This window comes from Eleginops maclovinus, chromosome 18 (genome assembly GCF_036324505.1).
Source record: "Eleginops maclovinus isolate JMC-PN-2008 ecotype Puerto Natales chromosome 18, JC_Emac_rtc_rv5, whole genome shotgun sequence".
Taxonomy (NCBI): Eukaryota; Metazoa; Chordata; class Actinopteri; order Perciformes; family Eleginopidae; genus Eleginops; species Eleginops maclovinus.
The window spans coordinates 4562907-4851264 of NC_086366.1; the positions used below are offsets into that span (position 1 = coordinate 4562907).

At 42.1% G+C, this 288358-nt stretch overlaps 3 protein-coding genes, 1 long non-coding RNA gene and 1 other non-coding gene across 8 annotated transcripts; 2 read left to right on the forward strand and 3 right to left on the reverse strand.

Moving 5' to 3' along the window:
* Positions 1 to 4285: 4285 nt before the first annotated feature.
* On the reverse strand, positions 4286 to 157887 carry mecom (MDS1 and EVI1 complex locus). 3 transcript variants are annotated; one of them, XM_063907699.1, is made up of 20 exons: positions 157748 to 157887; positions 157028 to 157103; positions 151173 to 151378; positions 102621 to 102967; positions 31484 to 31618; positions 23616 to 23718; positions 23406 to 23519; positions 22913 to 23024; positions 22667 to 22814; positions 22386 to 22542; positions 17698 to 19075; positions 17465 to 17552; positions 15918 to 15944; positions 12121 to 12287; positions 11897 to 11974; positions 9309 to 9478; positions 8363 to 8507; positions 6064 to 6309; positions 5780 to 5978; positions 4286 to 5557 (listed from the first exon to the last, which is right to left on the reverse strand). In XM_063907699.1, exons 3-20 carry the CDS (start codon positions 151207 to 151209, stop codon positions 5423 to 5425), a joined length of 3786 nt encoding a protein of 1261 aa, XP_063763769.1. In that variant the 5' UTR covers positions 151210 to 151378; positions 157028 to 157103; positions 157748 to 157887; the 3' UTR covers positions 4286 to 5422. The 3 variants fall into 3 exon arrangements, with proteins under 3 accessions (XP_063763769.1, XP_063763768.1, XP_063763770.1); XM_063907698.1 differs by lacking the exons at positions 157028 to 157103; positions 157748 to 157887 and having other exon boundaries at positions 17465 to 17555; positions 22362 to 22542; positions 151173 to 151414; XM_063907700.1 differs by lacking the exons at positions 102621 to 102967; positions 151173 to 151378; positions 157028 to 157103; positions 157748 to 157887 and adding an exon at positions 33081 to 33737 and having other exon boundaries at positions 17465 to 17555; positions 22362 to 22542.
* Positions 157888 to 158631: 744 nt separating this feature from the next.
* On the reverse strand, positions 158632 to 174111 carry LOC134880597 (sodium channel subunit beta-4-like). Its single transcript, XM_063907589.1, is given in 7 exon segments — positions 158632 to 164050; positions 164899 to 165028; positions 165635 to 165746; positions 165748 to 165815; positions 165818 to 165854; positions 166190 to 166353; positions 173370 to 174111. Coding segments are annotated over 7 exon segments (696 nt in total). The 5' UTR covers positions 173464 to 174111; the 3' UTR covers positions 158632 to 163959.
* LOC134880598 (uncharacterized) lies at positions 162495 to 167655 on the forward strand. The gene is made up of 3 exons (XR_010167938.1): positions 162495 to 162662; positions 166218 to 166377; positions 167339 to 167655. It is a non-coding gene; the product is annotated as an uncharacterized LOC134880598 (long non-coding RNA).
* Positions 174112 to 184602: 10491 nt separating the features above from the next.
* On the reverse strand, positions 184603 to 199131 carry scn2b (sodium channel, voltage-gated, type II, beta). Of its 2 annotated transcripts, XM_063907658.1 has the most exons (6): positions 198909 to 199131; positions 190873 to 191033; positions 189914 to 190130; positions 186907 to 187099; positions 186379 to 186430; positions 184603 to 185507 (listed from the first exon to the last, which is right to left on the reverse strand). In XM_063907658.1, the coding sequence occupies exons 1-5, from the start codon at positions 198979 to 198981 to the stop codon at positions 186421 to 186423; spliced, it is 654 nt and encodes a 217-aa protein (XP_063763728.1). In that variant the 5' UTR covers positions 198982 to 199131; the 3' UTR covers positions 184603 to 185507; positions 186379 to 186420. The 2 variants fall into 2 exon arrangements, with proteins under 2 accessions (XP_063763728.1, XP_063763727.1); XM_063907657.1 differs by lacking the exon at positions 186379 to 186430.
* A 13472-nt stretch (positions 199132 to 212603) lies between these two features.
* trnaq-uug (transfer RNA glutamine (anticodon UUG)) lies at positions 212604 to 212675 on the forward strand. The gene has a single exon. It is a non-coding gene; the product is annotated as a tRNA-Gln (tRNA).
* The last annotated feature ends 75683 nt before the right edge of the window (positions 212676 to 288358 follow it).

The following is a 288358-nucleotide window of genomic DNA, read 5'->3' on the forward strand; positions in this document are numbered from 1 at the left end:
TAATAACTCACGGGGGGGGGGGGGGGGTCTTTCCCTCCTGCCTCCTCTAACTCTGCTTTCTTCTCTGTATTCATTGTTGATTAGTGGAATAAAAGAACAGTGACAGAGGAGGTGCTACTATTATTGTTAACACAACAAAAACGTGATGATTGGTGGAGTCCCCCCCACCCAAACACACTTCCCACTTGTGCCAACTGTTAGCAAGCACCACTCACTTCACCCCCCTTCCACCCCATCCCTCCTTAAAGGCCTCACTCCCTCGCCCATCTAGGCCTGCCTCTCCGAAAAATGTTTCCCCCGGCGTCTGAGTCAGCACGGGTGCCAAGTCAATCAGTGTGAGAGCTGCCAGCTGTGATGGCCGCCCTCTCCGGGGGGGTGAGGCATGTTGCAGCGAAGGGGCAGTTACATGCCACACGGGGCTGGCTGCGAGGACGGGTGGCACAGGAACAGGAAGGGAGGGGTGAGGAGAGAGGAGAGAGAGAAGGAAGGAGGGAAGGGGTGAGGAGCAAGGAGTACTCAGATGTATTACTTTAGTAAAAGTAGCAATACTGAATTGGAAAAAGTACTGCTTTCAAAATCTTACTCAAGTAAAAGTACAAAAGTATTGGCATCAAAATATACTTGAGGTAAAAAGTATTTGTTTTGGGTAATGGCCCGTTTCAGAATTGTATATTCTGAATTACCGGATTGTGGTTTTTGAGCTAAATTTTAGGTGCTTTAAATAAAGCTGCTGGATTATTTAACGTTTAGAATTGGAGGATGAGACCCTCTTTATTATCGTCATACATGTACAGTACGCAGTACAGCACACACACAAAATGTAACCTCTGCATTTAACACATCTAGGAGCAGTTAATTATATGCCAACGTTTATTCATACATTGATTTATCTACATCTAAAAAGTAGCTCAAACTAAAGCTAGAAAATAAATGTGGTGCAGTAAAAAGTACAGTATTTGATCCAAAGTGTAGTGGAGTAGAAGTATAAAGTAGCATAAACTGACAATTACTGTACAGTACTTGAGTAACTTTGTTCTGATCCACCACGGGTGAGGAGTGAGCACAGAGAGAAGGAGGGGAGGAAAGGAGAAAGTGGCTGAACAGGAGCTGTAATGAGTCCTGATGGATTCTGAGGCGGTGCCAGCTGCCCCATTAGCTGAGTGGCTCCGAGCTACACCCAGCGCTGTCCACAGTGTGCCCACCCGTCCACACACACACACACACACACACACACACACACACACACACACACACACACACACACACACACACACACACACACACACACACACACACACACACACACACACACACACACACACACACACACACACACACACACACACACACACACACACACACACACACACACACACACACTTATATTTACCTAAAACAGATTGCATTGACTAATGCACACTCTTCTGTCTGACTTCCTCAGCTCTTTAAACACACACACCCCGGGTCCTGCCAGCCACACTTCCATACACACTGAGCCCTTTATGAGAAGCGTTGGGTTAATGACGGCAATAACTCGTCCCAACGTGTTGATTAAGTGTGAGAGGATACATGGGTGACGTTGGCATGTGCTAATCAACCCGAATCGGACCGGCACCGGGTGCCCCACCACTGCCCACACACAATGACATTAGGTCTATTCATAATATTTTGGTGTTCTTTCAAGAGGCAGTGCCTTTGGACTTTTGTCTGAGGGGAAGTTCTTTATGTAGGTGATGTAATTACATGGGCAATTTGATTTGCAGTGGGGGGCTGTGGCTGCTCACTGAGGGGGTGGTGGCAAAATCCTGCTGCCGAGTTAGGTCCAATATGTAGTTGAGGTATAAATCCTGTTTGTGAAAAGCTTGTTGTACCGATTGTCCATCAAACCGTGTTCAGGGGAAGAAAGGGTGTTCTTTATCTGTTAATAGAACAAAGATCTTATATATTGTGTAAAGGGGCCGTTTAACGCATCTTTTCAGGGTCATATTTGTATTTTTTGTCTCTACTGGGACATGTCTCCATGCTTTAATGTTCAGAAAGCTCTTTATTTTTCTCATACTGCCTGTGCTGCAGCACCTATTTTCATTTTAGCGTTTGCCGACCATTTACTTGCGCACAAACTTATATAACGCACTACAGGAAAGGGAAAAGCAGAAGCGTTTTAATGTAAAATCTAGCTTTCATGAGCAAAAATGACATCAACACAATGAAGCATGGTAATACACTTCTTCTAAAAGGGGACTAAAAGAGCATAGAGCTACACCAAAGGGTCCTTCTAGCAAAGGGAAAAACGATTTGATGATTCGGTTTTGCTCCAAATCTTATTGGCTTATGCTTTACGTCAAAGTTTTGGAAACCTGCTGACAATAAGATAAACAAACCAAACAATACCCCTCGCATTATAAATAGATCAATTCCATACGCGCAATGGGAAAGGGATAGCTTGTAGTGGGTGTTTTGAAGCCACAAACCTTACTCTTTTCACACCAAATACCCCTGCAGACGCACCTGCATTTTGTGGATGTATCTGAGTGTTTCTTTCTATACCAATTTGTTTATAAAGCCTCCTGTTGACAGGTTTTGTACGTTGGTATTTTACTAAAAACACTCAAGAAAATCTGTTCATATGCATGCGTTTCAATTGTAATGCTACTGTTTTGTCCGTATCAAAATGAAATACACAAACTGAATCCAAAACAATGCTTTTTGCAGGATTTGCATACTTAAATCATTATTCTATCCTTAGTGGAGATGATGTTTTCAGTGTTGTGTTAAGCCTGGTTCCCCTGTCCTCAAGTGAGCAAAACATCAGTAACTGCAGGATTAAGATACTTAAATTGTGTCGTCACCGATCGCTTCATATAAATGAGTCCCTGCTAGTACAGGTGGCAAAACTCAGAAGCATTATCACTTCCACTCTATCCCAGCCCGGCCTGCACCATCACTACCATCGTTGCAGCTGACCTCATCAAAGCTGGACGACCCGTGCTGACCTCATCAACACTACCTGACCCCCCATGACCTCATCAAAGCTGGACGCCCCGCGGAGCCCTGCGGCCCGACGACAGGCCCTAAGAAAACACCCCATCCATTAGGGTGCCAGCAGCACTGTAAATGTGGAGTGTCAGCGCCAGCCATCTTCACTGTCATGCCCAATTTCTCCCCCCCGAGAAAAAACCTGGACAATGGAGAGACTGAACCTCCGCCCCTCGCAGCCACAATGTCCGCCCACGTTGGCTGGCAGCAGTGACTATAGGGGGGGGTTGCCGGATGAGGAGGCCTGCTGCAGGATGGGACTCTTATTGAGCGTTTGAGCGATGAGCCAGGTCATCACATCTACCCAACTCATCCATCATGCCCCACAAACGGACACAAATAAAGAGGACACATTCCTGCCTCCGCTCCCACTACCACATTCAAGCGCTCTCCAGCCCTTTCTCTCCTTCTCCTCTCTCAATGCGAGCCAAAGCCCCCCGGAAGAAAAAAAGAGTAGCAAAGTTCAGGCTCTCTCTCGCTCTTGGAGGCCATGGGAGCGCCAGAAGAAAGCGCCAGGTGGTTTTCTGACTCATGTCTCTTAGAATAAAATCTCCGCTCGGGGCCAAAATGATGGGCAGCCAGAAGGACTGTGTGGAGTGCGGTGGGGTGAGGGAGAAACGGGGGGGAGGGAATGAAAGAGAGAATGTCAGACATGTCAATCCACATTGTAGTCCTTTATTTCTTAGTTGTTCCTCCCACAGTATTGAATTGAAATGCATAACAGTTACATTGTAGAAAGCATTAAAACAAAAGTACCTCAACTCTCTGATTACTTTTTTTTAAAATCGATTATAAACAAAAACAACGACAAAAAACAAACAAATCTGGTCCCTCAAAACGGGAGAATAAATGAAAAGTAATCTGTTATTTATCATAAATTTGGCACAAGGGATTAACATGAACCGAACGTCACACAAGCTTGCAGACAACCGTAGAAAATGTCAGATACAGATCTCACCAGACCAATCATGCGTTTATGAAGAAACTATACCTGGCTTTTTTTTTATTACTCATTCTTTATAATTTTTTTTTTTTTACAATTGAATCATTAAATTGTCATAGAAAACAAAAGAAAAACCCTAAAGTAATATCTATTCATCCACCGGTTTCATTAGAAGAATAAGGAGTGAATTGTATGTTTAATACTATCCGGCACTCAAAATGTAATCTACAAACCCCATTGAATTCTGGGATAGGCCCGGTGAAGAATCCCCCCCCCCCACCCCATCCACCCCCCCACCCGCCCCCTCTCTCTCACCTGGGCTAAGAGCAGTGCTATTCAGTAAACAAACTACAGTTTGCCAAGAAATAAATACAATTCTCAACATACAACAGCAAATAACAACAACAACACCAACGGAAAGAATGGAAACAAAATCATGATTGTCTAAAAAAAAATGAAAGACACACGAGCATGGAGGAGCTAACGGCTAGCATTCAGGCTATTTAGTGGTATTGTTGGCTGACTAGGATGGATTGGGGAGAAAAAAGACAGATGCCCTTTACAGAACAACAATTAACTTCTGGCTACTAATTTCAGTAAAAAGTGTTTTCTTCTCTTCCACTAAAAAGACAATCTATTTATATCCTTTCACAGATAGCGCAGGCGGGCAGACGGAGAGACACTCGTGTACAGTGCTATGATTGTGCAGACACACGCAGCTATGAAAACGCAGATGGGAAACTGGCCTGATTTCAGTTCAGCAATTACTTTTTTTTAATATTTGTTCTTCAGTGACTTCAGTGATATCGAAGCGCCTCTAGCGCTGTCCGTACATGGAGCGGTTTTCATTCGAGGCTGCTAACCCCACCCTTCATTCTTTTTTTAATCATCAAGTAGGCCTACATGTCTTTATGAGAAACACCTGTGGATCTCTGGGGGTTAATAAAGGGGAATTCCTGTATTATGATATAATGATGCTTTTGTCAGGGCACAGTGAAACACACAAGGCGGAAACCGGCTGTCTTAGAGACACGACTCTCTACGTGCTGGCCAATAAATGTGTAGCATTGAGACATCAGCACGTCCATCTTCCTTGTCCGCCAGCTGCCTTTGCTGTGCAAAACATAGAAATTCAGCAGAATAAATACAGCTATTATTATTATTTTCACCACGATCATTATCTTTGCTATCATCCTTGTTTGGTGTAAGAAATCAATTCTCAGAGGGACGAGTTGCTCTCTATCTGTTGGAGGTGTCGGGGGGGGTTCCCTGCTCGGTGTGTGAGGCGCTCCGCTCAGCAGTCGAGATGGGCCGTGGTTCTGCTCAGCAGTCACTCTGTGGACGATCAGGGGCCCGGCGCACCCTGCAATGGGCTCCCAGTGCCATAGGTCAGGTTTTTTTAGGGGGGTTGAAAGGTGAAAGGAAAGCGCTGAGGGGGTGTCATCATACGTGGCTCAGGGACTGGATGGCACTGGATTCAGCAGCAGCCCGGGCCAGACTGTGCCACATGGTGGCCGGGGTGTGTGAGGCTGGGTGGAGAGAGTCCTTCTCAGCCAGGGACAGCATCATGGCATACGCCTGAGGGACGGGGGAGGGATGACATTTAAATACAGATTACAATTCAAATGTATTACTGCCTACTGGGACATGTCTCCATGCTTTAATGTTCAAAAAGCTCTTTAGTTTTCTCAGACTGCAGCACCTCTTTTCACCCTCTCTCTGAAACCACAGCCCAGTCTGCTCTTATTGGCTAGCTGTACAGCTCTAGGTAAACAGGTGAACTGTCAGTGTTTCTCTTACCTGAGACTTAGACTTCCTAAAGAGCGGCTGTTTGACAGCGTCTGAGAGAGACGGGGAGCCAAACGATCCATCGTCTTCATCTCCGTCTCCGTCGCTCATCTCGCTCTCATCCAGCTTTCGCATGTCGGAAAAGTGACGGATATGATCCAAGGCTGAGTAGCTGCTCTGCTCTTCCTCCTCCTCGTCCTCCTCTTTATACCTGTGGGTCAAAGAGAACATTTAAAATAAGCTGACTTCAAGACACTTTCCACATGATCCTGATCTTTTCGTTTGATCAAATGTACCTCCGAGGAGAGGTCTTGCAGTTGAGGTTCAAGTCGTTGGGTCCGCTGAAGTCCATCTCGTCCTGTATGGTGTCGTCACCGAGGCCCCTGGGAAGCGCCTCGTCTTCCTGTTTCCCAGGGAGGCTGCCCGGCTCCTCTCCTTCCTCTTCATCGGCCCCGAGTTCCTCCGCTTCCTCGTCTTCCAGGTCACGTGACCCGCGGCTCGCCATCAGCGGCTTCTCCTCCTCGAACGGGCCGCCGTTTAACCTGCGCACCAAGGCCAACGATAGGATTAATTGGTAATAGAGTAGGAAGAATAAATGAGAGGGAGAGTGCATATTTTATGAATACACATTCTTTGTATTTAGGAAATTCCTCTGGTGCTTGTAACATACGTAATGTGACTAATAAGACCTTGAAATGAAGACTATACACAGGTTTTTGTTCCTGTGGGAATCATTCTCTACATACACAAACAATGTTTTGGGGGCACAGTGAGAAGTGGATCTGAGGCAGGATCAGGCGTCTGGGATCGAGAGCTGGATTCCTGTTTGTCATCAGGCTCTGGTCCGGAGCCCCTTTGGGCATATCAGCGCTGATCGCTGCAGCACTTAGCCGGAGTGCTTCGCCTCTCTCCTTGTTTATTTTCTCTACTATCTTGTATTCATCTAATAGGCAAAATATTTAGCTGACAGCCCCATTTGTCGGCAGAGTTATGAGAGCGCTGCCAACCGGCCCATTCCTCTTTCCCCGCGGAGGCAGAGAGGGCGAGCTATCCAAACTGTCGGGAGTCTTAATCTGTCCCTCTGTCTCAGCGCCACAGGAAACCACCATTTGGTAAATCATCTGGAACCACATTTAGACTGATTCACTAATTACACTCTGGGACGTCTTTCGTCAGCTCTCAAAAATGCAGTTTTTCTCGCACAAAGGATTCGGACTGGGAACGAGAGGAAGAAGATAGATAGGAAACAAAACCCATCGAGCACATCGCCTCATAATTACAGGACATTTTTAAACAGGACACCTGCACTGGATCTGAAAGAGATGCATTTGAGCGTGCAGGGAAGATATGGCAGATAACAGTTCAGCACATACTGTATCTATCTTAAATCCTCTTTATCTGCAGCTGATAGAAAAGTGCTTTCCACAGAGCCCCCGCTGGGATGGAGAGTTTAAGGCCATCGCGGTGTTTGTGCCGTGTGGAGCGAACAAGCTGAGAGCGGCTCCAGAAGAGAGAGAGAGAGCTCTGTGATTAAGAAAACAGATTCGCTAATTACGCTTTCAAACGTGGTAATTTGCTGGGGATAAAGTATCTATCAGGAGTAGTCAGGAGCAGAGCACTTTGAAAGGAAACACGGGCCGACCCTTTGACCCCACCCCCTCTACCCTCTTCCTGTAGGCAGACATGTTGGTTCCAGATGTGCCGGGCTTTAACTGCTGCACCCCCCTCCTCCTCCCCTCCTCCCTGTTTCTCTCCCCTCCCGGTCCTGCTCTCACAGGCCTTCTGCACAATCACCCGAGATCTCTATCCAGACTCCCTATCTGCCCACCGATCGGACCGACTCGAGTCACATGAAAACAAACACGGAGACCTGAGCAGACCTCGGAGCCGCTATCTGACCCCGATCGCAGCTCCAAGAATTTATTTGCATAATGCTCAGACGTAGTTGCATGCACACAGATATCTGTTGCGTACGTGTGGCCCAATGGCAACCGATATAAGGAGCTCACGCCGTTATCTTAAATGTCATCGCGGATGATTGCTCTCTCCAATCCAGACCTCGGAGCATGATGTCATCATTAACGAGGGGCTGGCTGGGTGGTAAGAAAATCTCCAAAATGAGCTGATAGCAACTGACCTATTATTCATACCTATTGAAGCCCTGAGAGCACTTTTCAAGTCTTAATGAAGTCGCAATTATTGCAAGAGTTCAACGTGCAGTAATGAGGGACGGGGACTTTTTCAGGAGGAATCATTTTCTCCTTTAAAAAGGACTTCTGCTCATTTTCAGGTCGATATTTGTCTGTTGTTCCTCTACTGGGACATGTCTCCATGCTTTAATGTTCAAATAGCTTTTTATTTTTCCCCTACTGCCTGTGCTGCAGCACCTCTTTTCACCCTCTGTCTGAAACCAGAGCCCAGTCTGCTCTGATTGGTTAGCTGGCTGGATGTAAATAAAGCAGTCTTTTTTGTTTTATTTACCTCGGAAATGATCTTGTGCCACTCTACTTCTATTATAACACATCCTGTTTAGCTCTGTAGCTGGAGATCAGATCAGAAAGGACAGTCCCTAAAGAGACATGACTCTGTGCTCACCCTTCCTCAGAGGGGTCCGGTGAGGTCTGGCTCTGGCCCGTGTTGCTGATGAAATTTCTGATTTCATTAAAATAAGAGTCCTCCTTGTCGTCCAAAATGGCGCTGCTACCGTCCACTTCAGAACGAGGGGACGACATCGCAGTGCCTGCAGAGAGACAAACAACATCCATCAGTTCTGATTCAGCATAGTAAATATTGCAAATACATGGTTGACGTCGTACAATCTTTCGTGCATATTTTCACAGTTTAAAGTGCTAAATATATGGTTTTGATAACTCTCTGCTTTCTAACATACTGTGTTTCCTGTTGACTAAACGACTGACATATTTCACTCAGACTTCTTCCTAGTGAGTTGATCGATAACATAGGGAAATATTTGATGGTGCATCATATTTGTGACATATTTGGTGTCTTTGAGGACCTTAAACTATTCCCCTACAATTACAAGTGTTATTAAATTAGATTTGGAAATGATTGGCCAAACAACATGCATTTGTAATGATGGACCTGTCATGGTATCTTTGTTGTTTTATCATGTCAACGATGCTAATTTTTTTCTTCTGTTTAACCATTTCTTTTATATGATCTTTGTGTATTTATTGTGTTTGTGCAAAGGTGTCTGATTAAGTGGAGAGTGTTTTTTCTCGGCTGTCGCTGCCGGTTCTGCTGATTCAGAGTAAAGCAACCTGTCAGACCTGTGAGCCGCGCTGCTGATGGAAGCAGATCATTCAAGAAAAGCTCTGTGCTGTTGCAGAGGTGGATGACAGATTTATGTAATCAACATTTCCAGAAAATGGTTTCCAATCAGGAGTAAATTATGTTTTATACTATTCAGCAGTCAGGTTTATAAGTATGTTTAACTAATATGCAAAGGAGCTCAGATTTCCCCCGATGAAACATGGAGGGAGAACACTTGAAACAGCTCTGACTGATGAAGACGTCTCACCCGACAGGTTGCCGTTCTCGTGCTTCTTGAGGTGGCGGTCCAGGTTGGTCTGCTGACCGAAGCAGCGATCACACAGGTGGCACTTGAAGGGCTTCTCCTTGTTGTGGATGTTGCGGATGTGGCGTTGCAGGTTGGAGGAGATGCTGAAGGAGCGGTCGCAGTATTTACACCTGCAGGAAGAAGAAGAAGCAATTATGAAATACACAAGCATAAGTCCAAATGTACTGCATAATGAAGCAGGAACGTGTGGTCTGTTCTGTGGGAAACATAATGGGACACAAACACACAGTCCCACAGTCCCAGACATGATGGAGGAGCTTGTTTAAGGTGAAACAGCTCTGCCTCTTATCTCCAGCCAGCGCAATAAAACTGCATTCTTCCCTCACAAAATAAGCATGCAGCAGATTTGGTCGAAGCCCTGCAAAATTAGAGCCCCTTGCCAAGTTTCTTCATGCAAAATTATACGAGAAGATTACATCTTTTCTTCTGCTGGAATTAGCTCGCTCGATTGGCTGTCCCACAGGAACCCCCCCGGTTATCTCCACAAAAAAAATTACAATACAGCGGTGATGTTTAATGGCATGCCAGCGTGTGGAGAGCAGGCTATCAGGCCGGGGCAGCGAGGCCTGCTCTCTTTCTCTCCCTTTCTCTCTCCCTCTCTCTCTCTCCCCTGTGGTCAGCCAAGCTTTGGGCCAACATTCCTCCACCTTAGAAACTACAAAGCCGAGCCGAGCCGGCCAGCGCTTACTCATTATCCACATGTAGTAAATGTGGAAGATTAATTTGTACATGTGTACCGAACTGCTGCTGCATTGTTACTTCAGCAGCACCTGGACAGGAAGGACTCCTATAACCAAAGCTTTACAAAAAGAAAGTGTCTGCATCTTTTTGCTAGACAACTTCATTCCCCCAAAACACATGTATTTTTGTGATGATAGCACGCAAATCAGGTGAATCAGATAGATAGATGGATAGATGGTTGGATGGATAGATGGATAGATGGATACATGGATAGATGGATAGATGGATAGATGGATGGATGGATGGTTGGATAGGTAGATAGGTAGGTAGATAGGTAGATAGATAGATAGATAGGTAGATAGATAGATAGACAGATAGACAGATAGATAGATAGATAGATAGATATATGGATAGATGGATAGATGGATAGATGGATAGATGGATAGATGGATAGATGGATAGATGGATAGATGGATAGATGGATAGATGGATAGATGGATAGATAGATAGATAGATGGATAGACGGATGGACGGATGGACGGATAGACGGATAGACGGATAGACGGATAGACGGATAGACGGATAGATAGATAGATAGATAGATAGATAGATAGATGGATAGATGGATGGATGGACGGATGGATGGACGGATAGACGGATAGACGGATAGATGGATAGATGGATAGGTGGATAGATGGATAGATGGATAGATAGATAGATAGATAGGTACATCGATAGATGGATAGATAGATGAGAGATCCTTCTGTTTGTTTAAATTAACCTTTGTTTTTATAGAGAAATATATACAAAACTCTTCTGTCTGGCACCCAAATTTTACTTTAGGGATAAAACTACAAGATAAATCCCTCTGTTTATTTAAATGAACCTTTAGATACTTTATTTATTCCAAATTGGGAACTTATTTCGTTACAGCAGCAGTGTGTTCAAGGCGTTACAATATTCAAAAGGTGGAAAAAAGTACAAAAATAATAAAAACAAATAAATATAAACATATCTACAGCCGACAAATACATACAGTATATCTGATTTAAATACACAATATAAAATGTTGTGGATGAGTTATCATGTTCTATAAAAGCCCAATATACCTATATACTACAGCAGCACACATGTAGACATAACATATTTAACATATAGGACAGTATATTAATTAAATTGCAGTTGTGCAGGGTAGCATGCAGATCACTTTGGGTCCTCACAAGAGAAATGGCCCCAGCTGCCGGGGCTGGACATCTGCCTGCGCTCCTCATCACCCCAATTTCTCACTAAACTTCCTCCCTTCCTTGCTCTGTTTTGCCCCCCCCCCCCCCCCCTACTTTATCCTGTCACCCTGGCTACGGGCACCATTTTTCATCAGGCAAATTATTTAGCAGCAGGATAATTACTCCAGGCTTTTACGGCAAACGAAAACACCCATAAAGTCGGTCCTAACTGCAGATGAAAATTCCCTGGGAAAACATCCATGCTGCTTTTCAAATACTTCTCTCTATCTCTCCGTCTGACGGAGAATACGCTGAATAAAAGAAGCAGTGATTCCCTCGGGAGTTATTACGCAAATCTGACTCATGACTAGCCTTTTTAAGAGTGTGTATTCTGGGAAGTGATTTTGGTAGGAGGAGGGATGCTGGCAGCAGGCGAGAGAGGAGGATGATATTGAGCTGACGTGTTGCTGTTGGACTGTCTCTTCCCTTCTAACAGCTCAAACAAACCTAAACACACCTCTTCAACATGTATACACACACAGACAGCTCCAGGGGACAGTGTATGTGATGGTGTGTGTGTGTGTGTGTGTGTGTGGCTCTTAAGACTCGTAGAGATAGTCTTACCTATACGGTTGCTCTCCCGTGTGAGTCCTGAGGTGGCGGGTCAGGTTGGCAGAGCGTGGGAATATCTTTCCACAATATCTATAAAGGGAAAAAACAAGTATGGTTTACCTTTAGATGAAAAAAAACCCTGTAATATTAAAAGCTTACCAGAGGAATGATGATTTACCACCAGCATGAAGGTTAAAATCTTAAAATAAAGCATGCCACTGGAGTTTCTGTGTTACCTGCAGGTGTAGCGCTCCTTGCCCTTGCGCAGCAGCGTCTCTGGAAGTGCGGAGGGGGGGGCTCTGAAGTCAAACATGGAGGGGACGGAGCGCAGCAGGTCACCGGACTCGGGCTTCAGGGAGCCAAACGTCTCCAGCTTTTCCGCCATGTTCTCGATGGCCGACATCTGAGGACACAGGGGAGGAAGAGCAGAGAGACCCGGGTTAGAGTGGTGCTGGGAAAACACAACGTTAGCATCGCTAAGCTAACATGCAAAGCACATGAGACTGATGGCTGTTGACGCTGCACCACTTGACAACACTGATTTGCCTCAGAAAATAATGATAATATGTGTGAAATTCTATATTCTTTGGATTTGAAAGCATATGTTTTCTCAGCTGTAGATGCAGGATTTCGTTGCATTTTTGGTTCCAGGATGCAATAAAAGGGTGTCCTTGCAGAAAGAATTGCAGCTAGCGTACATTTTTATATTTGTTGTAGATGTCTTGAAGTTGAACACAAAAGGCAAAACGTGTGACATGTGATTCTTATCTGCTTTTAAATGCTTCTTACCACTTATAAATCTTTAGCAAAACTGATTTACCTCAGAAAACAATGATATGTGTGAAATTCACTGTTTTTTAAATTTAGAAACATATATTTTCCAGGCTTGGACACTTTAGATAGCCATTATTTATACTACAGGATGTCGTTGAATTGTTTTTTCGTTACAGGATGCAATAAAATGTTTTAAAAAAAAGCAATAAACAATGAATCTGTATAGGCTTAAATACTGTAGGGGGAAATCATTTCTATATTTGTTGTAAATGTCTTAAAATTAAACACCAATGCCAAATGTTGGATATATTTGAGTCTTACGTACTGTTAAATGCTTTTTACTAGATATATAATTCATATTTTTAGACAATGTGTTCCTGTGTGATGGACAGGCCTTGTTTACAGTCCCACCAGGTAAGTGAAAACAGGTATCGGGCAAATTCTTATTAGGACGTTCATCAAAGATTCATGAAGGTCACGTCCCTGATATGTGTGCTTGACAAGTACATTTGATCATGATTCATAACTTTTAAATAAAAAACGGTGTTCTCCTATTCATGCTGAGTGGAAGGCAGGCATGTTCAATTCAGCAAAAAGCAAAGGCACATACATGTACAGACGTTACATACACAAACACACACATGTCACACACATATAGGATTAAGGACTGCAGCCAATCTGTTAATGAAGCTGAACATTTACTTTCATCACGAACTCTCTGAGGAAGTGTGCACTTGTTAGTGTGTGTGTGTGTGTGTGTGTGTGTGTGTGTGTGTGTGTGTGAGAAAAAGAAAGTATGTGCTGCATGGTGGCCATAGTTGATTAATTGCCAGCAATGTGTGTGAAAATATATGTGTGTGTGTGAGCAAGGTATGTATTGGTAATGTATTTGTGTGTACAACGTGTGTGCTTAGAGGCATGTGCGTAGTATGTCATTGTAGTGTGTGTGTGTGTGTGTGTATGTGCGTGTGTGTGTGTGTATGTGTGTGTGGCAGAGGAGTGATTCATGTCCACTGCTGGGCTGTAAACCATTCTGTGCACAATGCGGGCAGACAGCACATTCGTCAATATGAAAGATGTTGACATTACTGATCAAGGGCCAGACACGGGTAATAATGATATCGCTGTGCTGAGAGGGGCGGGATGGGGGAGGAGCGGGGGAGTGGGATGGAGGCGGGGGGGCGGAGAGGGGGTCCCAGAAGGCCGCAGGGCCTGTCAGCCCATCCCACACACACATAGGCATGTTTTCTCCTCTCTCTTTAAAGGGGCCACGCAAATTTGCATTATTTTGCGTGTATTGAATTTTCCGCCTGTTTCTTATTCTTATTTCAATAAGGCAACAAATCAATGGTGATTCGGGTCCTCCACCAGAGCCCTGCTCCGACTCTGACATTTCATCTCCTGCTTTCACCCCCTGTCACTCTTAGGCTTCACGCCAAGACGGAGCGGGCCGTGGGGAGGGAAACAGAGGAAGAGAATCGGAGAAGAAGCATGATGAAGGACGAGACGATAGGGGAGAAGAGGAAAGAGAGAGGGAGCCCTGGAGAGGGAAGGGCTGATGGATGACGGGGGAGCCCGGTGTCGGGAGCGGCCTGATTAGGAGTGACGGCCGAGTGTAAAGTTCCTGCCGCAGCCGTCGACGTTCCCACTGAGGGAGGATGTGGAATGTCAGGTCCGTTTGATTATGAATATGCCAATGCTGCATGCCATGAATCAAAGAGTGGGAGAAAAGAAGGAGGGCGAAGGATTGAAGAGGGAGGTGAAATGCTTTCATATTTCTTTTAAACGCGCACTGTGTATTTCATGGGGCTCTTTCCAACTGCTCGGTTTGTCTGTCTTGCTAAACGAGAGCCCATAACTCCTGGGAACATTAGGAGCCCCTAAAGCTGTCGGCAGTATCGAACCCGATAAGACACTCTTTAGAGAAGAAAAAATACTCCATGTACTCGGGGAGTCTGATCACTACCGCCTCCACCCCAATCCCCTCCTGCTGCTGCTGCTGCTGCTGCACTCTATCAAGAGTTTAATCTCACACCTTTGGTCAAGCATGGCCTCTGTGAGCTTTAAATGAAAGTCATTGTTATTCAAAAGAAAAGATATTGGTGTTTGTCCGGCTGTTTGGAGCAGAAAGAAGGTTTCTGTGAGCACTTTGCATGGGAATAATGTGATTATGTATGGGAATTTTCAGAAAAAAGTAAGTAAATAATAAACGATTGAGCTGTGTACTTAATTTAAAATGAATTATGATTAAAGGTTTATTATTTTTCAGTTCAAACTGATTGTATCATGGCTCACGTTGGTGGACAAACTAAATAACATTTGTAGTCCCTCATGTTTAGGTGCTAAGTGGATTCAAATCCTTTGTTTGCAGCCGAGCAGTACATTATTTATGCATTCAATGAATAAGATGTATTACAGAATACAAATAAAACCCTGAGCCAGCTTCATTAGGCCACTGTTTGACAATATGTGTGAAATGTTCGTTTTAAAGGACATAAACGGCCCCACATTTTTCTCCAAAGCGATTTTTCAAAGATTTAATAACAGCCCTACTTCTTTGTATAAGAGAACCACACACACAAACACCCAAAACCCCCTCGTCTGTCCCTCTTGGGCAGTGTGTGTGTGTGTGTGTGCGTGTGTGAACTTGCTTGTTGCTGTAGCGTCGCTGGGGGACCAGCAGTTGATTGGCTATCTTCAGATGTCAGTGATGCTGTGAGGGCCTTAATTAGCGAGATGCATTCTCAATTGTTGATCTTTATCGGGAACCAGATGTTTGCAGGGAGGAACTGACCCCCCTGGTCCACCCCGCCAGAGTCCCAAAGAGACTGTTACCCTCGCGCTGATGTAAAGCAGCCCCCCTACACACCACCCTCCACTCCCATAGCCATTTGAAAGAGCACTGCTTCATTCGCCAAATAAGCAAACATATATTCAGAGCTGCTGGGTGTAGCTCGTCTGGAAATCCCCACTTTAAAGCCTTTCATGTGAATCTGAGAGGGGGATATGTCCATATGTAAACAAATCAAATACTCAGGGCAATAAAATCATATATTCCGATGTACAATATAAACATTCAGATGACATTTCTGGTTTTATGGCCAGACACGAGTCCAGTGCGTGATGGGCTGATGCCATGCGGATGCTGCGTGATTGTAAATTGAAAAGCAGCCCATGCGTTAATTAAAGGGGATGGGTTTCTGTTTGGGGATAGAGGCACAGACACACGGCAGTACTGTAGGTTAAAGAGGGAACTTACCCAAGTTCTCTGATCTGGCAAACGAAACTGAGGGGCGGGAACAGAAGGAGAAAGAGAAGGCAGTCAGAACCAGGAAGTGGCGCATTAATCAAACAGCTTTTTGTTTGGACACATATGGGTACAGAGGGAGTGATGGGTCCCGATGTGATTCACTCTGAATGAGCTGTCTATCTGCAGAGTTATGGTGCTGGAATTATAGGAGGCTCTAATAGTTCCCAACACTTCCTGGTGTTCAATGGCCTCATTATAGCATTGCCAGTGTGTAATCTAAGCCAGTATAGTTTAGCAGTAAAAAAATCCTGCCAGGAAATAAAAGGCTGAATCACAAAAGGTTGAAAAAAAAAAATCCCAACTTCTTTTTTTTTTTTTATATATAAGAATGAGTCAGGTGACTGAAAACAAACCCCCTGAAAAGTATACAGAAGGGCCCCTTCTTGCCTGGTCTGGGTTAGACCTACTCTGGTGTTTCTGGGAATGATTTGTGTGTCCAGACATCATAAAGTCATAAAGATGGCCTAAGCACTCTGTTAGTGTTTCTACTGATAGGACACCTCATTAAGGCGTGTGGGACGGCCATGTGGCTGCTGCAGGCTGGGCCCTCGCAGCAGTCTGGACAGGGGGACATAAATCAGACAAATGAAACAGCCTGTAAAAACCAGACCAGAAACGGCCAGAAAAGAGGAAAAAAAAAAAAACGTACGCCTGAGAAAGTGGTGTTTTCACTTTCCGACGGACCGTTCTCACCCGCGGGGGAAGAGTGAACAAATGAACGTCAATGCAACACGTCATGGGCACAATGCACACACACACACACACACACACACACACACACACACACACACACACACACACACACACACACACACACACACACACACACACACACACACACACACACACACACACACACACACACACACACACACACACACACACACACACACACACACATTTATATATATGGAGTCTAACCCTGGAAAACACTGGCACACAGAGCCCAGGGGCAGAAATCGCTACTTTAAAGAGCATATCATCTTTTTTACATTGTGATTAGAGACATGTTATGGGAAGATGTGTCAAGAGAGTGCCCTTTTCCCTCTGCCACATCTGTTTCAGATAGCCAACTATGGGCTTTAACAGGCAGTAGTGTGGATAAGGCCGGAGCCGCATGCTAATCCCCAGTAATCCAGTTTGGTCAGCCTTGGACAATCATTCTGAATTATAGAAAGAGTTGTAATGTTATCCCAACTGTTTTAACGCCATGCTGCTGTCACATCTGTAGATAGAGGAACCTAGGGTTGAACTTGTGAGGTTGAGCAGTGATGTAGCCGTGGTTCCTTGATTTCAGCTTTTTAAACATGCATGACTGATCCAGGAAAATTAGGGTTGCTTCGGTCAATTTTGGGGGTCAATAAAGGCTTCTAATATCCTTCAAATCAATTGTAAAATAAGAGAGTGTGTGATTTACGACAACCAAGGTGTGTGCCATCTTGTTATATTTGCTCTAAATGCCCCGAGATCCCGTTAATCCCCCGGTCAGAACATACCTGTGGATGGAAGAGGAAGCCGGGGGCTGGTCGCATGTACTTGTCTTTCAGAGTCTCAAACGGATCGCTCATCCTCCTCTTCTCAACCCTGCTAATAATAGATTTCTCTTAACGCATGTACAACACCAAACACTAGCACACTTGTATTCACTGATTTAGCATCCTGAAAACGTCTTCACTTAATGTGCCACTGCTGTGATCATGGTTAGGAAAGCTACTGGGAATAACAATACCTGTAGATGGGGTCCATGAAGAAAGGGGTGGGCCTGGCGTGCTGCAGGGAGGTGTCAGCTTTCGGGATCTCCACCACAACCTTCTCCTCCTCACACCCCATGTTGCCCCTCGTCTCCTCGTCTCTTGCGTTTCCTCCTCGTCCCCGACCCCCCAGGCTCAGGTCCAGAGGCTGGTCCTGACCGCTGGAGTGGGAGGCCCCGGGTTTGGAGGGGGCAAATGTGGCCGACTTCTCCATCTTCCGCTTAGTAGTGAGGTCGAACGGTGACTCGGTGACAGACTTGGCCGGGGCCTTTTTGCTGTCCTCTGGTGGAGACTGCGACTCGACCTTCAGGGCTGTAGGTCTGAGGTCCCTGTCTGGAAAAGGGTAAACTGGGGGAGAAAAAGCTGGGAAGAAAGGCAGCGGGAACATAGAGGGGTAGGGCAGGGATCCCACCTTCTTGTCCTGCAGACCGGACAGCCCTGTGGAGCCAAAGTACTTCTCAGCAATGGAGGCGATGGCCTTAATAGAGTCATTCACAGCGCCCGTTACGGCTGTGTGCTCGTCCAGCGAGGGTGGGAGGAGGGAAGGGCCTGGTAAGTCTTTGGCAGCACTGCTGCCTGTCAGGCTGGGGCACTGAAGGCCTCCTTCACTGGCCTTCCTCTTGGGGCCTTTGCCATTTTCGCGAGCAGCCCCCCTCTCCCTCTCACTGTCCATGTCGCTCTCCAGCTCTGAGCCCGATGTGCTCTCCAGATCGCTCCCACTGGGCGTGCTGACGTCGTCCAGGTCGCTGCTCTCTGACAGGTCGCTCTGCTTGTTCCGCTGCTTCGTGGAGGACGAGGAGCTCTGGCCATGGCGCTCCAATCCTGCCATTTGACTGCCACCATCTTTACGGAGAGCTTTAAGGAGCTCCCGGGACTCCTGAAGTCCAGGGCTCGGAGGCAGCAGTGGACTCTTATTGAGCTCCGGCCCAGGGAGAGGTGCGTGGACGGGTTGTCTGATAGGAGAGCTGGCGGGAATGAGCTGAGGCCGGTGGTAGAGTCCAGAGGGGAAGAGGCCGGGGAAGCTGAAAGGAAACCCCGGTGCGGCGGGGAAGGTCAGCCCGCTGTGGTGCCGACTTGCCCCAAAGTAATCAGCGAGCCCCGCACCACCATGGCCCATCGCCAGAGCTGATTTGTCCAAACCAGGGGCGCCAGAGAGCGGCATACCCTGGGCAAACAATCCCCCCGCTGTGAAATGGTTCTTCCCTTCACAGAAGCGCCGGTGCTTGTTGAGGGAAGACGTGGTGCTGAACATCTGCCCACAGTCCTTACACTTGATCTGCGTGCGGCAGTCAGCGTGCATGCGTTTGTGGCGGCACAGGTTAGAGAACTGGGTGTAGGACTTGTGGCAGACCTCGCCTGCAGGGACACAGAGACAGAAACACAACGTATCAGTACGCACCAACCCCCCCCCTTACACACATATTCAATTACATCACAAGATAATGACATCTCTAGTCAGCAAGCTTCAGGCAGGCTAAAGCAGAGGAAGTACAGTATGAATGATCTTCTCCTGTTCCCATCAGTCCTCTGACAAGTTTTCCAGCAAAAATAAGAAGGAGAGGCGTGTCCAGATCCTGGCATTGTGAGGCGAATCTGTTTGGTGGACGGTGTGAGTCAGTGGCTGCCACTCATCACCTGCACATCAAACCAAATTCCCAGGCATCTCCAGGCCCATTGTCCTCCCAGGGACGCTCCCAGGGAGTCCATAAACAATCACACACAACACACAACACACAACACACACACACACACACACACACACACGCACATTCTCGAAATATTCACAGACATACAGATACACATTCTCAGCCGCGCGCAATACAATGGCTCTATTTTAAGTTTGTGAAGGAAGCGGAGTTGAATGAATCCTATCCTGCAGTCCGGTTCCCAGGGACAGGTCTCACGTCCTCTGCCCCTCTTCCCACTCCCCCCACCCCGTCCTGGGCCTCCCTGTCACCCCCTCACAGCCCCCTCACCTTGTCCCCACCGCCGGGTCCCTGTCGTCCTGCTCTGAGTGACCCTGGATGACATACAGTGGCTACACCCGGCCCTAACACAAAACCCCACCGTCCAACATTATCTACGCCATTATGAGTCTGTCAACATTATCTACTACCATTGGATGATTTGTACGAATGTGCAAAGGAGGATAATGGCCATTTACTTATTTTTTTCCCACGCTCTTTTCTTTTTCTGAAGAACAATTTTCATTTTGCTCCTGCTTTTTATTAACAATTATATCTTCTGCTCATTTTCAGGTTCATATCTGTATTTAATGTCTCTACTTGGACATGTCTCCATGCTTTAATGTTCAAAAAGCTCTTTGTTTTTCTCATACTCTCTGTGTCGCAGCACCTCTTTTCACCCTCTGTCAGAAACCAGAGCCCAGTCTGCTCTGATTGGTTAGCTGGCCAGCTCTTTTGGGATTGATCAAACACTTACAGATGTCCCGCCCCTTAGCCTATCACGTACAATTTGTTGGAGCGCAAGCCAATAGAAGTGCGAGTGTTATATAGTGATGTCATTATGTTCTGGAAGTAAACTAAGGGGTCCAATAGAGGTGGTTTTTAGGGAGTGTGTGGGAGAAAAAAATCTCTCTGGAAGGAACACAGGGATTTTAGCCTTTGCAGACCATTTACATGCACACAAACCAGGAAAAAGGAAAACCCCAAAAACATAATAGGGCCTCTTAAATGTTTTATGTAAAGCACTTTGCCTTGTTGTCCAAAACTACTAAATCAACAGCCTTCCTGTTTTTAAAGAAGTCAAGAATGCAGTTTGGGAAAGATGTTCCTCTTTCTTGACCCGTGCTTAAACTTTAGGATATTTTGCAGATCAGCTACAACGCAGCTGTCGTTAAAAAAAGGGCTTTGATCCCCCAACAATACCAGAGAGCAGTTAGGAGCAGCTCTGGATGATTGATTTTGCTCACTTTGTTATGAGATCCTCAAAACGAGGAGAAGGAAGTGGTTAGGCTCACAGTGTGATTACACTTCTGCATACTTTGGATGCCTTCCAGCCACAAGGTGCACAAGAGGCAATTTAAGTAGATGGGGAGGAAGAGCCGGGAAAAAAAAAAGTATTGTGGAAACAGATTTAAATAAACACCCAAGAGGAACGCCAGAAAGGACTGCTGCTCGGGCCAAGAGAGAATGTGATCTTATATATATAAAAAAGAAGCTTATTTCAATGAATAGATCCAGAAAACTAAATTGAAATGAGTTGTATTTGTGGCTTGGCTTCGGTGGATATAATCAGGGTATAAAGGTAGTTGAAGACATTTTTGAAACATCTGGGAAAACAAAATGACTCCTTTGATATTGCACATGTTGTTTCCTCTCTTGGAAGCTTGCACAACACAGATGAAGACAAAATGAATGTGAATACTTTTCAAACTGATTCAAAGTCATCTGTTTGGCTGTAGGTCTCATTACAAATGTAAGTAACAAAAGGAATTTGTGTACTTGGTGTGTATCTTCCATCCCTCTCATTGTGTGTGTTTTTACAGCCTGAGCAAACTACATGAAAAAACCCTCGCATCATAAATCATGTAGCTGTGACATTTACAGACCAAGAACACACACGCGTGACACACTGAGTGTCAGATCTGCTTCTCTGCGCGTGTGTATTGGTCAACTTTTATTAAACCAAAACTAAACATTATAAACACATTCCTGCGAGGAGGGCGGTGGCTAAGTGACGGCTAGAGTGCCGAAATGAATAACCCCCGCAGGCCCGAGTGCTTCCCTTTCTTAGAGAAGCTCTGAGACACACACACACACATCCTTGACACATCGCGTGCATACAAACAGACACTGTCCAAAACACGTCCTTCAAGGGAACTCGCACAAACAAACACTCCGGAAACACACATGGTCTCTCCCCGGCAGACGTCATATTTGAGGCTCTCTCTTTTCTCTTTTTCACACAGCTATTAGTTGTTTTTAAACCTGCATATTTTCTGCTGATTACAGCAAATGGACTCCCATTCGGAGGGAAGAGGGCTGTACATGTGGTTGCTATTTGTGAGGAATGGTGCATGTGGCGTAAGGGAGAGAGGAGGAGAGGAAAGGGGAGTCAGAGGTCTGCAGCGGAGCGATGCAGTCACTCCGGCCTGTGTGTGTATATAATACGTGTGTTAATGTGTGAGTGTGTGTGGGTTTCTACGAGAGTGGTGTGAGGGGGTGAGTGAAAGAGAGACGGGGCAAAGGGTGAAGGTCATAACGCTTTAGGGGAAGGAGATCAGATCTGCGGTGTGAGGTGGTGATAATGTGAAAGGTCAAAATGTGTTGGCAGGAATTAGCATTTAGCGAGGAGCTGCGAATAAACTGTGTGTGAATGTGTGTGTGTGAGTGTGTGTGTGTGAAAGAGAAAGCAACATTAGCAGGTGGGTCACTGTGAGAGGAACAGTTAGACCAATGGGATTGAGTCACATTACATGCTAGCTCAATGCTAACATCACAATGCGTGCTGATTCAGATTTAACTGATGCTACATCATCCCATGTGTACTTCCTGTGAGACATTACATGACTCTTGAGGAGAAGCTGAGGAAGGATACAACGGTATTTTTGCAGTAACATCACAGTTTTATCTATAAGACAATCATATTATGGTTATTGTAACGTACTGAGGAGACTTACATAGGTAGGGTCTTAGTGACTTACACATGAAGGGCTTGACACTGCTGTGGATGTGCTTATGCTGCTTGAGGCCTGAAGATGTTGCGAACGTCTTGCCGCAGTCGGGGCAGGCGTGGGCCCGCGCCCCCACATGCTGCGAGCGGATGTGCCTCTGCAGGTTACTGGGGTCTGTGAACACCTGCTGGGGGAAGGAACCACACAGACACAGGGGGGGATTTACTATGTGCTTCTGCAAAAGGGAAGCAAAAACTTCCAAGGAAAAAAACACACAAATTCAATTTCCCCTCCAAAGGTCATCACTCTACCTTTGAGCAGTTTTCACATTCGTAGTGCTTGCCGTTGTCGTGCGACATCTGATGCCGGATCAGGTTTGACTTCCAGTTGAAGGCCTTGGGACACTGGTCACACTTATACTCCCTGTCGTCAGTGTGGGACATAGTGTGGGCCTCCAGACTGCAGGAAACAGAACAACAACAAGGAGGATTTAGACATTTTGCTTTGAGTTGCATGGCCTTCTGACTCCATGATGCGTTTGTCAGCTGTTCATTCACCTCTGGACATCGGGGAACACCTGGTCACACTCCTTACACTCGTGTAGGCCGTGGGACATGTGGAGGGATCGCAGGTCTTCAGGTTCTTGGTCCTGCATGTCACTGTCCCCCTCTGGATGAATCAGAAGAATGTTTTTTTAGCACAACGACTCTTAAAGTGACAAAGGAAGGGGAACCAAATCTAAATCACTTGTTGAATCCCATTGTTTTAGCCCACAAAAATAGAATAGTGTGTCTTATTTCAGACTGTGTGTTGGTAGGCCCGTCAGAGACCCACATGTCTGTGCACAAGTACCTACAAGTAGACAGTTTGCTTTCTTTAAAACAACATATCCATAGAAGATATGGAGGAAACGTAATGATATTCATAGCTCCATTGTCATCATTATCTCATTTTCAGTCTCTTCAGTCCAAGTTCTGTTACACATCCTACTTGTTGCTCTTCTTACAATGGCATGACAATGGTCTGTCTATTTAAAAATAAAATGCTAACCTGGGTTAAGGAAGGAGGAGGGGGGCATCCCACACGGCTGCTTCTGGTGGTCCATTAGCTGGCTGCGGGACTCAAAGTGCTGCTCACAGTCCTCACAGCGGTACTGCCTCTCCTCTGTAGCCAGGGGAGGAGGGAGGGAGGGAGAAACTTTAGCATGTTGTGCATTTATGTGAGGTATAGTGTGGAGAGATGTGTGTTTGTGGTGCTGACCATGAATATCAGGAGGCATGATGTCACATGAATACTCCTCAGCCTTCATGAAAAGTAGCAGCTCTTCACCGGGGAAAATCTCTCGGGTGGCTTTGTAGAAGATCTGCAACACAAACACAGGGAGATTCAAATCAAACTTTTATATCACACTTAGGATGCAACTTTCAAACCAGCAGAAGTCTCTTTGTCACTCTTAGTTCTGACCTTAACTCTGCTAAACAAAGCATGTCATATTTCTACCACCACAAACTGAGGAGAATGAATGGAAATACACACCCTCATTAACTGGCAACTAACCATTTGTTTAATACGCAAAAGGTTCCCGGTTTAGGGCGGCAGTAGCTCAGTCTCTAAGGACTTGGCTTTGGGACTGAATGGTCATTGGTTCAAGTCCGCTCTGTCACCTCTCTAAACGCGTGTAACTTGCATATGAGATCAAACCACTATAGTAAATCCAATGCATGTGTGTATTTGTAATGTGTGTATACAATAAGAGAGTGGAAATCTGAATTTCCCCATCGGATTAAATTCAGGGTTATCTTATTCTCAATCATGTCCGACATTCATCTTAATAAAAACAACATCAAAGCAAATGCTGTAAAATAAATACACTGTCTCATATATTCTGCATACACTCACACAAACAAAGGATTCACAGAACTTAAACTAGTTTATTCCATCTAAATCAACTTTTCTTAATGTCCATTTAAAGGCTCAGGTCAGCAGGTATTATTGCAGTCATTGCAGCTATTTGGTTGGTTGGGGAGGGTGGGGGGGTTCAGTGGTCCTAAAGAATCAGCTGAGAGACCCTGGGACTGCAGTGCTTCCCATGGACACACAATGGCCTTTCTCCTCCAAACAATCAGGCATGGCGTTATTTTTGGCATGCGTCGGAGGTTTAACATATTACCTTCCTCCGCCACGTCAACGTGACAATGATGATGGGGGAATCTATTAGAAAATGCAATAGGGAGGAGGGGGGGGGGGCTTCTGGGAAAGGCACGGGTCACAGGTACACCGCTTCGCGACTGAATTCCTGGCGAGCATTTCTAAGAGACCGTCGGCTCCGCGGAGACTCATGATAAATATCTCAGTCACAATAAAGATCATAATGCATTCTGTCGAGTGCGCTATAAATGTTTGTGTCATTGTTCTAACTTCTGGCCAAAGATGTATTCATAAATATGACAGTACATATGTCTTGGGGGCTCCGCTGTGTCTTACAGGAAGTTCAGTCAGCAGGGTAGAGGGAGATTAAGGAATAATAAAGACTGTGGCATGTCAATAACTGAGGAGTAACCGATGCAGCTTAGTGGTAAAGCATGAAGGTATGATTTAAATTAAAGGAACTTAGCAGCCATGAAATCCAGTGGGAGGCAGTCTGACTCCCATTACAGGGATAAACCAGCTAATTACATAACCGCTAAATGTAATCCAAAAAATATTCTTGTTGTCATTTTGCATTTTTAACCTCTTTATGATCGGGAAAGTAATATTTTGACTGCGATTGCAATTAATAGTAATAATAACATCAATAAATTGTGTTTATTTAGCGCTTTTAAAACACACATTATATAGCAAAATAAAATAAAAGACAAATAAAAATGGAGCAAATGAAACATTTAAAATTAGGATATGATTCAGGATATTGGAGGAATTGGTCATTTTGCATCATTTCTCTCATTATCATTGAAAATATATACATGAAATGGATTTCGGTGTCATTTTTTAAAGCAAATCTTTATGTCGTTAATAAGTCTGTAGACAATATTTTGTATTGTGTATCTCTGCAGCTCCAAAATACTTTATTCAAATTATATTTAGACCTATATTTGGCCTTTATAAGCATATATGTTGCATGTTTTTCTTACTGTATTGTTATTTTACATTAAATGTGCTTGAAGGGTAGAGCTTTAACACCTGTCCAGGGACAACAGATGAAAAATACTGGAAAAAAATCTGGCACTTTTACGCAAAATGTCTACTAAATTGCATTGTTAATGAACTAATAATTAAAAATAAATAACAAATAGTGTGATTCCTGCCACATGAATATTGTACTACTCCATATTTCATTAAAATTTGATTAATTGTGCAGCCCTTATCGCTCTGTATAGGAAAGGTTGGCCAACTGTTTTAATGTTTGGTGCTCCCACATTGTTTCTAAGAAAGTATAAAGGGGGGAACTGAACAGAGAGCTCTAATCCCTGACATCCCCTCCTCTCACCCCTCTCCACACCATAAACACACACATGCTCGGACGAGGATGGAACCCCATACAAACAGACAGACTGCTTCCTGTGCCCGTCACCTCTGCAGGGCCACGCAAAATATTGTGATTCAGAAACAATCAAGCAGCAGCTCAAACAGACGTGTGAGTCTGCGGGGATCCGCTGCCAGAGACTGATACAGGGAGAGCAGGGATTAGGTAAGGAGGGAGGCAAGGAGGGAGGTAAGGAGGGAGGCTCTCTGGAAAGTTACCAGGGCGCGGACCGAGGCCTCGGAACATAAAAATTAATGGACACTGTCAAAACCACTTTGTCCATAAATGCAAGAGTACAAGTTCATGGTTCAGAGCAATGACGAGGAGTGTATAATTTGAGAATGTTTTACAAATAAGATAAAGAAATAGTGAGCTTCCATCTTTTGGGATCAATAAAAACCTTCTCTGTGCTTCAAAAAACGAGGTGTTTTGAGGACGATTGTGAGGGGAATTCCCCCAGAAGCTCCACCCATTCCCAGAGGGTTCGCCTCAGATAAACAATAAAAAACACACACACAACAAATAGAGTGTGCAGAACAGAGGGCGCAGTGTTTGATTCCCAGAGGGTCAGCCCTAACATGTCTAACACACCAAGTAACACACATTGACAGCCAAGCAGTTGCTTAAAACAACAGGTTTTTCTGTAGATAAGATAGCCAGGGTGTCTAAGTTCACACTGAGAAAGCAAAAAGACCTCGGCACCAAGGACCTCTTTGGTTAAAACTCAAAAAGCACATGATTTAAGAACATTTTAAGCAATTTCTAATTCATGAACACACCTTACATTTGTACATCAATCACAAATGCAATGGAAAACTACTCTCCTCACTGACTGATTATCAGTTATTCTCTATCTGTCCGTATGAACCCACTATCTCTCCCGCTCATGTTTGTCAAAGGTTACGAATACGAGAGGATCAAAGGCTATAACCGGACCGCGTCGTTACCTTGACACCATTAGTCATTAGCAGAGTAAACACGGTCACATTTTCCCCACTGGTCGCACCCTGTTGGCTGACTCCTCGCTCACCCACAGCTCACTCCACAGGTATGCCATTCACTGCTGTCCTGCCACAACCAGCTCTCAGTCTGCTCTCAATACCTCAAGCTGTATTAACGTCTACATCTACGGGAAAAGGAAGATGCATCTTCGAAAACAACATTTTTTTAATACAGAAATTCCAGTATTTACAAGGTATCTACTGCACTTCCAGGGGTTGCAACCTCTTTGTAGCAATCAGGGTAACGCAACACGTACCATAAGTTGGGCAGCGACCCTCATCTGGCCTCTAAACTAACTATGTTGAGACTCTAATAGCAACAGATGCTAAGATAGGATTATGTCCAACTGGATCCAGCAAATAGACGAACATGTAAGGAAGCCAACGTGTTCTTTTAATCAGCTGTGAGAAAAGGACCTTATGAGTAGGGTTGCAAGATTAGGAAGAAAACAGTTAATTGCAATTATTTTGACTGCGATATGTTTCGCAATATTTAGGGGAACAATCATTTTCAAAACAATGTCATTGAAAAATATAATAAAATGCTCATTGTGTGATCTTTTCAAGGATCATTCAAACAAGTAGAATATTGTCTGTAAGCAGGAACTTTGTCACAATCTTAGTTTTGGTTTCTTGTTTATTTCAAAATATATTTTTCTCCTTGTATCTTCCCTATTGTCCTCTCTTAGTTCATTGACAATCTTTCTGGACATCCTGGATTTTCCTCTTGTGCCTTTCTTCTGTACCAGCTTTCATTTAATAAAGCTGTCTTTCTGTTTCATACTTTTATACCTGCTTCCACTCTTTAGTTCTGCATTTGGGTCCTGATTTTCTTTCCCCTGTGACCTACTAACTGGTGACTAAAGCTATCATCTTAAGTACAGTTATGGTTTTCCCTGGGAAAGTGTGTCTCTCTTTCCACAATGATTCTTATGCATCTTTCATAGCAGCCTGGAGCGGTTATCTCACTGAGTTATAATCACTTCATGATTCCCCACCTCCTGTGTATTTACATAATGAACGACTGGCAGTGTTTCGCTAAAATGCCCCCGAGCCACTCCATCCCGCTCGATATATACTGAGTGAGAATCAATAGGAAGAGATTAACGCTCATATCGCTCTGCACTGTCTTATGAAAGGCTCTTCAGGGCCTCGTTGGATGATGTTAATTACACATTTAATCCATTTTCCTTTCAATTGAGTCGGTAGGGTGAGGAGCGCGGCGGAGGGGTTTGTTCAGCGCTAATTGCCCTAATTATCCTAACGACAAAACACGCTTAGGATCTGTGCTAGAAGTGCTTCAGTTCAGTGCATCAGCAAACAAACGAGGATATCAGGGGGGGGGCTGTTGTAGGAGCAATCAACGGCTAAATTAAGATACAAACAGCAAGTTAAAGGACTTAAAGGGGCCCTCTTAAGCTCATTTCCAAGTTCACATTTGTATTTTGTGCCTCTACTGTGACATGTTTACTTTCTTTGATGTTCAATAATCTCTTTATTTTTCTCATATTCCTCTTTTCACCCTCTGTCTGAAACCAGAGCCCAGTCTGCTCTGATTGGTTAGCTGGCCGGCTCTGTTGTGATTGATCAACCGTTAAGAGATGTCCCGCCCCTTAGCCTATCACGTACAATGAGTTAGAGCACGAGCAAATAGAAGCGCGAGTGTAACACAGTGATGTCACTATGTTCCGAAAGTAAAAGGAGTCCAATTGGGGTGTTTCAAGCAGAGGGGGGAGTTTGGGAGAGAAATTGAATGTGAAATAATTATTGTTTTCTTAATTGAAGCCAAAATGAAGAAAACGTGTTAAACCATCATTTTTGCAAGAGCTGTTCTTATTATGACTGGATCCTGGAGTTAAAGCACGCTGAGTTAATTATAGATTTGAGCGTGACTCACAGACTGCGACACCTGCCATCTCCTTCCTCTCCGTTTCTTTCCACTCTGCAGTGTCAAATATGAAAAGTAATAAAACGTAAAGGTCATTCGAATGAAGCCTGTTCTTGTTCAAATGTACTAAATGTAAAGCTAATTCTCTTCCGTGAGAAAACAAATAAAATCCCTAATTCGAGTCCCGTTAAATTAACGCAGCTGGAGATCTAGAGGGACACAATTAGCCATTTAAGTCACTTTCCAAATGTTAGTTTACATTTAACTTCAGAATAAGATATTTGTTGTTGTTTAAATAGATATAAATAAAGACGTTTGCAAGATTGTAAATCAGTTTAAGTTGCAACGACTGTAGATAATTGATTCTACTGTACATGATAAAATACCACAAATACCAAACACTTTGTTAACATTTACAGAATCCATTTGTTTGAGTTCATTGATTTGCTCTGCCATTGTGTTAAAGCTGAGTAGACAGGAATGAATTGCAGGAGAGAAAGGAAAAGAAACAAAACAGGCTTTTTCCTCCTTCTCTTTCCTCACTTATTCATTCCTCCCTCACTGCCTCACCCTCCTGAGATTGGTCATAAAGTTTTACGATAAACAGAACTGGGTCAGAAATAAGAGGCCAGTTCCAGTCTCACGCTGGCAGGGGCTAAATTGGTGCTTGAAAAGAACCAGGACCGAATAACGACCGGCACACCTGGAAACTGCTCCGGTTGTGAGACACTGTCTTCGTATAAATCACGCAACAAGTCATCGGGGCTGATGGCAGGCAGCGAGGAGAGCTGGTTATATTTGGTTCTGAGGGAGGATTTAACAGGAGGAGTAATATGTTGTAGCCCCTGGGTATCTGTGTCGGTGGAAAGCTGGTGATGTGCGGCTGCGTCATGTGTGGTTTCAGGCCCGGTTTAGACTCAGCACTTCTCAGAGGCAGTAAAAACCTGTTGGAGTAAGGTACTGTGTGCTTTAACATTTCCAGCTCTGAATGAGGAGCGTGGGGAGTCATCTGAACCGCAATGAACAATTCACAGTCCTGCAGAGTGAGCACACACACACAGACAAACACACACACAGACACACACACCCACACACGATCATGCATTCATGTAGAAACACATGCAGTTACAGGTGTGTGCAAATGCCCAAGAATCACTTCACACGCTCAAGTAAATGCACATAAAAGCTCTGTAAGCATAAATAAGTGCACACACACACACACACACACACACACACACACACACACACACACACACACACACACACACACACACACACACACACACACACACACACACACACACACACACACACACACACACTCTAGAGTTCATGCACACAAGCGGAAACAAATACAGTTACAGGTGTGTGCACAGTTTCAAGTCAATGCATATAAAAGGCCCTGTAAGCACCCTCTCACACACACACACACACACACACACACACACACACACACACAATCAAAAACTGACAGTGGCTCTACAGGACCACCCCACCCCCCCACCACCCTTTCAGTCTTTTCATTTCAAACGTACAGACAGGCATTGTGGACGGCTACAGTGTGTTTTCAAAAACACCTCTGTCGGCCGGAAGGCTTAAAGACGGCGCATTGTGCCGTGTTGTGACACTGTGTAATACTTAACAATCACCTCATCACAGCCATGTCCGTGACCTGTCGGAGCCTTACAACGCCACCCGAGCAGAACCGCCGTGTTGACAGCGAGTCACACCTCGCGGAGAGGGCCGAGCAGCAGAGCTCTGCCCGTTTGTCTCTTTTTAAAAGAGAGTGGGTAAGTGCTGCTGGAAAGCTTCCCTTCTTCCTTCCACATTTCCACTTCAGTTCATGAAAAGAGCGTGGGCTATCCACTCTTCACTTTACAGGAAGAATGACATACAGGTGTGGAGGAAGAGCTTTCACTTTGAGCATTTCCAAATGATTTAAGGGTCAAATCCAGCTTTTATTTATGAGTATGTTCTTCCTTGATGACATGGATTTTTATTTACTACTACTGTCATGTACTTTTGACTGAACCCTCAACAAGTCACCTACGTGGACCTCCAGTGAGAAGCGATGACAAGCACGCTGCCTAGATTATGTGTTTTTATCTGGGGTCATGCTATGGTATGCTCCATACACATGTCAAGTAAAGTTTAGCCTCTTGTCTGAAGCCTTGTTCTTGTGTAGAGGAGGCGTCTGGCCGTGGGATTACCGATGTGAACAGGCCCCCATGTGTACACCTCTCTGTAGCAGCCAGGTGAGCAGCAGCAACAAAAAAAAAGGGACTGCGACATTCCTGGCATATCTAAGAGTTTATATCACAAGCGTGACCGGGAAGTGTGTGGAACTATCATGTCGGCGGGCAGCCTCTGATCCTGCCCTGTGGTCCTCGCACGGCAGAAGCCTGAGCACAATTACAGAAAGAAAACACACGCAGATAGTGAGGAGTCTCTGCGGTGCAGCGTGGGGGAGAGCCGTGTGTGTGTGTGAACAGAAGGCAGGGTGGGCCAGCCGCTTGTGGGACTATCTCACTTAGATCTCAATAACACCTTTAAACACACCCAGACAGGACAACCAATGGAAAATAAAGCATCTGAATGACTCTCAATAGATTCAGACACCATGTGGGAGTTTGACATCAAGTCATCCACATGCTTCTCTTTCTCCTTCAGATCATGTTCATCTTGTTTTTTTGTGGGGGGTTGTGTCTCCACGTACCTGATCATCTATCTGGCACGCGGTCAAGTTGTGTTGCTTGGCCGCAGGGGCAAACTGGATGTGCTTCAGCCAGCTCCCGATATCTGGCTTGCTGGCATCAATGCAGAATTTTACATGGCCTGACCCATCCAAGATCTGCAGGGGGAGAGGGGGAAGATGAGGGGGGGAGAGATCAGACTTTGATCAGTATCAGTCCAGGTTACTGTTTCCAAACACTGACTAACCACATACCTCCCATAGAGAAATAAGACTTGTTAAATGTTAGGAGCTGCTCTGTGGTGCAACACACACACACATACAGACACATACAGATGTATAGACGCATACACACACACACACACACACACACACACACACACACACACACACACACACACATGTATAGACGCATACACACACACACACACACACACACACACACACACACACACACACACACACACACATGTATATACACACACACACACACACACACACACACACACACACACACACACTTTGAGTTCAGTAAAAGCAAAGGCAAAGTCTATCATCTAAAAAATGTGTAAAATTAGGATTTTTATTTGAAAGCAATTCTTTTTTTAAATGATCACAAAATACCAACAATAAATGCAATAAAACTGAGTAAAATGTAATAAATATATGTGATATTTGTTATGCTTTAAAGGAATTATGTCGTTTAAATTGCAGTAATAAAATTATGTCAATTATATTAATGTTTTCCAGGAATGATAAATCAGTACATATTTAGAAAACTGTAAATCCCATAAGAAAAGCCTGTAAATCAAATACTTATTAGGAAAATACATACAAAAATAAATAAAGCACGACTAAAATATGTGAAGCAACGAATTTAAATTCAGTCTTGTTAATAAAAAGGATTTTAAAAATATGCTGTTTTATTATTGTGGATAAATGTTAACGTTTAAATTCGTTTCTGAAAATGTAGCTGAATCGAAAAAAAACCCTATAGAGTATAAAGGGTTTAATATTATAAAAAGGATGTTTAATTACAACAGAAATATATAATAATACTAGAAATAAACGAATAAAACCATTGCATTTCTCTCCAACAAAACACCAACACTCATAAAGCATCTAAAGAGCAAAACAACAATAAACACAACGAACTGGATTATTTTTGCAAATCATCAGCTCGCTGCACTTCTATCGTTTACGAAACATTTCCACAGCATTTCTCTCAACGAATTCTAAAGGATATAATGTTGTTTTAATGTGTTAATATTTATTACACAGCAGCTGTAAACTTTACAGGGAACAAATCAATTGCAGGAAGCCGCGAGAGATAAGAATTACGAAGCCGATTGTTGGGATGAAACACGGAATATCATGGTCCCAAATGTGCCTTTCTGCTTTTGTATAACCTGCACTGAATAAATATTTAGCTTCCATAAAGCCCTTTGTCTGCAGTCACACTGGATCTGCCCATTCATCATGCAAAAACACGCTGCAGCATTTCACTCATTTAACCGTCAAACTTACCACAAAATAAGCAAGAAAAGTAGTTTTTATATTTAGCTTTCAATGCAAATCGAGTCATAATACTTAGGTTTTTTTTTTGGTAAAGTCTGCTTACCGTTGAAACTCTTTAGTTTAAACCTCTTGGGAAAATAACTGCGGTGCGAAAAGCGAGACTAAAAAAAACAAAACTCCGATTCAAGAACAAAAACACCGATAAATTAAAACAACTACGAATTGTCTTAGCTGTTGTGCGACCTCCAGATTTGTAGCGCTGTAAAAAAGCAACCAAAAAAAAAAAGCGTGTTTTTGTTGTCTTCCAGTCAGCGGTGTTTCTCTGGTCTCCAAGCCGCGGGACGAGCACTTCTCTCCGGGTGCGACTGTCCCTCAGACGCCGTGGAGTAAATCCGCGCTCTCTCTCTATAGTGTCTCCGGTAAAGCTCCTCTCGCTGTCCTGCAGACACCGCGGATCGGAGCGGCTAAATCACCTCCGGAACATCAACTTGCTCCAAAGTTTTTTCTCAGTGTGCGCTTCTCTCTTGTCACCCCTCCTGTCCTGACGCACCCAGGTGTCCTCGAGTAGCCATTCAACTTTTCATTTCTCTCTTCCCCCCTCCTCAGCCAGTCGGGATGTGTCGTCTAAATGATAGCAGAGAGATTCAAAGAGGGGAGGGGGGGTTGGTGGATTCAAGCATCGCCCCCTATACTCTTTCTCTCTCGGATCCAGCGCGTCCAGAAGCGACTCTAAACACCGGACTGTCTTCGCCTCTTGTCCCCGGGTCGGAAGCGGCTCCTCTCCGCAGTACATTTTAAAGTGACAGGGGCCCGGGGTTGGAGAGGGTGAGCGGGGTCAGGGAGAGGTCGGGATGGGGCTTCAGTGCACACACAGGCAGCACACTTTAATGAACCAACAGAAGCATCAAAGCACGTGCTATTATCCACGTGTTCCCAAACTTTTTCACAACACTTCATGGAGCATTTTATGACATTATTAACCTGAACAGAGACCAGCTTTTTCTATCTTTTCCCTTTTTTTACCTCCAGATTGTGATAAAATCGCACCAATGATAATAACAAAAGTGAGGGTTATAGTAAAACAGTCACCTTATTCTCTAATTGTGCTCGCTTTACGGGAGTAACATATACTTAAGTGTTCCTCTTGGGGACCGCAGGAAACTCCATAAGGACCATTGGAAGTCCCTGTGCCACCATTTGGGAAACACTGACCTAATCACCTGCTTTTCTCTGACTTAAATAAAATGCTATAGGTTGTTAGGCTTTTGCATTTTCCTCCTAAAAACCGCAGACACACAAAAAAAACTATGAATGATTAAAAAGGAAGAAGAGAAACATGGAATCGAGTTTTTATGAAATATTTATTAAAATGTGAGAAAACATTTAGAAAGAATTGAGTAAAATAAAACAGATTATTAACTAAATACCCGAATCAATGTCGAAATAAAAATAATATATTCTATTCAGTATTTACTTTTCTGGCCTCTGTGCACCTGCTTTACGACAAGCTCAAACAACAACAAAAAGCTGCATTGCTTTCATTTTTTTTTTACCGTTCAATGCAGATGTAAAAGTCTAAATCTGATCCCAATAATGTGAATAAACGGACAGTGGTATAGAATAGTACAGATTGTCACTGGTGGGTGTATTAGCAGCTCATAAAGCGGACAGGGCTCCGGCTGATGAGAGCAGATCATGATGGATAATGCCTCGCACTGTGACATTGACCTTGCATCCCAGATAATGCCTATTGTTTTACGAAATCGCTGAGCAAAATATGCAGGAAGGACAGGAAAAATCATGTGTAAATAAGCCAGGACCCCGCCACCGATTCCCATCGTCTCGCGCTCCTTGAGAACCGAGCAGAGACCCCGGTCCGCGTGCTCATTGATTTCCTGCCTCTCCTGGACTTGTCCATTGTTGGAAGCCTTTTTAATTTAGCCATAAATTGGGAAAGCTCAAGTCGAATGAGCTGTTCTATTTTCTTCCTGTCAGGATGAGGGATTTGTTTTATGATGCATTGTGTATTAAATACAAGTAATCTGGGAAAGTGATTGCTCCGGGTCTGATGGAGGATCCTGATAGAGAAGGGGGCTGTTGTGTGAGAGAAAAGGAGGAAATGTGTGAGAAAAGGGAGGATAAACACACTGGTTTTTAGTGGGGTATCACCGGGGGTAAAGGACCCCCATCAGTATATAACTACAGGAATACATGTTGTACTTCTCCCCACTGTCAGGAGATGGCGTGCTCACCTGAACTCAACTTTTCTGAAAGGATAGTTTTCACATTAACATCATTTTAAGTCTTTTTGTCGTAATTTAAAGTTTTTTAAATCTAAATCTTGACTAGTTTCACGTTTAAATGTGCAGAGTTAACACTAAAACTCTAAATTGAGGCTAAAATGATAAATTTCTGCACATTTTATATGAATAAAATCCTACTTTTTAAATTGTGTTGGCTATAATGTTCACTTCGTTGTGTTTAATGGTCAGATAGTCTACTGATTTGTACTTGTATATATTTCACTTTTTAGTTCCGATTTATTTTATATTTGTGTATTTTTTTTCCTTTTTCAAATGATGTGCCTTATTTTGACAAGCTGCTGTAACGAACAACATCAACATTTGGGATCAATAAAGTAAACCTTATCTTATTTACGGCATCATATGTTGCATATTTTACATTTTTAACCGCAGAGATGTAATCAGAATGTGCTTTTGTGGAAGTTTAAGTCGTCTCACATTTTTTTGGATGTGTAAATTGACTCCCAGAGTGCGAAAAAAACCGTTCCCTTATGGATCACGTGTTGGTCTTTATTTTTAAGCCGTAAATTTCCCTCAAAGCACCGCAGTTTATAACAGTGTGCTCAGCTTCCTGACTTATTATAAGATGGGGGTTATTTCTTTCTGAATTGCAGCACAACACATCTACATTAAGGCGTCAAATTGCTATATGGGACATGAAAGATTCAGCTGAATATATAATCACCTGAACGAGCGGCTATAAAGCCTCTGAATATATGAAAAGAGCGATAGGGGTGAATTTAAAACGCTTGTACATTTGTTAATAAACCCCGAGCATGATCTGCCAGGCGTATAGCTCTAATTTATATTTATTCCGCCATAAGCACTGTTCCCAGATGAAATAGATGTGTTTTATCTGAATTATGCCATGCCTTTGTCATAATGGTTTTGACATAGCCACTAAATAGCGGTGTGGAAAAGCTGTTTATCAACAAATTACAAAGCAAACACATGCTCCAGGCTTCAGGGTGTGTTAGTTCCGACTATATCATGCCACACAGCATTTCATACTTATTTAAGAGACTCTTAAAACGTACAGCATGTTTAGTGCTGAGGCTTTAAAGTGCTGTGAAATTCTTGAAAGGAGGTTCAATTGCTTAAATGGGCTCGTGCTTATTTGGCTTGCGGCTTTCTTGTTTGTTTTAGGAGTTCAGTCACGCAAAAAGCAATTCATACATGAATGTGGAGATTTTTTTACATGATCAAATAGCTTCATATTTGACTTGATCTGAGCTTCATGGGCTAACATTGGCCTGTTATGCTTTGAATAACTTTTTAGCAATATCTTTTTTTCTCATATTTGGATTTTTCTTAATGCTTCAAATAAAGATCTGTGAAGTCAAGTTGGAGAAAAGATAGATTCCAGAGTCGTTTCTATCATTTTTCATGTATTTGTATTTACCCCCAGGTTATGATGTAGTTTATAGTCAGGATGTCACACAAACGATGTAAAGGTGAGGATTATAATAAAAACAATCACCTTTATCTGTAGTGGACTCTTCTTACGGGAGTCAGATCTTTGACTTAAGTGAAAGTAGAAATACTATGGTCTTCAAATACAAAACGACTAGTAAAAGATATGAAAATGTATCTTAGGATCAGCAAGTGTACTATAAGTATCTACTACCATGCAGTATGGCTTTTTTCACGCTATTTTAAGATGCTATTATTCTCCTTTTAATCACAAATACATGTCATTAGGTTTAAGTGTGAAGATTGTCAAAGCCAGTTCAAGCTACTTTTTTAATACTGGTATAGATTAGAAGTACATTTCCACATCATATCCTATACTATATGTTTTTTATATGTACACAGCAGCTAGTAACTGGCTTTAAATTAAATGTAGAGGAAAGAAAAGTACAATATTTTCCTCCAATATGTAGTAGATGTATATATATATATACAAGAACAAGTAAGTCAAAGTGGAAGCACTGCAGTAAATGTACCCTTTTAGAATCCACCACTGAGTACAACATATACCTAAGTGTTCCTCTTGGGGACATCCAGGAAACCCCATAAGGACCGTTGGAAGTCCCTGTGCCACAGTTTGGGAAACGCTGACTTAATCACCTGTTTTTCTCTAACCAAAAAAAAAGTGTTGTAGGTTGTAGATACACTTTCCTCCCCAAATCAGACACACAATAATCAAAGTATGAATAAATCAAAGGAACAATCTTCATTAAATAGGCACGCTTGAATGTGGAGATCCTCAAATAGCTTCACATTTACTTGATCTGAGCTTCATGGGCTAACATTGACCTGTCATGCTTTGAATAACATTCAAGCATTTTATTTTCTGAGTGATTTGTATTTTGTTGCTCCATCCAGAGCCGGGTGAGATCAGATGGGACAGGCTGCAGAAGAGGGGGATTCCCGAGTGGGTTGCAAACTGACTCCAGAGCTGCGGAGCCTCGCTGTTGCAGTCGAGGGGCCACATGGAAACAGTGTGTAGGCCTGTGTGGTGCATTCCAGCACATCCTCCAGGAGAGCGGAAAGAGAAAAAGAGAGAGAGAGAGAGGAGAGAGAAAGAAAATATCGCAGCCAAATCCACATTAAATAGTTCTACCATTCACGGCGAGACCTCCCATTGACACCGGGCGAAAAGCTGCATTAAGCCTCCGTCATGACTCTGTTTACCCCCCTGTGCATTTTATTTTAAATGTGCGGGCGATTCAATCAAGTGGTAAACTCATTTAGAGCTCAAGCGGACGGTTAGCCTACAGTTTGCACAACTTTCTCTTTAATTAACACATCCATCATGAGGCTAGATTAGTGCTTATATTGAAGGATAGTGTCCATATAGAGGCCAATTAGCATTAAAACAGAGCAGAGGAAATGAAAGGAGAAAATGTAAATAGAAAAATTTCCTCGGGTCTGGAAGTAGGCCCGTTGTGAGCGGCGTGTTAATCTCCACCTCAGTAATTTGGTTCTGCGGGAGAAGACAGAAGCCCTGCTGCTGTGGCCTGCACTTCATAAATCACTGCTTTATGTGGACAAGGTCAGAGCCCCCCCCACCCCCTCCACCTCCCCTCTCCACTGGCCCCTCCGCCATGTTTACCCGGCCGCCCGGGGGCTCTCAGGACCAGACCAGCTCACTTCTAATTACTTTGGATTATTTTCATTTGCCGGGGGGTTAGCCAGGCATTCCGGCGGAGAGGGAGAGAAAGAAAAGAGGGATGATTTCTTGACAAATTCTGCGGCCGGGGAGGAACAGGCCCGGCGTGTTTGCTGAATTAGCACCCGCTCATTTTGTTTTGGCACCGTCTCTTCCTGTCTGACGGATCCTCGCAGTGACAGGGAGGTACGTCTATATCAACATACCCTTCATCCCGTCTTACAATAACAGTTTTCTTTTAGAATAGCGGGTTGTTAGGATGTGTGTGTCCGCAAGAGCAGACACATTGTTCCCACCAGTTTTCATAGAGTGTGAATACTGTGAAAAAAAAAAAAAGGCAGAGCATTATGGGATATGATGCCTGATAGTGAGGAGAAATAAATGATCTGATCTGCTTGCAGGGTTTTTTTTTCATCATTAAAATGCATCTGCTAAGCAAAGCTGCAGACACATAAGACTAAAAACAGAATTTGCTAATTGCTTACATTGAAACATTAAATTAACAGAATCCCAGCAAAATACTAATCTGCGATGATGCAGAAGAAGTAAAACCGGATTAAATAGTGTCAATGCAGGGCAAATAAGTACATACATATCACCACCATGGATATTAAAAGGGAATAAATGTAAACCAACCACTGACAAGCAAAACGTGTAGGACAGGACAATTATCTGGACACTATGAAGACTTTTTATGTAAGAAAAGTGGATAATATGTGTGATTGAAAAGGTAAATTAAACATAATTGGTTTAATGCAAGCTGGAACGTGGCTGCAGCAAGTTTAGGAAGCTTTGAGAGGAGGACGAGGGGTGAGGGGGGGTAGTGATGTACAGAAAGTAGAACAGGCCGTAGGTAATCACAGACACTTCCTCCGCAGAGCCTCGGCACACAGGGCCACACTGTATGTGGGCTTCAGGGTGCGATAAAGCTGCACATGAGTCAAAGGTCAGGTTTTCCAAGCATAAATTCAGCGGGCACACAGCTCCTATACGCACGGGACAGACTGGAAACTTAAACATCCCACTGCAGAGGGGAGGGCAAGGGGAGGGAGGTAATTAGAGCATGTTGCTGGTCGCCGCAGGGTGAACAAATCGGCTCTAAAACGCTCATAGATATCATCTTTAAAAGAGCTTTTTATGTACGAGAGGTAAAGGGCTGTGCAACTGAACACGGCACTTCAGATGTTGGAGTGTCACACATTCATTACCTTTATTGAGCTCTCCTCTCTCGTTTAAAGTGCCACCGCCACAATCTGCTTTTCATATACCGCGTCCAATTGGAAGGCTAATATTTTAATGGTGGCCGGATATCAGACAGACGCTACACTCGCTCAGTGTGACAGGAGCAGAGTCTGCCGTGACAGATACACATCGTAAAGCCACGACATGAGGAAACTGGATCCTTAAGCTAATAGCACATATTATTAAAGGATGATCACATGTATTAGAGCTGTAAAGAGGCTGATTGGAGGAACATAATACATATTAAGCCTTTTAAAGACACATTTATAACGCGTTATCTTTCAATTTATTAGATTTACTTACACTTGTGATGACTTCTAATGATGGCTCAATGTTTTGTGGCCAATAACAAGACCTTTACAAGTCAAACAAATCAAAACAAAAGTGGAAAAACTCAAATAAAATGCAACAAACAAACTTTGATCATTTTTTATTCTTCTATGTTTTATCATTTATCGGTTAAAAACGGTGTCTCAAATGCATCTTTTAGACAAGCCCTTATCTGTGTCTCTTTAATGATGGTGCCATGTAGTCTTTTTAAATTCCCTTGACTACAGAAGTCACAATATTATTTGATCTTTTCACAAAAATTGGCTCTAACAATATTTGTGTTACATCTCCAATGGAATGAAACTCAAAAAAGACGACTTAAAACCAGTTCATATTTTTCAAACTGAGCAATGACCCTCTTTTAAAAGTCCCTTTATCCAATGAGGAGGGAGATGGAGTGTTTCCCCTTCTTTTCCAAAGCAAAGAGAAAGGCTTATATTGTTGAACAGAGGAGAAGAAAACATAGAGGAACATGACAAGTGGAACTAATGGGTATTTCATATCCCAAATTTACAAGTGGTCAAAACTGCAATGTGAGAAAGTGAGAGAATGTACTTGAGTGAGTGCAAAGCGCAAGCAGATTGTGGAAGCGTTTCCAGTCTGTCTGTAGGGCACATAGGAGCCCCCACCACCCCCACCACACACACACACACCCCACCACACACACACACACACACACACACACACACACACACACACACACACACACACACACACACACACACACACACACACACACACACACACACACACACACACACACACACACACACACACACACACACACACACACACACACACACACACACACACACACACACACAGTGGAGTGTGTTACCCAGCCCAGGTCATCTGTGGGCATGATTAAAGTCCAAATTAAGTCGGAAAACAACAAATCAGTTCCAACAGCCTGAAAATGAAGGAAAGCTGAGCAGCTCACACATAACACGGGGACACGGAGTGGCTCCCATTAAAGGCTTCACTGGCTTTCAGTAGCATCAAAGAGGCCCCCGAGTTAGGCTGGGATTATATTTAACCCGGGAGCTTGTTGCACTGCTGAGTACAGGGCACACTCTGCAGTGCACCAGGCTGCTGGTATTCAGACCAACGCTCTCATTAAAATGTGGCTTGGGCACAATTTCCTGCAGGAACACATGGAGGGATGCACGGACGCACGCAAACAGTCAACAACAAGACAAACAACTAAAATATGGAACAACTATATGAGGAATTGTACAATATGGTATTTGTTTTAGATGTCTTTTGTCTATTTATCCTTCTATAATTCCTCATACTTCTATAGTTTTGGATTCTACAGCTGGGAGAAACAGATGTAAGAATATTTTCCAAATATTTATGTTTTTTTGATACCATCTGAATAACAAAATGGCAAAAATATGGTATAAAAATTCCACTAAAAATGTAAAAAGATTATGTAAACAGCAAAGAATTGTGCGCTGAATTCAATTAGACCAACATCCAAAATAACAACAATATAAAAATGTATATTCAAAAAGTATTCCAAGTGTTTTCAAGGCTGACGTTAAATTGACTGGACTTCTTTCTGCGGATTGATATGACTGCACAAAGTCCCTTGATCCACGACCTCTGATATGTCCAAACTGACCAATCACAATCAAGTATTGAACTTAGCCGTGTAATAAATGAAAAATATTGGTGCATAAAGGTCTCTTAAAACTAGAAGAGATGCTAAAGTTCTCCATGTCTGCCTGTAAATCTCTACATCCTGAGATACGGCACTCTCACGTGGCACATTTCAGCCATCAGACTTGATATGAACCATCAGACGTGTGCGTCAATACTCCCAAGGTTTATTCAATTCCAAACCAATCATCGTGGTGTCATACACTTTTGGGTTAATATTCTAACTGTGAGGCCCCGGGGCCGGTTGAAGATAAATCAGCTTTTATGATGGGTTGTTATGGTTTTTACGGCACCGGGGTTGTGAGGGACTGATTTGGGGATCAATCACCTGCAGGTGTCTGCTGGGGTGCTGCGAGGATCGATTGAGGATCTAAAGCTGCACTGATGGGATAGAGCCGTGTGTGTGTGTGCCTGCGTGTGTGTGTGTGTGTGTGTGTGTGTGTGTGTGTGTGTGTGTGCGTGCGTGCGTGTGAATGCGAGAGACAAAGTGATGAAGGTGTGTGAATGCTTCCGAGAAAGAGAGGAGATATATCTGGGGCTGCAGCGATGATGAAGGGCTGCTGGACTATGACCAGACCATCTTATCGCTCCCCACCTCCCGACTCCACCTCCCTCTCTCTCTCCCTCTCTCTCTCTCTCTCTCTCAATCCACTTCTTTATCTAGATGGCACTTTGGAAAATCTCATTGTCACACAACATTTAACAAAGACAAAAGTCTGAGGCTGGCAGATGGAGATGACTGGCTGGAGAATCCCTCACTCTGGAGATGTGGGTGCACAAGACACACAAACGAGCAGTGGTGTAAAGTCAAATATTAACCTCATAATACACTTATTTAAAGTCAACGTTTTAGATCATGATCAGAGCACTTCTTCCACCTCTGCAAACAAGTGGGTGCATCGACGCGCACAGATAGCATCGTCACGCAGACACATTAGTCACCCCGAAGTTTGTCAGTTTCTTTCTCCTTCTCTCCCCTCCTCGGACACGGTGTTTATACAACATCTCCCCCCGACCGTCGGACGGCTGCTTCCTCCGTGCTGTCAGCGCAGCTCAGTCCGAAACAAAAGAGGCGGAGAGCGAGGCCTACGCTTTCTCAATCAGAGGAAGTTGGTTGCTGATTACACTGCCCCTGAAGAAGCATTCCGATCCTGTTAACCCGCACCACGGCTGCCAACTCCAAACCCTGTGCAGAAAAAAAAGCACTGGGAGAGTAAGCCTCACCCACTGTAACCCTGGGTGCCCGGAACAAACCCTCTCTCTTCCTTTCCTCTTCCATTTCCTCTTTTCTTCTTTGTTTATCCTATTTGTTCTACTCTCTCTCCTCCATTTATCTTCTTCCTCTTTTACTTTACACTACATTTCATTTTTTTCCAAAGCGTCCGATATAATATGTGCAATAAATCGTGAAAATGAAAGCTCAGAACAGCAAGAAATGTTCACTTCAAATTAGCCAAACCATAGTAAGTGCTGGTGCATTAGTTTCAAATGAGCTAAAACCTTTCAATTTGTTATTTTGTTTTAGGTTTAAATCACTCTTTCTACTGGACGGTTTTATGGCCCAGGTGGAGGAGACACGGTGGGTTTTTAGTCTGAAACGGATGATGGTTAGTCTTTCTTCTGTCCTGATATTTTGGTGCTAGGATAGCAAAACGGTTTTGTTTTTGTTAGCGGGTCTCCACCTGGTTCCATGGTTTTCATTTCACAATCATTTTTATCATTTGGGTTGTCTATGTTGTCATTTTTATATATTTGTCCCAGGAGAGGGATCCCTCCTCTGTATCTTTCCTTGAGGTTTCTTCTAGTTTTCCTCAAAATTGTGGAGTTTCTTTTGGAGTATCTCTTGCTCGATCGGAGGTCTTAGCACAGAGGGTGTCCTATGCTTTACGGCCCTTGAAAAAAGTTTGTAATAGTTTAATGTATAAATACAATTTGATAATGATTTGATGGGTATCTGGGTCCAACTCGCATCGTAGCGAGTTGATTGGCCGATGCAGAAGGAAGTGTACATTTATGGTTTAACCACGCCAACGGTGTTTTTCCTAATCCCTCATCCACCTTCTGTTTTGTTCTTGTTGAGCCTGCCTCCTCTCCTCCCCTTCATCATCCACTCGACAGCAGACTCTCGTAGGAGGAGAGCACATTCCTCCTTCTTCACACCCTTACCTCTCTATCCCTGATGAATGCCTTCACTCCACTTGTTTATAAGACAGAGGGGCTTATTCATAATCAAACCTAAGAGAGTATGTACACACTGTGGACATCCTGATAGAAGGCAACGTATTCAATTTCTGTTTGTTTGACAGGAGCGCTGTCTCTCTCCTTCTCTTTGACGCGAAGACCCCCATCCATCCAGGCGGGGGGCGCGACCCCTGCAGCACTCCCCTCTCCTTCTCTCTCTCTTTCTCGAGTGCTAACACATATTAAGTAAATGAAGAGTCTCTTCAGGCCGGCGGGAGACAAACGAGCTTCTTAAACATCGGTGGAGTGGCGTTTTGATCTGGTGTCGGCGGGTGTTTACGGCGGAACCGCGGCGGAGTTGTGTTTGTGATGTTACCCATATCAGTGTGTTTATACTCTGGTGGGGATGACCCAATCTCCAGGTGCTGAAGCTCTATGGGACAGTATGCTTATGGCTTGGGAGTGTGTGTGCCTTTATTCCCCTGTGAGTGTGTGTGTGTGTGGCACTGCCTCGAGGCCAAACGCTGTCCAAGCAATGTGTCCACATCGAAAACAGGTTAGGGTGTCTGCTCTCATTCCCCTCGAAGCTTTTCCGCCTGTCTTTCTGTTTCATTCTGTCTTTCTCTCTGTGATTATTGTCATCCTGCCTGCTGAAAAAAAACACTACTGCAAGCTAGTAGTGTAAAAAGAAAAAGGAGGAGGGGGACTGTACTGTGACTGGGCTGGCGGCGGCGGTGGTGGTGGTGGGGGTGGCTATAAGGCCCCTAGGGTGGGTATAGGGGTTTTGGCGAGGGCTTGGGGGCTGGTGTTGAGGTGTGCTCGGCGAGAGGGCCCTGGTGTAATCTCAGTGCTGAATAGACGGAGCTCTTAATAGAATCCCGTCGTCCGGCTGCCACCGAGAGAAACAAGAGCCGTAATGGATGGGCTCAGCTCTGGCTCCCACTTTCCCCCCCGTGACCCCTGCGTTGGTCAGAAGTAAGAGCTAAAGAAGCATTGTAGCCTCAGGCCTGATTGAATGGGGAGGGAGGGAGGTGGCGGTGGTGGCGGTGGCAGTGGGGGCGGGAGCGGGGGGGGGTTGGTGTCGGTAGGCAGCCGCACTGATAGACCAATTTCCCACTACTCCGAGCAGCGGGGCTTGATTGATGAGGGCTGGTGCTGGTGAGAGGAGGCCCATCACATGCGATCACATAAATACTTATTCAGCTCGAATTGGGCCTGACAAGCCTTACGACAGCTTTGTGCTGTCACAGATATCATTGGAGGGAAAACGCTCCATTAATCATGCGTAATTAACTTTTCCAAAATGGAGGTTCTGCTTGGAACCCGCTCAGTACCCCGAGATAAAAAAAAATAAAAATCCAGCATCTTAACTGGGATTGGTGAGGGCCTTATTAAAAGCCAGAGCCAGTTTCCCCTGAGCCGCTCCGTTTGTACAGGAAACGGCTTCATTAGTATTGGTTTAGGGCTCTAATGGGCTCCATACAAAGCCTCCTCTCTCTAACCCAGCCGTGTTCAGTGGCCTTACAGTGCAATATCCTGTGAGCGCGCACGGCCATAATGTTCTCTGTTTGAAGTCAGAGCAGAACCCATCTGAACGCCTGCCACTAGTTAACTACCTTGACCCTCCCATAAAGTAGTGTGGAGGAGTGAGCCCAACAAGCTCTCTTTCCCTCTCTCCTGGGCGAAGGTAGCCTTCCCCATGGGAGTAAACTGGACCAGAGCCCTTTTGTTTTAAAGCAGCAGACCAAATGATCTGCCTTACATTAGGAATAACACAAACACTCACACACATTGATGCCTGCATACAGCTACTTCCATATCTCATCTGATCAGCATTCCTCTGTTAACTCCACCTGCAAAGCTAATACTGGTGGAAAATGTAGCCTACGTGGGAAAAGACTGAAAACAATAGGGGCAAAACAACCGAGTACCTTGTAGATTAACTCAAGTGCAGGCCCTGATCAGGAAAAACACATACTGTACTACCATAGAGAAAGATTAAAACAGTATTAGAAGCTAAGGTTCCTTAATGCACAACACAACGCCTAGAAAGTAGTGAGTAATGATCAGGAAGAAGACTTAGAACAAGTTCCAAACCATTTACAATTAAAACTTGAGTGCCTTTACAATGAAAAAAGCCTCCTTAAAATTGATAAAATGCCTCTAATAATAGACAAATTAATTTGAATAAAGAACAAACGCATCTTAACCTCTCCTAATGATTACACCAGAATAATAAAGTTCAGAAATTATTAGGGAATGTGCCTTGTGCAGAAACATCTGCTAGGTTTGAGACTCTCCAAATGACCCTTAAATCATAATAAAGAGTCTCGAAAAGGCCAAAGAAACTACATCTTTGGCTCACAATGTCTGCTGAAATGACATTTTTGCATTAGTCTTGGTGAAGGAAGGTCAAACAGAATGGCCTAGGTGTGTTATCTACCTGTATAAGGCCCTAAATAAACTGCCGCATCCTGATTGGCCAAGAGGGGCAAATCACCAAGCTGCTCTCAATTGATCCTTTGGAGCCAGCTTCCACATTGTCTGCAACAGGTGATCGGAGGCAAGTATGAAGTTCAGCTCAAATTAATCGGAAAGGACAACAAATACCAAACACTGGCGGACTTTCAGAAGTACAGAACTCTTCATAACACACACAATGAATATGAGTGTACTTGTGCATTGATTTCAACAACAATTCATACTTTAAAAAAAAGTGTGCAGTCCCAGTGGTGCGGTACTCAAGATGCAGGTATGCTCTATTATCCCCCGCAGCCACAGATCCAATTTTTCTCAGTTCTGGTTTTTATGGGCATTGCATATTTCCCTAACTCACTTCAGACCGATGTTTAGAATTACTCATTCAGTGCCTTTTTTCTTTTCATAGAATTATATCCCTTTTCTGGGGAAAACAGGCAAAGTTTCCACAAACACGTACGCAAGCACACACACCCATGTCAAGTCATCCCTCTTCTTCAGTCGGTCATCTCATGGTCATTTCCTCTAAACATCATCCTCACTGTGGCAGGAACTTTACTCATTTCCTGCCCAATAATTAGCTGTCTGGCCTTCCGAGCAAACGAAGACGACACAAATCTTGATAGTCATGCATAAAAATGTATGTATAAACACCATGACACATCTAGCATCTACCAAATCAAATACTCCCAAACCAAAAACAGCTTTTGGCAACACTGGTGTGTCAGATCAAATATCTGAGGAAAACTGAAGAATGAAACAGTGAGAAGAATAGTGAAAACAGGCCTCACACAGCTGATTGAAATCTCTGAAAGGACATGGTGAGGAAAGCAGCTGCCACTACTAGCTGCCCTGGTCAACCCCCCCCCCCCCTCCAGAGGACAATTAAAGCTGAAGTCCTTAAGGTGCCAATTGAGAGTGTCAAACTGAAGAGTAAACTTACCAGTGATTGATTCATTGATGAGTATGGATTTTACAGGGATGTTTGTTTCAGCTGTCTCTGTCTTTGGGATTTTTCAAAAGTCATTTTCATGATGCTTGAGTAAGCTTCACATGGTTACTTTAAAATAAAAGGTTAGAACATGTTAACAGAACAACTTCCCAAACTAGAGGGGCGCACATTGGAAATGGGACTGCTATTGAAAGTAACTCCTTGATTTGTATTAGGTTACATTAAATCACTTCAATTCATTCAAACCTGAGCAACACAGCTCTTTGCTACTCGGCTGAAATAAGTAGAGTTCATATTTTAATTAAGTTCTGCCAGCAAGGATAGGAGGATAACAAATACAACAAATGTTTTAGAAAACCAGCATAAATAGAGAATACCAACTCCATTTAGTTTGAGTTATTTACTTACACCTGATCCTTGCAGCAGCATGTGCAAGTAAAGCAGATTCAACCCTAACCCAGACCAGGTGTTGTATTCATAATCCGATGGGTAGCAAAATTAATTCAGGAATTGGGTTGGAAAAATACACTTCAGTTGGTTCAAGTACCTTCAACCACATTCAATTATATCTTCTTGTCTAGAGATGGGACAATCTGACGTCCAACGTGGAGACAGGTGGTTAAAGCGAGACCACACGCAGTAGGAGTGGAGCAGCAAAGAAGAGGACGAGTGGAGGAGTGTGAGTGAAAAGAGGGAGTGGGTGAAGGGTCAAGTACATTCAGTCAGCTTAGTTTGACTTATATGGAGAGGGGAGACAACAATAAGTGCTTGTGTGTCAGGGCCTTGAAGCCAGCGCGGCACTTCTGCTCTCACAATGGCCTGCTCTCCACTCCGGGACCCGCGCTCACTAACTAACATCTCCCCGCTTTTCTCCGGGAAAACTACATTTCATTGATGCTCTGCAGGATTTGTCTGCTAGAAGAGCAATTCATAAGCCTGTCAAACTATTCAAACAGCCCCATAAACATTGTCTATTTCTTGTTATAAACATCTGCAGTTGGTCTTGGGACTTGTAAGCATTTCTTGGAACAGTCATGAGAAAGTCAGTACTGTGTGTCAGTACAGCTCAGTTAGTCAGAATAGATCACTTAAAGTAAGGGATGTTTATTCCCCTAAGAGTTTGGTTTAAGGAGATCTTGGTCATTGAGGTCTGTTTGGAAAAAGAATAAGCCATAAAGTTCAAGTAAATCTCAGGTAGAAACGTCCCCAGCAGTAACATCAAAACTGGTGTAAAATGAACCTTTCCAATTCCTCCAAATCCTTCCTTTAGTGGCTTTACAATTGCTATCCTCAAACGATCAATTTGGCTAAGGGTAAATTGCAAGTGCACAACAGGGACGGAACCCCACTTCCTGGATCTTTTATTTCTCAATTAAACACACAATGAGTCCACTACTGAAGCCCACATCCTATTTAACCAAAACCTGCCCAATGAAGGCACTCTGAATTACCTCCATTGGTGACTGGGTTCAGAGCCATAACCTGGGGACGTACATGTGATATGCCCAAAGCCTGCTGAGGGTGGATAGTGTGTATCATCACCACCCTTCTTGGTACAACAGAGGGTCTGTCTGGTACATACCTCTGAAGCCAACCAGAGCACCCTCCAGAGGTCTGACTGATGCTGGCTAAACCTCAGGAGCGTGTTGAATGCTAGAGAGCGGAGAGACGAAGAACGGGAGGGGAAAGGGACGGCGTTCTTGGTAAAAGAGACCTCAGTGTTAATCAGAGATTTCCCAGAAGAGCCAGAGTCCTCGCCTCAGGGCAGAGAGAGCGAGGGAAGGAAGGGTAGGCACCAAGGAAAGGAAACGAGAGAAAGCTTGGATGAGAGATAGACGAGGGAGACGGGAGAGAAGAGGAAGGAGGCGAGCTGCATTCCTGTGGCCACAGCTGCGGGAGCTGCAATCACTAAAATGTAGCGCCGTCTCAAAGCCGGCGATTTCTGGACATGTTACAAACGAAATAAAACAGCACGACATGTCTGTTTTTCGAATCAAAGAAGAGACTAGCAATCAACATGCTGGGGTTTACACTACCTCTCTCCCTCCTCTACTCTTTTCCTCCCTCCATCCTCCTCTCTGGCTGACTGTCTTTCCCACCATGGCAGAGATGACCCCTTCTCTGTCTCTATATTTGCCCCTCTTTGTTCACCACTGGCCAGTTGGGGCAAGCATCTGAGACTCAGACCATCGATCATTGCCCTGACAGCGGGCCCCAGGCGGGGACGGCCTTGTTATTTGGACTCTGTGATGACTTCCTCAAAAATTAAAAAAAAGGGGGGCCCCTCCTTCCCTCATAGGCCTGGCATGGCTGAGGTTTGGTTTGGAGCCTCCATACCTTCCCCTGCATGTCCATAGAAAACACATTGGATCCACTGGCCGCATGTTTAGGTCACGCTAGGGTGAGCAAGACAGATAGAGTGGTGAGTGGGAGTAAAATAAGGTCCAAGGGAGCGCAAGTTGTGGTGCTGGAAGCTTCTCTGTAGCTTCTCCAGTCCCGAGGAGCACCACGATGAAGACCTTGGCAAGCGGTAATAATAGAAGCAGAGGTTCAACGGAGTACATTTGAAGTAAGAAAACAAAAAGCAACAGCTGGAGAGTTTAATTTATCGACGCGATCCGTCCAAGCTCTCTCTAGCAAGACGTAGAAACACAACATTATAAATACTTTAAGCTATCATTTGGCTCCGTGTGTTTATTTGTCTTGGTTTGAACGTCTTCCCACATGATAGTATCCCGACATCCTTGGGAGTGAGGATCCTAAAAATACTCCCAAGCGTTCCCTCCCTTGCGTCCACTGTCATCATTTACTACTTCACTCCTGCAGTTCATCTTCGCCCATTATCCCGCCTCGTCTTTCACTCCTCAGCTCATCACCTCCTCCCCCTTCGCCCTCTCCGAGACTCAGTAGACATGCAGTTGTTCTATTGTGTTGCCGCTCACATCGCGTTATCATTACAGCCCGGCTATAATTGGAAACAGGAGTTCTTTTTTATTAGGATGCATGGTGACACGGGTATCTGTCTCTTCTGATATTCCCACACTGGCTAATTTCCCCCCTCATCTGCATTCACCAGAGCGGAGACAAGAGAGCGTGACCGTGGATACAAACTCTGATGCAGACATACCCTTCTGATGTAAACACACACTAGATTACACTATGACTCAAATTAAGAACATGCAAATTGAAGAAAGATTGTTGTTTGTGGGCTTAAAAAAACACTTTACTCGCTAGCATGACAAAGAATGAAATATGATTTATGGCCTGCACTGTTGTTCATCCCTTTTATATACATTTTTGTGGGCCTTCGTGCAATATCCCTCAGCAAAAGATAAATGTTTTCAAAGGATAGTTTTAAAAAGGTATTGATATCGATGATTGATGATTGAGTGGGGCTGTGTTGCATATTTTTAGAGGAGGTCTGCATCACAAGGGATGACATGAAAAAAGGCAAAGGGGTTTTTCCATTGGATTTTTGAAGAATTGCAGTGAATCAAAACATGTGAAAAACACATGTTTATGATACCTACACTTTTTTTTCAGCAGGATAGTTTCCACAAAATAACCTTTCATGCTTTTTGAAGCATTAATGTAATCGCCAGGAGTTAAAAGCTAACGTTAGGCGGTAAAGGAACTACATCCTGGTCACATGACTTCATGTCAACACCGCTTGACGTTTAGTCGCCTTATTTGGTCACTTGTTGTTAAATCACTCCTTTTTATACACACAGAAGCTTTGGGCATTCATGAGTGAATCATTATTTCTTGGAACAAAAGGTGAAAATATCCTTAGCTTGTGTTAACCATTGACATTATTTCACCCATATAACCAAAAACACATACAAAAAAAAGCGAGACGAGTGGATCAAAAGGGATAAAATGCTGACTAACTTTCAGGTTTTAGGACTCATTCCTGCATCACGTTAAAGAGAGCATAATGGTTTCTCTAATGTTCATCGTAATGATTGTTTCTTTTCACTGGAAAAGTAAGGAAAGATATTTCATAAATCACTTGTTTCAGCAACTCAAACTTTCTGGAATACTTTCAGCCCAGTAACTGCTTGATGCAACCCTAAGGACACTAACTACACACTGCGAAGATGTTTGTGAGAATACAGTCACGTCTGGAGTGTCTGTAAGAGTGCTTGGCTCTGCGTGAGGAGGCTGTCTAACAAAGGGTGCACACACTTCATTAGCACTGTCCGTGAGAAGGAAGGAATCTTACACATGGAATCACTCCTGATCTCTCTCGTCTCAGGCTACTGCTGTGCTGAGCCTGGGCTCGCTGGCTTCCTTCCTTCACAATCCTCCTGGCCCCTGCCTAAACACAATGCTCAATTTGTTCACATCCAGCGCCAAAGAAAAGCGAGACAGACAAAGCATGGGAGATAAGGTTACAAACTGTCCGTACACCCACAGGTGTGGAACTCTCAAAGCCTTCAAGAAAATAAAACACCTAGCTCCCCCGCCCAATGCCACCACCAACATCTCCGCTTTCTGGCAAAATTTAAGAATGTGCTTGAAGGATGGACAGATGATGATGAGGAGGAGGGTGAGGGATGAGTGAGAGCTAATAATGGAGGGAGCTACAATGGGGGGGATTGGCGCGTTTAGAGGGAATTTAGTCCACACACTCACACTTCCACACAGAGAGCGCTAACTCAGCTGCTATCTCACATTGCATCACGCCGCTCTGCACCTTCACACTAGCACTCGCCTTTGCTCTCTCAATCTCTCTGCCTTGCTCTGTTTCAATGGCATCAAATGGTTGGAGTTGACAAAAGAAGAGAGGGAGTGCTGCCAGCTGCCCCAGTGAGATCATTCCCACACAGACTCTTGCTTTCAGCCCACTACCATGAACATGGCCTTGACCCCATCCCTTTTCACAACAATTACTTTATCCTACTAATTTACACAAAAGTAACTCCACTTGTCTTTCTACAATTGCCCACTAGACACGTCCAAAGACATGCATTTCATCAGCATTTGTCCCGTGAAGCACCATGGGGTTTAATGCCTTCGAAATGTACAGCAAGCATCTTTTGTTCCCACCAGAAGTGGCAGGCTGCTGTTACAACCAGTATGTTGAATTCCTAAAGAATAACAATACCAACACCAAGAGGGAATTTTTATTTATGATATCTGGTTGCAAAAACTCTCTCTTTGGGGTTTCTCTGTGGTTTTAAAATGATCTCCGCATGAGAAAACTGAGGGTATTGATAAATATTTCCTCTGGCTATATAACAATACAATATCGAGTTCCCCAGGGATCAAGTGTAGGCCTCTTGATTTTTATAATTCTTGTAAAGCGATCCACCAAATAGCATTTTTTCTTTCGGGTAATTTTCTTTGTGTTACTGTTTTGTTTAAATTTGAACATTATGAGTTATTTGAATGTTTTCTTGTATCCGTCATCTGTTTGTTAATACAAACCAATGTCAGCTTCATTCATCTATTTAATCACGGTACGAAAATAAAGAACAAGTTGTTTTTATACGTTATCAATCCATCCATCCATCTATCCACCCAGTCATCCATCTATCCATCTTCAACAGCATTATCATGGCTTTAATATGATGAGTCCTTGGAGTCCCAGCTGGACTTTGTCATTCGCTGTCTCTCTCTCCATTACTCTTAGCTATTGGTCCCCAGGGTTGTCACAGTGGCTGTAGAAAGCCTCTAATTGGCCGGTTGGGATGCATTTTTTCTTCTTGTGAATAACTAGTTGTCACTGGCGTGTGGAAGGCTTGTTGTTCCTCTTTTTTTTCATCTTCTTTTACATTTGAAAATTCAAATTGTACACGAGAGGTAAGTGTGATTGAATTATCCCTGACTCACCGAATGGAAAACAATGAAGCTTTTGCTCACAACGGTACAAGCACACCTCATTTTGGCAAACATTCAAACCTGCTTTTTCCTTGAATAGATCAAAAAAGTCCATATCTCTTCTAGGTGGTGTAAGGTGAATCACTGTTAAATATTGTCTTAGGATTTTCTCCCATTCTATCCTCATTTTTTTGTGTCCCATTCACTGAAAGACTCTTTATCACTCCGCCATTAGGGCCTTTTCTTCCCTCGCTCATATCCGAATGAGAAGAAGAAAGAGAGCGGAGTGCCTTTCAACAAACGGAACAATGACACTTCATCGAGATACTCGGCCTGTGTACATTCCACAAACTTGCACAATAACTTATCGGAGGTGAAAGGAGGAAGGGCGAAAAGAAAGATAGCTCGTATGAAAGAAAGGATAAAAGGCAGGCGAGATAGGGGCAGAGGTGATCTGTGTGTATGAGAGATCTCCCAAGTTTGCTTCCTCTACCCTCTCACTCTCTCTGAGGTCACGGTGAGGTTGCTTAGAAGGTGGGTGGGATGTAGATGTCAACAAACTCTGTGTGTGTCAATTTCAATTTAACATGACATACTTTTATGAATGTGCTCCTCTTGATTTCTCAAACGTGCAAGAGCCACCTGAAGTCTTTTATTTCCTACCACCTTTCTCAGCTCTCCAAAGCAAAGGGATATACATTTACAAAAGCTACATGCAACTCAATCTGAAAGTAGAGCTTGTCAGCAAACTTGATATTACAATTTAAGGCTGCTTCTTTTGGGTTGCAGTTCAAAAGAGATTAGGTATGCACCATTTAGTCATGCAGCTCTTGAGCCGGAATCAGCGGTGAGAGAGAGCAGTCCAAAGGAAACAGGATCTCATCTGAGCTGATCCAGATCTGAGACCAGCTCATAAAACTGTCCCCCTTAATGGATCACCTCATTGGAGCACATACACTTGCACAGCACATACATGTACGATGATGCACGCTAATATGTAGACCCAGTACTAACACACACACACACACACACACACACACACACACACACACACACACACACACACACACACACACTTTAACACCCTTTCATCAACACAGCTGTCCTTCTTAGAAGACAAGTTGAGATTTAAGCTCATGAATCCATAATACACAAATTCATGTAAATTGTTTGCTGAACCGTGTCATATTTGCAAGTGTGTTTCAGTGCAAACAGAGCTGTGTGCACCGCTCCTAAGATGTGGATTGGCTCTCTCAGGAGAGGACACTCATACACACACACATACACATTCACACCCACACACTAATAACATTCCCTCTTGCCCCCTCCGGCCAAGCCCAGAGCTTGACCTCTCCATGTCACTCAATCCGCCCGGGCAATGTTTGCTTTCGTCATCATAAATATTAAATATGTGCAGAGGCAAATATTTTGGTTTGGCGACCTCGAAGTGGTAAATGAATTAATGTATTCACAAGAGGAGGGCAGGGGAGTCAGGGTGTTCTCGGACACACACGTCCTTTCAGCTTCTCCAGCGCTTTACCGTAAAGGCCTGTCAGTGGTCACGCAGGGGAAGACCCACAATTCCTGAGGAATGGCATGAAAAAGAGCCCCTGAAATGAAGGCGGGTGGTATAATTTTGCTTCAGGTCTTTGCTGTGGTGATACAATGTAAGGACTAACATTGCGTGCAAAGAGTACATTAAGTTTAATAAATCAAAATCTGTGTCAAAAATAAGGAGAGATGCCCATGAAGAAGCGTCATCCGTAGGGGAAAGCCCAAACATGTTTAACAGTTGGACTTACAAGGGAGAGCAATTTGGTTGCTTTGTACTCAAGGTATTACTGAAATGCAAATCCCCCAGATGTTGATGAAGACATGGTGGTTGATGTGTTAAAGGGTAATCACCAAGCCCCCTAGCGCTACCTGTTGTTTTACCAGGTAACTAATACTACATAAACTATACAAACATTTTCAATTTCCGGGTATTTGGTTAAAAAAAGGACTGTCTAACCCCAACCCTAATTGTGGGTACATTTTCTTAAATAAATGTACAATTTTGTGATTATCAGATTATCGGGACAGTCAATGGCCCTCTCTGTCTCTGATGTGGGTGGTGTGAATCAGAGGATGGGGTGGGGGTCTGGCGTCATGGGTAAACTGAGAAGAGCTAGCAGAAAGGCAATCCATAGCTGACCCCGGCCTCTGTGTATAATTGTGCCCTCTGACCCGGTGAACATCCTAAATCACCAATCCAAACAGTCAGATCCCCTCAGTAAATACCCGGGGAGGAACCCCTCTTCTCGGGCTTGCACAGTCCCTCTGAAACCCCCGAACACACAATCACACACACATACACACACATGGCCTGAGGCTTACACACACTTCTTGAGGAGCTGCTCTGTTCATAAAGGAGGTGGGATTCTTCAACATTGATGCTACAGATATTCTTTTGCAGACTGAAACCCGCCTGTTTAGATTGCACATTGGCCATTAAACATTTAAAAAAGTGTCCATTTATATGTGCGGTGCAGGAATGAGACCTTAAACCCCCAAAATACTTTGCATTTTACCACTTTATGTTCCCTTGTCTTGAAGGCAACAGGTTTGTGGTAAGATACCTGGAAGAAGGTCTGTGGTTAACACCAGCTGAAGAGATTTTCCCTTTGTGTTCTACTACATCGAATACATCAGTAAATAACCCACTGGTGAATGTGCAACTACAAAGCGTCATCATGCAGATCTTTACCCACCTTTAGCTAAGCGGTGGTGAGGTGAAGTCATTTCAGCTGGTTCGTTCATAGCCTAACGCTAGCTTTTTACTTCTGGCAGTTGCAGTTTTGCTTCAACATCTCAAGTAGTCTTAATATGTGGAGATTGTCCTACTCAGCTGAACATATACGTTTTAGAAACATGTCTTTGCCACAGAGCCTATATTCATGTAATATACCGAAATCCAATGGAAAAATCCTATTGCTTTTTGGTCAAGGGAGCCCTTGAGATGCTAACTTCTGTTTCTGCCTCCAATAACTCGTCAACACTCTATCATGCTAAAATAAAAAAATAGACAATTTTGTCAGAACAGAATAAAAGCCTCGGCAAACTATTTGTTCTAATGTGACTAGATCTCCAAAACTAGCAACTTATGAGGACTTCATGATCTCTTTGAATAGGAGACTTACTGTAATAGTTTTTCACCGACTGGTTCACTTTAAGTACTAGACCATCACACTCTCTTGGGGTTCTGTTGGATACGGCTGAATATAAGAGGGCATGCCAGTTGTCTCTGATCACAAACAGAAGACACTTTTGGATTCACAGCACCCCTGTTTTTTTTTTAAAAGGAGGACAGGATAGCAGCAGAGAATGGAAGGATTTTAAGGAGGGTGGGAGGCTCAAACATTGTCGTTGGAAGGGTCTGAAGTAATGGCCCTCCTGGAGTGCCTGACAAAGACACCCAACAAGAGAGAGATGCACTGCATCAAACCAGGAGGACAAGAGGGGTTCAAAAAGCGTTCTCCCCTGGGGCCTTTCAGCCTGGCATCCCGACACCCTGGCCCAGCGGGGAAACAAGCTTCTTCACACAGACACAGTGGGAGGATGAGAGGATGGGCCGGATACAATGGAGGGAAGCTCTGAAGGACAGTGTGAGAATGAGAAAACATGAGACACTGAATACTTCAGTCATTGTGGCGAGAGAGCGTCCGTTGTCACAGACTGAATAAGGTCACGGCAGCTGCTGTACAGTTCACAGGGTTTAAAGGATCCACCTTCAACAGCAGATAGATTCGTGCGTGAGGTTATCTAAAATTCTTCGGCTCTGAAGCAGTATCTAACTTTTTATTTTTGTGCTCAAACATCCTCATCACTGCAGCCACTGATGAGCATGTAGCTGCCATTCATTAAAAATGCAGTATTGATGGAAACGCCAATCCGAGCGTTGCCAAGCCAAGCTGCGTCGTGCCAAGCCAAAAACTGCCCGCGTTGTAACCCTTCCTGGCACGCCAGCGGAGAGCATAATGTGAGTCAGGTCCAACCTCCCTTTCTGGGTGCCAAGAAGAACTCCATGTAACCCAAAACACTGACGGGGAGCCAGTCCCAATGTGAATGTCCTCAAAGAAAACCAATAAAACAAGACTGTCATTGTGGCATCCCGGAGACCAGACAGCTCACCAAGCACTTTGTAGTGTATACATCTATCCATGACTGAATTAGATGGTTTACAGTACATGCAAAGATAATCCAAAAATGTCCTCCACGAGCAACTGGTTTGGTCTGTCTATATATTTATCTTGTTTATTTGTAGTGTACATGTCTTTCCTGTCATTCGGTCTGTTGGTGTATCTGCTGTCTGTCAGCACGCAGCTCCTAAAACTGTAAAATAATTTAATCAAAAACCACCGAGGCTCTTTCTCTAATAAAGGAGAACTCTCACTTGTGTCTGTTTATCTGCACATGGTGTCATTGGGTTTATTGCAAAGTGGAAAAGTCTTCATATAAAACCACACACACACAAACACACAGACACATACACACACACACTTTACTCATCAAGGGGAAAGGGATGGTAGAGGAGAGAGAGAGAGAGGGAAATGAGTGTGAGTGTTTCTGCTTTAGCTTTTTTTTAAATGACTCTGAGGAAACATAATCTGCTTTTTGTTTTAATAGAAACATTTAATTAAGCGAAATGATCCTAACAGGTTACAGCTGGGTTTCCCACTCTCACTTTTATTGCGTGTGGGAAATCCATTTCCACTTTATCCAGGCTGCGTCAGATTTATGGATTTTACAATTGTCTCCTCATACACTCAGCACTTCCCATGACTTCTGTCCTCTGCCAGCAGACGGTTGTAGAGCTTAACGGCAGTGGAAATGCAACCCTGAATAATTGTACGCTGTAGAGAATGATACAAAATATATTTTCCAAATTATCGTGATAACTGCGAGTTAATAGCCTCTGGAAATATTGTTCGGAAACTGAGTTTACAAGAATCTTTGTATTTTATATAAACAAACAAAGTTCTAACATCAAGAGAGAATATCAAATATTATGGCGTCATATTTTTTAAAAGCAGTTCATAACCAAACCGCACAAACATGGCCCATATTTACTGTGCACAAACACTGTAAAGCAGAATTTAATAAGCTCACTACGTCTGTGTGTATTCAGCCACGATTTAACACCGAGCCAGGCAGTATGTTCTTCATCACAATGCACTTGTGTGCTTCCAACTGTCCCCACACACACACACACACACACACACACACACACACACACACACACACACACACACACACACACACACACACACACACACACACACACACACACACACACACACACACACACACACACACACACACACACACACACACACACACACACACACACACACACACACACACACACACACACACACACACACACACACAGATTACACAGTGCCCAGCTCAGCGCGGCCTGCTAGCCTCATGGCTGTAATTGAGAGTTAATGACGCAGTTGGATCTGTTCTTTACTTCATATTAAACAGAGCCTGCTGCTGCTGCCCGGCTGTAAAAGCATCGCACCTCCCCTCCTCTTCCTCCTCCTCTCTTCCTCCTCCCCCCCTTCTTTATAACCCGGCGTGCAGCCTTCCACACTCCTCCTCATTCCCCAATAGATGTATTTAAGCATTTGATTTAACAGGCGTTGCTCTCCAGCTTCGAGCTTCTGTGCATGCGTCCGCTCTTCCGACCACATCTTCCATCCAACAACACAGATTGACCGTAACTCGCCCCGATGACACGTCACCGCACAAAGACTCCAATGTGCAGCGACAGGAGCTCTGGCACGACCCACGCCTCCGCCTCCGCCACCTGATAACAGATCAATCCCTCTTTTTTAACTTTTTCCCTCTGTACAAGACACCGAGAAGCAGCAGAAGCACCCCCTCCTAAATCTCCAGTTAGGAGGGGGGGCTCCTGCGACTGACTGGCGCCAAGAACGGTGAGCTGCCCACAGTGAGCAGGTCGCTGTGGGCCCTTCCTCTATCACTGACCAGAGCAGAGAGAGAGAGGGGAAGGGAAGGAGAGAGGAGGGAGGGGAGGCAAATGCGGAGATGTTATAAAGAGAGGAGGAGAGGGAGAGTGAGAGCCGGGCAGAGAAAACAAACAGGACAGAGGCTGCAGTGTGTGTCGGGTCAGCGGGGAGTTCCAGAATGTTCACCGCTGTTCTCCAGAGCCAAAACTCCTGCAGGGTTATCTGCTGCTGGCGCTGTCATTTATCATCAGGAGGAGCCGGCCACCTCTGCAGGCCGACACACTCCTCACATAAAGCCTCACACACACACACAGGAACAGATGTATGAAGGAGAACACACACACACACGTACAGATGTGCAAGGACAACCCAACGTCAATGCATTTCATTAGTTTTAGCTGCTGATATAGTGCATCCAACAACAAACTCAGGGAAAGAAAGTATCCTGCAGGTAGATAAGGCCCATGTCCGCTGTTTTTGTGCTGCCGCTCTAAGCACCATGAGTTAATAACATTTCAACTTTTCAGAAAAAGCGTCAGGGACATCACTGTAGAATTTGGAGGAGAAGCTTGGATTTAACTGTGTCTTTCATACGGGAACTATCATAATGAAGCATTTTTTAAAAAAGCAGATTGGCCGGCAGACCCTGGATGTGGCTGCCATTAAGTGCTTTATCTCGTACACAGTTTGTCCTCCTTGTGTCAGATAGTGCCCCGAAGCCTGTAATTGTAAGATCAAGCACCTTCCGGTAGCTGTTCATGGAGAAAAAACTATGTCAAACATATATATATCGTAGCACAAACAGAAAATAAAACCCAAGAGGGCAAAGCTAGTCCATCAAACAACAGCAGTGATACGTTGTCAAGATAATGTTGTCATATTAGCAGAAAAAAGAGACCTACCAGTGCCTTAATACCAGAAAGAATGTGGACACAGGCCCTTTAGCTTTCAATAAGCCAAACCATGTAAGTGCTACTGCATTAGCCTTGAATTAGCAGACCCTTCTACGTGCTGGGCTCAGAGTCGCAGTAGAAACAGGTAAGCTAACAGTCTGCAAAGAAGATCTGTAGACTTTCTGCTGTCCTGATACCAACGGGGAGCTCTTTCCACCATCTTGGAGCCTTGGATTTTTCATGTTTTCTTTGTCCCCACTCGCAGTGAGGGAGCAGTGAGCCGATTGGCCGATGCAGAGCAAGACGTACGTGGAGTGTTTGGTTTAACGGTGTCCTGGATTTAGGAAGGCTAGTACCAGTGTCTTGAAGCGGACGCAGGCAGCCATTGAACGACACACTCGCATACATTCAAAGTGATACAGAAAGTCATAAAACCCAGGTGGAATGAAATATAGTCTTTTGAGCACACGCAAACAAAGTTGTGACGGTCAGGACCTCCCTGTGTCGGCCCAACAGCCCAGCAGTGTCTTAACGGCTTCCCCCCATTCCCTGAAGAGCGCCGTACCCATAAAAAGTTGTGTTTCTCAGGGTGTGTGTGTGTGTGTGTGTGTGTGTGTGTGTGTGTGTGTGTGTGTGTGTGTGTGTGTGTGTGTGTGTGTAGCAGCTGCACCTCTATGTGCCGTTTCAACCAATTAATCGTGAAGATTCAGCAACGTGCAGGAACCACTCAGGGAAAAATTACATCATAAGACGGCCTGCTGAGATTTCTCTCGCACCTCTATGACAGTGTAACCTACTAACGAACCATATAAAACCAACAATCCTACCGCCGCGTCTGGAGACAAAATCCCCCCCCCTCTTTAAGCTGTCTTTTTTCACCCTTTGCCTAAAAATTGTCAATGGGTGCTTTCTCCTTCCCCTCTTGTTGTTTTTTCGGGGAGGCTGCAGAGTATTTCTCTTGTCAGCCACCGTGAAGGCATCCCTGAGGTGTCGGAGGGCCACTGATTTGTGAGCTCCACTGTCCTCACAGCCTCTGTCTCTTGTTCTCTCTTTATCTGTCTCCCCCTCTCCATCCCTTCTCTCAGCAGGCCACTCTTGCATAACCATTTATTCGGCAGATTTTTTCTCTAGAAAGCGCCTGAAGGGTTTAATTATGTACATAGACAACCTCTATAAACTTCTATTCTGGGGACTTTTTTTATTGACTCTCGAGTCGAGGCTACCCTCCGGCATTTCAATTAACCATTTATAAGAGGAGAAACTACAATTAAATTAAAAAGTTTCTATAAAGGGGCTCGTCACATCGTTTCCATTCTTTTTTGGAAGATGGCTTTATCTAAATGAGATGGTGTGGATATGGGAAACAGCTGGAGCGAAGGGGGAGGAAGAAGGGATGAAGGGAGGAGGAAGGGGGGAGGGAGGGAAATCCGACTTAGAGAGGCAAGAAGAAGAAGAAAGAGAGGGGGAAAAAAGATGTAATTAAAAAGTGAATGGAAAGGAAAAGATTGAGAGAGGGAGATAGCCGCTGCAGGGCAGGGCAGGACGGGTGAGAGGGGTGAGAGGGGGGTGAGGCAGCACTGACCTTGCTACTTAGGCCCTAATTACATGTTGTGAAACTTTAGTCGGCTCACAGTCATCTGGCCGCACTGGGCCTCCCGGAGCACAGACAGACAGAAAAATTACAACACCATTACACACTCTTTAGAAGAGACAGCGAGAGCGAAAGAGGGGAGGTGTTGGGGGGGGGGGGGGGGAAGGAAGGGAGGCTGATGTCACTTTAGAGGGAGAGTAACAAAGCGCGAGGGCTCTCCTTTGTACACACTGGTATTTTTACAGGCCTGAAGATCTGTGCACTCATAACAATGTGGGTACACAGCGCTCAGCGGGGGGGCCTCTGTGAAATATGCCCCTCTGCACCCCCCCCCCTCTTTTGCTTAATATCCTCCATCCACAATCTGGTAAACTCCCCCCTCCTTAACACACATACACACACCCTGAGCTTCTGTAGCCATGAGGCTGCATTAAACAAGGCCTCGTTTTGAACACACACTCACTACACACACACACACACACACACACACACACACACACACACACACACACACACACACACACACACACACACACACACACACACACACACACACACACACACACACACACACACACACACACACACACACACACACACACACACACACACACACACACACACACACACACACCATAGTTCTTAAGGATTGGTTGGAAAGGTGACATCTGGGGGACCAAAGTTTCCTGACTCCTTCAACATCATCATCCTCCTCACTTCCCAGTTCAGTGTGCCACCTTCTAAATCTCTCCATCTCATCCTTGACTCCTGACCTCCCGTTTTCTTCTCCTTCTTTTTTACCATGACAAAGATATCGAGGGGGGGGGGGGTACTCGGCCTCCAGAGTGGTGCATTGTGGGAAATATAGGTGGACCTCAGGGTGCAGAGGTGGGAATTCCAGCACGCAGCAGAAAACCGTGGGGGGTGTAACCAGAGAAGCAAAGTGTTTTACTCCACAGATTTTCAGTTTTATTGGTTCAGTGTGCAGCGGGCCAGTCCGACACACACACACACACACACACACACACACACATGAACAATTTACTTTAACAAATGAATGAAATGTTGTGGATTTGCCAACAAAGTGTATTTCTGTGTTTATCCACGCCTGGCAACACTGACCTTTCTAGAGCAGCGTACATTAATGTGTGTGCTGTTCCTTTCCACATGTGCTTCAGACGTGCAGTAAATTGTGTTGTTGGGTTTTTATGATGCATTATACACCATGATATGTGGTCTGTAGGTACAGCGGGCGCTAATGTGACTTTTTCTTTGTTGCCTGGTCTGTGTTCAAGTCACTGTGAAAAGAGATGATGATGCTTTTCATTCCAGCAAAATGCATGATGTTACAAACTGTGTTCATCTTTTAAATTTCAGATGAAAGGAAACAAGATCAAACTCAATTATTCTATACTGCAAGGAAGATGGGAGATCTGACCAAAAGTAATTTGTTCAGCAATAAAAGTCAGAATTCTGGAAAAACTTAACAATAAAATCATGAATTCCATGAAAAATAAATACAAATAAATCTGAGATTATATTCAGAGAAAAAGCCTAAATAAAAAAGAAAAAGAAGATAGAATTCTGAGTAAAAAAATAATTGTGTTTGAGTCTGAGAAATAAGTCAGAATCCTGACTTTTCCTCGAGTTCAATGTTGGTCCCCATTTATACTGGGGACACTGGTAACATGTCCCCACTGCTTTCGGAAATGGCATATTTTATCCCCACCAATTTGCATTAGGAAAATGTGTTAAAAATGTTCTGAAATAGCGTGCACATAAACAAGTATGTTTTTGTGCACAAGAGAACATGTACAATCTCGAGGACTGTTCACTCTTTTTGGGTGTAGTTATGGTAACCCAAGTGGAGCAATTTGGACTTGCAACACGTTCAATATTGGTAATAACGAAATAGAGAACAGTAAACATTGTTAGCAAGTAAAAGTTAGCCTACATTACCTGTGTATTGTTTGCGGAGGCGCTTAATGCAGTAGTGGTTTTTTAAATGAGAAAAAGTGTCCCGATAAAATCACATGTGGCCCTCATCCTCTTCCGTAGTCAGGATTTCAGCCACTGCTCATATACTGTGAGTTTTAGATGTTGCCTAACACATACAACACTGTTTCCTTGGCTAAACGAGTAAAAGATGTGTGTTCATGAGTGTGCATTGATTAGTGCTTTACTGCTTGCACTCATTTCCTGATATTAATTGGCGGGGCGAGGTCTTATCTCGCTCTGATCCGGGGTCTGCAGGCTGAGAGGCAGAGGAGTCGCTGGACTGGGCACGATCGCTATCTGTAATCTGTGATCAATCTTGGCCGAAGTGGCTGGTATGAAAGGGAAGTGGGGTCGACCCCTGTGCCTCCCCCCCACAACCCTCCGCCTTCCTTGTCTCAGCACCCCCCACCCTCTCCTCGGAGGGGTGGTTGGTCAGCCCTGAGGGGGGAACATGCTGCAGAGCAGGCAGACAATTTTCAGGCTGACTGCTTTTACTTTCGTCCTGACCAGGGCCTCATGAAAACAAACTGACAAAACAAAGGACAGCAAATTAATGACCCGTGCCCCCCCACCATCTCAACCCCAACCCCCCGACGATTGACTCCTGGCTTGGCACGTCCCTCCCTCCCCTCCCCTCCTATCCTGACTTTTGATCCCCTCCAAATCACGCATGCACAGACACACATATCTGGACATTGACACACTGACACACACACCGCACACACACATCTCTACCACCATCACCCTCTTCCTTAACTCCCTGACCCGTGGCATCTGGTTTTGATTGTCACAGGAAGAGAGAGACAGAGAGGGAAAAGGGTGAGTGTGAGTGAGAGGGAGAGAAAAAGGCCTCTCTGTCTGTGTCTGGACCTTCATTATCATGTGTTAATATTAATGCAATTTGAAAAAGAAACAGACATGGAGACACACTGGGTGAAGAGGGGCTGAGTGGAACAGCATGCTCCGGGTGCAGACGGCCTGCAGACCACAGCTCTCGTGCAAGACGGTGCTCTTCATATCAGCACTTTGCCGCATGCTTCCGAGCTGTCAATAACTGAATGGGATCTAGTGTTACCAGTTGCATTTGCTTTACAATATGGTAGCTATTGCAGGCCACAATCCTGTAGTGGTTGCATGCAGCTTCTTCAAACAAGATGCCTTAATTAGGGTGGTGGTAGCTCAATATGAACAGACCTGGCAGATGTCTACCGGATGGTCAAGTCCTTGACGTGGAAACATGCTTCCCTTTATCTCTGACAGCTCTTGTGGCATGAAGTATAATTCCTGTATGATGCATGTGTGTATTTGTATTATACTATACTATATTACAGAGTGAATTACGTTGGATTATTAGAGTGTGTCTTCTTCTTGATTTCTTGTTGTGCATTACCCAATTTTGTGTATTCCAGCACACTTTCAAATGTATAGAGGGTCAAAGAAGTAAAAATACTACCCCTACCTACGCTAGAATAAAAATCATGTCTATTAATGAGCAATTGACAAACACTTTATTAATCATCAGCTTATAAAATGTGTTTAAAGGTGCAGTTGTGAGTGTTTATGAAGACATATAATGCTAATTTTCAGGTTCATATTTGTAATTTGTACCTTTACTGTGACATGTCTCCATGCTTTAATGCTCATAAAGGTCTTTAATTGTCTCATACGACCTCTTTTTACCCTCCGTCTGAAACCAGAGCCCAGTCTGCTGTGATTGGTTAACTGGCCGGCTCGTTTGTGATTGGTCAACCGCTTAGAGATGTCCCACCCCTTAGCCTATCAGGTACATTGTGTTGGAGTGCTAGCCAATAAAAGCCTTAGTGTTTGCGGAAGTGAAAAGGAATCCAATAGAGGGGACACAGTGATTTGAGCCTTTGCAGACCATTTGCATGCACACAAACCTGTATAACAAACTACAAGAAAGGGAAAACCCCCAAAATATTTCTATGATTGTTTGAGGTCAAGCAAATTCCACCTCACACTGTTGTTCTTTAAGCCTCTGCACTCTATGTTTTGCCTAAGTAATGCAGGACACAAACGTGGAGAAAAACCCGCCTAACATATACTAGCAGAATAATAGGTAACATATTTCCATGTCTGTGTAAACCTAATAGGCAATAAACCTGATTCTGACATTCTTGGATATCTGATAAAAGTGCAGATCAATTATTTGACATGTGGTGAACACTTTGTGGGAGCAGCCTCAGGCCATTCTCTGAACCCACCGGAGCAAAGCCATACTCACAGTGCCAAGGTCAAACTGTCTGCTCTCACTCCTCATCACCACCTCCCTTCTTTCAACAGAAAAAAAACAAACAAGCCCATAACATATAAAATTGAAGAAGAAGGAGCCAAACATGAGGTTGCAGAATGTGTTGCGTGGTTTGTACATGCACCCTTCTGTGAGTTTGCAAATCTTCCACTTGTCACTCCATAATTGCACATAATTTGAACGCTGGCCGATGCTGTGTGTAGTTTGGAAGTCTTCTTCGTTTTCCTCGAGTGCTCGACTTTAATCCTACAGTCCATAGATGTGTCACTCACTTCAAATCTTAAATTCAGAGGAGTATCGATGAATAATCAACTTAAGATGTCTAAAAAACCAAGGAAGACATTTACTAAAAACGTAAATTGACCGGACTTCTTTCTGCGGATTGATACGACTGCACATAGTCCCTTGATCTGGGCATCCTTTCCTAACAGCGGCCTGCTAGAGAAAGATAACATGGTTATAATAGACCAATCAGAATCGAGTATTCTTAGTAGAGACTAGAAGTGGAATTTGTAAATCAAAACAATTCAAGTAAAGTTATCGAAAACAAGTTAGTCAATTTGCCTCACCATTTCCTAAATCATACAAGTGTTGATTTGTGTGTTCAATAAAACAGTGCTTGAGTTAATGATGTTGACAGATCGGATTCAGTGAACGCAAGCGACGAAGAGAGAGAGCACACACACTTACACACACATGGACACACACACACACATTCCAGTGGGCTTAGTCCAAAAACACTATGAGCGTTGCATCAAGTGTTTCCCATTCAAACCGGCTCGAGAGCAGATCCTTGGAAAAGCTCGGGTCACCGCCCCGGCTTTTGGTTATGGCTTAATATTTAAACTGGGAGCTAGATGGATATGAGAGAGCGTTATCAGTCATCGCTGTATTAATAGAGCCGGGTGAGTCGTGTGCTATCCACACACACACACACACACACAAACACACACACACACACACACCTCCTCTCATGTCTGTCTCTCTGACCCCTATGAGGTAAGTGGTCACTGCGGCCAGATTTATAGCTCATCAGTTGGTATCGGCAGCAGTCAGAACAACTTTAGAACATTACCACACAACGAGGGAGTGATGTCAGTGTGGAGAGAGAAAGGGGGGAGGCAAGGGAAGAACGACAGCACGAGAAGGGGAGGAAAGGCAGGATGATAGAAGACAGATAAAAGCAAGAGGGAGTGATTAAGTAATGAAAGGACAGATTTAAGGAGGAAAATAAGAAGGTAGGAATAAGGTAGGAGGGAAACTCACCCTGCCCCCCCCCCTCTTTGTTTTGCCATTAGACCCCTGACTCATTAGTCAGTCCTTGTCGCTGAAGCATTGACATCTCCCGCCATTCCACATAGAGCTATTGATCCCTCACAGTGCTCACATACGCAATTTAAAACACAACAAATATATTCCTCAAGCACTACTTATCTTACTCAGTCTGTGTGTGTGTGTGTGTGTGTGTGTGTGTGTGTGTGTGTGTGTGTGTGTGTGTGTGTGTGTGTGTGTGTAGGAGTGAGATGAGAGACAGAGGCCAGGTGTTTTTCACAGAATAAGAGTACTTTAATTATTGTATTGGAAATTGGGTTTTATGGCAGAACAACAACAAAATTAAATAATATAAAACACATAAAAACTAAATATAATAAATAAATAATAATCATTATAAAATAACAAAATGATATATAAATAAAAAAGTTAAATTACTAATGTGTAAAAAAATGAAAGAAATACAAACAAATAAAAATAAAATAGAAATATAACAATTGTCTCTTACATTTAATACAGTGTTGATCAGTATTTATAAGCTATTCGTGCTGAATTATGCAGTTTAAAAGTGTTTGTGTGCATGCCCTCACACAAATATCGGCTTGTGTGTGTGTGTGTGTGTGTGTGTGTGTGTGTGTGTGTGTGTGTGTGTGTGTGTGTGGTGTGTGTGTGTGTGTGTGTGCGTGTGTGTGTGTGTGTACACTTGCATTTGAAAGTGGGATTGAGTTTGGGAGTGTCTTCTCAGTGTCGGAGTATATCTTTATGTCCAAACTGTAATGTTTCTGTTAAACGTATTGACAGGCGCTGATACATCTGTCAATAGTATCGGCCATTAGTCTGAGGACGAGGTCAAAGCTTTTGTCAAGGCGAGGTCAGTGACCTCACTGCTCACTTAATGAAAACATGACCACGAGGGGACCGCCGGAAACTCCATCAATACACCGACGCTAAGGTGCAACCAGGAAAAGCATCTGCCACGAGTTTACTTTTGTGTTTGTGGACATTTTTTTATCCAGAAACTAGTGCAACGACTTTAACAACTCTGTTTTGATTGATTGAATTTCTTTAAAAGAAAATCTACCAGAGATTATTGATCAGTACATTCAAATTCAAAGAGAAATCTATCTTTCTATAATATCTGAAGCCTGACCAGAGACTGAAGCCACAACATCAATACAAAAAAACTGGTTTAATCCTGTGTAAATTTAAAAGAAATCAACTTTACTCAACATATTTGAACTTGAAACAACTGTTATTTTATATCTAATTCATCTTCTTGCACTTTTACTGGTGATCAAAGAGTGACTACCAATGACCATGAAATCTCCCTTAACTCATCCAACCTCTTATCTTAATAAATAGCAGATCATTTTAAGGGAACCCGTCTGCTCATGGAGTGACAACAGAGTAACAGTAGCAATAATGATCTGTGCTGATGTGTTTCGATGACCCCGTCCCCAACTCCGTTTTTCATCTCGGGTACCACAGGCCAGTCTGCACCGTCTGACCAAACCACAAGCAAACGGTCACAGATGGGCTCCTGCAAAGCCCCCACAGAACAGCCACCAACCGCCACCATCAAATACCATCACCACATAACCACTAGCTAACCGCTGAAAGCGAGGGAAGCCGAGAGAGGAAGGAGGGATGAGAGAGATGGAAGAAAGAGAAGTGAAGAAAGGACCTGAGCGAAAATAGATGAGAGTAATACTTCAGACTGTAACACTGTTGACTGCTGAATGCTTCCTGAAAGACTCAAATGTGTTTGCCCGCTTTATTCAATATTTTAGTCTTGATTTCTGATTAGACTATAAAAAGGGAAAAACGCCATTAAACATGTGCAATAACTGTTTTTTGGATTACATCTCTTTCTCTACACCTCTATAGAGTGCTGCAGAGATGATGTAATTGTGTAGTCTGACCTGAAAGTCAGCGTCTCAGGAGCTCCCTCGACAAAAAGCAAGGGGATTTACCAATTTGATTTTGATATACTGTAGAAAATAAGTTCTGTGGTAAACACATATTCAGGATATTCAACATGTTGAGCAAGATAATCTCCACATATTAACACCTCTGTGATTTTTGAAGCGTAAATGCAATCTGCGGAAGAAAAAAGCATAAAGGCTATAAGCAAACTTCATCACAGTTGTTTTACTTCACGTCACCACCGCTAAGCTAAAGGTGGCTAAAGGCTAGCATGATGAAATTTAGTCATTGATCATGATCATTTAGCCACGTGTTAGCGCCATTTAACTACTGAAGTATTTTCTGTCGGAAAACTTCTTCAGCTTGGGTTGAACACGGACATTATTTCGGGCATCTAACTACAAACATATCTAAAGTATCATTGACTTTGATACGAGGGAAGTGGTAAAATGCTAACAGATTTTCAGGTTTTAGGACTCGTTTCTGCACCACTCTTTGTTCACTTGGTTCGGCTATCTCTTTTCATCTTCGGTAAAAAAGACAGATTGAGCTCCAGAGAGCAGCGCCATATAAACAGCCAAACACCCGGATAATATGCTAATGAGCTCGCTAATGACCATCGCCACTTAGGAACTGCTAATTAAAACCCATTGAATTGAAAGACACTTATCAGGATCTAAGAAGAAACAAAAAAAAAAAATCTCCCAGGAAGACAAGCGGAGTTATGGCCACCTTTGGTATTTGTCAAAGCCTTCCCACTCTCCCCCCCCCCCCCCCCCCCACACACACACACACACTCACCTCCTGTCTGTCTCTGTCTCTCTGTCCCCTCGGCTCGATTGCCTCTAATGGACGTGCTTTATCTAGGCTGACCTAACCATTGTCACAGGGAGCAGAATTTGTGAGCTTTTAGAGTGGGTACACTCATCGATGTGCTGGGGGTGGAGGCGTGTGAGGAGGGGGCTGCTTGGCAAGTGTCCATCCATGCACTCTGCAGGCCACTTCGTTAGCCGCCACATACACATATGCCTGCCCCCCCCCCTCTTTCTGTTGTCAGCTATGCAAATAGGATGGCAGTTAAATGCTGAATGAATAGTGAGAAATGAGCTTTCCCCTCATCTGAGGAATGGGACAAGAGAGTGGAAACCCAACGCTTTGGGGTCTTTTGATCACTCAGTGAAGCAACTTTTAATTTGGAAATCATGTCACGACTAAGACCGGATATTTTACCAGGGATTTCCTTATTTAGATACATTTTCTCAGACTGGAAAAGGCAAATAATTGGACTTAAGTTGACCAAAAAAGGACTGGATAACGAACATCATGGCAACTTTAGACCTTCTTTTGTCCTAACCGTTGTATACTTTTTATTCCTTACATTCTCATAAAGATATACGAAAATAATTGGACTTAAGTTGACCAAACTAAATGAAAATATAAGAGAAAGTTTAGAGATCTAGGGAGGCGTTGAGAGTTTGCCCCCTCAGTTTAATCGTCTTTTTTCCTGACACTTTCAACATTTTTATTCATCACATTCTCAGAAAGAAATAGTAGAAGACTTGGATTTAAGCTGACCAGAAATTGGGACAAAGTTATGGCTTGATAGAGCCAGGGAGAGTTTGCCGCCTCAGCCTGAAGGAAAACCATGTACTGACAGCTTTATTGTTTTAATTCTTCACATTCTCAGTAAGAAATAGGAGTCATCAATGTCTTGGATTGACCAAATGATCTGGGTAGAATTGGACCCCCTTATCTCGAAGCAGAATACAATTTCGTACCTTCTTTTGTTCAAACATTTTAAGCATTTTAGTCATCACACAAGGAAGAGGAGTCCACTCGGATTGACCAAACAAACCAACAAAAAAACAAGAAGATCTGGGAGAAAGCTAGAGATAGAGAGAGGCAGTGAGAGTTTGCCCCCTCGGCCCGGAGCAGAAACCGGATAAGGCCACTTTAAAAATCGCTTAACACGCTCAACACAAAAGACAGCAGAGAAACTCGAGCCGTGTTTGATTTGAGTGTCGGGGTGGGAGGCACTAATCTGTGGACATGGCGGGCACAGGTGGTGAAACAATCAAGCGGCATTGCACTTATATTACAAACACACACACACACACACAGACACACAAAACACTTAAAACTAAAATGGCAACAAGCAGAGCTGTTTACATTGCTACACTTTAATGCCTGTAAATGCATTCAGGCTTTTATGGAGATATACAGATGTTGGAAACACACACACACACACACACACACACACACACACACACACACACACACACACACACACACACACACACACATACACACACACACACACACATACATACACATACACATACACATACACATACACATACACACACACACACACTACAAAGAACACACGTGCATGTCCGCGGCTGGCTGAATTGCTATGGAGCGTGGTGTTGTTTTACTGCGTCAGATAAAGACAAGGTGGATCAGATTCCCAGCTCCTGTTTCCCCCTCTTTCCTTTCACCTTCCTTTTTATGTGTCAGTGGCACACGCCCTGCCTCAGTGATGGAGCACTGATTGAAAAAAAAAATAACGCACCGTAATATATCTTAAAAGGGGGGGGGGGGGGTCCTGGTATCCTAACAGCTGTGTCGAATGTTTTAACACATCATGACCGGCCTCTCGCTCTCAGCTTACCTTCTTCTCTGTTTTATCTCTTATCTACGGAAGCAGAAATCATTCAAACTAAAATACGACTTATAATGAACCCTTCAATGAAGCGTATGTCACAAAAAGTGTCAGCAATGGACAATCTGAACAAAGTTTTATTCCATCGATGGAACTACAACAAGCAAAAGTGTATTAAAGAGGACTTGTAATGCTACTATTCAGGTTCATATTTGTATTCTGTGCCTCTACTGGGACATGTCTCCATGCTTTAATGTTCAAAAAGCTCTTTATTTTTCTCATACTGCCTGTGCTGCAGCAGCTCTTTTCACCCTCTGTCTGAAACCAGAGCCCAGTCTGCTCTGATTGGTTAGCTGGCCGGCTGTGTTGGAAGTCAACCGCTTAGAGATGTCCCGCCCTTTAGCCTATCACGTACAATGTGTTGGCTCGCTAGCCAATAGAAGCACGAGTGTTACATAGTAATGTCACTATGTTCCGGAACTAAACTAATGGGGGTGATTCAGGCAGGGAGGGAACCTACGTAACACACTGCAGTAAATGGAAACACATCGGGCCTCTTTAAAGTATGAAAATGTATGTGATTCGTCAGAATGCCGATAAAGAAAGAGACGTAGACTGAAAATGAAGGCTACTCCAACAGGTTGCATGTACGTGCATACATCAGTCCAGCGCCATCAAGTTGTCTTTGAAGGGCCTTTCTTTCTCCCTCATTGCGCTCATCCTGTAAGGTCACTGAAACCACCGTAAACCCAGTGGGTAAGCCTCAACTGGGACCAACATAGGAAGCCTTTCAATAGGAGATAAAGAAAGGTGAACATCAGTTTGAAAGGGTGCAGGGATGTGAGCGAGATGCAGCTCCGTACCGTAACGTTTGTCTGTGAGCCGGTCTCCTGAGAAGAATATGCGTCCTCCACATATGAGAGCATTTAACGAGGCTGTAGCCGTGGCGTTTAATAGTTCTGGTGATGATAATAGTAGGAATGTAGGATATCGCTTTCTTATCTCAATATATCAAATTCTATTGAAGCTAACTGTTGCATAATGATTGTATCAACAGACTTTTGCTTATTAGCAGCCCTACTGAACATCCTAATATTAAACTTTCTGCTCCTTTTGCACACCTCAATTGTCTCTCTGCGCGCGCGCGCACGCACGCACGCACGCACGCACGCGCACACGCGCGCACGCACACACACACACACACACACACACACACACACACACACACACACACACACACACACACACACACACACACACACACACACACACACACACACACACACACACACACACACACACACACACACACACACACACACAGTACTTATCCCTATATCAACATAATATGACATTTATTGGTATCACCCTCACCTCTGAGCAGACACAGAGACACAGCCAGCTTCTCAGCCAGGCAGTAAAATATCCTCCGCTATTCACGCAACCTGAAACCTATCATAGACTGTCAGGTGGGGTAACCTGAACACCACGTATTATCGGCTAATCTTATTTACACTCTGAAAGTGAGCAGTGGAGTGTAAATCTTTAGTTGTATGTGGGCACGTCCACCTCACACATCAGAGCGTTGCTGCAAACACACCCACTTTCACTCAATAATTTGCATTCCCGTTGGCTTTTAAAAGGTAAATGCAGCTTGACATATTGGAAATGTGCTGCTGCATGACCACACAAATCACAATACATGTTTGATTTGCTAAAAAATTGATGGACTTAATTTTTTTGATTGATTACAGCTTTATTTCTCACAGTCCGACAACGAGAGAGATTGGGTGTTACACAAGAAGAGAAGGGGGTCTTCCCCAGAGGACCTCCCCCCGACTCATACATTTATACACACCGCGCTCACACACACTCAGTCACACACACATTTTTGCCCCCAGGCCAGTTTCTGTAATGGGATCCTCACTGTTATTTCTGCTGAATAAAATAAATCCCACTAATTAACATGTTAACATGATTGATGGGCCTTGATTCTGCAGGGAGCGGGGAACGTCTGTCTGCACTCAAGCTGCCCCTGCTGCTGCCTACACACACACACACACACTACACACTGATGCACAAAGAGAGATCCAGGGAGCGAGACGTGCAAGGGAGGAAATGGAAATATGAAACATACACAGAAAATCTAAAAAAGTAGAGCGTATGAGTCAGGGTTGGAAAATCACTTCTGACAACACACCTGTTTGCTCCTTCTTTGCAGACGATTTGAAAAGACACCATGCATGTTTCAAAATGTCCCTTCCTGTCATTGGAGATGCATGAGAAAAAGGCTTTCAATAAGAGCAACCGATACGGGCTGAAAACATGAGCGCTGAAAACATGTTTGAGAACCAAACAAGGAAGTAATGCAGGACATTGTTCAGAGTGGGGACGTGACGTGGGGAGCAATCACAATCTAATCTGTCTCAAAGAGCGAGGATACATACAAATGACCCGATAAAAAACACTCAAACGGACGTTCAAAGTCACCTTAAGGGGAAAGGCGGTAATGGAAATGCTTCAGTGTTAAATAACTGTAGGTCACACTGCATACATGGACATGTGGGAAAACTGTAAAAACCAAACTACTTGGCAAAGATTTATCTCAAGAATGTAGTTGGGAAGTGCCACTTTTCTCTGGTCCATGACAGAAAAAAACATGTGCGATGCTGATTTAGGTTTTGTGGGATAACAGAGATGCTGAATAGACTTAGCTCTAGGTACATTAGTCCTCAAGGTTGATGTTTGTTTAAAAAAACGTCAGTCTAGGGCTGCACAATTTGGATAAATAACACCTGTGATTAACGATACTGGAGGCATTGAGTATTTTTGTCAATCAGTATTGTCATCATTACAAATAATTTATATCTGAATTCAAATAATTATGATGGTATTCTTTTAAGAGGATGTGTACTAAACACATTTACGGGATATGATTAGGGCCACAAGTGAAAAAGCTCATTTGGATCTGACTGTCAGGAGGCTACGCCCGCTGTGCCCGGCCGTTCTTTATGAATGAATTAATCAATAGTGACACTGCACTACATGCTTTTTCCTTCCTCATTATTTTAATTAGCCGTTTATATGGATGCCCCCTCCTTCCTCTTTTGCATTTCATTAATAGATTAACATGCACTTGACAAAAAGAGCAAGGACGTAGACACGGTGGCGGTCGCTTGGCTGGTCACTTTGTAGTCTGCCGCTTCGCCCGACCCACCAACAATCTTACCCTTTCTGTCCTGCCCCGAGCTCTGCTGAGCAACTTCTAGGAAAGTCATGAGTAATTACTGTTATATTATGCTAATGAGCATGGGCTGCAGTAAACGCACTTCAAACAGATGCTCACGTGCAAAGTTGCCAAACAAAACGAATAGCATCTAGTATTTCCCCTTTTCCCTATCGCATTGGGTTACTCAAAAAGAACAAATCATGCTCATTTTCAGGCTCATATTAGTATTTTGTGCCTCTACTGTGACATGTTAACGTACTTAAATGTTCAAAAAGCTCTTTATTTTTCAAATTTTTCTGCCTGTGCAGTTTCTCTTTTCACCCTCTGTCTGAAACCAGAGCCCAGTCTGCTTTGATTGGTTAACTATTGCGATAAGTCAACCACTCAGAGATGTCCCGCCCCTCAGCCTATCACATACAATGTGTAGGAACGCTAGCCAATAGAAGAACAAGTGTTACATTGTGATGTCAACATGTTCGGGGAGGTAGACAAAGGAGTCCAATGGAGGCAGCAAAGGCAGGCTTTAGCATTTGCAGACCATTGGCATGCAAAACCTACAGAACACACAGAAAAGCGAAATAGATCCTCTTTAATAATTGTTGGACAGGGAGGGAAATCACACCTTTTGTACACACACAGTGGGTCAGTGTCATTAGCTTCCATCAGGACTCCTTTACACACTTCCTGTCTGCTACAGCACGGGAAAAATGTAAAAAGTAAACAGATTTCATCCTTTTCCATGGGTGGCGGCGAGGGTGGGGGCTCTGCGGGTGTTTGCGGGTGAGTGTGTGTGTGCTGCAGCTGTGCATATGAATGACAGGGTAGGCCTGTGCATGTGTTGAGCAGTGAGCGTGGACGTGTGAGGGTGTGTGTTCGAGAGTGGGTGCATGTGGGTGTGTGTTAAGGCGTGTGCAGTCGCTACGGTGATGAGGTGAGAATGATGAAGCCCATTCCTCAAGCAGGGCACCATGTGCGGCTCATATGTTGGGTCTTTGTTAAAGAGTTGCTCATCAGAACCTTTAAACTGAACTAACACACACACATTCTCCAAACCTACGCCCTCCCTCCCAACACACACACACACACACCCCCCCTCACCTCAGTGTGCTAACGCCTGCAGGCACAGAGTGATTGACAGGATCCAGATTGCCAGATTGTTCTCAGGAGTGTGGAGAAATGACATCACACTCATTACAACTTCTAAATATAAACACACACTGCATGACTGACAAGTCTGTATACATGCATGTGTGTCTCCTTATGTGTGTATAAGGTTCCTGGTTAGTGTGTGAAAGTGTGAGTGTGTGTGAATGTGGGCCAATTTGCATGTACGTGTCACAAAGCATTAACTTTAATAATTATTCTCTATCTGCCTATTGAGAGCCCAGTCTGCTTTGACTGGTTAGCTGGCTCTGTTGTGATTGGTCTACCGCTTAGAGATGTCCCGCCCCTTAGCGAACAATGTGTTGGAGCGCTAGCCAATAGAATCAGAAGTGTGACAAAGTGATGTCAGAATTGTATCCTTTGCAGAGCATTCACACACAATAACTATATAACTCACTACAGGGAAGGGATGACCCCAAAAAAGCCTAATGGGGCCTCTTTAAAACTAAGTGGGTTGGGTAATTTTTTGCAAAGTTGACTCAAAATAGTTCATTGGTAGTTTAGGAGGAGGACACGATGGGTTTTTATGAAAATAACTAGCCGGTAAAGTAACTTTTTATATTAATAACCTATAGAAAATGCCTAGACATAGAAGACTCCAAAAGAACATTCACAAAAGTATAACTAGCAGGATGGCGCACACACACACACACACACACACACACACACACACACACACACGTTTTTGGGCTGCTGCTGAGATGAAGGCCTCTCTAGCTTGTCTGGCCCGCACATTGTAATTTACAAGCGCTCAATGTCACGTTGAGATCTCAATTAAGCAGCGCGGCTACACACTCGGGCCCTCAGGGCTGGGTAGAGCGGGGCCCACATTCTGCCTCTCTGGCCGAGGTACACTGCAGAGTTGTGTGTGTGCTCTCCTCCAGCTCGCCCCACCTCTCTCCCTCCCTCACCCGCCGCCAACAGACAACGCCAACAGTAAATATTTGAGGTTAGAGACAAAGAGGGGAGAAGGGATTCATTTAGCTCATTTGAAAACATGACATTGTGATTAAAAGTCGGGGCGGTCTGGAAGGGAGTTCATTGCATTCTTTACTTGTTCTTGGATAATTGTCCTTGAAGCTCCAGATGTACTGCTGAACACAAGTATGCAAAAAAACGTATTACTTTTTTTCTAAAAAGCTAAATCCACAAAAGCAAAGTGGGATATAATCGTTTATTAAAAAAACTAAAGGGGAGTACTAAAAAGAAAGTTTAAAAAGAAAGTTTAGAAGGATTCATGGATAGAGGGAGAAAAGAGGGAGGAAAGAAAGAGACACACAGATAAAAGATAAATACAAATCGGAGCAGAAAGTTTGGCTTACTTGAAGCTAATGCGGTAGCACTTAAAGAGGCCCTATCTATGCTTCTATTGGCTAGCTAACGTCTCTAAGCGGTTGACCAATCACAACAGAGCCAGCAAGCTGATTAGAGAGCAGATTAAGCCCTGGTTAGCACAGGCAGTACGAAAAATAAAGACCTTTAGGAATATTAATGCATGTAAAAATGTCACAGTAGATGCACAAAATACAAATATGACCCTGAAAATGAAAACTAGAGAACGCATTTAAAATGGTTCAGCTCATTGAAAGCTATTCGACTGACGAATGCACTTATTGAAGGTGGCTTTGGATAAAAGTGTCAGCTAAAAGAAATATGAAGTAATACAGTTCTTACACACAGTGGCACAGAGCGACACATCCAGACATGCAGAGAAGCAGAGCTACCGACTGAAGGAACTACAGAGACACCATGTGCTGGAGTAAAGCAACGAAAGCCCATAAGCTGCCACTACTGTTCTGTGATCAGATCCATATGGACCTTGGCCTTGGCCCTCCACCACCTGCCTCCCAGCACCTAACAAGCCAGCCAGCCTCCAACCGGTCCCAGACACTTTTTACAAGCATCCATAGTGATGGCTATTGAGCTAGAGAGCTATTTAGCTCACCAGAAATCTTAAATTATACACTAGAGCATGGGTACCCCCGCCAGGCAGGGACAGAGGCCACATCAGATATTCTTCTTCCAGGCCTCGGGTAAACCTGGCTCAGACTCAAACTCCCAAATATGACACACTGGGTAAAACAATGCCAGCCCAAATGCAAATTATAGTCAAGAATAACCATTAAAAGTCATTTTGGGGAGCTGGGGATCTAAAAATTTGGTGTCTTACAATGTTGTGCCTCTGTGAATAAAGTATGTGCCTTTTATTATGTTCTTAGCATGTTAGCATGACATATCAGATATCTTATAATTGAGGCTAAGTGGGCCAATAAAGCTGAAAAACTGGGAATTAAAAATAGTAAAACCTAGAAAGAAAGTCTCTGATGTAGCCCACATGACAGAATCAAATCAAAGCATCCTGCTGAATAAAATGTCCCGCATGGTTCTGTTTAATAAAGGATGCTGCCGCTGTACTAGGCCTCCAGGAGCCGAGGGCCACAGTGAAGGCACTTGGGCGTTGAGCGGGGCCACAGCTCCTGATTGGCGTCATCCTAACGAGCTGCAATTACAGCCCTGAAATCCACTCTTACTGAAGCGGCTTTAACGAGCAAGCCATCACGCAGCCCACAATTATCATCACCAGAACTATTAAACGCCACGGCTACAGCCTCGTTAAATGCTCTCATATGTGGAGGACGCAGATTCCTGTAAGGACACCGGCTCACAGACAAACGTTACGGTACGGAGCTGCATCTCGCTCACATTCCTGCACACTTTCAAACTGATGTTCACCTTTCTTTATCTCCTAGGCTTCCTATGTTGGTCCCAGTTGAGGCTTACCCACTGGGTTTACGGTGGTTTCAGTGACCCTACAGGATGAGCGCAATGAGGGAGAAAGAAAGGCCCTTCAAAGACAACTTGATGGCGCTGGACTGATGTATGCACGTACATGCAACCTGTTGGAGTTGCTCCTTCTAGATTTATACTATTTAAAGTTTTAGCTTTCTTGTGTGATCTTACTTGTTATTTTTCTGTAACTTATCAAGCCGTGCCCTCTTTAAACTTATTTGTAGAGAGAAATGTTGTAGCAATCCCATGGCTGCCTTAAACACCAGAGAGAAGGTAATCACGCTAAAGGTGAATAGCATAGTGGTCGTAACAATGGCTATCCCAGAGGAAACGGAGGATGCAGGATAAACCGAAGAGATGAAGGAGGAGAGCTGGGTCCAGATTTATGGACAAAATGAAATATAAGCCGCTTCTCCCTCCTTTCATCATGGGCAACGCGAGATCACTAGCTAACAGAACGGACGAGCTAACAGCGCTAGCCAGAAGTCAGACGAAATATCGGTTTGAAGTTTAATGCGCTTTATGGAAACATGCTTGCACCAGGATATATCTGAACACAACCTTTCCATTGAGGGCTTCCCGACTGGTAAGGCAATGTCTTCTTCAAAAATGTATGCATCAACAACGAATTTCCTTTGATGGCTTCTGGACTGTTTGGGCCGAACCAGCAGGCCTAAACTAGATAGGCCTAAATGTCTCATATGCTTAAAAAAAACCCACAAAGGACAAAAAGTCATTTGCACCATTCAGATGTAATTTTGTTTCTGGAGAGAATAAAAAAAGAGGAAAATTAATTATGGGAAAGGTGGGACCTTTGCCTCAGCTGGGATCAAATCAAATGACAGAGTTTTCTTCACTCTATGAAAAAAGAGAGTCTGAGAAGGTTGTAAATGAGGAGAGTAAGAACATTCACTATGACAACATGCAACAAACATAAAGTCATTTGTTCTGTTGCTGGCACAGGGGCAGATGAATGGGCTGCGAGTGTCGAATGACTCTGGATTGGATGTGTTTGTGAAACAGTGTGATGAATAAAGATAGATAGAAAACAAATGGAGCGTCAGGACTTGTAATGTGAGAAGAAGAAGAAGGAGGCAGGTCGTGTTGGGGGGCAGTGAGTCTGTCAGGTCATGCAGCCGGAGCGTGCACTTGGCACAGCGCAGAAGATCATAGATGCAGCAATGCTCCTCTGGGATGTGGTGGAGGTTTTTGGCAGGGTCGGGGACAAGCCAGCCCAGACCAAGGCCAGACTGAGGCCAGAGGGAAGGACCAGGGCCCTGAGCCAGCTCAGAGAGTGGAGCCTCTGTGTAGCAGAGCAGGCTCTCAGCTCCTGGCTGCCAAATCCCCTCATAGCGAGCTACTTAGACCTCCCTTATAGCACTTTCATTTAGTAAAGAGTTTTACGTAGCTTGTTGCTCTGTATAGGTGAGGTGTTGCAGGGTGGTAGCACTAAGAATGCGTCAAAATCTCATGAAAATAAATCAAAAAGGAGCCTATAAAATGCAGTTTTCCAGGCTATTTGTATTTACTCGTCGTTATACAGCAGATATTTAGTGTCTTGTGTAACATTTCCAGAGAAAACGCAAAAGCAAAAGGACAAAAAAGGACTTTTCACGTTCAACCAGATGTCATTTTGTGACACCGTATATGTGAGGTGTTGCACGGCAAATAGTAAACATTATGGAGAAAAAAAAGTCACATTTCCTCAAGCCACAGCTTTCCAGCCTCTCTTTGTATTTACTCGTTGTTGTACTAGTTTTTATCCGGCAATCACTGCTGTGACCCAGAGGAGATGAGAAGTAAGGGCAGGTGAGTTAGAGAGCAATACAAACGTGCACACACACTCACTCCGTTTATGTCCTTGTGTCTAATGCGTGTGTGTGTGTGTGTGTGTGTACGCTTGGCTGCCGAGTGTGTGATTCTTGGTCACTGTGTATTTTGTCAGGATTGTGATTAATGACTCACCATCATGATAACATTGGAGGGTGAGACGCATTCATTCACACAAAGGGCCTCCTCGGGCCCTCTCTCTCTCTGCCACCTCATCTAGTGAGAGGGCCAACAACCGGCCCTCACACCGGCCCTTTGTGCCCGTTAACCTCCACATTTATTCACTCGCCCACTTGTCCCTCTTCCATTTCCTTCTGGGTCATTCCTTTAAAACCCTTGATTTTTCTTTTTTCCCCTCCCTCACATCGTAGAATCCATTATTTTGTTTTCTGTTCGACCTAATTCTGGTTCATTCTACACACAGCTTGACGGGGAATCTGGGAGGCAACAACCCCGTCTCTGTTATGTACAACTGTTATGACTGGCTGCTACTTCTGACTATAACACCACTATTAAGAAATAATAACGCCATGTGCAAACACACCGCTTCTTAACTTACTTTTATATTTTAAATGGGTATTTAGTGCCTCTGCTTTGACATGCCTCCATGCTTTAATGTTCAAAAAGCTCTTTATTTTTCTCATGCTGCCTGTGCTGCCTGTGCTGCAGCACTTCTTTTCACCCTCGGTCTGAAACCAGAGCCCAGTCTGCTCTGATTGGTTAGTTGACATGCTCTGCTGTGATTGGTCAACCGCTTAAAGATGTCCCGCCTCTTAGCCTATCACGTACGATGTGTTGGAGCGCTAGCTGATAGAAACGAGTGTTAGGAAGTGATGTCACTAGGTTCCTGAAGTAAACAAAGGAATCCAATCCTTTGGGATTTGATCCTTTGAGGACCATTATCATGCACCAAAAACCTAAATAAAACTAAAGGAAAGGGGAAACATCAAAAAGCATAATAGGGCCTCTTTAATATCTTATTTTACTACTTTAAGATTTTACTTTTACTCTGCTCTGCCCTTTGCTGTAACTCTATACATCTCCCCACAGTTGGGCGACTTAAAGTCTTCTTCTTCTTCTTCTCATTGGCCGATAAGTGAATGTCCTATATCTTTATCTGTAGCACGATCTGCAAGGTGTGTGTGTGTGTTTGCCTTTCTACCTTGCACAAATACGCCGAAAGCACTTAATTCACCTCAACGCTATCCCACACACTCTAACACACATGTAGGTGGACGTTCGGGCTGCTGATTAATGATAGTCATTTGTCAGGCAGAGGTGGATAAAACAGTGAATATTATCTTTGTGCTAAGGGCCAGAGCACATCGCACTCTCCCTCTCGTGTCTTTCATAAGTGGTTGAACACAGCCGCACGCCGGGACACGCAGACAGCCCGGCAGCCAGCAGATCTATTCTCATTACTTCTCTATTAGGACATCAGCTCCCACTGATCAGGCCCTACATCTTTATACCGACATCAGAGGCGAGGGAAAGGTGGATGAAGGGTAGAGGGGAGGAGAGACGGCGAGGGAAGAAGGGGAGAACTTTACAAAAGGAGAAGGGAAACTTGACATTTCTGAATTTGATTAATACAAGTCTAAATCATCCTATTTGGAGAGTCATAGTCCAGTACTCCCATGGTAAATGGCATTTATCTGCCCTTATGCTGTCCTTCAGTGAATAGATTAACAGATTTACTTTGACCTTATGAGTCACAGGCAGGAATGAAATAAAGGACGGGAGTGTAAACAGTACTTGGCCATTTCTTCGACCCATTTTCGGAGGAGTAAACATGCAGTAAACTATGCGGAGAACTATGACAGGGATTTTTCAATGACATGATATGATGGCATTAGGGTTCTGAGAATACATTTGCACTTAAAGGTGCCCTATTATGCTCTCTGTGGTTTTCCCTTTCCTGTGGTGTATTATGTAGGTTTTTGTGTATCCAGCATTGTTAATAAAAACATCTATAAGTATAATTTTGACACTTCCTGTAATGAAGTTTATCAATGCTAATGGTGATAAAGGGGAACTTGTATGACAACCATATCTGCATGGGTACAGGGTGATACTGATCGCTAACTACGGGCTATTGTTCTGACTATCGGAGACAACAAATCAAAACACAACTCATTTCCATGACAGCATTATCAAAAACCCTTTGTGTCAGAGATTACGATGATACACACACACACACACACACACACACACACACACACACACACAAACATACACTGCATTTTCTTTATGAGCTACCTTGGTCTTTGCTGTGTGAATGTTTGAACAGGACAAACACAATGCTGAGTTAGTGAAGGGCCTATCACTGAGAGAAAGCACGGAAGAATCTGGAAACAAATATTTAATGTTCCCCATCTTAAGTGGCTTACAGGCCTCAAGGTGAGAGAGCGTGACTTAAAAGGTGCAGTGATTAGAGCAAGGTCAGAGGGAAGATAAAGATTTGACTGTGTGTGTGTGTGTTTGACATTGTATTGGAGATCTGTTTAGGAAAAATGTATTTAAGAGGCAGTTTTTACCCAGATATTAAGTATCTAATTCATTAAATAGCAAACCAGGCAACCAGAGCCATATTTCAAGACACTAATGCACTGAATATGGCTTCACAAATAGATTTCACTGCAGGGATGCAAAAGAAACTGAAATATGAAACAGCAGAAGTTACTGTAACAGGCATTTATAATTATGACAGTGGTCAGGATAATGTTTCTATGTTTCCCAAAAACTAAAAACTGACGATGCTGGGACGACATATTTTTGTAGGCCGAGACGGACGTTAGCATCTCAATGTCTCCCTCAACAAAAAGCCAATGGGATTTTTCCATTGGATTTTGGATTATCGTTATTATACTTGACACATTTTGTTCAGCAGGATGATTTCCACATCAGATGAATGATTTGAGAAGCTTTAATGGAATCAGCAGAAATAAAACGCTTACTACAAGGCTACAAAGGAACTACATCAGGATGAATTGACTTCACTTTGCCACCGCTAGGCTAAAGGCAGCTAATGTTTAGAATTTCATTTGAACATCTCTAAAGCTTGTGTTAACCACAGATCTTAGACAAGCATCTAACCGAAAACACGTCCAAAAAACAGCTGATTTCGAGCCGAGCGAACATGAAGTGCTAAAATGCCGACTCATTTCAGGGTCTAAGGACTCATTCCTGCACCACTCATCCAGCTGGAAACACACTCGAAATGACCCACAGTCAAAGACAGACTAAAGGTACGACTCCTTGCTCGTATTCACAGTGAGACAAAAGGAAACAAGGGTTAAAGAAACACCACTCTTGTCTCCCTTCCTTTCTCTCACCCCAGCCCTTTCTCTCCCCTCACAGTGTCCCTGTGTCTCCATACTATGCAGCCATTAAATAGCGCAGCATGCTTAGTTATTTCCTCGTTGGGACGGACAGAGAATGAGAGGTGGGGCCGAGTGCCACCGCCTCTATATGCACCTGACCGCCGTAAATCACCGCCACAGCGGTCCCATCTTCATGCTGGAGATTTAATGAACTACCGCAGGCTTTTTATGCCTCTTAAGGCTCGCTGAGTGACCACTTTGTAGTTGTTCAGAAGAGAGGCGACGCTGCCTCTGCCCACTAAATCTTCCCTGTGCCACCAAGGATAAAATCTCCCTTTATTCATGGGCTATTTACCAGATCCAGATTTATTACGGGGGGTACTCTAACAAAAGGGGGGTGAGAGACAAAAACCCCTGCCTCCCCCCCAAGGCAGGCTGGGATAGAGACCTAGGAGCCCAACGACCCATCCTCATTGGGCTTGTTTGGCGGGGAAGGAGGGGGTGTTTTTTATAGGGTAAAAGTGCAGGAGAGACCTCAAAGTGCCCTCTCTTAATGACCGCACTGCTGATGGAGACAAATGGGAGGATGCACTCTCTGGGAAAGGATACTGTACTTAAAAAGCACACACATTCATGCATGCAGGTATATACATGCAAGATCTTAACAACAAGGTAAAAACACTATCTGTCCCTTCACTGACCCATGGGTACCGTGTTGCCATGGTGACACCTCTCTAAGCCCCTCGTTGTGTTGCCTGGCCGAGGGGTCAGGGGTGACAGGTCAAAGAGATACTTATAGATACCTGACCTTTGCGATGGCTTTGTCAAAAGAACTTAACAAACCCCTTGGATGTCTTCAATCCAAAAACTCATTGCCTTGAGTACACACACGCGCAGTCAGAGTGTTTGTAAATCTATAGCTGGCCTCACTCGGTATTGGCTGATCTTGAAGTCACCTTCCCGCATCACATTCCTGCAGCATTAAAAAAGCTCACCTGTCTATATTGTGCGCTCTCACCGCTGCCTGCCTCCACTTGTACCCTGCAGTTCATGGACTTTACTGACCCAGCATTGACCCTGTTTCATTGTGTCTCCTTGTTCCTCTTGAATAGACCCTACACCCTCCTCCTCCTCCTCTTCCAATGGGAGGGAGGTGCCCGATCCACTGCTCCCAACTCCTCTTTGTTTGTTTTCTGTTATTTCAACTCCGTGCCAGGCTGCTATCTTCCTGTTCAGTGGCATCATTTAACCTACTGACTCCTGAAACACTGACACTGATGCCTAAGTCAATTTGAGCAGTGGTGGAAGGAGTGCTTGGACCCTTAACTTAAGTGAAAGTATTGGTACATGAATGTCAAAATACTACGATACAAGTGAAAGTCCTGCATTTAAAACCTCGCTTGAGTATAAGAAGTAACAGCAAGGTGTACTTAAAAGTAAAAGTAGTCATTCTGCAAAACAATTGCCTATATATGGAATATTTTACAATATGACATTATTAGAGTGTTAATAGTGATGGACCAATTTGCATTTCACTGTTGTTGAGAAACCAAGTTGTAGTGCACATATTATTGCTGTTTGCGACTATTTTGTTACGCATTGGATAATTGTGTACTTCAAAAATGTCACTGGTTTAAGATTTAAGCATCTTGTGTTTTTAAGGTAAAACCTGAAAGAAAACTAAAGCTGTCTGATACATTCAGTGGAGTAAAGGTATAAAGTAGCATTCAATGGAAATAATTAAGTACAAATAACTCAAAATTGTAGTCAATTGCAGTACTTAGTTACCTTTTGAGTTATCATTCTTTGAAGAGGTCCTAAAGAGGCTTCCTGTAGAGTGTTATATAGGATTTGGTCTCCCCCACTGCCTGAAACGCCTCCATTGGAGTTGTTTGTTTACTTCCGGAACATAGTGACATCACTACGTAATATTGGTGCTTCTTTTGGCTAGCGCTGACAACAGTAAAGCATGTAAACATGTGACAGTAGAGGCACAAAGTACAATATACAAAGCCTGAAAACGAGTATAATACGGCCGCTTTAACGGAACTCATTCAGGTAAGTTGCATCTGGCGTCAAATTAACCTCAAAAAGAAGATTTAAAAATGATGAGCGATCTGCATCTAGTCCCAGGAGGAAGTGCTGAAAACAAACACACAAAGCACCATGCACTTCTCATCGCTCATCCAAGAGTAAACACACGACTCTCTGAGCAGAACAAGTCCTTACGGAGTTCGGGAGACTTTTCCTCGGCCACTTTCTCATTAGCAGCATGAAAGAAGCCTGCCAGAAACTCCTCTGGTGCACGTGCACAGCTGTGCGCTTTCGAGTTTAAGTAAAGAAGTTTTGCTCAATAACATTTCATTAAAACAAAGCTAGGAGATTAATTACTGAATTTGATCTCGCTGGAGAAACTCTCAGAGAATGTAAAGTTAGCGGAGATAAGACGGACATCAAACAGCCACATGTGTTTGCTTATTTTTTTCTTGAAAAGCTGGGACTTGTTATCAGGGCTGGGCAGGACTTTAGGCTCCACACATCTTGTTGTTGTGGAGCCTTTCTAGTCGTGAGTGTGCTGAGGAGATGGGAGGGGGGGGGGTGGTGGTTAATGGCAATAATGGTGTGTGCGTATGATGGGACTTGAACCCTGCTGATACCCCCCCCCCCACCACCACCACCCCCTCTCGGCACAGGCAGAGGCCGGTGTCTGGTTGGGTGCCAGAAGTTTTGAACTAATATTCACAATAATGTTCCTGCTCCGAGGGGCCAGCGACAGAAAACACTGTAGAGCGGTGCCAGCTTTTACTCCCTCCTCTTCTGCCTCCCCCCCACACCTCCCTCAGCTCAGGGAGTCTTTCCTTCTGTACTTCCACCCAATCTCACTCTCTCCCTCTATCTCAGTTTTTAAGCTTATGGCAGAGAAAGAAGTGTTGATGTTCTGTGTGTGATTGTTTGCTGCGTCCCAACACCGTGATTATAAAGTCATATATAGAGTTTACACAATTGCTGGTCCATTCGTGATCAGCTGCAAGCGTAAATAGTATATGTTTTTGGGGATCCATGATCAAAAACGCCACCATTATAAAGATACTTTTAACATACACATCATGGAATCCATTACATTTCATTTAGCTGAAGCTTTATCCAAAGCCTCTTAAAATAGGTGCAAAAAACCATAAAGAAACAAACTCAGAACAACAACGCAAAGGGGCCCTATAGTGCTCTTTGGGGTTTTCCCTTTCCTGTAGTGTGTTATATAGGTTTTTCTGCATGTAAATGGTCTGCAAAGGCTAAAACCCATGTGTTCCCTGCAGAACCGCCCGCCCCCCTGCCTGAAACGTCTCCATTGGACTCATTTGTTTACTTCCGGAACATAGTGACATCATTATGGAAAAATCACGCTTCTATTTGCGTGTGCTCTAACAGTCCCCTCTTCCCTTTATTCTCTTTGTCTTCATTAACACCCACATCCCAAAATGCTGTCAAACAGACTGCTTTAAAAAGAAGACCAATAGCGGCGTTTGTAATTAAGTCACCTCAGAGCTCTTTCTCAAGATGTCTTCCTGTTATTCTTCTCCCTCTACAGTATGTATAACATCCAGTCAACTCCCAGTGCGCACCTTAGCCAGTGTCCACATCTCACAGTTCCTAAATCCTCATCCAACACAACTGACGTTCATGTACTTATGTGACCCGACTGGTGATCCCTGAATGGTAATTCTGCCTCAGACTCTTATTGAATATGGCCTTTGGCTCACTTCACAGCACACCAGTGGAGAACTGGTGTTTTATTGCACTCTATATAGATGTGTAGGCTGGTGAGTGTGGAGCAGGCAGACAGAGATGTACTGTATCTCCTCTGAGCCATCTCCTCTAACTACTCTTTATGGACCATAATCACACCACGGGCATTTATCTTGGCATTGTGTGTTGGGTTGTCTATGTCCATGTATGTCTGCATGTGTACTGAGTGTGTATGTTGGTATGTGAATGTCCTCCCTGAACCACCCTGCTGATTGTTCCATTGATGACAGAATGCATCACACCCCCCGCACCCCAAAAAAACTGATGATGCTGTCGCCCCAAATTCCCTTTTGTAGCCTTACCGTCGGGAATCACCATAAATAACCATGACATCACCCCTTTCTTATCTATGGGACGTCCCATGCTGATCGATAGTAAGGCTCCTGCAGTGTAAATAGCTTCTAATGCCCCATCTTCCCCTTCAAATAGGTCTACATTATTTATGATGGCTGTTAGGTTACCAGTCCAGGACACAATTTATTTCGCCCCACCCCTGCTCCTATTATACCTCTACTTCTGGAGGAGGGGGGGAAGCAGTCATTGAACAAAGAAAAAATAAATGCCTCAGAAAGCAGCCACAAACACACCTTAAACTCCTGGAGAGGTCCAAAAGGCTCATCACTGGGAAAGAGGAGAGAGGAGGGGGAACGGGGGGTGAAAGTGGACCTGCCTGGTCCCACCCTGTGGTAACGATGGGACATCCGTTACTCAGATGACAGTAAGAGTGGCAGGCCTATTTGCGCGGCCGCTGGCGCGCTGTGACGGATTGGACAGACGGAGCGGTTGGAGGCTGCGTGGAAATGACAGGCTGCATTTCCATTTGGGTGAAAAATCTGGCTAACGTGGCTAACGTGGCTGGGTGGGTGAGGAGGGAAGGGGGACACATGGGGCTTACAGGGGCCTAGCCTCTCTGCAGTTTTCTTGTTGGTTGGTCAGTCTTTATATTTCCCTCTTCCTGCATGTGTGTTTGTCTCTCTGTCTGCACATTTTACTGTCAGACATGTTCAAATCTAAACAATTTTCAGACCTGATACTTGTGTTTAAAGTCATTTTAATTAGGGTTCTTTGTGGTGGAAACAGTACTTTTAATTATGCATTTCAAATAGCATTTGTAGACCTTGTAGGGACTTCTGCAGATCTTCAATACTTTTTTACAAAACTTCTTGGCATAGGGACCAAGCCCCAGTTCATGGGCGCCAAGTTTACCAACTGAGCAATATGGCCGCCCATCTCTATAGCAATTTCGATCAAATTCTTCACATAAATGTACAGCTCTGATTTCAAATTTGATATATTAAAAGAGGGTGTAGAAATGATTTGCAAGGTGCACAATATATAACTAACAGAGCCCCACAAATGGGAGTAAAATGTTACATATAGCACATGTGAAAGGATATGTGTGTCTGAGATGAAGAGGATTGAACCAAATATGGCAGAGGATGATGGGAATTGAGTATATCAACATTGGCTTCTCATAGACACTAGAATAACACACCATTTCATATTCATCATTTAACACAAACACACACGTTTATGTCTTAGTGGTTGGGGTTTTGGGACTTATGGGTGGAAAGACAGCCTTTAAACTGAAGTGGAAGGCTCTCCAGTCAAAGAAAAGGGGGCAGCGGAGTATTATTCTCGGAGCAAAACCCGGGGGTTTGTGTGTGAGAACGGCCTGAGGAATGTTCATCCTCACGCCTCATTGCTGTTCTCATTGCTGTGCGCAGATCGAGCAGTGGAGATGGGACACCCTAGATTTACGGGACGTGTCAGAAGCCTCACATCCTCGTGCCCCCTGGGGCCAATCTCATGTCTTGATCTGGCCTGTAAGGAAAACAGCCGTCGCTCACAGGCTGACAGTGAGGTGGAGCCATCCAAACACACGGGGAGGACGGAGACTGGTGGAAAAGAGGAATGTAAAAAGGAGGGGGGGCGGGATGGAGTGATGGAGGGAGGCCACCTTTGGCGAGGGCCGCCGCAGCTCTGGCAGTCTGATTCTTCACACATCACTAAACTGGGATGAAATCGCCAAGACACAGAAGGCTGATGACTTTATCTCGAAGAAACGTCAATGGAAAGGTTCCTCGGTGACGTATACAAACAAACGGTGGCTGATCCGATCAACAGGTGCAGCTTTTAGCCTTTTAAACGTACTTAATAAGACAGAAAGTGTGTGTGAAATCTCCTTTTCCCCACAATCTTTCTTAGCATCGCTCATAAACCTCAGAATCCTCCATGAGTGAAGAGGTTTTAGCTGCTAGAAGCCCACAAAGGCCTTTTTGTCCCCTGCAGGAACTGGTAGCTGTTCAGGAAGTGGAGCCCGGTGCCAGCAGGATGATTTATGGCTCTGTGTCCTGGGTGGTGGTTGGACCTGGTCCCACTGTCACTCAGGGCCAGAGAGGAGCCCTGCGAGGCCCAATCAGAGGCTGCCTACAACTCTAAATACATTACAATGCCTGTCATAAAGAAGTAGTTTGGAGGGGAAGGGAAGCTGCCATTAAAGAGAGAAAGAGCATATTTGGAGGAGAGAATAGGGAGGACTCAAACCCGAGACTCTGGCCTGCTCTGTCTTGGCATCCTCTCCTCTCACGTTGGCTGATGACATGGCATAATTCGGTCGAGAAATACATGTTGCTATTCCTTCCTCATCCGTGCAAGAGGACGCTAACTCGATAGGACTTCACAGCGCTTGCCAGGACTGGAGACAACAATTAGTTTGTTGGAGATGTCAGAAATGGCCACTGAGTTGTGCAGGGAGAAATCCTTTGTGACGGATCGGTGCTGACAGCGCAGGCCCGACGAGGAGGGAGCGACGGACTCCCGGGGCGCCCCGTATAGCGGAGGAACCTTTGGGCCGCATTAACCCTTATCTGTGAGCACCGGCGAACAAAGTTCCCTCACAGACTACCTGCTGTAGCCTGGAAAATCCTATTACAGACTGCGGGGGGACACTTGGGAACCCCTCCGCCGGGAAATCTGTCTCCCTCGGCACGTAACAGAGACAGGACATCCAGTTCCCTCTCCACCTCCTCGCCTCTCTTTCATTCACTCTGACTGATTTAGTCTTTCTTTCGTTTACTCTTCTCTACACTTTATCCGTCTTTGTCTCTCTGCTGCCTCATCTATCACTCTCGTTTTCAGCCTGTCTAGTTGTCTAGTTTTGCCTATCCTATCTTCTTGCAGACTACCCACTCAGTCGCTATGCATAAGCATGTTTTTTAGTCCCTTTTTCATCCCCTCTCCCAGGAGGAGAAACACTATCTATTCCCCACCATCTTCGCATGAGTGAGCCACATTTATCCGTGGATTTAAGGCTGACCGCCGGGTGTAGAGCTCAATCCCTTTGCCCCCATGCTGGAGTTCATAATGCAAAACACATGAGCGTACAGTATGCTGTACGTCTAATCCAATATATCCCGTAAGCGTTCCCTTTTTATTGCTCAATTTACATCTTCAAACAATGAACAATGCAGCGTATGAAAAAGATACCCTGCAAAAGCTGCCGTAGTGCAGTTAGAATAACATTCCTGAAGTTACCGTGAGTGTAAACAAGAAATGTAACTCTGCGGAAAACAAATGAAGTCTGATTTGCAGCATATGTAGCCTAAAGCGAGTTCGCTATAGAGAGAATAGATGTTATGTTTTTACCTTTTGCCAAAAATTTCCCCCAAAAATGCTTCAAATTATTCTGATTTTATTTCTAAAGCTGTACACGAGCAGGTGCAGTTTGTTCTTGCCTTCTTTCAAAAGACAGTATTTGCCACTTAGTTCTCATTATGTAAAATGAATGCATGTTTATTCTGAGTATAATTAAACATTGTAATTATGCAACGACACAAATTGATGGACTGTATCATTATTAAGCAACCACAAAGCAATTACAAAACAATTATTGACCAGGATGTGATTGTGGGTTATTAGCATGGTAATTAACCCCATTAAAAACACGAGCCACGCTAATTTAAAATGTGACCTTCAAACACTGTACGAACTATTAACAATACACCGTGACTTCATTGGTGCGACAGTACGACTGAAAACGCATCATGGTTGCAGAGTGATGTGAAGGTGTGGAGCGCAGTGCGGGGATATACGTACTCAAGGCTTGAGCTCTTGGTGTATAAATAGTAATATCTCAGGGTAAAAATAACATTGGAAAAACGCTAGCCTTCAGAATATCACTTAACCCTAACCCTAACTCCAACCTTTAAATAGTACAGCAGTATTGCCAACAACTTTATGTACACAAATAGTTTTCCTTATGCTGAACAGAACCCCTTCAGAGCATTATATTCAATGCATTTATTTAATATTTGATCATTTTTACTGAAACATTAAGGTATAAATCAGGATTTTAAGGTTGTCGCAAACCGAGAAACCAACCATTATAAGTGTTGGTTTCCAAGTAGCATAACTCTTTCTCCTTTTTCAAGTTATTGGCAAAGACACAAGCGAAACAACTGGGTTTTCAGTTTGCGACAAAAGATGTTTGAATCTCTGATATCTATGGGAAGCTTGTTCCACCATTTCCACCATTTGATAACAATGCATCACATTTTTCTGTGGACTATCACTCTGAAAAACACTTTCTCACTTTGGCTGTCAGATAAATATGGTGGATTGGCCCACTGAAATCCAGGAGACTAAACATGTAAAGAAGAAGAACCTCCAGTGGTTACTTGGGTGAAGTACTTTCCTCTGTGGTAAAGTAGACTCATTATTAGTTAGAGGTACAATACATTGTCAATAAAACTAATTTTTGTGCCAATAGTTGTGGTGATATGAGACAAAGGTGGAATATAGCTATTATAATCCAGTTATGTACTTGATAACTGTATTTTGTAGGCAAATTATGTACTTTTTACTCCCCGACTGTACATGTATTTTACAGCAGTAGTTACTTTGCAGATGTAGATCATTGATGCAGAACATAAGCCAACAATATATCAAGCATTTAAAATGAACCATCTTCACCCGTTGCATGTGTGATGAACACATAAATGCATGGATAATTATAATACAAATATATAATATACATACATTATTCTGCGGCATGATACGTAAAGAGTACTTTACTTTAATATATTTTGATGCTAGTACTTTTTTTATGATTTTGCAGATCTTTTACTTGCAACAGAATATTTTTACACAGTTTTTTTGCTACTCATGCCACAGGGCTTTATCCATCAACCAGTGTAGATACTTATTCATCTTATCATTTAGTAACCGGTGTCAGGAAGCAGGATGCCATCACCCTACATGCAACACCCTCCCTGAGCAACCTGATGTGCTCTTCCTTTCTGTCAATCATTCCAGCAATGTTTAGCTCTTTGCACTCACTTTCAGGCCACATCTGAGGGGAAGAGACAGAACCAGCTCGCAAATATTGACTTTCCAATAACATGAGAGTGCACAGCAGCCTATCATATGGCTCGAATTAAAGCATTATGACATAATAGAGCGAAGTCGGGGTTAAGACCTCATTACTGCCACCCGGGGCCTCTGTTTTCTCTCTCTCGAAACCTGGCAGCTCTCAGTTCTGGTTTTGGACCTGCTCCACTCTAATTGGAGCGGCAATATGGAGTAATTGGACGAGGGGCACGGTGTTACTGCGCTGAATGTGGCCCCGGCCTGCGTTTTTTAGCGCTTAACCAATAAGCTCTCAAACCAGACCTCAGCGTCCCATTAGCCTTTGAACCGCAGCGGAGAGACAGGGGAGAGATTTAAACATGTGAGCGAACACACAGGGCAGCGCACTCCATACGGGATGCAAGGATACATAACGCAGAGTGTAGGTTATAATAGCCGTGAGAGAGTGCGGGAGAGCCTACAACGACGGAGGGTTCGACCACAGACACAGAAAGTGGTTTTGTGGAGAAGTATTAGCTCTTTATTATTTGAGTTAACCGGTTCTCAGATGTACTGCCTGGGTAATGCGATCTGACTGCCAGTTCAGTAACTCGGGGCAGGAGAGCCAGGACAGAGTTGCTGTTCCCTCGCCGTTTCCCCCGGACTGGACCAATAAAAAGCCTGCGAGCTCTGCCCCCGAATCGCTGTCTCTGCCTCTCGCTTACCCTCCCCATTGGGAAGACATTTGGAAACAATCAGCGGTGTGTTTTAAGGGAAGGCCCTTCCCCTATCAATCCCCCTAGATAAGGTATCTATGAGCCTAGCTCCGTGGCCCCGCACAAGGAATTCATCACCTCTGTTTCCTGTACGCCGTTTAGGGGTCCCCTCATTTTCACTTCTATCTGTGCAGAGTGCAGGGGGCACATTTTGTGAGAGTGTGTGTGTGTGTGTAAAACTATAGGGGTTTATGTGTTGGTGTGTGTGTGTGTGTGTGTGTGTGTGTGTGTGTGTGTGTGTGTGTGTGTGTGTGTGTGTGTGAGTGAGTGAGTGAGTGAGTGAACAACGGCACTTATTTTCTTTTTATTCTGCAGACAGCTGACAAGGTGTGTTTGATTTGAGTACTCCTATAGCCTGGGTGGAGTCAGTAGCTCTTACATTTTCCCCTTACTCCTTTCCTTAAGTTACCTTCAGAGTTGTAAATTCATAGGAGGTTGGCTCCAGAGGTTGATCAAGTACTCGGATCCTTTACTCAAGTAGAAATACTATGGGTTTAGAACTCTCCAGTAAAGAAAAAGTAGAAAGGTATTAACATTAAAATGCATTTAAAGTGGAAATGAGTACTTGTATTCAATGAGTAATAGTACTCATTTTGGCCAAATGCACTTAAAGTATCAAAAGTAAAAGTATGCAAGAAAAGGATCCTGTTTTGATCACTTGTATTGTTAGTATTTTGAACTTCTAGTTCATCAATGCGGAGCCAATTTTAGAGCCTTTGTGAAACACGATTGGTAATCTACTGCATCATAGAGTAGAAGCACAACATAAAATGGAAATAAATGGTAAATTAGTCATGATAATCCTTAAGTGTGGTACTTGAGTATGTGTACTTAGTTATATTCCACCGCTGGTTGATCACATTTTTACTAGAACAGTCAAACCTTAACAAAACAGCGTCATGGCTCTGTGGTAGCAACATAACAATCAACACTCTTGCGGTGGGTTTCATTTGAGCTGGTAAACTTTTTTACATGCAACCATTTCTTCCTTTATTTCTCCTTTTACTTCCTTCTGTTAATCACCATCATCTTTGAAATTATGTCTCTTCCAGTGACTTTGAAGCGTCCATCGAGAGTGTGCATCCTTGCAGAGTCCTATAACCGCCGAGTATAGACGACGTAAACGTGTGTTACAAGGCAGTGGCATTTATATCCCGCCCGATGAGTCAATGCACCTGCGTATAAACCCCATTATATCTGTGGCTGTCTAGACGTTTGTCATTGGGTTATTGCGTTTGCCCTGCATGTGTTTTCGATCAAATCAACCCCACTGGGATTTCTTCAGCTCGGGAATATGTGATATATATATAATAATTATGTGTGTTTTGACTCCTGCCGTGTTTTGACTCCTGCTGTGAGCTATCAGCTAGTCAGATTTTGTTCTCCTGCCTCCCCTCTGAGCTTTTCAAACAGGTGGACTCCTCCTTCCGCATCCCTCCTCCTTCAGTCAAATAAGTCGTTCCATTCACTTTGGATCTAATAAGGCCCGTGACCTTTGCCCCTGCTTGGACGGACCCCCGACAAGAGCCTCCTTCACCTGGTATTGTGCTGCCGGCTACACCTTCCAACTGGCAGAGCCCAACCGCCCCCCCTCCCATATGCCCCGCCTTTGTCCTTCTGCAATTCACTCTGACTTTGTTCAGTTAGTTAACCTAGCTTCCCCTCCCTGCTGGGAACTCAGACAGAGAAAGAGGGGGGAGGAGGAGGAGGTGGTGTAGAGACAAGGGAGGGGGGTTATTGCTAAGGAATGAGGGGGAAATCAGAAGTTTGTAGAGGTTTTCTTTTTACTGAGAAAGAAGAGCAGTCTCTGGTCAAAGTGGAGGATTTCACTGACCTTATCGACTCACACACGGGCGGAAAAATTAATCGAGTAGAGGAATACAAATAAGAGTAAACATTATAAAGGTATTGTGGTGCTGCAGAGACGTCTCAGTGTACCCATTGACTAGGGTTTACCAATAGTTTGTAATTCATTTATTAATTAGGTTGTGAACACTTTCTAAATCCCTAATAAGACGAGAGATAAACAGGGCAACGGTGACCGGTTGCTTGCCAAATAGTGAGCCCACATTTATCTGTACTGCTGAGCCTTATGTTGGCTAATTAGCTTAAAAGATGCAAAGAAACATCAAGATGGATGGGGGGAGAATCAACTCAGTGAACAAGGATGCTGAATGATGATGAAGAACAGGAAGGAAGTTAAGTAGCCAATATAAGGCTTAGTCATCTTGCTAAATAGTGAGCCTGTGTTGCTGTATGAAAACTAACTGGTTTATAAATGGTTCTCAATGATCAGCAAAGTGTTTACAACCTAATTATAAACCCTTTATGAATCCTTTATAAGGGAATTCTTATTGTAAAGTGGTAAATGGATTATGGACTAAATATAGCATATTTTTTATTCTTAATAAATATCTTTCACTGATAATGAGAATAATGACCAATGTGATTCATATCACATTTGCATTATCAGTCAAATTGTTTGTTTGCATTTTCCAAATCTAATTCCCGTTATATCTCATACTGTCTTGCTTCTCGAACATGAGATTAGGACGTCCGTAAACCCCCCCCCAACCAACACCAATCACACACACACACACATACAGAGAAACACAAACTACTACCAGCACCAACAAACAACAGATTAACCCAAAAGAAAGGGATTACCAATCAACTGAGCTGCATGGGAAACAGACCCCCAGCTTGTTTTGTCTTTAAGGATTTTTCTGAATGGACATCTCTCCCGTCCAACACAATCAAGCTCCGGTTACACTGAATGGGGGAGCTCATCTCCCTCGCAGACACCGAGGGAGACAAAAGCAGACACAGACACGCTGCTGGAGACACCCTGCCTCGACGTGTGAAGGAAGTTAGAGGCCAGGGGTGTTGTGGAGGCTCAGCAGGTTAATGCACATGATTTACTCACTGGGATTGGAGCCAATTTAATTCAATCAATCGCAGAGAAATAGATAAAAAAAACTGTCAAATAAATGTTGTTGTGGCCTGCAGTATTTGAGACATTGAGGATGACTACGTTGATCGTCATAAATCGAAACAACAAATATGCAAAAGAGGCCATTTGAAGCATTTTAAACAACTCGATTGCCAGAAAGAATTCGGATAGTTCTGGGATAGAGTTCTCTTGAGGAAACTTGGGGGTTTTAGCCTTTGGAGACCACTTACTTGCAAAAAAAACAAACTACAGGAAAGGGAAAACCCCGGAAAGCATAATAAAGCTTCTTTAAATGTAAAATTCAACTTTCCAAGGTTAAGAAAAGAACAGTTATGGCAAATAAACTAATATGAACTTACTTGTAGGATTAAATCAAGAGTTGTGTATTCTCCCACTAATTGATAGGATTCATACCGTAGAGAATCTGATCACACACAACCCAAGGTGTCTAGTTGGACTGACTCAGAAATCTCAATGTTTTCTAAACTTCAGGACTATGACAAAGCAGCCCTGAATACGAACCACTACAGACTCAAATATAACTGTTGACCAATAAAGACAGGTGAAAACTACTTCATCCTGCACCCTGACACTTCTTAGTCCAAGTTCATATTCTACGTTAAATCCAAGTCTTAGCGCAAATCCTTCCAAACCCCATTTTTTTAAGCCCACACCTCAAACAGTTATCTTCCTTTCAGCTCTACGTGTCCAAACTTATAGTCCAACACATATTTTAGATTTACGATTACAGACAGTTTAATTAAAGGATATGTGTTTCCCGTGCAGCACATCTTAACAGTCTCTTGTCCAGAACATTGTGTCTAAATGGAGACTCACTTCTCTACTCGCTATCCGGTCTAACACAACAGGTTTTAATGGGCTTTATTGTCTTCTTTACAATTCATCAATGAGACCCAAGTGTGTGCTGTGAACGGCTCCTTCATAATTACACTCAGTGTCTCAGCAGCCAGTCGGTGCTCTTCTCAGGAGAGAAAACAGGTCCCTCAATGATGTCAGAGCGAGGGTGTTCATGCCGCACAAAGCATTGACAACCGCCATTCACGTCGCCTTTACAGAAGCGGGACTTTTACCACTTTGAAAAAATATGTGCGTGTGAAAATGTGAAGATGTGTGTCCATTGAGAGGTGCGTGAGTGACAGAGAGGTTCATCCCCAGAGCTCCTGTGGGCAGGGCCATCTCCACTGACAGTGGACGGGATGTGGCAGGGGCCCGGGGATTAAGGGGCTTTTTAGGAGAAGACCAAGAGTGGCTCTTTCTCCCAGTGACAGAGAGAGGTGACGGGCCGTCAGGGCGCGGGGGGACAGGCGGACAGCCAGCCAGAGACATCTGCATTCATTCAGGACAGCGGCTTATCCGCTGCACAAAAAAACACGCCCCTCTTGAAACGCCCTCCGTCCACGCTCTCACACTCTGTCTTATACCCAAGAGTGTATGTGGACACGCATGCGACACACACAACCCCGATTCCTGGATCGACCTTTCCTGGAGTTCACACTGTCTTTACAAATTAAAAGGCAAAAGTATACAAACTACAGTTGGAAGAACAGTGTGCCTATTAGATTTTCTTCTTTTTTCCGCTGTTTTGTGAATGGCAAATCCAATATATTAATGAAAAATTGTACACTACATGCCTTCGGGAGCAATCTTGGTATACATTAAGTATGTTGCCTGGGGATACTTGGGCATGTTTAATGCTGGGAATAGGGATTAAACCACTGACCCTTTGATTGGTAGAGGCTCGAAACCTGCAGGCACGGCAACCCTAGACTCTATAAACTACAAACTGTACTTTTCACTCTTAAATGTAAAGTTTCCGATCAACCTCTTTGTAAGGTAATTTAATTTTCTTTTAGGTTTCCATTAGAAATGCAGGATTTCCAGCTGACAGCGGTTTAAATGATGGGTCCTCCTCCTGGCCTGGCAGCTGCCTCTCCTCCTCCCATCCTCTCATGACCGGGAGGTTCAGGAGACAGGCCCTGCCCAGCCACCTAATCCTCTACTCCCATTCACCACCACTGCTAATCTCCTTCCCCACCTCCCCACCACCTCCAACACTATTGCTACCACCTCCACCTCCGCCTCTCACTCAAGGAGGTGCACAAAGGCCCCTAAAGCACCCCTGTCCCGCCCCACTCATCACCCCACCCCTTCTCACACCCCTAACCTGCTCCACCCATCGCTCCTACAGCAGGAGGCACCCCGGTTTTTCTAAGCCCGGGACCCATAATCCCGTGGGGCTGCAGGGTTTGAGGCTCATTGAGTGCTGGATAACTCTCTCCCCGGATTCTAACTCTCTGTCTTATTGTTGTTGCCGCTGAGAAGAGGACGGACACAAATGGAGTTTGAATTTCAATGTGCCTAACGACTCAGAGAGAGACAGCAGAATATGGACTGGTGGGCATCCAGGCGTTAAGACTGTTTCCAAGGACGGCGTGGAGAAAAACATGCAAATACTGTGTGGCCGGGTGCAGGACACATCATCCCCATTCTGTCACACGAAAGACAGTTTTTGTCTTTATTTGCCTCGATTAAGTACAATTATTGAATTCATTCTGCTAAAATATTTGGAGTAGGCAACCTTCTTTTATTAGAAATTCCAGAAATTTAAGCCGAGTGTTAAGCATTGTTCTAGTGGGATCATTTACCAGGTTGAAAGGTCACTTCACTCTCCATTTAGATACTCAAAGCAATTTGGATTTGTTTTCTAAACTCCCTTTTTTGTTCTATTGTTAATACAAATTAAATCCAATTAATTAATTATCCTTATTGGACAATCCTTTGTTGCCGTCAGGCTCCAACAACAAGGCTTGAAACCCATTTTTGGACACATAAGTGGACTCGCACTCTCACATAGGAATGAATACACATTTAAAATAATGTATATGTGTATGTATCTCAACATCTTTGACCTAATTCTATAATTGCTATTTCAGTAAATGCATTTCTTACATTTTAAATTCTTATAATTATTGTATGAACTGTTGCTTTGACAACAGATTTTTCTAACAGTAATCTATAAAGGCTTATCTTAATGAATGAAGTGGAGTCTCAGTTTACAATTGAATTTAATAAACTGAATTTAATCTTATGCCAAATGTCAAGAGGCCGGGTTATCCATCTGTTAAAAACCATCAACTTAATAAAAGGTGCTGATATATCTGTCACACTCACACACACACACACACACACACACACACACACACACACACACACACACACACACACACACACACACACACACACACACACACACACACACACACACACACACACACACACACACACACACACACACACACACACACACACACACACACACACACACACACACACACACACACACACACACACACACACACACACACACACACACACACACGACTGCTGGCACACTCAGCACTCTGCATAGTGTAGGTGAGCGGCTGACAGACCCCTCAACGCTGCCTCTCTACCTCTTATTTACTGAAGCTATCTTTCCCATAAGTCACCATTGCTGTATTCATAAAGCATCATGGGCGCCATAACTCTCCCTTCCCCTTTATGAATAAAGCCTCCGAATTTATGGTGATGGCTCTGAGGAACGGTGGCCTCCCTGGTGACAAACTTCCCCCAGTCTGTCACCACTGGCCCGGGCCGCTCAGGGCCCTCCATCAAACGCTCCAGATGGGAGCGCCACTTTAGCGTTCCCCGGTCGGTGACATCACCTCGCCGCGCGGCACGGAATTGATGATGAAAGCAAACATATCTATCTTAACTCACATTTACCAAATCAATTTTATTTTTACAGACCCTCCGCGGGCTTATTGGCATATTGACGGTTTGCAGGCGGGAGGGGGGTTGCTGGGTGAGGGATGGTAAACGGGTGGGCATGGGAGGGGAAGGGGGAGGGTCAGGAGGGCTTAATGGCGTTTACCATATTTAATGCAGAGGGATGTCATCACTGAATATCCATTCTGAATAATGTGGCATTTCATCATAAATTCTTTACAACTTATTTACTTAATGGAAAGAGTTATGGCTCGCTGTCAGGGTGGTAATTAAACATTGTGATACAGTGCTGCCTTGCCACGATCCCATCTTTCCCCTAAAGCCCTCCCCCCCATCACCACCACCACACACACGCACACTCACATCCCAGTTCCTCAGCTTTTTTAAATACATATTATTATTCAAGCTCCCCGTAAATTACCGCCGGATTAAAATTCATGAAACCTCTTTTCTTTTTATTTCCTTCCCTGGGAAAAACTGAATAAGCCAGAGAGCTTGTTCAACCGCCTGTAAATCTCCTAGGGACTTTTTATTAAGATTTGGTGTTATGAAAATGGGCAAAAATTAAGAGTTTTCCTTCACTTCAATTTAAAGAGACGTTTATATATTGCATCTCAAGCGGCAGTTGATAATGAGGGAGAAGTCTTAGCTTCTTGGAGGAAAAAAAAGAAAGGCATTCACTTTGGTTTTGTCCAAGCCAAAACCACTGAGTCAGAGTTGATGGGCTGGAGCAATGCTCTATGATGCAAACCCAACGAGCACCGGTCCAAATCCAAAAGTATTTATATGAGGGGAATGTTGATACTCTACCAACATGTTCTCAGCGCACCATTGAAATGGGTTTAGGGGTTAGGGAGCCTCCAGTAATGCTGCATTGAATCATCTCTCTATTTAAACCTGTGACTTTTCACTCTATGAACTGCATGGTCAGCCGTTCTTAATGAGCTTGGTTCTGTCCCACAAAAGGCACAAAGGCCTGAATATGGAGGACCAAATCCTTACATCCAAATTAGAGAGGATCTATTTCTGGAGGGTTAATGAGGCTGATACTCCGCCAGCCCTTCCTCCTACTCTATAAACCCGAGCGAGCATGACACTGACGGAGACCACATCTAACCTCTGACCTTGTCCTGTGACCCTGACTTCGATTTTTTGTGCCGGCTGACCAATATGTGATTTGCCAATGGCCGCACTGGGTCCCTAACCGGGATGAAAAAGGGATTTATGGCTTTTCATTTTAATTGAGTTAAGAGCACAACCCCGACTCCCTTTATTCCAAAGGCACTGAGCTAACATTACATCACTGGGCAGCAACTTGCCTCGTGGTCACTGGGTTAAATGTGAGCATGACGACATGGGAGGAAATAAAAATGAAGACTGATGTGAATGTTTCAGGCTATACATATTGGCCATGGACCCCACTTGTGTGCTACTACTGTTAAAAAAAAGAATAGTCATTTCAATTTTAATTTTAATACTGGAACCAAAGTAAAGCACTTTTTTTTTTTTACCGTAGCTGCCATGGAATATATCGCAAAAGAATTGAAAACAAGAAAACACATTTGCCAATTCTTACGCAATCACTGCAGAACCTCGCAATTATGGACATTCATGATGTCTGGGCAAATTTGCTTTACTTTCCACACATACTTCGTGCTTCAAAAACATGTTCCAGTATTATAATAATAATTATAATCTTAGCAAGAACAAAAGGTTCTTCGTACTACTTATTTGGACATCGTTGGATCTTAGCAATCTCATGCTCAGGCCCTACATATGGCGGCCGCTGTACTATGTGCAAAATTGACATTATAATTCTTGCTGTGCACATCCTCTATGTGTATGAAGGTCATCAACTCTGCAAATCAATAACTTTGGATCAAACATGAACTCTCTGATTATGTTCCTACCTCCCAGCCTTGAGTGGGGTCCCGAAGATAAGGCATGTGCTCTCCTTCGTAGGGTCCAAAGCGCTCCCCGACTTTGATCCTCCTGTGGCTCCAGATGCCCAGACCTCCGCCTGGCACTGCCGACTCTCGCAGTTCAAAGTCCAGGGGAACGGTCAAATCTTCTTGGGGTAAAAAGATGCCCGGGTGTTGGAATGACAGAGGGTGCTGGGGTGAAGCCTCGTCGTCGGAGAGCAGAGGGGAAGCTGGGTCCTCCGCCAGGACCGAGGAAGGTGTGGGATCACCGTCAGAGCCGCACACGTCGTCCAAGATGTCGGGTGGGTAGAGGGCAAACTCGTCGTCACCATCACCTGAAAGACAAAGAGTCTCTACGTGAGGGCGACGCTCAACAAAATGTTTGTGATTATCGCAAATTATTACACGGCCTAGCTGAATACTTGATTCTGATTGGTCAATTTGGTCAAACTGTCCCCAGTAAAGAAAAGAAAGAGAGAACAAGAGAAGGACAGAGGCTAAAGGAAAGAGCGCTGGATGTCAGAGAAATCAACAGAAGAAGACAGACAGGAAGTAAACACTAAAGGGAACAGTAGAAGAAGACAGACCTGAATGAACATTATAGGGAACAGCAGAAGAAGACAGACAGGAAGTAAACACTAAAGGGAACAGCAGAAGAAGACAGACCAGAAGTAAACACTGCACATTATCTCTTGCTTAACACTGGAAACAGGTTGTCTTTCTAATGTTGTTTATATTCCTAACACTGACAAGTGAGTGGTTAGCAGAAGACGAGAGGTCCAACAGATGTGAAACAACATGTGCAGGTGTCATGTGACAAAGCCTGTTTTCATTGAGCTCAGTAATAAAGAGCAGGAGGGAGCACGCTAATGTCTAATGTCAATGTTTTCCTGCCTTTTTCTAGTCTCTCGTCAGTGGGTATGTTCTTGGTCTACATCGACCAGACACATTTCACTTCATTTCAAAATGTTAAACAAGACATGGCTTTGGGAATAAAAAAAGTACTGCACAGCAGAAACTTGATTTCTGTTTGAGCTGATGCCAAGGCGGGTAGGCAGGGTCTGCTCAGCATTGTGAGGCTCCGACTGTTTTATATTTCTTTGTCCTGAACTCTTTCTCCAGTGTACAGTGAAAACAGAGGGAAGTGCACCGGGGTTAATTGTGAATAGAGTGAGACAGGACATAGATGTACGACCCTTGAACCCACACTGGGCTTCTTCAGAGTGGCCCACGTGGCTAATGGGGATGAATGGTGGAAGAAGGATTGTAAATCAATCATAGTGTTGACACAGGTGAAGCAAAATAGCATTGTTCCGAGGTCTCAGTATATATGTGCAATGCAGAAACAGATACATTTTAGGGCTGTCTTGGGGGGAGGGTATAATGCTAACTCATTCCCGGGTTAAGGACTCAGCAGCAGCAGTGGCTCAGTCAGTAGGGGCTTTGAATGGGAATCGTAGGGTTGCCGGTTCAAGTCCCCGAACAGACTTGAAAAAATATGGAACGTGGACTGCTACTTGGAGAGGTCCCAGTTCACCTCCTAGGCCCTGCTGTGGTGCCCTTGAGCAAGGCACCGGACACCTCCAATCCCCCTCTCCCCATTGCTCCCCGGGCGCTGCACAATAGCTGCCCACTGCTCCTAGTACTAGGATGGGTTAAATGCAGAGGACCAATTTCACTGTGTGTGCTCTGCTGTGTGCATGTATGTGACAAATAAAGAGGGTTTCATCCTCCGATTCTATCTATCTATCATTCCTGCACCACTCCATGAAGAAGCCATTGTGGACGATAGCCAGCCAGGTGTCACACAGAGACACAGAGAGACACTTGAAGCCGGAAACGATTCACAGGAAGCTGCCCCTCCCCCCCGGCGTGCGTCTGAGACGGGCAGCAGCTATCGAGGCTGACAGGCCGCGGTGAGAGGGGGCTCTGCTAATGAGGCTCCACAACCCATCCTTGCGCTGAGGAACATTCCTGAAGGGCTGCCTGTGTGACACTGTACCGCTGCGCTGTCAGCCATTGAACCTTTGATCCACACAGATACACACACACACAATTCTTGTTCACTGGCCATGAAGTAACCGTGCTTCTGATTGACTGAACGGGTCACTGTGATTGGCCACAGGTGGTCATAAACTAACCTGAGAGATTAACTCAAGACCTAGACAAAGTCACTGAACTTTTTCATGTGGTTTTGCTTTTAAGCTAACCTTTGATACACTACTTGAGGAAGAATAAAAGCCAAGTGCATTGTGTATAAATACGTGTAAATCATATGCAAGTTGAAAAAGAAACATGTGGAAAGCAAAACTGTCAACTGCACAGGAGCTGTTTTCCTCTGCCAGTTAGGAATCATAATTCCTGTCAAAATGTGTGTTTGCTGCGGAGGGGGGGGGGGAAGAAAATCTATTCATGAACATATTGTGCTGAATCAGCTGTCTGTTAAAGATATTTGGCTGCGTTTTCTGTGTAATGCAGTGTGTTCGTGTATTTGTCAAACCAGATCTACAACTCAAGTATTTCTCAAAGTCATTCCCTGCGGCAATACCTGATCACAGTGTCTGTGTAACTATTGTGTTTGACACTCGCACTGTGTGGGCCCCGGCGTGTTTGAGAGGGAAGTCTTTTAAAGACTCTGCTGAGCCGGGGTTGGGTATGAAACCCAATGTGGCTCTGGGAGTCAGCGTAATGATTTTCAGCGCAGAGTAACGCGGTTAAAGTCCTGCATGTGAAGCTTGCCATATGTTAGAGGGACAAGAGCTTTTAAAGGTAACTGTATCCCTCCATTGCTGTTTCTCCTCTGACATTTCCCCCCCTCACACTGGTCTCTAAGTTTATATTTGATTTAGACCAGAAATTCCCCCAGTCCGGCAGACTCAACGAGAGCATTTCAGCTCATAAACATATACGTTTCAGTAAGGTAAACATTGGACGAAAGCAAATACGCTACGTTCAGAGTTTTAAAAATTGTGGTTTCATGTGCAGATGATTGATAAGTCGGAGGCTGTAGCAGTGTGCGCGGCTGCAGGGACACCGAACACAGAAGATCGGATCGGTGTGTGTGTGTTTGTGTGTGTTGTGTTGAAAGCAGGCATTTCTGATTGCCTACTTTGAGCAAATAGTCCTGTTTGTTTGTTCAGCGATGGACATTACTTCATCATTGCAAGCTGACGCCCGTCATCAAAGAGGAAGCGCTAACGTAATCTTGGGTCGAGAAGGGGAACTCCAGCTGGGAGAAGCACCATGACTTGAAGTGATAGTAGAAAACAAGTGTAGAAGCAGATGTTGATAAATCTGCATATTTAATACAAATGAAGAAACAATATTCCTTCCCAGCACGATGCAAAAACAGACACGAGTGTGTATTAAAAAGCTCGCACTAGACGCCAAATTCATTAATTCTTATTAAAGAGGGAAAACATTTGTTCCCGGGCCGGCTATCTGCATGGGTGGAATGATTTTCACCTCTGCCACGAGGTGTTGGGCGAACTCATACATCACACGATTACCCCGAGCAGCGAGCAGGGCCGGCATCATCAGGGAGTGAATTAAAGATGATAGAAGGAGCTATTAATCACTGTGACAAAGCCCCTAATGGAGGTGTGACCCAGCCACTGCCGACGGGACGCCAAGGGGACGCACCCACGGGACAAATGGATACATATGTTTACAGAGAGGAATAACCTACCTGTGGACATAGTCAACCCCCTCCTTTCTCATTTCTTTTCTGCACTGCTATCCTTCTTTTCTGTCTTTTTCTAACAATTGGGTATCTTTTGCTCCATTTACCTACTGTTCCTGCCAAAATCTATCGGTACAACACCTCACCTCTGGAAATCTGAGAATTCAGAACTCAAATCTGTACATTGTGTACCTTAGGCTAACAGTAAATGTGTAAATTGGTACATTTCAATTAACTTAATGTCTTCCATTTGAGTATTCTCTGTGCTGCTATGATGACTCTCGATTGTCCCTGCTTTTTCTTAATTCGTTTCTATTTTAAACTGCAGAGAAAGAAGTCTTCTGATTGTGATTCTGAGTTTCTTTAGTGGCTCTTTTCTTACCCGGACTTAACTGTTTCTCTCCCCTTTAAACAACCCAACAATGTTAGTAAAACAAATGCATCTTTGCTCGAAAAGCAATTCCACCGTGATTTGTAAAGGGGGGAACATCGTTCATGTACTTAGACCCAATTCACAAACCACTTCACCAGAAATATAAAGGGGTCTCCGGGTTGACTGATGGGGTCTAAGATCATGAAATATGGAAATAAACTCTTCACCTTACGAGGACCGGCCCTCGTGCTTATCTGCAGACATAATTTGTTGCCTGTGATAACAGACAAATGGGACAAGGGGTGGGGGGGCTTACCCTTGTACTGCAGGTCAGACATAATCACACATTATCCCCCCCATTAGTCATCCCATCCAAACTCTGAGACTGACCTCTTCATCATTCCTCTGCTTTCCATTTATATCTCTACACCGGGAGCATTATGAATATTTATTTGTGCTGACGGTTAAACGCAAAAACCAGAACCCCAGTAAAAGTCACATTTTTCACAACACTTACTTAAAAAATCATTTGGAGGATTTAAATGTGTGGGGGGGGGGGGTTTAAGGGGGATCGCTGTTATTGAACGTTGATTAATTTCCCGGAAAAACACGGATACCCTGAGAGAGATGTAGGCGTAGACAACTGAAAAGGAAAATAACAATAATTATCTGTAGTTTGTTAATTGTAACGCTGTCGCAGCTACTGCCAAACAGAATATGGCTGCTGTTGATTTGCAGTTAATTACAGAGCATCAGTTTGTGCCTACATTCCCTCAGCAGGGTGTATGGCGGAGCGTTTGGAGCCCCATGCCCTCGGGACAGGCAATAAGCTTCCTAATTAACTCTGTCTTTGTGCTTAATGGAGGCCTTAGCGCCGATTTGGGGAATCTTTTGGTCCGTCGGTCCATTGGGGTGACTGTGGTACTGAGCGATACAAACACACATTGCCTTAGGTAGCTGTATACGTAGAGTCCTGGACCATTGTGCATAATATATCCCAGTGTTTATTTATATAACTGAAAACAAATTAATTGTGAAGGGGACATTTCCAAATGTGTTTCTCTTCCAAAACTGTTAAATATATAACATATGGATATATATTTTAAGAGAAGCAAAGATCCTGGAGGAAAAATCCTTTAGAGTAATTGTATTTTTTTAAATAAACGTATCTAAATTTATGTTGGATGTTTTAAAACATCTATTGTAATTGTGCAGGTGCCGTATGTCAGAACACTAATGAATGTGCAGTTATGTTCGCAAATCCATTCAAGAAGTCATATTGTACAAACTGTTCAAGCACATACCGGACACACACAAACACACACACGCCACAGAGCTCTTTACACAGTCTTAATTAATGAGAGCATTGTCTATGTGTTTTCACCCCTGTGTGAGTCAACTGTTCCCTGTTCCAAATGGAAAACACTCCATTAAGGGCCCTGGGCCGAGTTACCAATTAACATCGCATAACAAACTGAAAGTTAGAGCTGGTCCCTCTGTGTGCACACACACACACACACACACACACACACGCACGCACACACACACACACACACACACACACACACACACACACACACACACACACACACACACACACACACACACACACACACACACACACACACACACACACACACACACACACACACACACACACACACACACACACACACACACACACACACACACACACACACACACACACACACACACACACACACACACACACAATTAATTAGCATTAGTTGTGATTAATAATGAGGGTCCTTTAATGTTAAAGCTCCAGCTCCGATGGCAGGCTGACACAACAAAGGCGTCTGTGTGCGCGGCAGGATTTATCTGGGGAGCTGCTCGGGGATTTTAACATGTTTCTCACAGGCCTGACAAATGGCCTATTAATTATCTAATGTTGTCTGACAACAGCTGCTTGATAAAGATGTATGTTTGGACAGGGTGAGGAGGGGAAGATGCAGCAGAGGGAAAGAACCAGTGTGTGTGTGTGTGTGTGTGGTGTGTGTGTGAATGAGGGTGTTTGCTTAGAAGACGTAAAAAAAGTATGCAAGACTGAGGAGAGGGACTAGCAGAAATGTGTACGATTGTAGACGACACACACAGGGCTCACAATTTAGAATAAAAATGATTCCTTTCCTGATAAATGTGTATTAAGAGACGAATGGCTGTGCTTCTTCTTGAGATAATCAATATGAAGGATGAACAAAGCACATTTATTTTTAATGAAATGCAAATGAATGAAGTTGGATGAACACAGAGATGGATGTGCAACACACACACACACCGACACACACACCCACACCCAGTTTACGTCCTAAAACCACAATCAATATCATCAACGAGGAAGCCTCCACATCAACCCCACCACTTCATATCATTAACTCCCTAACAACACGGAGCATATGGGCATCTCCCTGCCTCTCTCTAACCCTCTCCCTGATTCAATCTCAGCCCTGACTCTAATTTGCGGAGTTTATCTTCCGCCTGTATGTTGACAGGTGTTGCTAAGTGGGATGCCAGTTGCCAAACGGTTTTTATGATTGTTTTGTAGCCCCCGCATTTGGCCTAATGAGATAGGATCCCAGTCGGACGCTAACTCAAGCCTGTCAAATGCAAAGCAAACAGAATAACAACCCGGCGTTCACATTGTTTCCACAGGCCATACATCAGCCGGGGCGGAGAGGAGGGGAGGGCCCTCCGAATCACATGCTGACCCCGGGATAGAGAAGATGAGAGAAGGAAAGAGGAGGGGGTAAAGAAAGGAAAGGCGAGGAACAGGCGGGACGGTGAGACTGAATAAAACTGTAAGCATGTGAATAATACTTTCAAATTGAGGGAAGGAAGTAATCCTGTTTGAGCCCCGAGATTAATAAAGTTTGTACGTATGAGAGCCTTTTCTAAGTCTGTGTCTTGAGGTATAAGTGGGTATCACCTGCATAAAGACACATTTTTTGAACGCATCAATTGGTCTGTTTCCCGTCTGAGTTGACACGTACATATAATGTGTTCTCTTTAGGTCTTAGCTTCTGATCCAATCCCAACTCTGGAACCCTGTAGACATGTCACACATCCTAAGCTTTTGATTTGTCTCCTCTGCTCACCTGTGCTCTTTCTTTCATCCATCTTCCTTTTCCTCTATCTTAATCCCTCTGTCTTATCAGACACCAACAACAGCGACATAGCCTCCCCTAAGAACACAAAAACCCAACAACTCTACGCCAAGTACTACTGAAAGGTGGACAATGCACATCGTTGCCTAATATTAAAGTAAAATGAGGGTGTGGAGGGTTACTTTAAAATTAGAATTGGAGGATGAAACCCTCTTTAATTGTCACACATAACGATCCCTGCTTTTAACCCCAGTCTAGTACTAGGAACAATGGGCAGCTATTGTTTTTGGGGTAATACAAATCAAAATCAAAAAGTCAAATCGTTAGAAAAAATTGGAAATTCTGAAGAAAAAAAAAATCACATTTTAAGAACAGAACTAAATTCTCAGAAAGAAGTCACACTCTGAGAATCAAATCCATATCTTTTAGATCTGTTCGGGGATTTGAAACAGCAACCCTACGGCTCCCAGTCCAAGTCCGTACTGACTGAGCCACTGTCGGGACAATATGTATCCCATTCCAATTACTAGTTACCTTAAAAAATTGCAATCAGTAACCTAATCTAGGTACGACACGTAAAAGTAACCTGATTATTTTCCGTTACTTTTGGATTACCTTAATATCGACAGAACCATGTAACCTTGGAAAAGAAGAAACTCAAGATATGCAGTAAGTAGATAAACTATACTATCGGCCTATGGAGTATAGTTTACAAATGCTGTCTAGGTTTAATACATGAATTAGAAGCAAACACAGTATTTTGGTTTTCCAGTCAGGCGTCCACCTACTGCATTAAACCTACCTATGGTATATATATTTGAACTGTAATCTGATTACACATTTGTTATGTAACTATAGGGATATAGTTTTATTTTTGTATGTGTATGTCTTGTACAATGTAATCTGTTAATGCCCAAGCCTGAGTTAACTAAAAGTTGTTAATAATATCATACATGTCAATGCAAAAATGCACAGATGCATTCCCCCCCCTGCCCCCCCCCCCCCCCCACCCGCCATATCCTCTCTCTCCCTCTTTCATGTCATGGATAACTGCCATTGGGCTCTAATATAATTATGGCTCACAGTCGTGCACATTTGAGAAATTGATTCCTTTGATGAAATGTGAGCGAGGCAGGTCTGGGCAGAGCGGAGAGACATATATCCAGAGTGGTTGCTGCCAGCCCCCCCAGCCCTGTGGAGGGCCCCCTGGGTACCAAACCGCCAGCTCAGCCCGGCCCCGGCTGTCCCAGTCGTTAAAAGAAATGATAGCATATGTGCTTTGTTTAAGTTTGATGTCTTCATAATGCATTACACAATTAGATTGATTTGACAATTTCCATTATACTTGATAAAATATTTATGTAGGCCCGAGGATGGTAGTTCTTATCAAAGGGGGGCGTATCTGCAGTGCAGATGGGAGCCCTGCTCTGCAGCGGGAAGGCCATCACTCAGTTAAAGCTGTGCAAAACTGGAGGCAAATACAACCTGACTACATAAAATGTGTATTTGTAAGATAAAAAATGTTATAATGTAAGTCATGCAACCAAGCCTGAGCACATTCAAGTGTTTGAGTTGAATAATGAGACACACCTGATTGAGATCAGATGCATAAAAGCGTACTGTATATCAGTGAATCAATAACCTTGTCCCCATTTGTTTGCATTGTGTGCTATTCAAACACTACAGAGAATAAAAAGCTTGGTGGGCATTGCGTGTGTTATGCCTTTGGCAACCCTCCTACAGAAAATATTCCATCAATGACCATTTTTGGATACAAGTTTCCAATTCCGGCACATTAGGATTAGTGTTGCCTCAATTGAAACTTGGAAAGCCAGTGTCCATAAAGGCATCTGACATAAATACATAACTCTGTTTGTTGTAAGTCCTGTAGCTTAGTTTGTCTGTTCACATGGTCTGATAGAACCTCATCAAGATACATGCAGTGTCTACCCCCTCTGGTCATGGGCAGTATAAGATCACTGGCTAATAATGGAAGAGTAATGACATTAGCCAGGAGTCAGAGAGAATATCTGGAGTGTAGTTTATGTGTTTTGGCTGCACCAGGATATAAAACAACGTTTCCATCGATGGCTTACGGACTGATTGAGCTGACTAGGAGAACTTAGAGCCTGAGTCTTCATCACGAGCCTGAGTCTTCCTCATGCCTTCACGTAGAACCTAAGTCTTCATCACGAGACTTCAGAGGGTCTCTGTGCTCTGGAGAATTTTCTATTCAACTTATTTGTATAGGAATATGTATTTATTTTATTCTAATATCGTTCAACTGTCACAAAACCTCATTTCCCCCTGGTATTGATACAATATTTTGGGTTGTCCATTGATAGATAACCTATACATAACTCACTTTAAAAAAAATGTGTCTAATATACTCAAAACATATTAAAGTCCAGCAACTTTCACCATCATAAACCCTCTTTCTCTAAACTTTCTTAATCAAGCAAAAGTGGAAATAACAAAAAAAACAGTAAATAAATCAATTTAAGCAAAAGATTCAAACCTCTCACGTTCAGAGGTGAGTGTCCTTCACCCTTCTTTCCTCCCTCCCTTATTCTCTTTTTCTTTTCCTCCCGTGGATGTCTCCTTCTTTCTCTCTTTCCTCACCTGTCTCCCTTTCTCTCACACCCTTCCTACGAGCCTCTCTGTGCACAGCCACCCAACATCCATCACAGCCCAGAAATTTAAGGAGCCAAATTGGCCTCATCTGTCTCAATGTTGGATGCAGATGGAGTTTCTTCTGCTGAGGGAGGTGCAGTTAGTCACCCCTGCTGCCCCCACCCCTTCAATCTCGTGCCTTAGAGCCAAGCCAGGCTGCACCGTTCTGCACACTATAGAGCCGCGTTATGAGGAAAGCTGCTGGTGTAAAGAGGGCACAGCGGTGAAGTGACCACTACACTGACCACACGCACTCTCTGCTTCATTCACTTTTCTCTCAATCACATTTTTCTTGCCTTTTTTTTCCATTTTCCATCTAGCCTTGCTCACTCTATTTCGTTTACTCACTCGTGCTTACTCATATTGCCACCACACACACACACACCTACACAAACACACCCACACAAACACACACAGGCGGTGGTGGCCGCAGCCTGCAGGAGAGTCTGAAGCAGCCTGGTCAGACCGGGCTCGTTAATAAAGGCCCTAAATGAGGCGGCATGCATAAAACATGAATTGCGCGTGCCGCCGTAATGAACTGCTGCTCCATAATTGCATCTCAGAGCGGTAAAATGAAGACAAAATATTTGAAGAGGGATTCTGTCACCTCTCTGCAGACGCAACACTAATCACAGGCGTTCGCCAGGGCCCTTGGGGTCTCCCCTTGACAGAGAGCAGGGGCTAAACGCCCAGGGCGGCGACATTGGCAACACCCTCCAAGTAATGGGACATAATTGAATAATTGCTGATTAGAAAATAGGGGGAGAGGTGTAATAGCACAACAGTGTCCAGTGTTATCTGAAATGATCCCATTGGGAAGGAAAATAGGATAATATGGCAGAGGATACCTAAATATATACCTACAAGGAAATCATTTCATTAATTTAGGGGTCAGTTTATGTTCCTGGAAATATGCTTTAGGTGTTATAGATGAGATGGAGCAAAAGCTGGAAAAGAAAAGGGTTGTTAAATGTACCAGATGGGTGAATATATGAGGAGAATTCAGCCAAGAAACTAAGCAAAGCAACCAAAGTGCTCAAATTACATATTGATTTATTGAAAAATAACAACATTAAACACCCAAAAAACCAATGTCTAAACACACAGACTAGAAAAACACAGCCACACACACACACACACACACACACACACAGCCACACACACACACACACACACACACACACACACACACACACACACACACACACACACACACACACACACACACACACACACACACACACACACACACACACACACACACACACACACACACACACACACACACACACACACACACACACACAGACAGAGAGACAGGCAGGCCTCCAGATGAGAGATTGGAGTCCCACCCAGGGGTGTCACCCAGACAGTTAGAGAGTCGCAGTAGTGACAGGGGGGCTGCGGTGACATAATGAAGGTGCTGTGGTTGTCACAGGGGGTCAGTGGTGATCACACTGCCCAGCTAGGGGGGGGTTAGGGACACGTATAATGAATCCCACCAATGACAAATGGCCCTCAAGTCAGGGCTGAGGCATCTGACAAACTCAAACTCATCACTTGGACACCTTAAACACACACAGGGGCAACAACAGACACTGCCAGGACCACACACACACAAACACAAACACACACACACACACACTGAAAAATAACAACGGAATCTGTCAGCAATTTAAAGGGACAGTTAAACCTTAAATCAAAAATACATGTTTTTCCTCTTTCTCTTTACCTGTTGGGATATTTGCCGAAGAGGTCTGCCCTTATTCTGATAAAAATGGACGTAGATTAATCTCGGCTTGTGCTGCATAAATAAAGCACCAAAAAACAATAACAATGTCTCCTATTGGAAATAATCACCAGGTCAATGTAACCCACAGATATTAAATGTCATCAGTTATATCTTTATTCATACTAATAAGTCATTTCTAAATATTTTTTAAAAACACGTTTTTAGTTATTTTTCTTTTCATATTTATAACATTTAATTATATTTTTAATAATCTTTTTATGGAGCATTTGTTCATATTATTATTATTATTAGTAATAATATTAATAAAAATACTATTATTATAGTTTGTTTTTATTGTCATGTTTTCCTTTGTTTGTATAAATATATTTGTATTTATTTTTATTCTAAAATGGTCACAAAACCCAATTACTTGCCGAATAAATACAATTTCCAGGTTCTAATTTATTGTAGTGAGGAATTACATATTTGAACTTTTACTTTCTGTACTGTAGCACTAAACCAGAAGCAGAAAACCAGGAACAATAATTACTTTGGAGTTCAGGGTCAGTTTAAATAGTTGGAGTGTATATTCAGGGTGCTACTAAACCTGCAAACCCCTTACTTTCTCTTTGTGGAGGAACCTTTAGTCATTTAAAAAGCTCCCATTTCTCTGCTCAGCTTCATTTAATGGGTCTTTTCTCACCTCTGGCTGCCACTTGAAGCTGTTGAAAAGGAGCCCTTAATATTGCTGTTGTGGCCCTACAGTGGCATGTCAGAGGTTATCTATACAGGCATTGTTTAACATGCACAATGGGCCACATGAATTCAGAAACCCCCCAGTCCAATTCAACACAAGGTACTGTTACTTTAAAGCACTGAATTTAATCCGAAACGAGGTCTGTGTTTGGTAAAGAAAACCTAACTATTGGAAAGGAGTATTTTTTAATGTGACAAGCTGACCACCTACTGCAAACCTGACATATTCGATTTAATATTTTTGGATATGAATCGACTTAGTCTGAGGGTTTCCACTCTCAGGGTCTGCCTCGAAGCACCACCACAGCTGCAGGCCAATTTCACCTTAACTTTGTTACAGAACTTGTTACATACAATAACGTCCGTGGCTACAGAGACTTTCCAAACCACAGCATGACATGGGGAGTAGACCCGGGCATGGAAAGGTCCTGAGGAGGATGTTTGTTTAATGATTGTTGGAAGGCGAACATTCAAGCCCGCGCCCCGAGCAACAAAATCCCCCTCGGCGCACTGAGGCTGTTTATGTTATTTGTTATGGATGTCAATTTCCCTCCATTTAGCAGGTGATCTAACCGGGCAATACAGTAGGATTGTACGATTGTACAGGGATTGTTGTCTCTGTGAGTAACACTACACAGCTCTGAATGGGAGTCTGGACATAAACACAGTGGGGTCATTGTCAACTGAGAGGGGAATTCTGCCTGACCTGCCAACATCGTAATTTAGCAATTAAATGTAATGACCTAGAGATGAAAGAAAGTGTTTTTTATTTTGCAATATTACTTTTGTTTACCCTCAGATCATGAACCTGCGACTGCACACCATTATAAGTGGGAAAAATTGACCAAATGCACCTTTGTCAAATTGAAAACTATACCTAAAAAAAATTGGACATTCCAGAGGTCTTCTATTTTTTGCTAGAAGACCGTTACTAAGGAGAACAGACCGTTGTTAAGGAGAACACAACACTAGGAGTAGGATGCACTTGAAAAGCGACAGGTTTTTTTTTATCTACTTGCATTAAATGTCCGTAAGAGAATGTGAGTGTGTGTTTGGGGGGGAGGAGGGTAGAGGGTGGACATAGATGGAGAGTGACAGCTGCCAAATGACAGTCAGATTGAGGTGGGAATGCGGAGAGACAATGAGGGAAGGAGACGAACATGACAGTAACAACAACTTAGATTAGACTGACATCACACACACACACGCAGACACACACATGATTCAAAGCTGGGGGGTGGTTGGGAAATGCTGTAACGAGTGCTCAGTGTGTCATTCAGACAGATGAGAAGGATCACAGAAATCCGCTGTTTCTTCTTCCTAATTCATACAAACAGGGAGTGTAAGCAGAGCCACATGGCCGCCCTTAATGACTGACATTTTGTTTGAGAACCATCCATAATGAGCTGGTTTGAATTTAAAATACGTGGTGTTTATTTCACAATGAGCTGCCAATATGCACCAATGAAAGATTCCAAAGTGCTTGAGTGACTGGAGACTGTTTTTTCTTTCCTTGGTTTTCCCGTTTTGTGCATATTTGGAGTCGCATGAGTTGGAATGAATGACAGATTGCCTGAACAGGAAGAAGTTAAATGCATTTGGTATTACATTATTTCTACAAGTGGGTTTTTACTGGTTGGTCTGATTGTTAGATTTCACCAAAATATGGTTATTTTATTGCATCTCTTTATTTTTTAACAGCTCTATTGATTGGGCAAATTGGATTTATTAAAGCCTGTTATACTTCATCGTGGATAATCAGCTTACTTTGTATTCAATCTTTGCTACGAAATGTTGAATTCAATTCAGAACGATAACGTTTTAACACAATTCACACATGCAACATGCAGGTTCTTATGTTTGTAGAGGAAAAACATTTTAAAAGACGTTTATTGACTAGGGAAATGAAGCAATTACAAATCACCACAGCGCAAAGATTAAACCTCTTTTGAAACCTCTTACATTGACAATCTGGGAACAAAAAAAAAAAGGGCCAGGATAGAAAGCATCCCCCTAAGACATTAGAAGTGTTGCAGCTAATTAATATTCGCTTCATTTGAACCTGCTGCAGCCAAAATCAATCAGGGTCCACTTCTTTTTCCATATTGATGGACCGGGTTGAGTGAAATAATGCTTACTCTAAACTAACAATGCCACGGCCATGTACATAGATGGAAATCAATTGTAATTAAAAGTGAACAAGTGTTCCGCTTTATACACTCAAAGACTGCATTGGTCATTAAATACATTTTCATCAGTTATCACTAATCAGTTAAAGGTTTTTTAATGAAGTGCATGGCGTCCGCATCCTTTGGGATGGCGCTCAGTGCTTCCACACCCACATTACGAATTTACCCGCGCTTGCTTTGCAATCAAAAGGCGGCTAAATTAAGTATCAAACAATTAAATGTTATGTGTCACTCTCCAAAACGATCTGTATTAGAAGCTCTTAATTAAACTTTCAAATTCAAATGTACTAATCAGTTTGCAGCAGAGTGGGCGCTTGTTTTTCCCACATGAAACGCCACGGCTGGCCAGCCCGGCCCACCGCCTGCTCATTAACATGAAGGTGTTATTTGCATTTCCTGATGGACCGTTCCCGTTTTTAATATCCCTCTTTCCGCTTTTACATCAATCATGGAAGAGGGAGGCCACCATGGGCCACTATTAACCCTCCAAATCTGCCACAAAACAAATATTACAAGAGTTCACTAATTTGGAGATCAAAGAGCCACTTGTCCATTATATAATTGAAATGAAGGTGGAGTGTTGCACTTCTGAAGAGCTCTATAATTACCAGCTGTTAATTGCACACTTGTGGTGTCTCACTTTTAATTAAAAAGAGCGGCTCGTTGCTGGACGATAAGCAACGGTGGAGAGGCAGCGGTTTAATCAACAAAGCGAGAGGAATTTGTTTCTGCTGTGGCCAGCAGCGGGTTGGAGAAATCTTCAAATAACCCAGGGAGATTAAAACGTGTCCATTAGGACCAGTCAGGTTTTATTCGGGGTGGCAGGAGCGAGGTGCATTTGAAGTCGTCCCGCTGCAGAGTCCTCGGCGAAGCGCAGCTGGGGGTGTGGGTCTAATCAGCCCGCCGCTGGCTCTGAGCGCTCAACTGGAGGAATTGGACCCCGCTGGTGGTGAGAGAAGGAAGGGAGGATGGAGGGAGGGGAAAGCACCCCCATCACTCTCCCTTTACTCTTCCCTCACTTTCTCTTTTCCTGCCCGCTACTTTGTTTTGTGTGAGCCAAAAAAGTCCTTAAACTCTGCGTCTCGCTTCTGGAATATGCTTCGCACATTAGTCAAAGTGAGACAGCCTGGCAATCTGTACAAGCATTAGATATCTGTCCGGGAAGTGTCAGCGCCCTTAGACAATACACAAACAACCCTCGGGTCCCTTCTGGACATACCGGAGAAAGCCCTTCCACCTATTCCATGACCTATTGAACCACGGCAGCACAATATAAACCGAGGAGAAAAAACAAACTTTTGTGCTTTAAGGTCCCAACATGCGGCTATAACTCACCCTGTGTTTATATGAATAAGACAGACACCTTGGTCAGCAACTGTGGCCAGCTGCCAGGCCTCTGAAGGTGCATAGAGTACATGACTACCAGATTGTGATAACCTCATCCACCCTTTCTATGACCCCTCCAATCCCTGGCTGATAAAACCGTCTGCCAGGAAGTGTCCTTCATTGCGCTTCCTCCCTCTCATGCTCAATCAACACCTGTCAGCACGGCAATCAGCACCACGATGGGAACACACTTCCAACGCATACAAATCCCTTATAATAGACCTCCGCCCCCACCACCCCCCATAAGATTAAAATATGTAAAACTCCATCCTTGTTTGGTTTTCATGTAAAGATTCAAGAAGTAATAACAGAATCACTAGGGGCTTCCCAGGCCCCCTGAGTGTTGCAACTCTTTTAGATAAAGGGCTCGGGGTTTATCTAAGGAAACAGTCGCTGGGGCGAGGATGGTCTGGCCTCTCTGACAGATTAGTCCAGCCCAGGCCCACTTCCTGCCCGCTGAGGACACTAATTAGAAGGAAGGACTGACACCACAATAAGAGCTGACAGTTGAGTGCACTTAGTGCCGCTTCACACAACCCACCGCTGTATTAGTACAGCAGCCACAGCGAGTTTTGAATTTCATCACATCAGCCCGGCGCTTATCTGATGTGACAAAGTTAACCTGGATGTTGTTTAGACAGAAAAGTACAAGGGGCAGAGGTGGGAAAACTGTGAGGGTGCTGATTTACTTGAAAGTGTTTTATTTGAAATGTTATCAACCTCACCTCTCTGCCTCTCTGGCTGTCACCCTCCCTTCACACACACACACACACACACACACACACACACACACACACACACACACACACACACACACAACACACACACACACACACACACACACACAAACACCGAAGGAGACAAAAGTCATTGTGCGCCCTGACCGGTTCCCAGTGTTAATGACATCCTGTTTACAAACACGTTGAACAGGGTCGCAGGGGTCATGGTCACCCTCACACTGTCTGTCTCCTGTATCTTATCCGTCTATTCAAATGACCTTTGACCTAATGAAGCATTCAACGTGGAAAAAAAAACTCAACAAGCTCACATGGCACCAACTGCAACCAGAAGCATGTGCATAAAACACACTGTAGGTTGAAAAAACGCTGAATTAACCACAAACTGTAATCCCCCAAATCACCAAGTGAGGGAAAAATGTGCTTCTACCCAAAGGGCAAATTTACAGTACGGTAACACGTAATGGGCTGAGCTGTTTTACAACACCAGCGTGAGGCGAGCTTTTGTTTTATTTCGAGAGGTGCTGGCTGTTATTGGATTGTTTTATACTAGCTGGGAGAAATGTATTCCAGTAGAGCTCTGAGTGCTGAGAGAGAGGGAGAAGAGAAGGAGAGAGAGAGATTTGTGTGTATGCACATGTGTGGCACTCTTGTGTGACGACATTTGGAGTGTGCGTGCTGAGCTTCTGTTGGTGTTTATTCATCTGTTGGTGTTTCAGTCCTCAGGTACATGTGGCCGCTCTGCACGCCAACCTAAAGCTTCACAAAATAGCATTTGAGCGACTAGTATCAGAAAATACGCTTAAAAATGTAAATTATATCAGCTTTTCTAATGAAATGACAGAAGATGTATGAGATAATGACCTCATATATATATCCTCTCATTATTTATGTATTATTACAGTATACCGTATTTATTCTACTGCAGTGTTTACTTTTACATTTCAGTTTCATCTTGTTTTAAATGTATGTTATGTCTACCATACTAACTCACCCTCTGTCTGAAACCAGAGCCCAGTCTGCTCTGATTGGTTAGCTGGCTGGCTCTGTTGTGATTGGTCCACTGCTTAGAAAAGTCCCGCCCCTTAGTTTATCACGGACAATGTGTGAGAGCGCTAACCAATAAAAGCACGAGAACTATATGGTGATGCCATTATGTTTCCGAAGTAAACAAAGGAGTCCAAAGGAGGCCTTTCAGAGAAACTCCCTCTGGGGGGAACTTTGGGAATCTAGCCTTTGCAGACCATTTACGTGCACAATAACCAATATAAACACACTACAGGAAAGGGAAACCCCCAAAAAGCATAATAGGGCCTCTTTAAATAATCTAACGACATTGCATTATGTCCTTTTTTTCCAAACTGAGTGCGATGTGAATGAAATGTTGTTTCCTCTTGTTGTACACACTTGTTCCTGAATGCATTTCGCCATCCCCACATCTTCGTGTGCGGTACTGAATGTGAAAATGTAAAAGCGGGCATTTTTCCGGGTCTCTCTGTGGTCGTGCCAGCGGGCGGAGCAGTACGTCAGCTCGGGTCGAGCGCCACAATGTGCCTGTCAGTCCGCGGGACGTCCCAAAGGAGGAGGGCAGGAGGCAGCCCCCACCAACCTTGCCCATCCATCATCGTGACACCGCAAGCTGCAGTCATGGGAAACCCACCGCTGGCCAGTCGCTCTGGACCAGAGCTGGGAGGCGAAGGGGGGGGGGGAAGACGGGATTCGCCATCCATTAAAAACACATTGTTTTGTTTATTATAACTACTTAATGAGGTTGAAGTGAAGCCTTGCTTTGTTTTTCAAACACTTCCAGAGGGGATTTGGAGGCAGACGGCCCTGTTGCTGGGCTCGGGCGAAAAAACTCATAAGGTCCTGGGTGTTTTATAATGGATGTCTATAGATTTTATGAGAGTGGAGTTGGCCATGTTAGGAGTGAGATCCTTGGTTCTTGTAAAATGAATCGTTTTTAGGGCTTCTCTCCATATGCTGAGCTCAGACTCTGAACCACTTTTTCTTCGAGGCTTGCCACCACTTAGTTCTTTCCTCCAAATGACTCACTCAATCAATCCAACGCAAGTCTTGTTTTTGACTCTACAGCCAACATCAACAACTGACGTAACAATGGTAGCTAGCAACTGTGTACCCATGTATATCAAACAATTCAAACGTGATAAATAACATAAAATTCATTAAAAAAAACAACAACAAACTGGCATTTTTGATCTATGGAGAAAGTATTTTTTACAAAGAAAAAAACAGGAATGACAGGAATGAAAAGTAGCGTGCGTTAGCAGCATCAGCAGTTTGTGGAGCCGGAGGCCCCCCTGTCTCCCTGTCTGGTGGAGATATGAGAGTAGGCCCACTCCCTGTCCGGCCGCAGCGGGGGCCTGAGCTGCCCGCTGACATGCCTACTTTAATTGTTAGTATTAAATGACTTGCACTTTTACTCAAGATGCTATCTGCCAGGCGCTAAGATCTTTCACAGTAGCGAGTGTGCGCTGCTTAGATGTGAAACACCCCGGGGCTATACACTGAGGTGTGTGCAGTCAACGCAGTCAACACACACACACACACACACACACACACACACACACACACACACACACACACACACACACACACACACACACACACACACACACACACACACACACACACACACACACACACACACACACACACACACACACACACACACACACACACACACACACACACACACACACACACACACACACAGGTCCTGTATTGGACAGATTGTCGGTGGACTGGACAGACGCAATCAGACCTCACCCCACCCTGACTGCAGGCCACCCGTCAGTCACCACGCTGACCGCACCACCAGCTACACCATCAGCTGTTTGCTTTAGGAAGAAGGATTAAAGCCAACTAAAATACACTTAGAGCCGCGTCCGACTTGTGTTTGGAAAGATAATATATGTCCAGCAGTCCAGTCAACACGGCGTGAGCGAGCGGATGACAAAGGGAAGCACTCTGCATCATTGTCCCAGAATGCATCACATCGTTATCGCACAGACACGATACTTATCTTCGTTAGGGTACAAAAACAGACCGTGGTTTAATCCAGTTTTGATGCCCTTCTAAAGAATAATATAACCTTGATTTCATGGTTCACCAGATGTTTATGCTGCTTTAAAAAGGTATGACATGTACACATAATTAGCTTTTAACGGATCACTGGGGCTCTGTGGATGTTATGTCGTCTAGTCTGTCAAAAAAAAGGGTCTGAAAGTGTGACTGAAAACATTTATCATCAAAAATTAGTAGCCTAATGCACAAATGTGAAACATATGGACTTTTTACCATGATGTGAAAAAACGAACAGAGACGGACAATATGCAGGGAGTGAGAGAGTCACACACACACACACACACACACACACACACACACACACACACACACAGAGGGCAGAGGGTGCTGATATGAGTGGTGGTGAGTGCTGAGCAGAGACGGGAGCTCCATGTCTGTTCAGTGTGTTTTAAGAGTGTTTAAATGAGTGAAAAGTCAGTTATGGCTTCCAGATGGGGGGCCGGTTTGATCCGGATCATTCTGACAGGCCTGGACTTTGATGTGCTGCTGCCTATTACTGACATTACAGGCAGACAGGCATATTTCTCCCTAATCACTTCCAACTCCTGCACCGGCTGGCCACACCGCAACTTTGTGTGTGTGTGTCGATGTATAAATGCGTGCCAGTTTGACTCGGTGACTCCAAATCAATGCCGAACTGTAGTACTACACAGGACACTTGGTTGTGTTGTATTCCTTGATTTAATTCACACGAACATTCTTATTAAAATGCAGGTTTTCCTCAGTCTTGTGACCTGTTGAATCTGAGTCAATGCTGCATTGTACCTGAGCTCTTGGGAAAACATCCTTTAAAGTCATGAAAAATATTCTTGTTAAAGTACAGATTTCCTTTGAAAGTTAGGACCTCTTTTATTGGATTTCGGTACTTCTTATGTTTTATATTAACATTGGTATTCAAATTCTACTTTTTTTTTTTTTACAATAGCTTCCATGTCATGTGAACCAACAAGTCCAAGTCAATGCAGCATTGAAAAAGCACCCGTGACAAGTATGACCCACCTCTTTTTATTGGATTTTATTGATTTATTTTTGTGAATGTTCTTTATAAAATACAGTGATTTCTTTATTGCGAATTCTATTATTCGTAAAAAGCGTCCATGTCATCTGACCCAGCAACTCAGAGTCAATGTAGCATTGAAGTACGGTAGGACACGCCTCTTTTCTATTGGACTCCATTGATTTTTTCAATTTATATTAATATCCTTATGCAAATGCAGTCATTGAAAAGTCTCATGTTTTTGACAGAGTGCATGTATTTGGTGTGCTTTAGAAAACGGCTAAGTGGCCCTATGACCTCTGTGTGACTGTGTGTGTACAAGTGTGCAGATACACACTTGTCCTGGGAAAAGTAAGCAGCAACATTGGCCGTATTAACGTTCACATTAGTGGCTTTGCCTGCGGTGACCCGGCATGTCTGCGTTTGTGCTCAGGTTGTATTTTAACCTGATGTTGAACATCCTCCTGACGTCTCACCATAAAGCGCTCAGTTCCTAATGAGAAGCATCGGAGAGGACAAGAGAGGAGAGCATAATGGCTTCATTTATGCCGAGGGGAGAACTCCCTTGGAAACATCCATCTTGGCAGGTTAAATATAGTCCAGACATACAGACAGAAGGGAATAATTCCTCCACTTCCCTCTCCACCCACACTCCCCAGTAAGCCCAGTGGAAGTCATTTCTCAGTGACCACAGAGGAGGAGGACCAAAGGGGAAAAGGAGCTGCTCCTCACTAATCACTCTGTGACCCGGAGACCACCCCTCCGCTATACCCCCCCTTTGCCAGACTCCTCTTCTCCTCCTCCTCATCTCCTGCTTTGTGGAGAGGGATGAAGAGTGGAGGAGTGAATCAGGGCCGAAGTTCCACTCTTTATCTCCCAAAGGCAGGGGAATGCCAAGGGGCCGGCGCTTTGGAATCTGCTGTTTTGTCTGTGTCTTGGGGAGTAGCACTGGGAAGTATTCAGAGAGAAATCTGGAGGGCCCTTCAGCGGACAATGGCGCAGCTCGGGGACAAAGTGAGCCCTTGATGAGGGATCTGTGGAGAGGTGCAGGTGTCTGAGGTGAAGAACAGTCTCTCAGGCCTGACCCACTTATCTCCAGCAGCTCCTCTGCCCTCTTCTCTTCCCATCCCCGATCACATTCGTCCCAAACAAGAGCTTCTTCAGATTCTCCAAATGTAAAACAAAAGTGTAAAAACCTCACTTTTCTATGCTTAGAAATGCCACAAATGCAAAGCTATACATTCAAATTGAGACTTTGTTTTACTCCAGGGAGGAAAAGGCCTTTGACCCCGGAGGGCTTCGCTCTACATTCCTGGTAATTGCACTCCATCATACTTTGTGCCGGAAAAAGCAAACATGGAAATAAACCCTGTCAGACCGTGTTGTCCATCTGCCGGCAGATAAGATGGAGGAAAATATAAGGCTTGTTCCCATAAACACAAACAGAAGGGGGATCACAAATCAGCGGTCACAGCCACCGCGGCCATAAATTAGCCTCGGAACCATTTTTAGCATTTAAGTACAACGAGGGAGAGGACAGTGAGAGGAGAGGACAACCCGCTCTTTAAAACCTCATCACTGCTGTCAATGTGGGCTCCGCACCGTGAAACAACACGGGGATAACATCGACATGAGCTGGGGAGGGACAACAACGGAGATGTGACCGCTAAATTGCTGGGAGGATTATGATGGCAGGGCTGGGTTACCCGGGAGCAGGAGAGAGTTTAGAGGAGTAAAGGAAAGAGAGGAAGGAACAGCCCCCTGGTGGTGAGTTTCAACTAATGTCTTGAAACACTTTTCTTTTCAAAGAGTTACATTTCAGTTCAGTTTTTAAGGGGGGAAAAGCAGTCTTTTCACTGCTGGAATATAATAAAGTATATTTACTTAACGTTCTCCCCCCCCCCCCCCCCCCTTTCCTATAGTGTTTTATAATGTTTTTAATGCATGTAAATGGTCTGCAAAGGCTAAAATCCCTGTTTTCCCTCCAGAGGGAGCTTTTCTCTCTGCCTGAAACACCTCCACTTGACTCCTTTGTTTACTTCTCTCACATTATGACCTCACTATGAGACACTTTCTAGTGCTCCAACACATTGTACGTGATAGGATAAGGGGCGGGACATCTCTAAGTGGTTTACCAATCAAAAAAGAGCCGGCCAGCCAACCAATCAGGGGTTTCAGACAGGGGGTGAAAAGAGGTTTTTGAACATTAAAGCAAGGAAATGCTGCGTGAGTTTTGTATTTTATTCATTTATGTATCTCTCTATACAGCTCTTGAGTTTTAAAGTGCTTTATAAATGAAACTGTATTGTAAACATGTCACAGTAGAGGCACAAAATACAAATACGAACCCTGAAAATAAGCATTATGAGGCCCCTTTAACGACGCACGTGTAATTTTGGGTTTACCTGTCACGAAGATGACAAAGAAAAATAAAACAAAGAGCTGTGATTTGTTTACACTCTTTTCTCTCTCAATTATAGTTTAACTGCCCTGACATATTGGTGCATATCTGATACAGGATAACAAATGAATCCCTCAGACATTCCCGCTACCATGCTTTCTCTTTGTATTACATCGAGCCTCAGGGAAGACATTACCTTTGTACAGGAGCTCCTGCAACATGAAATGACAAATCGACACTAGCATCAGCTCTCAGGAGCCAGCTACGTGTTGTTACTCTAACTCTGCTGGCTGGAACATGCTGGGCCTCAACCAGATTTATCTTGTTTTCCCCAACTTATTTTCATACCTATTTCCTTTTCTTTGTCAATTAGGCGGTAAATAAAGCCACTGGGCCTTGTGCATAGTGAAATCAGATGGAATTGCCACATTAAAGAATGCAGGCGTAGTGCAGCCGGAGCCATCCTCCTGGATTTGGGCAAATTCAGCTGATGCAAAACAAGGAATTAATTTGAGGGGAGCGGCTTGCGTGCTGAGCTTGGCGCTGTGACAAAGATGAATGGCATCATTCCAAGCGAATGGTAATTTCACTTTTTGTGACAGTGCTTTAGAGCAAAAGCGACTCGGGACGCACAAAGCATTTGCAATCCCATTGAGGGCCCTTGGTACCTGCCTATCAGACACTGCACATTGTTTACCAATCATCTGATATTGATTGGTTTCAGACTAAAGTTTGAAGATGAATTAGAGTGAGAGAAGGTTAAGTCCTAACCTTGAAAGATTTAGTGTCTATTCAGCCTGCTTGTAGGACTCTCCTCAGCTCCCTCGGAGAATAGGGAACTTCTATATTCAATAGGGGGTGGGAGACACAAAACGTGTCACATTCACCAAGTGAATCCACTGGAAGAAACGCAGAAGAACACCCAAAAAGCATAATCTTTCTCCCCAGTTGATAGAAATGGTAATTGCATGTGTGGGATAATACTTTGAAGCCAAGGCCTCGGTCGGACAGACCGCCTATTTAGGTTAAAAAAGGGGCAACAAAACAGCTCCTTCTTAACGCTTTTGTTCGCTCTTTTAAATGTTTACTGAAAAAGAACCTTCAAATCCACTCTCAGTCTCCCGCACAATGTGGCACCTATCACTCTTGGGTGCGTGGACACATTGTATTGTGTGAATCATTGATATGTAGCGATCATTCCCATGAATCATTTTGTATTTAACATTCAAATTCTCAGGGATCCGATTTTCATCCTCTTGAGACGGACAAAAAGAAAAGCTGTGCCGCAGAGTGTAGTGTTTGAATACTGTTGCTTTGATACACAACAGACACTAAAGGTACATCAGCAGCAGCACACACTTAAACTCCTCTAAATGTAAACTCTTGCTCCTGAAGCTCTAAAAATGATAGCGCTCCACAGGACACCCGGAGCTTCGGTTTCTAACATGCTGCAGATGTTCCTGCAATTTGACATTCTTGTTTGACAGAGCCAAGAGCAGCTTGGTTCCTAGCATTGGGTCCCTTCAGCTTGTCGGGATGTTCCATCTCCCAGCGTGGTGTTTGAGCTCTAAATGGACCGCCGGGCCGCCCGTCACAGCTGGGCCACACCACTTAACATCCCCCTCCCCTCCTCCTCCTCCTCCTCCTCCTCCTCCCCCCCGGTCTACTCGGAGGCTCTCCAGTCCACTCGACCTCTCGACACAGAGCAGAATAGGCACAGGCAGCACTCACCCCGCAAGGTGCCCGGGTCAGAGGTCACGTTAGGAGAGTGCATGGCTCGTGGTCTGACAGGGAGAAGAGAGCGCTCACACTAACTCTGTGCTCAAAGTGAATCGTTCTGTCATGTCTTTAACTTCCATTAATCAACGCAGACAGCGCTGGCATACTACTGGCCTAAGGTCCTTTTCAACAGGCTTCTTAAATATTACATTTGCCTTATTTCACTAAGTCTGGATTACACTATCAGGAAAAATTAGAGGCAATTACACTCAACATTTTTAAACAGTAGCTAAACATTTTTTTAAATAATTATTAATTGGAATCCCCTTATAATTGGTCTTTTAGTCTTTATTATTCCTATTGATTTACTTTATTATTATTTGATCATTTATTAGATTTTTTTATTGTAATATTTAATTGTCTTTTAGTATTTTTTGTTCTAATTTATATTGTATTATTCTTAAGGTATTTATCCATGTTTGTCTTTTGCCTGTATTACTTTTTTTAAAATTATTTTTATACATTTTTTATTCTCTGGCTTATCTTACCTCCTTGTGCTCCATAATTTTGTTTTGTTTTGTTGTGTGTGCCAGATTGTTAAAGCACTTTGAGCTGCCTCCTATGAAAATGTACTTACTATGATACACAAGCACACTACAGATAGAGATTCTGTTCAAAACGTCTTCATTAAAACACTTTGAAAGCCAGAAGCTCAGATGTGTTCCTGTAAGTCTGTGTCATTGAAGCAGCACTACGGCAGACAGGAAGTGGACAGAGATACGGATCAGAGGGTAGGGGGGCGGAGTGTGCTGAGGATGCAGGTGTGTCCGTCGTGACACGGAGACAGACGAGCAGAGGGCAAGTCGCAGACTTCTGTAAATCATTCAGAAAGTAATAAGTGGAGCCGCTGGGGGAAACTCACGCGTGCCAGGCCCCAGGATCAAGGCAGCTGTTAGACACTCAACAAGTGGGGCATGAGCAAGGGTTTGGGGCAGTATAGATGTTGTACAAAGAGAATTTCCCATGAGCATTATCCTCTTCCTTATTTAGTTGAACATAAGTGTTCAACCTGAAGACCTGCTCCAGCTGAACTTGACAGTTTATGATGGATTCTCAGCTTTTCTTCCTTGGGTTTTACCCTAAATTGACCCTTAAGTGATTCAACTGAATCACAGTTGTGTGTTTGGCCTCTTTGCTTGCTGTGTGCTAAATGCTGACAAGGATTTGACTTGACATCATGCAAAAAAAACAACACTGATTTTCTTGTTAAAACAACAAAAAGAAATCCCTTTCTCAATAGTGGTATTCAAGCATTTTATTTGCAGTTTATTTAATACAAATATTCCAACTGTACTCCTACACGAAGAACATCTTGATAAGGTGAAATTGTACATTTACTCATGTGTCTGAGTAGGGAACCTAAAGTTCTGGGGCTATGATAATGTAAGCACACACACACACACACACACACTAACAGACACACACTCTCACACACACAGAGGCCTCAGGGCTTAGCTAACCCTCCCAGCCTGGCCGGCCCTCAGCCCTGAATGCGAGCAGCACTTAAACTTTCCCCTTTTCAAACAGCGGAGCACAAAGAGAGGACCACATCAGTGGCCTGCTGATCGTCCCCACAGACGGCTGAGCGCAGACAACAGGCAGGTCCCTGGGCACGTCCCCACATAATGTCCCCATGTCCCCCCATCACGCCATAGCAAAGGTTTCAGGGCCCGTATGTATTTGGTGCTCCCTCTCATGTGAGACTAGATAAATGACAATTCTTTCCAGAGAGGCAGTTAGAAGAAGGGGTGGGATTGGGAGGGGGGGAACGGTGCTGCAGCTGTCCCAATGGCTTGTCCACCCCCTGAATCCCCTAACCACCCACCACCACCAGCACCAGCAGCAGGTTTCTCCCTACAGAGTTAAAAAAAAACACGCTTCATTACGTCCTCTCTCCCCAGAGCAGCTAGGGGCCTTTCAGTGCAGATAAGCCTCTTAGACATGAAGTAGCGCTCAGAGCAGCGTTTGAGTGACAGCAGGAAGGTTTAGCCATTCAGTGGACAATGCTCACATTCTCTGGCTTTAATCTAGGAGGCGGACAATGATCTGTTTTTTAAGGCCTCATCTCCTCTGCTTTTCCCACAGCAGTAGGTGACTGGCACAGGGAAAGAGAAAGAGACAGAGCGGGCCGAGGGCCGGACGGAGAGCCCGCTGCTATCTCCCCCAGGTTCCCCCTGACAGTCCAGACTGAGGTGGGAGGGGGGAGTCGACGGAAGGCAAAGCGCATCAATCACACACACACACACACACACACACACACATACATACGGGCACAAACAATCACTTGGTGATGGTTGAGTGCGTCCGTGTGACAGACAGGCAGGTGAGAGGCCTGCTGGTGACGTGGCTTAGTGTAGAGCTTTGTCATTCTTATCTGCTCCGACCACTGACATCCATCCCTCCTCGGCCATTGTGTGTGTGTTTCTGAAATTTGTGTATACAGACGCTAATGCACCGGGCAACAGGGAGGGAGAATAAGTCAGACAGTGTGAAAAGAGAATCCAAACAGAATCGTTTGTTTTGATTTCATGATACAATGTCATCTCTGCGACCTTCTGGACGTGTATAAAGTCAAGGTCAACCTTTAGAAGACATTGAGAGGAACTGGTTCTTAATTATATGTGAATACCAGGATAATTAAACAGCTCGATTAGTTTCAGTTCAGCGGTTATGGACTAACCAGTCTAAACTAACCTGTCATGTTTTAGTTGTTTTTAATTACAGCTGCTCTGAAAGCCTTTAAATCAGAATCATGGTCAAGCAGCAAAGTTTTGCCCAAACAGGGAATTTACTTTGGTGTATAATGGTGCATACTTAAACACAGTAAGAGGAAATAAGTTGCAAAAAAAACCCAGAAAAACTATAGCTTTTTAAACCATCATAAAATAAAAATAAATAGAAGAAATGTTGAAAAACAATATGTAAAAATGTAAGAAAACTGGGTAGAATATGAATATGTGAATTTACTCTGAAAAATGTAATGTGTGCACTGAAGTTCATTTAAAAAATACAATTTAAAATATTTAAAAATGTCTCTTCTGTACGTGGCATGAAAAGCTTGGTTTTAATAATAACAATAATAATAATAATAAAGCAAATGCAGAAGTACTTTATTAAATATACCTGCAGGATTCTTGCTTTTCACTTGCTTCTTCATGGTTGAATTCATGAGCGTCGACTAAATGTAAAGTAATGTAAAAGCAGATAAAGAGGAATATAGAGTATGCATTTCCTGCAGGGAACTATAGTATTATTATCCAGGATGTTACACACATTTACCGCCGATTGAAAGTAATGTAGATCTATTAAAGGAAGTGAATTAGGGGCCAACAAGAACAAACAACACAAGCAGGGACTACACTGTGCCAATTTGCCAAAGAGCTTCGTGGATTATTTTAGAAACACCTCACACTTCAGGCTGGTTTGTTTTGCTGCTTAGAGAATATAAACATCCACACCTCATCTACAATAAACAGACACTGAGAGAGAAGCTTAGCTGAAGCCATTCAAATAGTGCATGTGTGTGTGTGTGAACAGGAAGCCAACATACGGAAACATGTCCTTCAAGAAACATGGCCGTAAAACCCCTTCAGTGTTTTACTCAAGTGTCAATCACGGGGCTACTTATTACTCTAATTGGATTATTACTACAGTTCAGCCCTCTGTATGCCGCTCTGTTTCTAAACATGGTAGTGCCAGTAACCCTAGCTGGTAACTGTGTATGAAGAGAGGAAATAAAAGGAGGAAGAAAAACGCAGTGTACGAGCTGCTGAAATAGCATTTGGAAGTCTTTTCAATGTACATAAAGTGGGCCGTATAACTTTTGTAGGGGGTACGTGGTCCCGTTTGAAACTACTTGGCCAAAAATGTAAATGACGAGTGCTTTGTTTCGCTTAAAATAGTAAAATCTAAACTTTATCGACAGCATATGAAGCAGAACTTGACTGACAAAAGAAGAAGAAGTGTTGATATGGAGAGTGGCAGGGAGCACATAAAACAGCCGAGAGACGTAGAGCAACTTTGGCCTTCTTTAACCACCTCCATATTTGCCTGTAAACCGCTCAATCCATGACTTTTTAATACACGAGTTTCTGCTGCTGCTGGATGAAATGCATAAAACAGCCACGTATGGATTCGACAACCGTCATTTTTCACCTTACACCGGGGGTTAAAGATCTCCAGCCTGAACTCAGGTGAGAACATGATTGTACAGAAACCTACAAAGACACAAATCCTCAAACACCCATCCAGCATGTCCTCAGCACCTCACCCTCACTCGCTTCCCCCCTCTTTTTTGCAACTTCACTCCCATTAATCTCACACACCTCATCACAATCCCGGCACCTCCACCCCAAAAGATCTCATATCCTCCGCACACCTTTACCTCCTTTTTTTTTTAGGCCACAGCTCTAAACTCCCACAACTAATAACTCCCTTGCATGTTCTGCACCACTGGGCTTGTTAGGGACTCCACCTGCTACCGACTATCGCACTTGTGGTCTTTTTGAGACACAGAAACACAGCTTTTGTTGTCTTTTTTTTTTCTTTACACCCTGCTTTTCTTGTGTCTTCTTGTATGTTTTCTATTTATGGATTGATTGTGCATCCTAAAAACGAAATCCTGGGAAGACCACATCAAATATATCTTTACAAGGACAAAACTAAGATGTATTTTCTCCACTGCCTTAGGTCTTTTGCAGCAAGTAGACTAATTATTCTCAGTTTTTTGGGATATGTATGTTTCATAGTCTTTCAATACAACCTGGAAGAGTTTTTTGGTAGCTTTAAAGTCAAAACTGCTCCACCAGTGGAACATCTGCTCAAATACTGTTGGTAAACCCTTTGATAAAATAAGAATCAACCTTCCAAAACAACATATTAACACAAAAACCATGTCCTGAACCGAGGATATTAACTGTTTCCATCAAATCAGAGACACAAGGTCACACTATTTAATAAGACTGAAACACTCTTTTGTGCACCAGTCAATCGATAATTGAAATACAGAGTTAAATCCCAGATCAAATGTACGTTAGAAGGTCTTGAACATATTGTCTTCAGTGATTTTAATAGTCATATTCGTTGCAAATTGACCTGATATGATGCAAATAATATGTCAGACTTCATCTGACGAAAAAGTTTTGGCATATCGTAAAATGTCTTGACAGGGAGACACAGAGAAACACATGTTAACAGCATACGCGTGCAAGAAACAGACACAGCCTCACAGGAGTTGGCAGATCATCCGGCAGACATTTGGGACGAGGAGATCTGCAGCATGCCTGAAATGTGAGTGTAAATATAGACGGGAAAGAAAGACACAGTCAGGCAGTGAGATAGACGTATCAGAAGACAGACGGACAGAGAGACAGATTGGGCAATTAGACAAACATACAAAGACGAATCGTTCCATTACACACAGACTGACATGGCGGCCATGGAGACAATGGACCCCTTCACTACACTACCGAGTGTTTATGTCCCATGTCAGTCTGCATCACCAGTGTCCCCCTGACTGCTCCCAGCTGAAGCACCAACACACACACACACACACCTATCTGGCTTAACACGCACACTCCTGCTTTGCTTTCTGTCACATGTCAGCGTATCATGTCCCAGCAGTGCATGTGTGTGAGGGGAAGAAAAGAGAGAAATAGACTGTGTGTGTGTGTGTGTGTGTGTGTGTGTGTGTGTGTGTGTGTGTGTGTGTGTGTGTGTGTGTGTGTGTGTGTGTGTGTGTGTGTGTGCAGAAGAGGATGAATGAATGGGCTTCTGTTGGACTGCCCCTAATGACTTTATTTTAAAGATGTTGTGTTTAACGTCAGGAAACACCAGTCATGTATGTCACCCCGCAGCTCAATGTTAGGGTGGTCGACAGCGGCTAACATGCTACAACGGCCTGAAACACTTCCATTAGGAGAAACATGCAAATATAGAAACACAAATGTGCCAAAACATGTGCAAGTTAGGAAACATCTTCACACATTTGGCAACACAAGTGCATCTTTTAGAAAACGTTGAGGAACAAGCGCAAAGTTTACTAAAAGCACTGCATGAACAAAACGCTGAGGGGGACACTAAAAAGTGACGCACACAGTCGAGAATGGAGCGTTGTTGACGTTCAGGGATTATAAAGTTGGCCAACAGTCAAAGGAAACTTACCCAAAATGTACGTTTGAGTGTCTTATTTAAACAATGTGATCACATGATTCCGTCCGATATTATTGCAGATCTGCTGTAAGCTAGTGAGCCAACGTAGCTAATCTAGTCATGTCAAATATACTCACAAACCACTTACATTTAGGAAAGACAAACTCTGCTAGAGTGACAGTTGGACAACTTATATCCCCGAACATCAACAAGCGCTCCCAAGCTTTGTGTGTCTCTTATTATCGTCCCCGGTCCCGTTGTGTTTTAGCTTCTTGAAGCGTTTTGTATTTGCAGCGCTTTTATTGTTTCTTCATTTGCATATGTTTTGGCACATTTGTACTCTTATTGTACGGCACATTTCCCCTAATAAAAGCACAATTTGATCAACCAAACACTCCATGTTACCTCGATCACCCCTCATCTCACTGCGCTATATTGATCTGGTTTACAGGTATGAGGCATAGACACAGACATGAAGAACAAGTCCTTCTGTCTCGCCATTCCACACTCTCCCCCTCTTCTATTTCCTCATGAAATCACATCTTCATTATCTTGCTTCTTTTTTTTTTCTACACCCATTGCTCCCCCTCTTCCTCTCCTCATTTCCCTCCCCCTGCTCTCTGATACCAGTGCATAAAACACACCGAAAGTTTTCACTGGAGCTGGGTAATGAGGCGGACCTTTGACCTCGCCTTGATGACTTCCATACCTGTGCATGTGCAAGAATACATTGCGGTTGTGCCTGTGCCTGTGCCTGTGTGTGTGTGTGTGTGTGTGTGTGTGTGTGTGTGTGTGTGTGTGTGTGTGTGTGTGTGTGTGTGTGTGTGTGTGTGTGTGTGTGTGTGTGTGTGTGTGTGTGTGTGTGTGTGTGTGTGTGTGTGTGCAGCTGGTGGCTGACAGCGACATGACTAATGAGGGCTCGGGACAGAAATAATAGGTGGGAATTATAACACAAAAAGGGTACAAGCACTGAGGAAAAGGAAGGAGGAATGACAGAGCAATGGACAGGAGGAAAGGATGATAAAGTTAGGAAAACAAAGGGAGAAAGAAAGGCTAAGATTTACAGAAGGGGTTAAACAATGTGAAAACTATCGCACTGGCCAGAAAGGGACAACAAAAAGGAAGTGTTTCACATACCAACAAATCAAGGAAAAGTTGCCCACTTACTTCACCTATAGTGTCTTTAATGTGTGGCTATTTATCGACTAAAAGTTCCTCTTCGCTCTTAAAACCAACTCATATTTTAACATAAAGTACAAATTAAACACTAATATATTTAAAGTTGAATTAAAGCTATATTACAAAGCAGTGATAAGCAGAGGGGAAGTAGAATTATGTCTTCCAGTTCCAGGGTCAAAAAAACAGAGGGATGATTTTATAAATATACATTCATACACACATACTATATACCCATTTGTTAACATAAACATATACATCCACATGTAAAAAAATAACCTCACTTTCCTACATGTGCATTTTCTGTGCGTGAATGCAATTGCTAAAAGTAAAAATCTGACGTTTGGTCTGATAGCTTCACGCCACCACCGCTAAGCTAAAGGTGGCTAATGTTCGTTGGGTTTAAATAAGTGAACAGGTTTGCACCAATCTGCGTCTGCGTAGAAAGCTATGAGTCATTTATGTGAAATTGTGGTCCAGAAGACTTATTTTCTCGATGAAAAAGAGGGAATTGCAGACTAGCCGTTTCTAAAAATCAAAAGGCTTAGGAGGAAAGTCAATCCAAAGACACTCGATCCGGCAGCGGAAACACATTTGGGTGTCTGGCAACACCAGCCTACAACTGTCACACTCGGGTCAGAGGTCATCATGTGTAGACAGAGCAGAACTTCCTAATTATACATGATAAATGTAATCACACTCAGGAAGCATTTCTCCACACAATTTGCTGGCTTAACCTTGTCACATGTGCCGAGCTGGTGAGGAAACTGGAGGTAAAAAAGCTGTCTGAAATATTAGTGTAGGCCTATGGGTGATACTTTACCAGTGGGGGAAAGTAACCAAGTACATTTACTCAATGGATCCCCATCCAATAGCTTTTCAGATTCATATTCTGCAATCAAAACATGTGAAAAGATTTTTAAATGATTTATTTCTTAATATTAAACCATTCAAATTGACAATCAAATGTAAACAAAAGGTTCAAAAAGAAGTAGTAAACAGGAATAATTAGTGTATCAACATTTTGATTGTATGCAACAGTCAAATGTCACTTGATTCAACAACATCAACTAATAATGTCAATTTGGCTGTTAATGCTTGTATAGTTTCATTTGAAGTAAGATTTTGAATGAAGGTTTTAACTCGTAATGGAGCATGTTTGCAATAATCCACAAGTACTTTACTTAAAGGATATGCATACTAGTTAAACCACTGTACTTTACAGCATGTACATAAAAATCCTGGCAGGAATTGATCATCATTTCCCATTAAACAATGTTCCAATGTTGAATGGAACTTTGGAAATCAATGAATCGGGATTACCATTAATAAGAACCAAGAGAGAAAATGTTTCCATCAGACTGTGTTGGGATAATGATGCTATCTGGCCGCCACAGTGATCTGCTGCTGGATCCCATCAGAGCCGCCATAATGGCCGAGTGCAGTCACAGGGTCTCCACCAACTGACATAAAACATGGCGCCAGGACAGAAGCGAGACAGATGGACAAATAGACAGATAGACATTCAGACAGACATCCTGTCTCGAAACCACAAATAGATACAACAATTAAGTCAGGTCTGGTCATTTTCATTTCGCTGACCTTCGCCCCGCACCTCCTACACATGTAAGGAGACAAATTACTACTGCAGTTGGGTTTGACCAACATCTCCGATGCAGGAGAACACGCTACATGAAGGCTGAGACAGCGGACATAAATCATACCTGTATTTGATCTGGGGGGGGTGCTCTGGGCGGGGGAGATGTGGCAGCCAGCATGCACTCTCTGAACCCTTAAAGGGGCTGAAATGGGTCACTTGTTTTGCAGGGCCAGCAACATTTTCAGTGGTGTCTTAATCTGAGGACAGCTGGGATAACTTTTCTCTTGAATGTGATGCGGTAACGCCTATACCGTAAGTTAGCATCACAAGGGCTCCCTTTACAAAAAACAATGGGAGTTTATCATTGTTTTTTGGAATATTGCAGAAAACAAGATTTTTGGGAAACAAATGTTTTCGATACTTGTCATTTTTCTATCCGATCTGAAGCATAAATGCAAATACCAGAAGTAAAAGCTAACGTTCAATAGCTTCACGTAAACCACCGCTGAACTAAAGGTGGCTAATGCTCAGCGTGATTGGGGTCTCAATTAGTCACTTGTTTGAAGTTTCGGACGTTTACGAGTAGGGTATTTACTAACGTATTTTAATCGTGAAAATCTCTTTAGCTTGTGTAATCCTCAGACCATATTGCAGGCTTCTTACCAGAAATGCGTTAAAGAAACCGTTGACTTTGAGACAAAGGAACTGAAAGTGGTCAAATCTAACTCATGTCTGGGTTAAAGGACTCATTCCTGCACCACTATTGAACCAAGTTTAGAAATGTTTAATAATCCAATGAATGCTGAAAGGAGGAGATTACAAAAAGCTAATTGTAACTATGCTCTTATCAACAAACACCTATCGACAACAGAACTGTGGAGCTAGTCATAAAGCAGTGTTATTTCCTCCAATGAGTGCAAAGTCACAAAGAAACTGAATCCTGCTGCCTCTATGGATTTAACAGCAAGTCTTAAATCTCCATCAGAGCCATGTTTTCCTGTTTCCACCGGTAGCCGTGTTACCAATGCCAATACCTGCTGTGTTATATTGTAGGTTCCACGTAATTGGTAAACACATGTAAGCTATATTTCATTGGCTGTGGAGCTATACCACTTTACCAGTCGCATGCACTGCGCACACATACAACAATGCTTATTCCACAGAAACACTACCAAAATTATACAGCGTCATTCTCTGGCGTCCCAGAGGATGTTACATCAGGAAGTGCCCGTCAAAGTTTCCAGCAATGTAATTGTACGTCTTAGATCCAGACTTTGTTTTTCTGCCTTTCAGAGCCAGTTTTTTAAAACCCCAGAGGTGGCTAGTCTCCAGGCTAGGGCGAAATCACAATTGCGTTAACACCCAAAGAGTATTTCATCAGAGGCTGCAGGGCCCCCACGGTCCAGGACACCTGTAATAGAGTTTCCCCTCTCGCAGACGCAGAAACATTTTAACTCCTACCGAGGTTTACCTGCTCCATCCTGCATGCAACGACGCTGCTACAGTTGATCAAATCAGGCCAAACAAATTGCATTTGTCGAGAGAAGGATCAAATGCTAGCGCCTACACAAAAACATATTAGCAGCCTGATCTACACAGAAAACCCTCGGCATGGTATTGGATTAACAAAGTAACAGGAAAAGAGAAGAGGATGTGTAGAAATCCAAACTGCTTTTCCTCTGTGCACTGAGGAATTACCACTCCAGTAAGTAAATGAGGAAGTAGATGGAGGGAAAACGAGATTTCTTAGATTACTGCGAATGCTGCGAGACAATGCTAATGTTAAAGTGCATGGTAAAGTCGCTAAACACATTTACTCCGGTATAGAACTGTTTGTACTTTACTTTAAGTATATCCATTTAAAGTTGCTTTTATTTTATTTTAACACAAGTTTCCACATCGAAAAACTACAATACTAAAATGCTTTTACCTGTATTAAAAGGGATAAAATATTAACCATAATAATATTATACTGTGAAAAAAAAAACTCTGCATAACGAGAACTTTAACTTTTGATACTTTGAAGTAGAGTAAGCTTATAATTCTTCATATTATACTGAACATTGCCCCTTTACACAATGAGTACTCTTTATTTTAATGCTAATACTATTGTACTTTTACTGAAGTACTACACTGAAATCAGGACCTTTCCATCATTTAAAACCATAGCATTTGCACTTTGACTTAACTAATGAATACATATAACTTTTAATCAGTTAGAGCTAATTATTAATTCAAATTATTTAATAGTTAGACATGTGTTTTCTTGCTCTTATTGTTAATGTAAATGTATATTTATTTAGTGTTATTACTTGAGTTAGTTTAAGTAGTTTTTTAATGCTTTTATTTTGAAGGCAGCTTTGGGCACCGGGTGATGAGGTATTAATTGAAGCAGGTGGAGGTGTAATAAGCGCACCAGAAAAGGCAAAGGTTTTTTTTAACCAGGGAAAGACATAAGAAAGGGCCACAGGAAAGGCAAAAGGAAAGGTAGGGAAAAACGTTTTCATAGTACTGTATGATATTGGATGACTAAAATAAATTGAGTCCAATGAATACCTGATCACCCAAAGCTGCCTTCAAAATAAAAGCACAAAAAAACGCCGATAACATACAATACTTCAGTTAACTTAAATAATAACACTAAATAAGTACATTCATTAAAAACAACAACAGCATGAAAATAAATGTTTAACTATTAAATAATATATATGTATATATAGCTCCAACATTGGCTCCATTGAATTGAATCCCCCACATGATGGGCGGTGGTACGAAATGTCTTAAAAACACCCTGAGATACATTTTTAAAGACTTCCTCATCTTAAAATGATCTGCACAAATCAACACTTATGTCCATTATCCTCGCTATGGGATACATGAAAACTATCATACTCAAACGTTTGGTAATGGGAACGGGAGATATTTTCCCTGTTTGTTATTAAAATAAACAGAGATGTCTGGGATGAACTGGTGTGTGAAACTCAGGGGAGAGGGAGAGAGTATAGGAGGGAGAGCAAGGGGCCTGACTGTCTGACAGACAAGCCGGCAGATGGACAGGAACTTGGCATTAGGGAATATGATTCTGCCAGAGAGTGATCCATAAAGACTGGAGGAGGTCGAAGGGCACACTCTCTATAATGACTCATCATCACTCAGTGGTGTCCACGCTGGGATGGCCAGTGTGTGTGTGTGTGTGTGTGTGTGTGTGTGTGTGTGTGTGTGTCTTGGAGAGAGGGCCAGTGGATCTGCTTAGAGATAGTGGAGGATAAACGACCATGTCTGCTATTCTAGGCCTCTTGGGAAGCCAAAAAAAGAGATCTCACTGTTGTTTTATCAGAGCTCCGGCCAAATACTGTCACCGACAACATCAATTAATTCCCTCGTCAACATCTGAAAAAAAATGTCTGAGGACAAACATGGGTGAGAAGGTGAGAATGCGTTATGAAATATGATAAATGTCGTAAAGAGTGTGGAATTCCTTCTGTAAGAGTTGGACTTCTCGGGGCTGGGTAAACACTACAGGACGGACTCCGCCATGGCAGCTCTTCCCGTGGTTACATGGTGGGCAGTGGAGGCGGGTCCTCGGGGGATTTGTGGCGTTTTATTTTTTTTCCTCTGCAGCCAGTCATTACTTTTTACTACAGCGCGGCCCAAAAAACTGACCACTAAAAAGGGTGGCGCCGACTGCCAACACCTTGTATATGGAATTCATAAAACAATGGCTCGCACTAAATTCCCCCGCTGCATTCTCAATCAAGCTGCTATGGCGACAGCTGTGTCTGTGCGCGAGGGGCTGTATTTTTCAGTCGTGCAGCATCACATGAATATCTCCATTTCGTGGCGGCATGACAGCCTGTTTGTCATCCACTCCCCAACCAAGAACTGACCTTCAGCGGCATAACTACCTTTATCCTGCCATACCTCTCCTCTCCCCTCCCTACATCTCCCACCTCTACTTCTCCATCACTTTTTTTTTCACACTTTCCCCTTCTCCAGCCTTTGTCATTGATCGCTGATGCGATTGGCTGCCTCCGTGCTCAGTAATGACCCGCCCTGGTAACCGTGCCGGCTGCTCCGCTCAGGCCCCTCGCAGATTGAACTGTCAGATGGCAGCGATTAATGGCCGGGCAGAGAGACTCACACCTGCAATGTCCCACCATGCACTGCCCCATCCCGGCTAAGCAGGTACATGTCCGTGTGAGTGTCCAAATCTTCTGTAAAGGATGGATGAATATTCAAACATGTGTAGGTGCATGTGTTTATGGGTGCACATAAATCTTTGCTTTCATGCGTGTGATACTGGCCCTCGGGGTATGCTATATTCTGCCCCGCTCCAGTGGCTGATGGGAAGGTGAGAGGGCAGAGTGTCTCAGAGGAAGGACACAAAAACATCAATCAATACAAATATTGATGGGGTATAAATGTTAAATCTAGAGAATCATGAATGCTGTCAAAATATAGAACAAAACACTAGTGAAGAGCTACCACAGTCCTCTTATTACCTCGTAAAAGTAAATCAAAAGTTGCTGGGTTTATTTTTGCAATGTTTTGGTACCATACCTTCATCAGAAGATAAGTGAACTAACCCCAGTTTGCTCCACTACTTAAATGACAGCATGTGATAATAATGTGCTATACTGCTCTTCTTTATTACCATATTAGCTATGATTGCACGAGTAATCATTCACTTATTCTACTGTTCACACTCCAGTCGCTCTGCACGGCGTCTGAAAGGCCTAAAATGCTAACATATGTTATTTCCTCAAACAGATATTATAGGAGTGTTTGGTCTGGTCTCGCTCTGTCAGGCCCACGCGGCTGTCCCGTGTTGTGCTTGGCCGGCCGTCTGCTAACTGTCAGCGCGGTATCTCCTTACACTGATGAATGGGTAGTTTCCAGACCTTTCCCTATAAGCTTTCATTCCCTTGTTCCAATGCTTCATCCAGAGGAATGGCTCGAGAAAACATGGGCTCCTCTGCCTGCCCGGACCAGCCTCCCTGGAGGGGAGCGCCAACCCAGAGACGGGCATGGAGGCTAAATTTAAAATGCTCCCTTTAAAAAAGAGGGGGAGAAGGGGAGAGAGAGGGGGATAAAGAGATGTAGACAAAACAAAGTAAAAGAACTATGGTGGGAGAGAAAAGTGAGAGACAGAAGATGGAGGCAGCGTAATCCTCTGAGCGGTGAACATGTGAATATCAGGCCAGGAGGGGTTTGGCGTGGTGTGTGAAACGGAGATAAAATCGATTAGCTTGTCCACTGACCCGGTGAGCGGCGCGGCACGGCCCCCCCCCCCCCCCCCGCTGCCTCAGTCCTGCCACAGCCCTGACAGAGACGTCCAGGCCCAGAGGCCCCTAGAGGTCCCTTCTGGACACTGAGGTGAACAAAGTGGTGCCCTCCTGTCAAACTAAAGCCCTCAAGCACCAGCAAAACAACAAACCGTGCTGCAATGCTTCGCTGCTCCCTGATTCCACAGGAGACAGAGGAGATGTAGTGCAGGCTGCTGAGAGAGGACACTGTGTAAGAGCTGCAAAACACATCAGTATGGTTCATATCGGAAACTTTCTTCAGTGTATGAAGAAGTTCAGTCAACTGAAAGTAGCTCAGTTTTTGAGAAAAAAAGCTATTCAAGTTGTTTGAGCAAAAACATCTAATATTAAACTGATTTATAAATTATATTTTCATCTCTATGATTCATAAAAGAATGAATGAGAGCTTAAGTTAAGGCTTTTTGTAGCTAAAATGGACGGTGGCCGGCAGGTGCAAACACTCTTCATCACTCCAAAACATTTCCGGTCCCGGATGTGCGTCACTTTTTAGTGGACACGTTCCTTTGAGTTTCGAGCTTCTTGCAGCGTTTTGTAATTGCAGCGTTTCGTTTAAGCAGTGGTTTTTAGTAAACACGGCTCATGCTCAATTGCACTCAATTGGTGAAGAACTGAACCTGCAGGCCACCATAAAAAAGGTATGATAAAGGGCTTTACAAGACAGTGAAAACACAATTTGATTCCCAACTAATAAGCGCAAATATATATCTTCCTTAAACCACTTTGACAAAGTGATACCCTCTTTCAATTTGAGGAAAAATATCTTAGTTTATTTCTAAAAATGGAGCAATAAACTAAATTCCTCCAAGAGATAAAACAAAGTATTCTGAATGCCTGATTAGCATAAGGAAGCATTGAAGAAAACCCATCTCCAACTCTTGCCACTTCCTGTCTTTAACACGAAACAACAGCTACACATTTTAGAAATGCTACTGATATGGTTTAATACCAGTCATTTAAGAATTGGTATTTCCTAGAAAACTCTGGAAGCCTGATTAGCCTCCACCTGTTGACCGGCCCTGAAGCCTCTCCCTATCGTTTTATCGCCTTGTTTTCCTCTCATGATTTCCTCCATCGGACCTCTGGGTGAGGAGCACCCCTTTGATTCTTGGCTCATTGTAGTGTATCTGACCCCGCAGGTCGCAGAGTGGAAAGAAGTGGATGTGTCACCGCTAAGCTCTTCTCCGTGTTAGAATAATATTTCTATGGTGAATTTAGGATGCTAACGCTAATCAAAACAGGACATCCTGAGGAGGGCCGCGCTCTCTCTTCCCCGGGCCTCGCTCACCGACCGCTTTATGTTTTTGTGTTTGTGGAGGAGCGACAATCCCAGGAAGCTGAGAGAAGGGTTCATCAAAGCTCCGAGCGGGGGGCCCCGGCCGCAGCATCGCTGGAATGCGGCGTGGAAAGGAATCTCTACTGTCCTATTGTTCCCTTGTTTCCTCGGGCTCATCACACGCCGGCACGTCCAGTTCACTTACAGGTAAGAAGCGCTAATCAGCCCTGCATTCCTTTCCACGGCCGCATTCTTTCCTCTGTTGCGACCCCGGCTGACCAAAAACACTTGTGCACACACGCAAAAGGTGCACAGAAACACACATGCACGGAGAGGGGAAGTCATCAAGACAGAATCTCTGAGGACAGGGACGTGGTGTTTCCTTTTTTCTCAGGCGAGGGCTTGGAAGTAGAACTGTGAGGTGAACGTCGATGAAGCATGCGATGGAACGATGATCCCAAAAACACAGCTTTGGTATCAGAGACACGTCTTAATTAGGGAAGTTTAAAGGCGTCAACGCTTACAATTAATCTGCAAACATGAAAACATTAACGCATATTAATCACATAACCAAATTTGACCCAAAGTTGCTTCTGTAATTCCAGCATGGATCTCTAACATGGATCACACGGGAGTGAACTGGCACAGGAGACATGTACTGCACTGACAGGACACCAGTAAGAACCATCACTACCTGTGGTGAAGACAGAGGAAAGGCATTTAGCTGAAGCATGCTCCAGTTTCCCGTGTCAGAGGAGTGTGAAAAGAGATAGTGCTGCAGTATGCTTACTCAATGCTTTAGCTAAGTGTCAGAAAATTATCCGACTTCCTGCCATTAATTCAAAATGTACAGTAAAAAAAACCTCTCATTTCCACTACCAGTTTCTCATGCATTTCTTTATTACAACACCACACGTGCATTTGTTTATCTCCTCCCAAAATACAAGTAAATAGAGTTCTAAACTTGGGATTAATTAATTAAGAACTGAGAGATGCATAACGATTGTAGGGCGGCAGTAGCTCAGTCTGTAGGGCCTTGGTTTGGGTACTGAAGAGTCTGAAGGTTTCAAGTCCCGAAATCTTGAGCCCTTGGGCAAGGCACCAAACTCCAAACGGCTCCCTGTCATATATAAATATAAAGACCTAATGTGTGTGTATTACAGTGCATAACAACAACTTAATTTCCCCTTGGGATAAATGAAGGTTATTTTCCTTCTAAAGAAACGTGTTGAAACTTGTGAAAATGCTTCACGAATAGAAGTGTTTTCATCAGAAAATAATGCAACACATGTTGCTTGACCTTCCTGTCCCTGACCACCTCCCCTTTAATAATCCCTTCACAGCGTGTCATGACTTCTCCCCTCCGTGTCTCTCACTGTAAGCATCAGCGTTTTGGCGCTGAGACACGGGAGAGACAGAAGCTGTCGGATCCAATCAGGTGACTGAAACCGCATCAGGAAGGACCGCAGCTTTGATCACGTCGCCTGCCCTCATCTCTCCCGTCCTGCGGGGGTGAGAGGTCGCTGCTTAATGAGCCTCAGGGTGGAGAGGGGTTGTTGTGGCAGAGATGAAAGGTGTACAGGAATTAAACAAACGTCTCTTCCCTTTTCAGCTGCAGATGGGCATGACCCGATGCCCTGTTTGGCCTCTCTGAATCAGAAGTTACTTTCTTACACCCCCACCCTTCATTGCTCAGTCCTACGATCCCCTCGGGCCATCCTGCTCCACCCAGGGAGATCCCCGAGCGGAGCTGGAACACACTGTTATCACCACGCTCACAAAGCGATTGTTGGGTAATTCCTGTTTAGGAGTATGTGCTCTCTCCAGTGTGTAAGAGCAACAAACAAAACACTCTTTCTTTCTGTCAACCCTTACAGAGTGACTCAAAGGATTAAAATGTCCAGTACTTTACAACATATTAGTCACAAATATATCCAATTAATTCAAAAGACTATTGACGATGTATAAAATGAAGGGTTTTTAAATATGCAAATTGGATGACATTGATAATGACATTTTCTGCACCCATTTTATTTGCTTTTTGCTTTGAATTTGCACGTACTTCGTTCAATATCTTAACTAATTTTCACACTTTATAAATAAGACAAGGAAACATGCCTTACCTATGCAGTTGTGTACAATAAAAAAAATCAATAATAAACACATTTAGATAATACATAATAAAATTAAATTAGAAGAATTGATAATATATGAATTATATGATACAATATAAATAAAGTTCAATAAATAATAATATATAAATAAAGTCAAATAAAGAAACACATTTTTAAAAAGTGTTTTACTTCATATTTTTCATTTTTTTTAAAGCTAAATGAGCGAGCCTGTAAAATGACGCAAACATAACATCATGTCTGCAGTCAGAAGTGAAGTGCAGCACACACAGATTGGCAGCCAGAATAAAGACATATGAAGCTTCTTGTTTAGTCTTTCTGCTCGTAAAAGCACTCAACAATGTAGTAAAGTGACTCGGGGTAGTTAGCTGATGTGAGACATGGGGCCAGAGTGTCGGGCCCTGTTTCTACCACCTGCTTCAGGTAATTGATTGGAGTATAAAATGATTGACTTTCTTTAATTAGCTAACAGACGTCTTTTTTCTCAGAGCGCGCCGAGGAGTGCTAACTTCAACACCAGCCTCATTAATAGCCCGGGCGAAGCGCACCATCAGCAATCTGTGGACATTACAACATCATAGCGACACAAATCAGTTTGATGTCCGCGGGTAAACTTTTCCATTCAGCAAAATGCCATTTATCTCAGAGCAATTTGAGATGAGAAAATGGCGGCATGTCACACGTTTGACGACTGCACACACTCCTTTTGTTTCGTGCACTAGAACTCGGTTCGTCCACACACTCCTCCTCCCAACACACACACAAGCACAATCTATAAAAATATGCTTAGCTTGGGACTGCTCTGTTGATAATGACCTCAGCCTTGGCACCGCAGTGGGCCAGACCAGACTGCCGACAGACTGGAGGCTTTTGTGTGGACTCCCTATCTCTAACTGCATGACCTTTAGGGGAGGAGAAGAAAGCAGAAATGCTTTTTTTTTTATTATTTAGAAGGGCTAAGGCTCGCTCATTGTTCTGTGTTGGTACGGTTTCCCTGTGGTAAACACATAGCGGTTCCCAGGCTTGACATGTTGCTGCACACCTCCCCACCCCCTCCCTCCCTCACTCCTGGCCTCCATCCCCTGGTGTTCCCACACTGCCCTGTCTGGGTCGTTGCACTATACCACCCCCCAACACACACACACACACACACACACACACACACACACACACACACACACACACACACACACACACACACACACACACACACACACACACACACACACACACACACACACACACACACACACACACACACACACACACACACACACACACACACACACACACACACACACACACACACACACACACACACCTAAAATGAGTCGTAATGTTTGTAAAAAAGTTAAATATTTAACAAAATTGAGGATTTTTTGTTAAACTATAGAAATATCTGGGCATAGCATTATATTTTAAAGACATACAACATTTTTATTGGCACAGATGCTGTTACTCAATCTGAATCATGATGATTTTACTATAGTTTGATGATGAATCTCGAGTATATAATCCTCGCAATATCAGTCAAAATAATCTAATAATACAAATAATTATGTATTTATTTTACCAAATCATGCAGCCATTTATACAAGCAAATGTAAGTATTGTCATTTTATTTGGTTTAGATGTGTCTTGCAGTATTATTTTGGACACTTGGTGGCGGTGATTAGATGCACAGGGATGTAAAAGGGTGCCAGAAATGGGAGGGCACACACCTCTCACTAGCACAATTAGAAAACTGGTATTGTACAACTTATAAACCTCAAAGCAAACTGGATACAATAACAGAAATCTTCTGTACACTGTTGACTACAACCTTGTCTGAGTGCTTCAATGCTTTATCAATTCCTCATCATGAACTGGGATGGAGAACAGAGAGGAGAGACGGGAGGAGAAGACCCTGGGGGCCGGGCATTCAAGGGACCCATGACAAGGCCTGGAAGCTCCCTTTCGCTCGGGACAGGGGTCATCCTTCAAGCGGGTGACAACAGTGCATAAACAAACCACTAACCTCATCAGCTCTGTGTTTACAGCCCTGAGAGCGAGACCTGGGCGACTCATTAACATCAGAGACCCTCCAAAAGACCCATTTTCTAAAAAAAACAAGGAGGGGGTTGGGGGGGACGCTTCTCTCATGGCAAGAGACGAGGAAAGTGGACGACACGTCAGACAGATGGAGGGCGTTGATAGATGAGAGGGTCATATCAACCTGCCCCTCCTTACCCCAAACTCACCAACACACACACTCGTACCTAAACAGATACAATGTGTGTGTGTTTGTCTGTGATATGCATTACACCTGGTTTGACAAGCATTCAGCAGATTTCCTATCAGAAGAAATGTTGCAGCTGCTTGTTCACTCAGTGTTTTGCAGCTTTACACTGATCACATAATTGTTAGAAATCCTTGACTAAAGTAAAGAAATGCTGCCTTTGTGGAGTTACTGACAGGAAGCGGCGACACCTATTCACACAACAATTTCATGTGACTTCAAATTAAGAGTGGAACAAACTTTCATCTAAAGCTTTGATCTTACAAACCATAAAATAAGTGGATTAAATACTCGTGAAAGTAAACCGATATGCTAAAGAAATGTATTTTCCTCCCTTATAACAAGTCAACTAATTAATGGATCTTTCTTTTATTGTAAGTACTTGATGACTGCACGACTAATCAAAAATGTGTTCAATATAAAAATTGCAGTAAGCTCAATATTTGGTATGGGCAAAATATGTGAAAAATATATACAGTGCAGAAAAGTCCCAGGATCATAAATACATAAACGTCTTTTTGGATGTTGATCCTCTTGAAAAAAGAAAACCTATATTTTTCAATGATAATGTAAATTATGATTCAGTCCTAATATTTTTGAATATATGAACATAATGGCAATGGGCTATATTTTTTACAAACATGCATCCCAATACTTGAGTGATTTTCCCTGTTATTGTTTATATATGCATTATTTACTGACTGATATGCAATGAATTGATGACTCACATAATGAAACTTTATCAAAAAACAAACCATTATCAGGAGAAAAGGGCTCTTTTGTCATTTATTTGCATGGGGAAACGAGTTCAAAGCATCGATTAACAAAAGCTTGGAGTATGTCTAACCTCTGCGCAGTGATTCCTGACCCGGGCCATTACTGCAGGAGATATGGGGCATTTGTATACGGAGCTCTGGCACCAAGCGGAGCGCAGGCAAAGAGCACCGCTCCGGGACAACAAGGGCTGTTTAATGGGCTCTCTATTTCACTTTCCTCGCGCAGGCCGGCTCCCTCTCACCTTTTAAATGGGCCGATCTATTAAGCGTTTTAATGAGCTCCGCCAGACAAACGTGAGATGCATGGCCCATTGCACAATGTGAGGAGGAACGACGCACTTCCCCGCGCGCCGGAGAAGAGAGGAGCGGTGGACGGAAACAGGCCTCTCTATGCACGCACGCACATTTTTTTCGCGTGCCAATCAGGGGTGCCAATAGATTTGCCTCTAAAGGATTTGAGCCACATTTCTGGACAGGCGAATCAATGAGGGATGACTGACTAAATTACATTACATGTTACTTAGCTGACGATTTTATCCGGAGTGACGTATGCATAGAGGAGCGATTTAGGGTTAAGAAACATGGACTGCCCGAGATGGGTATCGAACCACCGACCTTCTGGTTGAAATACCTTACGCATGATATGAGCAGTTACATATTGTGGTAAATGCAAAGTGGCCAACTGTGAACACAAACTGGATTTAAATGCCCCATTGCCACTTGTTAAGCTCCCAAATGTTTTATTAATGTTTCTTTACGTCAATTTTTTAAACAATACGTAAAAAAAATAAGAACACACGAGAGATCAATCGTCATTGTAATTATACCTAACAAATTATCAAAGCCCTCTAAACACGTTATAATAAAGGTGTTTTTATTGGGACAAATATATGCTAAGTGGACCTTTAATTAGGCCTAGTTTGGATCATCAAAGCCCCCCCTTTTTTCTTCTCCATCTTTCCGTATGGCCCACAATTCACCGCGGGGTGCGGCCTTGGCTATACTTAGTTGGGAAGCGAGTTTTTGTGGCGCACCGCATTACATCTGGACGTACGGACTAATCAGTCAACCTCCATCCATCACTCTTACCACCTCTCCATCACCTCCTCTATTACATCCATCCCACCCCCCCCCCCCCCCTTCTTTTTTTTTATCACTCCGCTGTTCTGAGAGGAGGCCATGCCCGTTTTAACACGACTACTCCGGACACACTGAACGCATTTACCAGCACAGCTCTTATGAGGGGTCTGGGAATTTAAATATTCACTGTTGACACTGCGCAGACCTGGCTGAGGTCCAAAACAGCCCCCGCCCCCCCCCCCAACCCCCCTCCCCATTCTGACCGAAGAGAGAAATCCTCCATCTCGAGATTAATAATCGTCTATACACTTTAAATTATACCTTATATATATAAGAGAGAATGAGTGTAATGGTTTGCAATTTTGAGGAAAAGTTAATCCCATATGCAATTCAAAAATAAAGTTTCGTGTTGCACGAGAGTCCTGGAGGGCCGCGAGGAAAAGTGTCTTCTTTCTGATGATGATTATGTTGTGTGTGCATCCATTTCCTTATCCATGTCACAATATTTCATAAACATTCAATAGAATCACAGGCACGTACTCGTTATGTTTATTTAACTTCATGAGGATGTCTGCATTATAGCCTCTATTGTTCCACTTAGACCATTAACTAGAGCTCAACTGACCACAGGCAGGAACTCCATGACATGACGCGTATTGGTGTAAACTGACCACATTATGTCAGACATAGCTGCTAACGCATATTGTATGATTTGTTTTTACTTTATTTTATTTATTGGCATTTATGCAAACAACAGATTGTCTATTTGCTAAACGGAATGGACTTTCATGAGATTTAGTAACTCTTATAAAACAGCACAATAATGCAGGCCTGTACCATGTCATTGCTGCCTTGTGGTTTTGACCTCAGTCTAATTTCTTCCAAAATAAATCTGCAATACAATTCTATTATTATCTTTAAAAAAGTCAGAGTTAAAACTCAATTTAAAGTCACAACGGCACATAGAAATACGTAAAGCACCACTGAAGAATTCAACTATAACATACTACAGCTTGATTGACAGCTTAAGAAAAAAACCCAATATCATTCTTGATAATTTATTGCAGCAGATCAATGCATGAATAGCCATATCAATCATCTCGTTGCATACATTCGTATAGTTGATTAGGTCCGAGTAATTAAATCGATTTAATGACAAGAGTGTTTCCATATTACGCTTCATTTAATCAAACTCGCTTTATTATTTTGTGCTAAATTAACACAGTGAGACGGCTGCCTCGTGCAATAAGCAGAAAGTCTGTAAACTATAAACACAAAGATTAAAACAACAAAGAGTGCCATACAATTTAACAGTAATAAGAAAGAACTGCAGGACTCACAAACACAAAATGAGTTACAAACAAGATGCCCCACATTTACCATGCCTGTCTAAATCCTCGTTTTCTCCTTATTTATCTCCGTCAAAATGCCTTTTCCCCCCAAAGTTGCTCCCCGTGCAGCTGAGAGCCGTGCAGCCGCAGCAGCAGTGTGCAGCAATTGCAACACAACCAGCCGATGCACCGGACATTTTAAGCTACGGTATTACACTACAGCGCCCACTACATGCAACCAGCAATTCCAATACAGGAGCGGACGCCCTGCAGAAAGTTCCTCTATCGCTGCGTAAACTTTAAACTTATTTTTTAACAGCTTTTACATATTTTTGTCGCGACAATACCATCGTGTTGTCGCTTTTAACAGGTAAAAGTGAGGTGGAAAGGAAAGCGTAACAGAAAGTACTGATAAACGCGACAGTCTGTAGGTATATAAGATGTTTGAAAAGGAAAAAAGAAAAGGATGTTGCACCTACTCGTGGCCAGTTTCCGTGCCCTGCCTTTGGACCTCATGGTGCCAGTCTCTCGGCGTGGGTTTGTTTGGATTTTTTCTTGGATCTTTTTTCCTCCTTTTTGTTTTTTCTCTGTCCTTTTTCTCTGGGTTTCTCAATCCAAAACCCGCTATCTCTCCAGCATTGTCAGTCTGGGACACCTTCGCACATGCGCACAGACTGCCACAGATCTGCCGGCAGCAAGTGCCAGAAAAAAAAAAAAAAAAAAAAGTTTGGGACGATTAATCACTTTGATATTAACCTGATCCGGTCAAGATGTGCGGGACATCTCCTCGGAGTTTCTGACCGAGCAGTGAGGGAGAAAGCAGAGGCACACTGCAAGAAATGTCCAATGATCGTGAAGCCTTCGAGTCGCGCTGTTTATCTAACACGTGAGGAAAGTTTGTCATTGAGATGCGTCCCAGATGCAGCTTTGACTTCGGGACGTATCTCGAAATTGGAACCATTTACCTTGAAATACGGCAGAAAATTGCAAGAAAAGTACTCCAAACGCCTCCATAAAGCGAGTTAAACCACTACGTAATGCAATAAAGATATGTGAATCTTTGAAAAGGGAGAACAAAGTTTCACAAATGAAATGATTCAAAATAGGTATTTGTTGCAGTGCTGCAGAAAAGACATTCATTATAAAAATGTGATCTTTGCACCTTTTTCCCTTAAAATGGCTCCACATTAATCAACGTTCACTTAAATTACCAATACTGGTTATAGTCATTAAAGATTCTATATATTTTAATTGTGTTTTGACTATTATACGGAATAAAATGAATGTATAACTAACCCCCCCCCCCCCCCCCCCCTTCCTCTCCGCTTGGGCACGCGGATGACAGGTCTAATATGAGAGTGCCCAGGTTTCCCTCTCTCCCTCTCTCTTTGTGCTGACAATTATTAATATGTTAAGTGCTCAGTATTAATGCATGCTTGAGACGTTTCTGTTGCACAGCGTACATTTCATCACTCCGTAATTATACTGGAGACTCGAAAGGGATGTTTTCACTCGGTTTAACTTGGAAGCTTTATCAAGAAAGAATAGCCCAAAAACCTTCATCTCAGTGGGTGGATTTACTGTTTGGATCTACTTCGTTTTCCTCTGCTTTTAAAGAATAAGGCCATGGCACTAAAAGTCAATAAAACCACTGCATGTCTGCTGTTATCTCATAAACATTTTATAGAAGCATATTTAGATACTGAGTCATATATCAAGAAGTATACCAGAAACAAAAACGGGTGATTTGTTACCATTCTTCTTGGATTGTATTGCTAAAAACTATGAAAAAGTGCAAGGGGTTTGTGATCGCGCATTGATATCTTAGGGGTGCATTGTCCCCAAATAGAGACAGCGTATTATTAACGTAATTGGCAATTAATTAGATCCGCATGAGATCATTGCTGACCTTGCAGGTGAACTCTTTTATGGGTCGTGAACTCGAGCTATCGATTCTAAACTGTGTTGAAACTGATTAAAGTCATGACATCATGCCATGTCAAGTGGAAAAAATAATCATCTAGGGGCCATGCCATTGGGTAAACACACTGATATGATAAAAGCAATTTTTGGGGAAAAAAAGCTATTATTCCTCACAACTCAAAAAAGTGAAGTAACAAAAATATAAATAACCCAGAGGACAAAAACAATGTTGCAGAAGTACTTAGATATTGTAGTTAAAGTACTAGAGTGTAGGAATACTCTGTTACGAGTAGAAGCATTCAAAATGTGACTCAAGTAAAAGTACAAATGTATTAGCATTCAAATGTACTTAAAGTACCAAAAGTAAAAGTAGTCATTTTGCAGAATGGCCATTTTCAGAATAATATGTTGGTTATTGATGTATTCATCAGGCTGGTGGAACTACTTTTGTTACTTTATTTACTGCTTGGTAGAATATTTATTTAATCCAGGTGTATCTTGAGTAATTTCTTACATAGTGTTTATCATTAACCTATATCTGAAAAGTAACTACATAAATGCAGTGGAGTAAAAGTACAAAATAGCAAAAAAGTGAAATACTCAAGTAAAGTACAAGTACCTCAACAATGTACTTCAGTAATAGTTACTTTACACCAGTGGCAAAGGAGAGGCACACACACACACACACCACTGCACGTAAGTTACGTAACACAACATAACGTGTTTCTTACGACTTATTCCTTTCCATTTCTCTTTTACAGATGTACTTTAATGTCCACAACGACTCACACCGAAGTGGGACATCTCTGAATTGCTCTTCCTCATTTAAAGGACATTAAAGAGGTAAACAGGGAGGCTTTAATGTGGCTGTACCTCGCTCTACCTCTGCTGTAATGACATAAATGATGCTATTAAGTGGGCAGGCCTGAACACCGTGCCTGAGAGGGTGGCGCGAGAGAGAGGAATTAGCCTAAATGGAAACAGTTTTCACTCACCGCAATAACTCACTCCTCTCTTCCCTTCGTCTCCTCTGCCTCCTCTATACATATTTTATTATGATCCCGCAGCCCCGTGCACTGTAATTATTAGAAATTAATTGGGTTTGAGACCCCCACGGTTGCGAGTAAACACTAAAAAGATTGGCTCACCTCACTCACTTTGCGTTAAACTATAGTCTAATTCAACATCGTTTAAAGCGAGGGCATCTCCATTCCGACACACAGAGTGTTTCACTGCAGGCCTGTTACAGTATAGTAGCGTGCTCAGCTGTTTAGGGGTTAAAAAAAAACATGCTCTGTGCTCGGGTCTGTGGAGTAAAAGTGAAAAGGAGCCTCCGGCACGAGGAAATTACCAGCGCCCGCGTGACCTTTGAGCAAGGTAATCAATCAAGTGATCAACGGGGATATTTATCACTGCTGTGTCCGAGCGAAGCAGCGTGTACAAACTGAAGAAACCAGGGGAAATGAGAATATTGATAAGACTGAACTGGGTAGCCTTGAATACAAAAATGAAATAATCCAATCCTTAAAAAAAAAAGAAAAAAATGGTACGAAGAAATCAAAATTAAATCAAAAAGATATGCTTGTCTACATAAGCAACATTAGACTGGCATACACTTATTAATAGCATATTAAAAACAAGACCACATTAACAGAGGCCCATTGTTGCTTTACATATCTCAAAAACAATATGAGACACACAGGAACACGTGTTCAGACAGGGCTTCATTTGTGAAACTGTATTTAACCTATTTGGCGAATATATAGACTCATATAGCAATAAATTCTTCTCCTCCTGCTTTTTGTTACAGTGTTCAGTATAATGTGAAAACCTGCAGAATTTATTCGGTTCAGCGCGTGCTGCCCCTGTGTGGAGAATTATCGAGCCAATCAGATGCAGTGAAAGCTTCCAATGAACAGCTAATGCGATAAAATAATACTTAAAAGAGGAAACAATCCCTCCTCACTGGGCAGAGAGTGTATATTTTCCCCACTAAAAATCAAAAATGACTCGTGTTTTTCTACGAGCGATTGGGTTCAACATGCACATTCAAAGAAAAATGTCATTGCATGTTTGATTTGATTTTTGTGCTGTATTTTAAAATGGAAACACCTGCAGTTTCGGAGTTTAAACCCAGTCATACATTTATAGCCTTTACTTTAACAGTTTTAATGCAAACATCATATTTTACTGCAATTTAAATGTGACAAATAAAACTGAGTGATTGTAATTGAATATCTTATAATATTACTTAATATTAATATTAATTCATAAAGCGTAGGACAATCAAAATAAAACAAAAAATAGTGGCCTATGTTCCTTATATAATCTTGTATTGTGTGTTCGTATCATCCTAAATCCTGTAATCCAATAGCCATTTAAAAACTGAAAATGTAAATTGGGTCATATTAGATGTTTATTTTACTGAAGAAATCTTTTTTTTTTAAACTATGCGTTTGTTTGGCAGAAATACATTGTGTATCAAGATGAACAAAGGTAATTGGATTTGACCAAAACGCTGGTTATGCGTATGATCATTTTTATTTATTTTAATGTGTATGGGTTATCAAATAAAATGGCACGAATTCACCACGAAAATAAACTCAGAAAAGCATTTAAACAAATAGCATTGGCATCTTTCAAAAATAATGTTAAAAATCATAAAGATCGCCACACATGAAGAAGCATGACCACAAACTGCGGTATGTTGTGTATCAGTGCTCACCTCCTTCATATTGCATGAAGCTGAGTGTAAAGACGAGGTCATTGTAGGAGATGCATTATACTCTGCCGCCCCCTAGTGGACAGAACGCGGTAGTGTTCGAGATGCAGGTGAGGAAGTTGAGCATTCACAAGTCTGTCTTATCAAAATACAAAAAAATGATAAGATAAACCCTGAACAATTTGCACATGATGTACTTCCTCTACCTCACTGCATTTAAATGTACCTTTACATTAAAACAACTGCACACTTTTAAAATGCACAAATTCATTTAGCAGTTGATTATAGTGTGCATTATTTTAGACAGAACAATGCCAAATCATCTATCCCTCAAAATCATTTTTTCAGTCAAAATAATCGCTATTCTTTATTTTTCCAAATCGTTCAGCTGCAATATGAATCAAGTGAATACAAGTGAGAAGCAGAAGGCAACATGTGATGGATTTATGAGGCTTGGGATGAAGCAAAGTGCATTTTAACAACCGCTCCTGAACTCCGTCTCCAGCACAGGAGACAGATTACGATGCGCTCCTCAGACAATTTGTGGAAGTAGTATTGATGGGGCTGGTGTTGACCACAGACATATTTATTTCTGAGCGCTGCGTGATGAGAGGGTATTACGCGCGCACACACACACACACACACACACACACACACACACACACACACACACACACACACACACACACACACACACTAAAGAAACAGACTCATCCCCATCCATTTAAACTGATGTTCCCCTTCAACAGATAGGCTATGTGTGACAGGTAATCAATGGGACAGTCGATGCGGTTTATTTATCTCCATTTCCAGTAAGAAGAGACAGTAGAATCCTTATCAACTTCCCGGTTGCACGGCAATTAAAAAGAGCATGTAGACAAATGGGAGGCTCAGGACACACTATTGACTGGACCTGTCAATAACCTGCTTACAGCACAGTCCATCTGAACTAGAGACACATAGAAATCCACATTGCTTTGTACGAACACTTTTAGTATCTATACAGTTTAGTGAGGAATAAACCTCAGCATGAAGATATGATGATGTCACCGTATAAGGGCACAGGTGAATCCATTTTAGCTGATTCAGTTCAGGGTACTGGTGAAGTGCATGCTGGCTCAAATCACCATAACCATAATAGAGCTCACCCTAAAAGCATAGCAAGTTTTCCTCCCAGCATCACTATTTATCAATTAACATTGGAGTTTTGTATAAAGTATTCATTTTGTACATTAGTTTTCAAGCTGTTGAGATGTCTGCCTTCTCTCCAACACTACTTCTACGAACTAGTGTCGTAAAATGCATGTGAAAAACAACAATGGTTCCTTCCAGAGATCATGAGTTACAAAATAACCCAGAGAATTTGTCATGATCAGAATATAAATCAAAGAAAGTGTGCCAGTTAGTTCCGATACTGTCTAGACAAGACAGACATTTTTACAGCCATGATCTCCTACACTCCCCAACTCAAACCAATCCAAAGTGACAAATGGCACTACTGTATTTTGTGGGGAAGTCTCCCTTGAAGTTGTTTCACACTGGCATGAAGTGTTAGCTGTGATGTGTTGTGTAAAAACAAAGTTCATGCATATAAAACAGACCTCAAGGTAGGCACAGGAGTACAGGAATATATCCAGACCACTTTAAAGGCTATCAATACACAATCTTTGTCATATTTGTTTGACTTACCTATCTGCAGAAGCATTGAAGGGTCCACGGGAGGGAATGCAGTGAATAGACCCATTTCATCCAGATGTAAAGTATGCTGTATTAGAACAAATGACAGGCACAAGGCTTAACAAAACAAACAAGAAAGGCATATTTTACAGAGGACACATTTAAATGTCAAAGTAAAAAAGCCCAGGTGTAAATGAATAAATGAAAGATGGATTTAGCTGCTTACATTTCTGGATGCTGGTATTGTGCATGCTTGCTCAGTGATACAGTTTCATAAAGGACATTTCATTTGAACAGAGATATTGTTAGCATTACAGGCAACATGTCTGCTTTTCTGAGCAAACATGAATGATAATAAGACCAGGGTATTGTTTACCACACATGTTGGCACTTCCACAACACTATGACCATTAAAAGGCTCGTAAAGGTTATCCAAATGATCAGAAAACAATATATAACACATATAATGTTTAGGAAATTCCATGAAAAAACGAAGTAGGGCTGGGCCAGGATCCATACATCATTTTTAAATCAGTCAATAAGTTACTTTTCTGCAGCAAATTGACTTTCTATTCCATAAGCAAATGTTTCCAAACACCATGCATATATTCATTAGTAGGTTTGTTTCGAAGTGAGACTGCAGGACAAGGCCTGTAACAAAATCCTAGCTTACACATGGGCTACACAAACAAATAACAACCTGTGTACATTACAAACAAAACACATACACACCTGAGTGCCTTTCCTCCTTTGCTGCAGAATGCAACGTCTTTATTTCCAACCAAAGTCTGTGCAGGGTTTCTCATAACGCTGAGAGCTAACGCATGTTTTGTAACTTTTTAAAAACTCGGTGAAGACCTTCATTTTGGAGCTTAAACACTTAATGCTAATGATATGCTAACGAAGGATTGTGACACAGTGCGCATGCGCGGCGAAGCCAAAGAAAAATGACTTTTTAGCATTTAAATGAAATATATGGGGAACCATATAGCTGTAATTAATGATACAATTTTGTTGCTGCAGTGTCACTAAAAGCCGCCATAATTATTTGAAACATTACACCGGTGAACCTTTTGCAAAACCTCCACAGGAGGGCTGTGTGGAGCAATGTATTTGACTCAATAAAGTCAGCACACTGGTAACAATACCCAGTGTAAGTACTAGAATTTAGGTGACAATTTATCGGGGGGTCCTTTATTCAAATTCAGTGAATATTAGTATGAAAATACTACAGCTGATTTATAAATCATTGAATGGTCAAGCGCCAAAATACATTTCTGATCTCCTAAATCATCCAGAACTCTCAGGTGTTCTGGGACGGGTCTGCTTTCTGTCCCCAGATTTTAAACTAAACATGGAGAAGCGTAATTGAGTGAGTGAAGGGAAAAGCTGATCTATTTGGGGGGGGGGGGGGGGGGGGGGGTTGATTATTGCTCTACAGCATCAACAGTTATGCTGTATATTTTCACCAATTTATTAAAACGTAACAACAGGAAATATTACAACCATTGTAAATGGAGCAATTGTTCTCTTCATCAGTTATTGAACTGGATAAAGTGGTTATGTGTTCTCTAGAGTTAGACAAAGACACAATGAGACTCATCAGGACTGCAGGGTTTTCAAACAACATTTTATTTCCAGTATGTATTTTTTTTAACAAGTCAAAAGATCGAGGTGCATAGTCATGAAGGGAGCATGAGCAACATGAGCACAAACACAGACAGTCAGCTGGACATCAGGGGAAACCTGGGGATGTGTTGTGTACATGTTGAAAAAACTGTGCTGATGTATGCAAGATAAAGTCACTTGCTGCAAGACGTTGACCTCTATAAAACACTATCATTTGTATTCCATATGTGAGTTTTTACTTTAGCATAAGATACAATTACAGCAGCTATGTGATAAAAACAGTGTGGAAATAGTCAGAACTGCAGAGGGATAATGAGAAGAGGTCGGTTTAATCCTGTGCTTTTATTTCAAATGTGGAGCTAGCTAGCCTTGGAAAATGCATCATCGTTTGGCCTTCCTTTCTGTAATTCTTCCATTCTGAATAGGAAAACAATTACCAAACTAAGTAACATGTTGCTCCTTGATCATCCCATTGGATCAGGATTGTATTAAGGTTAAGTTTTACAATGACATCAAATCAGTTTTTTGATCTCTTTCTCTGTGTGGAATGTGGGAAGCAGACGTCAGACTCTTGGCTTGGCAGTGTGAGTTCCAGCTGCTACAGATACAGAAGTATTACAGAGCAATATCATCTAGTACTTTTAATACAGCGACAATACAACATGTTTTAGTATCGTGAAAGTGTACTAAGGGACGTTGTGAGTCATTGTAGTATAGTGTACAGCAGACGTGAGACTCTTGGATTGGCAGTATGAGTTTCAGCCGCTCTGGCAGTAAGAGCAATACTAGCTTTGAGGAATCATAGTGGTCAGTCTGTTCCTTTAGTTAGACATTAACACTGAGACTAAAGGTTCAATGCTCAATAGGAGAGCAATTTGATAAAGGATTCACGTTTGCACAAATTGTTGCACGTTTCCTTTTTCCTAGCAGATTTAATACACACTCGTCCCTCATTTTTCTTAAACGCCCAATCGGCACAGGGATTAGAATGATTACTTGTAAACAATCCAACTAAAAGCGTTATCTAAAGCCTTTAAAATGATGTGTATGCTGCTTCCACTATGAAAAGTGTAGTCATATACATTAAAGCAAATCTTAGCCTTATTGACGCAGTGTTTCTTTCTTTGTTATGCAGTCATTTCAATCTGAAATCATAGTATGCATTATGTCTTATCAGTTTTAACTATACGTGGCGGGTTTTCACCACTGGGTGGCAGTCATACTGTATTTTCGGTGTGTATTGCACCACTGCAGAGAAGCATCCTACACTGTACAGGGCAGACTCAGTAATGCAGCAATCACTATAGAAGCAGTAAACGGACCTCAGGACTCATGTACGGTTCAGATATTAAAGACAGGCAGGTGTACAAATGGGCTTCTATGAGAAAATGTTTAAAAACAGACGTTACTTTTGGTCGTAATTCCACAGGTTTCTATATCCCATATACCTGTGTGTTTTTCTGGGAGTATTTTGACATGGTTTTACACTTTGTGAGTAGTTTTACTTAACAAAAATACATTCTTACTTGCAGAAAAAGTCTCTGTTAATGGGCTTCACTTTAGAAAACATTAAAAAAATCAAGTCACAGAAAAACGGGGACCAAACAATGGCAGCTGTAACCTACAAATATACAAGTTATGCATCACATTCCCTACATAAATCCACCTGTTTGTAATGCTATGTCAAAGCATGAGTTAAGAAATGTACACAAACAGACAGACCAACACCACAATATTGCTGTTCCCTACAGGAAGACTTTGAAGTTACAGCTGTACCCTTTTACAGAGACATCTGCACAAGACTTTTTTTAGACAAGGATGCAAGTGTGTGTGTGTGTGTGTGTGTGTGTGTGTGTGTGTGTGTGTGTGTGTGTGTGTGTGTGTGTGTGTGTGTGTGTGTGTGTGTGTGTGTGTGTGTGTGTGTGTGTGTGTGTGTCCGTGTGTGTAGTGCTTTCTTATATCCATAGCATTCACAGTTTTTGTTTATCACATCAAGGACACTGTATCACTTCTAACACTGAACAGTCACATGTTAGTAGCTAGTACAGTTTTCCAAAGCAGACACATCTGTCTAATGCACAGTTTGAATCTAATGTCCATGCATTAGTCCCACTGAAATACATTAGCACAGTGTAGATACACACCTTGGTATAATGAAATATTCATGGACAGAAAGACTTTCAATCAAAGCCAGTCCAGACACGTCAATAAAGTGCCTTATAACAGGTTATTGCATAATCTGTTGTCCGTCTTTTTGCTTCCATTGAAAGCAAGAAGGGAGATGCACCCCCGTTTTAGAGGGCCTCAGGCTGATGGAGATTAGAAAAATTAAATAACATCTTCCATTAATACTGATCCAACATGTAGTCAGACAATGCTTTTGACACAATTCTGTCATGAGGTATGTGAAAACCTTGGATTTTGTTGTAAAAAAAAAAGATAAAAAGAACGAGTCATTTCCTGTTTTGTGCACCCACTCTGGACTGTGATAAAGTGCTGTATTGTTTGTATACAAGGCCAGCGTACTACACTCAAATTGGCTCTTAGTATGTGACTGTATGTGCGTTTGTATGTTTTTGTGTAGATTTCTCGTACTGAGTCGCATAGAGAGCAACTTCTAGTTCCCAGTTGGCATCTTAGCACTAAATTGATCCATGTTTGTCTATCAAGAGATGAAGAAAAGTGATATAATGAAGGCTCTGTTGACTTTATCCATTTTTCTTCTCTTTGTCATGACTTCCAAAATGTTAAAAGCCATTGAATTGAGCAAATTCTACCATTAAATGTAAACATGAGATCATTTTAAACTCTTCACCACTTCCTAATTTATTCTTGCCAGTGCATTTTATTTAGTGCTAAGACACCAGACTTATTTGGATGCCCGACAAAAAAAGTGATATATTGTACAATGCTTAAAATGTCGCGATACAGTCACAGCAAGTTACCAATGAACTGAGCAACACACTTAAAGTCTTGGTAGGTTTTTGAATCACATATAATAAAACGACAAAGAAGAATGAACCACTGGCCTGTTGGGATATTCACACATTCATTTGATATTAATATATTGAATACTCCTTTTAGAATTCATTAAAATATAATATTTTTTGGACAATATTTAACATCTATTCCCTGACAGTCTTTACATTCTTTCAGTGGTCTGTCTCAGTGCTGTGCTACCTGCATTTCTGAGGCAGTATCAATGGACTATTTACTTCAAGCACAAATACATTTAGTGTAAAGTTTTAAAGGTTAACAGAGAAAGTTTGTGTTTGGAAAGGTAGCCAGTAAGAGTCTGCATGTAAGCGCGGAAATGTAGAAGTGAATCGTGCGAGTTGATTCATTATCCCAACGAACAAAAGTGCCATCTTTGTAAAGGTAGAGTGGTTCAACTGTATGAGTCACATGTAAAGATAATGTTCGTATTTATCAGTAGGTGTTAGTCACCCTTTCTTTCCCACAATTACCTGCAGGTAATTACTTTATTACAGGAGCCACCTTTACTTACGTTAAAGGGGGTCAGAAAATCAGTGTTGGGAAGTGTTAATTGACGGTCAATTAACGTGAATGGGTAAATGGGATCATACAGAGATACACATAAATGTCCATGTACTGTGGTGCTAGACAACATTTACATATATGAAGTTATATAAAATGCGCACATGCTAAAAATGCATTGGTTATTAGTCAGAAGCAGCATGATTAATTTCATTCATCTCTATAGGGAGCTGGGTATTCTAGGGATTGTCTTTGATGAGGGTTAGGGTTGGTATTTTTATTTATTTTTTAGAATTGTTTTGTGTTTATGTGTCCTCCCACCAGCAGGGGGAGTCGAAGCAGAACAGGCACCTGTGTTTCATCTAAAGCAAAACAATATAACCTGTCTATCCTGGTCCTTCACTCACCTAAGAAAGCCCAGTTGTCAGACTGAGCAAGCCTTACAGTTGATCAAAAACATACTGTTGGCATAAATGAAACCACCACATGTCAAACTTGGACCCGGCTGTAAACGTGCAAGGTAAAGTGGAAGCTGGCATTGGCAGTAATTACGAGTTTAGATTTAAAATCCTTTAAAAAAAAACTACAAGCAAACAAGCACATGTAAACACTGTTTGATTAGTAGCACACTATTTGTACCTAAATGTAAATGTTATTTGATTGAAACCAGAAAATGTTGGCTATAACCTTCATTAACAAAACTCTGGCTTAGTGGTTCTCTGGATTTGTGGAGTGTGTGCTGTTCTTCGGTCGACATCATGGCAGTTTAAAGATTGTGGCATCTCCTTATGTCATCAAAGTGTGTGTGTTTGGGCCCAAGTTTGACTTTGTGAGCGTTGTAAATGGAAGAATTAAACAGTACTGTTGGCAGTCGATTATTGAAATTTGGAATATAAAATAAAAACCACAACTGAGGATCTGCTTTCTTCAAAGTCACTTCCCTATAATGTTGTGAAAGGGTGAACAGAGTGGTGCAGTTATGATAGTCCCAACCATGAGTTAGCTTCACAAGGGCCTCCCTCAACAAAAAGCAGTGGGATTTTCCCATTTGAATTGGACAATTTCCACAAAAAAGCTCAGTGGCAAACAAACACTTATGATGATGTTAGCGGAATAATCTCCATTTACAAAGCTGCCTTCACATGATATGGCCTTTGGTTCGGAGGCAGAGTCGTGTAGAAAACAGCTAGCTAACTTCGATTCTACGGTTACCTCGTCTGCTGGCTTGGGGCTCTACATACGGCTGTTATCTGATTGGTTGCACGTCGAAAGGTCGGCAGCAAATTAGGTAAAATGTCATTTCTTTGACATTATTTTGAGTCTAAATTATTTCAAGTTTGAGTTGTTTCACTGATGTACCAAATTGGGTTAATATTCGGTGTGATGACGTTTGGAGGTCTCATTTAGAGACCCTTTTAGCCTTTAAACAATACTTGTACATCTCATAAGCTTGTGTTAACCACACTGATCTTATTTCAGGAGTCTGACCAAAGTCTCAATAAAATCTCAACTGACCTCAAGACAGGCGAGCCCCGATAAGCTACAATGCTGACTCATACGGACTCATTCCTGCACCACAAGAGCATATTTTGATCACAGAGGCTGCACACTTTGTGACAAACAGGCTTTCGTGTAGGTGAGAGAGGGATTTAAGCGTATGCACACTCCCCCCTCCCCAAATCTCAAGCATGATTTAAAATAGACATTTAAATGTTAGCCGCTAGTAAGATAAAACAGTCCACTGAACAGCATTTTCTCTGAGCGTGTACATTTGTCTAACATATATACAAACATACAGACATACTTTTGCATTTTGCTCATGCCTTTGGTGTCCCTTTGGTGTCTGCTTTGGCTCCTGAAAGTCCATTTTCTGTGTTGTCATTCCCTGAGCTCACCAGACACTCTTTGCTGCAGGGGAGAGAGAAAGAAAAGGTTAGGTGTACACCCACAGAGGGAGGCAAGAGGAGCGATAACGGCTATTTATATATGTTCTACAGGGATTTTTACATAGCCGAACCATTGTAAGCCCAAATAATAAGCTTGTGTTGGACAGGGATTGGAAATCTGTCATTAAGCTTCTAATGAAACAGATATCATAGTCTTTAATTGCAAGCTTGGAAAGAATCATTTAAACCAGAGATAATGATGCCTCTGGCCACTCTTGTAAGCATCATGTTTCTTAAATAGATCCATCCAACACATGTGACATACTAGTCAGTTATACTTTATTTTTAATTATCAGAATCAGAAATACTTTAATAATCGCAGGGGGGAAATTGTTTTTTGTGACAGTTTCTCCATTTTAAAATGAATACAAAATAAAATATATAATATAAAAGGAAATAAAAGGAAAAATATATGAATCTAAAAAAAAAATCATCATGAAATGAACAAAATATTCTATAAACATAAGTCATATTATTTAGTATTTCATTTTATTAGCTGCAGTCAGATTAAGCAGTGAATTGTTAAGATATTATTTGCAACTGTGTGAGTTACACATTGTCACTTGTATTTATCAGTGGTAGCAAATTTAATGTTAACGTGTTTAAAGTCTAGTCCAGGCATGTCACGATTTTTACATTTTCATTCAGGATATTCACAATTATTAAATACAAAAATGAAAACAGAGGAATCGATTACCACATCATACTGTAGCAAGTACTGGCAGTAATTTATGAGAAGCCTAAAACATTGTATAACCAATAGATATTCTACACTTCTCATCATCTGTGTAATTAGCATAGTCTACTCACTTCTTCTCATCATCCTTCAGCAGGAAGTGAACCACCAAGGCCTTTATCACCATGCCAAGGATAGACAGGCCAATGACTCCGCCCACCACGGAGACAATGATGGTGGTCAGAGTGGTGTCAATCTCCTTCACTGAAGAGAGACAGAGAGGGGAAGACATTGTGAGGGAGAAAGAGCGAGATGAGACACCAGCATTCAGACTCTCATAAACAGCTATAATAGAAAGGCGCAAAGAGGTTATCGTCATGTGCTAACTACAGCTTCGTTTCTGCCAAAGACACTCTGAAATCTCAGTCTCCTTTTAACATATATTATTAAAGGGGCCCTATTAAGCTAATTTTCAGGTTCATATTAGTATGTTGTGCCTCTACTGGGACATGTTTCCATGCTTAAATGTTCAGAAAGCACCTCTTTTCACCCTCTGTCTGAGACCAGAAAGCAGTCTGCTCTGATTGGTTAGCTGGTCGGCTCTGTTGTGATTAGTCAACCGCTTAGAGATGTCCTGCCCCTTAGCCTATCATTTACAATGTGTTGGAGTGCTAGCCAATAGAAGAACGAGTGATAATTGGTGATGTCATTATGAAAGTAAACAAGACGGTTTTCCTATCAATAAAACCTCTGAACAGACACAATGTTGATCCTAAATACCTCGTTTCCCCAAGGTCATATTGTTCTGTTGTCTTTAGCAAACATCTTAAATAAGGAGGCAAGTAAGTCCTCCCGACCGTGGTAACGTACTTTGGTCCACCACGTAGAGAGTGTAGATGGCGCTGTGGTTGCGGTTCTTCTCCTTCGGGTTCCTGGCGAAACAGATGTACTCTCCCTCGTCTTCGAAGGTGATGTTCCACAGCCAGGATGGAGATGTTGCTGCTCTTCGAGGAGCCGACAAACTCCACGCGCTCGTGGTACACACTGACCCTGGCTCCACACGCTCGAAGGGAATCACCGCCTCGCACAACTGCACACACACACACACACACACACACACACACACACACACACACACACACACACACACACACACACACACACACACACACACACACACACACACACAGAGAGTTTTGGATAGGAATACCCTTGACTACCCATCTTTAAGTATATATAAGTTTTTGTGTGTGTGTGTGTGTGTGTTGTGTGTGTGTGTGTGTGTGTGTGTGTGTGTGTGTGTGTGTGGTGTGTGTGTGTGTGTGTGTGTGTGTGTGTGTGTGTGTGTGTGTGTGTGTGTGTGTGTGTGTGTGTGTGCGTGAGAGTGTGTGTGTGTGTGTGTGAGAGAGTGTGCGCGCGCTGTACCTTGATCATGGTTCCGTTGTCATTGTAGTGCCAGTTGAAGTAGAGGTTTTTGATGCCGATGCAGGAGGAGTATGTGCAGGGCAGCAGCACCGTGGAGCCGTTCATCGCTTCAAGTTGAGACACTTTACCTGTCGACACCTCCAGCCCACCAACACTCCACACACCTGAACCGAGAGAGGAGGGAAAAGGTGAGACAAAGAAGAAAGAAAGTAAAACATAAAACAGCACCGACCAATAACAACGCACAATTCTTTCTCAAATGAATTTGTTTACAGCAAAATGACAGCAGATGATGTAATGTTATTAATTAGGATTATGTGAAGGATGAGTTCAACCAGAGGTTAAAAAAGTAGGCTACTCTTTTCTTAAGTAAAAGTAGTAGTGCTCCAAACTACATGTAAAGGTCCTGCATTCAAAATCCTACTTTAGATGTGCAAAAAAATTGACTTCAAAGTATACATAACATTTATTCATGTTTTCACGGTGCACTGCCCTCTACTGATCACGACTTGAACAGCTTAAAACTGTTATGCAGTGGTTAAATACAGCAAAGTCAATGGAATGCATGTTTGCTTTTCTTCTGCATTTACTCCTTCTGTCCCGAACAAAGCAACCAAACTGTTCATCAAATTATTCGAAAATATTATTTTTGTTAGATACAAATGAAAGTCTTTCAAAAGCATTTGAGATTTTAAGTAAAATTATAAAAGTATTAGAATTAAGGTATCAAAAATAATTTTCGTATTTAGTGTCTACTGGGACATGTCTCCATGCTTTATTACTCTTTATTTTTCTCATACTGCCTGTGCTGCAGCTCCTCTTTTCACCCTTGCTTTGAAACCAGAGCCCAGTCTGCTCTGATTGGTTAGCTGGCCGGCTCTCTTGTGATTGGTCAACCTCCTAGAGATGTCCTTCCCCTTAGCCTATCATTTACAATGTGTTGGAGCAGAAGCAGAATGAAATGGAAATACTCAATGAGTGTACTTCAGTGATTGTACTTGGTTACTTTCAACCTCTGGAAAGCACATGATAAATGTACATTTTTCCTGAACTGACCGTGTGTATTATATTAATAATGCTGTCCTGCAGTGTGTGTGTGTGTGTGTGTGTGTGCGTGTGTGTGTGTGTGTGTGTGTTTTGGAATGACAGCTGCTGTAATCCTCAGATTGTTGCTCCGGTGTCTCTCACACACTTGGGGCCTATTTATAAACGCTCTTCCACTTACCGAGCTGCTCAGGATCACGTTGCACTTGGACATGGTGCAAATAGTGTTAAAGTACATGTAGGCCTGTGTGTTTTCAGGGACTTACATCTATGATAGAAATTCCCAACACATTTTTTGAAAATCTGTAAAAAAAAAACAGGACTCTATAGCATCTAAGTTTGAGGTTGAGATGAATTGTCATTTGATATTGCAATGGAATTTCAAGTAAGTGTTTACAATAAATGTGTCAATGGAAATAAAATAAAATACACTCTGAATAAATATGTTATGGTCACTAGCACCATATTTCATGTCATATTTTTGCTAACCTATGAGTAGTAGCTTTATATAATGTTCAAGTTAACTATGGAGTCTAATGGAGGTGTTTCAGAGGTGGGGGTGGAGAAACCTTTATGGGAACACAGGGGCTAAGAGCCTCTGCAGACCATTTACATGCACTAAAACCAATATACCACACTACAGGAAAGGGAAAACTACAAAAAGGATAAGAGGGTCTCTTTAACATTTGGTATTTAGCAGGATTACTTTCACTAAACACGTGAACAGACCCCCAGCTCTCAGTAAATGTGTGTACTGTGAAAAAAAACAACTGTCTGGCCTGCAAAGTGTCATATAGTTCAGAAGAGCCTAAAACGTATTTATAGAAACAATTTTCTGACTCAAGTTGGCAGAAATGTTTCAAAGTAGCGTAAATGATTCAGATTATTCTGGATCGGATGGTTTTGGTTGTACATCCTTTGATCACCCTCTCCTCTTTCCCTATCGTCTTTTAACATCCGATATTTTAACCTCTCCTCTGTAGTCACGCAGACTCATCTCAGGCCATCTAGGTTGTCATTGTTCTCTCTTTTTATTTTGCTCTCTTTGAATAGGCTTTATTATTTTTTGGTCTCTATCCATGTCCTCAGTGTGTCTGTCTTTGTTGTTTTCAGAATATTTTCCTCGGGGGAACACTGAATTGAAAGATGATGGATGTGTGGAGCTGGTCTGTGTGTTTTAGGCCCTATTATGCTTTTTCAGTTTTTCTCTTTCCTGTAGATTTTTTTTATAGGTTTCTGTGCATGTAAATGGTCTGCAAAGGCTAGAATCCCTGTGTTCCCTCCAGAGGGAGTTTCTCTCCGATACACTCCCAACCGCTGCCTGAAATGCCTCCATTTGACTTTCCTTTCCATCTGTTTACTTTCCGTAATATTGACATCGCTATGTAACACTTGTGCTTCTATTGGCCAGCGCTCCAACACACTGTAAATAATAGGCTAAGGGGCGGGACATCTCTAAGTGGTTGAGCAATCACAACAGAGCCGGCCAGCTAACCGATCAGAGCAGACTGAGCTCGGGTTTCAGACAGAGGATGAAAAGAGGTGCTGCAGTACAGGCAGTATGAGAAAGATAAAGAGCTTTCTGAACATTAAAGCATGGAGACATGTCCCAGCAGAGGCACAACATACACATATCAACCTGGAAATGAGCATCATAGGGCTCCTTTTAAATCAATAAACGATTTCATTAGCTGGCTGCTCTTTGGCCTGCCTTGTAAAGTCTGTTAAGTGGATTAACGAAAAATCATTTACCATCAAATGGTAATTACTGCCACTGAGAAAGGACAAGTGCAAAAGAAAAACAAGCGAGAATCTCCCTTTCTAAATGGCGGTGTTTCTTTCAGCTCACTGGAAACATGATGATCTTTACATATCTGAGAGAAGTGTCCCCCATCATGCCTAGAAATAGATCTCCCCTCCCTCTGTTTTCACCTCTGCTCCCTACTTTGTCTCTCCGCCCCCTTCCTCTTGTTCTCAAATCTCTCCAGTTTGTCCTGACAACACGCGCACATACTGTATGTACTATTGTGTGTGTGTGTGTGTGTGTGTGTGTGTGTGTGTGTGTGTGTGTGTGTGTGTGTGTGTGTGTGTGTGTGTGTGTGTGTGTGTGTGTGTGTGTGTGTGTGTGTGTGTGTGTGTGTGTGTGTGTGTGTGTGTGTGTGTGTGTGTGTGTGTGTGTGTGTGATGGAACTTGAGTGATATTTTTAGCTCCACTATCAAACATCTCTTTGTTTCAGTTGGAAAACGTCAATATCTGAATCACTATCTGGGGAAGGAAAAATCCAGCGTGTGTGTGTGTGTGTGTGTGTGTGTGTCCTCTGCTGACTGTCAAGGTCAATATTTTCTAAGTAGGACACAGATAGAACGGTTAATGTATTTCAGAGAGAACCCTTGGAGAACCGAGCGAGGACACTATTAAATCTCCGAGAAGGAACGAGTGAACATGGAGGAGAGGAACAGAGTGGAGGAGAGGGTATGATAATGGAGATGCAGGGTTGAGGGGGTCATGCCAGATGAATAGGGAGATGTAAAAGTGACAGGAGGGCAGAGAATTACAACACTGGCTACATCAAAAGACTCCTATAGAGGGGCTCATATTTACGCTGCTCGTATACACACTTAGGTAATCCGATAGACTCAAGAACAAGTCACAACATACAGCACAATTAGCACATTTACTCGCCAAGCGCTCGAGAGGCAGACACGCTCACCACATTTAAGACTTGATTTAAGACTGGTACTTTTGATAACCCTTAAATTTAAGGCTGGTTGAGGCTTACTTTCAACAACAGCACTAACTATAAGCTTCAGGCTGCTATTAGGTGGTGATGGAATGAGTCATGAAACCTGGAAATGAGTTAGCATTTACCTCTTTCTGCTCCCTCTTCTCAAGTCAATATTCTTTTTTAATTTATATTTAATAAGGTCTTTGTTTAAAACAAACGGCAAAATCTGTCAGTAAACAACCCATTTGAGAATATCCAAAGCTTCTATGTGTTATAAAAACGGTGGTTGCCAATAAACAAGTGACTAATAAATAAACTACTGACCGTCATCACGTAGAACATTAGCTGCATTAGCTTATTAGGTGGTGACGTGACCATGCTGTAGTTCGTTTCATAGCCTAACCTTAGCTATTTACTTCTGAGGGATTGCATGCACAAAGAGGCGTTAATATGTGGAGATTATCCAGCTAAACTAAATTTGTAAGTTTCATGTGTGTTGCCCACGGAGCTTATTTTCTGCCATATTATAAATCAATGGGAAAAATCCCATTGCTTTTTCTAGAGGGAACCCCTTACAAGGCTAACTTCTGGGTCCGTCTACAAAAACACGTCATCACTGCACCCTATAGGACTTTCTAATTGTGTCTTTTTCTTTATCTTTGTGCACTCGTTACCGATGAATGCATGTGACGTTTGGTTTGAGTCTTGGTCCTGTCTATGTTGTAATTGTATAGCTTTGCTTTAAACCTTCATACATGACATCTAATGCACGTCTGTCTGTCCTGGGAGAGATTCCCTCTGTTGCTTTCTTTCCCCAATATTTCTTAAAACTGTTACCCATTAATGTGGGGTTTTTGTCCTTGTAAATCCCCCTGAGGCAAATGTGTAATTAGTCATATTAAGCTGTCTAAATACACCCTGATTGATTGATAACACTGCTCTGCATTGCTTGGTCTGATTGCTTGTTTTATCACAATCTGCTGACTTATTCTCGATTACAAACGATGTTGCACAATCCTTTATGTTATGATATGGCACCATACAGACTGTAGTGCGTGATGGTAAAGGAGATGGCAGAGGCTTCAGGCTTTAAGTGGCAGTTCTTCTGTGGGTTTAAATATCTTAAAACATTTTGGATCTTTTTTTTTCTTCTGCTGAGTATATTTTGGTCCGTGCAGTCTGTCTCCTGGGTCTCCTCTGTTGTAATGAGGGCTTGAAATGTCAGTGAATAATGAGTGATACTTTGAGGATGAATTATGTAGTCTCTTCCTCTCCGTTTGGACAGACCTGACAGCAAGTTACTGGCATGGTTTATGTTTAATATCTCTGCTTATTGTAACACACGTGTATATTATTAAATGTAGTTTATTGCTAAGGAGACATTTTCTTTTCAGTAATAATTCAATATCATTAGATCCTTCCACAATTCATTCGATATCTGGAATTCATGAGAGTTTAGTTTAATTGGTTATTTTAGACTTGACTTATCAACAGATGTGTATATTCAGATGAAAAATGATATGTTGTATTAAACATAATACAGTACTTCGCAGATGAAACTAAAACATGATATGTTTTAGAAGGGAAATACACAAACAGTAATGTCGTGTTGACAACAGATCATGTGTTGTTATTTGACAGACACTCCAAGATGGCTGACACAAAATTAATTTGAGTCAAGGTCTTTAGAAGGTCAAAAGGAAAATGAGTGAATGATAGATTTCTTTTAACTTGGCCTAATTTAAAATTCCAGGTTGACATGCAGGCTGAATACACGTTTCATTTTGGGTTGGCTTTTCTACTGGTTCAGATACTGGCGTCAAATTTACCAGATCTCAGAGGAATCAAGAAAAAAAATAAGAAGGTGCCCTACTAACTACAACAGCAAATACCCAAAGGGTGTAGCTACACAAATTGAAGATACAGCCTGACACTCTATACTCAATTTATTTACATTTGTACTGAGTGAGGGGGGGCTTCCTTCACGGTCAACATGTTTAATTTCTTCCCAAAAATAAAAAGTGTATTTCCATTGTTGGCTATCAGTGAACATGGATTTTATTTATGTTATAGCAACTTTTAGGACCAAACATACTACTGCTTTACAGGTGTTTACAGAAGAACTCTATTAGATTACCAAGTTTGAATTGTTCATTAAAACAACAAGCATCCATTTTTAATGTTTTAAATTCCTCAACGTGTTTTGACTGCCCTCGTTTATAAATTGGGTTTTCAGTAAACCACACACCATAATCAACTTCGTATTTGCCTCCAGGTTTATATAGAGCTATAGAAATAAAAATAATGATGCATATTCTTTTATGCATGCCATTTTTTTAAAAGTAAACTCTCACATAAAGGACAAGATGTTGTTGTTTGGCTCTTTTTCAATATGTTTTATTTGCTTTGACACAGTGCCTATAATCTGTATTTGTTTTCATCCTTCCTTCATGAAAATACATGTATAATTACTAATATTTAACCCTAAAAAAAGTATTCCTTATATCTTGATTGGACAACTTTTAACGGTTTGAAAGGAAAGGACCATTGACTTTGAGGAAAGTGTCCCAAAAAATAAATGAAGCAAACACTTTGAAGGAGCATAACAGGCTTTAGGTGAGGTAGTTTTTGCCACTAGAACTATTTCTGCATGGGAATTTTAGGTCTTTAGTACTTAAATATCGGCATTTTATGAAATGTTGTAACTTGATAAGGGATGTTTTTCACATATATCCCTTAATCTGTTTTTTTTTCATTCAACTGTTGGGATTTTTAAAACATCTCAAGAGGCAGAAGGAAATGTTGGGATGTTGGCGGCTCAACAACACACTTAGGGAGTGTGTGAGCAAAAGCAGGGATCACCACTGCACCACTACGTCACTACCAGTAATAGTATACACACACACACACACACACACACACAATCAAATCCAATCTTTATTTGACTCCGATAATTCTACTTTTTTTCTTTACTTTTTTACGAAATCTTCTTTAAAAATTGCATTGTGTTAAGGACAGGCATTCAGCATGTGACTCATCCTGCTCGGCGACATGTGTCCAAATTCAGATCCACTGAAGGATTGGATGTTATTGACCTTGATGCCCTTTAGCTCAGTAACAAGTAAACATCTGCTGTAATTTAACCGTACCTTTTAGCCTCCAGGTGTGAACAGAGAATATTGAGACAGGGGAGCTGAAGCTGAGGCAATAGAGCAAGAAATGTTGGTATGGAGTAATGAAAAATAGATTTACTGTGACAGAGCGGCATGGAATATACTCAAGCACCAGAAGAAGATATCTTAGAAAGAAGTTTGGATGTATAAAGCCAATTAAAAACTGCAATTAAAGCATTATACAGAGTGGGATGTGTAGTGGAAGAGTGAGGAATGACAGGCAGAAGCATAACTCACCCAGCAGCAGTGCAACTATCAGACCAGTGTGAAGTATATCCCCTGATCTCAGCCGACCAGAGACACTCGAACCGGTGCTGTCCACTGACGCCATGACACCACCCGTCTGTCTGTCTGCCTGTCTATATGTGTCAATCTGTCCCTGTCTGACTGCACTGTGTCCAATCTATGCAAATCTGTTTGTGCGTGTTTATCCTGTGAGCGGGGTGGGACCCTGAGCTGAAGTCCTGCTCTCAGTCCCTCCCTCTTCTCTCCTCCTCTGTCCCAGCAAGGGAGGACGCTTACGAGAGGAGAATAATTCCTTCAGGGAGTTTTTCCCTCCCGAACAGTAGTTCCCTGTGCTGCACTCCAGCAGGCCAGAAAAGGAAACTGATGAAGAATGCAGCAGTTAAACGAATAGCTCTCTAGCTCCCTCTCTCCTTCCCTTTGCTTTCCCCCGTCCTCTGTCGCGGTCTCTTTCAGACTCAGTCGAGATTATCCAGCATAGGAGAGTGTGAGGCAGAGAGGAGAAGCGAGGCAGAGCGGCGTAGCAATGAGGTGTCAGACAGCTCCACTGCTCCAGCAGCAGCAGCAGCAGCAGCAGCAGCAGCAGCAGCCAGGCAAGCAGGCTGGCTGTCAAAACCCACAGAGGGAGACATAGGCTGGAGGGGGAGAGGATAGTATGCGAGAGTCACCGAGGGATGCTGGAGCAGAGCCAGCAGGCGGAAAAGCAGAAAAGCAGCGTGTCTCCCTAGCCAGCTACAGGGAGGAATGAGCAGGAGAGGTACTGCAGAGGTAGTGAGTGAGTGAGGGAGAGAGAGCGCGAGAGAGGGAGGGGGATGGAGTGAAATGGCCAGGGGGAGGAAGGGGGTGCTGCCACATGCACGTACGTACACACTGCAGCAAGGCTGAGTCAGCCAAGAGAGTCTCTGAGTCGGACAGGGGCTGGGTGCTCCCACATACCTCCGTCTTCACTGCATCTTTCACTCCCGTCTCCACTTTCCTGCGTCTCATATTTCATGCACAGCTCTGATTTAGCTGGCTGATGCATGGCAAGATCTGATCTTGGCAACTTTTCTACCAGATAGATCACATTTATCCCTCCAGTTCTTCATAGTGCTATTTGAAAAGGGGCTTGTGTATAAAATGAGCTTTCATTAAACTTTGTATACGCCTTTAAATGTAGTATTTTTGATATTGCACTGGATTTATGCGATTTGAATTGTACATATGAAGTATACTGTGCACAAATGAGTCTGTTTTTTTGAATACATTTCGTCATTGCAATTTGCACGACACATGATTATTTTTAAATGCTTTTTAAATGATTTGCGTGCCAAATTCTGTGCCGATGCAAGCCAAACCAGGCACCAGGCCCAGAGAACATCCTTTGAGGTGTGATGTCCAGAGCTCACCTATCCTCTACCGTTTGTTTAAAATAAAGCTTGAAATTATTCTGTGGCTGTCAATCAGATGAAAAAAAATAACATGGGCTTTCTAAAATAGCCTCTAAATGTTCTTCTATTAGAAATGTAAGAAAAATTATTAAAACAAAATGGGATTACAAACAACAAACTTATAGGTATAAAATATAGAAACAAAGAAAGGTAAATGTGATATAAATACAAAATAAAATTCTGTTTACAGAATCTTAAATCATTTCTGTATTGCACATTTAGATTCATTATAAAAAGCGAATAATAAAACACACCTTTAGATCAATAATACAAAATTAAAGGACCAAAAGTACGCAACAATAATATCATATAAAATCATTCATTAAAAAGAAACAGATAAAGATAGCAGGTGATGAACAACCTTCAGAAGCTGGTTTTATATTTCATGCTTTAGAGTTCGCCTGCAACTGGCAGTGACGTATCACACACACCCCGTTACAAAACAGGGAGTCTACACAATCACAGCTCAGCCTTCAACACAACACAGAGCCGGAGAAGGATCACCAAAGAGCACAACTTTAATGTGCAGTCTGACCTCATTCACAGGATTCATGAGTTCCTCAGCCATCAAGCGTCACATCAGCGGTGTCATCACCAACGTCAGAGCAACCAATTTAATTTCCAAGGACCATTTCTCTATTGGCAATCAACTTCCAAATCTATCCGAAGGTGTAAGACACGTCTCGCGGATGTGGAAGGCTGTAGGACGGGAACGCAGAAGAGGCAGGTATGGAATGTATTTATAAAGCGCTTTATCAAGTATTTACGACTCCTCAAAGCGCTTTACATACAGTATACAAGTCAGCATTCACACACAGGAGAGAGCTGCCATGCAATGGAAGCATGGAAGCTAACATTTGCTCGTCTTGCCAGAGGATACATCTAAATGCGTTTGGAAGACGGCATTACCACACAGCTACAGTCGGTGGTGTAACTAACTTAAAAGTACAACAAAAAATACTAAGGTAGCAAGCTAGGGTAATACAAAGAGAAGCAGCAAACACAAATCAAGACACCAACATGGGATGGTACAAGAAAACAAGGTCAGCAAATCCATAGGGAACCAAATGATCAATCCAGACAGGAAAAACATGATGGAAACATGGACGACAGAACCTCATGGGGATGACAAACTAACAGTTAACGCTGGGTAAAACAGGCTAGTATACACACAGGCAACTAATCACATAGACAAGACACAGCTGGAGAGGGCAGCAGGTGGATAGAATCAGGCAGGGCAATCAATCAAAAAAGGCGGGAAAAAAACATTTACAGGAAGTGGGACGAAACAAGACACCAGGGGAGTGTTTTACCAAAAGAAAACAGGAAAGTGAAATTATAAATAGCACTATCATGTCATCAAGAGGTGATTACACACAGGTGGGACACATTAGGGCGGGGCAAACAATCACAGAAGGTGGGAAAAAAACAAAGACAGGAAGTGAAACAAGATAATAACAAAATAAAACAGGAAAGACAAAATACAATCGAGTACAAGAGGTTTTGCATCCATCAGCTTCCACTTTCCCAGATTACTTGCCAAAAAGACAGAGGAGGAGATGTTTTCTTGGACCTTGGTGTACTCTTCATTAACATCCTGTTGACTTGCAAAGGCATGCCAAAGGGAACTGTTCATCATCTGCTAGCACTCCCTGTGCATAAACCCCTCCACCAGTTACTGTACCGTGCAGCATTATCGACCTCTTGGTCCATCCACATTTCACAGTAATTTATTCCTGCATCCGATTAGTCACCACATCCACCTCAGACTGAACACCCACTACACCGTCACTGTGTCCTGCTTCTCTGCAGGAGGAGGATAAAGAGATGTTTGGATGTCAGAGTGTTTTTGTTATGTGGTATAGGAAATGTATTCATCAAACCACTTTATCCCTATTGCTTTTACAAACCCCCACAGCTATCCTTTCCTATAGCAAACATTTATCTTTGGGCATCATTTTGCTGTTGTCTTTCTTGTCTTTTATTCTGATATTTTCATTATTGTTTTTGTCTCTTGTGGCTGTGGTTGCTTTATGTTTGTCCTGATATTACCTCACTAATTAGGAAATACAACATGGTAAATGGACTGGACTTATATAGCGCTTTATCCCCTCGAAGCGCTTTACATACTAAAAGTCATTCACCCATTCATGCAAAGCAGTACGCTTGCTCGAGGGAAGCAAAAACTAATACCCATTCACACACCATTGGTTTAGTATTTTGTCCAAGGATACATTGACATTCAAGGAATCGAACCCACGACTTTCTGGTTGAAAGCAACCACACTTACCTTGCAGCCACAGTCGCACACAACAACATTTTCTTCATACCATGACACCTAATTGCTTTTTCAAATGGAGCATGCACATTTCTGCGATAACTTGGTATTACACAACGCATGTATTCATGATTTCTGTGATGACTTGGCAGGTGATATGGGATGTTTGTCCTGGAGTCATGGGTGGGTTGTATTCCTCTCATAGCCTGCGTCGTCATCTTTTCTTTAAAGGTATTGTTCATTTGTTTTTTTTATTGTGCAATTAAGTTTGAATGCAATGTGTGTATGGACACATATGTTTTTCTGTTATCTGTTTCTGTCACCCTTTTCTCATTTCCTCTATTTCTCGTTAACTAACCATACTGTCATGATGGATGTTTGACCTCCCCATCTTTCACACACACACACACACACACGCACACATGCACGCACACACACACACACACACACACACACACATTGTCAGGTGATTTGTCCCTTGGCATTTGATGTCCTTTCAGGCTGAACAGTGTGTCGAGGGGGGGTGGGGTGCAGTGATAGATGAGTGAGATACTACTTTAATGCAGCAAGCTACACGATAGGTCGACCGAGATTAGAGGTAAATAAATACAAACTATAAAATAAGGAGAATGAACTGAAGTGACACACACACACACACACACACACACACACACACACACACACACACACACACACACACACACACACACACACACACACACACACACACACACCTGCCTCGGAACAGGGTGACCTTGGAGGCTGTGTGTAGAGGGAAGGCGGAGCTAAAGAGGACATTACACTGATGAGGGTAGAGGAGGGTGTTTGGGATCAGGAGGGGTGAGAGGAAAGAGAGGTTCAAGGGAAGGAAAGGAGTGAAGATGTGGGGGGGGGAGGTGAAAGGAGCAACGGGAGGAGAGATGACAGGAGGCAATGGGAGGGAGGTGAGATGCGAGGCGGAGGGAGGGAGGGAGGGAGGGCGGGAGGGAGTGGAGGATCTGTTTCTGGGACGGCCAAATGCTGCAGTGAAGCCACACAGCTGAGCCGGTCCGAGCAGCTACTGAGACACCGAGCTCTCTCCCCCTTCCTTCCCTTCTTTCTTTCTCCTAACTTCCTCTTCTCCCACCCACCACTCTGAATAACCTTCCTCTCAACCCTCACTTGGAAACCCCCTCCCTCCTTTTCCTCTCCCTATCTCTCTCTTCCTTTGCACCAGCCGGTGAGTGAGCTGATTTCAGAAAGCATCCTGAGTGGAGCAGGACATGTGGGGTGGGCCTCTCTCTCTCTCTCTCTCTCTCTCTATATATATACCTCTCCTCTTGAATTTATTTTGTTTCTTTTTTAAACGTTCCTACCTGCTTCCTCTTTTGTCTTTGCATCACTTTCCTCTGTTTTTCCTGTCTGTTTTTGTCCTTGCGGTGTGTGATCCGGTGTCTTTGTCTGTCCGTCCTTCCGTCTCTCTGTGGGGAACAGGAACCGTCTAAAGGTGAGTCCTGTATAAGTGACCAGCAGGTCTGCGGTACATACCTTTCGTACGGCCTGATGGTTGGAGTTTTTATAATGGGAGGTTTGCATCCTCACAGTTTATTGTGCAGTCATTATTATTTAATTGTTTGGAGTTGAATGTTACTTTGAAACTGGCTTTGATTCACTTTCTGTTGGCAAGACGTTGGCTTGGTTTTTGGAAATGGTTAACAAATGCACGGTCTGTGGTCTTGACAAAAAAACGTTTCAATAGAAATATGTTGCATCTTTTAATCATTTGATCCTTTTCAAAGTATCCTATATGAACTTGCTGTTTCACTGACTTTATATACCCACAAGAAACTTTCATATAATCTTCCAATCTGGTAAAAAAATTCAGTAGTTAAGTGCAATAAAATGCATCAAAAACACTTTGCAATTCAACACATTTTTTGTAATATTACTTCTATGTTTTTTTAAAATATATTTAATTTTAAAATAATGGAAAAAAAACAATCAGGGGTTGTAAAAATTCATTTGTAAAACAACAAAAAAAATAGACACATCTTTATTTTATTTGTTCCTCACAGTGATGATCTGAAAAGTGATCTTTTTTACCAAAGAAGTTGTTTTGTTTTAAGCAACACACATTGTCCGTAAATGCAACATTTCTTTCGCCATATTTGCAGCATTTTGGGCACGCCTTCATTCATTTGAAGGAGTACACTCTTTTGACGCAGTGTACATATCGGGTCATCAGGAAAAGAAAGTCGAACTTGGCACAACCGCTACCGCAATGCATTATCGGACCGGTGCTGCATGAGCCAATCGAATGCGTGCAAAGTGTCAGCTGGTAGATTGGGAATGTGACCGTGCCCCCTACAAATCTTACAAATTTAAAGATTCCTGTTTATTGGTATTATAAACTGTATAACCCAGTTTTGGTTTCAGCCTTCAAACCCGAGGATTAATTACCCGTGCGCATACAGGGCTTTTTTTCATCTGTGCTATGATGCAGAGGCAAACTAAATCCTGTTTGTCAGCAAAATCTGGAAAATAGATAGTCCATCTTCACAAAGTCACCTCGGGCTGATTCTCAGTGGAGCAGCTGCAGGCTCTGCTTCCTGGCTTTCAGACTGCTTTAACAGATGAAACACCTGAGCTGCCGTAGTGTCAGAGCTGAAGCACAGTCTAAATTCTGATACTCTGATATAAGCGTTTCAATCTGGCTCCTTGATTTGGACTTGCTGGGATCTTTCTGTATGGATTTACATGTATCCCCACGCCTTTGTCGGTTTCCCCTGGCTTTTGCTTTTCTGTAAAGACACAGTTTATTAAAGTGGTGCAGTCATGATGTATTTTTGTTGGTCGACGAGAAAATTAGAATTGCAAGGGCTCAATCAATCAAATCAATGGGCTTTTTCCATTAGATTTCGATATATTGCAGATCATAAGCTCTTAGGCAATCACACATTTAACATACACATATTAACACCACTTTGATTTTGGAAGCTTAAATTGAATCTGCAGAAGTAGAAGCTAACGGTCACATGACTTCACGCCACCACCGCTAAGCTAAAGGTGGCTAATGTTCCGCGTGGTTTATTTAATCACCAAGCAATCGTTTTTATGACACATACCGGCTTCAGACATTCACTAGTGGAGTAATTACTGACGTATTTCATGTCGTAGAACAAACCATAAAAAAGAAACCTTCAGCTTGTGTTAACCACAGACATTACTTCAGGCTTCTGACAACAAACACATTAAAAGAAACTGCTGAGAGAGGCGAAATGGAAGTGGTTTTTGGACTTGTGCTTCTTCAGCTACCTTAGACAGAGTAAGCAGGTAAAGATAATGGACAGATGGATACAAAAGGAAGTACAAAAAACTATCATGTTCCTAAATCCTCTTTATTTAAAATACATAATGTGATGACAGCTGCTCGTAGAGGCAACACAGTGCAAGCATTAGTTTGGTGTTCACTAACATTTAAAGTGATACGACAGCAACTATCCAGGGCAAACTCAAGATGGTAAACAGTGATGCACAATGATAAATCTGTCTACCACATGATACAGTTTTTGTCAATTTAATAGAATCTGCATGATATATACAGAAATGGAGAAAGCATCCTATTGCCAACATCACCTTCCCCGTTTTAAAGCTGCCCTAAATTTGGCCAAAATGTTAACCCTTATGACTCAAACCATGCAATTTGATCATACATGATCACACACAGGCATTGGTGTTGACATACAGGGCTCTCCAACCTCATAACTCTGCAGTTTTGAGCATTTTGCCAGCTATTTGTTATCAATAAATCACCTTTCTATTTATTGTTCTTCACAGCATGATTGTGCTAAATGATACGGTCGATGACGGGTGCAAACGTGCTTCAACGGCCCAAAACATCCCACTAGGAGAAACGTGCTGCACTTTCAAAAATAATGCAAATATAAAAACACAAATGTGCCAAAACCCACCTCCTTCCATTTCTCCTAATGGAAATGTTTTGTACCGTTGTAGTGCGTTTGCACCTGTCGACCACCGTAAAATGACCATTTTGATCAACCGTACATCACCTAAAATGTATAAAATAAAAAACAAAACATAAAAAAATACCATCATTAAGTGAAAGGCCTAAACACAGACCTGCTTTTTTTTTTTTTAAACATTGTAATAAACGAGGACTGGCCAGGCCACCAGATTTGACGAAAACATCATAGACATTCAGATATTAAGAAAGACCACATGCTGCAACATGTAAAAGTGGACATTAAATAGTGATCTCATTTAACATTTAGGGTGATGCAACCAAATAAATGATCAAATAAATACAATACAAATTTCCCAATTGAACCGTACAATCACCATGCCATGTTTTTATCACAACAGCCCCACATTCAGATACATCACCATCTTCATAAAGTGAGCGTTATGTGTTTTCCTTAAAGGTGCATGCTCTCCATTACGATTAGAATTAGTATAAATGTGTTAAATGTGCAAAACAATATATACAGTTTCACCCCCTCACGTTTGAGGCATTGCTTTGGAGACAGAGCTAGTTTTTAAATCACTTTGTTATAAATTAATCTGCTTTAAAGTACTCTCTAAAACGTGTTGGTGTCGAGGTGCGTTGCTCAGTTTTTTGAATCTCTTTAAAACAGGGCTCAAGTTGGACTCAAGTTGCAGTTGGAATAAAAATACATATAGATTATATCTTTTTTTAATAATACAAACCAATGGAAGTTGATTTTTTTCATGTGTTACAGGAGCTCAAAGTCAAATATGCAAGCCCAATATTAATTGTATATCAAAAATGTGAATAAAATCAAATAGTATTTGATACATGGCGCCACCTTACTGTTCTATAGAGCTTATATATGGTTTAATTGGCTATCATTGCTGTGCTTTTCTGGGAAACCTAACAGAACATCACTAAGTTTCTCACTTTATTATTATTTTTCCTTTATTGATATGCACGGTTTGACATGCATGGCAGTACAGTGCACTGTAAGCTCTTAGTTAGTTATGAATGTAAACATTTTATATTGAACTTGGATCATTTGGTAGTATTTCCTGTAGTACTTTTCTGTAAATGGCAGTAAACTCTCCTGTGTGTGTGCGCTATGGGTCGTTTTGGTTAAGTTACTGTGGGTGCGATGTGAGTTTGTTCACTTTAAATTCTCTTTGATATGTCTTGGATCAGTCAACAATAAATCACTTTCATTGACACTTGTCTTCATCTAGAGCTAGATTTATTTGTATTTAGTGTGCAAATAGTTGTATATGCATTGCAGTTTATCATAGGTATTGAATGGTGTTGCTGAATTTAAGATGATTAATAACAGACCAAAGGAGAATTTGTGCTTGCTATTAGATCCTCTGTGTTGGAGCACACTGACGTATCATTCCTCCAGGCAAAGACACAGGAGTTTCTGACATAGTGCTCCCTGTCTTTACAAAAAAAAACTGAAACATCTCACAGACATATAGAAATATGCACGCACACAAATACACATTCAGTAAACACACACACACACGCACACGCACACACACACACACACACACACACACACACACACACACACACACACACACACACACACACACACACACACACACACACACACACACACACACACACACACACACACACACACACACACACACACACAAGGGATGGGACTGTGTCAGGGTTGGGGAAACAGGACCCAAGTGCAGTAAATTCAGGGGAAGCAGGTAAGGGTCAAAAACAAAAGCGAGCTTTATTCAAAAGCTGTTGACGACAACACGAATCAAGGGGAACACAGGATATGAAAAACACTTAACTCCAGACATGAAGGGCGACAGGAACAGGCAGGTAACATGGACAAGATCAGGGAAGAAATGACGACGACCGAACAACGGACAAAAGGGAAACAGGGACTAAATGCACATGGGGGGAGGAGAAACACAGGGGCAACAGGTGAGCACAATGACACAATCAGGCACAGGAGGGAAACGCAGACAGGAAGTGAAGCTTAGCATGACACAAGAGGAGAAAACATTTCAAAATAAAACACACAACACAAGGACATGACAGATACGAAACAAGGATCATGACAGAACCCCCCTCTCAAAGGGCGGATTCCAGACCTCCCAACAAAGTCCAAAAAAATCCAACAGGGTGGGTGGAGAGGGTCTGGAGGAGGGATTCGGACAGGTGGCTTGGGGACAAGACAGAGGACGAGGAGGGTGTCTCGGGCGGACGACCAAGGGGGCAAGACAGAGGACGAGTAGGGTGTCTCGGGCGGACGACCCGGGAGCAAGGCAGAGAACGAGGAGGGTGTCTAGGGCGGACGACCCGGGAGCAAGGCAGAGGACGAGAAGGGTGTCTCGGGCCGACGGCCCACGGGAAAGGCAGAGCATGAGACAAAGCACGGACGGCCTTGTGGCAAAGGAACTCCGGAGGCTGGAGACATGGGCGGAGGCCACGGCGAGGGAACTCCGGAGGCCGGAGACAGGGGCGGAGGCAAGGGCGTAGACCATGGCGGGGGAACTCTGGAGGACAGTGGAATAGCTCCAGAGGGCGGCAACCAGTTCAGGAGGACGGCCTGGTAGGTGGCGAGACAGCTCCGGAGGGCGGCCTGGAGGAGAGCGGAATAGCTCCGGAGGGTAGCGAGAAACTTCCGGAGGACGGCCTGGAAGGCAGCGAAGCAGCTCTGGAGGACGGGCTGTAGGACGACGAGACGTCTCTGGACGACGGGCTGAAGGACAGGCTGGAGGACGGCGAGACGCCTCTAGATGACAGGCTGTAGGACGGCGAGACGCCTCTAGACGACAGGCTGTAGGAAAGTAAGGAGCACCTGGAGCAGGAGGCGGCAGGGCCACCAAGGAGAAAGGAGCACCAGTCGGCGGGACCCCCGACGGGACGAGCTGTTGTCGGTGGGGCCCAAGTTGGTACTGGCGTCTGCGGGACCCCCGAAGAGGTAGAAGATGGCCTTGGCGAGAACCCGGGTGTTACTGGCGTTGGCGGGACCCCCGAAGAGGCAGGTGCAGGGGCCGGCCGCACCACCGACGGGACATGAACTAGAGTCGGCGGGACATGAGCTTGAGTCGGCGGGGCCCCCGACTGGACAGGGACATGGGTTGGTGGGACCACAAACAGAACAGGTGTCGGAGGGACCACCGACTTGACGGGGTGAGGAGTTGGCGGAACCCCCGGCGGAACAGGTGACGGCGGGATCCCAAACGGAGCAGGTGTTGGCGGGACCCCCGACAGAAAAGCTGACGGCGGGACCCCCAACAGAACAGGTCTCCATGGGACCCCAAACAGGACAGGAGCAGGTGTTGGCGGGACCCCCATCGGAACAGGTGAAGGGGGGATCCCCAACGGAGCAGGAACCGGCGAGACTGGAGGCGACTGGACAGGCGATGCCGGAGTCGACAGGACAGGCCAGGCCGGAATCGACAGGACAGGCCGGAGTCGACTGGACAGGCCGGGCTGGTGTCGCCCGGGCCGCCGACAGGAGAGCAGGGGCTGGAGTCGGCCGGGCTACAGACAGGAGAGCAGGGGCTGGTGTCGGCCGGGCTACAGACAGGACAAGCGGGGCTGGAGTCGGCCGGACTGCAGCTGGGAGCATGCCGGCCAGGGCTTGGCCTGGAAACATGGCTGCTAGGGCCAAAACTTCAGCGGGAAGCGTGGGTGCAGGAGGCTTGGCTGCAGGAGGCTTGGCTGTAGGAGGCTTGGCTGCAGGAAGCGTCATGGCTGTGACACGAGGTTTAAGGAAAGGATTGACAAAGGTCCTTAAATAGTCCGGCAGTGAGTTCTCGAACCATGGCTTGGCTGCCAATTCCCGGCGTGCATGAAGAAGAGCTTCATCCTGAGCTTCTTTAGAACCTGCTCTCCTCCACTCTCCATAAATACATAAAATGTTGTAGGAAAAATCCACAGGAGCATCCTCAAAAAGTACTGCTGGGTCCATTTTTGGGTTTGGTCGTTCTGTCAGGGTTGGGGAAACAGGACCCAAGTGCAGTAAATCCAGGGGAAGCAGGTAAGGGTCAAAAACAAAAGCGAGCTTTATTCAAAAGCTGTTGACGACAACACGAATCAAGGGGAACACAGGACATGAAAAACACTTAGCTCCAGACATGAAGGGCGACAGGAACAGGCAGGTAACATGGACAAGATCAGGGAAGAAATGACGACGACCGAACAACAGACAAAAGGGAAACAGGGACTAAATGCACATGGGGGGAGGAGAAACACAGGAGCAACAGGTGAGCACAATGACACAGTCAGGCACAGGAGGGAAACGCAGACAGGAGTGAAGCTTAGCATGACAGAAGTGGGGAAAACATTTCAAAATAAAACACACAACACAAGGACATGACAGATACGAAACAAGGATCATGACAAAGTGTCGTTGGAAGATGATTTGAGCTGTTGGAAACTATAGATCCTCAGGGAGATGTCTGAAAAGAAACACAGGAAGGGAATATTAACATTTTTCTTTGTCCAAACGAGCAATATTCTTGGAAGATGTGCAAATATCTCAGATTCTCTAGAGATAATGCCGGCAGGTAGTGAGATCTAGGACAAAACACACAGAGAAACACACACGCTTGCTAAAAATATATACATACACACTTGTTTGTACCACTTTTCGGGACACAGTCGTCTTTTGAGAGAAATCAGAAGAAGGTGGAAGGAGGACTCAGATATTTACTTAGATAAAAGTACAAATACCACAAGTCTGGGTTTCAAAGGTTTGCTTCAGTTAAAGTACAATAACATCCAAATATACTTAAAGTCCCAAAACATAAAGTACTCTTTATACCATTTTAGCAATCATATATTTATCACTACATAACAATTAGTGATCCATTAATGTGTGCACACTTTTTATTTTGAAGCGACTAAATGTGGAGCTAACTTTCTCACTATATAATATTTAGTCATATTTCAAGTAAATTACATTTTGTATTAAAAATAGAGTAGAAGTATGAAGTAACACACAATGCAAATACTCAAGTACTTAAAAAATGTACCTGAGTAAAAGTACTTTTAACGACTGCTTTCAATATATTCCAATACATTGTTATTAAGTACAGATACTAGTAATGTTTCCACTACAGCATTGTTCTAATTACTGTGGCTGATTCCTAATGATATCAACACGCACAGAGTCCTGTCTTTGTAGTTTGATTTCGTGGCGGTTACTTCGATTTTTAACTTTGCTGTATTTCCTATTTTTCTCCATACTGACCTAGGCCTGTCCTAAAGCATACATGGTGCTGATGATAAACAGCAGGAGTCCAGATTGGTTGATGAGCAGGTATTTACCTGAGGGGGTGTTGGGGTGAGGGCTCCAATCAGGGGACCCCGCTATGGTTGTCTAAAGATACAAGTGAAGAGATGCCCGACAACAGGTTAGCTTTGAGTCAATAGAAGGAGAAGATGTGTGATTCAGTTCGAGAAGCAAAGGAGTTATACTGAAGTAAAAGTACTGAAGCGGCACGTCTGAGCTGTTATATTTTATTACAAATTTGAAATACAGCACATTACTACTGTCAAATGGACAAAAAGCTACCGGTAATTCATCCTTTTGAAATGATAAGTTTAATTTAATTTATTTTATTGTTAAACAAAGGGGTGTTTTTTTGTCAAAGTCACCATGTCAGATGTTTTTAAGTGGTATTTAGAATAATATTATGGCATATCCTAAGGAATTTGTCTCTTTATTTATGGAATATGGTAGTTATACTGCTACAGGAGAGATATCTGTCAAAGCAGCTTCTCAAAACAGAAACTGTTAACTAATAGATGTACTATCTAGTTCCTGCTTGAGGAAGAAAGGATGAGATTTCTTACTTCGTTCCCTCCTCCGCAACACCTTCAGCATCCAGTTTTCCCTCCTCCTCCATCTTCTCCTCTGAAATCAGTTCCTGTTTCCGGTGTCGACGGAGACATTTCACCACCACCATGGATAGGATCAGTAGCGCTAAGGCTCCGCCCACCGACGCCCCGATCGCCACTGCGATGGTGGAATCTCTCGGAGGAGGAACTGAGGAGAGGAGAGGGTTAAGTAGTTTGTAGACATCAGTTGGAGACGAGTGCAACGCTGGCTAAAAGCTCTGATTAAACAGAGTGGAAAGAAAGTGCAGCTGAGTTAGCCTTGTGGGTGTGTGTGTGTGTGTGTGTGTGTGTGTGTGTGTGTGTGTGTGTGTGTGTGTGTGTGTGTGTGTGTGTGTGTGTGTGTGTGTGTGTGTGTGTGTGTGTGTGTGTGTGTGTGTGTGTGTGTGTGTGTGTGTGTGTGTGCGCGTGCGTGTGTGTGTGTGTGTGTGCGTGTTTGTTTGTGGGTGGGTGTGTTTAAGTGTGTAAGAAATGCTGAGGGACTAAGTTCAACCTCTTGTTTGTCATAAATAAGTAAAAAGCTGACTCATCACCAGTAGGTCCTCACCCTCCAGGAAACACACACTTTCTCACAAACAAACACACACACACACACACACACACACACACACACACACACACACACACACACACACACACACACACACACACACACACACACACACACACACACACACACACACACACACACACACACACACACACAAGTATTCTAAACATTTTAACATTTCTTGTGTAAGTATTGCAATGTATTTAGTCCCTTCATAGCTTTCAACACAGTAAACAAATTGGGCCAACCTACAAATGGATTGTGTTTAGCCAGATTTTTGCGCAACCTAACAATTATTCATGAGCCACTACTGCTATTATCTCACAAGGTAGCTGGTTGTGCTGCTCTGTTGTTGACAGAAAAAACAAATATCTGCAGCTTGATCTGAGGCAAGGGCCAAGCATGCCGGATAATCATAGTATTGTCAGTGTTTGTTGCTTGAAATTGTTTGGTCAAAGTGTGCTTTTTTAATAGAAGTGCTAATGATGCAATTCCATGCTCATTCAGCTCTGAAGTGATGATTGATGATGTGTGTACCTGCACAGGGACTGCTGATGGAAATGAACTGATAGCTAAATCCGGCATAAATAATTTCTTCATTTTTCTTTAGATTAATTCATTTTGAATGCGCATATCAATGCGTCCTTGTCTTGACTCAATTACATTAGCAATATCTCTAACAGCAATATCCAGCCACCACTTATTACACGGCTGAGTTGAATACTCAATCCAGTTTGGTCAGTTTTTACATTCAAGAGGTCTGTTATTTTTCACTAGCAGCCCGTTGCTTAAGAGAGCAGACCGTTGCTAAGGACGACACTCTGATCAAGGGACTATGTGCAGTCACATCAATCCAAAACAAAAAAGTCAAAGTCTGCTGTGGACAAAAGACATAGGTTTTATCCATCAGAAAATATCATGGAATACTTTTTGGATATTCGTTTTTCTATTTGTGGAGAGCACGAGACTTTGGATTTATGATAGCTCAACTGTTCCAAGTGAAGACAAAAAAAAATAGTGCAAGAGAAGGAAAGAGGTAAAAAGACAGAGCGCTGGACATCAGAGAAACCAGCAGAAGAAGACAGCAAGTAAACATTAAAGGGAACAGTAGAAGAAGACAGATAGGAAGTAAACACTAAAGGGAACATCAGAAGAAGACAGACAGGAAGTAAACACTAAAGGGAACATCAGAAGAAGACAGACAGGAAGTAAACACTAAAGGGAACAGTAGAAGAAGACAGACAGGAAGCAAACACTAAAGACAGGAAGTAAACACTAAAGGGTACATCAGAAGAAGACAGACAGGAAGCAAACACTAAAGGGAACAGTAGAAGAAGACAGACAGGAAGTAAACACTAAAGAGAACATCAGAAGAAGACAGACAGTAAGCAAACACTAAAGGGAACAGCAGAAGAAGACAGACAGGACGTAAACACTAAAGGGAACAGTAGAAGAAGACAGACAGGAAGCAAACACTAAAGACAGGAAGTAAACACTAAAGGGTACATCAGAAGAAGACAGACAGGAAGCAAACACTAAAGGGAACAGTAGAAGAAGACAGACAGGAAGCAAACACTAAAGGGAACAGTAGAAGAAGACAGACAGGAAGCAAACACTAAAGGGAACAGTAGAAGAAGACAGACAGGAAGTAAACACTAAAGGGAACAGTAGAAGAAGACAGACAGGAAGCAACCACTAAAGGGTACATCAGAAGAAGACAGACAGGAAGCAAACACTAAAGACAGGAAGTAAACACTAAAGGGTACATCAGAAGAAGACAGACAGGAAGCAAACACTAAAGGGAACAGTAGAAGAAGACAGACAGGAAGCAAACACTAAAGGGAACAGTAGAAGAAGACAGACAGGAAGTAAACACTAAAGGGAACAGTAGAAGAAGACAGACAGGAAGCAAACACTAAAGGGAACAGTAGAAGAAGACAGACAGGAAGTAAACACTAAAGGGAACAGTAGAAGAAGACAGACAGGAAGTAAACACTAAAGGGAACAGTAGAAGAAGACAGACAGGAAGTAAACACTAAAGGGTACAGTAGAAGAAGACAGACATGAAGTAAACACTAAAGGGAACATCAGAAGAAGACAGACAGGAAGCAAACACTAAAGGGAACATCAGAAGAAGACAGACAGGAAGTAAACACTAAAGGGAACATCAGAAGAAGACAGACAGGAAGTAAACACTGAAGGGAACAGTAGAAGAAGACAGACAGGAAGTAAACACTAAAGGGAACATCAGAAGAAGACAGACAGGAAGCAAACACTAAAGGGAACATCAGAAGAAGACAGACAGGAAGTAAACACTAAAGGGAACATCAGAAGAAGACAGACAAATAGACAGACAGACAGACAGACAGACAGACAGGCAGACAGACAGACAGACAGACAGGATTAGTGTCTTACGTTCGGTAACAACATTGAGACGTATGGTGCCGTGTCCCTGGATGCGGTCGGGGGGGTTTCTCACGTAGCAGTTGTAAAGCCCCTCATCCTCGATCTGCACTTCTGACAGGGTGATTGATAGGTCGTTCTTATCCAGGTTCCCCGCAAACATGACCCTGTCTCCAAACCGGTACGAACGCAGAGGCACCATCCCCTTCTTCTTGTTGAATGTCATGAACTGTGGAGAGAGAGAGCGAGGGATGGGTGGAGGGAGGGAGGGAGAAGGTTTGTTTACATTCATTTCAGGAAACGCGCTAGACTTAGCCAAGACGCTATTCATCTGTAGTCCATGAACAGATGTTTTAATGTCACCCTGAAACCAAAACAGGAGAAGTAAATAACAAGTCCCAGCTGTGTGCATCTCTTTTTGATGTCCCTGATTCCGTTGTGTTTTGAGCGTCTTGCTGTGTTTTGTTTATGCAGCGCTTTGAGTAAACGCTGTGCATGTTTGGTAAAGTTGGTGAATGTTTTCAAGTCTTGTGAAGTTGGTGAAGATGTGGCTTCTTTGCATGTGTTTTGGCACGTTTATGTTTTATTATTTGCATCGTTTTTGAAATTGCAGTGAGTTTGCACCTCTCGGCCACCATATCTTTAACAGGGACAGTGCACAATAGCCAGATTTAGCCAATCATCTATTGTTCATCTGTAGTCCCTTGGCATAGAGTATGTTGTCACCCCTCATAAGAAGTAATGCTAGCAGTTAAAACATGCAACGTAGAGGCTCACAATACTGGAAAGGCAGCAAAAACAATAAACAAACATATCATAAAGCAAGCAGATTAAAGCCTCCGGTTAAAGCTGCACAGAAAGACCTTTGTTTTGGTACTGTACTTGAGATGAATACATTCCCTTTCAACTATTTTTTATTTACTGTATAATGCGCTTAGACGTTTCAGAAGTACCTATCCTAATGTACCTACCATCTCTTCTGTATCATTTAGTGTTTCTTGGTAGGTCCAGTTCATGAGAAACCTGCTAACATCCATCTTATAGCAGGACGTGAACGTGCAGGGGATTTTCACTGTCGTTCCGTTCAGTGCGTTGATGCTACCGGGCATGAGGACGTCCATGCTGGAACAACCTGTAAGGAAAACATCAAAATAAATGTAGAACCGCCAACACACATGCGATGGGGGGGGGGGGGGGCATTTTGACATCGCTACAGCGTGAGCACTTGCAGAGATATCATTTTTGAAACATTTCATTTGGGATTTCATGATAATGCTGCTTGTCCAGTAGAAGCTGTAAACTATATTTAATACCAAGCTTAGACTGCTCTACTTAGTCCGTTTGAATACCAACAAAAGCATTCATTTGAAACGAAATGAAAGTATTGTTTAGTTCCTCCTCCCTTGTAGCATCTCGTCTCAGCATGGACTAACACTCCCCAGACGGAATCCGTGCCTCTCTCTCAGTGTGTGTGTTTTTGAATGTGTGTGTGTGTGTGTGTGTGTGTGTGTGTGTGTTGGGACTCTGCACCATTATTTCCTCTGCAGTCGGGTGTTTCTGGCTCTCTTCCCACTGCTGCTGCACCACTCTACAGGCCTGCCTCTCTGCACCACACACACATGCACGTTCTACATTTCCACCCAGCGTCTGTATGTATAATTTACACACACACACACACACACACACACACACACACACACACACACACACACACACACACACACACACACACACACACACACACACACACACACACACACACACACACACACACACACACACACACACACACACACACACACGCACCATTTTCCATGCGCACAGTCAGGTGTCTGGTGATGCAGCGCAGCACCTGCTTCTTAATGCCTCTTGCTCTCACATGCGCGCGCACACACACAGCTTCCAACGTGCTTTGACAGCAGTGAGCTTAGCATGCTAGCTGTGCTACGTCAATTTCATCACAGCATATTGACCTGATCTGTACACATTCAAGGACACACATCTATCACTGACACACACACACACACACACACACACACACACACACACACACACACACACACACACACACACACACACACACACACACACACACACACACACACACACACACACACACACACACACACACACACACACACACACACACACACTCTGTATTTGTGGTGTTGCTACTACATCCCATTCAGTGTGAGTTTGATGCAGGCTGCTGCTGCTGCTGACTCAGCAGTCCCATGGATAGTGAGAAGGAGGCAGATGCAGAGACTTGCTAACAGATGAAATGCTGCAGTGGAGCAACCTCCCTTCCCCCTCCCTCAGCCCCTCCTTCCTTACATCCTCTCCCATTCATGTCCACTCATGCCACTTTCATACTACCTCTCTTGTCTTACCCCACAAAACTCCTCCATTTTCACTTTCCAAATGCATTCTCTCTCCCACTCCCCTTCTATTTTCATCCGCTGCTCTCGCAAGGTCAATGCAGGAAAGAAGGTTGTGGGTCTGTTACATCATCTGTCCTGTTTACCCCCAATTCCTCTCATCCAAGTCGATGTGAACGCCTTTTTTAAAAGTTAGCAAACATGCACATAATCCAATTACAGCTGAGGCAAATATCGGTAAAAAAGAAAAAGATCAACACATGGTACTGCCATGTGTTACATGTTTGTGCTATAAACATCTCTTTAAAAGAAAAGCAGATTATTTCACAATAATTCATTGTTCAGTAGTGGTGGAATGTAATTAAGTACAGTTAACCAAAGTATTTTGATTAAATGTATTTTCTTTGAGTATTTTCAATTTATGCTACTACTACTACTACTACTACTACTACTACTACTACTACTACTACTACTACTACTACTACTACTACTGCACGTTAACTTTTGGTTTACTGTCAGTCGATTTTGATGCAAAGATCTTCTTCTGATTAAGTAAAAAGGATGCAGTACTTATACTCGTAGCAGAGTATTTTAATATCTTCCAACACAGTTTTTGCTCAGATTTTTTGATTTAAACAACAAAATGTGTTTCTGAAACTACAAATCTTAGATTAGCCATGAAAGTTTCAATGCAGATGGCAGGGAACTGTCTTTCTTTTTAGAAGCCTAGATAGCCCTAAACATTTCAATTGAAATGTGGCATTCACACAGCTTTTCAGACAAAGAAAACGGTGATTTAGTTGTACCTTAAGGGCTGAAGCGAAATAGTAAGATCCTCTAGTTTCATGATGAACATTTACTACAACCAGAGGTGATATTACTGAAATGACAATTGTACTTAAGTGCAAAATTGAGGTACGCTACCTGAGTATTTCCTTTAGTCTAAGTTTGTATTTATTTCGTGTTCTGTGCTGCAGGGCTAAGCTCTAGCGCCTCCTGTTGTGGAGTAAGTCACACTGCATCCTGCACACTAGAGTTGCTAAAAGGCTAAATTGGGGAGCAAGCTGTCCGTTATTGCTGGAGGAGTTGCAGGAATGCAGCTGGATGTCGAAGCTATTTTCGTCTATGTCAGTGATATCAATCAGTCCCAGAACCCTATAAAGTAATACGACAAAAAGCCTGCAGCATCTTTGGGTATTACTGCGATAGCCGCACAGACAGGGACACATTATCCAGAGTATTGACCTTATCTCACTGCAGTGCAGAGTGATTGTACTAGCATACACTCCTTTAAATGTAAATATTGGCCGTGTGGAACAAACAGAGGAGAGGTGCTTTCCATTTGATGTCTTCCTCCCCGCTGCACTCTGCACACTGTTATGCATTATTGACAGTCCTGTCTATGCATAAGAGAGATGCAAAGTAGGGCTGCTTTAATACAGTACACTGAAACCTTCAAAAATAACTCATGCAACATCCAGATGGAATCGCAGAAACAAGCACATACACAGATACATATACACAACGTTACGGTGGTAGTGTCACAAGCTTCTAGACAGGAACCTGAAGAGAAATGCATTTTAAAATTTACAGCAGCTTTCCTACTCCTTTCAAATTCTATTTCTGAATTTTGTTATAACTATTTATGTTTAAGCTGTAAAGGAAACATTAACAACGCTATTCATTCTGTGTTGCAAGGCCAATCTTACTCTTAGAAATCAAGACAAAATACCAAGAGAGAGTTTATACAGTAAAAGTCAAAGCAGAAATAAGGTAAATTAAAGGCTTAATGTTGAGATGTGTAAATTAAATTATGAAAGAAAGATAAAGATGAAAGATTCAACTTTATTGTCATTGCACAGAGTACAAGTACTAGGACAACGAAATGCGGTCTCTGCATTTGACCCATCCTAGTGTTAGGAGCAGTGGGCTGCCATTATGTACGGCGCCCGGGGAGCAGTGTAGGTAACCAGTGTCTTGCTCAGGGACACCACGGTGGCACTTGGTCTTTCGGGGACTTGAACTGGTGACCTTCCAGTTCCCAGGCCAAGCCCCTATGGACTTCGCCACCACCGCCCTGCTTCGCCACCACCGCCCTACTTCGCCACCACCGCCCTTATGACATAAGACATTGTGATGATGCAAAATAAGAAGATTTCTGTCTGTAAAGAAAGTTTTGCACTTATATTTGAGTATCTTCAGAAATATTGTTACTTATACTTCCTTAATATGTGTTTATATAATACAAAATGTTCTAAATGACAAACATTAATTCATATCTATGATTTCAGAACAACTGCAACAAACCCTGTTTTATAAAGTGATTCTGGTATATGTTGTAATGTTTCCGGCAAAAAGATATCGAAAGTTGCAATTTGTTATTGTTTCCCAATACTCTAGGTTTCTTGAGTGTTCTAGATAAGGGACTTAACAAAACAAAAAGTAAAAAAAATAAAAGGGAGGGGGAAACAACTACAGTTAGGTCCATAAATATTTGAACATTTCAGATGCAGTTGAAGTGCAGACTTTCAGCTTTAAAGTGGGTTGAACCAAAAGATTGCATAACAATGTGAGGAGCTAAAGGATTTTGTAAACACAATCCCTTCATTTCAGGGGCTCAAAAGTAATTGGACAAATGAAATAACTTTCTAATACTTGGTTGAAAACCCTTTGCTGGCAATGACTGCCTGAAGTGTTGAACTCATGGACATCACCAGACGCTGGGTTTCCTCCTTTTTAATGCTCTGCCAGGCCTTTACTGCAGCGGTTTTCAGTTGCTGTCTGTCTGTGGGCCTTTCTGTCTGAAGTTTAGTCCTTAACAAGTGAAATGCATGCTCAGTTGGGTTGAGACCACTTCTTTGTGTTAATAAACTCCTGGGTTGCTTTGGCTGTATGTTTTGGGTCATCGTCCATCTGTATTATGAAACGCCGCCCAATCAATGTGGCTGCATTTGGCTGGATTTGAGCAGACAGTATGTCTCTGAACACCTCAGAATTCATCCGGCTGCTTCTGTCCGGTGTCACATCATCAATAAACACTAGTGACCCAGTGCCACTGGCAGCCATGCATGGCCAAGCCATCACACCGCCTCCGCCGTGTTTTACAGATGATGTGGTATGCTTTGGGTCATGAGATGTACCCCGCCTGCTCCATACTTTTTTCTTGTCATCATTCTGGTAGAGGTTGATTTGGTTTCACATGTCCAAAGAATGTTCTTCCAAAACTGAGCTGGCTTTTTTAGATGCTTTTTTAGCAAAGTCTAATCTAGCCTTTCTATTCTTGAGGCTTATGAGTGGCTTGCACCGTGCACTCTGTATTTACTTTCATGCAGTCTTCTCTTTAGGGTAGACTTGGACATCGATACGCCTACCTCCTGGAGAGTGTTGTTCACTTGGTCGGCTGTTGTGAAGGGGTTTCTCTTCACCATGGAAATGATTCTGCGATCATCCACCACTGTTGTCTTCCGTGGACCTCCAGGTCTTTTTGCGTTGCTGAGTTCACCAGTGCTTTCTTTCTTTCTCTCTCAGGATGTACCAAACTGTAGATTTTGCCACTCCTAATATTGTAGCAGTTTCTAGGATGTTTTTTTTTCTGTTATCACAGCTTAAGGATGTCTTGTTTCACCTGCATGGAGAGCTCCTTTGACCGTATATTGTCTTTACAGCAAAATCTTCCAAATGCAAGCACCGCACCTCAAATCAACTCCAGGCCTTTCATATGCTTAATTGATAATGTTATAACGAAGGAATTGCCCACACCTGCCCGTGAAATAGCCTTTGAGTTAATTGTCTAATTACTTTTGGTCCCTTTTAAAAGAGGGTGGCACATGTTAAGGAGCTGAAACTCCTCAACCCTTCATCCAATTTGAATGTGGATACCCTCAAATGAAAGCTGAGAGTCTGCACTTTATGTCCATGTCCATTATATAACTATAGTTGGAATATTTTTCAGTAAACAGGTTAAAAAACTAAACTTGTGTCCAAATATATATGGACCTAACTGTATATATGAAGAGATACAACTGAATTGTAAAATCAAAAGACGGTGTTTATTAAAGTAAAACGGGGCTCACTAGGAAATTCATAAACGGCTAACAACAACTTTATTGAAACACTAATGTGACAGTAAACAAAAACTAAAATGAAAATACAACAAGTTAGGATGGGGCACATTTCCGAACACTTCCAAAACACGTTCGAAAAAGTGTTGGAAGAAGTAATCGGATCCTTTACTTAATTAAAAGTACAAATAAAATGGTCTTAAAATACTCCATCATAAGTAAACTGTAAAGTATAAAGTGGAAGTATAGAGAAACATTAAATGGAAATACTCAAGTTAAGTACAATTGTCAAAAAGTACTAGAATAATTGAGTAATTTTCCAAAATGATGTATGGTCTGAATAAATATACGTACTTGTGTGGAAAGTCTAATTATTTATTTAAGAATTGTTAATGTTAGTTTTTCCAAAAGCTCTGCTGAAATTTGATACACAAGCACTTAAACCAATTACCCACAGCGAAAGTATTTCCTCTTCCCTTTTACAGAATTGTTTTGCATGCTGGCCACAATCAATAAGCCACAACTGAACTGCGATCACTTGATGCTCCTACACATACTGATGCAGGCCCTTGATGCAAAACCAACAACAGAAGATATTTATTTATTTATTGAAATGTCCCGGCTGCTGCTGCTGCCCTCTACTGCCTCTCCATAGGAACTGTGAGGGCAGCTTTAAATACTCAAAAAATACACAACCCAGAAATAAAATAAAAAAGTTCAACAGAGTTTGAGTGCAGGAGAACAATAGAATAAGATACAATTAAATACTGCATACTGTAAAAGTATTATTGATGACAGGATTTAAGTTATATGGGGAATACAAACAGTACTCTGGAAACACAGTATTTGACACTTGTAAAAACTACAATATTTGGGTTTATTTTGTATGATTTATTTTGTATACTCTATGTTTATTTGGATAGTAAAGCAGCTGAGTAATTAAGAATTAAAGAAGAAATGGGGCAACCCTTTGTTTTGCCTTCAGCAACATCCTGTTGAGGAGAGGCCTGAGAATCCCCATGCAACAAGCTCCACAGCAACAGTAAACCTTTGAGCGTCTAATTTCAGTTGGCATAGTGAAAAAGCAACAGTATGAACATCTAAAAATACACTTGTGGGTGTCCCCCTTTTTAATAAACAAACCACTGAACTGTTACATTCGATGAATCTATGAGACGAAAAACAATAACAAGTTAACATGTATGTCTTTTGTCTTCATCACTTCTCGTATTACGTTCAAACATTTTCAAAATGGTTTTAAAGAGGACACATTCTGCTCATTTTCACATTCATATTTGTATTTTGTGTCTCTCCTGGGACATGTCTCCATGCTTTAATGTTCAGAAAGCTCTTTATGTTTCTCATCCTGCCTGTGCTGCAGCACCTCTTTTCACCCTCTGTCTGAAACCAGAGTCCAGTCAGCTCTGATTGATGAGCTGGACGGCTCTGTTGTGATTGGTCAGCTGCTTATAGAGGTCCCGCCCCTTAGTCTATCACATACAATGTGGTGGAGCGCTAACCCATAGAAGCGCGTGTGTTATATAGTGATGTCACTATGTTACAGAAGTAAACAAAGGAGTCCAATGGAGGCGTTCGAGGCGGTTCTGAAAAGAACTGTGGGTATTATAACCTTTGCAGAACACTTACATACACAGACCTACACTACAGGGAAGGGAAACCCCCCACAAAGCACGATAGAGCTTCTTTAAAGCCACAAGGCCTTTATTAAACACAATGAAAATCTGATTTTGAATTCAATCCCCCAGATTTTGTGCTAAATCCCTTTTCAACAGTGACTGACTTATTGTGTAAATAAACATGCAACCAGTAGCTAATCATCCAGATATTGATCCAAACATTCCTTCAAAGACAAATACTGTCCTCTTCCTACAACAGAATAATCTGTTCTGTAGAGATCATCCCGCTCGGTAACATAAACCTCACCTCCCTGGGTTTGGTGAGTTTTACATTCACTACTGGCAACCATTACAACCACAGTAAACAGCAGGAGGGGGGGCAGTTGCACAAGCTCAATGCTGACATATACCCTACCACAACATGGCTTTCCATAGCAGGATGGGTCTGTTTGTTAATCTGCTCCGGCTTTACATTTAATCTGAGCATCCCCACTCACAGTAATGATGCTGTGGGTGTGATCAGATGTGGAAGCCCATTTTGAAATGATAGCTTTTGATCTGCAAATGATCCTGATCCATTAGATATCGTGCTCAAATCTGCTCCATTTAAATCGACCTAGCTATTAATAAGGAACCCTCCATTGTGTGTATGTGTGCTACTGAATACAATACATAAACAGCACAATGGTAGCACCTTATGACAGGCCTATTTCTCTCCCACACTGAGTCACACAGTGTACACATGATGAACAGAATGAGCCCATATTTATTTCATAGAGGCTGGTGCATCTTATTGAAGGCTGGATGCACCGGGGCATGCATGTGTTTACAGGGGGTGAAAAGAGACATAAAGGGGGGGGGTGGGGGGGGTGGTCAAAATAAAGCCATCAGAGGACAAGCACAGCTGATCAGAAATCCGTTTGTTTCTTACCGGAGAGCCAGAGCAGCAGCAGCGCCGCGCTCAGCAGCTGAGCAGCAGACCTCTCCGGTACGGGGGAGCACATCTTCCGGAGAAAAAAAACGGAGCCTTTACCTCTGGCAAAAAAAACGTATACGGAAAACACAGCGGGAATTCAGCTCTTGCGTTAAAATGCTAAACACTGTATTTTTGTTGTGGTTTTTACAGGCAGGACATGGCTGGCAGTGTCTGTAGCCTTATGGCAGTTTGGTCTCATGGTTGTCGGTGCGTTGGCGGAGGAGGAGGGAGGGCAGGACAGGAAGTGGAATAAAATGGAGGACATCTGCCTCACCCACAGGTTGTAAACAAATGACCTGTAGGGCGTGATGAGTGCGCTTAAGAGCAACACATGCGTAGCTACATGGAAACTGGGAAAAACGCGAAGAATAGATGAATTATTGAAGAGAAAAGCACTATAGATTTTTTTCCAATTCAGGGTATAAGGTACACAAGGCTCTGGTACGCAAATTCAGTTCATTTTACCATGTTCATTTATGACACCTATTAGCAATGTGCAATAAAATAAAATGATCATTGGTTATTGTTAGCTATTTATGCCATAGTCTCTCAAACAAACTGAAGTGAGATATTTGTGTTACAGTACCTTCATCCAAATCATCAAGGAACCAAATAAAGGAATTGAAATATATATATATATATATATTTCAATTCCTTTATTTGGTAACACAAATATCTCACTTCAGTTTGTTTGAGAGACTATATTTATATATATACACACACACACACACAGACCATCGATAAAACCTCTTCAGGATGCTTTGATCGGCTTCTTTAACACTTTTAGATTTTTCCTTATTGTGTTCATGTACTCTACGTGTGTATTTCAGGTGGGCGTAGCAGCTACTATGTTTTGGATTATCTTTTCATACCAACATAGATCAATTGTGTGTGTGTTTTGGGTCATTAGGATGAGGAGTTCCCTCTCAGAGAAACCACACTGCCGTGCAGACAAACTATAAACTAAACACAGACCAACCCAACCTCCCTCCTGATCATTCCCCAATCCATCCTTGGTGGGAGGCAGAAGGAGAGGATACTGGGAAATAAAAACCCTAAGTGATAGTCACAGGGTTCATCTTCAATTCTACCTTTTATATTGTTACTTATAGGAGGCAAAGAGTCTGTGATCTGCTCTTGAAAAAAGAGAAGCTGCAGTGAGTCAGTTGCCAAATCCCAAAGTCCCCTCTGAACCCTAACGCTTGAAAACCCTCTGGGATTTATTTGGTGGTAAGAGCTTGAGTGCAAGAGGTCGTAAAAGGCTCAACATGGAATAAATAGGAAGGGATAACAGTGCGCTTCACACTCAGTGCATCTCTTTTAAAGTATTTAGATGATCTTTTGGCCCTTCTTCAAATCCACAGGCTCTGATTTCTTATATAGGCCACACCCGAGTCCCACAGCTGACAGTGAATAGATAATCATGTGTTAGCAGGGCAGGGGGAAAACAATCAAGACATACTCAGCCACAACATTGGATGAAGACAGGCAATTCAAGGATCAATCCTCTAGTCTTTTGCCTTGCAGAATAAAACAGAAGTAAATGTAAAATAGTCAAATCACATCTGCATCAATTAGGAAAATCTTTTTAGCAAAAGGCTTTGCCGATGAATAAACCAGATGTGCTTGCAAAACCGTCTTCTTAAATCCATGTTAAGGTAGTGTTTATTTAAAAATGTAGATACCAGCGTACACAATGCAATGAATTGTGGGTAACTCACTTAGAAAAAGTCTACAGGAATGTAAACTTAAGGAAAATGTGCAAATGCTTTGTTTTAAAGCTGTTGTTTTAGTGTCTGTAATTTCTCAGGAGTAAAGGGAGTGCTCCACCTAGTGTTTCATAAAATAAAATACATCTCCTTATGGTTTGGCAAAAACAACAGTAAAGCAGGGAAAATGGTTAATGAAGGGCTCTTTTTAACTGTCTAGTGGTATAGAATATCAAGGCAAAAACAGACGCAATATTGCATAGCGGGATTCACATGTATGTGTAACCATTTTAAGCAAAATAATACAATTCAAATGCTGTTAAACTACCTGACTAACTTTTGTTTTGGTCATACAATTAGTCAATTTGACTGCCAAGCAACTCGATTGAATGAATTAGCCTGTAAGCTATTTTGTTAATTGCACAGGAAGTTAGCTTTGTACTTCCTGTCAGAAATCTGCCACAAAAGACAAAAGGGAAGCAGGAGTTTGGCAAACACAGATCACTCAGGTTCCAATATGAAGGCGCTACCTTCTGTTTGAATTGCGCACGTGGAAACAAAGCGTAAAGGGACCCAAATGTCAGATAAAGAGTCATCATGACCTAATTTGAAATCCTACGCCTTTGCAGACTTAACCGCAATGTCCCACAAAGTTCATGAGTGTGTGAAACAGACTTCATGATTTCTTTGATCAGACAGATTTTTAAGCAAAGATGTGGGAAGACTGGATAGAGGGAAGAGCAGGGGAGGATTACATAATCTAAGGAGTGACTGAGGGAGCCAGTTATGTAATGCAGGAAGAGAGAAAAGGCACTTAAAGGAGTGGTTAAACACATTAAGCCATTAGGAGCAGGGTGAAGATATTCCCAGTCTGCGGTTAGCTTCACAATGCTGCTGACTAATGAGAAAGAGCTCATAGAAACTCTACAGGGAGTCAGTACAGTGAGTGAGTGCTTAAAGGCTGGACACGGTACATTAATACACCTATGTGACTTATGCAACATCCACATCTGTTTCTCATTTGATTATTATATCCTGTTAAGACGCATCCTCAGTGTCTAACGTGGTTTCTTCGATATCACAGTAGTAGTAGTAGTAGTAGTAATAGTAGTAGTAGTAGTTGGTGCTGTTGTTGTTGTAGTAGTAGTAGTAGTAGTAGTAGTAGTAGTAGTAGTAGTAGTAGTAGTAGTAGTAGTAGTAGTAGTTGGTGCTGTTGTTGTTGTAGTAGTAGTAGTAGTAGTAGTAGTAGTAGTAGTAGTAGTAGTTGCTGCTGTTGTTGTAGTAGTAGTAGTAGTAGTAGTAGTAGTAGTAGTTGCTGTTGTTGTTGTAGTAGTAGTAGTAGTAGTAGTAGTAGTAGTTGCTGTTGTTGTTGTAGTAGTAGTAGTAGTAGTAGTAGTAGTAGTAGTAGTAGTTGCTGTTGTTGTTGTAGTAGTAGTAGTAGTAGTAGTAGTAGTAGTAGTAGTAGTAGTTGCTGTTGTTGTTGTTGTTGTTGTAGTAGTAGTAGTAGTAGTAGTAGTAGTAGTAGTAGTAGTAGTAGTAGTAGTAGTAGTTGGTGTTGTTGTTGTTGTAGTAGTAGTAGTAGTAGTTGCTGTTGTTGTTGTAGTAGTAGTATTAGTAGTAGTAGTTGCTGTTGTTGTTGTAGTAGTAGTAGTAGTAGTAGTAGTAGTTGCTGTTGTTGTTGTAGTAGTAGTAGTAGTAGTAGTAGTAGTAGTAGTTGGTGTTGTTGTTGTTGTTGTAGTAGTAGTAGTAGTAGTAGTAGTAGTAGTAGTAGTAGTAGTAGTAGTAGTAGTAGTAGTTGGTGTTGTTGTTGTTGTTGTTGTAGTAGTAGTAGTAGTAGTAGTAGTAGTAGTAGTAGTAGTAGTAGTAGTAGTAGTAGTAGTTGCTGTTGTAGTAGTAGTAGTAGTAGTAGTAGTAGTAGTAGTAGTTGGTGTTGTTGTTGTTGTTGTAGTAGTAGTAGTAGTAGTAGTAGTAGTAGTAGTAGTAGTAGTAGTAGTAGGAGTAGTAGTAGTAGTAGTAGTAGTAGTAGTAGTTGCTGTTGTTGTTGTAGTGGTAGTAGTAGTAGTAGTAGTAGTAGTAGTTGCTGTTGTTGTTGTAGTAGTAGTAGTAGTAGTAGTTGCTGTTGTTGTTGTAGTAGTAGTAGTTGCTGTTGTTGTTGTAGTAGTAGTAGTAGTAGTAGTAGTAGTAGTTGCTGTTGTTGTTGTAGTAGTAGTAGTAGTAGTATTAGTAGTAGTAGTTGCTGTTGTTGTTGTAGTAGTAGTAGTAGTAGTAGTAGTAGTAGTAGTAGTAGTAGTTGGTGTTGTTGTTGTTGTTGTTGTAGTAGTAGTAGTAGTAGTAGTAGTAGTAGTAGTAGTAGTAGTAGTAGTAGTAGTAGTAGTTGCTGTTGTAGTAGTAGTAGTAGTAGTAGTAGTAGTAGTAGTAGTTGGTGTTGTTGTTGTTGTTGTAGTAGTAGTAGTAGTAGTAGTAGTAGTAGTAGTAGTAGTAGTAGTAGTAGGAGTAGTAGTAGTAGTAGTAGTAGTAGTAGTAGTTGCTGTTGTTGTTGTAGTGGTAGTAGTAGTAGTAGTAGTAGTAGTAGTTGCTGTTGTTGTTGTAGTAGTAGTAGTAGTAGTAGTTGCTGTTGTTGTTGTAGTAGTAGTAGTTGCTGTTGTTGTTGTAGTAGTAGTAGTAGTAGTAGTAGTAGTAGTTGCTGTTGTTGTTGTAGTAGTAGTAGTAGTAGTATTAGTAGTAGTAGTTGCTGTTGTTGTTGTAGTAGTAGTAGTAGTAGTAGTAGTAGTATAGTAGTAGTATTAGTAGTAGTTGCTGTTGTTGTTGTTGTTGTTGTTGTTGTTGTAGTATTAGACAAATGAATAAGTATAGGATGATTGAATACTTTTGCTGTTAGTAGGTATTGCAGTAAGTGTAGTTACTGTTTGTTAGGTTGGCGACAGATTCCCAACTGATTTTGCTGCTGTGTGTCAAACTTGGGAAGTAATCTGCTTCAGTCAACAAAAGTAAAAGAACAATCTGTTACCTTGACTGTAATGTCTGTAGAGCTGATTGATTTGTACACCCACAGCCTTACCAGAATTCCAATTGTCTCCTGGAAAACCTTCAATGGCATGTTGATGTGACTAATTGTTGGAGCAGATGTAGATATTTGCCTGTTTGTGTGCTCAATAAGGTAGATATATTGACTCGTCTGTGGGAAAACATGGAGCATATCGGTGTAAACAAGGGATTTTTGTCTCCAATGACCCTGAGAGTGAAGTGCTACTCAGTAATTGATTGATTGATCCACTCTTGACACACAGGGTTAATCTACGCTTTGGTTTGGGTGGGAAATGGTGTGTGTGTGTGTGTGTGTGTGTATGCATTTTGGGTCTCTTACACCTGTCTTTGTCTGATTGAGTGTTGAGACGTTGACACTTGTGTACGTTATCTGCAGTTATTTCTGTCAGGGTGTTTGTTTGCTCAGCATTCTGTTTTCACTTACTCTTGCTTACTCTCAAACACCCTGTCAACAACCCTTTCTCTCCGTCAGCGTTTTTAGCGGACTCCTACACAAAAACAACATTTCCTGCAGAAGTCCAGATGCTCGTCTTCCTGGTCCTATTAAAAAAGGATGATATCATGTATTTTCTAAACATCATATGGATAAAGAATGTGCCCAAGCAGATCAGCTGAGTCTTAGGGTTGTGAACTCTTGATAAAGAGTAACTATACAATGTAATTTATCATTGTTTGGTCATAGGTAACTGTCTTTGAGTCTTAGTTCGAAACTGTCGCTCTCCATGGTGCTGAATGTTTCCACACAGCGATCCTAATGTGACGACTCTTACTGCACATTCAATATTCATTATTTTTTTACGGAGCTACAACAGTAAAGATCTCATGAAAACTACAGGTAAGATTCATCATAGTGAAGAAAATCAATGAAATAACACACACTGTTGTCTCCTCTCTCTCTCTCTCTCTCTCTCTCTCTCTCTCTCTCTCTTCTCTCTCTCTCTCTCTCTGTGTGTGTGTGTTCTGTTTCTCTGCAGGAGGAAGTGTTGCTATGACGAGCGGTCCTTTGTTGCTAGGCAGCAGGGATGTTGTGCACGATAGAGTCACTGCTGATCCGACTGTTGCTCCTTCAATACAAGCCGAGGTAAGAGGCCCTGTGGAGGTAAAACACCTAAAGCGTTTCAGATATAGTGCCGGGGTAACGGGTAAAAGTAAAAAAACAACATTCAAACATTTATTTTAAGGTATTTGTTTTGGGCCACAGGGGGCCGTTATTACAGATGTGTAGAGTTGAAAAGGGAAAACGGAGGGGATTTTAAAAAAACAGCTATAACACCTCACATAGTTTCCTTAACCAGATTTCACTCTTTCAATAACCCTTATTGTGTTTTGATTGTGATCAAAGAATGTAATTTGCACACTTGTATAATTAATTGTTGTATCCATTGTTTATACATTTAGTTTTAGTGGTAAGTCGGTTTATTACAGTGTATTTAAAGTTATTCTGTATATTTTCTGTATACATATTCCCTATAAAATATCAATTTTTACTGTTGATATGTTTATATGTATTTACTGTTTGTGTTTATTTACATTGTCTTGTTGTATTATGTGATTAACCCTTGTTAAATGCATTATAATTATTCTGCTGCAACACATTTAGTACATCTAATCTCATCGTAACTCTAGAAAATATGCTTTTTAAGAATAGATACAGTACATGTTACATAGACGGTGTTTAATTTGGGAACTATAGCTGCCCTACAGATTCTGCTGCTATGTCTTTGTGTGTGTTGGTGCTTCTTAACGTTTAAAATGTAACATTTCTTAGTTTACGTTTCAATCAAACTGTAAATAAGACTAACGATAAACTTGTGCTATTTTCCATGCTTGATTTTACAATAAACACTGTAACATGTCAACATTTACCATGAGTGTACATGGTGGATGTTAACAGAAAACTACGGTTGCAGACTCAAATCGCTGACACTTACAATAAGTTTTTGTCTGGCTTTGAGTGAGCAAGAGTGGAAAATGCTGAACAAACAGGAAAAAAAAAGGAAAACAACAACAGAAATAACTGGGCCTAATGTGTAGAGGTGTCAACTTGTCAACACACACACACACACACACACACACACACACACACACACACACACACACACACACACACACACACACACACACACACACACACACACACACACACACACACACACACACACACACACCACACGTCTGTAACTGTAGTTCTCGGTAGATCCAGCAGAGGGTGCTGTGACTCCATGATAAACACCGAAACGCTTTGAAATAAATCTGTCATCATTAAAACATGATTAATTCTTCTTCTCTCTGAACAAACTTCCTCTACAACTTTTCTTGAGCTTATTAAATCAGCATTCAAGCCAAAGATAAAATGCTCTTTAAAAAAAGTGTTTTACCGAGTCAGTTAATGAGGGTTTTACATTTGGTGTGGAGAAATATTCCTGGTAATAAATGTTTTCTTTATTTCTCTTAAATTTGACACGTTGGAGTCGGTTATAATATATTTTATTGTAATGGGTATTAAATGTGGCATGCCAACATTAGCCTCTGTTGGCAGGCTGGCTGTATGTCATAGTTTTAATATTTAAGCCCCATACTGTGTTTCAGGGAGGAAGAAGATAATGAGGACATTTTTTCCCCACTTGCTTCTGATGTTCACTGCAATTATGAGCTATTAACAATGGAAAAGCGTACTGTAGGATTTTAAGGTACTTTTAATTGACCTGTTTTTCCATTTCTTGCTACTTTATACTTCTACTTTTTACTTTGCTATATTTATCTGACACCTTGAGTTACTTTACAGACTCCGGTTAATATATACATAAGGAAATACACTGATCAATTAACTTTGATGAATTATTATAGGTTAAGATATCTAGCACCAGTAGTAAAGTCACTTAAATGATCTTGACTTCAACCAGATTTGAGGAACACATTAATGCATCAACAGTGAAAAAAGATGTCTAAAATCTGCTTTCATGTACTTGTAATTTGATACATGAAATATGGTTTGATGCCAATCCTTTTGTACTGTTACTGAAGTCAGAGTTTAGCAGAAGTTTTACCTCCAAAAGTGTATTTTTACAACTTCGTATTTCTACCTTTAGCATTTCTTATCACAATTTAGTAATTTAATAATCACGCACTATAAGTACTTTTGCTTTTGGTACACTACGTACATTTTGATGCCGATACCTAAGTAAGATTTTGAATTCCGGAGCGTTACTTGCAACATGTTATTTGGTGTTTCTACTTTTGCTAAGGTAAAACATACGTCCTCCTCTATTGGTTATTACTATTATTTTCATCAATTAACCCAACTTTTTTTCTCAATTTACTATTAATTAATATATAGGTTCAAATCTCTATTTATTTATATATTTTCTTCAGTTTTTTTTCCTTAATCAGAATATAACGTACATTTTAGACAAGGTGCGGGTATGATGTTACACTGATAGTTTTCCATCTTTTACTTAAGTAAAATGTCTGATTGCCACCACTGCTTATCACTTGTAACTATACTTGTTTAAGATCGTAGTTTCTTAAACTGTTTTTATTTTTGTATTAGAATGTTTAGTATGTTGTAATAATGAATGGGTAAATATCTCCATTTATTCATGATTTCCCCCATTTTCTTTCCTTTATCAGAAGGACATAGACATGGCGTATGATATTCCACTGATGGTTCTCCACTCCACTAACGATTACTACATTTACTTTACATTATTATGTTTAAAAACAATCCATTTCTGATTTTCTTTCTGTTGTGAGAATATGGAATAATGTAGGGATAGGGTAAAATCTCCATTTATTAACTACTGTATGTTTTTCAAATTTCTTTTCCTCCTCAGAAAATCCCGTACATTCAGACAAGGCGGGCTGTGATATTACACTAATGGCTAATTACTTGAGCAAGAAGTCAGATTAATACCACTGTTATCATCTACTATGATACCATGTTTTTAGTTTCTTGTTTTTTATTAGCTATGGAACTGCATGGATAGAGAAAGATCTCCATATATTTCTGATTTCCTTTTCTTTATTCGAAAATCTTAGACGTGAAGAACAAGACGGTGCTCCAGGTGAGCAGAAGTCCACTGAGGTGCCACTAGGAAACAAGCTCCAACCAGATGGATCATTTACTTGATCGACAGCTCTGTTCCTCCTTCCTCCTTTTCCTCATCTCGTCTTCCTCACACGTCCTCCTTGTCCCTCGCTTCTGACACCCAAAGACTCTTTGATCACTCCGCATGTTTGTACTGCACTGCAGAGAACCACTGCGAGAGGAGGGGAGAAAGAGAAGGCTGTACAAAAAACAGTCCATCTCTTTGTTTCTTCTTTCTCTTGCCTTGTGGGAGAGAAGCTCTTTGTGGGGACTTTGAGAGCTCAACACTGAATGAATTTGAGTCTGTATCTGTGAGTGTGAGTGCAGAAACCCGAGAGACCGTGACAGTCTCTCTTGTTGACTTCTAAAAGTCCTCCAGTGGCCTGAGACATGATGCTCACGTCCTCAAATAACCAAAGGATGATAGGACCAAAAAAAAAAAAGAGCAAAGAAACAGAGGCAAAGGAAGTGGAAGAAAGAGAAAATCAGTAAAAGAAGTACAAGAAGAAAGAATCTGATACAAGTGACGAGATGGACATAAAGACAAATGAGAACAGAGGTAAGTGGGATAAGACAGAGGGAGAGAAATGATAAAAGTGTTCAGCCGGAGAACAAGAGCACAAGCCATTCATCTGTCAAGGTGACAAGAAGTACAGCTGTCAGTCTCCTTCACACAAGATGTCGCTGCTGTTTATTGAAGGAGTTCAAACTACGGCGAGCTTTGAGTGCCAGCATCCCTACTATCCACCTGCGTAAGAGGCTATCAATCACCGCCAGTTCTGCATTTATTCAAAACCCCTGCTGGACCCTCTGAACAGGCCTCATTCTGTGTAGACGTATTGCATTGACGCAGCTATTTCTTGCTCATTACTCACACACAGCGTTTATATAAAGGGAGGCAATCAAGTGACCTGGTGACCACGCAGTCCAAAGAATGAAGCAGAGAGCAGGGGCATTATGACTCCAGCCTTCATGAAGGGGAAGTAATGACCATGGTTTGATTTCCTCTTGTGCTGATGCTTGTAATGTTAGTTTCTAAGTTCTGTTTTTCCACCGAAACTGAAGATCCCCTGCCTCTAATGTTGATGGCTAAGTGTTCACAGCATCTGAAATCCAATATTCTGGAGGCTTCAGTCTTAAATCATGATACACCTGCCTCCGAATTTTCGTTGTTGTTGTTTTAATCATTTATCAATGTTGCTTGTTATCTTGTTCCACATTTTCGTTTGAGACAACTGCCCTTTATGCCTTTGTGCGTTTTACCGCCGCTTAGATTGCCTGCCCTGTCCTGATTGGTCGTACCTGTCCTTCTTTAAGCCTCAGATTTGCGTCAATCAATCATGACATCATGTTTGATATTTCTAAACTGTACAGAATCCCTTCTGAAAATATCAAAGCCCTTCAGGTCGTTGACAGACTCATAACTCCAGCCGGAAAGATGATCCAGTTGGTGTCCTGCAGGGAGCTGTGCTTGCTCCACTTCTTTTCATCATCGTTCTCAACTATGTTCTTCTTCTGTCACTGGACCACAAGTGACTACTAATCAAGCCACAAGCAAGCACTCATAGAGGCCGAATAGTAATCTTCTTTGCTGACGACCTCAGTCTTCTTCTTCTTCTTCTGTTAAAGATGCAGTAGCCCTCTTGAACGCTCTCAAAAACGCTCCTGTGTTCACGAGGTTTTACTGCAACGTGTCAAAAACTGAGTTCATCTCAAACAGCACAGACCCTACCAAGTATTCCAGAAACGGATCCAATCTAAAACTAATGAACGATTTCAACTACCTGCGATCATTCATTACGGACTCCAGGAAAGGCTTCCTATTTCCGAATGCAATAAAACTAAATCTATTTGGGACAACAGTCGAGCCCAGCCTCATGTACGGCTCGGAGATTTGGACCCTCAATGCTTGGCTCCATCATCATCATGACGGGTGCTATACCAACCTTCTCCACAGGGCACAACATCTATCCCACCCGAGCAGATATGTGGCAACACAATATGAAACTGCACTGATAATTTATACTTAAACCAAACCATGTCCGAGGCTGAATATACAGGAACAAGTATCTGAAATGTCCCGCCGCGTTTTCATTACTTTCCCATCTTATGCATATTCCATAACTCCTGGTATGGCTGTATTCTTTAATTAACTGATGCTGGATAGAGATGGAGATATATGATGTAATCAAATATGCAGCTCACCCTGTTTGTCCTCCATTCTTTTAAATCTGCTCCTCACATAGAGGGATCTGATTACTTCTCTTAGGCATGGAGGGTAAATCCAGGACTCCCCAGCTTTTTAAGTTCACCAGAGGAACTGTACAATCTGCACTTTCTTCCACAAGAGTGAAACACGAAGGCCTAATCTTGTTAGTGGTGGGATTCAAGCAAGCCTAATTTGCAGTATTGTAAGACATCAAGGTAATCTAATGGCTCTTTAAAGGATGCAGGACAGATCGTACAATGGGGACTCCAGCGTTCAGATAATGAGGACTCTACAAAATGTAAGAAAGAACAAAACAGTTGGGGCTAAAAAGAAAGCTCTGCAGATGCGTGTTCGTACTGTATGCTTACAGTACGAACAATGTCTGCAATAACTGACTCCTTCAGTCACACACAAATAGACTCGCAAAATGCCCACATGCGGAATGTCATGCGGAGAGATTTGCAAGTGAACCAATCTCCCTCTTCGAAAAAGTCCGCATTTATCAAAGAGGTCTCAGCAGGAGTTGGCAAACGCTCGTCTTTTCATCTCATTCTTCGCCTGCGTCGTCCTTCTTTATTCTTCTCCGGGGATTTTCTCTTTTCTTTTTTCCTACAAAATTCAAAGTGAATGGATTTTAGAGGCTAACATTCACAGCTTTGTTCGGAGATTAGTCAAGAAAAAAAAGACCATGCAGTGTGTGTGTGTGTGTGTGTGTGTGTGTGTGTGTGTGTGTGTGTGTGTGTGTGTGTGTGTGTGTGTGTGTACAAGTATGCTGTGGGCCTTTGTTGACAGTTGATGCAGAGTTAATGTGATAATAACAAGCAGAGATGCAATTTGTTTCCCGGGGAGCGGCATCATTCAGCCGTTGTGGGGGGTTAAAAGGTCTGATGCAAAAGCAACATCAGCAAACTGTTGTAGCGTTTCATATTTACAGCCAATCACATCACCATGGATTTTAGGCTCATCGAATATCACTTTTCTCTGGCCTCCCCCTTTCCTCATTCCATCAGTCATGTGTTATTGACTGTTAAAATCTGGCTTTCCTAAACTGACCACTACTCCACCAATCGATTATTTCAGTATCAAGCTCTCCCTGCTCGAGGAAAGCTCTGAAAATCGACCGCAATGGGCTGTCAGTTTGAGCTTGGAATGAAATGGGGACCAAGAGTCTTGAAATAACAAACGGGTCAAAACAGATTAACGTGTGTTTATTACACAGGCTTAGTGTAAGGGTCGGTCAATTTGGAAAGAGAGATCCTCAAGGTGTAAGTCCCATCTTTCCTTACCTTTGCCTCTCATCTGCACAGTTCCTTTAAAGTTGTAACGCTGCTAAATTCATCACTGCAGCATGAATACAGATCCAAACTTTCAATAAATAGGGGTAAAACTGCAGCCTTGAATAGGTAACATTAGTGAAATGACAGTTTTTTGCAATAAAGTTACTCTTCACAAAGTCCTTTTGTTTTATCCCGAAAATAATCATAGACGTAGAAGGGTTAGTCATCTGCATAATGTTGATTTTTCGATCAATTTGGCCGAATAACTTTGCTTTGAGTAAAGTTTTTCCATTGTTTCCTTCTCTACCATGAATATATACATAACAGGCTTGAACATACTTACAATGATGACCTTTAGTTCACTTTGGCTGGATAACTTGTAATTGCAACAAGATATTGTACGTGTACTTACACAAACATGTTTTCCTACATAGCTACATACAGGTAGCTATCACAGAGCACATTTACATATCAGATTCAGTATCATCATTCCTTTATTGGCTTAATTTGTAGACACATTATAGGAATTTGACTCCAGTTTCCTCACTTTAAACTCAAAGACAGCGCAGAAAACCAATTTACAGGACGAGAGGGTGAGAGGCGTACCAGCATGGGGCAGGAATTCATTAAAAAAGTACTCTGTTCTTGGATTTACAAGGTTACAGTTTTTCTGCAACCCTAAACATGCATAATAAGAAGCAAATAGTCCGAGAGCAGCACTCTAACCTTCACTTGTCTTCTATATTTTAATTTTCTGTAAAACACCTAACCACCCTTCACTCAAAATGTATCTCGCCGGTGCTCATTATTCCACATTTAGATTTGACCTCTCTACCCCCCTCTTAATATTGGAACCATTCGTTATTTTTATCCCATTCCACAGTGTTCATAAACCACATTTGGACTCTTAAAAAAACAATAAGCATCGTGTCAGCAGCGATAATGATTAGGGTTATAGCAGACCATAAAATCAGACCATAAAAATCATTCCCGAAACACAAATAACAGTTTGCACGGAGAGCCCAACGCAGATCGCTTCCTCTTTAAGTCCCTTTGGAGCCATGGTAGGCAGATCCAAGAACAGGTTGTGCTCTCCACCCCTCATGGCCAGGGATTGATCATCTCTAATAGACCGGAGTTTTAATTCTGTGACCAAATGTCCACACTGTAGGAAACAGTAGCTGGAGGGGATGTAGGATCTCTCCCATTGATGCTGCTGCTGTGTTTTATTCACAAAAAAATGTTGCTGCCTTGCATTTATCTCATTACCATTGTGACATTTTTATAGTGTTACCCCTTTTGACATTTACATGCCAATGTGCCGGTTCCATGGTGTAATGGTAAGCACACTGGACTTTGAATCCAGCGATCCGAGCTCAAATCTCGGTGGAACCTGAGTTGCCAATAAAGAGCTGGCATCAACAGAAAAGAAAATATTGATTGTCAAATAATTGCCACACATGGAAAACAGATTCATATTAAATGTATTGCATACAAACTCACGATTTGATTGTATATATAAATTGTTCAGAAGCATATTAAACAGGAAGTTGCAGTTACTTCTGCTCGAGGGAAGACGGATATAAAAAAGAGACGTGACATGTTGAATTTAATTTGTAACTTGTCAGAGTCTGGCAGGAGAGCAAGGTCAGCCGCCTCACCATTCAAACATTGTATGTAAAATATGGTCGATTAAGAATGAGAATGAATACACAGATGAATGTATGGAGGATTTGACAAAACACGGGACAAGATCACAAGGTAAAAAAGTCCAATGTTCAAGTGCAGCTATTGGGGCGATTACAGCAAAGAGGGTCAGTGGTTCAACCCCCAGAGGCAACAGGTCAAAGTGTCCTTGGCTCGATAAGTAACCCAAAATGGCTCTAGTGATTTTTTCTGAAGTGCATATAAGTCCCTTGGATAAATGCATCAGCTAAATAACATATACAAATCCGTCAGCCTTTTTAGGGGAAGCTTGAACCCCTTATTCCATCCCTCCCTCTGCTGACCCTTCAACTGTAGCGGCTATAGGTGATATTGCCATCAATCTAATTGACATGCCTGCAAAGTTCTGTTTTTGCTAGCTGATTGTTCCCCTATTTTTTTTCATGTCTTACATAAAAGTTAATGTGATTCAAAGACATATCTCTTGATGTTTTGTTGTAAAACACCCCGTAGATTACTCCAACAAATGCAGAATATACTCTTTACTAAACTCTTTATAAAGTAAATGTTTTCAATGTGCCGTTACATTGTGAGAATGGCCTTCGTGTTGCTCCAGTTTCTGTTACTTTTATACCTCTTTCTTCTCACCAAGTTAACAAGAGCAGTGCTTCTGACAGCATCATTGGCTGGAGATCTGACCAACACAGATCCTCCAGTGTGTTTGTATTCTCGCCTTTTCTCTAACATCACTGATAACATAGTCCAGATGGATGGCAAGTGGGAAGGGACACATTGCAACCCTCTTGGGAACAGTGCTGGGCAAGTGTGCTCCACTTAGTTGTTCTGCCAGAACAACTCTGACAGCATGTTAATGCTAGTGAGGCGACGGGTGCCAATACTCTACCCCGTATTAAGGTTTTCCACTAGAGCAGATGCCATATGTTCCTTTCTGCCGCAGCCACATGTCCCCTTCCCTTTCAACTGCGCCTTAAAAGGACCCAGTGTAAATGAGGGAAACATCTACAGATTTTCCCTCTGCTTTCCGTTGCTAATGTTCTTCTGTGTTCAAAAGCCAGCACAGTTGGGAGAGGCACAGTCTTGACAGACATAAGTAAATAATAAGAAACACCACTATTCTCCCCCTCCCCCCCCCCTTCACAGTAAAGACACCCAGTTTTTACATTTGGAGTTACTTCCTAGTTTTCTCAGAGAATGGATTTCCATATGGCAGAGGATCTTTGGCAAGTTTCACGGGCCGTACTCCGAAATCTTTTCAACAGGAATGTGTGTATACTGGATCAAGGGTAAGATGTTTGTGTGTGTGTGTGTGTGTGTGTGTGTGTGTGTGTGTGTGTGTGTGTGTGTGTGTGTGTGTGTGTGTGTGTGAGAGAGAGTATAATAGAAAGAGAACATCAAGAAAGGCAATTAAACAAAAGATAAGTAAAAACAAGTTTGCCATGAAATAAAAATATTTAAGAAATGAAAATCAATTTCTTTCTATCTCATTATTTCTGCCTTTGATTGAAGTGAGCTTGGTAAATGTAACAAGGAGATGAATTTTGTTCTTCAAGGCAAACTTTTTCACACATCATCACCTTACTTTAACCTTTCCGTATCACTATGTGTGTTTTTTTTCCGACAGTTAATTATAGAGAACACACACAAACACACACACACACCAAAATGTTCACCAAATTACAGTACTAGATAATAAAGTTTCCTTTGTGAACACACGGCGACTGATGTTTAAACTGACGCTGCTTTATCAAGTCTTTACAACTCATCAATATGCTTTTACATATACAGCATTCACCTATTCAAAGGGCCACCTGCTTACACACACTGTTGGTCATGCCATCGAGCGCTTCTTGGAGATGAGTGTCTTGCTGAAGGACACATCTTCATGTTGTCTGCAGGCGATGGGATCGAACCCACAAGCTTAGGTTTGGAAGACGACCGCATTACCTCACAGCCACAGTCGCCCAGCAATTTGAATTCAACATCGCCAGCCGTAGTTCACTTCCTGCTCAGGGCAAAAGCTTCTGATATAAAGGCTAATGTGAGGGTGCTGGCTTCACACAATCCCCTTTTACTCACCTTAAAACTGAAACAATAGATATAACTCAGAGGAGACAGAAGAAGGCAAACATCGAACAGACCTCACCCTGCCAACTTCCTAATACTAAGTCTGTGTGATGTCCAATTTTGTCCATGTGTGAACAAAGACGCTCTTGGTCAAAAGACAGGAGGAAATAAAACAAAGGAAGACAAAGAAGGGTCGTTTACAAGAGAAACACCAACATAAATCCAACTTCTGTTTGCAAGGACCAATGCAGAACATTTCAAACCCTTGCAAGGAGGGTTGGTTGACTATGACCAAATACCCATGCTACACCCATAACCCAAACCAAATTAGGTATTTCCAGGATGCTTCTGACACTGACTATCTCCTCTTATCTTCAACTGCAATCGAGAGAATCAGGAAAACCCAGGCACACAACGCCACTAGCATAAGCAAAGTTGTAATCTCTATCAACACCAATAGCCTCAGGGAGTAGCAGTCAGAGGTCACAAGGTTAAAGCTAAGTCAGGATGTTGGAGTTTGCCTGACGGATGAGTTTCATTTATTCATTGTCTTTGGTCCCCTTACCAAGAAGAGGCATTATTGAGATGTACAGTAGACTTAGGAGGTTTTCACGTCAGGAACCTTGGCTTGGATCCATGTGCACTTGGATCCAGTCTGATTGATTAATGGGCACATGGCGCACCGGGGGGAAAGGGTTATTGATCTGTTTCAGGGTCCTGATGTTTGCTGGATCACTGTCACACTGTCATGACTTACAGTACAGAACACCCACAGTGTTTTCTCCCAGGTGTGTTAATGGTTGACGAGTCAGGCTCCCAACCCACCCATCAGTGTGGACTCAATCTCTTCCACTAAAGGTAAAGACGTGTCATAACACACTCCTGTCTCCCCATGTCTTTGCCTCTGTTGTTTTCCTTCCTCATTTCCATCTCTATTCTCTTCTCTCTCTTGTAGAGTGTGCGGAGTAAACCAAACATTTCAGGTTGGTTTTTGTGTCCAACATGTCTACAAATCTGTCAAATAGAGTTGGGATCGTCATGATGTATTGGAGGGATTTAATGTTTCATGTGTTTTTTTCCCCTCTATGCAGTTTACATTTACCCAGCCTATAAGCCCCATCTAAACCAAACAGACTTGCTTTGAATTTCATTTGTATTACGAGATATTTCCCGGCACCTCGTAATGAAGAGAGGGATGAGTTTGTTTACCCAGTTTACCAACTTATCCATCATACTCAGTTTGGATTAGTCTTTATTCTTGCGATGGATTTACTTTTCCTATCAATCTCTGTCTCATTTTCATGCATATCGCCGTCTGTTTTTGTTCAACGTTAATACTTCTATGAGGATTAATGTTAGCTTCTCTTTTTTGTTGACATGAATACTGACTGTACAATAAAACCCCTAACCCATTCCCTGTGTTCTGTGTCTCAGTACAGTGTATGTGTGTCAATGAGTGAGGGAACAGGGTCGGCTACTTATATACAGTTTATATATATTCATTAATTACTTAATAACTGTAAAAACAAATGTAATCAGTAAACTAATGGTAAAAAATAGCATCAAAATATAAATAAACATAACCTCATTACTTCCTCTTACATTTGGAATACCTCAATATGAAATGCAATGCAAATAAATACAAGAGAAACTTATTAAGAATGGGTCACAAGTACTGGAGCTTCAAGGCCAAATGCACGACTCAGACTAGGTTTCAAAATCTGAACATTTTGATCAAAGGAACCACAAAAAAAAACAGTCTTCTAAGAGGCAAAATGAATCAAAAGGAAACTGCAAAAACATGGAATAAAATTAACTTCACTATTGAATAAAATTACAAAGACTCTTGGTGACACACACTGGCTCTCCTGATGACACAAGAGGAACTGGCACAGGACAAAGGGAGACGAGGACTTTATATAGAAGGGTTAATGGGACACAGGTGGCAACAATCAAGGGCAATCTCAGAGGCGGGAAAACACACAAAGGCAGGAAGGGCTCTGAAACGAGAGGGAAAAGGTAAGTACAAAATAAAACAGGAAGTGCAATGACAGACATTCCAAACATGTAGGTTAGAGTTGGATCATGAACAAGCTCATAGAACAAGAAAAATAGAAGTATGAACCCATGAAAACAAATTAGTGCATAACTCACAGAAGTACACAATATAAATATATTTCCTTATAAATGAAAGGAAATCTGACTCAACTGTGAGGGAAACAAAACAAGGATCCAGACGCTGACTGAACGCCAATTTGTATTATTGTAATTCTCCGTCTATACCAACTTTTTTTAAAAGTTAAGTTCAAAAAAGCCCTAAAAAACTCCTTGATCCACTTTCCTCCCTCGCTCACAATTCAGTGTCTCACTCCTCAGCTGTATCATTGCATTAACTGAGCCTCCTACACCGTCCTCTGGGTATAACCATGTATATATTTATGACTGTTTATTTGCGTTGTATCCCTCTCTGCCTGGGCAAGCCCAGACCGTAAACCCTATCAAACATTCTGTCTGATCAAATCCTATGAATTATGAATTTAGGAACAAACAAATGTATGTGTAACTGTGTGAGTGTGTGTGTGTGTGTGTGTGTGTGTGTGTGTGTGTGTGTGTGTGTGTGTGTGTGTGTGTGTGTGTGTGTGTGTGAGAGAGAGAGAGAGACCGGGAAAACAGACATTGAAAAAGAAGGATGGGATTGATTGTGATCAGGATTAATGAGTTATGATAATGAGAACAAACAATTGTTTGATAGTGGAAGAGGAAGCCCTGCGGATATTTTGATGTTGAGTGCGTGAGAGAGATAGAGAGAAACAGAGGGAAACTGTTTTGTGTACTTTCTTTGCTCTGAGCAAGTTGTATGATCCCTTTGTTCTGCGTGTGTGTGTCTGTGTGTGTGTGTTTGTTGACATTTGCCTCTGTTTACAAGTGTTACAGTCGAACCTTATCTTCATGTAATCCAATAAATCCAATTTTTGGGTAGTTTTATGAAACAATTTGAACCATAAATAGTATTTAATGACAAAACTAAGGGTCTGTATACCGGACTCCTCTTTTATGGGAATATGTGGCTCGGGAAACCTTCAGGTGTTTAATGTTTCTGTTGTTTTTTAAAAGGACTTTGTGTTCTCATTACAGGTCTGTGTTTTCCTGTTGGTGCAATCGTGCAGGATAATGCCGAAAAAATAAATTCAGATTACTTCATTGTTCATTAAATGTACTTTAAATGGAAATGTGTCTTTGGCACACACTCACCATTTACACATACTATTCACACATAACACCTACAAACAAATCAGCATCGTACAGTCTGTGACGACCCTGCGTCCCTGTTGTCCCTGTAATGGTGTCTGTCCCTTTAATGATTGTTCCCTTTCTTTCATTAGCGCTGATTGAAGGCTGAGCAGTTAAAGGCCGGAGCCAGAGTCTTGCCAGGTCTCTCTTTTGGCTGAAGGACTCTGGGGAGAGCAGCCTCGTTCATGCTCAGGTTTCCCTTTTGTTTTGGTTCGGCATGCAACACCCTACATCATACCATGTTCACACATCCACATCTACACTACTGATCTTACTGACTAACACACCTCATGATGGTAGGTCTTTGATTTGTTTGCTATAATAAATATATTTTCTTATAACTTTGTCCTTGCCACATGCACATGATGTTGTGCAGAGTGGCTCTCTTCTCCCTCTCAATTTAATCCCCCCAAAAAAGTAGTAGAATTACATAGACCATGACATTTCTGTAGTTCAGCTGAGCCTCTAAACACACCGCTGGTAAACTGACGGTGGTTAGCGATGTTGGGATTGTAATCAGGAATACGCTGTGATATCCTGTGCTTCTGTGTGTCCTCTTTGGAAACTGTGCCCATCGGATCTGTCTGCCAAGTCTTACTTCCTCCCACAAACCTGGAAGGCCACCTGGTCCAGGAGCAACACACACACACACACACACACACACACACACACACACACACACACACACACACACACACACACACACACACACACACACACACACACACACACACACACACACACACACAGGATCACTCCCCAACATTCACATGGCTATCTGATAAACGTAACGTAAACAAAAATGGCATTTCAGATCGAAGGATTCAGACACGCGATACTTAGAACTTGCATCTAGGATTTGAAAACCATCTCAATAGCATTGTTGTTTTTCCTTTATCTTTATTTGGGTTTAACCACTCGCTGACCTGGCTCTCACTCTCTAAGCAGGCGAGGAGAAACTCCCACACACTTCAGTCATTGAAAAAAGAAGAAGAAACCTTGTGAAGTAATTTCAAAGAGAGATCCCCCTCTGGAGGGACAGCTGGGGGCTAACAGGAGCCAATTATGTCACTTCAGTTGTTTTAACCCTTGGCTTGCTACTTGGTAATCTCTGCCTCTTTCTCCTCCAATCTTTCTGTCGTCTGAGATCCTGGAGAGCTGTCTGGTTGTTGACTTCAGGAGCTGCCCAGTAGTCCGATTCAGGTTCTCTACGCTTTTAAGCGAGATGTGTACTAGGAATTTAATTTGTTTTGCAATAAAATAATACAACATGCGCACTGTATGAGTTGCAAAAAGTTGTATCAATAAACAATGTTTTGGGTCTTCAGGTCTTGTACTGAAAACCTAGCTGAAACTCTATAGAGCTCAGGGGAGATGCGGCCCATCATCCAGTACCACACATTGTCAGTTCACACATTTGTAGAAAACACTTCCAATAAAACATTTTAGAAACTCAAACGCTGCACTTAATTTATTTGATTTAAAAGCATGATTTTTAAGTAGTTGTATTGGTAGAGAAGATCCTTTAAAAAGGGATTAGCTATGGACACTTTGTTCCACATTTGCACAAAATAACAGCTGATATTGAACAAACACAAATCTGAGTTGCTGATCTGCATGGAAATGACTGTCTGTGTGTAATGTCATGTTTTAAAATGATGTTTATCCATCGGGATTTTAAGGAATAAAGGACTTTCAAATTTCAAATGTGTGTGTATTTTTGTGTTTGGTATTCTACATGTTAAACTTTATGAACACCCCCTCACACACACTCGGAGAAGTTGCATAGACACAGTGACCTACTTATCATGGTGGATATTGTCCCACAGATGGACTGCAAATACACACACACACGCACACGCACACGCACGCACGCACACACGCGCGCGCACACACACACACACACGATCAAAATCCTCCTTGTCGGGTTTGATGTGTGTGGAACATCATGAGCTGTGCTGTTCACAGAGAAGAGGAACAGACTAGCCTTCTGTTCAGTCTCCAGGTTAAGTACCCCCCCCCCACACACACACACACACACACACACACACACACACACACACACACATACACACACCTCTTTTTCCAGTTCCCCCCTTTAAGACTGGCCTCCAAAAGGTTGTAGTGTTTCATGCAAGGTTCTTCTACTATAAAAGCAGTAATAGGAATACAAAAACAAAGATGGAGTAGTCCTGTTCTACTATCACTGGTCACTGAAGTAGTACTACAAATCTGAGCTGTCACGAAAAACAAAAAAATGGTCTCGGAAGGAAATTGACAATGAGTCAAGAGCTTAATCAAGTATCAATAATACAAACCTGTCAGTCAAAATGACATTCCTCAAAAAGCTTTGAAGACCAAACAAAGCAAACACTACTAATTTAATATCAAACACCGGCAGAAGGCGGATATAAATCAAGACGAATGAAAGGAAGTCTCCTCCCTTTGGGAACCTCTTCCTGTTCAGAGGGAGATAAACGATGCTGCTCAAAGCTGACACGAAAGAGGACAGCAACAAGATCAGAGCTGATCTGGAAAACAACACGACAGGAGGCAAGAGAAAATGCAAGAACTATCATGTGAGGGGAGGGCAACGCCACGGACACAACGGAGAAGGAGGACAAAAGGAGGAAAGGTGAGGGGTTAAAGAGGCCCTATGAAGCTTCTTTGGGTATTCCCTTTCCAGTAGTGTGTTAAATAGGTTTTTGTGATGTAAATGGTCTGCAAAGGCTAAAATCCCTCCGGAGTTTCTCTCACACAGACTCCTTCATGAAAGCCTCCGTTGGACTCCTTTGTTTACTTCCGTAACATAATGACATCACTATGTAACACTTGCAATTCTATTGGCTAGCGCTCCAACACATTGTAGGTGATACAAGCTAAGGGGCGGGACATCTCAAAGCTGTTGACTAATCACAACTGAACCGGCCAGCTAGCCAATCAGAGCAGACTGGACTCTGGTTTCAGACAGAGGGTGAAAAGAGGTGCTGCAGCACAGGCAGTTTGAGAGAAATAAAGAGCTATCTGAACATTAAAGCATGGAGACATGTCCCAGGAGAGAAAGTAAATACAAATATCAACCTGAAAATGAACAATTACCATAATAGGTCCTCTTTAATCATCACAACCTCATGATTCAACCAATGGTGAGTGATAATACTTTTGGAAAAGGCTTTATATGACCTTCAAATTTGACTCTTTAATTAACCCAGGGGCTTACTTGGGGTGTTGTGTATGTGGATATGAATCATACAAGATAACCGTTTAATTAATTTCCCTTTTGAATCAGTTAATATTTCTGAAGTTCAGAAACTGATGCTGTCTTTTAAATAAAACTGAATCTTTACTTAATATTTTGACACTATGGAAACGTGTTGGTTACAGTCTCAACAGGCAGCCACTCTCTGACAGATAAGAGCCAAAACAACACAATACTTGAGGGCTATTATATTGCATATTGATGTATAATGCATGTGGCTGACTGGGAGAGAACAGAATTTGAATCCCCAGAAATAAGGATGACGATATAAATGGCAATAGCTTCATGATACTTCTGTTTTGCATAAATATCCTCAGTTGTTAATTAAGAACGTCCCTGATTATGCTTAATTGAGTTAAATCTGAACACTTTGACAGGACTGCATCAGGGAGTAGAGGTTGCTTTAATTGATTCCTTGAAATATTGATAGGAAGTAAAAGCTGATGAAGAACAGGAAGTCAGGTTATAGTCTCCATGGTGCATACAACTCTAGCTCTTGTTTGCAATACACAGGAACACACACACTTTATATTATCAAAGCTAATGCACAGTCTAGTGTCTATATAAAAGGAGAGTTTGAGACTTCCATTTGCTAATGCTGAGATGTCAGCTTTTCTCAGGTTTTAAAAACTTTTTCAACAAAAAAGTCTCAATTTTAAAAACTTTTTCAACAAAAAAGTCTAAATTTTAAAAACTTTTTTCTCAGATTTTTTGACTTTTTTCTCAGTTTTCTTACGTTTATCTCAGTTTCTGTATGTTGTTGTGACTTTTTTCCAGAATTGCTATAATATATTTAGACAATATTAATTTAGACCTTTTTTTTAATATTCCTTCTTTTCAATTTTTTTGTAACTTTTTTCTCAGATTTTTTTTATCTTTGTTTTCACTTTTTTTTTGTCATTTATATTTTTCATTTCTTTGTTTTTGACATGCATCAGTGTTTGTTTAGTATTAGTATGAAAGTCTCTAACTTTGGTACATTCAGGATACTATAAATGCATCCCAGTCAAACCCAATTTTCTGCAATCAGGACTTTTCTCCAACGAGCTTAACTGGAAACTGAACGAAAAAAGGGGCAGCAGGCAATTTTGAAAATGCTTGGTCGTGGGCCTAAAGAAAACAGAAGTGTGCATGCTCTACTACGGGCCCATTTGCAGGAAGATCACTAACAGATATAAGCATGTACTCGAGAGTCAGGTCAATTTGGTTTCATGCACCACTGAGAAACTTCCATGGTAATAAATAGTTACATCCTGTGTCTTGAATGTATGGAGACATAGTTGACCTCCCCATGAGGTTACCTCTGTATCATAATAACAGCCACAAGCATGACTCGACATATTTGAAGTCTTGCAAGTTGACGAATTTCAAGTGCAACAAAGGTGTCCCCCTTTTGCCTCTGCAATGCAAACTATATTTAGTTTGGGGTCTTCCACAGTTATGAGGATGGCACCTTAGTCCGACTTATTTTTTTCTAGACCCACACTTGCAAATGTGCCAAGCGAAAACTGAAAGCACTAGAGCCGAACGATATTCTGTCACACATAGAAGTTGTGTGTTTTAAAACCAAAGCAGCATAAGATCTCAGAGTTGTGGCGAGTGTGAATGCAAAGTTAAACATGTGTTTCAACAGAATCACGCAGCTGTGCTCCGGCATTAAGATTTTTTTGAGTCGGTTTATCAAACTAAGGCGAGAACAGTGGAGCAAGCAAGTTTTGAAAGGTTTGAAGTGGAGACGCGTGGGAATGAGGGAGATGAAGAAACACTTTTTATAAAAGAAAGCGCTTTAGACTGAGAGCAGAAGGGGCTTCACGAGCTAAAAGAAAGATATTTTTTAAAGCAGGAAAAATATAGGGGCTAGTTAATTTAAACCGGCCTGTTCTGTAGTGCTGGAAAGGCATAAGAACTGATGCAAGGCCTTGTAACGTTGGCACACATACACACACACACACACACACACACACACACACACACACACACACACACACACACACACACACACACACACACACACACACACACACACACACACACCCACACACACACACACACACACACACACACACACATCCATATACATGCACTTAATCCTACTCAAAAACCATGCTTAAATTATAAATTTGTGTCCAGCAAAACATCAAGCTTAAAGATCACATAAGGATAGCGGCCTTTACGACGGCCAATTATACATCTGTTGACAGCAGTACAGCCACACCCTACTGGCACCGTTAACCAATCAATCCTTTCCCTGTTACACAAATGTTGACGATAACCCGTCACAAACAATGTGTTGCCAGGTGCTCAGGTGTGTGTGTGTTTGTGTGTGTGTGTGTGTGTGTGTGTGTGTGTGTGTCTAGCTCTCTGCAGGATTGTTGGGTTTGGTTCACTGGATTTAGTTTCTTTCCTCTTGATGTATCTCTGCAGCTTTCTCTGTGTCCTTAAAAGACCAGGAGGAGCAGCTTTCTCTCATCTTGAAAGCTGTGCATTCCCATGACTCACATTTTTTTAGGAAATTAGTTTTGAAAAATGCCTGAATTCAACTTGGCAATTTTCATAATACCTTTCCAACTAAGCATATTGACTTCCCTTTAAACCCTATTATGCGTTTTGGGTTTTCCCTTTCCTGTGGTGGATTATAGAGGTTTTAGTGCATGTAAATGGTCTGCAAAGGTTAACATCCCTCTGTTCCCTCCAGAGGGAGTTTCTCTCCCACACACTCCCCCACGGCCTGAAACGCCTCCATTGGATTCCTTTGTTTTCTTTTGTTACATAATGACATCACTATGTAACACTTGCAATTCTATTGGCTAGCGCTCCAACACATTGTACGGGATAGGTTTAGGGTCGGGACATCTCTAAGCAGAGCAGACCTGGCTCTGGTTTCAGACAGAGGGTGAAAAGAGGTGCAGCATGAGAAACATAAAGAGTTTTTTGAACATTAAAGCATGGAGACATGTCCCAGGAGAGGCACTAAATACAAATACTACAAACCTAAAAATTAGCTTAATATGTCTTCTGAAAAACGTCCCATAAGAATTCATTAGATTATGTGAAATCAAAAGGCGAAAAATAAACCAAAACAAAACATCCTTTTATTATACCTTCAAATACTTTTTAAAAACATAGAAGTAGAGCGCAAGCCATATGGTTAATTTAGAATAACTGGTATATTTCAAAGTACTGAATCACAACAAGCAGTCAGACTGTGGGTGGTCGCCTGTTTACTAAAAGCTGGGGTTGAAAAGATCAAAACGGAGGAGAAAGAACTATGAAGGCAAATGTCACACAAAGTCTATGAAAAACCTACTCAAGCTAGAGATGTGTTGTAATAAACTCCACAAAGATATCCAAATGCCACGCTCTAATTATGGTATCAACATTATGCCTCGAACATCAAAGTGAGCTTTTCATTAAAAGACTTCACAATCGTGCCGTTTTCCCTGTCTCCTATTCAAGCATCCACTATTCAAAGACCTGTCATGTATTCCTTGCACTGCTGAAAAAGTTGGGGCATCCCTTAAAACTTTACTTGTGTTATTCCTGAACATTTTCTCATAAAACAAAGGCCACAATACCAGTGTTGGTACTTTGTTAGTGTCTACATACAGTTCCTTTCTTTCGGCACCCAACTTGTCCTCTGATTTAGTGTTATTACAGTAATGTAGTCTTTTTATCTTCATTATACTAAATCAAAGCCAGTTGAGTTTTAAGTACATGCTAACGGCATCAGTAATGACACTGGGTTAAACCTTTCTTGCTCCTGACGCCCTAACTTGCACCACCTTGTCACAGTGTCAATCATTTCCGTGATTCATTTGACTAAAGTTTAATTCAAAGTCCTGAAAAGACAAGTCACGCTGTAAAGAAAAAGCTTTAAAAAAAAACTCCAATAATGTTGTTCCCATTCCATTAAATCATTTCAGCTCTCCTCAAGTTTATCTTGCAACCTCTGGGAGTTTCCTGACCAAGGTCAGCAACAGCGACTTATACAGGTTTTCAATACTGACAAATGAAAAGGGCATGCTTTCCCCTCCACTTCTTCCATTGCTCAGGGAAAGAAACAACTTCCCTGATATTTACACAAGTGCTATTGATCACCATGTGGCCAGCGGGGGTACTTTTCAAGTACTCTGACTTTGGCGTGGAAGTATTTCTGTTCAGTTTCAGATTTCATTTATTGATCTTGGATGCAACAAACAACGCATGAACACAACAAACAACGCATGAACACAACAACCCCGGTTGATTTTCCCTTCTCTGCAAAGCTCGATCTTTGCCTTGCATTTGGATGGTGTGCAAATATTTACTGCATGTTTGTGTTTACCAATTAGAGGTGTGTGTCACAGTACACATGTGGATGGGTGTTTGCAGAACAGTGAGAAGCTTCCTGTCACACAGAGAGAGGATGTGACACTGGGAAGCCTTTAAGTATGCAGCGTAAAACTGCTGTCAGTGTTTTGTGAGAGGATCTGTTCCACATGTGACCTGCAGAGGTCCCTGTTGCACCACGGCAGTGTTCAGATACGTGTGTGTGTGTGTGTGTGTGTGTGTGTGTGTGTGTGTGTGTGTGTGTGTGTGTGTGTGTGTGTGTGTGTGTGTGTGTGTGTGTGTGTGTGTGTGTGTGTAAGGGGTGGATGGGTGCATTGGTCAGGGCTCCTGTGACAGTCAACGTGTGCGCATGATTTTTAGCTTCTCTGGTTAAAGGTCACATCCCACAAATGTTGATAGGTTAAGCAGGTAAATCTTGTGCATAGAGTGTGGCAGTTTTCATACTTATTTTTTTATTTAGTCACTGCAGAGAGAGCATAAAGATGTGTATAAAAGGGTAGAACGTGGTCCAAATCTGAGCCTGTGTTTTTTTCTAAATTAAGTCTGACCTTAAATATTAAAGTTTAGGTTGGATATGCACCTTAATTGTGCTTGTGTGTGTCTGTGTGTGTCGGTTAGGTTTAGAGAGACACATTGAGACCAGAAAGAAAGAGTCCAACAAAAAGGTATTACTCCTAACTTTGTGTGTGTGTGTGTGTGTGTGTCTTTGTGTGTGTGTGTGTGTGTGTGTGTGTGTGTGAATGCACATCTAATATAGCAACAGAAAAAGTCTTTCAACTGGATAATTCGAAGAATGTGCTAACAATTTTAAATGTTTTATGCAGCAAAAAAAAAACTCCGATATGACGATAAGCCAGGCAAATTAAACCAAGATAAAGCACACGGTCCAGATTAATAAAACATCAGAAAGCTGGCTCTTATGAAAAGGTAGAAAAGTGTATACAGCTTTTCTGTTGGGTAACCAGGCTCAGACGTCATCAATGCCCACAATGAAGCACCCGGGCTCAGCACAGCAGGGGGTGGTGAGAGGGAAGGAGGGATAATAATAACTTTCTCCCTGGGGAAAGGTATACCAGGGTGGAGGTGGGATCTTTCAAGTGCTACTGTATATGAAAAGCACTATAGGGGACCGCAGCAGCACAGAGTCGCAGCATATCAAGCTTACAGCAGGTTCAGTAAGGAAGACTTACAAAAAGACGGATAAATGATGGTGAAATGACGGCCTTGAACCCTTTCCGATGCCCAGGAAAATCCCAGTTTGACTGTTTGCCTGTTGCCTGACACTGATCCTATCCTATAGCTTTTTTTCTTTTCTTTGCAGGGACGCGGTATTATGGAGCCTCCATTCTTACCAAAAACGTTTTGCCACGATCTCCAACAGCCAATCATCACGCTGTCAGACTTTAAATCTGTTCTCCCGCTGTCAGCTGTCATTCCACACGTCAACGCCGCAGCCCTCCTCCACCCCAGTCACTTCCTGCTAAACGTATCAGAAGCCCATTCCTCATCAATTCCAGATCTTCGGCATCTTCTCCATCCCATCACCTTCAGTCCGTAGACCCTATGAAGGCTTTCTTTCTTCTCACAGCTGCACCTTCCCTTTAGAGTAAGTGTGTGATAACTCAATGGGTTCTAATCACAAAACACTATTCGAATGTTCTATCATCTGACGTCAATACATTTGAACCACTGTTGACGAGGATCATTGTCCTTTTCTTCACCACAATACTCGATGCATGTTCCAATATGAATGCTTTTGAATGATTGTTTTTAGGCTAATTTGCTGTCGATGTGGCATGTGGGTGGAAGGCATCCCATAGCATGACCATTGTGTAACAGCTATTTGTCATAAAACCAGAAGCAAAAAAAAAAGCAACTTAATCAAACCACTGCAGAGGCCACAGGTAGTGAATCTCACGCAGGGTAAAGTCCATTATCCAGGTAGTACTTCTGATTGTTTGGCTTATTTTAAACAACTTTTAGCAATCAAACTGTTCAAATAACAATGGATTTTACGCTGAAACCAAAATATGCCTTTTTCCGGTTTCCAATAAACACCAAAATGACCCCGTACGTGAAGCTGCCTTCAAAATAAAAGCATATACAACTACTCCACATTTCTAAATGAATATTTAATTCTTCAATGATACAAAACAAGCTCTAAGCTCCAACAAAAGGCTTGACTGACTGTACAGTTTCTGATCTATGAACTGTGACAGAGTGTGACATAAATTAACTCTCTTTTTCAGAGTGCATGAGGTTTAAAAGAGATCAATTATAGTATAATTACTCCGACCCTGACATCGCCATTTATTCTTCCTAAACCTCCTTTTAACTGTGTGTTGTTTAATACCAGATACTTGAGAATAGTACAACCTGTGCTGCACCAAGTTCAACTGAAGCATCTCCGAAAGACAGACGAGCTGAGGGAAGAAAGAGGGACGTTGGAGGGACGTTGAGTGACAGAGTGATGGCATTAGATTAGAGCGGGTGTGTTGGAAACAGCTGAGGAAGGAGGGAAGAAAGAGATGGAGGACGTGGTGACAGAGAGATGGAAATGACAGAGAGTGGGTGCCGGGGATGTTTGAGAGGAAATGTCTATCTGCTGAAATGTGCATTAGCATCTCGTCAGGGGGAAAAGGCTGTGACACTGACTGGAGGTGACACAGTAAGATGTGAAGTGGCCGAGTAATCCACCATCCTTTCCTTTTTCCTGTCTTTCTGCCCTCATATGGTCTGTCAGGGTTGCTCTCTTTGCATCAGCACATTTCATCCCTTCTCTGTATCTGTCATCCTTACATTGTCTCTCCCCCTCTCTCTAAGTAAGAAGAAGCACCATTCCATCAGTTGAATGCAAATGGTCTGCAACAACAAAACGAAAATGGATTTGATTCACAAACAGTTTAAAATAAAGCATAGGCTACTAATCATATCATACGAATAATGGGGTTTTGTGAAACGGGACACCCCAATAAATTAACCAAAAGGAAATTACAAGTAACGGATCATTGGCATCAATGAGAAGAGAACATCGACCAGGTGAGCAGGATGATTGTATTTAGATTAGATGACTTTATTGTCATTACATATTGCAAGCAGAGTGTGACGATGTATTACGCTGGCTAAGAAAAAATGTGTTTGTTCCACCTCATGCAATCAGCAATCACGGCAGCACTGACCGAGGTTTTTCTGTAACTTCCCAAGTCTTTAAATATAATATTATTTGATTGATTGATTCTCTTACAACAGGAAAGAAAACTACAAGTTAAAATAAAAGCATGATGATCTATGTGAAGGGAGCTGCAACACCCACTGCAGTTTGTGAAATGGTTATTCAATCTAAGGATTTGAGTTGAAATTCTCCTTTTTTTTTTAAGACAGAGGGAACTATTTAACTTTTTTTAAATTCAATTGGAAATATCCTCTGTGTTTGCACCACATCTTGTTGTCAGGACCATAGTCTGGAAGCTTATTGTTTTTCAGTTATCTTTTATAGCTGCCTACACATGACTTTACCGTAATGGACACAGTCGTGCTGTCGGCATCGCACACCACTCAAGATTCTTGCTGCGCTCAAATTCAAATGATTTCAACCTTGACGGCTATGTGTAATAAATGCAAGCTAGCAGAGTATAATCATACAGACTAAACTTAATTGGATGTTTTCACAGCAAGATTTTGCACTCAACCTCGCGTATTGTGTGAAGGCAGCTTGCCCTTACTCAAGAGGAAAAATGTGTGGACATCGCACGAAACCCTTGAGTAAAATAAAAGACAGTCTCACAAACTGTCTTGAGATTAAAGGTCGGACACTCCTAACCTGCTATCAGTGGAATAGAAAGAATGTGTGTTTGCGTATGGTTGAAGAGAGTCTCAGTGTTATTTACAGGACACAGCAGATGCCTGGGCAGCATGGCTTGGCCTCTGTGTTTGCCCACAAACAGGCACCATATTGACTGTCCAAATTCAGTGTGACACTCAGTGTGCACTTCACAGAACAATGCACATCTTCGTCTGTGTGTGTGTGAGTTTTGTTTTTAACCTTTTTTAAAAACACACTTTGTAGACTGACACTCAAGCAAAAAATGATTTGAAAAAATACCCAAACTACCAATATAAAAACACAAAATGCTTCCTCCATTCCTCCTTCCTCATCCATCCTCACAGAACACAAAACGTCTTCATAGCACCAACGTTGTTTGAAAGCGTCTAAACCTCCGACATAAAACCTGAACTCTAGCCAGAGAGACACGGGGGAAAGAGAGTAACTGTATTTCCTGCCTTCGAATCACTTGTGCTAAGTATGATATTTTTGTAACACAGACAAAACATGAAAGGTCATTTAGAGCTCAGAGAGAAATTACTACACACACACACACACACACACACACACACACACACACACACACACACACACACACACACACACACACACACACACACACACACACACACACACACACACACACACAGGAAAAAGGATATAAATACACTGAATGTGGTGTGTGGATCCTGGATGGATTGCATTAATTTTTATCATCCTCCCATTTCCCTTATTCCCCCCACCACAGCTGGAGAAGCAAATGTCAGTGAGGTGTTAATTGCTGCCGCCTCGTCTCTCAAGCCCTGATGCACTAAAAGCACTGGAGCATGTCAATATGTGACATGTGTGTGTGTCAGTGTGTGTGTTTGTGTTTGTGTGTGTGTACTGTATGTGCTTGTCAGTGGGTTTGCAAGAGACAAGTATCTGAGTATAGGCATCACGATTCAGTGGCTTAATAACACTTAATACAGAGTGATGCTCGTGTTTAAAGGGGCTCTATTAGGCTTTTTGGAGTCTTCCTTTTCCTGCAGTGTTATAACTGGTTTTTTTCAACCAATCAGAGCAGACTGGGCTCTGGTTTCCGACAGAGGGTAAAAAGGGGTGCTGCAGTATGAGAAAAATAAAGAGCCTTTTGAACATTAAAGCTTTGAAACGTGTCACAGTAGAGGAACCAAATAGAAATATGACCCTGACAATGAGCAGAATAGGGCCCCTTTAAAACCTGTGAAAAACACACTCATCTCCTTTTTCCAGATCTGCTTTACTTTGTACTGTCTCTGTCTGTTTTACATAGACAAACAGCTCTCCTTCCATCTGACCCAGCGTAACATCATCAGCATAACACTGTTAGGTGATTACTCGCAGAGGGAGCAGGATGTAACCGGCTACAGAATATCATGCAGCGTCGCCTGATTAACAATCTGTCTGAGACGTGTTTTGCGGGCGGCTGCTTTCCTCCAGTGGTTTTGGCTGCTGCCTCAGAGGACAGCGTAGGGACAATGACTGGGGTCCAAGAGCACTAATGGAATCAGGAGTGTGTGTGTGTGTGTGTGTGTGTGTGTGTCTGTGTGTGTGTGTGTGTGAGCAATGGGAAGGGACCATCACTCATTGTTGAGCCCTGGGACTGACTTTGAATGAGGAAGTGGCTGGGAAATTCAAGTCAATAAACAAAGCCCTCAAACAGATATATACACTTTTTTGTTCCACATGACTCATTCTTGTTCTCTCCGTGGCTCACTCTCAACATCCTCCACCGTTCACCTTCATGTGTGATATGAAAGATGGGGAACTGGGTCTGATGTGCTTCAATTACAACTACGCTCAAAAGGCTGACAGTGACAAGATCCAGCCCAGTTTGCATTAGCACAACCATTCCCTCTTTCCAAAAAAACATCCAGGACGGGTCTGCTTTCTGTCCCTAGCATCAAAGCGTTCCGTTACTATGCTCCATATATGTGACCCGCACTGACCCGTCCCCAAATATTCAGACGATAATACATTTTTAAGGCTTGTAAAGACAGGGTGACAACCTTAGAGAGCTCTCCCCCCTTCCTTAAATAATGAGCGACAGTAACAGGGTCCAAGGCAGTGGGTTTTCATCTGATCTCAAACAAAAACAAATCCTTGGCTTTCAGAATGTCATCATTTTATCACAGAATTCAGATAATAAATACGGCGTTGATGCTTGAAAAGGTATGATGACGAGCCACTTAACAAGCAGTGTGTGTATCCTTTGGAAATACGCACACACTCAAGGACACTTACACACTTATTCCACACTTTTAAATCATCCTCGTCCTCGAAGCTATAGCTTAAAATGAGTTGGACACATCAATATGATGGATGAAACAAAAAGCTGCTCACTGTTAAACATTATGACCGGTTCAGCCTGCTAACAAGCTCAATTTCAGTTTCACAGCTAATCCAGTGGTGTTCCTCTTCTCTCTCTATTTAGAGAAAGAATAACTGTACGGATATCATTGGAAAGCTAAGAACCCCCTCTTTTGATAACAACTAAAACTATGTTTCTGCTTCAACGAAAATGTCCGCTGCTTCTCTCACTTCTTTTAAATCCAGGCTGAAGACTTTTGATTATGCCGCTGCTTTCAATAAAATCAAATAGCTTAATGTCTTACTCTCCACTGTATTTTTCTGACTGGTATTTTATTTCTTACTCATTCTATTATAGCATGTTTTATTTTTATTGAAGTCTCTTTGAAGGTGCACTTTGTGTTGAAGCATGCTATATAAATATACTTGCCTAGCCTTGCGTTGTGAGACAAGAAGAGAAAAAACTAAAGATGTGTTTTAGGGGAATTACTGGTTATGGAAGTGTCTCCTCTGCCTGGGAGTTCAGGACTGGTAGAGAAAAAAGAAATGGCCAGAGAAGCTGAGGAAGACGAAAGGCAGATGAACAAGGTAACGACAGTGAATGAGCATGACAGAGCATCAGTGTCTGCACACACAAACACACACACACACACACACACACACACACACACACACACACACACACACACACACACACACACACACACACACACACACACACACACACACACACACGCACACGCACTCATGTGAAAGCGATAACAAAGACAGAGGGATGCAGAAAGAGAAACAGAAGGATGCTAAAAGAGAGTGCATTTTTGTTCCTCTCAATTAAGTGCCGTACTTTATCTATGGTATCTTCTCACTGCCTATGGATCCTCCAGCTCTCAGTCAACTGGGGGGTGTTTTTTAACCAACCTGTCCCAGCGAAACAGAAAAAAAAACGACCCTGTTTGTGTTGAAGTGCTATTTTCATCTCAACGCTTCTTGTTCGGTTTTCTCGGGGTCTGTGTTCTTTTTCTTTTGTCGGCACTAAGTGATAGGGAACTTTGCCCTCTCTGGATCTGTGCCACTTCCATGTGTTCCCAGTACACCCATCAGTGCGAGTCTCTGTGTGTATCTTTGTGCGAGGGAACTTGTGTGTACAAAGTGTTGGTGCGATATACATTTCCAAATGGTCGGATGAGAGTTTGGAGAGGGGGGAAAGCAGAGACACAGCAATACATCTTCAAAGGAAGTTCAAACATAATGTTCAGCAGCCAGTAATTGACCAGACTTTAACACTGAAGACGATTAAACTGGGGGTTAACATGAGGCCAAGGCTGTATCATCTCTAACAAGGGGTCCAACATCAGCCTCAAAGAAGATACGTTACATCCGAAACAACCTCTGATCAAGAGAGGTGGCAAAAACCATAGCATGTGTATACGACATGGACGTAGACCTTGTGACAGCGTTGGCGTTTGGTCTGTGGCAGTCTCGTTTTCTTGCAATCAGAAGTAGTTGTTAAGAATAATCAATTGTTGAACAAGACATTTTGAGGCTACAATTGACTTTCCTGAACCTGAAAGCACACTTTAAAAGAGTTAAATGTCTTAAGATTAGAAGATCAATCAGACTGATGAGCACTATGGTGGAGAACAATCAATAATGAGGTATCCAGACCCTGAAGCTTAACATGATTTTGGTCTATTCTACTCAAAATTAGAACATAGATATCAGAAGGAGCATCATCCTGTATTGAAGAAGACTTGAAACTAGAGATTGAGACCATGAACGTGTTAGGAAAATGTTTACTGAGGTGATAAATCAAGTGAGAAGTTGGATATTTAGATTTTACACTGCTAAATATTAAAGGGAATGCAAGTTTGGGGAACTTCCTCATTTGCTTTACTTTTAAGAGTTTGCTGCTGGGTGGAAAACCACTGAATTTATAGAGTAATGCAAAAACAATTCAGCACTAGGTTTTGTGCAATAATGCAAAATATAACCTTCGAAATGTTAGGCAGGAGTGATTCCGCGTCTCAAAAGCGAGTTTGTTCAATAGGTGCTTTGGATATGAATAAATGTATACGTTCATACACATTGAGGACTCTCTGACAAAGGCTTGATGCTGAAGTACATCAGCTTATTTTTTGATTTAGCATGACAATACCACTGCAACAAAGGCATTTATTACTAGAAGGACCACTCCACAACAATATGTTGTTTGAAGCTTGAATGGAAATTGAGGAGTATAGGGTTCTGATGTCAGATTAATGGATGCAAAGAGAAGATGAGGGAAGAAGAAGAAGGATGTTTTTTCTGTTAGGCTGGTCTGGGAGGATGTACCAAAGAAAGGTCGGAGGGAGACCCAGTGTGGGGGTTTCTGTCCAAGTGGATTACAGCCCCCAGATGATACCTAGGGTTAGGGTTAGAGACATGGAAGAGGTGTGAACCACATCGAGAAGGAGAGATAAGGACGGGAATAGCGGTTGAGGGGAATGGGTGGTTAGAAGGGAAAAGGAAGTTTGGTCAAGATATCTGATTTAACAGGTGAGTAAAGATGTGGTTGAGGCATGGTTCTTCTCTGCAACCTGAATTAATTTCAATTAATTGTAAGCCTTGAAGGTTTCTTGGGGATTATTGTAAAATGTAACCTGTTGAGAGCATGGTAACACCTATAGGAGCGTGCATGTTCGCTTAGATATTGCAAGATATGGTATTGAACTAGATATTCACATGTATTCAACTGCCTGTGTTAAAGTATGCAGTAGTTGATCTTCTATTTGATCAGTGGGCCTTCTTTGCATGTAAAACCTAAGCTGTGAGGTTTCTGTTTGACTGTAAGACACATAAATCCTTCATTTGTGTTCACTATATTGGTTTAAAGAGAGTTCCTCGATTGCATAACATAAAAAAAAGAGGAGATTTAGTTTTTATTAAGAACAATCTTTATTTATTCTGCCAGATTTCGCTTCAGGCTGCATTGTGTCTGGTTTCACGAACATCTGCGAATCAGTCTGGTTCTCGTAAAAAACATTGGCAGGAGGAGGCACAAGTTTTGGAAGGAGACTCATTTGAAGACACACCCGCAAGCTCACACACACCCACAGACTTAGTCATCATAGTTATGTAAACATATTAAGAATATGATGCAATGACAACAACAACAGTGGTAAAAGTTGGAGAAAGTAATGATGACTACAACTGATGCAACTGTGAACATGACTAGTCTAGTAGGTGTGATTAAGGTGAATTTGATAGAGACTAAAGATTGGTTGCAGCAATGGGATTTTTCAAGAAGTGAAGAGCTAACGTTAGGCTAGAAATAAAACTACATGACGGTTGCACGACTTCACATCAACATCGCTGAGCTAAAGGCGGCTAATCTTTGACAGGATGAAGTTCAGTAGGCTTTTTTTGATAGCAACTGCAGTTTTTATGACACATTAAAGCTATGGTCATTACAAGTGTGGTAGGACTGACGAAAAGAACGGAGGTCAGAATACTTTTATTACCTTTACTCGTCCAACAAAGGGGAAAAGTGGCAAAAAAGGCTAGTTATAAAGGGTCTTCAATGCTTAAAAAGTGACACAAGAAGATGAGAGTGACGTCATCATGTTTCCATTACATAATTATGATCATTATTATAACAAGATCAATCACATCCTTTTGTTCAAACGCCAGTCCATCCTAATGCGTGGGCTCTGCTATCAGTGCTGACGGTGAGTTTACCCTTTATGGAGAGGGCCAAAAGTCATGACTCCCTATCATATTTTAATGGTGTCATGGAATGGAGACCTTTTAGGCAGTCACTGACCTCAAAACAAAACAGGATTTAAGCTAATGCTGAAACCTGCTGTCCATTTTCTGCCCAGGTCGGACTAGATGAGCAGCAACTGCCAGCTAAAATGTCAAGCACCTAGTTAGCTTTTGGGAACTATTATGGTTTAAAATGCCCAGTAAGTCCTGTGTGGTGTGATGCTGGTTTTGTGTGACAGGCAAGCTGCCGCCTGGCTGGAGGCTCCAATTTACAGAGCTCAGAGCCAATGTTAATGCCCATGAATGCGTAAACCTTCATGCAAAGGAGAACTCATGTATGTGCACACCACAACTTTTTCTGACACATTTGACCTCTTTCAATCAACAAAGGTAGAAGAAAAAACTGCTAGTTGGATTGCACTGATTGACTTGTACACCCACAGCCTTCCCAGAAGTCCAATTGTCACCTGGAAACCTTTCAAAGGCATGTTTATGTGACTAGTTGTTGGAGCGGATGTAGATATTTGCCTGTTTGTATGCTCATTAAGGTAGCTATAATGACTCCTCTGTGGAAAACATGGAGCTTATCGGTTTAAAAAAAGAGATATTTGTCTCAAATGACCCTGAGGGTGAAGTGCTACTCAGTAATTCATCGATTGCTCCACGCTTTGGTTTGGGTGGGAAGTGGAGTGTGTGTGTGTGTGTGTGTGTGTGTGTGTGTGTGTGTGTGTGTGTGTGTGTGTGTGTGTGTGAGTGTTTTCAGGGTCAGACCACCAATTATGAAACCAAGTCAATCACTCGGGATGGAACAATACACCTGTGCAACATACAGTATCTTCGTCTCATATGAATCCTTGCAATTGGAGACAATATTTGTATTGATTGGTGTTTAATTATAAATTGTCAGCGCTAAGGCGGTTAAACCTTTCAGATATTGAAAATTATGATTTATTCATGAGTATGTAGCCCTGATCATAACTACATTCAGGGCTTATTTGTGTTAGCTTACATATGTGGCTTTATATAGAGCTAGTAAAAAGTAATTATAGTCAACATGCAGGAATTTTAATTGGTTTTTATTTGCTTGTACATGTGTGTATTTGTATTTTATAAAGTGATATCCAGAGGTTAAGAGGGGTGCAAATGTGAATAAAACATAAACTACAATAAGATGTGTTGTCATCACTTTGCAAGGTTTTTTTTAATGCTGCTAAAATGCCAAAATCTTAACTAAAGTGAAACATAATTCCTTTATATTCAGATGTATTCTCTAAATTTACTTTGTGTTCCCCACAGCTCATTTTATACCTTTCCACCCAGTTTTGTGAAACTCAAGCCAGAAGCTTTTCTGCAACTCTGCTGACAGACAGACAAAGCCCAACATGTAACCTCCTTTGCAAGCATGGGGCAAAGAGATAACCTAAGCCTAAAGCAGGCAGGTATGGTATTACCATAGAGAAAAACTGATTGGAATACATCTGCGTTGTGGGGGGGAAAGTCACCAAACGAGGAGCAAAAGAGAGACACTTTTTGTTATTCACATTGCTCTAACATAATAAGTGTCTGCTGCTTCCTGCTGTTTTATCCATTTATCTACTACAATTAGCTGGAACGCCTTCACAAGACCATCAGTGTTACCGTTAAGATTATTTATGGCTCTACAAGAGTAATGGTGAGAGTGTTTATGTATATCTGGATCTTGCGGAGGAACATAATGACTGTTTGTGGCTTCAGATATTACCTCAACATTGATAGCAGGAGCTCTTCATCATCTGCCATCGACACCCCGATATAAGCCTGGTGGATAGCCCTTTATTATCCTGAAAACTATCTGACATCTCCACCATCCCTGCCCCTCATGGCTCTGATTTTATCGTTGAAATTTTAGTGTCACAGTAAAAAAAAGAAGCAAAAGTTGTTGTGAAGTCATTTGTCTGCCATTAACTACATTTCAGGGTCGGAAAAGCACATTTAATTATTGTTAAAGGGACCTTTGTTTGTGTGGTTACAAAGAAATGTTTCTCGTTATAAGACAAACATTTCAAGAGAGATTTGTAGTGACAAGGATCAGGGTCAACGTCCTCGCTCAGAGTAAAAATCTGTACTGCTGTTTACCTCAGGACAGTATTTACGTAGGCCTGGTAACAGCAATCTATACCTTGCTTATTGAACTGCTTTCTGTCCATTTTCTGCACTGGTGACGCTTTTGTCCAGGACCTTACGATAAAGTGAATCATGTCCGTTAATGCAGCATGTCCTTGAGAGTTCACAGAGCGTTAATTTGTCTGACTGGCTGCAAAACACACCTAGGCTGATGGCAATTGCATACACAGCTCTTGGATTTACGTGACATCAGGTTTTCCCCCCATTTGTTGATTCTACACTCGACCATCTGAGGCACACACAGACACACACACACACACACACACACACACACACACACACACACACACACACACACACACACACACACACACACACACACACACACACACACACACACACACACACACACACACACACACACACTCTTCAAGGACACACTGGACAGTGAATGTGAATATGACAAAGGTCTACCGTTTTAAAATCTGATCTTTAAATATATTGGATCAGACATCTATCTAGCCACGTTAAACAATTGCCCAACTTCATATACATCTATCTATCTATAGCTCAAGAGTCGAAGACATGGAAACAATAAGCAACATCCTCACCTTACCACCCCAACGCACTATCCATAAAAACAGTTTGTTGGCTATAACTTCAGAAATGTAAAATAGAAGGTAGCTAAGGAAACATTCAAATAGCTCCACTATCAAACTGTTCCCAAAACCTTTTGTAGGTCAGGCCATGTAACAGTAATATAGGATATATAAACGTAGAGGGGGTGAGGGGTAAGAGTCACTGAGAAAGGGATAAGATTATGAATCCAACCTATCGTCTTACACGGTGGTCCGAACTTTGAACGACACTAGCGTGTAAATATTTGAGTTACATTGAAAGGAAACTTTGCTACAACGTGTACAAAGTTCTACTGCATGCTATCAGAAAAGCTAATCAATATAACAAGTCAATACGCTGTATACTTTGACTACAAATACTCTACAGAAAGTTCATTAAGAACCTCAGTGTGAATAAGTGTGTGCAACCAGCACAAGTGTGTGTGTGTGTGTGTGTGTGTGTGTGTGTGTGTGTGTGTGTGTGTGTGTGTGTGTGTGTGTGTGTGTGTGTGTGTGTGTGTGTGTGTTTTAAACCTAAGAAAAGAGTTCTCTCATTAACTTAAGAAGGGTTTCACTTGCTCTCGAGTTGAACAACATCTGACAACCGTATGCACTCGGTGGCTGTGTAATAAAGTCTGTCTCACTTGATCATAAGTGATTGACTCGCTACCTAAAATGACAAAGGTAGTCCACAGCCGTGAATCCAAACACATTATACAACGACAATCAGTATAACCTATTTTGTGTCATTAAAAAAAAAGACCCTCCGTTTTTCTCTGAATATAGATCACCAAGCTAAACAGGGACAACAGCGGTTGTATTCCACCTCATACATCGCAACACAATCTCAATTACCCGCACTAGTGGGCATAATATGAATAGAGAATTTATGCAAACACTTTTAATGCACTGTTACCAATGCTATTACGACCTCCTCTGTTTAAACAGAAAGTGAGTATGTGCGTGCATGGGTTTGTGTGTGAATGATGAAAGTTAAAAGTTTGCGGGAAATTCTGGTGTTTTTGCATCAAGGTTGAATAGCAATGAGCTTCACTGTGAGGGGAAGATGTTTTGTAACATATCTTGTCTCTCTGGATGTGCAGCTGTGCAGACCATTGAGTCTTCTGAGGAGAAATTCAATGTCACAACAAAACAAAAGACAACAAAATTTTTACAACGGAGCAAACAACAAACCAGAAGGAATGAGGGGAAAACACTTAGAGAAAGGCCCATCTTCTGAGTCCTTGTAATCCTTCTGGTTCTCTGAAGTACAACATAGAAAGTAGGGGCTGAAGAGGAGATATTCTGCTCATGTTCAGCTTCATATTTGTATGTTGTTCCTCTACTTTGACATGTCCCCATGCTTTAATGTTCAAAAAGCTCCTTATTTTTCTCATACTGCGTGTGCTGCAGAACCTCTTTTCACCCTCTGTCTGAAACCAGAGCCCAGTCTGCTCTGATCGGTTAGCTAGCAGACTCTGTTGTGATTGGTCAACCGTTTACCCTTAGCCTATCACCTACAATGTGTTAAAGCGGTAGCCAATAGAAGCGCACTTCTTACATAGTGATGTCAAGATGTTCCAGAAGCAAATAAAGGAGTCCAATGGAGGCATTCAAGGCAGAGGGGGGAGGGGAGAGATACTCCCTCTGGGGGGATCTTTGGGATTTTAGCCTTTGCAGACCGTTTACATGCACAAAAACCTATACATCACAGGAAGGGGCCTCATTGATTTGTTTCTTTGAAGATAAGCTAATACAAAAAGAAGGGGTTAGGGTTAAAAGGTACACTTTCTGGCAGCCTCCTTAATGATGACCATCCAAGATGGAGTATATGCGATGCCACCCTCACCCACATTGTCTCTCTTGTTTCACAACCTCTATTTAGTCAAGAGATGGCACTAGCACCACACCTCCATGCCCTTCTAATTTTAAGGCCTGAGGGGAAAGTAGGGGAAACAGAGGAGAAGGAAAGGAGAAGCAAGATGATGGAGAAACTGACACATGGAACACAGAGAGGAAAGTGAAAAAGATTGCAAGTGAGGCAAAGAAACCAGTGTGTTGTTGCGTAAGAGCCTGATTTAGCAGCTAGTATAGTTGATTTATAAGAACAGAGTGCGCTAAAGCTGGGCCCCTTGCTCAGGCCGGGGGTAGGAACTAATCTTCCACTGCCGGTGGGGAGAAGAGGATCATTTTACTCTGCCGCACCGCTTGGACTCCTTCCCTTAAAATCTGAAGTGACTCAAACTCCTCATCTACAATATATCCAGAGCGGTGGAGCGAGGAGGCGCATTCCTGCTGGGCATAAGTGCTGTCAAGATCACTTAGTGTATTTGCTACGGCTTGAGGACAGTAAGTGGAGGCGGAGCGAAGGAGGTGTAGAAGATGCTTGTTCTGGCAGACGGAGTCCCTTGATTGTTACTCTCTGTCCGATGTCTACCCAGTTCGTTTAACGCATTGGATAGACGGAACACTTCTGGAATAACATGCAGATAAAGCACAGTGTTGAATTGTATCGCCTCCATGTTTCCTTAATCAGATGCTTTAGTCCTAAAATCCTATAAAAGACACAAATTTAGATCATTTCTTTGGTGCTTTTTTTAGTCATCAATATTTACATTTGCCCGAAAGAGTGTTGCACGAATGAGTCCTGAAACCCGGAAATGAGTCAGCATTTTTACACCTACAGTTCCCTGATTTTCACATAGTAAATACCCGATGCTTCTGAGACAATTAAACGTCTTCATTGCGAACAAGAGTCAGTCCATCTTTTCAATAATTTTGAAATCCAATGAAAAAAATCCCAGTCCTCTTAGTTGAAGGAACCGTTGCAATGTTTACTTCCAAGTCAGCCTAGAACAGTCCGTCATCACTGCACACTCCAGTGATATGATGTTTCAATTTTGACTTACAGATATTGGGTTCTTGTCAGTCATCTAGCGCTGTGTTCAACCTGTACATCTGAGCCTTCCTTTCTTAAGCAATCGTCTTGGTCCTTGTACTTGATTTCCCTGTGTTTGGCTCTTTTTATTCAGTGTTTCTCCTGACGCTGAGGACTGTGTCTCTGAGTTTCCCACCTGCAGTGTATTTCTCTCAGTTGTCAGCTTGAGCCTGTTGTCTTACCTCCTCACCCCAAGCGTGTTACTCTCAGTTCAATGCTCGGGCAAACCACTCTCTCTGACCAGGAGGTGCTACCCCTCACCTGTCCTTGATTGTCTTTGCCCTGAGCTCCTGTAGTTCTTCTCAGCATCAACTTGTCCACTACAGCTGTTCTTTCCCTGTCCAGATTGCTGATGGGACTTGAGCATTCGGTTCTTCTGTGATCCTGTCTATTCCCCCACATTTGTTCGATTTGACCTAAAAACAACTCCTTCAAAATCTATCCACACTTTTTTTTGGCCTGCTTTTGTGGTCCGTCTTCCGCGAGCTATTGTCAAACTGTTAAGTGTCATTAAAACATCTACTGATGGTAAGTCTACAAATAGACTAGACTTGCCGTTAATAGTTTCAAAGCTTTGAGTGCTTTAGCTCCCTGGAGGTCATCTAATTGGGTTCTTTACACAAACAACATGATCGGGACACAATTTGGGAGAAGGGGGACATGAGTGAGACAAATAAAGTGGCATCTGTGCTTGTGATGCTAGTAATGACAGTTTAATGAGTGTGATAATGATAATCTAATTTGACAACACATTCATTTGTGACTGCAGGGAAATGTTTAATACTTTTCTCCTCTCCTCGGTTCCTCTTTCCCTCGTCATGTTGAAGCATTTTTATTTCACGAATTTGCATCTAAACCCCATTTTGTTTTTTCGCTCATACCTTATTCTCCTTTAAAGGACTTGACTTTGCTTCAACAAGTTTACCTTCCTGCATTTACAACCACTCTGTTCTTCACCCTCGTTTGATTCATGCTGCTCTTACCAATGCACCTTGGTACCTATCTCGTACTGTTGGTGAATAAACCCTGTGAACTTACTTGATTTCTTTTCCTCACTTCACTACCTTTTCCTCTGTTCTCACTCCACTTCTTTAACCCTCCCTTCTTCACAAAGTCATTCCACTCTTTCCCATTTTCTCAATACCCGCTAAACCCTTGAAAGTTCAATTTCTGTGTCAGAAACTTTAACAAATAGGGCTTTTAGTACACTCTAGGTTTGGAAACTAGCAAGCGTTTGGAATCGAGGAAGTATTTTAACACCATTTACTCAGGTGGCAGCTCAATTGTCCCCAAACTTTAGGTTTGGGAACACCTACTCTTTGAAAGGCCATGTTTTCACCGCTGCACCCTATGTTCATTTTCCTTTTTGCCCTGAGCTTAAACACTCAACTTCCAGACCTTAACTCTAGCAAAACCAACTTGTTTTTTTTAATCTTCAGCTGTATTTTCTTTGAACTTTTTACTTGTTCTTCTTCTGCTCTTGCTGCTTTGCTCTTTCAGTAGTTTTCCCAACGTAACATTGTTATATGTTACTCTACTATTCATCTTTCTTCCTTTTTGTCACTTAATGTGAATTCTCAAAAATTGAATTTCTGGGCCTGCCATCCCACTAACATTCTCTCATTCATCCCCACTCTGGGTTTTTGCTCAAATCCTCAATCATGCTATGCTGGCCTAAAGGCAGAGGATTATTGTGAAATGTAGGTCATTGCTCCATCATTACAAAATCATAAAAGTAATCAGTCTTACAGTACTTCAGTTTATAGATAGAAATAACATCAAAACTATATTTTGGGAATGGGAATCACGGTGCATTGTGGGGTGTCCTGGCCATTTTGGAGGGATTGAATCTATAATAATGGCAGAAACCGTAAATACCTTTAACCTTTAACTGCTTATCTTTCGGCTGTTTCGCATTAAATACAAATGAAGTACAGACAAAATATAATTACCTTCACAACAGAGCTCTCGGTAGAGACAGAGGAGCATTGTTTTACTGAATTAAAGTAAATAAATGACATCTATCCTCATGAATTGAGAGTAGAAACCTCCAATCACTGTTACCAATTATGGCGCCTCTGGTGTTTGGAGTTAGTGTCAACACATATTTAAAAATAGTTTATCTTTGGACGCCTAATGTCAAATTTACAAACTGGGGGATACAGGATCTTTGGATCAAGAGGCCAAATGACAAAAAAAAAACAAAAACAAATCTGATAGGTAGCTAAACGTTTCATGTTTAAAACATCATCCGCTGTTAAGTGGTTTTGTATTACTGTAGTTCATCGATTATTTTCGACTATTGGAGTAAACAGTCAGCAAATCAATGCCACCCAACACATTAACCTTCTCTGCTGATGTTGGCTGCCGCGTCCTTGTTTCCATGTTGCTGTAAAAGTGTAAAATCTAATTCAATTCTCCTATTTTATATTTATTTAAAAACGTTTAAGGTGAAAAAGTTACGTCACTGCGCAGGCCTGTATTCAATGGGTTGCTGTTGCTTGTATCCTCCAAAGACGGCTGACTTGCTGTTGATAATGCCCCATTCCCTGTTGGAGTAAAGTGTCCTTCTGATCACACAAGTCAAACATCGAGTACGTTTCAATGGAAGTGTGTAAACCTCTCCTGTCCTTTCTTTGTTTTTCGCCTCCTCATTGGGACATTGATCGATGTGCCGCTCCAGCAGACTGTGACAAGGTTAGGAACTCTGGCCTCTAGAGGGGTGTCTGTGCGTGTGTGTGAGTGTGTGTGTGGGTGGGTGTGTGTGATAAACTCAACTGTTGATTGTGTTGATTTGCACTAAATTGTGTGTGTGTAGGATCTACTTTTGCTCCACAGGAATACATGTATCTAATGTCAACTCGACTGTGAGGAACGCAGGAGGCATGTCAACCTGAAGCGTTTCATTTTGTCTGACTCTATTCTTGATTTTAGTCCTTGTGTGTGTGTGTGCGCAGGAGTGTGTGTGTGTGTTTGAAGGCCGTTTGTAACTGTCAAAATAATGATTCCACTACTCAGTTTCTTGCTGCTGTGGCAGTGAACTGAGTCAATATCTATGACAATCCGGAGTCCAGTCGTGTCTCACAGAGTGCGCGCACACACACTCAAACATATACTCAGTCATACTTCTGCTCTCTCTGCTTGAACCAGACATATTGATCGCTCTGCTATGGAAACCCCTGTTAAGAGTTTGTCATGGTTCTCAGCTTATTGCTTCCACCCCTGACAGCTCAACACTGTTTAGCTGCTGTGTCTTCGGGCAAAGCTGAACGTACATAAAGACACAAGTTCATATATAAACAAACCCACATGATCCATTTTCTCCCAGAAACTCAGTCAGTGGCAGCAGATCTGGACATTGTCCCGATTTTCGGTTCCACACATGTAGCACATAACAGGAGATGGTTCAGACAGACATTTTCTCACTTGAAATACTGGTTTAGTGGGGGTGCCTGGGTAGATCGTGCATGAGGCTCACACTGTCCAGCATTATACCATAGCCATGTAGCTCATATTTGGTCATAAAAAACATTAGACAATTCCTTTAGTTTAACAACAAATTGCTACAAATTACATATCTGTCACATTATTACTCACTTATTAATCTGCTTTACTACACTTTGTTTTTGCTATTGAGTTGCTGCTGCATGGCCGCCTTGTTTACAGCAGGGAGCAGCTAATTGTGCTAAAGCCGGCTAGCAAAAACTCACACTGTACATTTTATATATATTCTATTTAATATTCCATGTCTTACACACTTAATGTACATATAATATCCTGCTTTATATTTTGTTTTTGTTTATATTTTGTGTTCATTTTTTTGTCCAGCATGTTTAGTTTCTACTTTTTGTAATGGTATTTTACTTCTATTTTAATGTGCAATGCCTACGCTGAAATGCAAACATTTCCAAAATTGGGATCAATCAAGTATCTGTCTGTCTGTCCGTCCGTCTGTCCATCATGCTGGTCGGGACTACGGTTATCCCCATTGAAGTCTGAAGAAGGACAAATGAGGAGAGCTGGGTCCAGATTTATAGATTATGGGCAACGTAAGATCACTGGCTACTAATGGACGTGCTAATGGCGTTAGCTTAGAGTGAGACGAAGTATCTGGAGTGTAGCTGAATGTGCTTTATGGCTGCACCAAGATATACCTGACAACGACGTTTCCATCGATGGTTTCCGGAACTATTTGGGCAATGTCTTCAGCAACGTTTACTTCAATGGTATACCGGCACACTGGGATTGCAGAGAGATCTTCATTATGTCTTCACAATGACATGATGTTTCCCCCCTGCGATTTTTAAAGCCTTTTGATTCTGATTAGATTGTTTACGGTTTATAAAGAGGTGAGGTAAGGTGGATGAAACACCTCATGATGTCTTACACCCTGCCTCTTGGCAACTAGTAGTTACCATAGTGATAATAATAATATCAGCTGATAATGCCAATGATGATACAGATGAGGATAAACATGTAAACCATGGAGACGGCAGTGATTATGATTATGCCTCCCTGAGGTTTCGAAATAATATATACTTTATTAAATTCCTGCGTTTTAGCTTAGCTCTCCGTCCGTCCCCCCCATGGTTAGCAATTACTCAGAACAGTGTTCAAGGGCCGCTCGAGTATTGTAGATGCTTAGACACACAACAGGACAGAACAGTTATACAATGGGAATGTGAGCCCTATGGTTCGAGGAGGATCTCTCCAACCACCGGGACAGCTCAAACACTTATTCAATTAGATTGACTTACTATTGGAATGTTGTCTTTTGCTTCTCCTATTAAATACATAAACATAAACAAAAAGTACAAAGGTGCAAATGGGCAGGTAGAAGCGATCAAGCTATATAAATACAATATATCGGACCCCATGTTAAATTCACACCTTAATTAAAAGCAAACTTGTTTTCACGATGGTACAAAAACATGGCTTTCATATCAATAACAATTCCCTTTCACCACAGCTGTCTTTAGGATACATCTTTATATATTTTACCATTAAAAATGATATTAAGGACTTCAATTCTGCACAATTAAGCGGTAGGAACCCTTGAGTGAAAGGTGGGTCACCTCAGCTAATTCAAGTCCAATTAACCTTGTCCTTTTTCACGCAAAATGTGAATAAATAACATCGCTTGCTCGGCGTTAAATTGTACGCCGTGCATCGGGCTGATTAACATGCGCGTGTGCAAAAACATCTTCAGATACCCATCAGTAAAATAATAAAGTGACGCTGTTGAAGAGGAAGGATGTGGATCTAGAGCCCACTCAGATCCATTATAAACATCAAAAATTGGGCTTTGGGGAAATATCCAAATTAGCACCTGACTTTACCCCCACTAACAAAGGTACGACCCTGCTGTCTGTTAACAAGCAAGGTCCACCACACATATGATATAATAAAGTAAACACATTAAGACATTACTAACAGTTGTTTTAACGTAAGTAAGGCCGATACACAGCAGGAAAGAAATAAGTCGCAAATGTACACTTAGAATACAACAGTTTTGTATAAGCCAACAAATCAACCACTGATGATGGCACCGCGTCATAACTTTCTGAGCGACTCCTTCGAGCTAATCACCCTTTATGCTTTTTAATAGCTATGGAGACTGAATGGGTGATTTGTTGGGAGTTTTATGTTGCGCAATCACATTGTCAGAACAGGTGTAACATTTCATAAATGCCGGTTATCTCCAGTGGAAATGAAAGTCTTTAATTAGGCAGTGCTTCATGCTGACATACTTTATTGTACACTTGTAACTGCGTCGGTTCCTTCCATCTTCCTATTAACTCACAAATTGCCCTCTCTTTATATTTTCTAAAGACATTTAATCAAATGAACATAGTCATGCACAAGCATATATTAATACCTAATGCATTGCTGTTTTAAACTCATTAAAAGAAATCTAATTCATCCCACCCGCCGCTCGCAAAACCGTGTTAAACTTTGTAAATTGGTTTCTGACAATTGGTTGCATTTTCACTTTAACTTATACTTCTCTAATTCTCTTGAGAGGAGTTTTATCATTTGAACATTTGCAAGGGTTGAACAAAACTTCAATATGTCCCCGCTAATATAAAGTAGGGAGAATGTGGCTTGTCTCATTAGGTAGAAATGTGTCCACAGGTGTCTGCACAAGAAACCCCTTTTTAGTTTTTGGTGTAGCACTGTTTATGAGAGCATGCTTGTTGGATTCTGCATTAGATGTTGTCAGGATTAGGCAGTGAGGCAGGACCCACAGCACCACACAATGAACCAAGTATACTTAAAATCGTCCACACACCAGGGAGCCCAAGGAAGGAACAGGAACAAAAAGACAGGGACAAACATGGAGGCGACCACGACAAACCAACAAGGGAAAGCAAGACTAAATACACAAGGGGTAATCACAAGACAAGACACAGCTGGGGAGGGGAGCAGGTGAACACAATCAGGCACAGGAGGGAAACTAAAGACAGGAAGGAAGAGAAGTCAAGACACAAGGAGAACGGGATTTCAAAATAAAACAGGAAAGCTATAAACCCATAATCATGACATGTATCTGTACGCAAAACACGTTTAATAAAGAGTGCGTATATGAAGATATCACAACTAGGAAATATCATGAACCTTAAACATGCTCTTTCTAGAAAGTATTATAAATCAGAATCAATTATCATGTGCAGATTATAAACAAATAGATACTGTCTGTTGCAAGACAACCTCTGTTTGATGAATGCTCGTATTACCTGTCCCACTGAAATCAATGTTAGAATATATATTTTCAAAACTTAATGAGCAAAGTAGTAAATGTGGCTTTAAGGATCAGAGAAGAATTTGCGATAATTGTTTCACACTCTGATATACATTTCATTGTTTTAATTAATGCTGAAAAGTTTACGAATGATTTAATTACAAGTTAAGAGAACATGCCCTTTCTCACATTTTAAATCCGAAAAAAGGCAAACAAGCAATCAATAAATCAATAAATATTATATATATTTAGAAGACAATAGAATCGGAGGATGAAACCCTCTTTATTAGTCACATACATGCACACAGCATTTTTGGTCCTCTGCATTTAACCTATCCCAGTACTGGGAGCAGTGGGCAGCTATTGTGCAGCGCCCGGGGAGCAATGGGGAGGGGGGATTGGAGGTGTCCGGTGCCTTGCTCAAGGGCACCACAGCAGGGCCTAGGAGGTGAACTGGGACCTCTCCAAGTAGCAGTCCACTTTCCATATTTTTCAAGTCTGTTCGGGGACTTGAACCGGCGACCCTACGATTCCCAGTCCAAGCCCCTACTTACCGAGCCACTGCTGGACAAGAATATAATGATGAAAAAAAAATGAAATATAATAGAAAGAAATAAAAAAACAGCACTTTCCCAGAAAGGCTCTACAAATTAGGAATACTTCTGAATGAAAATTGTTTGTAATAAAACGTTACAGCTAATGGAGGACACTACTTACAAATGAGGATTGTTCTGCTATTTACATTTATACAAGCTGCTTTGTATCAAGTCCAATTTAAAGTTTTCTCTGCCTACTTCCCCTGATGCTCTGTGTCCTGCTGACTTGGCAGTAGAGAGTGAGCAGCAGTGGACCGCTTACGGTGAAACGCTCGCTTCGAGGTGAGGCCGGAGGCAGGAGGCTAACAAGGTCCTGTTAAAAACAAGGGGGCTGTCTGTTGAACTCTGATAGCCCTGACCTTTTATTTGACTCTGTAAGAGGCTTTCATGAGAGTGGAGTTAGATGTGTGTGTGTGGGTGTGCGTGTGTGTGTGTGTGTGTGTGTAAGGCATCTCATCAGATTGTGCTATAAAATATGTTGTTACAGTTTTGATTGACAGGCAGAAAAGCAGGGTGCAATTTGGCATCTGATTCCACAGCAGCAGTTTGTACATCACATGGCCCTGTGTGTGTGTGTGTGTGTGTGTGTGTGTGTGTGTACGGGAGTGTGTTCCTCATTAATGATTGAGTCTGAAGAGAGAGTTTCCTCAGATCAGACATTTAGCTGATTCAACAACTGCTGAGCTCATCAGACACACACACACACACACACACACACACACACACACACACACACACACACACACACACACAAACACACACACACACACACACACACGCAAGCTATCTTCCATGTCTTGATCCCTGAATCCAGGAGGCTTGTCAATGCCAAACAGAGCTTATGAAAACAGCTTTTTAAAGTTTTTTAAAATAAGTGCTGAAGAAGTGCATTAGGTCTCCTCTTTATGCATTTGTGTGTGTGTGTGTGTGTGTGTGTGTGTGTGTGTGTGTGTAGACAGCACACACACAAGCTGATGCTTCTTTTATTCAGCCATAGTTTCTTTTTGCAGTGAAACGATGTAGAAACATGAGGTGCTTGTGGTCCTGCAGGAAGCCTGTTCTTTCATATTGACAATATATGACAATGTGATTCCAAATACACTGATGGGGTCAAAGTGTATTACTTCCATTAGTTGTGGGTGGGTTGGGTAAACTGGGATTTAAAAGAAACACTTGGCCTTTAGGCTGTTAGATCTTCAGACCACTTGATTGACAGAAACCAGCTTTTCTGTAACTGTCCAAGTCTGTTGACAAATGTTCTGGATTTTCAAAATGACGACAACACATCATTAAACATAAGGGTGAGATTCTGTACATCAGACTTCAATCTGTTTAGTTTTATTGCACAACTACAATTATTCGAGTATGTCGTGTTTTAGTAGAACTCTGAAATCTCAGAGAGTGATTAGACAAGATGTTTGACATTTGTTGAGATGAGGGTGAATTCTCTCTCAGTCTTTCTTTACAGCAAACACACACACTCACACACACACACTGCAAATAGGAAGTGTTTGTGTGTTTTTTGTCCTATTGATGAAAGGCTGTCTCAGAGCCTTGTTTCTGTCATAAATCTGTGTTGGTGTTTTGTGACCTCACAGAATCATAAAAACTTAAAGACAGAGCGTTTACAGCCTCTCTGACTCAACGGGTTCCCAACAGCAAGCAGCTTTATACGAGCGATTCTTAGTGGTAAACTTGAAGCCATGCACACCCACGCACACGCCACACACACGCACACGCACACACACACAGTTTTACTTTTAGCAAAATGTGGAGTTCTGTTTCAGGTCATTTTATGAGAGCATATTATGATTTCGGGGGTTTTCCTTTTCCTGTAGTTTGTTCTGTAGGTTTCTGTTTCATTATTATTATTTTTTGTAAATACATTGACAGTAGAGCATGTGAATCCTGGAGCACTTTCTAAACTTACTATTAAAAAGAGGAAAACAAAACTATTTAGAGAGTGATACCTATGGGGCTTCCAAACACCAAAACACTTACACACACATTGCAATGTATAGTACAACATTGCATTTATAAACACATCATTCAACTTTTATCTTTAAGGTCCCTCGAAGGGAAATGTGGTTTCCAGTAGATGGCAAATATAAGAAAAACAACATACATTAAAGAAGATATAATTAATTATATATTTACCAGTGATCGTGTCAGGCCCAGGGATGTTTCTAATGTTACGTTTGTGAAACATGGATCTGACAGAATGGGCACGGACTGCAGGCTGATGGTGGGCAGTGCAGTTACTCAACATATCTATGATTTACACATAGGCTACCAACATGGATTTCTTTTATAAACCGAGGTTACACCGTAATTGTGCTTTACATTTGTAAGCACATGAAGGGAGACCTATTCTGCTCATTTACTTAACTTACAATCTCTCTGTGTGTCCTATTTCCTCGTCTCCTGTAACGTCTCTTGCGGTTTACTCCTTTGGTAGGGACCAAGCAGTGAGGCAACAGGACACAGGAGTTGTTCAAAGAAACTGGGTTTGTATTCACCCCAACTACAACATTATGAACTACACATTTTAATAACTGGGCCTAAAATAGAGGAAAAATAACTAATGAATAAAACAGAAACTTGACAGGTGTTAACTGAACAAACTGACCTGCCACAATGACTAAAAATGAAACATAGTGGCTTGGCCCACCAAATAAAAACTGTGGGGTACAGAAGAAACCCAAATCCCCCTTTGACCCAACTTGTCCCAATTAGTTGATTGCAGTGTTTAAGAGTACTAAGCCCTCAGCCACGTCTTTTGCTGAACCAGGAAGTAACCTTTGAACACAGTAACTCAAAGAAAAAGATAAGTATTTATCACATTAATATGTGTTAACTGTTCTAAAATGTGTGCAAATAAACAAAAACAAAAAAAGTCAGTTTTAAAACAAATAAAGCGTTAAAGCCAAATGTGTGGAGTGAGTGGTTGAGGTGAGGTGTTAGGTGAGGGTGCAGGGTAAATGCTTTACAATGTGGGGGCTGTGGCCGTCTTCTGTAATATTAAACCTTCTCTTCTCCCATCATCTTCACTGTCTCCTCAGCTCCTCTCCTCACCTCTCTCTCTCACACGCACTCTCCCTCTGGGCAGTTTTCCAGGCAGAGTGTATGTGGTGCTGTTGATGCCTCTAATTCATCCTGACAGGACATTCATCATTAGTCACAGCCTTAATGCCGCACCGCTGTAAGGGATTCTGTTTCTCCTCCATACATACAGTACGACCATTAAAGAACTAAATATATCCACAAGTATTCCTAACAATTACATAAAAAAGACAATCAGACTTCTGATGCATTTAAGAGAAATCTCAGCTGGAATACAATGTTATAATACACTTTAAATGAAGAACCATAGTATGAAGTACATGCACTCATTGCAACATTTCACAAATCTCGAGTAAAACTGGAGAAAATCTTCCAGTTCAGCAATATGGCCTTTAGTTCAAAGAATGCCATGTGTTTAAGGAGCCCTATGATGCTCAATTTTGGCCTCATATTTGCATTTTGTGCCTCTACTGGGACCTTTCTCCAGGCTTTAATGTTCAAAAAAACCCTTGCCTGTTCTGCAGCACCTCTGTTCACCCTCTGTCTGAAACCAGAGTCCAGTCTGCTCTGATTGGTTAGTTGGCGGGCTCTATTGTGATCAGCCAACCGCGTACAGATGTCCCGCCCCTTAGCCTATCACCTACAATGCGTTTGAGCGCTAACCAATACAATCGCATGTGTTACATGTCACTAAGTTCAGGAAGTCAGGCGGGGGGGGGGGGGGGGGAGTGTGTGGGAGAGAAACTCCCTCTGGAGGGAATTTGGGGATTTTAGCCTCTGCAGACCATTTACATGCACTAAATCCTATATAACAGACTACAGGAAATGGAAACCCCCAAAAAGCATAATTGGGATTCTTTCAAAGTTACCCTCCCAACGTTGTTTATGAGGTCACTAAAGCAAATCAAGCAAAGTCACCCTAAAGAAAAACTATGAACTTTTAAACCCAGAGTCCTCTACCGAAAAAAAGGGGAAGGAATAAGTTCAGAGGCAGTTGGACTTCATTATGCTGCTTTTTTAGAGGGGTAATTTTCTGTGAGGCACATCAGTAGGAATTAAATCCATCAAACACAGGTCCACTGAAGCTCCGTCTCCGCTCTGTGATGTGGATCGTTGGCTGTACTCACTCGTCAGGCCTGTTTGTCTCCTTCATTCATCCTCCCCGCTGATTATTCACTTTCCTATGCTAGCGCCTCCACGGCTAATTAGCTCGCACAGCATATTCTGCTGCCAAATCTTTCGGATTTGCGTCAGTTTGCACGCACAAAGACACACACAGGAAACCAAAGGCACGTGCTTTTAAACACATGAATAAATCTGCACCGAACACACACTGCTCCCTACAGCGATAAAAGTGAAACTACTACACAAAATGAATATTTGAGCACACACCCCTCTAGTGTAAGTAGAGTGTTTGACTAATTATTTAAACCAAGAGAGTCCAGGGTCACTCGCTGCCATTCCCAGCCCTCCTCCGTTATATTAATTTCTAATAAGAAGTCATTTTTCCACTGTGCCTCCTCCCACTGAGCACACAGCTGAGATGTTTGACACTTTTTTCCAGCCTTTGTGAGAATAAATTGAGTGTAATCTGATTTTTTCGCAATTTGGAAATATCCGCAGGGATACGGCTGCCAATTAATTTAGATCATCAGCTCTCTTCTGCCCCCAACTCCCTGTCTTTGGTGTCTCATTACCTATCACAGGCTGCTCCTCTATTCTCAATGTGTTTAGTCTCCTTCACTGGAAATTGCTGTGCATCTCCCTGTCAACTGGGCTTTGAGGTTTATCCTTGGTTCATCCCTTCCTCTCTGTCCCTCTGATCATTTCGGCTGCTCCGTTTCATTTGTAGGAGGAAAGGATTGGGAGAGACAATAAAAAAGGAGGGGAGGAAAGAATGAGAAAGGACCAAGGTGAGGCAGATAAGAGGAGGACAATAATACAATAATCAGGATGCAGTAATTAGGCAGTTCATGTTTCAGTTTTTCTCTCGCTCTCTCTCTCTCTCACACACACACACACACACACACACACACACAGTAATCAAGATCTCTTCATAATTTTGCCTAATGATTTCATGCAGTCTGTTCTCTGATCCCATGACACTAAATGAGATTAACCTTGAGACGCGCAGAGAATGAAGCAGACTGCACAACTATCCTTCTCTCTCCCATAGACATGCACACACATGCACACACACACACACACACACATGCACACATTATCAGTGGCAGTTCATACACAGGAGGAAGTAGAGTACACTTCTGAGCAGTAGCTCTGCAAAGGTCTAGGGATCAGGTCCTTCCTACATCCAGGACATGGTTCAGCCATACACTCCATCAAATGCACCTAACTCTGCATTGACCAGTCAGCAGGCTACTCCCTCACTGGTGTGATGAAATACTGGGGAGAAACGAAGAACACAAGGAGTATACCGGACAGCTTTGACTTGATGTCCGAAACTAAAGATTTATTTGAAGTTACGGCTGGAGATTTGCTGAGACACAATAGTGACACAGCCAAACAAACTCTGAGCTTCTTTACCCCAAACGTGTCCTTTCACCACCAAAAAGCCAGTAATCAAGCAATCCATAAGAAAAAAAATACTCATTTATGTTCCTTACAGAGAAGCAAGCTCCAGAAGTCCTCGGTTAACTCTCTGACTAATAGCATATTTACTCCTAGCATTACCTTAATGAAAGAACATTTACAACCTCACTGTATGCATAGTTTGAAGTACGAAGGAAGTCATCTTTAACCCAGCTGATGAAGAGCGCTTCACAAAAACAGCTGGTGCCAGGTAGTCTTCATACAATTGGACGTCCAAACCCCAAGACCAACTGTCTGCTGCCTCTACAGATAGAGAAACATGACTGAAGGACAGAAGAGGAGAATTAATAGGAGAACAGTTCACTATTTTCTATCAACTGTGAGTGGGACCCAGGTACGCTTTGCTATTCTGTCTCCAAAATGGTAAAATGAGCTCCCCTTCCAAAACAAGGCAGCAGAAAGTCTACAAATCTTCTATTGGACTCCTAAAAAAAGCACTTATTTCCATTGCACCTTGGCCAATAAAAAAGCACTTAAAAAAAGCAGCTTTTATAATGGTTTGGACTATTAATAGCTAATGTACTTACAGGATTCTTGTTTGAATGCTCTTGTAATTGCAGGAAAGTTGAAAGCTTTGTTTGTCATGTGCGCACCCTCTGTAGTTTTACATAATCCACATGAGATCCATTTAAAATTAAGAAAGGAAAGTCAACTTTTATTCCACAAAAATGCACAATCCACAGAGTTTTGCTAGATTATATAGAACTAAATTCTTACTGGACACGACACGGTACGCGACTCAGCAACTACTCAAGCATTTTCAACCCAGTCATATCTAGTTCAAGACTTCTTCCTGCACAGATCACACAAAGCGTGAGTATAGGATTCTGCAGTCACTTGCATTAGGCACAAGCTTGATGGTAATTTTATTTCTGAAAGAGACACAAGATGGAATGAAGAAGGACAAGTGTGATGAAAGATAGAGCAGTCTATTTAGGTCAAACGTTCATGAGGCATCTCCAACTTCATGTAATCTCCACACAGTTTAAGAGGAAGCCTTATTGCACTTTCCTTTAAGAAGAGGAAGAAAAAGGAAAATAAAGAAAGTGTGTAAATTAAGGGAAGAAAGACGGCGAGTTGGAATCTAATCAAACCAAGGACACTTTGCTGATTGCCTCTTCAAAAAGAAGAGGGAGAAAATTGGTTTGGTTTGTTTCCGTCATGAAGGCGAGAGACAATTGATACTAAAAATGGTTAAAATGTTGCCAGGGAGAAATGAAAGGAGCTTAAAGCAAAATAACTAAATTACTCGTTCAGAGAGCGCGATGTGGGGAACGGCGGATGGGTAATCTGTGGCGTCAATCCCATTCTCTTTCCTCGCCTCTTCCTCCAGTCTGTTCCCTTCCTCCAAACATTACACAGCTTTTCTAAATCCAACCCCCCCCCCCCCCCTCCCACACTACTTTCGCTTTTGTGTCACTTCCTTATTCATGCAAAGATGCTAAAGGCCCCGAAAATGGAAAGCCACCACATAATGGGTTTGCTTCAAAGACACGTTGACCGCTGATGTAGGGATATGCTCTATTTACTGCATTAGACACACACACACTATAGGCTGAAATAAGCTATACCTCCCTTTGTGGCTTTATTTGACTTTTTTTTTAGATACATGTCAGTGAAAGTGAGTGAAAATAACTTGATAGAAGAGGGTTGCTCCACATGTATGTTTCGTACTTCCTGTACACATCAGTTGCCTTCAATGTGGGTACAAGTGTTGTAGTCAAGACGACCAAGACCAAGACTTTAAGAAGTCAAGACCAAGACCAAGGCAGGACGGGACTGAATCAAGACCGCAACAGACTAGTCACACACACAAACAGTAAGATACACATTCAACTTCACCAGATTTATTAAAAAGTTCTTAAAAACAGTTCATTATTAAGATCTTATTGTAAAAACATCGTAATATAAATGGTAGTTTTCCAAGTGACTGGAAAAGTTGAGGGTCACGTTTCATTATTTTCGTGAGTGTTGGTGGGCAGTGGAAATTATTGTGGTTGGTTTTGCCAAATGTAATTATCGTTAATGCAGTCGATTCAGAGACAAGACCTTTAAAAAGTGGTGGTGAGTCCTACAACACTTGGGGGTAGCACTGTTTTCAATACGATTCAATACTCTTTGTTGTTGTTGTTTTGCATTATGTCAAAAATACAAATACCAGACAAGAAGTTAAATACATGGAAGGAAGCTTATCCACCTACATAGTGCTAAAATTCCCAAAGGAACTCAATGGTATTATAAGAAAATAAATCTGAATTCAATAGTGATGACAAACTGATACAATAAAGTCTAGTAGAAACAATATAATCCAAATTAAAAGTATAAACGAATGTTAAAGGTGTATGATAATGCATGTATATGTGTCTGCTTGTGTTTGTGAGGGGGATATTGGTTTATCATGGGGTGTCAACATTACATGTACGCAATACTTCTGGAAACCAGTAATACTACATGTGATTTGGAGGGACATAACACAAAACCAGTGAGGTTATTTAACATGGATACGACATACATGGGGACTTCTAGACATTTTCTTTCACACAAAAAGGAGGGATATTTTTCTGTCGCATGGGTAAAGCCATACTATATATTGATACCTCTAAATCTGATGGAAAATTGACCTCTCCAAGTCAAACACACAGGGGGATGGAGGTCTGTGTGTGTGGTGTGAAAGTATCATCATTTAAAGCTAACCAACACACACTCGCCTTTCCCAGCGATTCAAACGTCGGGCTACTGTATGAGTGAGTGTTTTGGAGGTTTGAGAGGCAACAGTGTGGCAATGAAGAGGAGATTGATAGCCTCTTGAGTACACCATGCTCAGCCAAGTGCAACAATCCAACAACATCAGCGGCATTAGCGGCGACAGCAACCACCGACACCGGCGCGAGGACATTGTCTGCAACACGAAGTGTGGTGCCGGCTAATTAAAACATAAGTAAATCAGAGCTTAATGAGTTGTAATTGCAGATAATTGCAGAGTTGTTGATGTATCATGTCTAATTGGCTCGCATTGCTGAGATAATGAGAAAAGTTTGATTACTTTATGCTAAACGTGTTAGCGAGGTAGCAGGTGTTGTTTCGAGGAGGTGTCACAAGCAATCCCATCCCTCACATCTCAATCTCATCACTCAACCTCTGCAGAGATAGAGAGGGAATGAACAGTCCCGCGTCTTTAATTACACACATACGCTACTGGCTTTGTTACTCTTTCACTATATAATTGAGATCATCATAAGAGTTTTGTATAATGAACAAAACACAGTCCAGCTTTCCAGCCGTTTGAACGTGTTTTTCCTTCATGATTTTGTATTCATGACATGATTTCTTTAATTGATTTTGAGAAATGTTAGGTGGTAATGTCAGCTTCACTCCCACATAAGAATTCTCTCTGTGGTTTTGGTCCATATTAAGTTTATTCCTAGGATAAAAATTGCCTCTTATCGCCTTTTTTCTGCTCTATGATCCCCTACTTAAGGTAGCCGACAGGTGAAAACGCGTATCAGTGGCTCAAGACACATTCATTAGGAAAGATGCACTGCAGTTTAAAAAACGATGCAGATAAAAAAACACAAATGTGCAAAAACACATGCAAATGAAGAAACACCTTCACTAGCCCTAACAGTACATGTGGAGCATTTAGAAAACATTCGTTAACTTGATGATACTTGCAGCACTTACTAAAAACGGTGGCAATAAAAAACACTGCAAGAAAGTCAAACCACGAAGGAAACAAGGACACTAAAAAGTGATTCAAACAGTTGGGATCAGAGCGCTTGTTGACGTCAGTTATTACAAAATTGACAAACTGTCACTTTTTTTGGCTCATTTTAACAATGTGATCGCATGACTCCTTCTGATATTATTGCAGATGTCCTGTAAGCTAGCTAGCTAACGAAGCTAACCTAGTCATCTAAAATATATTGACAAATCGTTTCCAGTGCTCCACTTCCAGCTGTGTCTATCAGTTCTTAGTTTTCCCGTTTCCATTCCTTTGTGTTCTGAGCGTTTTGTAATGGCAGCCCTTTTTTTAAACTCTGTCACGTTGAAGAGGTTTGGCATATGTTTGTTTTTATGATGCAGCAGGTTTAGAAGTTTTGGGCCATTACAGTGCAAGTTGCCCCTGTTGGCGACGATACCTTTCAGCCAGCCTATTGTCTCTGAGAAAAGTTAAAATAATTCTCTTAAAAATATATTCATTTGCTTGACTTTAGAGCCTAGAATGAGTGATATTCATATCCTAAGTTGGTCATCTTGTACTTAGTATAACTTTTGTTAGTTAAAACTGTCATTGTCCCTGAAGACCTCTGATTTAATTCTCACTTTATCTGTTCATCACGTCTCTCCTAGCTATCAAAAGCAGTTAGGACACTTTTAAGCTTCGATATTCACATCGATCGGCACCAAGCTGAGGACAAAAACTGAGAAAAAAACTCAATGAAAAGAGAATAGAATGAAATAAGAGGAGGAACGGAACGTGACGTCAAAGCGAAAAAAGAGCACATACTGATAAAACAAAATAACAGAAGGCAGTCAAAGTGTTATTTAGGAATTAATTGATCTACGTGTGTGTGTGTGTGTGTGTGTGTGTGTGTGTGTGTGTGTGTGTGTCCTGAAGGGAATCACGTCGATGTGGCTAGTCATGCAAGTGATTGGAATTAATGTCAGATTATGTCCTCAGGATACAAAATCTGTCGTGAATCCCTGACCTGTATCTGTTTATTCACACACACACACACACACACACACACACACACACCACACACCACACACACACACATCAATTAATTCCTAAATAACACTTTGACTGCCTTCTGTTATTTTATTTTATTAGTATGTGCTCTTTATTCGCTTTTCATCCCACATTTATGTCAAGGTCGCACTCAGAGTAAGCAGATAATGATGTTGATTTTAAAAGGACTGAATAAATTCTGCAATATGTTTATCTAATCGCTGTTAAGTGGATTTATTATTCAATTCATGTTGCAATGGTGTAATTATTGGGTAAATGATCTGTTCTTTTGTTGATTCATTTTCCGCACTTATCTCTTACTTTGTGTTCCAGACCCCCGTTATATTACTTACACCACACCATACACAGTATCAGGCGAGCACACCCTGTGGCCCATTCATTTGCCCCACCCCCCCCCCCCTACTCTGATACCAAGATAAATTAACCTGCAAAGCAGCTACCTATGGTTTTAAAAGTAGAACAAGTAGATCCTTCTCCAGCATTAACACGATAGGAAGGATGTGATACTGTATCCAGGCGGACTGATCTCCCTGCTGATAATGTTGGTTATCAGGCTTCACTGGAGCATTTGTGAGGAATATGTGGGCCCTGGCATCAATGCTACCATCAAACACACCTTTGATAAAAGCAACCTCTGATTCATTGATCGATTCAGATGAGCAAAGATAAGATAAATAAAAGATTTGAGACCTTCAGAAGACTGATTTAAGCGATAGCAGACGCAATCATGAAACTAATGAATGTGCGATACTTATAGAAGGTTTTTAAAGCTTATGTAAACTTGGACAGTGTTTTTTCTCCCCCTTCTTTTTGGTGCAAACCATTAGCGATCACAGATTACCTTGAAACTTTCAATGGCTTGTATCTAATAAAATAAAAGTGATTAGCTTGCGCTGCACCCAGCCATGCTGTCACATCTCTTTCTCCTCTGTGTCTTGTCCTTTTCTGCAGGCATCACAAAGCAAACACAAAAATAGCAGGATGGTGTGTTAGGGGATGTAAATGATGTCAAAGGAAACAAAGCAGCAAATGGGCGTAAAGGACAAGGTAAAGAAATGGAGCAAACTTGATGGAGAGCCAGTGTGTGGTAAACTTGAAGTTACATTTTTACCTCCCTGCTCTGGCGCTGCCCTCCCCTTTTTTTCCCCCACTCTTGCCGCCCTGCTTGGTTGGGTAATTGGATTTCATGGGTAAGCCAGGGGTCTGCTCTCTCATAACTTTCTGGAAGGTCAGAGGTGGAAGTGCAGCGCTGTGTCACAGCTAATCTGTCCCTGGACAGTCAGGAGAAACAGCGCAGTGCGCGCGTGACAGAATGAGTACCTAAAAGATTTTGTGTGTACGTGTGTGGCATGTGAGGGTCATCCTCCTTGTGCAGACCCAGTATTGGTGGACGGCAAGAGGGAGGTGAGACAGAAACAGATATTCTGCCTCTGTCATTTATTTGGAGGTGACCATGAAGAAGCGCTTCTCCGCAGACAATAGGAGGCACTCAAGAGGAAACTCACTCACACATCTGGCATTTAAGAGGATCTATTGTGCTTTTTGGGGGTGTTCTCTTTCCTGTAGTGTGCTTTATAGGACTCCTTTGTTTACTTCAGGAATATAGTGACATCATTATGTATCACTAATGCTTCTAATGCTTCAGCACATGATAGGCTAAGGGGCAGCGTCTATAAGCGGTTGACCAATCCCAATAGAGTCGGCCAGCTAACCAATCAGAGCAGACTGGGCTCTGGTGACAGAGCGTGAAAAGAGGTGCTGCAGCACAGGCAGTGTGAGAAAAAGAAAGAGCTTTCTGAACATTAATGCATGGAGACATGTCCCAGTAGGGGCACTACATATAATATGAACATGAAAAGTAAAACTACTGAATAAAATCAACAATTGCTATAAAATATCCTCAGCAAACAGAACAAATATCCACGGTCAATTCCGCTCTTTGACAACCTCAATTGAAGTATTCATCCTCAACAGTTGGACATTTAGTTTCCAACAGAGTATTTGGACACAGGGATTCATGGTTATATACATGAATTGATAGATTTGTACATCGTTGAGTCACCTGCACATTAAACCTTCTACTGCCTCTTCAGGTTATCATAGCACACCGGCCTTGTGCTGCCACACAGTTTGTTTGCTGATTCCCTTTTATGGAGCGGGGGCATAGCAGGTATCTTACAGCTGTTTTTTTTTTACTGATTATCAAAACCAACATCACTTCCCGGCTTACGGTTTTAGCAATATGTGTGCTGTGGGAGGAATATGTGTGGAGACATATGGTCTGACATTGGCTAAACTGTGAGGTAGACACACGGGGGAGATGATAGCTGTACTCTGTGAAAAAGCATCTCCATACCAAGAAGGGTGAGTGCAATCAGAGTTTGACTCAGACTAGAAGTATTCATGTAATTTAGAACTTCTTTAATATTCTGCACCCGTATATATCTGATTAATGTCCAAAATATAATCATTATTAACTCACATGCATTGGGAAACACATTCCTTTGTGTTATGTTGTTTGCATTTTGCTGTTCTTGTTTTTTTACAGTCTTAACATTCATGGTGTTTGTTTAACAGCATGTGAGCTGATATGGTTTTGTTGGGGCCTTGCCTTGTGAAAGGATGCATTGTCTACCCAGCACCAAACAAGGTTGGATACTTACACCATTGCCCCAAGATTAGTTTTGATGCGTGTGCATGCCTGTGTGTGCCTCATTAGAAACGGAGTGGAATATTTAGGAGGGCCCCAGAGATTTATCATACTAATGAACACTATCCAGAGGGGAAGAGACACAATTTCAAGGCAGCGAGGGAGATAGTGAGAGAAATGTGATAGAGGAGAGGGTGAGAGAAACTAGCAGAGTAGAAGAGGACAGGAGCAGCGGAGGATGGAAAAAGGCTTATGCTGAGCCACACCAGAATGATCTTTAATTGTGCGTTCACAACGGACGCAGAGCACATTTTATTGATTATGCAATGACATCTAAAGTCAAAGCTAAGACGCGGAAAGATGCGCTGGAGTGTTGCTAGTAAACACAAATGATTGCCAAGGTCAAACTCAGGCGAGTAATGCGGGGTGAATCTTCGCTTCCCGTCCGCTGTGAGTGCACCATAAGAGTAAGAGTCATCGTCCAACTTAACAATGTCCCATCAATCCATTGATGTTATTCTTTGGTGTTAAAACATCCTTTCTGCTTATGATTACATTACATTTCACTGGATACATACATACTGTCTTTCACCTCGCACTCGCCTCGTGTGAACTTGGGTGAAGAAAGGAAGGAAGCAGATGAAAGCACAGAGATCCATACCATTATGGCACATGACGTATGAATGGATCAGTGATCCGTACACTCCCTCACATACACGCTGTCATTCACCCGACAAGGACACGTAGATGTAATGTTTCTGTTGTGAATGTTAAAGCAAAGAAGAGGACAAAACAAAGATGATGTTGAGGGGAGCAGTCACTGAGTCTGCTTTTTTTCTGACTGATTGCCTTGCACCCTCGATTGTTCAGATGCAGAAGCTTTTTGCGCACGGTGCAATAATATGAAGAATTGTGCGTGGCTTGGTGAGAGAGAGTGTGGACATATGTTTGCTCAGAATGCACTGCATACAGCGGAGGCACGCTAGTGCTTATTGTTTGTCACACTGAAGGGCTCTGGTACTCATCTCCAAATGAGTTAAACAGAAGAGAGCGTAGACAAGCCAGGAAAAGATGACTGCCTTGACATGACTTGAAAATAAAATAACGGAGTGAAGAAGACAATAGGGTATCTTAGGACAGGAAATTGAGATATCAGATAACTTATTGCTGACCTTTCTTTAACTTCACAGCTTCACTGCAGTGATGCTGGAGTCATTATATAAAAAGCAACGCAAAAAGGGACTTTTATTATTAGCAGTGGCTCAGTGGCCTGGTGGTTTTTTGTCACCACAAAGGTGCTACATCTAACAGCAAGTGTGTTCTTTGTAGATTGGCATGCTTATAAATAAATGTAACAGCTGCAGCAATGGAGCTCAAAGTTAAGTTACGTTTGCTTTAGAAATATTACAATCTATAAAAAAAAAAATACCAAGCACATCATTAAGTAATACAATTCGGATCAGACATATTATAATTTGCAACACAAATCTTACAGTTGGCATTACATATCTGACAATTAAAACATCAAGCATCAGGAACATTACAACCTGCATCCAAATCATTACAATTTGCATCAGAAATGTCTTCATTTGTATTGAAAGTCTTTCAAATGGCATCATAAATATGACAATGTGCAAAATATATACAACAACCTGCATCAAAAGTCTTCCAATTAACATATCTGGGATGAAATGTAACCATACTGCTCTGACTACTTTTTGAAACGAGTGTGTTGTGGGAAAAGGAAGTCTCACATGGATCAATAACGCATAACACATTAAAAAAGGATGAAGCACTAAGACTCACTTGACTCTCCTAAGTGCTCAAAGCAGTGGAAACATTTTCAGCATCCCTACCCCCCCCCCCCCCCCTACTCTTTTCCAAGTGGTATCTTTGCTGGTGTCAAAAAGACCGGATCTCTTTCTGTTTTGTCAACGTGTCCTTGGTCAAGATATTGAACCCCCAATGGCATAACCAACAATGTGTAAGTGAGTGCGTTCATTACTCCTCATGAACAGGCGACACTTGTTATGCTAGCTTCTGCCAACAGTGTATAGCTGTGTGTGTGAATGGGTGAATGCTGATGCAGTGTTGTATATAGCTTTGACTGGGAAATGCTTTCTGAACATTATTTTGCACGATGTTTCCTCTTAATATTTACCTTCACCCAGCTTCCGCCTTCCGACAGCCGTGAACCCAGCCATCGTTCATCCATCTTCAACCTCAATACAGTGGCGTAGTGAAGATGTATTTTAGTAGATACTTTGAAGTTAGCATCTCAATGGCTCCCTCGAAAAAAGGCAATGGGATATTTCCATTGCCTTTTGGAATATTTCAGTAAAATCAGATCTCTGGCAAACTCATTTGCTTGCACATTTGGTCAAACAGGATCATCTCTACATATTAACACCATAATTGCTGAAGCGCAAATGCCATCGGCAGAAGTAAAAAGGCTTTAAAGGAACTACATCATGGTAATAGTAGCCGGAACTAACTTTAGCAACCGCTAAGCTAAAGATGGCTAGTGTTAAGCGTGATGGCGTTTAGTCGTCTCATTTAGACACTTGTTGTTTTTCAAGACATGTAAAAGCTTCAGACATTCCCCAATCGGGTATTTACTGACATTCTAGTCGTAGAACTAAACGTAAAAATCTCTCAATCTTGTCTTAACCACCAAACATATTTCAGGCATCTAACCAAATAGACCCTTGACTTTTAGAGAAATGCTAAAATGCTAACCCATAACTAATGACTCATTCGTCCACCACTCTATATTCCTTCATCCATCCTTCCAACGTACACCTTCGCTTTCATAACCTTGTTTCTTCCCTCCCTTCCTCCTCACCTCATTCTCTATCCAGCGTTATTACTCAAAATCATCCTCCCTGTCATCTATCAAATTAATTAGGTGCTGTATCATTGTTCTCATCATTATTCACGTGTCTATCATTGATCTCTCTTTGTTTCAGTCAAGGATGTTTAGTTGTCTTCATCCATTATATTATTAAATGAATACACATGCAGTGCATTTACTGCTCATTACACATTCCCATGTGGACAGAATTGAACAATGTAAATGACGGGATTGGCGTTGCTGTGTTTTTATTACAATTAATATTTTAACTTTATAAAAAGATAAAACAAAATCATATTCAGTATACTTTACACCTGTAGGTTTGCCCATGAAGAAGGCTTGTGTGATTAAAAGTGTGTTAAAACCCCTAAGATCACTTTACTGGAGTTTACTACCAATGAAGCATTACTTCTCTTAGACTTTACCTCAAATGACTCATCATTTATTTTGGACTTTACCACCAATGACTTGTGACTTCTCTTGGACTTTACCACAAATTACTTGTGACTTCTCTTGGACTTTACCACCAATGACTCGTGACTTCTCTTGGACTTTAGCGACAATGACTTGTGACTTCTCTTGGACTTTACCACCAATGACTCGTGACTTCTCTGGGACTTTACCACCAATGACTCGTGACTTCTCTGGGACTTTACCACCAATGACTCGTGACTTCTCTGGGACTTTACCACCAATTACTCGTGACTTCTCTTGGAGTTTACCACAAATTACTCGTGACTTCTCTGGGACTTTACCACCAATGACTTGGGACTTCTCTGGGACTTTACCACCAATGACTCGTGACTTCTCTTGGACTTTACCACCAATTACTCGTGACTTCTCTTGGAGTTTACCACAAATTACTCGTGACTTCTCTTGGACTTTACCGACAATGACTCATGACTACTCTTGGACTTTACCGACAATGACTCATGACTACTCTTGGACTTTACCACCAATGACCTGTGACTTCTCTTGGAGTTTACTCAAATGACTCTTGACTTTTCTTGGAGTTTACCACCAATGATTCATGACCACTCTTTGCCTTTACCACAAATAACTTGTGACTTCTCTCAAACTTTACCGCCAATGACTCGTGACTACTATTGGATCTTACCACTGATGACTCATGACTTTTCTTGGACTTAGCCACTACTGACTCATGAAGTATCTTATTTTGTTTGCAGTGTTTTTTATTTCTTGCATCAGCAACTACTTGGCTATAAATAAAATATTTTCCCAAAGTTTATTCAGATTTTCTGCCTTCTATGATTTCTTGTTTATCTTCAACTTCTGTCTCAGCTTTGTCCTAGAACCTAGGGTTGTGTTTACTTGCTTGGTTCAACACAACAATCTGTGCATCCACACACTTGTACACATGCGTTTTACCTGAACGCACACACAGACACGGCCTTTTGCCCCCGGAGCAGCAGGAGAGGTAATCCGGGTGGATAACCCAGCTTTCTGATGCTTTCTCAGATTAATCCCCGTCTTCCTCGTCACTTCAGGTCCCTCTCTGAAGCTTGAAGGGGAAATCAAATGAAAGAGTGTGTGTATTTGTCTTTGAGAGATACAGAAGCAGAAAGGAAGAGAATGATAAGTGTGTCCATGCCTTAAGGGCTGTTTGTAGATATGCATTATCTGTCAATCTACTTGATCCACAGAGACAATAACAGTTCATAGAGGGCTTTGATCTCAATGTGCCCTCTTTCTGACTGTGGGCCTCCGTTTCTTTAAGTTTCCTTTTCATGTGCAATGTATTGGGTTCATTCAAAAAAGACAATACCACACAAAATATGTTGAGGTAATAACGGTGAGCCAGAAGGGAATTACCAAACGGGGATGAGTGGGAATATTATATTAAACAAGGAAGGCATTATTATTATCGCTTCCCTAAGAGAATCCATCCGTCTCCCTCTGGAATACTTGCCCAGATCCCATTTGATGAGAAGCTGCCATATGACTCACCAGGTATCTAAACACAAGCATGTTCCTCTCTTTGAGAAAAATGGCTCACTATTAGTTCACCAGCCACCCTATAGGAAAACCTCAACTTGGTCCATTCTTTTCCCAAGTTCTTTACTAAAAACTTGTGACCCTTCGAGATCCAATTTCAATTGAACATGACTTTAAGAGCTCTGCTTTGTAGCTCAGCTCTCTCTTTACCATCTTAGTCAATACAGCAATACTGCAGAAATGCTCCTTACTTGTGTGCAGTCTCAACTCTCAGTGCTCATCATTGGTAGAGAAGAGATGAGAACCCCTGTCACGTATTTTCCATCGGGTGGCATTACAGTCTTCTAAATCCAGGCTGAATTATTTTTCTTTTTGCTGCTGCCTTTTAATAAATCAAATATACACATCTAGCGCTGTTCTGTAACATTTACTCTTGCATTTTCTAACTGGTGCTCGATACACAAAGTTGGGAATGTTTTGAATTTAAATAATGAACTGCTTTTCTCTTTGTCTCTTCGACACAAACGCAGACATTAATACAATTTGCATTTGCAACCCTGGATAACCTGCTGCCATTTAATATGATAATGAGATGAGCTTTCACCCTTGGCATTTATATACAATAAAACTGACAGTGCAGAGCTAAAGCAGAATCACAAATACTCCAAGAACCACTGCAACCCACTTGCAAATGTGTGCAGGTTTGCTTAAGACATTGAGTTGCATTTCTTTCCTTTCTCTTTCTCATTTTCTCTGAAAGTCTCTCTCTGTCTCCTCCTCTGTCTCCAGGTGCCTGAGATAGATGAGAAGTGACGGTGGTGTCTCAGGTGTCATAGATGGAAACAGGGTGATGACTCTTCTAAATGGACGGCCTGCAGCAAGATGCTCATCTGCATTCAAATTCATAACTTGTTTGTCTAAGTGTGCTTGTGTGTGGCCTATGTTTCTGCAGGACTCGCAAAAATCATATACTCTTTACATAAATATGACATCCATGAGCTCCTTTTGCTCTGTGCATTTGTGCATACACTTTATGAATCGCTGCAGTCTGGGAAACGCAAGCAGGTGAGAAGTGACGGCATGGTTATACATTGACATGCACACACACGTACACACACACGTCACAAGGTGTCAGCTTGCAGATTGGTTTCTCTCCTCCGGGATGACAGAGTTGACAAGCCCTTTATGAGAGGCATAAACAAGGCTGCTTTGCCTCTTTCCTAACTCTCTCTCAATCCTTTCAACTTAAAGCTTCAAATCTCTTTTTAAATTGATGAACCTAACGCTACTCTTTTCTGAGTGCCCACTTATCCATGAGAATGGTGCACCAAATCACTCTGATAACGCCGTCATCTTGTTTGCGGGCGTTTATTTAACAATAGCCACACGAGCATAAATATTAACCTTCACACGGCCATATAGCAGAATCAGAATTAAGTTTATGATACGTGCAATTAATTTGATGTTGAGAGGAATTAAGTTGTAAAAAACAAAGAGCAAATATAGGAATATTTTTTGTAATCTCAAAGAAATGTATGTTATATAATTATCCACCAATGACTCGTAACTTGAATTGGAGTTTACTACCAATTATTAGTGACTTTTCTTGGACTTTATAACAAATCGAATAATTTAGAATCAGAATTTAAAGTGGCAGAGCTATGCAGTTACAAAGAACATACTCTGCATCATTTAGCTTATTTTCCTGAGATGCATATAGTTCATCTGCACTACTTACTGTATAGACTGGTCTAGCAACATAACCTGCACTGTTTTATTGTAATTTACCCTGCTCTGTTTTATTTTGCAGTATTTATTTTCTTATTTTGTCTTATGCCCTATAATTCTTTGCACTGTCGGAGGAGCTCGGGACCTAAGATTTTCATAGCCAAAACTATACTGTCGTTCCAGTGCACATGACAATAACAGCCCTTGAACCCTTGAGAAATAGCATTGAACAGAAATGTGAATATTTTGCAAGTTTTATAGTATGGAATATGAGGAATGGTTCACATGATGTGTGTTAATGTAGAGTGCCATTGGGGGAGGGGTTAAGAGTCTGTCAGTGAGGGTTTTTATTCTAATTCAAACTGAGGTTGCCGATATTAAACCCAGGTCTCACTCCATACTTTTACATGGCTTTTGCAAAATATGAAGCTGCACAATATAAAGGTTTAGTAACCAGGTGACTCCCGGTGCTGCTGTGCCCACAGAGTGCACGTAAACTACACATTTTTAAATTGACTTTTAAACTAAAAATACATTTTTTAAAAAGCGGATACGCTCCCAAATATCACGTCGTCTTCAGAGCATCATAACTTCTCAGCAGTTTGAGCTAGAGACATGCCGTTTCCCCCTCTTAAACTAAAGGAGCAGCAGGAAACAACGGTATCAAGTTTGTCATTGTGAGCCGTTTACTTGCGGTGGTAAAACAGATGCGTAAAGTTTAAAAAGATGGGGATGGTTTTACCTTTTTTCCTGGAGCTTTGTATAATACTGTAGTTTTTTGTCGCTATATATCTACCATCTTTGTTTATGACGTATAGAGTGCAGGAGTCACGTTTCTGAATCGGACACTCCGATTGGATGCATTCACAGCCAATCGGAGTGTCTGATTCAGAAGGTCGGTTTAAACCACAGGGAAAGGTGTGCTGTGAGACACAATACTCCCATAAATACCCCAATTATGGTTCAAAACATGCCAGCTGCCCCTGTGTGTAACTGTGGCCATGATATTCATCATGATTAGACATCAAAATTAGCAGGAGAAAAATTCCTGTGACGAAAATGCCCATTGACACTGTTCATGCTGGGCCTAACTCATGGACAGAAGAAGTTAGAAGCTTCTACTTTTATTCTGGCACAATCCCAACAAATGTGAGCAATTTCCTGTGTTGAATGATTTTTACAATATTATGGTTAGCAGTTCTGTTTCAATGAATTATCTTGAAAATTCAAGATGCGTTTTTAGAGGTTTTTTGTTTGTTTTATGGGCTGAAATCCCATATTATAGTGCATAGAAGTCTTTAATGAGTGATACCATTCCTTGAGGTTCTGCTGATTTCTGGGATGTGTAAAACTTGATTAGACTGTAACATATGACAATTGACACGGCAAAAAACCAAAATGTACAAAAATGGAAGTGTCCTAAGTTAATTCTGTTGTGATGTGAACTGCTGTAAAACTTCTTAAAAGGAAATCAAATTTTTTAAGCATATACACTTTTGTGAACTTGTTGTTTTGGCAGCCATTATCACTGTAAGTCAACAATTCCTGCTTTCTGACAGCTGGGTGCGCAGGCTGCATGTGGGTGCCTTGCAGAGAGAAAGTCAGAGGTTGGATCCCCACCTCTGCAGTCAACATGTTCGTTAACGGCAAATGGCTCATGTAGGCATTATAGCTATGGTTTTACAATGTGTATGTAAGTGGCTTTTCATGAAAGCGTCAGCTAAATAAGTTCTCGTGTAAAGTTTGCTGAACAAATAAAGCAAACAAAAGAAATTGCTTCCCTCCCGAAACAAATCTTTACTTTGCTTGATTGATTATATAACCTTAACTCTGATGAATATATTCATTTTCATCTGTGTTGGAAGAGAATGACACGTTCCTTATGTTTTCACTACTTCAGAAATTCAAATTTGTTTTGTGAGTTTGATAAAATATTTGACGAGCAGAGGTGAAAGAAGTTACCAGATATTTTACATAAGTGTAGGAATACTCTCTTACAAGTGAACGTCTGCTATTTGAAATGTTACTGAAGTAAAACTACAAAAACATATACTCAAAGTAGTAGTGGAATAGTATCAAGTACCATAAAATGGAATGACTCAAAAGTCAATTTCAAAAAGCTTAAAAATGTACATAGATATTTAATAAATTCACTTTTACTTCACCTCTGGTTTTGAATATATAAACATATGTTATATATAAATATTCATAATGATGTTTCTGTGTGTGTGTGTGTGTGTGTGTGTGTGTGTGTGTGTGTGTGTGTGTGTGTGTGTGTGTGTGTGTGTGTGTGTGTGTGTGTGTGTGTGTGTGTGTGTGTGTGTGTGTGTGTCCATCCCTCCATTCATCAGTAATGAACAGCCAGTTAATGAAGGCTCCTTCCATTCCAGCAGCCAGGAAATAATTACCTCGTGTCTGGAGCCATTTTCCATCCGTAGCGAACAGTACGGCTTCATTTAGCCGCCATCTCTCTGAAAATCCAATCCTTTTTCTTCTCTCTTTTTCCCCCCTCCCTTCCTTCTCTCACCGTTTTGCTACACCTTCACACCCCCGCCTACGTGAAGACAGATAACAACACCTCACTGCCCATGCCATCGCTCTCTGTCTTTAAATATGATGAATTAATTTACTCCATTGAGTGGCAGGTGATTGCAAGAAGAGTCTGACACTGCATGGTTTAATAATAATAATAATAATAATGTATTTTAATGGAGTTTGATATCTGCAGGCCGTGTGTGTGTGTGTGTGTGTGTGTGTGTGTGTGTGCATGCTCTCATGGATATATCCATTATAGCAAAAAAAATTCCCCTACACCCAAGAGGCGTAGCATGTCTTTTTATCAGTCTCTCAATTCATTAAATATACTGCTACTGCTAAACCATTTGACCTCTTCATACTGAACCTCTCCGGTCATGTTTGCTCTTCTTCTGCCCAACCAGTCTTTTTTTCTCAGCCCCCCGATATTTTTAATTAAATTTAAAGTGTACAAGGTAGACTACAGGCAATACAAAGTTTAAGTGGTGTTTTAAAATAAAAGCATGTACAGTTGCACTACATGTCTTTAAGTTAAAAACTGAAAGATATATACTATTTATATCGACATGATAATGGAAGCTTTTTTAAATTGTTTGTTTGTTTTAAAAGTTCTGTACTGTATATATATTATACAGTATTTGGGGAAATATTAATATATATCCATATCCCCAAGTCATCACAGAGAACTTACATATCTAATGTTCTTTAAAACACAATAAACCTTAGAGAAAAAGACAAGCAAGCACAAAAATGTACTTAAATATAATGTAGTAATCGTAGAGTTCACAGCACTTTCACCTCATTATTCTGAATTAAGTTTCATTTGAAATGCGACAGGTTGTATTTTACTGTGTCTTGTTTAACGCTCTTTTTTTCCAAACTCAAAACAAAGCTTGATATACTTCAGGAGCATCTTTTGCCTTCCGGGAGAATTGGACATATCGTCGAAGGAGTTGGAAAAGAAAACATAAAAAGCATAAATCAGACAGTTAACAAGAATCTAAAACACATCACCACTCAAAATATTGATGCCTTTATCTAAAATCTAATTATTTTCCATGTGTTACGAGAGCTGAACCATCTCAAAGGAACAGGTTTGTTATCAGAAATAAAGGAAGTTTGAACTCAGTTTGCATCCTTGGGTACTTTTTACCTGCTCTCCTTCAAGTGAGTAACAAACCTTACCTCAGTTTTAGTTCTGTGGAGATTTGATACCATGGGAGCATCACCTGTGATTTTGAAGAGGCATTTTATTTTCGAGAGTTGTAATTAATTGCCTGGTTAAACGAGAGAGGTCTCTAGGGTAAAAAAAAAAAATCAGACCTCAGTGAGTCAAATTCTTTCATGCTTCATACCAAAAAGCATGTAGTGGCTAACATATTTATTTATTCATTATAATTGGTTTTTAATATTTGATTTTAGTGGCACCGGTCTGCCACTGGAACACAGAGTGGTAAAGCTTCCCTGAATAGATGGTCAACAACAAGGCTAAGCTAAAGGTGGCTAATGTTCAATATGATGACTATTTAGTAGTGTGCACTGGTCAGCTCCCATTTTTTGAGCCACGAAAAAGCTTCAAACATTCATCATTGAGTTAACCACAGATCTTATTTCAGGTAGCTTAGCAAAATCTCATTTCAAATAACCATTGACTTAGAGACAAGGGATCCCAGATGTGCTAAAATACTAACTAATATCTTGGTTAGGGACTCATTCTTACACCACTCTATACAACCATTTAATAGTAAGTTTAGTGGGTTCAATTTGAAGTGGCAGAAAAGAGAGAACAAATCTTCTGGATTAAAGTGAGCGGCGTCTGCGTGACACTTTGATTACCGGTTAGCACAAATTAGCCCGCCGCTTACAGAAGCAGCTTAACCCCGAGGAAACTGCATGCTAACATTTAGCTAAGAATACGAAACAGCAACATGAGTCTTTCCATGCCAATATACAACTATCACAATGTTGTATTTCGCTGACTTGTGAACTACATTCCGGAAGTAGTGTCACAGCAAACACAAATTGCTTACGTAGCCCATTCATTTTACATACTATAGTAAATACCAGTGGGTGTAAATTTAGATAGTATAACCCCGTAGTTGCAGAGAAATGAAGAATCCAAAAATGAAATATTCAGCAGCACTGTTCATTTGCATTTGTAGGGTTATGGTTCCTCCATTAATCAGTCCATTCAGTTCTTTTGTTCACTTACTTCATTATTTATTTCTGACCTTGGCCCTGCAATGCAGAGGCTGCAAAAATCTCCCCAACCTCTCTTACACCCCCTCTCCAGCTCTCTCTTATATCTCACTGCCGCCCTGCTCTGCATTCCCGCCGTTTTATTTCCTTACATCCCATTCACCCCGTTGTGTTCATTTCCATCTCGTTTTCCTCTTTCTTTGAACGACCTCCTTTATTTGTATGTTTAACTTCTCACTTTTCTGTGTATTTATCTCCTCATCCCGCCTGCCTCAGAGCCACCTACAACACAGATTCCTCCAAGAAATGTCCACAGAAAACCTCCCACAAAAATTAAACTCAGGGGACTCTCGTGTGTGTGTGTGTGTGTGTGTGTGTGTGTGTGTGTGTGTGTGTGTGTGTGTGTGTGTGTGTGTGTGTGTGTGTGTGTGTGTGTGTGTGTGTGTGTGTGTGTGTGTGTGTGTGAGCATGTAGGTGTTTGGGGGTTGTTCATGTTTCTATTTCAGCACATGATTTATAGTGTGCGCCTTCTTGGATCTCTTTGTGAGCACGAACAAACTGCATTTCAGTCAGGCTCTGTACTCGGGAATACATTGTTACTGTACGTGCTGAAATATAAAACAAATTTCACCTTTTCTAAGGAAGTAAGCATGGAAACAATCATGTTTTCACCAGTAAATCACATTTCTAATGATTTTTGGGGCGGTTTTCCAGGTTTTTGTTCATGCAAATGGTCTGCAAAGGCTGAAATCCTAAAGCTGCCTCCCAAACACGCCTGAAATGCCTCAATTGGACTCCAAGAGATGTTGAAGGATGTGAAAATACAAAAACAGAACAAAGGATGATTTAGTGATGCACTGGTTGTGATAGATTAAACAAAATACACAAAAGAAAAAAACTGAGCCCGTCAATTATATCTACAATAATACTAAACTAAAATCTCATCCAAAAACACAAAAAAATTGATCGTGCCTAAATTACAGAGACACACAGGGACTAGACAGAAATAATCACCAGTGTTTTCAGAACCACAGTAATGAGATGAACTTTTTAATATCTACCAACCAAAATGTGCAGCTTCAAGGAAAATAATACTGGAATGTTAAAGACGTCAAGAGCTTTCTCTATTAGCCTGTTTACTTCATCCAACTGTAACGGAGTTGGAAGCAGATGTGTTTATTAATGTATTTGTGAGAACGCCCTCGATTGGACTCCTTTCTTTACGTCCTGAAAACAGTGACATCACTATGTAACACTCACACCTTTATTGGCTAGCACTCCGACACATTGTACTTGATAGGCTAAGGGGCGGGACATCTCTAAGTGGTTGACCAATCACCAAACCAATCAGAGCAGACTGTGCTCTGGTTTCCGACAGAGGGTGAAAAGGTAGAATGACAAAAAATTAAGCACTTTCTGAAGATTAAATCATTTAAACACGAGGCTAAAAATACAAATGCAAACCTGAGAATGAGCATAGCATGTCCTCTTTAAGATAAATGGTTGTAACATCAGATATAGAAACAGAAAATACCAATTTTAGCTTCTGTCACGCCTTGCTTATGGAACACTTGCCTTGATTTATGCTGTAAATGTGTTATTTAGTTGACTGTCTAAAGCTACAACTTCTATTTTGTAAGCTCTTTTGTCACGCAATCTGTCTGCCTTTTTCGGACACTCCATTCTGATCTTTATTCATCCTGTTGGCAGCAGAAATGCAATTTTCCAGTCTCTGTTCCAATTGACATGTGATGGAATCAATGGAAGGTCGAAGGTCACAGCCTGAATGCATCCTGTTGTATTGTATCAGAGCCCGGGGTCAGCAGGTGCAGCCTACCCCCTCGTGTCAGCCTGTTTCCAATCAGTCTGACAACTCAGCACTAATGTAATAGTCTCTCATCAACTGAAGGACAGATGATAAAATCATAAAATAGATAAAAGTGGAGTTCAGCACAAATTCATCAAAGGAGGAACTGAAGATTTTCCGAAGCTTTTTTAAAATCCCTTTTAAAAAAAAGGGGGTTTTATTTTTTTATCACTGTTGGATTATTATTTGATGTGTTCCCTCTCATTGCTATTTTCAGACCCCAAAAAGGATTGAGCTCTGGAGAATAAGGTGTGTGTGGCCTCCCTGAAGAGGACCATGCCAACATAAATAATTTGGTTAACGGGTGATAACAGGTCAGTCAGTAATGTGATGACCCCTGCTTTACTCCTCCTCCCTGTGTACCTTTAATGATTCTCCTTTTGTCTTGGAAGGTGTCATTGATTGCGAGCACAGGGTCTGTGTGCAACTGGGGGTTAAAGACCCGATCCAGTGACTCGCCCGGTTAGCTGGCCTACTCCTTCCTGACAGCAGCTACCTGTTCTGTCATTTGTTTGGCATCGTCTTTGGTTTTGTTATACATCACTTTGCATTACATTATGCTCACTCATCAACACCTACACTCGTCACATAAACACTTCATAATGGTAGCTTTCCTTTGCTTTGGTTTACTTAGTTACAACACTTACCTCGTCTCCTGTTCCCTTTCTTTTGTCATGGCCAAGAAGCAAACCATGACAGTAAGAAAAAAGTAAATATGATTTAAATTATTGATTAAAATATAATGAATTCTAAATAATCATTGAATATTAGAAATGATATATCTTTCTGCAGAATTAAACAAGTAGCCTTATGTTAATAGAATCTAGTTAAACCTGATGCCAAACAAGTGGCAACGCCCTTCCTTATTCCTTCATTTGTGTGGTGATAATCAGCTCTCTCTTTAGAAATGAAGTGAAGAGTCATCCTGTGAACTTCACTGTTCAGTGGTAATTCGCGGTAAAGGTCAGTCAACAGGTTTTTTTTTTTTAGGAACGCCTGGAGACAACGTCGCAACAGGTTGAGATGAGATCATTCCTCCTGCTCTGCTGCAGGCACAGCACTGACCTAAAAACCCATCTGACCCATCTGGCTCTGTGTATCTGTGTGTGAAAGGCATTTATCCGGAGATGATTTAGAGGAAACAGTTCCTGTCTCTGTGCGTGTGTGTGTGTGTGTGTGTACCATCATGTTGGCATTCACATGCAACCATTACCTGGTCCATTTGCATTCAGGTACATGCGTAATCTAATATTTTACAGTCTGATGCATCCATGTGTGCTCCTTTGAAAGTCTTTACTCACATTACACAATGCTGCAGCAGATGGGATCTTTTTTTTCAGTTGAAATTCCTTGAGACTAGTCTGTTGTATTATTAGTATTCAAAGATAAATGCTGTGTCATTCTGTTTTACCTGGGATGTTACTCTCAAATTTATTCTTATGAATTAAGGAAGAAACAACAGACCTTAGGAAAATGTAGACTAATAAACAAATGATACACCTCACTTCAAACAGACTTGTACGTTCTACAATTACACATGATCATTCATGTGATTGTATAATGAGAAGAAATTGTGATTGAGTGTGCTTGCAACATGGCAACGATGGATGTAATGTAGCTTAATTTGGATTATTCTGCTCAACTCATCAAGTAAACTGATTTATTGTGCCAAATATTAGAGTTGAGCTGTAATAACACACCATAAATCTGGATGTGCTTTGATAAATGTTCAAACTTGTAATAAAAACAAATATGTTTGTCTAGTACCGAGAGAAAAAAGGAAATAAGACTAAGTTGGTTCAATTTATTCAAATCCACTGGGTTATAAGGACGTGGGGAACTTGTTGGAAACAAACACAAGATGCTATCTTTGTGAATCTGGAAGTGCAATCCTGAAACAAACACAATCCATCAGTGTCAGAACAAGTGTTTGATACAACCAGAGCTAAGTTGAATGCAAAAGTAGTTTCTTATCGCATTTTACGTTAAAGGTAGACTACAAAGTAGACAAGGAAAACTTTAGATAAACTAACATAATATCTGCTAACTTTTTCATTTTAAGTGATCTGGCAAAAGATTATTTACATTTAAACAAAAATACCTAACTTTAAGTCCTGCGGTTGTTTTAGGATAGCTGAAGTTGCTTTTATAAGTCATCAAGGCACTTTCATCTTTAATCAATCAATCCATCTATTTATTCACAGACTGTGAACAATAATTCAAGCACAATCAGAAGAATTAATGGAAAAATATGAAGTCAGACACACAGATTTAACTTATCGAAGCCTAAGAAGAGGATCCCAGACACTAAACAGAAAATACTGACAATATATTCCACTATTCTACTGGGGTAGTGTGAGAATAAATCCATATATTGAAATGGAACATTGAATGACATAATTCACTGTTTCCCGACGGACCAGATTTTGAACTTCCGGTCATAACGGATGTTATTGTTTTTAGGTAGCATGTAGCTTATATTGTATCATATATGAGTAGAGGGAGAATGACGTGGGGAGTTACATACTAAACACAACGCCTTTACCTCTCACTCATTGACACTGCAATAATACTATTACCCGTTTAATAACCAATAAACCTCAGAAGAAATGTATAATACGATATCATAAATAGAGACGTTGTTATGTGTTTGTTACTTTGCTATCATAGTTTAATGCGATTTGTTTATTTTCGCAACCATGGCAATATATAAGCAGTGCATGCTGGGAGACAGGAAGTACATTTGCCATGTCGTGATCACATACAGTTGCGTGAGCACATCCAGTCATCAGCTCCTCACCTAAAGGCTATTCTTTCTCTCTCTTTGCTAAGGCAAAGTCTGTAAGTATTAATGATTGTTATAACATTACGTCGTCAAGTATTTTGAGTTTGCGAGTATATTCAGACGGCTAAGACGCTAACTGTGTTGCTAGGCTAAGTTAGTGCTAAAGTTAGCTTTCTGCTTTAGCGTTGCTTTCTATTTGGTTAGCTTGATCGTATCTCATTGTTCTGTGTTTACAGTTTCAAAACATTCCCAATAAACTTAATGGAAACGAATCATCTGTGTCCTGGGTTTTTTGGGAGTGTTTAAACTGAATGGAAACATAGCCCATGAGAGACGTCATGAGAAGCAGAACGTGTCATGGACCCGCCTCCGTCAACGTCAGCCAACAGAAGAAGATGACGAAGTCAGACGTCCCGAAGACCCGCCCTGTTGCTACTAACCAATAAGAGAAGATGAGACCGGAAGGACATTAGAGAAGAAAACAATTTGAAAAGTTTGAGATTAGCCCTTCTTCCTACGCCGCTGGACCACTGGAAAGTGGACCAGTTAAATAGGAGAAGACCTCAGTCGAGTGGTCCATTGTAAATATCATTGTATTAATAAATCCTGTTAAATTTAGATGAGAAGTCTCTTGGATTCTTTTAGCCTATTCCTAATATAGAATGTAGAAACCCTACAGTAACAGTGGCTAGGTCTGTAGGGGCTTGTCCTTGAGACCGAAGGGAGTGGACTCAGTAGCTGAAGAGGTGCCAGCATGGCGCCGAGCCTCTCTGCTCTAAATAAATCTTCTTCTTCTTCTTCTTCTTCTTCTTCTTCTTCTTCTTCTTCTTCTTCTTCTTCTTCTTCTTCTTCTTCTTCTTCTTCTTCATTATACAGAGTTATTACAACCTAATACACTAAGCAAATACCTTAACAACTAAATTACTTTACCCCTCACTACTTACTTCCAAAACATCACAAACACATAAGGGGAAAATAATCGTATTAATGGAATACATTTCAAAGCTCAACAAATTGTGGAAAGCCCAAATTTGAAATGAATAACACAATTTAGTAGAAGTTAGAGTTAGGACTCCTGACAATTTGACTCAAAACTCGTAAATTATCAAGTTGCAACCAAGCTTGTAATTGTTTTAATTAATCTTTCTGAAATGTAAATTTGTCCTAATGCTTGTAATGTGTTTTGTTGAACAGCACATTGGATTGCCTAATGCTCAAATGTGCTCTATCAATAACATTGCCTTGCCTTTGTCAGAAGAATAAACCACCTTTATGTATCCAGTACATTCGTCATAAGTCATTAATGTGCTCTGTGACAATCTATTTGATCAGTGAATACTCTTGTAGTCTGCCAATTTTCTCTGTTCACATGCAAGCTCACCAACAATGCCGTGTGTATGCATATAGATATACTGTAAAGGCACTAATGAAATATTAATGGCAGACCCAAAGCAGGTCAATAAACTCCAGTGTCTCATGCAAAATGAATGTGCATTAGGAATTATTCAGAACATGGAAACACATCAGACATTGGCTTTAAATAGAAATAAACTCATTTTGGTCAAATGGAAATACACATCAGAAGCATCACAAGGACTGTTGTTGGGTGCACCCGCAACAACTTCTAAAATCCTGAGAGGCATAAAAACTCAAACCTTATCTACCTAGATATTAAAATATATTGAATCTATAAAAGAAGACACACGACTGCAATGAAAAAGTAATTTCATCTCAAATAATGACAAAGTGGCCCACTAAACTTCTAGAAACCCCCCCGGGCCAGCCACTAGGTTTTATAATATTTCATGTTTCTCGCAATGTAGTAAATTATTTCCAACGGAATCGAGCAACGCATCAATGCATATTGACATGATGTTACCGTGTATTACGCTCAAGGATTTCAGCACACGCTCTGTACACCAAAGCATTTGTATAAATGTTTAATCCTTGATAAGAATACATTATTTTCAGCAACACTGTACTGTCAAGAAGCATTTATTAAGATTAGACTGCAAATACAGAATGTGTCAGACATCTTTGATGGCTATTAGAGGGGCCCTTCATAATGCTGATTTTCAGGTTCATATAGTATTCTGTGTCTCAACTGGGACTTGTCTCCATGCTTTAATGTTCAAAAAGGTCCTTATTTTTCTCATACTGCCTCTTTTCACCCTCCGTCTGAAACCAGAGCCCAGTCTGCTCTGATTGCTTAGCTGGCCGGCTCTGTTGGGATTGGTCAATCACATAGAGCTGTCCCGCCCCTTAGCCTATCATGTACAATGTGTTGGAGCGCTAGCCAATAGAAGCGTGAGTGTTACAAAGTGATTTCACTAATATCCGGAAGTAAAAAAAGGAGTCCAATGGAGACGTTTCAGGTGTCTCGTGAGAGAGAAACTCCCTCTGGAGGGAACTTTGGGATTTGATCCTTTGCAGACTATTACCATGCACACAAACCACAACAGAAAAGGGAAACACCCAAAAAGCATAACAGGAGCTCTTCAAAAGATTTGCTTGACAAAGTGTGTGTGTGTGTGTGTGTGTGTTGGGAACAGATGGACATTGTATTTGTCCTCAGATCAAAGCACTGTTTATAGTCGGTCAACAGCAAGGGGGGAGAGCGAAAGAGAGCAAAACTGTGTAAATTAAGCGTTTAGAGAAATGAGATAGAAATCCATCCATTACCACATTAATCCTAACTGTTTCTTTTTCCATTAAAACAAGTCCCGTAGTATTAGGTTTTAGTTGAGAGTTATTTCTTGTGAGGTTGAGGATGCCTGATTTAAACATTATATTAAAAGCCCACAGGAGTTATTAGCACTTCTAATTAAACTTAATCAAGGCTTACTTGAAGGAAAGTACTTCTTTAAAAAAAAAGGGCTTATTTATAGATAAGTGGACACCGTGCATTGGGCTACTGAAGAATGGGGTTGTGAATATGGTGTTGAAAGCTGACTACATCTAAAGGAAAACATATCTGTTCTTGGTGTGAACTCTTTTGACATCATTATAATCTTCGGATAACACATACTAATAGGTGTTTTTGCAGGAGTTAATTATAATAAAAACAATCATTGGAGATGCGGAGCCTTTATATGGTAAGAGCATGTCTATATCCAAACCTTTCTAGATAATCCTAAACTTCACAAGGAATTACAGGATCTGGCATTTTCGGAGTTTGAGACACACCCTCAACTCTTTGTGCCCCCTGAAACATCAACAATGAACACCATCTTTAAAAAATATATATATCTCTTGTAGGCCCTGTCACATGTAACATGACCTGTTTGATGACAAAATAATGTTTGACATCATCGATTGTATTTTTATAAAAACTAAATACAGAAAAACCCTCACCCTTTTTTTTTTTAAAGGATATTTTGTGGGCCAGAGATTGCCCGTATTAAAGGTATAGTGTTGAATGGGTGAGATAGAGGGGGAAGGCATTGCCAATAACTGTCCGCGAGCTCGGGAGTCAAACCCGGACACCACATATCGGCCACCAGCTCTAACAACTGAGCTATCCAGCAGCGAAAACTTGTCTTAAGGAAACCCACTTGCAGGTGTAAATAATACTCAACATCAGTGATAAACATACACCACACAATCTCATGATCCAAATAATAAAACCATATGAACAAATGAAATGTCTCGTTCACCTCTTCCAGCTTCAACAACAGAATCACAAAGCTAAGATCACGTTCGAAATAGTCACTAAATAAATACAGTAATGCAAATTATTTATCAGTGGAGGCTACAGGAAATATCTGAAATATACAGGGCGGGCTTTTTAGTTATTCTATACCCACAGCATGTTTCTTCATTTCAAATAGATTGTCTTACACTCCCTCCCAAGTTTAAATAAATAAATAAAGCTGTAGATTCTGGTACTTCCCAGTCAGCGCACTGACTGATGTTTGAAGTCAAGCAACTTTGTAAGGAGGCTAAGTTAAAGCAGCAGCCCCAGCTACACTCTGAGAATCGATTGATGGCTTAGCGTGTACACACACACTGCTCTGTCACGCAGACATGCACACTCTTATTCACACACACATATGAACTCATATTAAACAGAAATGGTTCAGCAAAAGGACAGCCAAGTTGTTGGGAAAGATGGGGAGGGAGAAAATGGAGAGCAGGAGCCAGAACAGAGATGAAGAAGAGTGGCTTTAGCTCAACTTTCTGGCACGAAAGACTAATCACGTAACTATCTCAGATTTTTTAACCACTCGCTTCTCGACTCCAGGATGTCCTTGGATCATGAGAAAAAATCGAAAAGTGAGGGAGAAACAAAGAGAGGAAGAGTGTTAACACATGTAAAGTATAATAAGTGAGTCCCTCATTTCGCTTTGAAAGTGCCTTGTCAGAGTTGAACTTTTGTTCCAAAGTTTCCAAAAGTCGACATGGCTTTAATCTCGGGTGGCTTGTTTGCACTGCTTGTCAAGTGACACCTGCAGAGGCTTCCGGAGGAGCTTAATGCCAGGAAACACAGAAGTATCCTAGGAGGAAATGTTTTGTCAAGGAGCATGACATAAAAATGTTCATGTTTATTCACCTATGGTCAGGAGGGAGGTGTCAACAAACGGACAAAATGGGTTTCCTCTAGAGCAGGGGTGTCCAAACTACGGCCTGAGGGCCAAATGCGGCCCGTAGGCTATTTTAAATGGGCCCTCAGCTAATTCAAAAGGTTTTAGTTGAGAGTTATTTCTTGTGAGGTGGAGGATGCCTGATTTAAACATTATATTAAAAGCCCACAGGAGTTATTAGCACTTCTAATTAAACTTAATCAAGGCTTACTTGAAGGAAAGTACTTCTTTAAAAAAAAAAGGGCTTATTTATAGATAAGTGGACACCGTGCATTGGGCTACTGAAGAATGGGGTTGTGAATATGGTGTTGAAAGCTGACTACATCTAAAGGAAAACATATCTGTTCTTGGTGTGAACTCTTTTGACATCATTATAATCTTCGGATAACACATACTAATAGGTGTTTTTGCAGGAGTTAATTATAATAAAAACAATCATTGGAGATGCGGAGCCTTTATATGGTAAGAGCATGTCTATATCCAAACCTTTCTAGATAATCCTAAACTTCACAAGGAATTACAGGATCTGGCATTTTCGGAGTTTGAGACACAAAACCCTCACCCTTTTTTTTTTTTTTAAGGATATTTTGTGGGCCAGAGATTGCCCGTATTAAAGGTATAGTGTTGAATGGGTGAGATAGAGGGGGAAGGCATTGCCAATAACTGTCCGCGAGCTCGGGAGTCAAACCCGGACACCACATATCGGCCACCAGCTCTAACAACTGAGCTATCCAGCAGCGAAAACTTGTCTTAAGGAAACCCACTTGCAGGTGTAAATAATACTCAACATCAGTGATAAACATACACCACACAATCTCATGATCCAAATAATAAAACCATATGAACAAATGAAATGTCTCGTTCACCTCTTCCAGCTTCAACAAGAGAATCACAAAGCTAAGATCACGTTCGAAATAGTCACTAAATGAATACAGTAATGCAAATTATTTATCAGTGGAGGCTACAGGAAATATCTGAAATATACAGGGCGGGCTTTTTAGTTATTCTATACCCACAGCATGTTTCTTCATTTCAAATAGATTGTCTTACACTCCCTCCCAAGTTTAAATAAATAAATAAAGCTGTAGATTCTGGTACTTCCCAGTCAGCGCACTGACTGATGTTTGAAGTCAAGCAACTTTGTAAGGAGGCTAAGTTAAAGCAGCAGCCCCAGCTACACTCTGAGACAGCCAAGTTGTTGGGAAAGATGGGGAGGGAGAAAATGGAGAGCAGGAGCCAGAACAGAGATGAAGAAGAGTGGCTTTAGCTCAACTTTCTGGCACGAAAGACTAATCACGTAACTATCTCAGATTTTTTAACCACTCGCTTCTCGACTCCAGGATGTCCTTGGATCATGAGAAAAAATCGAAAAGTGAGGGAGAAACAAAGAGAGGAAGAGTGTTAACACATGTAAAGTATAATAAGTGAGTCCTCATTTCGCTTTGAAAGTGCCTTGTCAGAGTTGAACTTTTGTTCCAAAGTTTCCAAAAGTCGACATGGCTTTAATCTCGGGTGGCTTGTTTGCACTGCTTGTCAAGTGACACCTGCAGAGGCTTCCGGAGGAGCTTAATGCCAGGAAACACAGAAGTATCCTAGGAGGAAATGTTTTGTCAAGGAGCATGACATAAAAATGTTCATGTTTATTCACCTATGGTCAGGAGGGAGGTGTCAACAAACGGACAAAATGGGTTTCCTCTAGAGCAGGGGTGTCCAAACTACGGCCTGAGGGCCAAATGCGGCCCGTAGGCTATTTTAAATGGGCCCTCAGCTAATTCAAAAGGATAAAGTCATATGGCCCACAAATGTAACTTGTGCTTGTCTTATATTGTACTTAAATATAAGACAAGACCATGACAATATGTAAACATATATTACACTGTTTTCACGAGTTAAAGTTGAAAACATTTTCTAATAAATCGAGGTTGAAAAAGACCAATAACTTATTTACATAACAACCTTGAAGTATACCATTTATTTTCCCCCGTATTATAAGCACTCTGAGAGAGCCCTACGGAGAGCTGTGATGTAGGCAGTTTTTTCCTAAAGCATATTCAAGTATCAAGCATAACTTACCTACATTTGATTGATTTTGCTAACTTATAACCTAACTTAAGAGGCCATATACTGTACCTCACCTCTAGTAAGGGGCCCAGCCCTTCGTATATTTTCTGTATTTGGCCCTCTGTGAACAAAGTTTGGACAACCCTGCTCTAGAGGTTGGCTGGATTCTCCCTTAGGGATAAGGTGAAATGTTCTCTCATCTGGGAGGGACTCAAAGTACAGCTGCTCCTTTGTGTAGAAAGGAGCCTATGGTCTGCCTCCCGTAGGGCATTGTTTCAGGCATGTCCAGCAGGGAGGAGGATACAGGGCAGACCCAGGACCAGGTGGAGGGATTTTATCTCCACGCTGGCCGGGGAGCACCTTGGAATCCCCCAGCTGGTCAGGGAAAGGGAAGTTTGGGGCCCTCTGCTAGAACTACATTCCCCGCTGCATGACTCTGGATAAGCCTATACAGCGGATCGATGGTTGGATGAATGACATAAATATGTCAACCAAACCAAAGGTTCTCTCTACCTTTCATTGTTTCTCTCATCCATGCTGGAAGGAGCTATGATGCTAGGAAGAGCCACGAGTTAGGAATACCAATGGACACGTTGGCATGAAAGGCACCCCCTCCTGTTCTCAAGTACAACTTGCACACCAGTTCTCCCACCCTGCTGTGCTTACCATTTATTCAGCTGACGACCCTAAAACTCATTTACATTCCCTGCCAGATTGTCTTTGGATAAACCAAGCACTCACGCATTGTGATCTGTTACCTGGTCCCGAATACTTAACCCTGTTTGACATCACAGACTTGCCTGTTTAGGAATTCACCGTTTGTTGGTAGCCTATATATTTTTAACACAGTTGCACAAGAAAGGCAAGTCGAAAATGTAATAATTCACAGTCCAAACAACACTGCAGAGAAAATAAGAACTACACTAATCAATACGCTAGGTGTTTTAACCTTAACTGTCTCAATTCAATATTCAGAGCATTTATCAAGCAGCAAACAACTTTGTCTATATGAATGCAAGGATGTAGTGAAGTAATGCAGATCCAAGCCTATAGCTAAGTTACACTTCTTCTTTGTGTATAATAATCTGAGATTCTTTGTGCTTTATTTAATTGGCTGGCTGTGAATACATGTCACATGAATTCATTGTGTGCTCTGCTGAGTCCCCCCCCCCCCCCCCGGTTAACACTTTAGCTCTGTCTGTTCTGTTGTCATGTTTGCATTGTTCACGCTGTTAGCATATTAGCACTATTAGCAACGTTAGCATCATTGGCACCGTTAGCAGTGTTAGCAGCTAGCCTCCCACTCAGGCATTAGCACTACGATAGAGGCAATCCCTCCGTAGTGAATTTCCAAACTCGATAAATAAAATAAACGAAACTAAACCTTTCAATTGACAAATTAGCATTTTTGGTTTGGTCATTTTAAGTGTATCAAAATGTGAATATTTAAAATGTTTGAGTTAGTTTTAATAATAATAAATTGCACAATGTTGGTTATTACTTTTTGATCATTAAAATATGACATTGGCTATCTTTCATGATTCTTAATGTCAATATTCACCTTGTTTTTCTTGCTATTTCATGAGAAGAGAGGTACTTTTCTTTCAACTTCAAAACAGTTTCAAGTTTAAGCCTCTTCTTCTTCTTTGACTACTCTCTGGGTCTCTCTTTTATGGTCTGTCTCTTAGCACAGTCCCATTGTGTCACAGAAGAAACTGAGGATCATAGGGAAGGAAATGACAAGCAGAAAAGGGACAGTAAAGCCAAACAAGGGGAAAGGGAAGGGAGGCAGTTGCAGACATCTAACAACTGCTGATCAAAATTCAGAAGTGGATCAAGTGGATATGAAGTTTGCTTCAAACAAAGAAACCCCCCCTCCCCCTTCTCTCTTTACCCCTGGGGCTCTTATCATCCTTCGCTGTTCCTCATGCCAGCATCTTATTCACACCTCCTCCAACCCCAGCACCATCCCTCCATTTCCCTCAAGGCCAGGTGTAGCTCTGCTTTACTGTTTGCTTCTTACACCCCTCTCTCCCCCCCTCTCTTTTTCTCACCCCCTGAGGCCTTTGCTTCCTCTCTCTCTCCACACAACTGATGAAAGGAAGAATAAATGAAAGAGTGCATGTTAATTTGAGGTGGCCACTCCTGACAAGCTTTAATCAGAGAGGAGAATGATGAGACAAATCATCCAGAATACAGAGATGGATGGTGGGAGCAAGAACTTAGTCAAGGTCACAGGTTTGAGGGGACTCTGGTTGTAATAAGGACAATTATTTCGGGAAATTGTACTCCCCTGATTGAACAAATTATTATCCAGCCTGTAATTACCTGTGTGTATTCATGCAGAAACCAAAATCAGCATGTCTTTTAGGATTTACTGTTCCCTATGTCTGGGCGAAGGGGCAAATGTTTCACAATACACACATAGAAAAAAAAATCCAGCTATATCAAAAGGAGGAGAAATGAAAAACATCTTAACAGATATAGATTCATCAAGTGTTATAGAGTGGTGCAGTAATAGCCTTTTTGTAGGACGACTCGGAAGTTAGCACCACAAGGAGTCTCTCAACAGAAATCAATGGGATTTCCCTATTGGATTGTGTCCGACAAACGTTTATGATAGTTCTCTCGTTTAGTATTCTCTATGAGTCAATTCTTTGCCAATTTTATGACACATGGAAGCCTCGGACAATCACCAGCGCGGTTAATATTGCCGTATTCTGTTGGAGAAAAAATACCTTATTTCAGAAAACAAAAAACGTCAAAACAACATAAAACTTGAGGCAGGGGTACTGGAGGTGGTAAAGTGGTTAGTGATAACTTTTCGGGGAATTAGGACTTATTTCTGCACCACTCTATTGGCAACAAATCATGTGAGAAAAGCAATAACAACAATGAGTAAGTCAGTCAGTCATTTCATTACTTTTAACCTCCCTGAAAAGAAGGGTGCCCTTTTGTTTCTACAGGTCTCAAACATAGTAGTTTTATTACAAAAGGAGTACGTATTGCCCTCAAAATGAACTGCAATACTGGTCAAATGTCCCAGTCACCCAGCATAACAGTATGGGTCCACTGTGCCATTGACCTCCATTGTTTTGTCATCGTTTGTTAGTTCATTGTAGCTTTTTAGATATGGTTAGTTATGGGAAAACATAAGAATATCTGCCCCTTCCACTTGGACATATTGTCCAGAAAGAATATACTTCTGCTAAAGTTAAGTCAGCAAATATAAAATATTCCCCCAAAAGTTTTTGTTTTCTTCTTCCTGGACAGCAGAGCTGAAATGGTACGGTATAAATCTGTCATATTTTCTCTCCAAGCCATGAAGAAAAGAGCCGAGTCTGATACTTTTTTTCTGCAAAGCACAGTGAGACCAAGCCTCACTTTCTCTAAGAAGTGGACAGGTGTTTTGGCTCCCGTGTAATTAGCTGAACTCACATCTGCTATAAAGGATATTTTTATCACACGGAAAATCAGCAGTCTCATTTTACTCCGAACACTTGATTAGCAACAAGCCACCGGCATGAAAGTCACTCCACTTCTGAAAGTCGACTGTGGCACCGAGTTGAGTTTTTAGGGGCACTCCAGTCTTCCTAATTGGATCGCTCTTTCCTCCTTTGCTGTCTCTCATCAGGTAATCAGTCTACAGTCTACAGGAAAAGGACTCCTGGATGTCAATTGATGGATTCCCTTAACAAGCCTTAAAAAGTGTAATGCTTAAGGGAGCCTCATCTCCACTCTCTGTAGCTTTCACTCTTATCAAAGCTGTGATAGTGAGCTGTTCAACAGAGTGACAGTCCCAAAGAGGAAGAGAGAGAGAAAAGGATGTCTGCGTTATCCCTTCACTGCTATGATATACTCCCATCTCTACTCCTGCATTACTGTGCTCTTTTTTCTGCATTGTCACACAT

Coding starts and splice junctions, on each gene's coding strand:
- mecom (XM_063907698.1), bottom strand. CDS start 151,209: ATGAGGTCCAAAGGCAGGGCACGGAAACTGGCCACGA. Junction 23,719..31,483: donor CGTGCCAGATAGATGATCAG/GTACGTGGAGAC, acceptor TTTGTGTTGCAG/ATCTTCTACAAAGCCACCCG. Junction 12,288..15,917: donor TGCCAGATCAGAGAACTTGG/GTAAGTTCCCTC, acceptor CTGTGTCCTCAG/ATGTCGGCCATCGAGAACAT.
- scn2b (XM_063907657.1), bottom strand. CDS start 198,981: ATGTGCTCCCCCGTACCGGAGAGGTCTGCTGCTCAGCTGCTGAGCGCG. Junction 191,034..198,908: donor GCTGCTGCTCTGGCTCTCCG/GTAAGAAACAAA, acceptor TTTTCCTTACAG/GTTGTTCCAGCATGGACGTC. Junction 185,508..186,906: donor GTTGCGGAGGAGGGAACGAA/GTAAGAAATCTC, acceptor GTTTCTTTTCAG/ACATCTCCCTGAGGATCTAT.